Below are 277,288 nucleotides of genomic sequence, written 5' to 3' on the forward strand. Positions count from 1 at the left end.
GATGATAGGATTTTATTCTCTGATGTCAAAAAACAACAAAAAAAACATTTCAAAAATACTTGAAAACAACAAAAACATTCCAAAAACACTTGAAAATTCAAAAACATCTCAAAACAAATTCAAAATCCAAAAACATTTTAAAAATCAAAAATCTCAAAAAATCTTGAGTCATGTGCAGAGTAGTTAGGAATTCTGGTCCGAACTACGGATGGCTTGATCCCTAGCTGAGGGGTACGTAGGCAGCTCAGGCGTGCTGCTGGCACCCTGAGTTCAGTCACCATTTTTAGACACCATTTTTACACCCTTTCACCATTTTCAGTCACCATTTTTTGTAAATATTTCTCACAACTTTCACCATTTTTCATAACTTCAAAACCTCCAAAAAATATAAAAAACTTCAAAACCTTTTCAAAAAGATCTTCCCCTAGAGTTAGGAGTCTGTCCTAGATATTTAGGGTGTTTTAGAGTTAGGAGTCGGTCTTGATTTGTATTGATGTGGTGTGTCCTGTCGTGTGAGTGTCCCTAGAGTTAGGAGGCCTCGAGTCGATCGGTCAGACACTTAGTCGAACCGATGGCTAGACTAGGAAGCATATAGTCAGCCCATGGTTTTCTTTATGTTGCACAGCCTAGATACACATAGGATGTAGGGCCCACCTGCATTAGCTTAAGGCTAAACAACCTGCATTAGTTAGGACATATAGAGAGTCCTAAAAATCACAATCCACTTGAATTTAAGCAATCGCACAAAAAGCTTTAAAAACTAGTCGAGTCTAGTTGATCGAGTCTAGGATAGCGGTCCTAGAGGTTTAGGCATTGTAGTTTAGCATAGGACACCGAACTACGTTGGCTCTGATTCTTCCCGAGGCCGGGATACGTAGTGCAGCTAGGATGGATGGCCATCCTGGTCCGAGTCAAGTCCTACATTAGAATTTTAGGATTTGTCTTGTTGAGTCGTGTGTTGCGTATTTTGCTGTGTTTTCTTATTTTCATGTTCAGATCCTATACCTTTAGCTGTAGCATGCATGTGCTTGTCCACCAGAACTTAGACACCAATTAGGCATGTCACATATAATCTAACTATTCTTAGGCGACATATCTTTCATTTCTTTTGTGTGTGCTTCTTATTCATCTCCGAGACATGCATGATTAGCTAGACGTTATCTCGGAGATATTCGTTCCCATTTCACATGATTTTCTCCCAAAACTCTTCAAAATTAATAATAAATGGCATAAGAGACCAGGTGCTAGCACTTGGGCGAATTGGGGGCGCCTAATCCCTTCCCCATTCGTCATCAGGCACGAACCCTTTGTATCTCTGGTTATCTGTTGCGACAGAGCACAGCATGGGATCCAGGGCCCACTTCCTTGGATGGCGACTCTTTCTTTGCTTAAGGTGCGTCTCGAATCCGGGCTAGTCCCCGAATCGAGAGGTATCTCACTTTACATCGCCGCTCATGCTGTGAGGGGCACTCTTTCGAGAGTTCCTTGGTGGGGCTCTCCTTCACGTGGACGATCTAGAGAGACTCGCGCGGGGGCACGTCCTCCACGCCCGTCCCGGATCTGGTTCCACAGGCTGGCGACTCTGCTGGGGAGTTTTTGAAACATTGCCTAACTCTTTAAAAATGCCAGTTTTACTAACTTTGAAGGAATTTGGGTTAAAATCAAGCTAAATGGGAACTTTATCGTTAGAAATCCAGGGGCACCAAGTAGGTGCATAATTAAAACAAGGGATTCACACACTACACAGTAGGCATTGTCATATTTTTTATTTCTTGATTTTCATTGTTTTTTTTATTGGCTCCACGGGATAGATTCAATGCGTGCCCGACTGGGATGTTATTACACCCTGATGGTGCTGTTGAATCTATTTCCAAGCTATGCGCCAGCGCTGCAGCCGTAAACACTCGGTGCACTTGTGTTTACAGCAGCCGATGAGCAATGAAGCATACTATGTATAACACTCGGTGCACTTGAGTTATACATATTAAGTATGTTTCATACGCATAGTACCCGATAGATTGAGTTCGGAGCCCTACTTTGTTTTATATATTATGTATATACTTACTGACCTAGTGAAACCCAACTAGGAAGTACCCGTGTTTATATAAGTATATTGCATTCATATAAGGACGAACATGTGTGGCTTACACATGTTGGAGCCTAGGTTTAGGAGCCATGTCCTATCTATAGATTATTGTAGCCCACCTTATGTGGCTACAGACGCAGTCCTAGTACACTCACTTGTCTGTCATGAGTCGAGACTCTCTCGACTCCGCTAGATTAGACTAGGGTTGGTGCCCCTGGTTAGGATGTATATATATGTATATATTTATTATTAGATTAGGGCTTGCTTCTTAGTTAGGTTTCCTTCTAATCTAATCAATTTTTCCCCATCTATCCATTCTGTGGATTATCATAAGATTCTTGGCTCTTTTAGTCATGATCTGTTTTCCGTGAGCCTGATCATTTGATCGATCCTGATCAGATCACTCCGCATGTCGATTATGAGTCTATCTTGCCATCATCATTACCGGAGTGTGTGTTCTTGCTGAGAGCCCTGCTTTATCTTGACCATGACGGCATACTCTTCATGTTTAGTTGCTGAGTCTCTCCTACTACAGCCGTCATGCTGCCGGATTTTTCCTAAATACCTTGAGTGTGGTCACTATCTTTTTAGGCTTGTTGACAAACCATGTGCTTACCGTACCATATCTCCTAGTATAGCCGTCATGCTGCCGATTTTTTTTTAGAAACCTTGAGCGTAATCATTATCTTTTCTGGTTCGTTGACAAACCATGTGCTTATCTTACCACATTTCTTGCATAGATGTTATGCTGCCGGATTTTATCCATGGGAGGATATAGTCGTATCATCTTTTGTCTCAGCTTGTGTATGGGATTTTCATTTGATTACCCTATATTGAGCTATAGTGTTTGTCCATTCCATGGCGGGAATCTGACCTTATTGACCTCACTCATTTGCAGTACCTATTTCTATTCAACCCACACCAGAACCTATGGCTGAATCTGGAAATACTCTGGCCGAGATGAATGAGTTGATGAAGTCTATGCTCCAACAGATGAATAATATGAGTGAGGAGATAGTCCGTCTGAAAAGTGATAGAGGTTCTACTTCTGAAGAACCTGTACCCCGGCAAATTCCACTTATACCTCCCCCACATCCTGCAATGGCCAGGCTTGCTGTTTTGAATGTCGAAGACGATGTCGAGGATGAGCAGTATGCAGAAGATAATTGTTTCCCTCATCTGGAGAGAGCCAATGAGGGCAGAGCGATAACAAATAGATTGGATAAGCTAACCCGAGAAATGGAAAGCATGAAGTTCCAAGGCCATAAGAAGTTGAACATGTCCGACTTCATGACAGTCCCGGGAGTTGTTCTTCCTCCTAAGTTCACAGTACCTGATCTTGACAAGTATGATGGGACGGGATGCCCCACCAGTCATCTGAAATCTGTCATTCCTCTTCTACAGCAACATGGACTCTCTCCAGAGCAGATTGCTTTCCTATTCCCCAGGTCTCTAGTCGGAACTGCAAAGAAATGGTTTTTGAGTCTGAAGTCTGAAGAGGTCCGAACCTTAGAAGACATTGCTAACAAGTTTGTGGAACAATTTTCCATGGAGGAAGGGATAGAGGTAACCAAAAGGGATCTGAAAATGTTGAAACAGGGGCATAATGAAACTTTCACTTCCTTCATCCGAAGATGGAGGAGAAAAGCTGCTCAGATGACCCACAGATTGTCCGATGAAGATCAGATCAAGATTGTAGTTAAGAACCTGTCTCCACAGTATTATCATCATATGGCTATCCAATACTTTCTCGATTTCAATCACCTCATCAAGACGGGAACCCAAGTAGAGGATGCACTGGCTAAAGGCCTAAAGACAAGGACCTCAACTGATGTTAGAGACGGAAAGAGGACTATGGTAGCAGCTGAAGAAGTCAGTAATGTGGAGACCTCTCGTCAACCTTTCAAGAAGGTGGTTCAGAAAGGAAACAAGCCTATTCAGAGGTTACAAGAAGAGATTCCTCCATTGCCGAAGAATCTTGAAAAGGCTTTGAGAGAATTGGTCGAAGTGGGTAAACTTGAACTTCCTAAACCTTCTTCTCCTCCAAATCCTCTTCCTAGCAAATTTTATGAACAAGATTTCTGTGAATATCATCGAGTTCATGGACATTCATCCAACAGTTGCCAAGCCCTGAAACATAAGATCCTAAAACTTATCAAGGGTGGTAAGGTAGTTGTTGGAGAACCCGGGGCTACCAAAAAACCAGTGCAAAGATCAGTTGGCCCTTTACCGATGGTAGGAGCTATCTCTACGGATGAACCATTATTGGATCCTGCATCCCTTATTCGTCCTATCTCAGAAATGCCACCTGTTCCATCAAGCCTTCGACCAATGGAGGAATCTTTTGAAAGGTCGGCCCTCATCCGAATGGAAAACTGGATGGTTAAACTCTTTGGTCAGATGGCCATGTTAACTGAAGAAGTGAGGGAGATGAAAACTCAGATACGATATCTGTCTACCGGATATGATTCAGCTCCTAAGCAGTTTGCCGATATGGGTACTATGACAGAAGAAACATCAGTTCAGAGTTTAATTCTTGACAGATACGTTGATTTGCATAGTGGGACGAAGCCTGTATTTGTTCCCAGTGAAGTTCAGAATGTTGAACCTTATCGTCAACCTTTTAAGAAGCCAATCATAGAAGTGGAAGAGAGGATGGGTCAGAGACTGAGGAGAGAATGCGCTCAGCTACCATGTTCTCAGGAAGTTATCATGAAGAAATGGGTCAGCGAAGGTCGTTTGACACTTTTAGATCCGAAGCTTATTCCTAACCCACTCCCCAAGCACTGGAGAAGAGATCAGTATTGCGAGTACCATAGAGGTATTGGTCATACAACAGAAAAGTGCCTGGCATTGAAACACAAAATTCAGGACGAGATAGATGGAGACTCTTCCCTTCTTCCTGAACTCTGTGCTTTCATGAATTATGCACCGGTTAGACCTATTCAACCCTTCAAAGGTTCCACCACCTCTGTTTATGCTGCATCAAAGCAGAGGGATGAACCGAAAGGGAAAGAAAAAATGTCAGAATGTGAGCCTCCGAAGAATGTCAGGGCAGAGAGCATGATGCCACCAGCAGGTTTTCAAGGGCAGTTTGGGCCAGGTCGACAAAACTGCATGGGACCGCCTCTTCCGAGATTCCTATACCAGGACCGAAACCACTAGCCGACAACATCATGGAGGAAGACGTGTACTTCTGAACTTCAGTGCCTAGTCCTTGTCCGCGTCCAAGTGTCGTGTTTCAAGTGAGGTGTTCCAAATGTCATGTTTCAAGATTTAACTTCTATCGAGTGTATACCAACTCTTGTGTTGAAGGTTGGTGAGTCATAGTGTCAATGTCAAAAAAAAAGAAAAAAAAAGAAGGGGGTGTCCTGTTTGTCAGTCTTTTTCATTTAGAGTCGGTGTTTTATTTTCTGTCAAGTCTGATGAAGAGCCCACTGAGGCGTGTTAAGAACTATTGATGTACTTGAAAGTTTTTAATTCAATAAAGTTTGATTTCAATATCTTCAATGTTTTATGATTCACTCTTGGATCTAATGTTTAAAATAACTAAAGACACCCTCCTCGGACGAGGATGCCGATGAAATTCTCCTCGTGATTTGAAAGATAATCAAACGAGAGGAAGAGCGTCGAGCAAAGCCACTTGCAGATGAAATCGATACCGTGGATAGTGGTATCGAAATCCGAAACTCGAGAAGTAAGGATTGGAAAAATCTCCCGAAGAGCGCAAAGAATCGATAAACCTATTTAGAGGGTTCAAAGAAGTGTTGCTTGGTCCTATGAGGATAAACCAGAAGCGTGCCTTGGCATCGTTCAATGTGAGTCACCCTCGGCTTCAGACAGGTCAAAAAAGCAAAAAAATTCAAATGAAGAATACCAAACATCAAATGCAGTGAATGAAAAATTGAGAGAATACTTTCGGACAACAAAGTCATGAGCATAGAGCATGAACCCCAAAAAGAATACTTGGGCTATACATTGCGATGGAATTTCAAGTTAAAGCATTCCAGGCGTAGGGGCATTCCCCACGTCCAAGCAAAAAAATAAAAATCAGAATGAACAAAGAAAAATAAGATAGAATCCAGAGAAGAAAGGAGAAGGGAGCATGCCCCGCGTCAACTCCTCAAGAGCATCAGAATCGCAGGAAGCGGAGTCGATAAGTAGATTGAAAATTTCAAAATCTTCAGCATTCAGAGAAGACCCAGAGTCGTAGAATCCCAAATATCAGTGCAAGATCTCAAAGACAAAGTGGGAATTCAATCAGTCTAGCTTGCACAGTGCAGATGAAGTCTTGCCAGGAAATGCCGCCAGACTCCTAAAAAAAAAAAAAGTTCAAAGCCATTGAACCTTAGCCATTCAAGAAGCTTGTATGCCAAAACATCAGAAGGTCATCCTTGGACGCCAGAGCCTTAAACGCCACAAATCCCAAGTTTAAAAAAATCCTTTTGCGAACACCTTCGAGCCTCAACAAAATCAAACATTCTTTTCAAACACCCGCAAACCAGGGGCATTTCGACCCGAACTACGCGGACCTGATCCCCAACTCTTCGGGGGTACGTAGGCAACTTGATCAATTCAGGTTCGGTCAAATCCTTGGGGATAAAAGCTAAATCATCCCCTTTTCAAACTTTTGAAGCTAAAAAGCTAAACCATTCTTTGTTAAACCCAAAGCGAACTACGCGGATCTGATCCTCCATTTTTGGGGTACGTAGGTAGTCTGGCAAGACCAGATTCGATCCAAATCGTTTGAACTTTCGATATCTAACCCTTTTGAACCCAAGCCCGCCTAGAAAGTCCTTCTGGTGAACAAGCAGAGGTTCAAAGTCAAGAAGAAAAAATGATGGAGTTTGAAGACCCGCTAGGTTGAAAACCCGGGAGGCGGTCTAGGCAAAATTTAGGGTCATTTACCCGCTAAGTTGACAACTGAAAATTCAGCTTAGGCAAAAGTTAGGGTATCGAGCCCGCTGGATTGAAAACCCGAAAGGGCGAACCAGGCAAAAGTTAGGGCAAGCGGTCCGCCAGATTGAAAACCTGACAAGGCAATCTGGTCAATGGCAATGACTTCCAACCAAAAAGCGAATCATTGAGGTGGAGAAACAGTCTTCAACCAGGGTAAAATCTTGGAGTCCAAGTAGTGCCAGCAAGCTTACTTTAACATTCATCTAAACTAGGGGCATTGAAACCGAGCAATCCGAAAGGGATAATAATCATGACATAAACACCGAAAAAGGAGAATAGTGCCTCTTGACACGGTCTTCGAAATACTCTAAGAGTGGCTAAGCCATACCCTTGAAAAATAACACATCAGATCCAAGAGTGAGTCGAAAGCGAGTCGAGTCCTCCGAACAACAAGAATCTTCTTTGACCGAGTCCTTGGAAATCTATTCCTCCTTCATATTTGTGTTCCCTTTCCTTGCAAAGTCCAAACTGTCGGGTGCTAGAAGAATGGGAGCGTGTCCTCCAAATTGCGAAGAAAATTCAGAGTAAATCCTGGTTTAGGTATCAGAAGGGGCGGGAGACATCTTGTTCAAACCTACCCGAGACCTTAAGCCTCCAAAAGTGAGCCATGCGAAAGAAGAGATTTTTAGACTCAGCCATCATGGTTATTGTCCTATTCTCTCCATACAAAAAAAAAAAAAACTCTGCATCCTCAAGCCTTCATGAAACGATGCATCTTTCTTCAACCATCATTGTCCTGCCTCCTTAAAACTCCTGTCATGGAAACACAATATACTAGGGGCATCTTTTATGACTTGCGTCATAAAAGATATCAAGCACAAAAGGCAATCAATGATGTACGAGTATATCTCGAGCCAAACTTCAAACTTCTCAGACGAGTGCACTCTCTGAAAGGTCAACTTCCCCAGAAAATCAGTTTCTCCAGTGGAGTTTAGAATTTGCTCCCACAACCTTCAATCTCCAGCAGAATTTAGTTCTCTCGGAAAAAATGGTCTACTCAAAACCTCGGCACGTTACTTATGTCTGGTCCTCAGCAGAGATCGCACACTCCTAACGTTCTCGGCAAGAGACAATCAATCATGTAATGGAATCGATCGAAATCTCAATTTCTTGAATCAAAATTGTTCATTCTTGAGTTTCGTGTTCTTGATTCTTAGAGTGGTTTGATCATGATAACTGTCTAATCATTCCACCGTGTTGATCTGTCAAGATGCTATCTTCCCAGATCCCAATTTAGGCTTGATCATGATAACTGTCTAATCATTCCGCCATGGTGATCTGTCAAGATGCTATCTTCCCAGATCCCAATTTCGGTTTGATAATGATAACTGTCTAATCATTCCGCCGTGTTGATCTGTCAAGATGCTATCTTCCCAGATCCCAATTTAGGTTTGATCATGATAACTGTCTAATCATTCCGCCGTGTTGATCTGTCAAGATGCTATCTTCCCAGATCCCAATTTAGGTTTGATCATGATAGCTGTCTAATCATTCCGCCGTGTTGATCTGTCAAGATGCTATCTTCCCAGATCCCAATTTAGGTTTGATCATGATAGCTGTCTAATCATTCCGCCCTGTTGATCTGTCAAGATGCTATCTTCCCAGATCCCAATTTAGGTTTGATCATGATAACTGTCTAATCATTCCGCCCTGATCATCTGCCAAGATGCTATCTTCTCAGATCCCAATTCAGGTTTGCATATCTTCGACCTTTCGGTTCATTCGCACCCAGGTCAATCCTTTGAGTTTTGACTCATTCGCAGTCTCGCTCATATCCTCGACCTTTCGGTTCATTCGCAACCAGGTCATAGGTTTGATCATGATAACTGTCTAATCATTCCGCCCTGATCATCTGCCAAGATGCTATCTTCTCAGATCCAAATTCAGGTTTGCATATCTTCGACCTTTCGGTTCATTCGCAACCAGGTCAATCCTTGAGTTTTGACTCATTCGCAGTCTCGCTCATATCCTCGACCTTTCGGTTCATTCGCAACCAGGTCATAGGTTTGATCATGATAACTGTCTAATCATTCCGCCCTGATCATCTGCCAAGATGCTATCTTCTCAGATCCAAATTCAGGTTTGCATATCTTCGACCTTTCGGTTCATTCGCAACCAGGTCAATCCTTGAGTTTTGACTCATTCGCAGTCTCGCTCATAACCTCCACCTTTCGGTTCATTCGCAACCAGGTTATAGGTTTGATCATGATAACTGTCTAATCATTCCGCCCTGATCATCTGCCAAGATGCTATCTTCTCAGATCCAAATTCAGGTTTGCATATCTTCAACCTTTCGGTTCATTCGCAACCAGGTCAATCCTTTGAGTTTTGACTCATTCGCAGTCTCGCTCATATCCTCGACCTTTTGGTTCATTCGCAACCGGGTCAAAATCTTAGGTTTCCGACTCATTCGCAGTCAGGCCTGTTTTCTAATTTCTTGACTCATTCGCAGTCAAGTTAATCTCTTTGACTTCGGTTCGTTCGCAGCCAAGTCATAATTCTGGCCTTTTGGTTCATTCGCAACCGGGTCAAAATCTCGGACTCTTCGGCACATTCGCTGCCAAGTTCTCGCTGATTTCTTGATTCATTCGCAATCAAGATAATCTCCCTGACTTCGACTCCTTCGCAGTCGAGTCAATCTTCCAATTCTTAACTCATTCGCAGCTCAAATCAAATTCCAGTCTTTTGGTTCATTCGCAACCAAGCTAAAATCTTAGACTCTTCGGCTCATTCGCTGCCAAGTTTCTTGCTGATTTCTTGATTCATTCGCAATCAAGCTAATCTCCCTAACTCTGACTCATTCGCAGTCGAGTCAATCCCTGACTTTCTGGTTCATTCGCAACCAAGTCAATTATTCGGTCTCATAGTTCATTCGCAACTCGGCCAGTATCCCTGACTTTGGCTTTTTCGCAGTCAAGTCAAACCCTTCGCTTTTCGGTTCGCTCGCAACCAAGCAAATTTTGACCTTCCGACTCATTCGCAGTCAAGTCAATTCTCGGCTTCTGGTTCAATCGCTACCAAACCAATATCTTTCCCGGCTCTCTCGCAGCCAAATCAATCCTTTAAAGTTTTGCAAGAGAGGCTATCTCATCCATATATCCACTATTGAGTTACGAGTTCAAGAGAGGCTATCTCACCAGCGTTTGTGGAGTCAGAGTCCGGTGAAAGGCTATTTCACCATGTTATCTTTGTGAGTATCATTTTCAAAAATCCAAAAAAAAAAAAAAAAAAAAAATCCAAAATTAAAAAAAAAAAAAAAAAAAAAACCCTCTGATTTTGGGCCAGTCAAAATGTGTTGTCTGTTCAGCTTTGACATTCGCGCGACAAGCACGCTCTGCCAAAGAGGGGCATCTGTAGACACCCCATTTTGACCGTGCCCTAAACCCTTCCAATTTTATGCAAAACCCCATCAAACCAATGCTTTAGGACTCCAAATTTCTCCCCAAGGTAAGTTAGGGTCCCAGCTAGGTCCCCGCAAAATTTCGTCAAAATCCGAGTACGTTTGCCTAGCGAACGAGCAGAGAAAGGACCGTAGTGTAAACCAGAAAAGGGGGGTGAATTATCCTGGAACGGTGCAGAGCAGATTTTGAATAAGACACGATTGGATGGTGCGCCCATCAATTTTTCCGCCAATAGTGCGCCCATCAATATTGGTAGTGCCAATATCACCACCCTGTTTTTATAAAATAAAAAAATAATAATAATAAAATAAAAATCGATTTTACAGAGAGAGAGAGGAGAATCGTCGGTTTCTTTTACATATATAAATATATATATATAATATAAAATAAAAACCCATCATGATTGTCCCCCCTTTTTTTCTTTTCTTGAGCCCGCACCTCCCATTTGACGAAAAAAAAAAAAAACAAAAAACCATCATCACTGTCCCCCCTCCCTTTCCTTTTTTTCTTCATTTCCCCCTCATTTTCTTCACCTACCACCCCTCTTTCGTCAAACCAGAATAATATAAAAAAAAAAAAAAACCATTGGAGGAGTTCTTCTGGTCGCCAACCCTCTGCAGACAGAAAAAAAGAAAAGAAAAGAAGAAACGACAGTAGAAGAAAAACCAGAGGGGAGAGAGAGAGAGAGATCTGCAGAGGGGAGGGGGAGAGAGAGAGAGATCACCAGAGGGGAGAGAGAGAGAGAGAGAGAGAGAGGAGAGATCTGTAGAGAGAGAGAGAGAGGGAGAGAAAGAGAGAGAGAGAGTCTTCTCCTCCGGCAACCCAGCCGGAATCCGGCGAGGCCAAACCCATTTCCGACCGACCATCCACCGATCACCTCCACCGGCATCCACATCTCCTCCACCCCACCTCCAGCGGGCCCCACCTCCAGCGGGTCCCACATCAGCGGGTCCTACATCAGCGGGTCCCACATCAGCGGGCCCCACACAAGCACGACTCTGTCAATACCTTCCTGGATCTCTTGTTCCTCCTATAGCTGGCGTAAGTTCAATTTTTTTATTTTATAATTATTCATTCTTTGCACTACACGGGTCCCACATCAGCGGGTCCCACAGCGGGTCCCACAGCGGGTCCCAGCGGGTCCCACATCAGCGGGTCCCACATCAGTAGGTCCCACAGCCGTGGGTCCCACAGCGGGTCCCACAGCGGGTCCCACAAGCGGGTCCCACAAGCGGGTCCCACAGCGGGTCCCACATCAGCGGGTCCCACAGCGGGTCCCACAACAGCGGGTCCCACAGCGGGTCCCACAACAGCGGGTCCCACAACAGCGGGTCCCACATCAGTGGGTCCCACAGCGGGTCCCACATCAATGGGTCCCACATCGGCGGGTCCCACAGCGGGTCCCACATCAGCGGGTCCTACTATGAATAGTAGTTTTGAATAGTACTTATAAATAGTAATTATGAATAGTAGTTTTGAATAGTACTTATAAATAGTAATTATGAATAGTAGTTTTGAATAGTACCTATAAATAGTAATTATGAATAGTATTTTTGAATAGTAATCTTGTATAGTAATTATAACAGTCTTCAGCACAGGAGTCAGTCCTTCAGTCAGTCCAGGAATTTTTCCTGTCATCATAGGGGTTAGGATTCTGTCCATCCTCCCATCAAGTTGTGATCTTTACCCGCTCCTGCAAGGTATAGGATGCTGTCCAACCCTTGCCGAGTTATTTTCCTGTTCGTTCCCCCGCAAAGTATAGGATGATGTCCAACCTTTGCGGGATTCCAGAAGTCTCCCTACCCTTATGATGATAGGATTTTATTCTCTGATGTCAAAAAACAACAAAAAAAACATTTCAAAAATACTTGAAAACAACAAAAACATTCCAAAAACACTTGAAAATTCAAAAACATCTCAAAACAATTCAAAATCCAAAAACATTTTAAAAATCAAAAATCTCAAAAAATCTTGAGTCATGTGCAGAGTAGTTAGGAATTCTGGTCCGAACTACGGATGGCTTGATCCCTAGCTGAGGGGTACGTAGGCAGCTCAGGCGTGCTGCTGGCACCCTGAGTTCAGTCACCATTTTTAGACACCATTTTTACACCCTTTCACCATTTTCAGTCACCATTTTTTGTAAATATTTCTCACAACTTTCACCATTTTTCATAACTTCAAAACCTCCAAAAAATATAAAAAACTTCAAAACCTTTTCAAAAAGATCTTCCCCTAGAGTTAGGAGTCTGTCCTAGATATTTAGGGTGTTTTAGAGTTAGGAGTCGGTCTTGATTTGTATTGATGTGGTGTGTCCTGTCGTGTGAGTGTCCCTAGAGTTAGGAGGCCTCGAGTCGATCGGTCAGACACTTAGTCGAACCGATGGCTAGACTAGGAAGCATATAGTCAGCCCATGGTTTTCTTTATGTTGCACAGCCTAGATACACATAGGATGTAGGGCCCACCTGCATTAGCTTAAGGCTAAACAACCTGCATTAGTTAGGACATATAGAGAGTCCTAAAAATCACAATCCACTTGAATTTAAGCAATCGCACAAAAAGCTTTAAAAACTAGTCGAGTCTAGTTGATCGAGTCTAGGATAGCGGTCCTAGAGGTTTAGGCATTGTAGTTTAGCATAGGACACCGAACTACGTTGGCTCTGATTCTTCCCGAGGCCGGGATACGTAGTGCAGCTAGGATGGATGGCCATCCTGGTCCGAGTCAAGTCCTACATTAGAATTTTAGGATTTGTCTTGTTGAGTCGTGTGTTGCGTATTTTGCTGTGTTTTCTTATTTTCATGTTCAGATCCTATACCTTTAGCTGTAGCATGCATGTGCTTGTCCACCAGAACTTAGACACCAATTAGGCATGTCACATATAATCTAACTATTCTTAGGCGACATATCTTTCATTTCTTTTGTGTGTGCTTCTTATTCATCTCCGAGACATGCATGATTAGCTAGACGTTATCTCGGAGATATTCGTTCCCATTTCACATGATTTTCTCCCAAAACTCTTCAAAATTAATAATAAATGGCATAAGAGACCAGGTGCTAGCACTTGGGCGAATTGGGGGCGCCTAATCCCTTCCCCATTCGTCATCAGGCACGAACCCTTTGTATCTCTGGTTATCTGTTGCGACAGAGCACAGCATGGGATCCAGGGCCCACTTCCTTGGATGGCGACTCTTTCTTTGCTTAAGGTGCGTCTCGAATCCGGGCTAGTCCCCGAATCGAGAGGTATCTCACTTTACATCGCCGCTCATGCTGTGAGGGGCACTCTTTCGAGAGTTCCTTGGTGGGGCTCTCCTTCACGTGGACGATCTAGAGAGACTCGCGCGGGGGCACGTCCTCCACGCCCGTCCCGGATCTGGTTCCACAGATAGTAATAAGTAATTTTATATACATGTCATCATATCTAGATTTTCAGATGTTGCCATGTATGACAACTCGTATATGTGTCGAAACTCAACACACAAATCCGTATCTACAAATCATGATCATATATACTTTGTATTTTAGTCGTGTCCCCGTTTCTAAATTTTGGCAGTTTGCCATGTTCAACACTCTATGTCGACATGTGACATTCTGTCCGTGTCCACAAATCATAGGGGGCAGCAAAGAGAAAGAGAAAGGAGAGGGGTGGGGCTAGGGTAAGGGGAGAGGATTTTTGTGTTATTGCTCCTCCACTTCGGAATCAGAACCCGGAGCTCTGATACCATGTTCGATATAACCTGATCTCCATCGAAAAAAAGAGAAGTCGAAGAGAAGAAGAGTGGGGAGAAAAGTGAGAGTCTATCAATCAGATTGGGGTGATTAAAACCTTGGCTCTAATACCATAATGATAGCTACAGATTGGGAAGACGAGCAATAAGTATCCAAAAGAATCCATTGAGTGTGGACACCCTCAGAAGACTGTAGTTTTCTTTTAAAAAAAAAAACTTTGTTGCCCATACCGGATTACATTCTAGAGTTTAATACTCAAAAACAGATAATTTAACCATCCTCCACTTCTTGGACACCAAAGAATAACTGACACCAAACTTTTAATGATAAGTTAACACATAACCATGATCAAATACCATTACATCAAAGAATAAAAATAAAATGCAGAACTAAATCATCCAACGTGCTCTATTTGTGCCTGTCTGCACATATCAAGATACTTTGATCGTGTCCTTTCTTGTGATAATCTTGTGATGCTGATTGTAGGCCCAAGAAGTCTCATATTTGCTCATTAGGACTCTTAGGAATTTATTTCCATGCTATTTAGTTTTTAGGATTTTTATTTTCCATGTTATTTAGATTTAGGGCATTTATTTATTTTCCATAGAATTTTATTTCAATTGCCTATATATAGGCCTCATGCAATAGAGATTTTTAGTTTTTAACGATTAAAGAGTGATTGAGTGATTTCTCTCCTCTACAAATTTCTTTTTTTCCCCATTCTCTTCTTTCTCGTCTATTCTATCTCTTCTCTTCTTCTCCTACTCTCCTCCTATCCTTCTCTTCTCCTTCTCTTCTCCTCTTTCTTCTATTTCTCTTCTCTAGCCTACATCAATTTGGTATCAGTGCCAAAGATCCAAGCAACGAGTCCCGAGAGCAAGCCGAGAAGATCTTTTCCTTCAACCTTTGTATGCTGCTGGTTCACACTACCAGATTACTGTAATACATTCGAGAAAAGGCTGTGATTTGGCTGTGATTTCCTCATTGAAGGCTTTGTCTTTGTTGGATCGCGATAGAAACTTGTGATCTGAAGGGTTCTTCGATCAGGTCGGAAGGATAGGATTACGAAGTTCCTTCAGATCTTGAAGATTTTACCCGTCTGAAGCTTCATCCTCATAGAATCTCTTATAAATTTCATTATATTAAAACTCTGATTTCAATTTTTTTCATTCAGGTGCAAATATAGCACTATATGTCATTTTAATCATCCAGACTAGAGAGCCAGTATGCTTCTTGTGTCTGATGTGACTAACTATATTATTGCGGCTTGTGAGATCTGATTTTCTATAAACTTTATTTCTTATAATTTTGTTATAAACTTTATTTGTTGGAAACTTTTCCAGCTATGAATCTGCCAATAACTGTTGTTCTAGAACAAGCAATTGTTCCTTCTCCAACCACTAAAGCCCTGTTTGTTTGAGATTGTGGCAGCCTATTAAAGCAGCCAATTGTGTTTATTGGACTCAAATTACATTAATTTTGAGTCCAATAAACACAATTGGCTGCCACAATCCCAAACGAACAGGGCCTAGTATTCCATTGGAGCCATAAATCTTGCTGCCTCTATTCTTCCTAACTGTTAGAATATGTGGGATCCAATGGTTGGATTGGGTTAAGATCTCACCGTTGGATCATCTTGGAGGTAGATTGGGTAAGTGGCTAAATGGCAACTAGATAAATTAGCCAAGTGGATTAGAAGAGGCAAGCAAGAGAGATTAGGAATGTAGATTTGATTAGGTTAGATTAGAATATTCTAGTGTTATCTCTTTCCATAGTTGTCTTGATTTATTTCTATGTTTATTATGTAAGTGCTCTATAAAAGCACCAATGGATTCTCTTTGTAAGCAACCAAGATTAATATATTTTTCTATTAATTTACATGGTATCAGAGCATTAGATCCCTTCTAGGGCCCGAGCACAACACACGAAAGTCCCCATCCTCTGGCAGACGGGCGATCTAGCTGTCCCATCCGCCGGTGGCCTCCTTTCCCGCCACGATCACCGTTGCTTTGTCTTCCTCGGCGTCTTCATCTCCGCCCGGCCTGTTTGATCTCTTTAGTTCTTTTTTTAATGTCTTTCTTTCATTCATCTAGAAGTTGCTTTGACCATCATATTCCATTTCATTGTTGATCCAGCCATTGCTCTTATCACATCTAGACTTTTTCTATTCCGCCCAATCTATTGTCCAAGAGCTGACTGTGATCTTCATGCTATATTTTTTCCAACATGGTCATAAGAAGTTTTTAGACACCCCCCTCTCTCCTCCCTCCTAAATTGATATTCACACTTCTTTTGCATATAGCACTGTCTCTCATCCCATGGAGGTCACCCTTCATATTTGCTATTTACACCCTCTTTTTAATGCCTGTCCATTTTTTTGCTGATATTTGCCGTCATCGTTTTTGCTTTTGCCGCTAATTGTCGCCCATCTCTTTGTGTTTTTTTTTCCTCATCTTTGTTGCTCATTCCGTCCTTAGCCATTATTTTTGTCGCGCCTCTCAATTTCTTAATTTCTCTCTTCTTTTCCAAATCTTAAGTTCTTTTCTCATTTGATGTATTTCAATTGAGGTACCTTATTTAGGTGCGTGCCTGAAATATTATCTCCTTTGAGTTGAAGTGCATCATTTCTTTTGAAGTGCATGTTTGAAAGAGAGTTTTCAATACCACGAGGATCGGTAAAACCAACCCATGTTGTCTTGCCCTTTCGAGGCCTTTTCTTGCCTATACCGGCATTGGTCCATAGTGACCCATTTCTTGCCCATTCCGGCATTGGTCCATAGTGACCCATTTCTACTCGCCCATCGAGGCTTGAGTATCATCTAGCCCCATTGAGGCTATAATCTATTGGCTTTTAAGCCCTCTTCGTGACACATCAACAAGCGGCATCTTCGTCGGCAACCATCATTAATGATAATTGGCAGCGACATCAGTCTTCATCAGACTTTTGGAAGTGTGCATCAAATCGGTTGATTTTGATTACATTTGTAACTTGGAGAATTCTATTGTATTGGGATTTTTTTTAATTGTTGTCAAACGTATATCGATTTTCAATCCATATATGTTTGAGGGGGCATGTTAGAATATGTGGGATCCAACGGTTGGATTGGGTTAAGATCTCACCGTTGGATCATCTTGGAGGCAGATTGGGTAAGTGGCTAAATGAAGCAACTAGATAAATTAGCCAAGTGGATTAGAAGAGGCAAGCAAGAGAAATTAGGAATGTAGATTTGATTAGGTTAGATTAGAATATTCTAGTGTTATCTCTTTCCATAGTTGTCTTGATTTATTTCTTTGTTTATTATGTAAGTGCTCTATAAAAGCACCAATGGATTCTCTTTGTAAGCAACCAAGATTAATATATTTTTCTGTTATTTTACATGGTATCAGAGCATTAGATCCCTTCTATTGCCTGAGCACAACACATGAAAGTCCCCATCCTCCGGCGGACGGGCGTTCTAGCTGTCCCATCCGCCGGTGGCCTCCTTTCCCGCCACGATCACCGTTGCTTCTTCTTCCTCGACGTCTTCATCTCCGCCCGGCCCGTTTGATCTCTTTAGTTCTTTTTTTAATGTCTTTCGTTCATTCATCTAGAAGCTGCTTTGGCCATCATATTCCATTTCATTGTTGATCCAGCCATTGCTCTTATGACATCTAGACTTTTTCTATTCAGCCCAATCTATTGTCCAAGAGCTGACTGTGATCTTCATGCTATATTTTTTCCAACATGGTCATAAGAAGTTTTTAGACACCCCCTCTCTCCTCCCTCTTAAATTGATATTCACACTTCTCTTGCATATAGCAATGTCTCTCATCCCATGGAGGTCACCTTTCATATTTGCTATTTGCACCCTCTTTTTAATGACTATCCCCTTTTTTTGCTGATATTTGCTGTCATCGTTTTTGCTTTTGCCGCTAATTGTCGCCCATCTCTTTGGTTTTTTTTTTCTCATCTTTGTGGCCCATTCTGTCCTTAGCCATTATTGTTGCCGCGCCTCTCAATTTCTTAATTTCTATCTTCTTTTTCAAATCTTAAGTTCTTTTCTCATTTGATGTATTTCAATTGAGGTACCTTATTTAGGTGCGTGCCTGAAATATTATCTCCTTTCAGTTGAAGTGCATCATTTCTTTTGAAGTGCATGCTTGAAAGAGAGTTTTCAATACCACGAGGATCGGTAAAACCGACCCATGTTGTCTTGCCCCTTAGAGGCCTTTTCTTGCCTATACCGGCATTGGTCCATAGTGACCCATTTCTACTCGCCCATCGAGGCTTGAGTATCATCTAGCCCCATTGAGGCTATAATCTATTGGCTTTTAAGCCTTCTTCATGACACATCAACAAGCAGCATCTTCTTCGGCAACCATCATTAATGATCATTGGCAGCGACATTAGTCTTCATCAGAGGATCTTCATCATAGACTTTTGGAAGTGTGCATCAAATCGGTTGATTTTGATTACATTTGTAACTTGGAGAATTCTATTGCATTGGGATTTTTTTTAATTGTTGTCAAACGTATATCAATTTTCAATCCATATACGTTTAAGGGGGCATGTTAGAATATGTGGGATCCAACGGTTGGATAGGGTTAAGATCTCACCGTTGGATCATCTTGGAGGTAGATTGGGTAAGTGGCTAAACGAAGCAACTAGATAAATTAGCCAAGTGGATTAGAAGAGGCAAGCAAGAGAGATTAGGAAAGTAGATTTGATTAGGTTAGATTAGAATATTCTACTGTTATCTCTTTCCATAGTTGTCTTGATTTATTTCTATGTTTATTATGTAAGTGCTCTATAAAAGCACCAATGGATTCTCTTTGTAAGCAACCAAGATTAATATAATTTTCTATTATTTTACACTAACATTGATGCCCTTTTAGCTCAAACATTGGTAAATTGAAAACTTCAAACATTTGTATTTGGTATTCCATTGGCAGATAGAACAACTCTTCAAGCTTTCTTTCTAATGGATATGTCGATAATGGAATGTTTTCAGTGTTAAAAAGTGTTCATGATTAACCTGCTGTATGCTTTCCTGACAGTGTTTCTGGATTTTAAGTGAGAAATTCAGGTTTAAAAATCTCTCCCACATCCAGAAATTTCTAGCACCTAGAAATATTGTAGGATCTGCTATTCTCTTGCTGTCGGAAAGAAAAGCGAGAAGTAAAAAATGAGTCAAATTTTCATTGAAGAGACTGAAGAATGTTTCCTATGGGCCTTCATATGATATATGTATTTGAATGACATTCAATGTTTTAGTATTAAGTATTAGAAATAAAAGACTATAATAAAGTAACAACATATGAACACAGTTGATTTATTTCTTTTTGGTAGGTAATATATGATCGAACCTCCAACCTTCAAGTTGAAGAACGATGCCTTGACGATTGAGCTTGAGGTTCAATCTCAACACCGTTGATTCATGATATGAGCAATATGATATGAGAGATTATAAATTTATGGAGCGTTAATTATTACTTATTAAAATCCCCAATTGTAGTTACTGTTAGTGCAAATTCGAAGGAAAACCAAAATCTTGTGTGGGCTTGTGACTTTAACCTCCCTCAATTCTTTGTATGATCAATGTTTTTCCTACAAAAATAATTATTATTATTTTTTTTTCCACTTATCACATCAGCCTATCATGGTAGCAGTGCCACATTGATGCTTATTTGAAGTTAGGATTCTCCTCTTTTGTCAACTGCTCTACCATTTTCACTCCTCAAACAGCGATGAAATGGTTCACAAAAAACCATGGTTTTAAATTTCGGCCGAAATTCGAAATTTCGGTCCAATTTCAGCTGATTTCGGTCAGGACCGAAACTGAAATGTTCCAAAACCGAAATTTCGGAAATTTTGGCAATTTTTTTGATAAAATATTAATTTTTTATTTCTTTAAAGAATTTAAGCCAAAATTTTGGTAATTTCGGCCCAAGAAACTGACATTTCGAGCGCTTCTACCAAATTTCGGGATTTTGGCCAAAATTTCAGTTTTGGTGAGGACCGAAATTACCCCCGAAACCCGAATTTAAAACCTTGCATGAAGCTAGAGATTTTGTCACGTGGTTAAATGATCAGCATCAAAATTTCTATTATTTGGGTTGAAGACATAAATACAAATCAGCTTTCTACTTTTTTTTGAAGTAGAAAGAATGTGAGCGCACATCCCATGAAATTCAAAAAATAAGGTGAAAATGTAGAAATCTTTGGTCATTTTCTGCATGTTTTTATCTTCTGAATAGTCATGGGTTTGCTCCCCATTGCCGGTGTGGCTCTTTAGATTAAAGTCATGGGTTTTCTCCACATTGTCTGCGAGTTCGAATCCCCGGGCTTATCCGATGCGGGTGGTTTACGGGTGATTGTGCTCTTATAATATGATTATAACTTATTTAGAGGAATACCATTATAAATGAGAGATTTTATATGATTTAAGCCTGTATAGTTCATTTTTTTTCAATTAGTATTGTACTCGCCACACCATAGGATGATCCAAACTGTCCATTTGATGGCCCACAGCGTGAATAGGTTGTGCCCCAAAAATCATTTCTATAGAGGATTATCATAGCCCTACAATCTATTATGAGGAACTGCATATTATGAAAAACTTCATAGATCGGAGTGTTGGATCAAATGGACGGTTCTAGATAAACATTGCCCTTGGTGATTTAAATTAGGGCATTGATATTTTTCGCCCCCACTGTAGGATGATGCGCCTTCCTTCTAATGTTGAAATTTTCGTATTAAATAGGGACTTCAGTATAAATTTTATACTTTTTAAGGCTCTTTTTAGGACAGTGAAGCGTAACCTCCATTTAAAAACCCCCCAACGAACTTTCTCCTGCTCTCGTTTTCGCGGGCATTTCTTGGGTTTCTTTGTCTTCTCTCGAATCTCCTTCATGGGGAACAAGAATTCTGCACAAAACCCTAACCCTAAGAACCGAGGGACCAACCCTCCTCCAGTCTATTCCTCGAGACCGAACGATTCTTCTATATCTGAACCCTCATTGATTGGTTCTTCCAGCTCTAATCCACTCTCCACAACAGATTCTTCCAACTTTCCCCTTTCAAGAAATCCCACCTCTGTTCCACTTTCCACAACAATTCCTTCCAACTTTCTTGCCTTTTTCAGAGGATCCTTCTTGAACCAGAGCGGCAGTATGAGGATTTCCATTGGAGGCCGTGGCACGGGTTTTTCAGGCGGCATTGGATCGGCTTCTCAGTATTGGCAGACCTTGGTTAGGGTTTTTGGCTTCTTATTACTTTTTTCTTTTGCTCGATTTTTCTTTTTCATGCGGCGCTTGACTTTCTTGGGATTATTTCGTGCGATTGGTAGTTTTATTTGACGGATTTTGATAACTGTTTTTTTTTTCATGTTTCATGAGATAACATTGTTTCTTTTCATACTTTCTGTTGGTGGATTCTGCATTTCTTGCTATACTGTATTTGTTTATCCGTCTCATCCCTGATCCACTTTCCATTTCGAATTCTTCCAAATTTCCTTTCATTGACAGAGGATTGTTGTTCTTGAACCAGAGGGACAATATGAGGTTTTCCGGCAGTAATGTCATTGAAGCCGATCGTACGGGTTATTACATGGCGAGCAGTGTTTCAGGCGGCATTGGGGCGGCTGCCGGGACGCCTTCTCAGTATTCGCAGTCCTCGGTTAAGGTTTTTGCTTCTTATTACTTTTTTCTTCTGCTTGATTTTTCTTTTTTCATGCTCTCTATAGAAGTAAAGGCACATGACCTTCTTTTTAATTGATCTTGATTTGCTGTGCTAAATGCTTGAGATTATTTCGTACGTTCCCCATTGTGATTGGTAGTTTTATTTGCCAGATTTTGATAACTGTTTGTTATTTTTTCATGTTTCATGAGATAACATTGTTTCTATTCGTAGTCTGTAGGTGGGATTCTGTATTTCTAGGTTATAGAGTATTTGTTTATCTGTCCCGCTTCTACCTTTTGTTTCATTTTGATCCTCTTTGAGCTGATACACTTACAAATCTGATTATTTGCACCTTAGATGGCGAGGCATTGCAATTTGTTCATCACTGGCTGATTTTTTAACTGGCTAATAGGAAGTAAATTAAAAGAAAATGTAGGAACACACAATACAAAGGATAAAGAAAGACCAGAGGAGAGAGAGGCTAACCCTACTCTTGAGATAGGAGAGTTAATCCTATTAGCTAAAGTAACAGAAGGAGGAGATAAAAGAGAAGACAGGAAGGAAGAGGGAATGCCAGACTTACGTCATATGATTGGAAGCTGCTGAATCAATGAGCCATGATCAAAACATAGAAAGAAAACAAGAGAGGTAGTCCCTTTGTCCTTATACCGTAGGAACTCATCATAATCAGCCACGAAACAACTAAGGGATCGGCATGCTCAACAAAGGCAATGGGGGGGTGGGGGGAACGCTCCCTGCCATCAGTTGCAACATATGAAGGCTGGCCCACAGTCTGAGGAGGACGTTACTCAGGATGAAGATCATAAAAGTAATCCACAATGTGGTCTTCAAGATAACATCGAGTACAGAAACATACCTACTTGGAATCAGATGCCGGAGCTCTGATATCGTGTTCGATGTAACCTGATCTCCATCGAAGAAGGAGAAGTGGAGGAGAAGAAGAGTAGGGGAGAAAAGGGAGAGTCTATCAATCAGACTGTGGTGATTAGGACCTTGGCTCTGATAGCATAATGATACTTGTAGATTGGGAAGATAAGCAATAAGTATCCAAAAGAATCCACTTCAGGGTGGACACCCTCGGAAGACTCTAGTTTTTCTTTTAGAAAAAAAAAACTTTGTTTCCCATACCGGATTACATTCTAGAGTTTAATACACACACAAAAAAACTATGTTTCCCATACCGGTATTCCTATGACCCACCTTTGATTCATCCATACTGCCCATCTGTCAGGACATATGTTGGTTCTCCAAGCCAATTGGATGTCCTAATACCTAATAATTTGTATTTTTTGCTGTTGAATGTGGATCATTACCTATGCATATTTTTTCACTGTCCACATTCAATGGCAAAAATAAATAATTGGATGTTTGGGTTTTCAGATTGGTGTGATTTTTTGTCTATTGGAGATCCAACATGGGTCCTATCAGATGGGAGGTCCATAACAACAAAAGGTGGGGTCCACTATATATGTAATAATGGGCACGCCCCAGCTCATTACAATAAGCTTGCTTCCTATTGTAGCATTCCTTCCTACTCTTGTAATATTGCTTAGGACTTGTAGATAATTTATTATTGATTATTAGTGATATAATTTTCTTCCAAGTTGAATCACAATATAGTTATTATTCTGGGGCATATAATGCATATATGCAACTGAACTTTTTTAAAAGTAGTAGCTTGTTGTCTTCAATTATTTTTGAAACAAAATTTAACATTCATCTTGTGCATTGGTTAAAGTTAACTAGGAGAAAGGGAAAATAATAAACGAACCATTCTAGTTTTTTTTTTACCTTGTCCATGGATTCAAGATTGAAATCAAAGTTAACCAGGAAAAATGGAAAAAGAAAAGCAACCATTAATGCTTGAAGCTTTTAGGCTTGAAGAGATCCTAATGTCAAAGGATTGGGAATATTGATATCCATACGCATGGTATTAAAATCCCACTAAAACCAACATGAAATGACCGAAATATTTCTGTTTCCATCTCCAATACCGAAACTGAAGCTCATATCGATACCAAAACCGTAAGTGTATTAGTAGTAGTATACTATGCCATTATGTGTTACACAATTATATTTATATGAATTACGTGCAAAATGTGGTATATGTATTACTTATAAATATTTATATGAATTATATGTGGAATGTGGACTGTACCTAAATTATCAGACACACGTGGCGATGCATATCATTAGGTGTTTGATGTTGTTAAACCACCAGGGTTTTTGTGATGGTTTTTAAATGTATATTTGTGCTTACTCTAGCAATCCTGAAGTTTCACCTTTTTTTTATGGGAAGTTTCATCTTAAATGTCTGTCATTTGCACATGTTTCCATGATTTTACAAGATTTCCTCTGAAATTTCCATCAGAAACCGAATTGTTTACATTTTCATAACGCCAGAAATGCATACCTCTAAGGCTAATCTTGGACTATAACTCGTTACTTTTGGAAATGAAGAATTGGGAGGGGAGCCAAGTCCTTTTAAACTATATCTAGCGTGGCTAAAATCCTATATTTAATGAAAAAGTGAAAAGATGGTGACATGAAACAAAAGTGGGAGGATGGGATGACTTTATCTTTTGTAAGAAATTGAAGATCATAAATCAAAAGATACTATGACTCAAAAAAATTTCGAGAAGAGGAAGCCAGTGTTTCAAAATGTTGATGATGGTCAAAGCGTGACCAAAATACGGAGGGAAATTGAATTGGAATCAACTCAAACCCTACCCGTGCTAACATACAACGGTTTTCACGCAGCTTCTTTCTTACTGACTCGTTTTTATTGTAAAAGCTCAACCTGAATTACCAAAAATTGACATGAGTTGCACCCCTAGCAAAGCAAATCCTTTTCAACCCGACATGACGTGGTCAACTACTCGATTGACATGGCTGGGTACTTGGTTGATGCGGTCATAACTCGGGAGAGTCAAAGGAGTCTCGATTGACTTTATAGAGCAAAATGCAGAATTGGACAAAAACACGGCCAAGGTAAAAGGGATTAGACCCGGGGGGAGTCCACGATGATGTGGATGTTTTGAAACTATGGTGAAAGTGGTTAAGAAGATAGTCTTTACTTAATGGAGGGGGAACTCAACTTAATGAAGAGTTAGTCATTGGAAGGAAAAAAAACTCAAGAATGAATATGATGAAATGATACTGAGAGAAGAGATAAGTTGAAGGAAAAATAAAACTCAAGAATGAATATGATGAAATTATATTGAGAGAAGAGATAAGTTGGAAAAAATCAAGGGCAACATAGCTTCGGGAAGGGGATAAAAATGCCACATTTTGCATGGTATGGCAAGTGTGAGGAGAACTAATGCAATTAATTGCTTTGTTGATGGTGAGAAGGGCTTGAAGAGAAATATGGTATAAAGAATGTGGTAATACAAGCTTTTACTAAACTTTTATCAAAAGTTTGTTCATGGAGGCCAATGCTAGTCGAGGTTAAAATTCGTTGGAAAGAGATCACTGGAATTGTTGGTTGGTTAGCAGTAGTTGCCTTACTAGATTGGACGCCAGGTTTAGGGGCATGCAGATTTGTCCTTTGTTGAGATATGTTCCGGGCATTGTACAAGCGAGCCAAGCCAATTGCAGCTGATGAGGTCGTGGATCTATTGTCCTGCACATCAGTTCTAATAGAATCTCGCAATCCACTGACAAAACAACTGACCTAGCGAGCTTGGGGAAGATGTCCGACTTTTGCAAGTTACTTCTTGAACCGGGTTTGGTAGTACTGCACCGAGCCCGTTTATTGTTACTTTGTGAGTTCTCCGAAAAAATCGTAAAACTGGTTTGGACCAAAACATGAGTGGAACCCATCCTTGAATTCATTCCAAGTGATGATAGGCATTTCTTGTTTTAACAATTGGTACCATAAGTGCGCATTGCCCTTAAGATGGAAGGATGCCATTGATACACGTTTTGCATCTGGGGTCTCATGAAATTGGAAGAATTGTTCGACCCTGCATAGACAACTGGTTGGGTGTTCTCCACTATTGAAACGTGGGAAGTCTAACTTCACCAGCTTAGGCGTATACGAACCGGTTGATCCGATAGGTTGAGAAACGCTATTGCCAATGTTCTGCCCTTCATTAGCTCGAGTTGGAGTTTGAGAATTTTCTCCACTCTCCCTAGCAGATTGACTAATGATTTGCTCCACACGGGTATTCAATTCTTCGAACAAGTCTGTCTTCCAATTCATGATGTCTTGCTAGCCAGTTGATAGCGACTCCATAGCTTGCTTTAACTGCTCCACCCGTTGGTCCATGGCTGAGCTCTGATACCACTTGGTACAGGCTCCGGATCTTGAATACTCAAGAAGGAAAATGATGAAATAGAAGAAAGATTTTTATTTAAGTTGCTTTGAGGGAACTCAAGGCCTCCAGGTTTTTACACGTGAGTGTAGAATAGAATTCAGCATGCATTCTTTATTTCTTCAACTAGTAAATAGAGACTACATGTAATTCGTTCAACACCAATAAAATAGGGAAAAGTCTCTCCAAATAAGGAGAGACTCTAAGAGATACAAATTAACATCTAAGAGATAAAACTAACATATAAAAACTAACACTTGGGACATAAATCTATCTCAACTAATCTCCTAACTCCACCAATCTTCTAAAACAGAAACCGTGTGAGAAGAGACCTAACTTACCAACATAGAAAGTAAAACTTATCAAGATAGTGGGAACAACTAACACGTCTCTTGCACTTGCACGGATGCAACAGCTTGGTCCTGGTAAGATAACATTGTGATCTCTTTGGGAGGAGGAGGAGAGAGAAAAGAAAGGGGGTGTCTTAGAGAGGAGGGGGGATGAGTCCATTGTACGGGCGTTAGGTCTTAGGAGAAACCTACGACAAAGTTAAATTGATAATGTATGTGGTCTTTTCATGGGAACCTAATTATAGCAGGCAGGGGCGGAGCGCACCCCCCTTCCACAACCCCACACCCCCCCCCCCCCCCCCCCCCCCCCCCCTTCAAGACCAATGTAGCCCTACAAGTGTAAATTCCTGGGTCCGCCCCTGATAGCAGGGTTCTACAAATGTCTTTTCATAGGTGTGGGAGAATTAATCCATCTTTCCGCCATGGACGTAGATCAGCAAATGAGATGGTGGGCTGTTTGACAAAGGAGGGTGTAGAGAGATCGATCAATTATTAATAGGCACCTTGGTTTCAAATCAGTAAGGGTTTTGTAAGGAAAGGGAGAAGTTCAGGTACTTCACTAGCGACATGTGACAGCATGGTTGGAAGAAAACCTTGTCCTTCCTCTCCATTTCCTTCCTATCATTTCTCATTTGAAATTCAATATCATCTCTGCAATTTCCACCGTCACCACTCACACATGCACGCGAAAAAGAAGAAAAAGATTGATTCTATGCATTTTCTTCGAGGCTAGAATAATATTCATCTATCTATCTTATTGGCTGTTTTACTTATCCGGTGACTATACAAAGAGAAGCAAGGAGGATTGACGGTGAGATTGTGTTCCAGGGTGCAGGAATCTGTCCTCGCTACGAGTATGGCGTATGCAAAAATAGCTCAACATGCTGCTTTGATCACCCAATAATCTGTCCTCGCTACGAGAATGGAATATGCAAAAATGGCTCAACATGCTGCTATGATCACCCACAAATCTGTCCTCGCTACGAGAATGGCATATGCGAAAATGCCTCAACATGCCCGTTTGATCACCCACCAATCTGTCCTTTCACCGAGAATGGCATATGCAAAAATGGCTCAACATGCCCATATGTTCACCCACTAATCTGTCCTTTCTACGAGAATGGCATATGCAACAAGGGCTCAACATGCTGGTATTATCACCCACTATGAGATTGTGTTCCAGGGTGCAGTGATCTGTCCTTTGTACATGAATACATGCGCATGTAGGTTTGATCACCCACCCCTTGGATAAGTGTTAGCCAAGACCACATTGCAAGAGGGACCACTGTAGGAAAGACACCCTGTAAGGTCCATGAGCTCTCTTGTTATTTTCTGTCGGCCAAAAATTGGTTTGGATCATCTTACTTGTTGTCATCTTGCCTTTTTAAAATTGATTGATGAAAATATATCCTTTGAATTTGATCACCATCCGATAAATTTGAGTAAGCTGCAATTACATTCTTAAGGACTTGCATAACGTGATTGCAATTGCTGGCAAACTAAAATCAGATTAAGAACTAAGTGGAGTGAAGTGCAGAGAACAAAATACAGTTAGAGGAAGTCACTAAGTTCTTATCTCAAGCATACATCTCCTGCGAGGTGAGAGGAAATCAATGGCTAATTTATATTGTGTTGTTAGACATTGGCATGTGTGGATTGAAGAAAAGAAGAAAGAAAAGTAGAAACTATTCATCTATCTCCAGGCATGGCCCAAAGATCCCACACTCTGTACTGTTTGCATTCTTGATGGAAGCTAAGTTTGTGTTTCCTAAATATCTCTTTTCAATCCCAATTTCTTAAGCCCTGTTTGTTTTGGATTTTAAGTCCAAAACTGATTATTGGACTCAAAATTTTGATTAAGCCTTTTGTTTTGGATTTTGAATCCCTAAAACTGATTATTGGAAACAAAATTTTGATTTTGAGTTCAATAATCAGTTATGAACTCAAAAATCAATTCTGAAAATCCAAAATGAACATGGCGGAAATGTAATTTTGAGTCCAATAATCAGTTTAGGGGAATTCAATCCGATGGATGAAGTTGAATTCTGATCCGGTTTACGTGGCACATGTGGGCCCAAAACAGTGGGAGTAAAAAAAAAATAAAAAAAATACAGAGACCTTAATACCTTTGGGTAATAATAGTATAATACCGACGCTATTTGCAAAGCTAACCAAATTATAGATCAAAATCCACCCTACTTTTCCCCGTCTTCGCTCTGCTTAAAACAAACGCAAGGCATATCTCGATCTCGATCTCGATCTCGACATGATACTGTTGCAATCGCCCTCAAGATTTATCCTTCAGATCTTACTCAATCGAGTCAACAAGTAAGACTCTTCTTTTCCATTTTTCTTTCCCTAATATTTCTATATGGTACTGATTTAGGAAATTCTCTTCTTAATCACTTTCCTCTTCTTAATCATTGCTCCATTATATGAATTTTTGCATGCTTTTTCCTCATTTCAAAGCTCAGAACCCGTCGAAAGTGATGAATATTGGGTTCCCAGCTGCATCGGTTGTGTATGTTTGATGATCTAGGGTTTTGGTGTTAAAAACCTTTGTTCTAGAGAAGTAATTCTCTGAATATCATGTCAATTTTTATGTTAATTTACGCTAGGGTTTTTTTTATGTTATTGAAGCTTTTGCTGTTGATCTGGTAAAGAGCCGTTGAATTTTAGCTTTGAATTCCGTGTATAGGCTAGGCTAAACACCGCTGTCTGATCGTGATCATTGCATGGGCGATCAGGTTTGGGCTCCATCCCATGTTTGGTAAGAATTTGGTGCGTGATCGGACAGTGGTGATCCACCTGTACACGTGGGAAATGGGGAATTGCCCTAGAAGCCATGAAATATGAGCTTCAATACTTGATCACCCCCGTTGAATAATGTTGCCGAGTAGAGAAAATGGCCGAGTGCGACTGATAAATTTCTCTGTAACCACCATTTCAAAAAAAAATAAAAAAATAAAAAAAATCCTCTAACTGCAAATTCAAAGTTCCATATGTCACTGTTCAGACTAATTCCTAATAAAGTGCAGGAAAACAGTCAAATTGAGAGAATATTAAATTAGAAAAAGGCAGGGGCCGTTTGGATACGCTGATTTTGGAATCTTGGATTTCCTCAAAATTGTAGATGGGAGAAGACAGAAGAAATAGACCAGCTGTCATTTTCTGGTTTCTCGCCCTTCTTTCTGACAGCAAGAGAGCAGCAGATCATCCAATGTTTCCAGGTTTTAGAAATCTCAGGATGGGGGAGAGATTTCTAAAACCTGGATTTCTTACTTAAAATCCAAGAAACGCTCTTAGGACAGGCATACAACAACTTGATCATGAACCCTCTCTTACACTATTTTCAACTAAAACCTGGATTCTAAAATCCGCGTATCCAAACGTCCGCGTAAAGTTTCTTTATCATCTGCATATGTGATACGGGCTTTGTATCAATCACTATTACGTAACACAGAGTTCATCACAAATGAAAAGTTCTTATCGGCCCTAGGTTCTTAGATTTTGTGTTCAATATTCACTGCATTTTTATATGTTTTAGTGGGTTGATCTTGCAGTCCAGAGAAAGGAGTTGAACTGGATTGCCATTCAGTTGAATTCGATGATGTCCGCTATCATATCCAGGTATTTTACAGCTTTTTTTATTCTTGTATTTTTTTTTTCTAGAAGCAAAGTGCAGCGTAGATGGTAACCTTGCTTATCAGAAACTTGTAATAGATAAAGTTCCATAGGAAAAATATGAGTGGGTAAAAATACAAATGGAGGTCACTTGCTCAATGATCCAAGCCTTATATTTCTTGGGTCCTGTTATGGATGGTCCATGAAGAAAAATCACCTCCCCCCCACCACACCACCACACACACACCCCCCCACGCCTCTCCCGTTTACTGAAGGTATCATGCTTACTATTGTTTTCCCCACTTTATATAAATCATTCGTAAAATACAGCTCTTCATGTTTCACTTAACAATTATTCTACCTTGCAGTTTTCAACGAAGAATCCACATATTATGCTGCTATCAGTGTCATTGCCCACACCGCCTCCTGAAACTATTTTCTTTAATGGGCTTCCTTTCGGTGCCATAGAGGCTATAAAAGCAGCATATGGGGCTCTTGTGCAAATTCTTGATCCTCCAAAAGATGGATTTAACCTCACAATGAAGCTCAATTTGGCAAAACTTCCATCAAATGAAGGTTCAACAAGTTTCTTTCTCAAGATCATTATGAGATTGATATGCTAAGCAGAAGCGTATTTGGTCATTCCTTTAGATAGTATTGTTAATTTGTTATCTATTTATCATCATTGCTCTTCTTCAGTCGGTAGATGGCTACTCTCTTAACATATTTTCCTATGCTTTCAAATTTCTCTTTGCATGTCAGACTGACCTGTATTTGTCGGCGAATGTACCATCCAGATTCTAAGTACTGGGTAGTGTCTTAATTTAGAGATAGGTGAAATGTCTGCCCAAAGTGTTTGATGATTACCCCGGTAATTAAGAGACCACAAATGGAAGTTAAGAAGCATTTATTCATCGGCTTGAAGGTCATCTTGGAGTGGATCATCTGCCTACATTCGAAGGTGATCTGAAGGTCAAAAAGAGAGGTGGGGTTCCAGAGGAGCCACACACGACCAATGTTTGCAATGATTGTAGTTTGCATAATAATTCCATTGTCTGAATATCTCTAGGACAATTTTGTAAGTATTGAGGGTCTCCACTAGTTTATAGCATGCACATAATTGGGAGATTATTTTGATTAATAAGCTTTCTGACCATCATTTTCTGAAGAGGTGTCGAGCCCTCTAATGTTCCATGACCCTATTGACATCATTGAAATTTTTTATTTCAAGGAATTGGGCTGAAATGCATCAGCAGTGCAACATTCAATTTATGGTCCGGGGAATCAACATGTAACTCCAGTCTATATTCTGGGAGGTCTTTCAAACAGTTAACCTTTACTGCCAACTCTTTATATTGAAGGGGTTTCATCCTAAACCATAGAAATTCTGGTTCAGATCTCTTTGATAGCTTCTTCATTGGTTTCATTGAAACTGTGGGAATCTAAAGAGAGAGGGGTGCTGCGGCAAAAGTGTCCAGATATGAGGGTTGGCCAGCAGGAGGTTTTTTTTTGGGGGGTGGGGGGGTCTTGCTTGGACAGGATTTCCTCAAATGCAGCCTGTTTAGGGATTTCAATCTCTGGGATTCAGGCCCACTCCTTTGAGAGAACCTTAAACCAATTTTAATGATTCGCCTCGGCAGGCTGCTTATTTTGCTTGCGATCCTTTTTTTTTGTTCAGCAACTGGGATCCACTCTTGGCGTACGGAAGCATTGAGGGTTTTCTACGGGTGTGACTGGACATGTGAGTTTGAATGCGTAAAATCTGTGCATGAGTACATGAGGATGGCATCCAACCATATTCGACTTTCTGGGTAATGGTGCCTTCAGGAGTACAGATTGCTATTGAGCTAGGAGCTCAGTTCGAGCTTGGATCTCCACACAACCCGAGCAAAGGAAGAGCAGGCTATCACTTGTTGGAGACAAGTTCTTTTAAATCTGGGAAGAAATGATGAGGATCAACTCCAAGAAGAGGAGGTTATAGATTTGTTGTTGAAGCATGTGATGAAGTGGGCCCACGGGGACCACCCACTTGGTTTTGAAGGAGCATTGAAAGGAACACAGGTAGAGCACAATGACGCAGGCTCGGACAAGAGCACAGTTTTCGAGGCGTTCTTGTCCTAGCCTGCATTCTTGTCCGAGCTCTGTTTTCAAGAACACAGTTTTCTTATGGAAAAGTGTGACTCTTTTCTATATTCGTGGTATGACTCCATCAAGTGTGACTCTTACATGTGGGAGATGCTGCGTACGTGGTAAAATGCTACATTTTATCTTATCTCTGTTTACTTTCTCAGTACCTATTGTTTTTATCTATCTTTGAATTAGCTTCCTATTCTTCCAGTAAAAATCTGTTTCTTTCTGGATTAGTAAGACTTTATTCTAGATAAGTCCTACACGTGGTGAGGGGATATGGTCTATCTCTTTTCTGTTGTTTTTCGATTCCTATTGATAGTTCTAGTATCTCTATCAATTGTTAATTACTCGTGGTATTTAGTTCTGCAACTTTCCATCGATGTCTTGTGTTTTCTATTTTTATTCATCTTTTGTCTTTCTCTATTCAACATGTTTCATTCCATCTTCCATCCATCCATTTCCATTCATCTAGGATTGTTATAATCCTAGTTCCAATCCCACGACTAGTTCTAGAGTTTTAAATTGGCATACCATACCTCATTGTGAAAATCCCCATGACAACCATTCAACCAAACTTTAATGCTTAGATCCTTATTCCTGAATCTGAATTGTTTCCACGCTTTTCCTTATCTACAATTCCATAATTGCTATTGTTGCAACTTTTAGTTCCAGAATGTTTAATCTCTTTAAACATTTAAGTCTTAACTTATTCCTTTATCTATTCCATTGCCTAGATCCAATATTGACCTAAATCCAATTATATAGGATCAGAATCTTCTTTTATAGCCCTCTTCCTTTTTTGTCTTGCGGCAGGGAGCCTGTCCCACACTGGCATTGTTGTAAGTTTATGCTTTTTAAGTAGCATTCAACTTGTCAATATCATTGCTCTTCCGGTTGTGCTGACAATCCGCAATTGATAAACTTGAATAGAAAGAACCCATTTAGCAGGCCAATTAGTTCAAAGGACCTGCTGGTTTTTCATTTTCCTTCGAGGAAAGCCTTGAGTGAAGGGAAGTAGAGCTGTTTTCCAAAGAAGTGTCGAATTCCTTGAGGTTTCTTCGATCTCTTTACTCGAGAAAACAAATTTCTTGATCCCTCCCAAATTTATGTTTGGATTAATAAAATCCGAATCCTGTAAAGGAAGGGGATTTCTTTATATTTGAGAATAACAAGCTCCAAGATCAGAGGCCTTCAGGACCATAGCTCGCATTGGGTTCAGCCAGCGCAAGGGGAGTTCCCAAGGGGGTATTAGTACAGGCGTCACTAAAGATTTTTTCCATTCTCGTTTCTGTAGGATGGGGCAGCTGGCTAAGCTAGAAGGGGGAGACTTAAGGCCAAAGAAGAGGGTTGTTCAGCGGGAATTTTCACAAGTGAGGGTAGTTTATTAGATATGGGTGGCACAGGGGCAGCAGGCCAGAGATGAATGGATGCAGTAGGTGCTGTCACATGAAGCTAAAAGAAGGATTTTTTTCAGGCCTAAGGCGGACTTGGCCAGGGATGAGTCCAAGATTGATCTTTTGGCGGATTGGGCTGGATTGGTGGTCGAGGGTTCTATGGGACAAAATTTTGAAATGCTCATAGAGATGGATGGCTATTGTGGGGGTTGGCTGGGTCCTGAGGGTTTCCAAATGTGGTGGTTGTCCCACCAAAGAGAGGAGCACCCATGAATGGGTCAAAGTTGTGAGCAAGGGCGGATGATTTGTATTGTTTGTGTTAAGAGAGAGATATGGGTATTAAAGGGCAGTGCAATGGAGGATTCAACAGGTTTCTTCATGGTTCGCCACTTATTAAGAGAGCCAGAAGACTGTTCTTTTGGGCTAGATCTCCTTGCATGTGAGTGTGGTTCGTTTTAGGTGCAAAGAGTATTCAGCTTGCAGCTGAGCTTCAGTAAGGTGGGGCTCTTTTTAGAAAGGGGTAAGGATTGCTTCTTCTTTTTCCCTCCTTGAGGAGAGGCTAGACTAAACTAGGCCAAAATACCGATGAACACACAGGAATGCTAAAACTTTACCGAGTATAAGAAAGGAAAGAAGGAAGTAAGCCTAACTTGAGAGAGATCCATGAAAGCCCTTGAAGCTCACGAGAAGTTAGTTGGGAAAACCTCCAACTACGATAACCGATACAGAGATTTCAAAAAACTCAATGGTGATCGCACCCTTTAAGCTCTAAATTGGTCTTGGGTGGCTTGTGGGCGGCTGGTTGTTTCATGTCATTTCCATTAGCTTAATCTAGGTGGAATATATTCTTCTTCCATTCCTTTCTAATATTAATTCGACTCATAATTAAAGCTTTTTTCTGTTTTATCAGCATTGGTATCTGGGTGGATCTACTGTTTGAATCCCTTCATTGATTTGGTAATTGCTTTGCATGTTCAACATGACTTGAGTATCCTCTATACTTCATGAATGCATACAATGTTTTGAAAATTGGAATTGAATCTTAAATAGTAAGATTCACACACGCGCACACACTGACATATAAAAAAAAAACCCGTGTATAAAAAATATAAACAAATTAGAGATAATAAGATAGCCAATTATTCATTTTCTTTTATTCAAATTCATTAATTTACATAGTAACCACTGTGATTAGTATTCAAAATCATAATATGAATTGTTTGCTAACAGTGGAGATTGGCTAGATTCTATGTGATTTGCTAGCTAAGAGGATCTCATCTTACTCGTGGAGATTGGGTGGAGGATTGAGGGTTTCTTTTAAGCATGTTAGGAGGTCTGCTAACGGTGCAGCCGATAAGTTAGCCAGGGCCGGGGGGTTCAAAGGAGGTTTTGGAGCTTTTTTATTACCTCCCTCCTTGACCATTTTCTCTTTTCCTCCCCTTTCTCTCTTCCCATGAGGGAGCGCAGGTGGCTCTTATGTAGTTCTTCTTGTTTTGGTTGTTGTATCGACCATCTCGGTCTCCCTCCATTTTGCTTTTTAATGAAATCTACTTTCCATTAAAAAAAGAAAAGAGAAGAAAATAATACGAATTGTTTGCTAATAAATTTGTCACATACTAATCATCTAGTTCTTATTCAAGCCCATGTATAAAAGATGTAAGATTGTATCTATTCTCAAAGTCTCAAACATCAAATGACAAATATCAATTATAAAAAAGCTGGTAAGTCAGCGATATTATCCTCATTATAGTCGTCTTCCTCCTCCATATAAGTTGTGGTGTTTCGGTCAGGTCTGAGTGAGGCGGGCTGTAAATGTTAGGGAAGTGAACTCTCACAGTGCAAACAGCAAGCATGTCGTGTTCCTTTTTCAGAACAGTTATGTCAGTTCTTCTGAAAATAACCTTGGTTCAGTTTTAAAAACTGAGTTCTCATCAGGCATGTGATGAACTGCCGGCACTTTGTGGGTTACTTTTACTACTATAGTATTGAATGTTCCAAATTTAATCTTGGTTTGGATGCTAAAAAGTGAACTCTCATAATGCACATGATAACCTGTGACCAGTGTGTCATATACTCATATTTCATTTTTAGTATATTAAAGATGTTTCACATACCACTACATCTCACTTTTGGCTTTATTGAATCAATTAATCTTTTTCTTAAACTTTTGTTGTCTCTTATGGTATGTTTGTTTTATTGTTTCTTAACATCATATGTTTTGTCATTACACAGACCAACGGCATGCTCTTTTAGTAAAGATTGCTTCTGTGAGAGAAGTGGTATTGGGAGCACCATTACGAGTGATCCTAAAGCATCTTGCTTCAAGGACAGTTGCTCCAGATGTAGATCACCTAGTTGCTCTTGTTCACCGCCCTAAGGAGTCATTTTTCCTTATTCCTCAGGTAAAATTTCTTTCTTGTATTCTTCTTTGTAATGATTTATCCACTCTTGAATCAATTTTATGTGATACTTGCATGCGTATACACCTTGTTTATAGGAAATGGTGAACGATCATGTAATTTTTTTCTTTCGACAAGTTTTTTTAGGGAAATGATAAATGTGCCCCTTTTCATCACTTGGGACACCCAGCTGCATTGTACGTGGCAATCATGTCACTTCATTCCTTTAAATGTGGAGTACATCGGCCCCTTTGCAGTCATAGATAAACTGTTGCTGGGTGTACCAAGTAATGAAAAGGGGCGCATTTATCATTTCCCCTTTTTTTTTTCCTTAGTGAAGATATTCCTCCACTTTTAATTTTTCTTTTTTTTTTAATTGTTTGGCAAAGAATTCTTTGTTCATTATTGGGATCGCTCAAAAACCTTTTTTCAAACCAGCTACAAAGCTCTCTTGTTCAGCTTTTAAATTTACCTGGCATCTCGCGAGCTTAAGATATGACATGATTGATGTTGAGCCAGTATATTTGACAGAACAACTACAATTTTGTTTGTTTTGATAAAAATATAACCAAAAAACTTACACCTTCCATGGGCTTGAGCCCGTATTCCATTTTGAAGGTGATTTGTGTTGCAACCACAAGGTCATGGGCTCAACCTCAGTTTACTTACCAAAAAAGAAAATACTACAAGTTGATGAAAATTTGAGGTGTGTTTAAGCCTTTTGAAACTATTATTTTCTTTTCAGAGAGTGAGAACATGAGAAGCATTGATTGCTATGGAAAATGGATGAAAAATGTAAGCTGGCTCTACACACTACATCAGCATAATCTGGACCTTCCATCCAGAGGGCCTCCCCATAGAGAAGACAAGACATTACCTGGAAATAACATTCAATCAAGCATTCCTAGCCATTCAGTCACAGGATTTGAATGTAGACTGTTGCTCACTTTTTCTTAATTTTTCATTTCCGAGTTTTATCATTACAATGATTGGGAATGCTCAATCTGATTGATTTCCAGGTCATGTCATCTCCGTGGCGGGGATCTCTGAATGAGGGGTTCAGATCATATTAAAATGTGGGTGGGACCAACTCGGCCTTCTCATAGTATCTCTTGCCTTTGCTTTTTAATAAAGCTTCTTCTCTAAAGTGGAAGCCATGATCCCTAAGAGTCTATTAGATTAATTAATACCTTTTGTTTTATGGCAGGCAGAAAGGGTTACTATAGTATATCCAATGAGATTCAAGGACTCCATAGATATCGTTCTGGCGACTTCCTTCTTGCAGGTAATGATTACTCTTTAAGTCTTATCAACCATGGTTATTGGATTTTGAGGAAACGCAGTGTGTGAGTGCAGTTTTGGAGCTACAAAAAAAATAAAATCTATTATTAAACATCTTCATCCAAATATTGAAAAACTCGTTATGTTTAAAAGAGTTTGAAAGAGGTTTTTTTTTGTTGTTGAATAGAAGTTTGAAAGGGTTTTTGCTGTTTACATTGTTTGTCAATTTTGAGATCCTTGATGTTAGATCTCGTTTACCCATAGTTGGGTAGTTTCTTTTTATGTTTTGGAGTTTAGGCTGAGAAGGTAAAAGTATCATTCAGGAATTTGTGGAGGCAAGACGCTCAGCTGGACTCAACAATGCCCCTCCTTGTCTGTGGTCACCATCTCCTCCTCTAGAGTTGAGAGGTGCTCCTTCTCACGCTTTAGCAGCGAATGCAGGATTTGTTACCTTTGGTAATGAATTTTTTTTTTATGCAAGCTCCTTTTTGTTTCCTTTCTTATTGTTAATCTTCTAATGCTGTCTCTTGTTTCTGCAGCAATTTTTCCTCGCCATGTTGAAGGCCGGAAACTGGACAGAACTGTTTGGAGTTTATTGACGTTTCATGCATATGTTAGTTATCATGTGAAGGTGAGTTTTGCAATGTTTCGTTCTTTCTTTTATTTATTGAGTTATGATTTATCTTGGCTTGTAACTGATACTGCCAAAGCCACAGACCACTTCAACCATGAGGTCGGTGGTTCAATCCCAGCTTACTTACAAAATATATATATATATATATATATATATATATATAGATCATCATCTATTCATTAGGCTTTTTTCTGAAGGCTTTTCTTTTCACTTAAAAAAAACCTATTGGAAATCCGTCTTGATAAATGGTGGACAAAAAGGGTTCTTTGGTGTCTCATGGGGAGTCAGGGATCATCCTTTTTTTCGTTTCTCATTTGATCATTGCAGCTCTTCGCCAATTTTCACGCAGCTGCTGCCTGTGTCTTAAGGAATCAAGCCCGCAGAAAGCAGTCTATTATTTTAATCCGTCCAATACATTGATAATATGTTATTTTTACACCGTTATTGACGACCAGGATGAGTTCTTGTGAGTTTTTGTTTGTCCTTTCTCCGTTATTTACTTTGAGAAATTTTACTGTGGAGCATAGGCATCCAGTTTGGGTCAATTCCAAAGTTCATGAGGTGTAGTGTTGTTGAAATATATCTCTTTCATTCCTTTTCTTTTTTTGAAAATGGCAGTCCAGAACATAGGAACAAGACCTCCTCTGGAGCATTTACAGTTGACAGCAAATGAAAAAGAGTCCATCTATCTAATCTTCCATCCCCACCCTAGCTTCATCTATGACTGAATTAACAATGTCCACACCGTCCTTGTCCACCCCTTCTATTGCCAATTCATCGGCTTGTTCATTTGCTGTCTCTTCATGTGCTGAAATTAGGTCCCTATTTTCCGAATTGGATCGCTGATTTTTTAAATATTGTTAGCTAGCTTCCATGGTCCATTTGCTTTGTTGCTAGCCCATGCCAACACGTTTGCTGAATCACCTTCGTTAATTAAGGGTCCGAGTTTAGCATTTGCATACCATCTTAAGCACCATAGTAGTGCTCTTGCTTCAGCCTCGTTAGAATCACATACTCCAGATGAACCTGAAAATGATAGCAATGACCTGCCACTAGAATCCCAAAGGACACCACCAATGCCCGCACGTCCCGGATCTGTTTGGTTGCACAAAAGCCAGGTTGGCTCGGGAGTTTTGCTTGGCATTTGGGTGCCAAATCAGCAAAACCCCTTGTTTGGTTTCCAATATAGCATTGAAATCCCTAGAGACTACCAGGGATGTCTCTTGGTTGATCATTGCATGTCTGCTGATGTGTCACCCTTATCTCCTTCAAAAGAAATCCAAGCTAAAAACCACAAAAATGGTGGTTTTTTGCTTGGATTTCTTGGGAATGATGCTTTTTCTCACGTCTCTCTCTCTCTCTCTCTCTCTCTCTCTCTTTCTCTTCTTTCTCTTTCTTCTCTCTATATTGGTAATGAAACTCCCTACCACTACTCTATGAGGTTGACAATCAAGCACTACTTACCACTATTCTATGAGATAAGTTCCATGTAAATCCAACGCTTGTCTCCTCCCTATTGACTACTTGCACCACTACTGTACGAGGTTATACCTGCAAGCTCTCGTCGAAATTTAGTTTCATCCATCTTACTGTTGGAGGCTGCCATCTTCGTACAACTTCGGTCTTCTGTCTTTTTTCGCTCATGACCGTTTGCCAATTTTTAAGTATATCTCCCAAGTTGTAGTTAGCTGCTAGCTTATCTCTTTCACTCTTAAGTTGGATAGATTACATGTAATCCTGCACCCATGGACAGACAACTTGACCCTAACTTAGATGCAGGGGAAGGGAGGTATGTTTTGATCCTCCATCATCACAAGAGGTGTGTCGGTGATGTTATTGATTAGCAATCTTAAGGAGAAAGAAGGAGCATGTTAGACTCTAGGTGTTGAACTCTGATCCTTTGGTAGCATAAGAACAGAATCCAAATAAAATAATTTAAACTTTTAGAGGTCATCTATTCATTAGGCTTTTGTTTTTATGAGTTGCTTTGTTTTGATTTTCTGAAGATATTTGAAATCACATTTGATAAAAGGCCAACAAGAAGGGTTGTTTGGTGTCTCATTGGAACACAAGGACTGCCCTTGTCTTTTATCATTCGATCATTGCAGCACTGCCTCAATTTTCATGTGGCTGCTGCCTGTGGCTTGGGGAATCACAGTCCACCGAAAGCAGCCCATAATTTACTTCTTCCGATACATGGATAATACATTATTTTCCATGATTTTTGAGGACCTGGCCAGGTTCTTGCAACCCTTCTGCCTAATAGAATTCATTTCTGGGCAGAGTATGAAGTTTGGCTCCATGCCAAGGTTCATGAGATGTAATATTGTTGAAATATCTGTCTTTCTCTTAAGTTGGAAAGTGTGTCATAAGTCACCATGGACAGATTTTGTCGTCCACCATCACAAGAGTTGATCTGGTGTTGTTATTGAGTAAGAAAGAACAGTTATCGAAGGTGATTGCAATTCTAATGAGAAAGGAGCAAGTTAGGCCTTCGATGGATGACTGACCTTGGAGGGAAACCACCTATTCTTGCTTCATAAACTAATTTTGCTCTAGCCCATAAAAAGGTTTGACCATGCTTTGAAATATAAATAGAAAGTTGTTCTCCATCAATTGTTCTGAAGTGATTACATATAAGTTTATATAATGATAAAAGTGCCCTTGCTGGGATATTAATAAACATATATAAAAGAACAAGGGCAATGATAATTTCACCCCCCCTTACCATACGCATTCGTGCCCCCCCTTTTAACGTGATTTGACGTCAAAAGGCGTTAAAGTTGCCCACTGTTCACATTATGGGGCGGGGGGGGGGGGGGGGGGGGGGGGGCGAATGCGTACTGCAGAGGGGGTGAAAATATCGTCTCCCAAGAAAAAACTCTACAGTACAAAACCCATGTATGTCCAATCTAACATCTTTGTTGGAAATCCATTTTGATGATGAATAAGATACACCTCTTAATGTTCTTTTTCCCTGCTGAAATATGATGTGTGGCTGATGCCCACTAGTATGCAATTTTTCCAGGATAATGTATCTAATTAAGTATAATGCATGTTGAAACTGATTTTGGAGAGCTATAAGTTTTTCTGATCTCAATATTTATCTTGTATATAGTGCTCGGAAGGTTTCATGCATACCAGAATGAGGCGGCGTGTGGAGTCGCTGATTCAGGTAATATTTTTTTTCAGCTAGGGTATCTCTATGTTTACCTAGGATGGTATGCATCATACTTAAAAGAGTTATAACACACATTATATTAATATTATTTTTTTTAGCTTACGCATACAAAGATTTTACGAGTCGTGGAATTATACTTCCAACCCTACCGAATCCTTTCTTCCCCTAACTCCCTTATTCTCTACTTTATTTCCCACGACTTGGGTGGCTTCTTCCCATTGTTTTCTCCTTAATTCTACATTAAGGCCCTGTTTGTTTTGAATTTTGAAAACCGATTGCGAGTCCAAAACTCCAAAACAAACAGGGCCTAAGGACTTTCATTTAACTTCTACATTTTCAGGTTTGCCTTTTCATATCTCAATAAAATAGCCCTCTAGATTCCCATAACACTTGCATGAATCACTTGTGTTATTCATATGGGCATTAAATTTGGGCAGAGTTCGAGTTAATTCCAACTCATTTTTTCGCAAAAGCTCAACCCAACCCGACCCAAGTCGCACCCCTAGTTATTCATGTTCATACTGTAGTCTTCCATGTGCATTATATGCTAGCCTTTGGTTTGACATCTTAACAAGGCATGCCTTATCAAACTCTACCAGGCTCTAGATCGTGCCAAACCAGAGACGGAGAAAACAAAGAAAACAGCATCAGGGAGATCCTTCAAACGACTGGTTAGTGAAACTCTGCAGATTTTCTTTGTGGTTTTTTCTAAATTACAAAGACCTGACTTCCATGTATTTGCCTGTAGAGTCTGAAGGAATCTCGCAGCAATTCATATTCATGAAGGTCTGTAAATTGTGGGAATCGAAAAGGAGAAGATTTTCAATGTTAGGCAATGACTTCCTGAAGGATGGGAAATGGTGCAGTGATTGGTTTTTCCTTGCCTACTAACTGAAATGTTTAATAATTTTATTTTTTTTACCTTTTATTTATTCTTTTGCAGCCAATGCTACCAATGTTCTTTTAGTTGGCATTGGTTAGCATAATAATTAGAAAGATGATACTCTAGTTATTCTTTTCCTTTACTTCTAAGCAGTGCTATCTTTTCCCTGATTTGTAAACAGCGATATCTTGGTTTTCCCCATACTGTTTTGTAAGATGTCTTGGTTTTTCCTGTACCGTTTCGTAAGGTTTCTGCTGGTACATCCATGGTTTTAAATTTCAGCCGAAATACCGAAATTTTGGTTGAGACCAAAACCAAAATCACCAAACTCTTAAATTTTGGCCACTCCCAAATTTTGCCCGAAATTACCGATTTAAGTTTTTTTCCCAAAATTTCAGCCGAAATTACTGAAATTTTGGTTCATTATTTGTTTTTTTTTATTTTTTTACTGAATTTCAGTATCTGCTATGTCTGAAACCTGAAACCGAAACCGAAAATTAAATCCTTGGGTACATCTCATCCTTAGCATATTCTGCCCGTATTTCAAAATTAGGCATAAGAAATTTGCAAAGTTTTCAAGAATTTACAGATTTTTGACTGTACAAATGAAGATGAATTAGAAACAAAACATATAGTTTGAGAAACCTTTGGGAATTTGATATGTGCGTGTTAGTGGGTTAAGTTATGTGATTATATGTGATGTGTATTAGGTTATGGATTTTAATTGTTTTCTATGTGTTATGTAAGTGGGTTAGTGTGGTAGCGATCTAAAACTACTTTTATGCTTGTATTTAAGTTGAGAAACCTTTGGGAATTTGATATGTGCATGTTAGTGAGGTTAGGTGTGTGTATTAGGTTATGGATTTTAGTTGTTGTCTATGTGTTATGTAAGTGGGTTAGTGTGGTGGTGATCTAAAACTACTTTAATGCTTGTATTTAATTTTGGTATTTCAATGAAAGGAAGATGAGAAATTTCCAGCAAAGGAGACTTTGTTTAGAAGAGTCATGGCTCCTCTCGAACTGAGTCGTTAGGAGGTCCGGTGCCTTCAACCTCTTTCTTACTCTTCTCTTTTGTTTATTTGTGTTACGGCCAATTAGGCATGTAACAGAATTCTGCATAATACTTCAGTTTTGCAAGTATTTAAGCATACCACCTAGGGCCTTTGCTCCCTGTATAGGTTACTTCAGTTGTGCAAGTATTTAAGCGTAGGGCCTTTGGTCCCTGTATCGGTACTTCAGTTGTGCAAGCATTTAAGCTTATCATCTACCTAGGGCCTTTGCTACCTGTATCGGTTAATTAGTTCTATGCAATTCCGTGAAAAACTCATTTTGCAGTCCCCTTTTTTCAAAGTGGGCCTCAAATTTATTTTACACGCATTTTACTTAAAGAAATAAGCCTAGAGAAATGCTGCTATGCCTTGAATTTTCTTCATTTAATACCCTTACATAATTGCATGTGGCATTCCTTCCGTGGAGAAATAGGGCTTGAGAATTTCGGTCACTGCAATATGGGTCTCATTTTTATAATTTTTAGTGTTGCTGGTGAAACCCAGTGTACTTTGGGCGTGTTTGGATACCACCAAAATTGGGCCTTATTTTCTGTTTGGATGTGCGGAAAAATTTTAGTGAAGTCGAAGAGTGTCATATTTTACCTGGGTCTTAAGAACATGTAATGAAGAAGATTTCCTTGGCACACCCTATCAACATCAGGGCCAACAAATGAATGGTTTGCATCACCCAAAATGGATTTGCTAGGGACCATCGCATAAGGCATTTCCCTGTCTGTTGCATGAGAGAGCAGCCACAGGCTCAGATTTTGTCTTTTTCATTTAATTCATCTGAGGTGGCTGTTCTCTAATGCAACAGCCTGCCGACGAAAAGGCTTCTGCGATGGTCCCTAGCAAATCCCATTTTACACTGTTGTTTAAATATATCTGCTAGGGACCACCGCAGAAGTTTGTTGCACGAGAGAGCAGCCACTTCATGAATGAAGACAAAATCTGTTGAAAAGTAGTGAGCCTAGGTGGCTGCTCTCTCATGCAATAGACCATCCGCAAAATGCCTTCTGCGATGGGTCCCCCAGCAAATCCCTATGCAAATTTATTGAAATAACAACCGTGCCCCCTACAAAAGCCCCCTACAAAAGGATATATGATATATCCCATAGTTGGCTTAGCGATCCAACCCATTAGTTTTATAGGTTATAGTTATGGTTTATAGTTAGGATTATGATTTGTGGAGGCTTAAAACGGATGTCTAGAAATTACGCTCCTATAGATCTGATAGTTAGGATTATAGTATGGAGATGGTTTCTTAGGAACATCCTAACTATGTGAGGTGGTATAAAATGAATGAGTTGGATGAGTCAAACACCCTATGGCTCTGTTCACTTCTTTTCCCTTTTCCTTTCCTTTCCAGGTGACATGTAGAAGGAAAAGGAATCTAGGGAAACTCTCAAGGAAAAGGTTTTGTTTTCCTTGGAAAGCCTCTTTCCGATATATTTAATCGAAAACCAAATCCGATATATTTAATCGAAAACCAAATCTCGAATAACAGGAAAAAAGTCAATTTTAATGTCATTTTCAGCTTTTAAATAAGAAATTCCATATCCGATAATATTTTCCCCTGGAAAAGAAATTGATGGGGTGCGACAACGCAGCAGCCTGTTAGCTTCCAACACGTGGCTAGAGGAGGGCCCACCGCAGGACCCTCGCCAGCAGGGGTAGTTTGGTAATTCCCTCGGGGTAGGTGAACCCGAACCTATAGCTGGTCGACACCTGCGTTGGAGGCATTAACTCCCTACCTACCCCAAACTTTCCTTATAAAAAGGCTTCCAAAGCTCATAAATCGGGTATTGAATTCTCACCCACCACTCTTAAAGCACCCTCTTCACTCCGGCTCATACTGACTTGAGTGTCGAAGGGCCTGTCCGGAGTACACTCCGGGTCGGTCATTCTGACCTCGTTTGCTCTTGTGCAGAACACAGCTCATCCGGACTCTACTTCCCTCCAGCTCGGCTCTTACGTCACTGCCATATCTGTTAACCGATTTTGGGCCTAACAGATTGGCGCCATCCGTGGGACCGCTGAACTAAAGGCTGTTCCAACCACTTCACAAAAATGGCAGGACGCAAGAGTGCGCGGGTGCCAACCGCACGGACCACCCGAGCCGTGCTACCCGGCAGGACTCGAAGTGAGCGACTCGCCTCGCTGGTAGTGGCAGCCTCCTCCACGGCTGAACAAAACCAGCCTCGCTCCGTAAATCTTAACTCCATGCCGACTCCAGAGCAAGTCCAAGCTCTCTTCCAACAGATGACCGCTCTCGTTGGTCAGTATCAGCAGCTGCTCCAGGCGCCCCCCCAACCTCCTCCGGAAGCTCCACAACCTGTCCTCGAAAGGCCAGAAATCCACAGGGGAGGGTCGTCGCGCCGTAGTGAAGACCGGACTCACCATTCCCCCGGACAAGTCAGTCACCCCATAGCCAGGCATGCGCAGACAGAGCCGCACCGCCGTAGGAGGTCTAGGTCTCGCTCTGCGCAAAGGCGCCGAGCTCATGAAGAGCGCGCGCCACAGGCGAAATCAGGGTCCCGTCGTCGGAGTCCGGAGAGCCACTCCGGCTCTGCCGCAGGCCAATCCGTGGGGAGAAACAGGTCACCAGAACATAAAGACGACCCGGTGATGCGAAGGATAGAAGAGATGGGCCACAGAATCGAAGAGCTGGCTAAGGATCAAAGCCGGCCTGTGTCTAGGGCGTTCTCAAGCAGAACGCCGTTCACCGACGATGTGATGAGTGCCCCAGCACCAATGGGGTTTAAAATGCCAGTTATCCCGCAGTATGATGGGACCATCGACCCCATCGACCATTTGGAGACGTTCCGGACATTGATGCTCCTCCACGGTGCGTCAGACGGTTTCCTCTGTAGAGCATTCCCGACAACCCTCACAGGTGCAGCTAGGGATTGGTACTCAAGGATCCGACCGAACTCCATCAATAACTTCGAGGACTTCGGGGAAGACCTGGTTCGTCACTTCATGAGCAGCCGCAGGCCAAGGAAAACAGCAGCATCCCTGATGACCTTGCGGCAAGAGGATAATGAACCTCTCAAAGCCTTCGTCAGCCGCTTCAACAGGGAGGCACTCCAAGTGCCAGATTTGGACCCCTCGGCCGCTACGAACGCGCTTCTCGCGGGTGCTAGATCGAATGATTTCCGCCGAGCAGTGGCCCGCCGGAATCCTCACTTCCTGGCAGACCTAATGTCCGGGGCAGAGGAGTACATATCTGTAGAAGAGACACTGGCAGCTCTGGATTCGAGTCGGAGGAGAACCTCTGATGACAGGAACCAAGACAAGCCCCATGCTAAGCAGCGCAGGGACGACAAGGTCGTCAGAAGGGACAAATCCCCGCACAGGAGGGAGGAAAACTTCACCCCTCTCAACACCTCCCGAAGGCATATCCTGGCGGCCATCAGCGGAGAAGAGTTCATAAAATGGCCAACTCCAATGATCTCCAAGGGAAACAGGAGAGACAAATCGAAGTACTGCCGGTTCCACAGGGACCACGGACACGATACAGACGATTGCCGATAGCTGAAGGAGGAGATCGAGCAGTTAATCAGCAGAGGCTACTTGAAAAAATATGTCCGGAGTGACACCCGCGGGAGTGACCCCAAGGAGAAGGGTCCCCAGGGCCGAAGCCCTCGGCGGTCTCAACCGCCCCCAGTCTGAAGACAGTCTCCATCGCCGCCCAGTCCACCGCCAGAAGCACACGGCTCCCAACAAGAGGAGTCATTGGCACAATCATGGGCGGCCCGGCGGCTGGAGGCACCTCCTCCACTGCTCGGAAAGCATATGCGCGCCGAGTCAATGCCGTGCATACATGCAGCAAGAAAGCGAAGACGGAGAATGAGATCTCCTTCTCGGACGCGGACCTTGACGGCTTGATATTACCACATGACGACGCCCTAGTCCTGATTATGCTCGTCGCAAACTGGGAGCTGAGGAAAATCCTGGTAGACAACGGGAGCTAAGCCGACATTCTGTACTATCACGCCTTCGAAAGAATGATGATAGGTGACGACCGCTTAAAGCCCGCGAACTCAGATCTTTTCGGCTTTTCAGGAGAAGTAGTCAAGGTTGAGGGACAAATCGAGCTCCCTGTCCTCGTCGGAGAACCGCCCTGCCAGGCCTTCGCCATGGTCAACTTCCTAGTAGTGAGGGCCACCTCGGTCTATAACGCTATTTTAGGACGGCCTGGCCAGAACCTGATCCGCGCCGTCGCGTCTGCTTATCACCAGAAGATGAAGTTCATAACGCCCAATGGCGTGGGAGAAGTTCGAGGAGACCAGCCGCAATCTCGAGAATGTTATGCAATGGCGCTTAAGGGCAGAAATGCGACGGAGTCGTTGCCAATTGAGCTACTGGACCTGAGGGACGAAGCTCAGGGAACTCAGCCCGCCGAAGACCTTGTCCCCGTCCCCCTGTGCGAGAAAGATGATGAAAAGGTAGTCCAGATCGGCTCCTCTCTTGACGACGGCGTCCGGCACAACCTCACCCAGTTCCTCCAGGACAATGCGGATGTCTTCGCATGGGCCCCCACGGACATGCCCGGCATCAACCCGGAGGTCAGTTCACACAGACTAGGTGTCGACCCGACCTGTAGGTCGGTGAAGCAGAAGAAGAGACACTTCGCCCTCGAAAGGCAGATGGCGATCAGAGAAGAGGTGGAGAGACTCCTAAGAGCTGACTTCATCCGAGAAATCCAATACCCGGACTGGCTGGCAAACGTAGTCCTGGTGAAAAAGGCCAATGGGAAATGGAGAACCTGCGTCGACTTCACGGATTTGAATAAAGCATGTCCAAAGGACAGCTACCCGCTCCCAAAAATCGATCAGCTCATCGATGCCACCGCAGGTCACGAAGTGCTCAGTTTCATGGACGCCTTCTCTGGATATAACCAGATCAGAATGTATGAGTCAGATATCCCGAAAACCTCCTTCGTAACGGATCAGGGGACTTACTGCTACCGTGTCATGCCCTTTGGCCTGAAGAATGCTGGGGCCACGTATCAGAGGCTTGTAAACAAACTCTTCCGGAATCAGATTGGCCGCAACATGGAAGTATACGTCGACGACATGCTGGTGAAAAGCCTAAGCTCGCAAGATCATGTCTCCGATCTAGAAGAAACGTTTCAAGTCCTGAGAGACAATAAGATGAAACTCAATCCCACCAAGTGCACTTTTGGGGTCAGCTCGGGGAAGTTTCTGGGGTTTATGGTCAGCCAGAGAGGGATAGAGGCCAATCCAGAAAAAATCAAGGCCGTGGTGGAGCTCGCTCCGCCGAAAACCATCAGAGAAGTGCAGCGACTGACAGGGATGATAGCCACGCTGGGGCGCTTCGTCTCAAAATCTGCAGAGAGGTGTCTCCCTTTTTTCAACGCAGTCAAAGGCCTCAAAACCTCGCCCTGGACAGAGGAATGCCAAACCTCCTTCGAGGAGCTGAAGCAATATTTGTCCTCTCCACTGCTATTGACAAAACCGGAGCCCGGTGAGGAGCTAATCTTGTATCTATCTATAAGCCCCCTGGCTCTGGCTGCGGTCCTAGTTCGTGAAGAGCGCAGCCAACAAAAACCGGTCTACTACGTTAGCAAAGCCTTCCACGACGCCGAAATAAGGTACCAGCGGGTCGAGAAATTGGCTTACGCGCTGGTAATGGCGGCCAGGAAGTTGAGACCGTATTTCCAAGCTCACACGATAAAGGTCCTAACTGACCAGCCGCTTAGACAAGTCCTCCACAAGCCAGATACTTCAGGACGATTGGTTAAATGGGCCGTGGAATTGAGTGAATTTGACATCCGGTACATGCCCAGGCCCGCGATCAAGGCTCAAGTATTGGCAGATTTCGTAGTTGAGTGCTCCATCCCCCAGCAGATCGCCGAACCTGAAATCGCCCAAGCCCCAGCAGCGAAAGGTGCTACTACAGCCGGAGAACCAGCAGAAGATGGAGCCAGAGCAGGAACCATCCCCCTACCACTAGTTGAGCATGATCCTTCAATCGCCGAAGCACTTTGGGAAGTGCACGTGGACGGATCCTCAAACAAGGCTGGTTGCGGAGCCGGTCTGGTTTTAATCGGGCCGGACGGTTTCACACTAGACTACGCCTTGAGGTTCGGCTTTCGCGCTTCCAACAATGAGGCTGAGTATGAAGCACTCCTCGCCGGAATGAATCTTGCAGTCCAGACCGGAGCCCAGAGATTGAAAGCTTACTGTGACTCCCAGTTGGTCGCCAACCAAATCCAAGGTATATACGAAGCCCGCGACGAGCGAATGATTAAATACCTCTCCCAGGTCCGGCAACTATCCTCCAAGTTCAGAAGTTTTGAGGTTGTCAGAATCCCCAGAACGGACAACACAAAGGCAGATGTACTGTCCAAGCTGGCCGCATCCGGATACACGACTCTCGGGAATATATGCATGGAGTTCCTACAGGCCTCCAGTATCGAAAGAAAGGCTGCTGAGATAATGCAGGTGGAACACGAGCCCTCCTGGATGGATGAGATCGTCGACTACCTGCGTAGTGGGAAACTGCCTGAGGCCAAGAGAGAAGCGCGCAAGGTGATCCAAAGAGCAGCCCGTTTTTCACTTGATGGCGAGAACTTGTTCAAAAGATCATATACTCTCCCATACTTAAAGTGTCTCCGGCCCAGCGACGCCACGTATGCCCTGCAGGAGACACACGAAGGTATTTGCGGGGAGCACTTGGGGGGCAAAGCCCTGGCGATCAAAGTCCTCCTTAGAGGTCTGTACTGGCCGACGTTGAGACAAGACGCGCTGACCCTGGTAAAGAGATGCGAGAAATGCCAAAAGTTCTCCCCCACCATTCATCAGCCCGCCGTATCTATGGCCCCAATTGTCAGCCCGCTACCCTTCGCTATTTGGGGAATGGATATCTTGGGCCCCTTCCCACCGGCCTCCGGAAGGCGCACCTTCGTAGTGGTGGCTATTGATTACTTTACCAAATGGGTGGAGGCTGAACCTCTAGCCCAGATCACCGAACAGAATGTGCAGAACTTCTTCTGGAAATCAGTAGTCTGTAGATTCGGGATTCCTCGCGCCCTGATAACAGACAACGGCAAACAGTTCGACTGCCGAAACTTTCGGAAGTTTTGCTCCGACCTGAAAATTGAGCAGAGGTTCACCTCCGTAGCACACCCACAGACCAACGGGCAGACAGAAGTCACAAACCGAATCCTGCTGCAAGGGATCAAGAAAAGACTGGACGAAAAAGTTGGTCGATGGGCAGATGAGCTGTATCACGTCCTATGGGCCTATCGCACCACCCCGCGCACACCAACGGGTGAGTCCCCATTCAACCTGTCCTTCGGAACAGAGGCGGTAATACCTGTCGATGTAGGCACCCCGTCCGCTAGAATTTTCAACTTCAACGAACAGCTCAACGGTGACGGGCTCCGCGCGAATCTTGACTTATTAGAGGAGGCCAGAGAAGAATCCCGAATAAGAGTCGCCGCCTACAAGCAGAAAGTATCTCGCTACCATGACTCGAAGATACGCCCTAGAGAGTTTCGAGTTAGAGATCTTGTCTTAAGGAAAGCTGCTATCTCCCAACCCAAGAAGGCCGGAAAGCTTTCCCCAACCTGGGAAGGGCCTTACCGAGTAAAAGAGGTGATTCGCCCGGGAAGTTATAGACTGGAAACACTCGAGGAACAACTATTACCACATGCCTGGAACTCGAAGAACCTTCGCAAATATCATCAGTAGCAAAGTAGCCGACACACACAAAAAAAAAAAAAAAAACTTTGTAAATATCTCCTGAATGTGAATGAAAGAACATTTTCTTTTTGCAAATGCCTTCGTGTCCGTCAGATTTCGAAACCCAGTTCACTAAAACTAGGGTACTCAACGTTTGGTTCGCCACGGCTCGTCTCCGCAAAGACCGGGAGCCCACTCCTGGTCCGGAACCAGCCCGGATGCAAAAACCAAAGCTCCTTCGAAACCCAGTTCACTAAAACTAGGGTACTCAACGTTTGGTTCGCCACGGCTCGTCTCGGAAAGACCGGGAGCCCACTCCTGGTCCGGAACCAGCCCGGATGCAAAAACCAAAGCTCCTTCGAAACCCAGTTCACTAAAACTAGGGTACTCAACGTTTGGTTCGCCACGGCTCGTCTCCGCAAAGACCGGGAACCCACTCCTGGTCCGGAACCAGCCCGGATGCAAAAAACCAAAGCTCCTTCGAAACCCAGTTCACTAAAACTAGGGTACTCGACGTTTGGTTCGCCACGGTTCGTCTCCGCAAAGAATCGGGAGTCCACTCCTAAGTCCATGACTCCTACCTGGAGCGATAGTTACGCATCATACAAAAAAGCAGTATAAACTAGAGACGGACAAGCATTGAAGAGTTAGACAAACAAAAGTTCTTTCCATTCATATGTTGGGGCCTCAGAGGACCATTACAAAAGGGAGTTGGGCCTCCAAGGGGCCATTACAAAAAGGAATCAAGAAATCGCCAAAAAAGGGGAGAAAAAGAACTCAGGGCGCCTCATCGCCCCCATCCCGCGCTGGATCTGCCCCCGGGGGCAAGAGTGCGTCAGCTGCGGCCGGCTCCTCGCCAGTGAGCGTCGGTGGATCAGGTATAACCATCCTCGACAGGTCAACGCCCGGATTGGAATCCTTGACCTGCCCAAGGCAGTCAAAGAACCCTATCTTGTAGGCCTCACTAGATAGAAGAAGGAGTTCGTCCTCCTTCTCCTGAACGGCAGTCGCCTGCCTCGATAGGTCTCTCTCCCTCTGAGCGTTGAGGGCTTCCATCGCTTCCTCCTTCTGCGCGGCCAGCTGAGCGGCAAACTCTTCTCTCAGCCGCTTGATCTCTTCGGCAGATTTTTCTACTGACTTCTTCAGCTCCTTCGCCTCCTTTTTCAGCTTCCCATTCTCCTCCTCAGACTTAGTTATAGCATCAGAGAATTTCTTACTCTTCCCCCGCAGATCATTGAAGTACACTCCGATCTGTAAAAATACAGAGGAGCAAGTGTTGACACAAGCAAACAAAGCAGAAGGCGAGCAAAGAGTAAGCGTACTCGTCAGCCATCTTACCTGATAAAGAGAAGAGAATACGGCCTCTTCGGCCGTAACTGGCGGCTCGTGGAGAACCTGTTGCTTGTCTTTGTCAAGAATACATTTAGTTTGAATCTCTACAGCCACCCGGCTCTCTCCAAGGCCGGAATCAGTCTTTTGGATGGCCCAGTTCGGCCGAAAAACATTATCACCGTGCCTCGTCGGGGGCGGAAGGGTGCCAGCAGACGTCGCCACGGTCCTCGAGGACCCTGCGCCCCGGCCGGATGAACTCACCAGTTTCACCGAACTCTTGGCCTTGGCCTTGGGCGGTGCGTCCTGAGTCGGATCCGGACTCGCCGTCTCTGGGGCCTTCCTTTTCTGGCCCTGACGGACCGTCCCGAAGGCCCCCTTCCTCATCTTATCCACTAACGACTGCTGCTGCATCTCTGAAAGATAGACGAAAACAAAACCAGTCAGAGACAAAAAAATAAAAATAAAAAAGGGTGGAGAAAAGAATTTTAAAGGAGGCTATCTACGTACGTGCCCGGGTCGCAGTACTAAGGCCCAACCCAACCAAAACCTCTTCCCCTTGGAAGTCTGAACAATCAACAGGCCCCTCCCGGTCCAGCACCTCCCGAAGTAGAGCGAGGGTTCTCGCATCTTCACCCTCGAGAAACGGTTTGCGACTCATCGCGACTGTATCCGGGGTTCCCCATTTCAAAGGGACCGGCCAAGGCTCGCTGGACTCCGTGTCCTCGACATAAAAGAACCTGTTCCTCCACAGGTGTATGGAGGTGGGAATGCCAGTGATCATTTTTATCTCCGGACGCTGGCTAATGTAAATCCAACCCCCACCCTTGTGCTTCTTCAATTGCGCACACGCGCGGAACAACGGTACTGACAAGTCCCTCCGAAGCCGGCCCCGAATGAGATATACAAACCCCGTGAGCAGCCTCCACGAGTTCGGCGCCACTTGGGCCGGAGCTAGCCCGTAATGCTGAAGCACCGAAGCGAAGAAGGGGTGTAGAGGAAATCGGAGTCCGGCCCTCAGTGACTCGTCATATATGCAAATATCGGAGCTTTCGTTACAGGCTCTATCTCCCTCCGTCGCCTCCCTCAGTCCAAACCTGGATGGGATGCAGTACTTATCCCTAATCACTGCCATGGCGGACTCATCCAGGTAGTTCTCCTCATTGAGAGCCTGTATGTTGTAGGTAGGGTTGGCATCCATACGGGCCCGTGCTACGACCTCAACGGCCCGGCCTGGGTGAAACGTTGTGGACGCCTCGCCGGCGTCACTACCAACACTCCCCCCTTGTGGGACGTAACTATCCGTTAGAAGCGGAGCGGTGTTCAGGTCTAATATCGCCTCGTCCTCCCCCTCCTCATCACTACCTATAACAGTCACACTCGCCGTTTTCGGGGCCGGTGACCAAGTAGGCCTATCCTCGATCCTAATCAACGATCTAGACCCTGAACTACTAGAAGACGACTCCCCCGAACCGGACTCAGAACTAGAGCTACTAGACATGAAAGCAGGAAAAGAAATGAATGAGACGCGCTCAAGAAAAATTACCGGATCACACTGAATGCTCCCGAATCCACCGCCGTTCACAAAAACTACACGGCCCGAACTGACCTTCGCCGAACTAGGCTTCGCCGAACCGACAGAGGAAAAAGAGGGGGAGAAGGAGGAGAAGTAAAAAGTGAAAGTGAGAAGGCAAAACCCACTCTTATATAGATTTCTCTGAGGCGGTGTGCATTAAATGAAGGGCGCACGTCTCGAGGACGTCCGAGGGGTGCCACGTGTCTTGTATTAATGGCGGGCACAAACTTCGAGACGAGTTCCAAGCAGCCCGGCCCAAGCCAGACTGGGTCGCAAAACGACAAAAGGCAGCCCGGCCCAAGCCGGACTGGATATGACGCGTTTCGCAAAACGACAAAAGGCAGTCCGGCCCAAGCCGGACTGGATATGACGCGTTTCGCTAAACGACAAAAGGCAGCCCGGCCCAAGCCGGACTGGATATGACGCGTTTCGCAAAACGACAAAAGGCAGTCCAGCCCAAGCCGGAATGGATATGACGCGTTTCGCAAAACGACAAAAGGCAGTCCGGCCCAAGCCGGACTGGATACGACGCGTTTCGCAAAACGACAAAAGGCAGTCCGGCCCAAGCCGGACTGGGTCGCTAAACGACAAAAGGCAGTCCGGCCCAAGCCGGACTGGATATGACGCGTTTCGCAAAACGACAAAAGGCAGTCCGGCCCAAGCCGGACTGGATATGACGCGTTTCGCAAAACGACAAAAAACAGTCCGGCCCAAGCCGGACTGGGTCGCTAAACGACAAAAGGCAGTCCGGCCCAAGCCGGACTGGATACGACGCGCTTCGCAAAACGACAAAAATCAGTCCGGCCCAAGCCGGACTGGGTCGCTAAACGACAAAGATTAGTCCGGCCAAAGCCGGACTGACCAAAATCCGGACTGCCACAGATTCCGGACTGCCTCCAAAATCCGGACTGCCCCAATTTCCGGACTGCCCCAATTTCCGGACTGCTTCAGAATCCGGACTGCCTCCGATTTCCGGACTGCTTCAGATTCCAGACTGCCTCCAGATTCCGGACTGCCTCCGATTTCCGGACTGCCTCCGATTTCCGGACTGCTTCAGATTCCGGACTGCCTCCAGATTCCGGACTGCCACCAGATTCCGGACTGCCTCCAAAATCCGGACTGCCTCCGATTTCCGGACTTCTTCAGATTCCGGACTGCCTCCAGATTCCGGACTGCCTCCAGATTCCGGACTGCCTCCGATTTTCGGACTGCCCCAATTTCCGGACTGCTCCTGAATCCGGACTGCCCCCAGATTCCGGGCTGCTCCAAAATCCAGACTGCCACAGATTCCGGACTGCCACAGGACAAGCCTCGACCACTTCCAATCGGAAGCGTACCCCACCATATTTCCCCAAGTCACCATAATAACTTGGAGAACTGGGGGGCAACTGATGGGGTGCGACAACGCAGCAGCCTGTTAGCTTCCAACACGTGGCTAGAGGAGGGCCCACCGCAGGACCCTCGCCAGCAGGGGTAGTTTGGTAATTCCCTCGGGGTAGGTGAACCCGAACCTATAGCTGGTCGACACCTGCGTTGGAGGCATTAACTCCCTACCTACCCCAAACTTTCCTTATAAAAAGGCTTCCAAAGCTCATAAATCGGGTATTGAATTCTCACCCACCACTCTTAAAGCACCCTCTTCACTCCGGCTCATACTGACTTGAGTGTCGAAGGGCCTGTCCGGAGTACACTCCGGGTCGGTCATTCTGACCTCGTTTGCTCTTGTGCAGAACACAGCTCATCCGGACTCTACTTCCCTCCAGCTCGGCTCTTACGTCACTGCCATATCTGTTAACCGATTTTGGGCCTAACAGAAATGAACACAGAAATTCTGTCTTACAGGAAAAAAATAAGCTGCAGCTGTTTTTCAGGGAGAACAGCGAACAGATCCTATGGCAGATAGGGTATCGTAAGCTCTAGCGCAGGCTGAGCTGAGCTCTAGCTCACGAAGCTCGTCCCCATTTCAAAAACACTATGACTCAGAAAATGACCAACACCACCTTTTTCTTTTTCTATTTTTTTCCCGGGAAGGTGGGTGTTCTCTCCTGAAAACGTGAAGAGCAAATCGTGTTTTTTGACTATTTCATAAATTGCCTACACATTCCACTCCTCCATTCATTTTTCATGCTACCAACAAAAAATAGAGTAGGAGGAGGAAAAATCAAGCACTAGTCAAAGTAATAGAAGACTTCAAGAGAAATATACCATTAATATACTTCACATAAGTAACCATATCCCTGACCATCATCTACACGATATATAGTAATCAAAAGAAGAAGGAAAAAAACACCCGTATATCCCTAACCAGTGCCGGTGACCCCAAGATCTTGCTTTTGCTCATCTTCTCCGGCACCAAAAACGGGGCCACCTTTGCCTGCAGCATCCTTCACCTTATCTTGCAATTTATCCACCTCTATCCCTCCCGGTTCTTCTCTAGACCGGATATCGGTCCGAGTCCGGTTCTCTCCTCCTTCCACCGACTCGTAGATGGTCGGAGTCAGGTCTTCCTTCGGCTGAGCCCCTTGCCCTCCAGACATCTCTTCTTTCTAATTTCTTTTTTTTCCTCTGTACGAAACCTCCTTCGAGGCCTCCGATTTAAGTAAAGGGGCAGTTGAGAGCGCCACGTTCGTGGCCACGTTTCACGTTTAGAAAAGCTATTTACTTGTAGAGACACGTGTCCCATGAGCCAAATCGTGGCAGTCCTCCATGAATTTGGATTACACTCCTTTTAATAACCGAGTTGAATTGGGGTAGTGGAATAAGGAATAGCCTCTTCACACGTTACCAATCTCTTCTTCTTTCTTAGATGCAAGGGCTAAAGACGTGGATCTATTCAAGGGCCCTTCTTTGGCTTCTTTAGCCCTTTCATAAAGAGCGCTTGCATCTATCATTCCTCCTAAAAACTATCCTGCCAATCCATGTGAGATGTGGCATGAAAAAATGGTGCTCGTAAAAATCTAACACTATAAATGAAGAGCGTTTATCCGTAACAGTTTGAGAGGTCTTTTCTTCGCACGCCACCTAAATGCTACCTAATATTCTCTCTAGTGTAATACAACTAGCAAAAAGACAGCATACCTATTATCATGCGGCCGTTGTCTACTTGGTTAAAATGTCGCTATTTGAGTGAGAACATTTATAAAGAGACAAAAGCCGTATTTCTAAAAGGGGATTTGGTAGCGTAAACAGCGGGAAGATGGTCTGTTGCATGTGAAAGAAGTAACCTCTCTCCGAATGAAGACAAAAATCTGCTGAAAAGTGAGCGTCTGTGGCTGGTCTCACATGCAATAGACCATCCGTGAAATGCCTCCTTCCATGGACGCTAGAAGAAAATCCGGAGTGGAGATTGAAATATTTCAACAAAAAATAGTCCAACCACTGACAAGAAAAAAGCTCCAGGCCATCAAACCAAGGTAAGATCCCTTCTTTCTTCTTTTTTTCCCTCTTTATTTCTTTCAAACTCTACCCGCTAAAACGACCACAAATGACAAACCCCTTCTGCATCTCCATCCTATTTAAACCTGCAACAATCATAAACCAACACAAATCCAGTTAATTCTTCTTGCTCTCATGCTAATAAATAAGATAAAACACAGAGTCACAAAAAATTAAATTAAATTAAGGTGGGATTTGCTGGGCAATTTCGCATAAAGCCATTTTGCGGCTCACTTTTGCAGGAGAAATAAATGTGGCTGTTTGGCTTTCCGAGAAATTGCCTGGCAAATCCCAATTAAGGTTGGTTGAAAGAGTCGTTTTAAGAAAAATTAAATGCCCCTGAATCCATTCAAACCATCATACAGCCCCTCTAATCCTGCAGTATTTGTTTTTGGCAAGTTTTGGGGGGGGCGAGAGATTAGCAGAATCGTGTCTTAAACATCATAGAAATATAAATGCAGAAAAAATGGCTTTTTAATTCCAGATTTAAACCAGGATTGTGCCAAATCAAATCAGAACAGTACTGAGATTATTTCTAGGAAAAGCCTACTTAGTAAGGAGGAGGTTACAACTTTGATTTTCTCAACAGTCTGGCTTTCAGATCCTCTGCCACAGCATCAATAAACTCCTCGGTATTCAGATACTGATCTCTGTTAAGCCTGCACATACGGAACAGAAAAACTCAGATATCTTCCTTACATAGTTTCAGGGTGGAAAGATTGAAGAGTATCAACATAACAACAATAGCAAGTACAGATTAATTACTTACTTGGATCCATGGATGATAAGCGCGAGGTCTTTCGTCATCTTCCCCGACTCTACAGTTCCAATGCAAGCTGCTTCCAGTTTCTCAGTGAAGTCCAGCAATCTCTCATTCTTATCTAACTTTGCCCTGTTGACATCAACACATTTCTTTTTAGTCCTCCAATGTTTTCATGAAATGACAGCTAAATTCTTAAATGTTAGTTTCATCATTCCACGTGCATAAAAAGGGTGTTTATTGGATGAATATATGGTTGGTAATTATATGAAGAAAAGAAGGTCCCTTTCTGTTCTCTTCAATTAAATTTGGTCGTCAAAGTAACCCAGTATCAGGTTTGGGTCTAGTTCATCACTACACACCGCTGCAAAAGCCGCTATCTGGTAAGAAAATTACAAACCATGGTCTGTGGAAAAGAGATCAATTATTATATAAAAGAACAACAAAGGTATCTATCTGTTGGTGTGCTGTCAACTTCATGGGATCTGCAATTACTTGTCCATAAACGAGAATCACACGTCTAAGACACTGTTTGTTTTGGATTTTGAGAATTAATTTTGAGTCCAAAACTGATTATTGGATTTCAAGGGGGCGGCCCAGTGTACGATTATTGGATTTCAAGATTACATTTAATTTTGAGTCCAATAACCGAAATCTAATAATCGGTCTTCGACTCCAAATCGATTCTCAAAATTCAAAACAAACAGGATCCTAGTATCAATTGCCTTGATAGGTAAAAGAAGGAGAGCTAAAAATTTCATACCTGTGTGCAAGCCCTCGCGACCAGGCAAAAATTGAAGCAATACTATTTGTGCTGGTTTCACCTCCTTTCTGGTGCACACGATAATGACGTGTAACCGTACCATGTGCCGCTTCAGCTTCAATAGTTTTTCCATCAGGGCACACCTGAAACCAAGATGCAAATTTCCATGAGAAATGTGTACAGATATTCGTATTCTTCTAATTACTTTTTTTCTTCTTCTGGAGTCTCTGGTACATCCAGCAGAACCCTTCTCACTCACTCACCCAAAAGTTCAGCTAGAAACATTGAGCTACATATAAACAGTTGTCCTAGCTGTCATTACATAAGTAACTCACAGGTATTCCATGGAAAGACCAATTTCCATACTACTGCCCATAACCCCTGAGCCAACAATCAGAGGAGCAATAGAATAATTCAATTACTCCCACAGGGTTCATCGCATTGGCTGGTATACCCCAAAATGAAGACCCGGGCTTTATGGGAGTCTAGTGGCAAAGGGCATATGGCCTTGAGAGATGGCTAGCAGGTCCTACATTTATGCTGGAGGGTCAGGATCAGCTACCCACTTGTTTCATCTGAGAGAGCAGATGAAAGAGACCACAGAAGGAGCAGGTTCACATAACAAATCTTCCATTGGGTATTTTTGGATATACACCACCCAAGGATCCTCCTGCGAGGGCATGAATTTACCAGGTGCAGTGTCCAAAAACGCAAATGTGTACCCATTTCGATATGTATGGATCAATATTACAACTTACAAATGGTATAATTAGGATCTAATCATCATTCAAAAAAATAATTAGGATCTAATAAAGGGAATACCATGTTTTAAATTCCATGAATGACAGCCAACCCGACAAGTCTCAATTGACCTATGATCACATACAACTGCCTACACGGTGACACACAACCCACTCACACATAGAAGAGATACGCACAGTAGACATACCAGTACTGATGTCATCAACCCAAGAGATCCAAAACCTGTAATGATAGGAGAAACAAAAATGTATGATTAGAGACTGCCTCAATTTTAGCCTCAGAAATCACAACACATCTGTTGGCAACCTCTTCCCTGCACCTACACACTAATTCCAGCAGAAATCTATTTTTTTAAATTGTGTACCAGCAGAAATACTAGGGACCCAGAAGTGGAAAAGTGGAAGAAACTGTGTACATACCTTGTGCTAAGAAATCACTTTGTACATCACCATCATAGTTCTTGCAAGCCCATACATAGCCACCTTCACTCTTAAGTGCATAGGCTACCATATCATCTATGAGCCGATGTTCATACCTGGCAATTCAATTATTAGCTCATGAGAAACCAACTACTCACATTTTGAAATTCACAAATGCTGCCCACTACGGCTATCCTCACCATATCCCTGCAGCCTCAAACTTGGATTTCCATTTAGTTTCATAAACCTCCTGGAATATGTCCTTGAACCTGCAGCACAAAAGAAGGAAAAGAACGCGCAACATAGGATGCAGTAAGTCACCTGAATTGTGTTGTAAAGAAAGACAGCAAGCTCTTAATGTTCGAGAAAAATGGCGTCTTCTGCTAGGATTGATTGCTTGGACGATGAAAAAAGAAATTCTAACAATGACACATACCTTCCATCGTATTTTTTGAGAATTGTGTTTTTGGTGCTAAGATAGAGAGGCCACTTCTTCTGATAAGCTGTATTCATTGAAGCTTCGGCAAAAGAACAGATAGACTGTATGACCAGATGAGAAACAAAATGAGCTTAGCAGCTCCAGAAAAGCTAATTCAGCTTTAACCTAATACTACTACCCATTGAAACAAAAGGATTGAAGAATCTAAACCTCATCAGTATTGTACATAGACAAAGCTACTCCTCCAGAGCCTGTGAAGTTGAACACCTCTAGCTCAGTCCTTCCATCTTTTCCTTCTGGTGTTCCGAAGATAACAACAAGAACTTAATGATAAGAAATAGTGGATAGATAATCAATGGTTATGAAGCATTGAAACAGTCATGAAAAAGCCTAATTTCCATGGATCATGTTTGAAGTTCTCAACAGAATGGAACTTGAACACAGTAAGAGCTCCAGTGGAAAATCTTTCCTACCATAGACCAATTTGAGCTTGCCAGGGCCTTTGATGACTGTATCAGTTGCTCGGTATTGATCACCAAAAGCATGCCTTCCAATGCATATGGCTTTCGTCCATCCTGAAAAGAGCACCAATTAGAACCATACAGGAAGAATACAAATTTTAATAGGGTATGATGGACAATTCATTACCTGGGACAAGCCGGGGGACGTTTTTGCAGAGAATTGGTTCTCTGAACACCGTACCTGCAGAAAGTATAAATGGTTAGTCCTAAAATTAACAGCGAATTGGGCAAATAAAACACCATAAAGAAAAGCCCTCCAACCATTCAAAATATTCCTAATTGTTCCATTTGGACTCCTCCACATGGATTTCAGTTTGAACTCCTCCATACGAGCTTCATCTGCTCATCATAGACCAAAGTTATTCTAACTAAATAACTAAATCCATTTTTAAACATGGGGAATAAATATCACTTTTGATTATGTATACCTGGAGTTATAGTAGCACATTTGATTGCTACATTGTACCTGTAATATGCCCATGTTTGTCTTCAGTTCTTGCAAATATGTTAAAACTAGAACCCTTTGAAGAATCCATGAATAAATCAAATATTGATAGTCAATGCTCAACCAGAACACACATTTTCATAAAAATTGAATTGTAATGAAAGCATGCCCTGCCTCTATCTTCAGTCAAGTGAAGAGAAACAAGAGTTCAGTGATAAACAAAATGTCAAGTTATTATTCTTGTTTTGCAAGAAACATTATACTAGCAGAAAGAAAACCTGATCAAAGCAGTTTTGGTTACACTGTTTATAATCAATTCACATAAGGGCATTCCAAAAGACCATGTACGCCAACGAAAAGCCTTACTTTTAGCTACTAATAGAGAGAGATACAAGTATCCAAAAATTAAGAAAAACACCATCTCTAATAAAAAGTGTTTAGGAGCTCAGATCGGATGAGAACTTGGCCAAGGTAAAAGAAGTCAACTCAGGTTAATCAATGGTTGATATAGTCAATTTTTCATTAACTCTCTCGAGTCAAAGAGATGGGTGGTGGTTTTCAAAGGTCATGTCCAAAAAGCCCAATCCGTATAGATGGAGAGGTGTCTGTAATAGTAGTGAACAGGGGGCAAAGACAGAGGATGGGAATCATAAGGATCAAGGCAATTAAAGTTTAACTTTGATGGATCTAGCTTGTGCCAGCAGGAATAGGAAGTCTACTAAGAGATGAAGAGGGAGTAACTTCATGGGCCTTCTCAGAGTCTATAGGGAGTACGGAGATTCCAATGAGGCGAAGGTAAGAGCAGTCTATCAGGGTTTGACAAGTACAGAGCGGAATATGTTTGATAGATTGAGGGTGGAAGATGACTCCATAAATGTCATTAGATGGCTAAAGGGTAGTCACCCTATTCCATGGAGGTTCCAGCACTGGTTCGACGAGATCCAGGAGCATATGGAGGGATTGACCATTTCAGCACCTAGAGTTTTTTTTATTACCTCCCCTGTGAAGGGGGTTAGCTTATGTGTACATTTTCATTTTTCTTTTCCACTTTCTCCTTCATCTGTCCTTCTCGGTCTAGCGGAGGTGCTTGTATTCTTTTCTTTCGTTTTTTTTTTTTTTAAAAAAAAGGTGCGGAGGTGCTTGTATTAAAAAAAAAAGAAGAGGTTGGTGGTGGTGAACTAGAATCATGCTTACTTAAGAGTAGCTTCTGCACTTTCTATTGTAACTTTATCATCGGTAGCATCACGATGAGGGAGGCCAAGGTCAAAGTACTTTATATCCAACTCCAAAAATGGGAAAATAAGCTGTGTGATACATCAAAGCACTGGAGTCAGAATAAACAATGATCTCAGAACTGAAAATTAAAAAGATACATAGAAATTATATAATGCAAAAGTAAGCACAGATCATCAATTACCTTATCCTTGATTGATTTCCAAAAGACTCGAGTCATTTCGTCACCTACATCAGGGAATCAAAATACAAGAAAATTAGCTGAATGTATCCAACATTCCCCACAACTACAGAGAAAACAAGACATTCTTCAAAGTACCAATTTTATGAGAAAGTTGGATACTATAGAATTAAGATGAAAAGTTGGAACTTTATAATAGTTATAAATAACGACTAAAAAGCCACCTACTTGCACACATAGTGCCTCAATTAATTGTCACCTGAGAGCTTATAAATAAAAGCATTGAAAAAATTCAAACCATAGAGTGGATTGTAAGCCATGAAATGCCTGTGATTCATGACATTCTTATGATTTCAGAGTCTAAAACAATGGAGATGAACAACTTAGCCATCCATCCTCTCATATTTTTTCTTTTTCTGTATGATGTTTTGAGGGAAAGTTCTAAGGTGCCTCTCTTTTATGGATTATCCACCGAATGGCTCACACAACTAAAGGCTATATTGTCTCATTCACAGAACCTTACATCTCAAACCATGTTTACTGTGAGGGAGATTGAAAAAAGAAAAAAAAAATCAACATTACACTCAGACAGCATGTCTCAATCCACTTAAGTAAAATAGGTGGATTCAACATATTTTAACCTAGGCTTGGATCACACTTAAATCTCTCATGACATTCTTTATGTAATTGTTGCTCCCCCTTATCACCATGCTCAAACAATAATATATAGATTGTAAACCGGTTCTTTCACAGCTTGGCACTTCTCATGTCAAACTAATGAAACCAGAAGGTGATTCATTCTACGCAAAAGTTGATGCAACTCATCTTCCCTACCCTTTTTACTTTTCTTGTCTTCACCAACAAATGTAAGTGGTTTACATGTATACTAAATATCAATCACCCTTATAATTTCTTTTCTATAACTATCTAACAACATTTCACATTTTCTCCATGGTTCCTTATAACTACAGAACTGAAGCTAGATCAGAAAATGGAATTTTTCCGGAAGCTTCTGCAGAAATTTCTTATTTTTTTTCTGTGTTTTTTTTCTTTGATAGTTGATTATCTACAACAGCAAAAAATGAACAAAAAGAAAGAGTCTTTGTTCTTTGAACTGATTATTCACAAGTAGATTATCACCAACAGCGAAAAAAATCAACAAAAGGAAACAGTAAGGATATATAATTCATTTTCTTTCTTTCTTTTTTGTCAAGTCAGAGTTAATAAAGAAACATGGGATGATCCAATAAGCAACAAAAGAAGAAGAAAAAACTCGATAAAATTGCAATTATATTCGAAAGCATGGTTTAAAATTTGGCCAAAATATTTCGGTTTCAGCCAGGAACGAAACAAAATCCACTATGAATCTGATTTTTACCAGATTTCGCCGAAATTTCAACCTAAATTTCGTTTTCACAACTATTTGCAAGATTTCCACCGAAATTTACAAGATTTCTTCAAAACCGAAACCAAAATTTAAAACCTCATCGAAAGTATAAGTAATGTTTCATCAAAGTAAAATACTCTACACATACTATCAAACGCAATGAGTAGTAGCTGCATATTAACAAAAGCTATGAAAATCTGCTTCTTTAATAAACCAATGAAAATCCAAAAAATACTGTATACGACCGAATTCAAACCCTAGAGGACGGAATTACAGCAAAATATACATATTTAGGCCACAAAAATCAGAAACAGATCTCGAATTCGGAAGCAGAATTAGAACAAATTAGAGTAATGGAGATTCAGTAAAAAGAAGTGTTTAAGAGACGAACTAAAAAACGAAGGTGTTTACCGTCCATCTCTACGATCGGATTTGTAACTTTGATCTTTTCGAAAGCCATTTCAGAAGGCTGAAGAATCGAAGAAGGGGGCGACTGTGGGAAAACACAGAGAGGAGATGCGAAAAGAATGTTCGATAAAACCTTCAGACGGGGAAATGTCGAAGGATCGCATCTTATAGTGCGGAAAAAAAAGACGGTGGCGGGCACGTGCCGGTGTCTTTGACCGGTTACTGGTCGAATTGGATGGGAATCGGGATAGAGAAGAGAATAATTCTCAGCTCCCGAAAGGACAAAAAACTGTTTCTTGTTTTGAGAAATGGTAGGACAACAACTAACTGAAATGCCGGTAAAATGAGAGAACAAGGATTTCATTTTCTTTATATGGGAAAATTTCGGAATTTCTTTTTCCATGGAAAATAAATTCTCAAGAATCAGCAGTCGAAGAGCTCATAAATATGAGCAAGGAACACCCATAGAGCCTAAAACAAGTCCATCACTTGGCTTTAAGCCTCTGGAGCTTACATGCAATGAATCAGGAACACTTTACACTTGAAAGCTCGAACTCTAGTAGGTGCTGGGATGCTCCAAATAACCGTGAGGGATGGGAAGAAGAAGCTAGATGGAAATAGAGCAGAGGCATTTAAGATCATAACCCTTCTATCTTCTCCAAATTTTCTAATATATGAGCGCTTGAAGCATTACACCCTAGGTATTTAATTTGGAATACCTAGTTTCCTGCCTCCAGCCCCTATATATATATAGACACACTAGTGTTATTAACTGGTTAATGGACTGTAGCCCATGTAGGTCCACTACACTGGTCCATTATCTTTTTGGGCTTATATTAGAACATATTTAGGTTATACTATATACCCAACATTTATTGAGACTCCAATAAATGAATTAGCAGTGCAACTCAATCTACATACCAATAAAAATATTATTCTCTTATTTCTAATACTTAAAACAAAAATCTAGTAATATAAGATTTAAGATTTTACCTTCTTAGAAATAATTGTTTAAAGTAGATGAAATATACTTAATATTTTCTAAGATTTTATAGAAGAGTTGAAATATACAATATTAGAGCTCCAACTTTAAGGAAGGTGATTCTATCCATTTATCTGGTCGAATATGATGAATCTAGTGGATGAGTGATTCCTCCTATAAAGGTTTGTCTGATAAAAAGGTTGAGCTGGCTCTCTGCGACATTTAATCTAACGGATGGGATCTCCTCCCCAGCAAGCGACTTGTGCATATAGCGTCACCACTACACCATATTGGGTCCCGCCTTACTTGTTGGGTATCTCCTTTTGGGCCGAGCTTTCGATAGCCTATGGCCCACAAATTAGACCAATAATGGTGTCGAAGCTGGACGGAAAAAAAAAAACCGCAATTGTTGACATTCAATGAAAAATAATTCACATTATTGGTTGCTATGATTGTGTGATTAGTCTGATTTTGCTGTCATTAGGAGATCCAAAGCAAGGGCTATGAGAGGTTCGGATCAATCAAAGGTCGGACCCATGATGTTCTAATAAGGGTGCCGGTCGCATCCTACTGAGACATTCTTCCATTTTTAGGATAGGGTGTGAATATCGATGACCTTTTTCGGCTCTTTATGCAAGGGCTCCCTTGTATCTATCATTCCTCTAACTTTTATAATTAACTAGCTTACCAAATGTGAATTTTCATGAAGATTAGAGATTATGAGGGAGGTGCATTACACTTCATCATCTCAATGAAATGGCAATTTATATTAACTATAACTAACTTACGAAATGTGAATTTTCATGAAGATTAGAGATTATGAGGGAGCTGCATTACACTGCATCAATTCAATGAAATGATATCTTGCTTGGAATTGCATTGTCGCATCCTCATGTGGGGCAAGTACCCAAGTATTTTATTAACCTAACTTTCAGTGAAATTTTCCAAGGGGAAAAACAAAGTTATTTAGTATGATTGCCTCTTATTTTACCTGAAGATAGGGAAAAGTTTAAAAATAGTAGTAACCAAATATGCCTTTGAGATAATAAAACATTTTTCTCATTTTAACTTATAGGGATTTGCGAGGGTCCATCGCAGAAGGCATTTCGCGGCTGGTGCGGATATCACCTTCAAAACTTAAGGAATAACGTTAAAGGGAAGGCACAGGGGGAGGGGTGAGCGGGGAGGGGGGAGGGGGGAGGGGTGAGCGGGGAGGGGGAATAAGTACAATGGGTGACCCGAGAAAGAAAAGAAAAGCGGGGGAATATGTCATTTCCCAATATAATTAACAAAAAGCTACAGTAGCTCTATTGGAAAATAGTGTAAAAAAGAGGGGAGTTGCCATTATCGAAACAAAGCTGTGCGGATATCACTTTCCTTCATAAAGATGTTCTCATACTTGGAATTGATAAACAATGACATTAAAGAAGATAAAAAAAAATAAGAAGAAAGAAAAATTTTCTCATTGACCAACGCTACAATTTGTACAAAAAGCTCAAGGGACATAGGGATCATCCCCGCCCCCTTGAATTTCGAAGGACAAAAAGAAAAGGACAAAAAGAAAGAAAGAAAAGGAATAGAATGATAGAGAGGGTTGGAAGAGAGGCCGCTCGGCGAGCACGTGAGAGGCCCGTGCTTAGGTTATTCCCTTGAGCAATGGTGCAAACAAAGATTCCTTTTCCTCGCACAATTGGGGAACTTGAGATTGATCTGGAAGAGATTTTATTTCTCTCTATTCTATTCTGAATCACTCTCCATACTCTCCATTCCCTTCAACCCTCTTCGTTTCTGCAACCACAACCAACCCAGAAAAAAAAATTAGTAAAAAAAAAAGTAGCTCCATAATATAGGGAAATGATTTCAGCACAACTATGTTTTGATACATCACGCTCATGTGTCTTGTCTTTTTAAAGCTCTTTAAATGTAAAGGACAAGAGACATGAGCGTCGTGTATCAAAACATGTTTGTGGTGAAATCATTTCCCATAATATATCTCGAATTATAGCTAATAAAAGAAGACGGGGAGGTCGTTTTCAATCCCTCTCCTCACAATTATACATGTGCAATGATCCAAACCGTCTATGCAGTGGACCCACAAGTAAATGGACCCAATTTCCACCACCGTCCGATTCAAATTTCGGACTTAGTAAAATGTACCAAATCAAATATAACCCATAAATAAAAGGGATTTGCGAGGCAATTTTAGCATTTTTGTCTCATTCATTTAATTCATATGAGGTGGCTGTTCTATCATGCAAAAGCCAGCCGCAAAATGGCTATCCCCAAAAAAATGTACCTTTGCCGGAAAAACTTTGAGAAAGACCGGATTATTTCCCTGTAATCTCCAAACAATCGACTGAGATAATTGTAAAATCATTTTCCATGGTAATATTAGGATGTTTTGAGGGTGAAGATAGATGAGTGGTACTGCAGCCTTTAAGCATACATCATCATGGGCCCATTTGAGGGAGAAATGCGAACCCATGCCAGCCTAGTCTCAACTCTCAACATGTCCTCCCTTCCACTTTTATAAACTTTCCTCCCATTGTTTTTCATTGGTGACTATTTCCAAGAAACCATACCAGAAACTTCACTACATTCTCCCCAACTTCATTCATTCCAACAGCTACAATTTGCAGATTAATTACATTCGAGTTTAGCGAATGCAACCAATTTTCTTGTTTTTTTTTTAAGGTTTCAGAAATAATACACAGAGATTGGTTGGATACCGGATATTCTCTTGAGAAAATACACAATAATTATCTTGAGAAAACCTAATAATTATAAAATTACAGAAACTAATTAGACTCCCTGATATTTTTATTTTCAATTTTTTAGTTGTTTATAATTATATGCACTGTGAATCTGTGATCAATATTTTTATTCTGCTTGAAAATAAAGGCTAAGAGGCTAAGAGGCTAAGAAGAAAGTACCTTCTTGACGCATTTCTTCTCTCTAACTTCATACCGGCCCTTCGTCAGGTCAGACAGCCACATCCCAGGAAAACAATACTGCTCAAACCCACATATAAAATAAAAATTAATAAATAGATACTTTGAAAGAAAACCACATTAAAGCCATATCTTTTTTGTTTAATTTTCCTATCAATTTCTATATACCTGAAGAGTCTTATCAACGTTTTTGGCCCTCTTCTTGGGCCTCTGAGGGAGCTTTGAGCCTTTCATAGCAAAGAAATCCTCTTCTTTCTCCCTCCGAGATAGAGAGATGTAAATCCTAGGCCACTCAAACAGATCAAGATTCACCTTCTCCGTCGCACCTTCTGTTTCCAACTGTGGCATACTAGTTTCAACGTTCATGGCTTCCGATTGTACCCCGTTCATCTTCTCTGTCACAGAACAAGAACCATTTTTTTCTGTTTTTTCCGGCGATGGAGGGGACTTTTTCTCGCCAGATCGAGAGAGATTCCGGCCGTTGCCGTTACAAGACGGCGACCCGTTTCCAAGACCCGATCGTTCTTCTAAGTTCCTGATCATGGTAGATGAAAGATTATATGGTGTTGTGAGATCAAGGGAAAGAAGAAAAAAGATAACCGATCTTGTGGAAGATGAAATCAAGCTATGGAGGAGATTTGAGAAAATGTTTTCTACGCAGCAGGAAAAAAAAAAGTAGAAGGAAAGGGGAAAACTGATTGACAGATATTTTAGATAATCTGTAAAGGGTAAAAAGGGCATTTAACCCTGGCCCTGCAGTAGATTTTTGTTACTGGGTTTAAGAAGAATAGGGAGAAATACATAAGCATACAGATTCCAGGGAAAAGGGAAAAAAGAAAAGAATGTCAAAGAAGATACATCATCTCTACCGGAAGACAGAAAAGCAAGGATAAATCAACGATCTAGATTCCTAAAAAGCAGAACTGAGAAACCTAATAAGTGTTTCCACTCATAAGACGCACAAAAGGTGGAAAAAAAATTTAAAAATATCTTGGCAAGACATAAGGGGAAACAGGAAAGAAATAAAGACAGATTTTAATGCTGCCTTGAAAAAGAAAAGCAAGGTACTGGAACAGGTGGGTTATATCAAGAAGAAATAACAAATGTAGGGAAACATAAGGGAAAAAATAAGAAGAAAATTAAAAAGAAATACCCTTTTTTCAAGAGACGTCTTAGCTACCCTCAAAGTTGAGTGGACGGCTAGTAATAAATTTTGCGGGTTTGGATAATCAACGGCCAGAAGCAGAAAAGGAAAAGATATTAAAAAAAAAAAAAAGAATTCTAAAGGCACAAACACAGATCAAGAAATCAACCCAGAACCCAAAAGAACAATCAAAATCAAGAAATTAACAGTAAATACATCCACAGAATCAAGCACAAATCAACAATAAATAAATTTAGTTTCCCAGGTCAAAAAAGAGAAATTATTGCAACCTTTCTCCATGAAACAGAGAGAGCACAGACCAACAAAAGGAGAGAACTTAAGTCAAGGTTAACAAGAGCTCGAAAGAGAATAATTTAATAAAATATCAACATCAAAAGAAATTACAATCAGTTGCTTCCTTCCCATAAAGCAGAAAAAGAAGGGCAAACTCGATCTCAAGAACCGATAACAAAAAACATGAAGATAAACAACAGACTGCCAAATCAAACCCCAATTCGAAAGCATGATCATCCAAAGAAATTACAAGCAGTCGCTTCCTACCCATAAAGCTGAAAAGATGGGCAAACTCGATCTCAATAACTAATAACAAAAAAACATGAAGATAAAAAACAGACTGCCAAATCAAACCCTAATTCGAAAGCATGATCAAGATCAAAAGGAATTACAAGCAGTTACGCCATACCCAGAGAGCAGAAAAGAAGGGCAAAATCAATCTCAAGAAGTAATAACAAAAAACATGAAGATAAACACCATACTGCCAAATCAAACCCAATATAAAAAAAACCTAGTCATCCCACAAGAACAGCATGATCATCTCAGAAAGTTTATTGATAAACAATCGAAATGGAAAAAACTAAAAAAGAGTCTGCAAACCTGTTGAGAAGAGACACTGTAGGTTGCATACAAGATCTCAGATTGGCACCCCTACTGTAAGCTGTTGTAGTGCAAGGCGGTGGCATCTTCGAATGATTCATCGTCTGCTTCTCCACTCCAGAGACTACTCTCCTCTGAATCTTGATCAATTTCGTCGACCGAATTGATTCATCATCGGTCACAGGTCTGTTCTCAGCCCTTGACCCACGCGATCTCTTGTTCTGCCCCCACTGCAACAGAATGTCGCCTCCCGAGTTGCTTTCATGGTTCTGGTTCTTGGTGAGGTGGTTTTCAGGATGCAGGGAATGGGGAAGAACAAATTGTGGGAAGTTTTGGTCTTGGCTGGTAGATGGGATGGTTGGGGGCCTGAATCTTAGGGCCTTTCCATCAAAACCACTGTAATTGGGAATTTGGGCACTCTCCACATCGTTCTCATTACATGTTCTCAAGTTGGATTTTCTTCCATTGCTCAAAGGAAGATAATCAGGACTTACACTCTGGTATCTGTATCAAAAAACAGAAGGTGGATAAGCGGATTACATACAAAAAAGAGCCATGAAACCTGCCATTAAAAAAAGAGAGCCATGAAACCTCTAACAAGGTTCTAAATTAAACATAAAAAAGACCTGTACAGGCCTCACAAATCATGAATACATGAAGATGCATGGAAACAATGATGCTAAAAGTTTTCAATGAAAGCCTGATCACTACAAATCCATCAAAAAATTAAGAAATAAAAACAAAAATAAGGGGGAAAAAAAAACGAACGCAGTGCAAGTGGGCCTGTTTGTCTCAGAGAAAACAGAGCAAAAGGGGAAAAAAAAAATTTTAAAAAAAAATTACCTTTTCTTATTGTTCGGAAAGATTAGAACACGAGATTTTTAATCAGTTTCAGTGAAAAAAGATCTCCATGAACCCCTCTACCAAAGAAAGAAATCCGGCATCTACAAAACTAAAGCAGATCCATCTTCTTTTTACTTTTTTTTCTCTCCCTTTCAAAAATAAAGAAACCCTAAGACAGCTGTCACTTTCTTCAGAAAATATCATCTACTCAATACACATAACAAGGAATTATCTGTTATATTTTACTAGATCGGCAGTTATTCTCAGATTATCAGTCGCCCGATTTCCCTTCTTATCCGGAAGGAAACAAAAGAACAGAGAAGCCCTTGTCAAAATAAATAATAACCGTTGATCTAGGCCATCTTTTGCCATGAATGGCTAAAAATATCTCCGTAAAATGAGTTCTTACCCGAAATTAAACAGCAACTTGTAACTAAATTGGGCCCTGAGAGAACATGATTTCAAACTAAACCTCCACCAATTTCTTTTGCCTACCTACCAAACCAGAACAGTCCTCAACCATACAAAATCATCCAAGAACAGCAAATTTCGAATAACATATTGCTTTGCCCGTACGGACAAAGGGGGAAAATGACTCCCCTCCGCCTCAGTATCCCGAATTCTCTCCCTACTGAACCAGAAAAGCATCCCCTTTTCCTTTTCCTCCGTCAAAAAAAAGAATAAACCCATTAGAAATGCGAACTTACAGACCCACTTTTACCCACGGAAAGGAATTACTCCGTATACCAATTTCTCAAAAAGGATCAATGAGATCAAACGGAAAGAATCAAATGTTCTCTGTACCAAGTTATTAGGAAGAATGTAAACAAAAAACAAAAAAGGAGGAAAAAAGAAAGAAAAACAGAGCTCTTTCCCTACCAAGCACAAGTCGGATATATTAGGAAAGAGTCGGCGATTGCAAGAGCCTCTCCTTTCTTCTTAAAATCGGTAGATCCTTCATAGTACAAAGAACAAAGGGTGGAAATCGTGATCGTGTAAGAATCTTAGATCCATCTTGACCAGAAGATCCAGAACAGAAGCAAATTAAAGAAAAAGAGGACCAGGCTGTAGATTTATTCAAAAGAATAAATCAGCTAAAATTGGAACTACATCATGTAGTGAAATCAGTTTCACATTCTTAAGAAGCAGCAAATCTAAAATCCGCACAATTTCATTTGCAAAAACTCCACTAGATTTTACTTGCAAAATTAGAGTAGAGGAAATGAAGATAATCGAAAGAATCTCTGCTCTCCTTCGATGAAATTAAACAGGAATTAATTATCTTTTGCTAGAATAAAACCAAGTAACTGAAAACAGAAGGAATCGCCCACTGGAGAGACTGAAACGAAAGATTTGTCCGAGAGGCGACTCTCCTTTGCCGAAATCGGAGTTATTTGCAACCGCGAGACAAAAATGGACGGTGTCTTTCAAGAATACAATGGATCTTGGGAATTTTACATCTCTTTTGACTAAATCTGAAGATATTATACGCTAAACAGACTAAATCAAGCGATATTCAACCGACAAGCCTAAAAACTTACTGGGAATTAGCATGACCTTGGAAGAAATAGAAGGATACTCTCGCCACAGAGAAAAAAAAAACGCAATTTTTTTACGGATCGTGACGATTAATAGGTAAAAAACTCTAAAAACACGATTGGAGACTAGAGTTCGCTTCGCCGGAATCCGGTGACACATTGTCAAAGATAAGATTCGTCGGAGAAGAAGCTCTGTTTCACCGAAATCAATAGATACTCTCTGCAACGAGAATAATACCACGACTTGTAGCCGTAAAGATGATTCTCCAGAGTCCTTTTCGCCGATTCAGCAAATATTTGATCCTTTCGCCGGAAAATATCCGAGAATAGAATCTCAGCAACGTAAAATCTCATTTGTAAAGAAGAATGTGAAAGAGTTCGCTCCACGCTACTGAAATCATCAGAAATTTTCCGCAGCAAGAGTAAGACCAGTGATAAACAGTCGCAGAGATATGATTTGTTCGAGACACGATATATACTCCACCGGAGTTCACCGGATCTTAGCCAGAAACAACGAAGATCACTACAAACCTCATCCACCTAAGAAAAGGGGGGGAAAGGCGATATGTTGCCGAAGACAATGGAGTGGACGGAGTTGTACCGGATACGTGACCGGAAACAACAATATTCTCCGGTGACAAGCCAAAATCAAAGATCCTTAACTCAAAAGTGACAAAGATCTTTAGAAATCGATTATAAGAAGGCGAAAATCCGTGATCTCCAAAGAAAATCCGTTTCTTGAACCTACGCTCCTTCTTACGCCTGAACAAATCAGATAATCTCTTTCGAAGAATCAGAGAAAAACAAAATGAAAACACAAAATCATAGATCGAGCAATGATAACTCAAATTCTGATTTTAGCCGGAGTTTAAATTTTGAAAGAGAGCTTGCAAACCTCATCATGTTCAATGCCGAACGGAATCAGAAATCGATGCGTCGATCATTATACGTGAAAGACCTTCGGGGATCGAAACTCGGGTTAGAAATCGCCTGATTTTCTCAAGAACAGAGCATCAAGAGTATTTGATTCCACTTCGCTCTGTATATTAAAAACAGAGCATAAAACCGAAACGGAAAATGAGAAGGTTCTCCGTGCAGAGAGAGAGAGAGAGAGAACAATGAAGAATGAAGGTGGTAACTGGTAAGTTGCAGAAAAGGGGTGAAATATTGGCTTTAACGAGCAATTGTTTCCAAAATACCCCTACATACTAAACAAAATGTCCTTGCTGCCATTCTACGTTTCTTGGATTTACTTGGGCGCGACTGAAAAACCTTTGGTCCTATAGCAGAGACTATTTACTTTTTGGCCCAAAAAAATAAAATAATGAATGGTTTGGATCTTCAAATAAGATCGACCCAACCATATAGCTGTTGCACGAGAGATTTTCAACAGATTTTGTCCTATTCATTTCATTCAGCTGCGGTGGCTGTGATAAATTTGCCCTTTTTTCACTTCTGACACCCCTCTAGTGTATTTATGATGACTAATCTTTTACACTAGAGGGGGCTGTCCCAAGTATAAAAGTGGCAAGTATATTATCTCCCTTAAAATATACGCACTTACAAAATGGAGCTTAACGTATAAAAGCTGGAATTTAACTTAGCTTGGCTCCTGAATATTTTTCCTAGAATGACCCGGCCGGGTAGTTTCGATATCATGGCTGAAAACATAATCATATTTCCAAAAGTCTCCTAAGAATCCCCCCGGGTATGGCTGCAAATCAACCGTGCCGGCTCACGAACATGTTTAGGTTCGGCTCGTTAAAAGCTCAGCTCGGGCTTATTCGTTTACTAAACGAGCCGAACTCGAGCCCAAAAATTAGGCTTACCAATATAAACGAGTCGAACTTGAGCTTTGTATAGTTTTGCTCGACACGAGCTTTTCAGGCTCGATTCATAAACGAGCCGAGCCGAGCCGAGCTTTAAAGCTTGGATTATATTTGTTTTTTATATATAAAATAAAAGAATGTGAGTTGTTTATCACAAATGAAGGTTTTACCGAGTATAAGGCTTTGGATTTAGAGGGGGCTTTGGTTTAAATCCTAAAGAAGTATGCTTTTATCATTCTTGAGACGAGCCGGGCTTTCTCGAATATTTCACGAGCTGAGCCTCTTCAAAAACTAAACGAGCCGAGCCGAACACGAGCCTTCTTAAAAACTAAACGAGCCAAGCCCGAACACCCCAAAGCTCGGCTCAGCTCGTTTCCAGCCCTGGCCCCGGGCAGAATATAAATCACCTTATCCTAGACCCTTGATATTTTACCCGGAATGCCCTCGAGGGGTAATTTCGATATTATGATTGAAAACAAAGGGTAGATGCGAAGAGCGGCTTGCCATTGCGTGAGGGAAAATTCGCATGCTTGCAAAAAAAAAAATGGGATGTGATTAAACTCTGGGAATTTCTAGGGTTAAGGAACGTGGGGGGGGGGGGGGGGGGGGGGGGGGGGGTGATGTGGAACATCCCACCCATGGCCCCACACGAGTACATACACCAGCAGCTAGCGTAGATCCGCACCGTCAAAATAGCATACGGTCATGATCTTAATATCTTATCACAACAGTCGGGCCTACAGATGAAAGCCCCATATAACTGTTAACGGCAGGCAATATTTTGAAAAGTTAAAATTAAGGAAGTGGTGTGCCTAACAAAACAAGGGGGCACATATTTACTATCGTATTGATAAAGGAGATGACAAAAGAGGGTACGAAAAGTCACGGGAGCTTACGTCATAAGAAGAGGAAGTAAAAATCACCGAGTTACTGACAAAAGCCTTCACCATATAGCATCAGCCAAGAATGGTAACAATTTTGGTACTACCATTTTGAGTATGAGATTCCCCCCCCCCTATTCTGGCCAAACAATCAATCAAATAGACAAAAAGGAAAAACAGATCCGCACTCCCCTATTTTGATATTTCATAGTCCAAAAAGTACTCCACTTTACAGCATCATCTAAACCCTTCATTTGTTGGCCCACAACATAAAAAATGAACAGGTGGTGATCTAAACCGTTCATTTGAAAGAAGCGTGATTATCTCAACCGTACATGTGGGACAAGGATCATCAGACCATTCATTCCGGATCTTACATCAACACAAGATAAATATCTCAAAGTTGTAATCTCGATCAAAACACAAATTGAACTCTGAACATGAAAAAAAAGAAGCAAAGAGCATTGTTGTTTAGACAGAATGAGATACAGATGGAAGGAACTGAATTGGCATCTGAACACAAGATAACTTGTCTCAGAACCTCCCAACATAGCATTGGAGATCACCACCTGTTCTAATGGAACTGAATTAGCAACTCAACAACAGAGACGCACATCCGAATCTCCCAACAAAGCATTGGGGTGGCTGTGATGAACATTCTAGTCGCTTCGATCTTGGAAGAATTCTGAAGGTATTGTGGGAGGGCAGTATTTCTTGGCCACAAACTTGTACTGGCAATACAAATTCCAAGGTTTGTAGTTATAGAGAAGTTTGATTTAGTAGAAGATTCAAACTGAGAAAAGAATAAAAAGAAATATACGGTTATCGGAGTTGGGTTGGTTACCTTGTGCTGACTGTACTTCTCCCGGACAGATGGTAAGCTGCTGCTGTGGCTGTTACAGAAAAGGTGGTGCAAAGCCTTCACGCAACCACATAGGTTAGATGGCTTATACAAGGTGTAATGCCCCAAGGTTGTATTCTGCGTCATCAAGTTTGAGAACAAATGCATGTATCAGGATTCAAAATTTGACAACTGGGTATTGCAAAATTATGTTGAGACACTAAGAAAATAAATGATATTGTTCTAGTTAAAGAGTATCTTCTTAATTGTCCCAGTTAGAGGAAAAGTTACTGTAAACCAAGACTTCCAATCTTAATGATGCATACCCAAGGTCTCTTTGAGGGTACCAATATAAACTTTGCCAAAAAAATCGCACTAGCGGCTATTAACGACGGTGGATAACAAAGAAAGTTGTACTCAAGGAGGGATAGTTCTGCAAGATAGTTAGCCAGGAACTCAAGCTGCAACATTGGAACCTGCAGAACACATATGAGCACAATTCTGCAATATGGAATAATAAAAATGAAGATGAGAGTAGCTGAATGTACCTCATTGCTTCCTTGAGCAGCTCGGACAAATCTCCTTTTTTGTTCAACGAGAATAAAATCATAAATCATTATCAAGTGAAATAGACATTCCCCTCACATTATACAGTACCAGTATGAATTGGAGAACTGGATGTTACCTTAAGAAACATTTTGCTGTTGGGACGGTCATTTCAAACTTCAAATATTTCAAAACAGCAGCTTCCATTTGCAAGACCTGCAACAAAATGCCATAAGCAATAAACCCAAAAGGAAAAGCAACACAAAAGAAGCATCCAGAAACAGCCATGGCCAAAGGTAGTGAACCATACCTCGTCCTTGAAGTATGTATTATCAGTTATGTAGCAAAACTCTTCCACTTGTGGTGCACATATCTCCTCATATTTGCTGAATGGAGTATCATCATATTATTACAATATGATCCTAACTAACACATAACAAAAATTAAAAATATAAGAAAAGCAAATATCAGATGTTAGATTCTTACGCGGCTATCAACATGCAGGCGACGCCCAGCAACTGTAACCGTTGCCTGTTCATTACATTGCCAGAAAGGAATCGGTCAATGTAATTAACAGTCAAATACAATGTATCAGGTACAAGCCTATACTCTTCCGCAACCTGCAGATAGGGAAATCAGTGATTGTATCACAGAAAATAAATAAAATTCTCTACAGGTTGACAGATGGTCTTACCTCCACAAGCCAATCAATTAGAATTGCGCGCATGCTTGCATTTATGTCCTTTTGGATTCCCTCCATGAAATCAGTAGAAGGCCTTTTCTTGGTCTGCAAGATTCACAGAGAAGAGTGGATGACACTAAGCTAAAGCAAAAACATGAGGCGAGATAAAAAAAAAACAAGTTGAAATAAGAAGATTACTGCTTTCTAGAAAATTAACTAGAACAATTGAATAATGCTCATGAGGTGATTCAATAAATTAAAGCATCAGAGAGATTTATAGTCACATGCATAGAACAGAATTGGCTTAAATTAGAATGAACTTATATACTGAGAACAGGCCAAAAACCTGACCTGGCAAATTCAAAGACTCAGAAAATGCTGAGAACATATTGTTTTCATTTTCAAACCATTAAAACTTTAAAAAAGTTACTTAAAAAATGAAAAATATTGAGAAAGGGTTGTGAAGCCACAAGGCAAGCTAACTACATCCACAATTGTCAACATAATCAACCAAGAAAATTCAACTCCTGGAAACATTGATGCTTTCTTGCACCATGATCTACCAGATTCTGACCCAAGCCCACAATTGTCATAATAATCAACCAAGAAAATTCAACTCCTGAAAACATTGATGCTTTCTTGCACCAAGATCTACCTGATTCTGACCCAAGCAGGCCAATGACATTTCTTGTTTGAAAACACTAGGAGTTTATCAGTTTTTTTACTTTCTTTTAAACAAAGAAATTCCATCCAATTTGATCTCCATGCCTATTTCTCTACTTGAATTAAGGTAGACTCTGAAATCATCTCCAAATGTTTTCTGACAAGAGGAATGGAGAATGGCCTAATAAATATTAATATTATAAGAAACGGTATGTGTTGGTGGGGTTAACAATTAATGATGAAGGTAGAAGATCATACTGCTTGTTTGATGGTCAACTTAATGCAGGCAAATATCCAAAGATCATGGGCACAGAAGATGCAAAAAGCTCTGCACAAAAAATGTTTTCAGTTGACTTTTCACAAAATCATCAATACTTGCATATTCTAGACATACGAGTTTCAATACCACATCTGCCTTTCTCTTGAAATAGGATTTCAGTCTTCATTTTTCTATCCTCCCCAAACCCACCCCCACTCACCCAGTGGGGTTTTCCCAATCAAAATGGATGAAAGATGGAACTCTTCAAAGAGTTGTCAAATTGTGACAACACAAAATCACTTGACATATGTTTGTAGGCCATTGGACAAATTTGAAAAATTAAAACAACCCTTAGAATTTTTTCGAGTTTTTTATTAGATCATAGAGGTTGGTAGCTAATTTTGGTTCAATCCAACTCCACCAACATAATAACATTTGAGTCCAATTATAATAACATTTCCTCTTACCCTACTAATTACAGGGTTTGTATCCATGTGTATGTATGCAACTGTTTGGAACTATATACATTCAACTCTAAAGAAACCAATTTATTAAAGACCTAATCCTGTTTTGTGGCAGGGTTTTAACCCGACATATTTGTCACAAAAATAAAGTAACCCCCGATGTTCTGAAGCATAGATAAATCATACATCATTTCCTATCAGAGAATGTGACATTTTCATGCTCTAACGTGTTCTTAAGAATTTCTAGATAGTGGGGTAAGTTGTAACTTGTAAACAACGAAACAATTTTAAAATGAGAACAGTCCCATAGAAAATAATAATTAATATATAAAGCTAAAATGCTTCAAATTCTAATAAGCAAATCAAAAAATAAATAAGAAGTTGAAATCTAAAACAAAATACATAGAAAAAGGAGAGAAAATGTTTAAATGGGAAGTTGGTAATCCTATTTAGTATATCGGACGAATCCATGGAATATCATTCGCATTGTTATCCCAAGCATTAAAGTTATTGTTCTGCAGTCCCTTAACAAGTGTATATGACAGTATCTTTCTAAGATGTGCCTAATATGATTGCATAACAAGAATGTAACTATGTAAGTGTAAACTATCATTGTAGCATTAATCATCTACTTAAGGTGTCACTCCCATTTCAGAGTCCCATGGTTACTACTTCAAGTTACAAAACAGCTCTTTAAACTTCTTGGTTGCACTTATCCTCCCCTGCTCTCACTTCCTCCCACTCTTGCCAACTAAGACATACATATTAAAAGCAGGACAATGGAGAATTAAGGACAGAATACTCTATGACCACTTATTTGCAAAAAATGAAAAGCCCCCACAGGGGGGTTTTAGATTTGGTATGATCACGATGCATGCACAGCACTAAAGGAACCATTTTCTCGCTCGCTCCCCAGAATTCCCATATGACATTTCAAGGGACATAAAATACTGCAATGGCAATATTTCAATATTTAAATCTATGGTATTACAGATCCGTTAATCGCCATGACAAGGAACATAAAATAAGAAAAACATCCTTTGGATATAGGCATTTACCTTTCCACCAAAAGATGTGCTAAGAATAACAATCTCGACAATATTTTGAAGAATATTTGAAAAGAAAACTAGAAGCAAGAAAGTGCACACAACCAATGATTAGAAGAGAACCATATCAGCAACAATAATGTGCAAAATAATAGAGGATTAACTTTTACACACACAAAATTCACCTCAGCTACAAGCAAGTGCCTGTAGATATCACAAGCAATTGTTGCACACAACTGGGGATCTTCATGATTGTCATCAACATCAACAAAGTTATCATTTTCTTCCATCCCCATAAGGATATCTCTCTTCCATACACCCCCTGAGAAAAAACAGGAACGAGAGTAAATGAGAGACGAGCCCTCACTTAACAGCAAAAGATGCCCTTATGAAGAAAGACTTTATAATCACACTGCTAGATTCCGGAAAATCTATTCATAGACAAGCGATTAATAGTAGACATAAAACAATCACGTGACAATTAAAAAATTGCATAGGTTAGAAAAAAGACCTGCTCCTGAATCTCCATTCTCAGATATGTAGAGATTATCACATGCTTTCCTCTCTAAACTAGCAACGGCTGAAGTGTCACCATTGTCTATATATTCAATATCTGGACTCTTCAAAGAATCACAAGTAGACATAGTTTCATCCATAGAAACTGAACCTCCATCCGATCGATTGGGAGATATGGTTGTGTTGCAAGGCACTAAAAGAGGAATAACACCAGCAGTAGCCCCATCAATTCTTGGAAGAGAAGCACTCTTATAAGAGACCACAGTAGTCAGCTTCATAACAGAGGACACATGTGAAGAATTCTGATGCAACCCAGTGCCTGCAATATTTGTTCCCTTCTTCACCTTGGATGTTGTAGATGAAGACTGCATCATCAATTTTAGCAAACATGGGTTAAAACTCAAAAAAATTATAACTCAACCAAACAAAGCTCTCGAATGTTATAGAGTGAAAGATGTTGAGAATTAGAAATGCCATCAATGGACTCTCAATCCTAAACATCAAGTCCATGGTTATATCCGAACGACAGATATGCTATATCAAGAAACAAAGATTGCCAATCACTCAATATGTAACTAGAAAATAACACATCAACAAAATAAAATATGATATAGAAAACTAACTGAAGTTTCAATAGGCAATAGAGACTAATTGTATATTGAAAAATAAAAGGGGCAATCATAAATTCACACCCCCCTGTAGGATAATTCATACCTCCTTTAAAGGGGTGTGAATTATCCTACAAGAGGTGCAAATTTATCATCGCCCTAAATAAAACCTCAAATCACTTGCATCTTGTGAAAACTTAACAAAATCTGAGCAAAACCCTAACAAGCAATATGCAAATGGACAAAGCAGTGAATTACTAGAAATTCAGGATACTTCTAAATCCATATAAAATTCAGTGCAGAAAATTTAAAGATTCATTTTTAATAAAGAAAACTATATGGTCAATACCTTACCCTAATTCTACTAGAAAATGTTAAGGCTGATGTTAAGTACACACCCATTTCTTATAAAAAGAAAAAGAAAAGAGCAAACCCTTAAAAATATAAACACCATTACAACAATTAAACATGGGCAATTCCTTAAAAACCCTAGAAATAACATATTTCAACATAAAACCCTAGAAATCACAACATAAAGACGCACCTGATTCCCCGCCGTTCCCAAGGATCGGCTAGGGTTTCGACCAGCATTACATTGATTTGTAAGATTGGTGAGAGCAGGTCTTTTCTTCGGCTGATTTGGACCAATCAAAGAAACCTTTGGAGCATTCTCCATTGCAGGCCTCTTTGAGGAAGAAGAAGTTGAAAAACGACGATTATTGCTAGACATTTTCAGCCACTGAAATAGAAAAAAGAAAAAGAAGAAAGGGATAAAAAACCCTAACCCTAACCCTAAATCTTGACCTAAAAGAACCGTCACGAGTCTTGACCTGGACAGCGTTTCTTGGCTAAAGACGGAGCAAGAACACAGAGAAAAAGATGAGAGAAATCATAGATGGAAAACTAAAACCCTAGAAATCTTTGGAGGAATTCTCGGATTTGATGGATTTTTGAGATTTCAAAATCCTAAGACAGAAGGGAAAGAAGAGAAGGGTTTTTTGCAGCTTTTTTTTTTTTATATTTCTTTTTTGATATTTGAGGTGGGGGGATGAGAGATTTGAATTGGTGATTTGATGAAAAAGATCTCAGCCGTTGATCTTGGTGGATATTGCCGTTCAGAGGAGCGGAGATAACATGTGCGTGTCTCTCTCTGTCTCAGTCCTATTTGAGTTTGAATTCAAATTGAGAAGAGGTCGTGGGAACTGTAGTTAATGCTTAGTTAACCCTGGTAAGGTTAATTTCACATACTTTTTACGAAAGAAATGGGTTTGATTTTGTCTGTCTTATGGTGGGCCCACTGTACGAACCAATCAGCTGCTTGATGCACTCCACGTGTAATCATTTATTTTTGCATTGAATGAACGCTCCCCCCTTGGGGTATCTGTGTTTTGTCTGTACCTCGGTGGGCCCTCAGCACTAAGCAACGGCCCTCGAGAAATTAATTTCTCTTTAATGTGAGATTGTACAGGTTGTGTCGGCCTGAACTCCAGTATATAGTGGGGCTCAGTTCGTAGGAAGATCCAAACCGTTCATTTGACAGGACACTATGTAAAATAGGCCTAAATCATCTCCATAGTGTGATCCTAACCTTCCGATCTGAAAAGGGACAGCACGTTCTAGAAACCTCTACAGATTGGTATGGAGTAGGGTTCAACTTGGGTCTCCGGAGATGATTCACGGGATTCGGCCTATAACGTGGTGGTCGAGGCCCCATCAAATGAACGGTCTGGATCATCCTGAGAAGTGAGGATGTCCTCCGGTCTTCTTTCTCAAAAAACATATTGGACTTCACTCGCACGCACGTTGTATAAGACCACCTAAAATAGAGAAAAGTACAGAATGTGAGTCATGTTTCGAAAAATTACGGATTTCCGGCTAATCTTTAAAATCGGGTGGTAAAAGACCCTGATGATACCCTTCTGACATCGACGGAGTCCTCATTACTGCCTACTAAATTGGCGCGTTTCACGAGGCTACTTTTCGTTTGTTTGAATGTGTATTTGAACCGACAGAATCTTGGGTTCAATTCTATTTTGGCCGTCGAAAATAACTAGAGACGGATGGATGGTTGACACGTGTTGGAAAACTTTTTGGAACGCTGACGTTATCTTTTCTCACTTCTCTTTTAGCTTAGAACGGTAACTTTATTAAATACGTCTCTTTTGGTTTAGAATATTTTCCCTTCTCTTTTGGTATTTATTATTTATGCCGGCATACCTATTATTTCCACCGGCGTACACCATATTTCCGCTTACACTCTATTTCTGCCAGCCTATCTCATTATTTATGCCGGCGTATCCATTATTTCGGTCGGCGTACTCATGAATTCCGCCGGCGTATGCCCTATTTCCACTTGCATCATATTTCAGCCGGCGTACCCCTTAATATTCCGATGCATTCTTAGCCAAAAGAAACGTGAGAAGTAATAAAATATTCAATAACGTCGCATTTCCAAGACAAAAGAGACGTATTCGATAACGTTACCGTTATAAGCCAAAAGAGAAGTGAAAAGACTCCAAGCCAAAAGAGACATATTCAATAACATTACCGTTCTATGCCAAAAGAGAAGTGAGAAAAGATAAAGATTGACTTTAGATTATCAACGTTCCAAAAAGTTTTTCAACACTTGTCAATCATCCATCTGTCTCTAGTTATTTCCGACAACCAAGATAGAAACGAACCTAAGGTTCTGTAGGTTCAAATACACATTCAAATGAACCAAAGAAGCCTCGTGAAGCGCACCAATTTAAGAGCCAGAAATAAAAAGGAAGACTAAGCTAATGTCAGAAGGGTATCAGGGTCTTTTGACCACCTGATTTTGAAGATTAGCCGGTGTTTCATTCTTGTTTTAAAAAGTGACCATAATCCGTAATTCCTCGAAACATGAGCCCACATTCCGTACTTTTCTCCCTAAAATATAATCTTCTTCATTTGGAATATGCAAAAGGGAAAGAAAAAATAAAACGTTATCTTCTTCCTTTTTGAAGGAATCATTTTCCTACAAGGGCAATGATAAATTCTCACCCCCTGGAGTACGCATTAGCACCCTTGATAACGACAAATCAGGATAACGACAAATCAGGGTATATAAGGGGTGCATATGCGTACTGCAAGGGGGTGCGAATTTATCATCGCCTGTCCTACAATTTTCTCTCATGTTTTTGCTATAAAGGGAAAGCACTTCTTCTTACTGTTAAGTCAAGCTCATAACCCCTTTTCCAGCATTTGCCTTTCCTTGTCTTTTCCACCACCTTTTATAGTTTTTTCGTCCCCTCTTCTCTTTCTTTATTTAACTGCATTTTCTCGCTTTTGTTTGTCTGAAAGATTGAAGAAAACGGGTGAAAATGTTGGGAATGATACTTTATGAGATTTTATATGGTGTAAGCCAGTATAGTCCTGTATTTTTCAAAAAGTACCTTACAGCTTACACCATATGATGATCTAGACCGTCCATTTGATGAGACATCTCGAAAATTGGTTGTGCTCCAAAAAATCTTTTTGATAGGATGATCCTAGCCTTCCGATCTATGGTGGGAAACAAAATTTTACGCATTCATCTAAACATGAAGTGCTTTTTCAGAGAATTTCTTCCCCTTGATCTAAACAGCACCTAAACATGCAACCCACTTCCTAGAAACACCATGGTACTTGTTACTTGCATTCCACTAATTAAATATAGGAGTCTTAACCATGACAAAATAAGAGAAAGGGATTTGCTAGCGTGCATCTTAAAAGGCATTTCGCGTATGGTATGTTGCATGTGAGAGCAGCCATCTCGTGAATGAAGACAAAATCTGCTGAAAAGAGAGCATGTGTGGCTGCTTCACATACAACAGACCATCCACGAAATGCCTTCGGCCATGGACGCTAGCTAATCCCTAAGAAAGAAAATCTAAGAAGATATCAAGCGAGTTAAAATATATATTTCCATCATGCTTAATCAACGGCCTAGAATCATCCGATGAGAGTGGGTCCATGGGAAATAGGCCGGATTTGTGATGGCCAACAAATAGGCATGGACCTGATCACCATACATGTGGCAGTGGACCCATACCTTTTCCTTGAGTCATTTCCCATCCAAAACCAAAATAAGGGGATGTCCTAAACCTAATCAAGTAGGATTATGGGGTGCTTGCCACGTTTATTGTAACTAGGTCCAACACTTTCATCAAGGATGATTATAAAAAAAAAAAGGAGTATTTCCTACTGTGTTCGACGTGAGATTAGATTTTAAGGATACCCCAGCTTGCCTACAAAAATAAAAGTAGCTAATCTCCCTGGATAACCTGTTCCGGTGTTCTTGTGAGTTGTGATAGGCAGACGTTTGCTCTGTATCCAGGAACAATTTAAGACGTTGTTTGGCTATCACTGTATTATTTTGAAACGACTCCTCTGTATAACTTTATAGGCTTTGATTTGCATGTGGGTGTGCTGGGACCCACCGTATCAAGATGATCCAGTACTGTAGAAAAGCCACATGATATGTGGGCCATGGCTATGGCCCCACCTGTCAAAACTATCCCTATAACAAAAGGAAGTGATATATTCACCTCCTTTTATCCCCTGGGCCAGCCCCCGGTAGTGTATCGATGATGACTCCACTTTTACACTACAAGTGTGTGGCCCAAGTAAATAAAAGGGTCGAATATATCATTTCCTGAAATAAAACTCCTCTTCCTCTGTTATTTTCCACCAACCTTTTTCAGGTTTAAACGGCGAAACCTTCGTTCTCAAGGAGTTGGTTTTGGTCGTCTCTCTTTCATCACCACGTCTTTTCTCTCTCTCTCTCTCTCCCTCCCTTTTTTATTTATGGGTCTTCTTGTTTCCCTCTTTTTTCTCTTCCTCTCTATCCCTCCTTTATTTCTCTTCTGCGGTTTTCTCTCCCAACCATACGAATTCTCGACAATTTTCCAATACGGGATTACACCCAAATCCGTTGATGGGTTCTGTGCACCAGACCCTGATTGCCAGAACCCAGATGGGATTTCCATTTTAGGGTATTTCATCTTGAGATTTCACTCCCATTTTTCTGATCAGTTGAAGAAAATGAAAGTTACTGTTTGGAGAATGGTGGGAAAGCAATTTCATTAACTAATTCGGTTTCTGAAACCCAATTCGAGCTTCCAAGTTTTCAATCTTAATTGGGCAGCGTTTTTTGAAGGTTTTTTTTTTTTTTTTTTTTTTTTTTTTTTTTTTTTTTCTGCTTTTAGGTTTGTTAATGCTGCTGGAAGTTCTGAATTGGTTGTATTTTTTTTCTTTTAATTTGGATTGCTATGTTTGGATTCATTATAAATTGCTAACTGCATTTTATATTTCCCTGCCAATGTGTTTGTTCTGTTTGAGCTTTTCGTGAGGGTTTCGTGATTGATTCATATGGATTCCAGTCCTTTTTCATTTTGCCAATCGTTATATGTCGTGTGTTTATTGAATTATTGGTTATTTTGCTCCATACCGCTGTGGGGTAATCAAGTAATAATCATGTGATTTGAAGAGACTCTTATCTCACTCATCTATATTGTATCTCTCATCTCAGTCATCTATATTGTATGACATTTATATCTTGTTATGATTAACGATTGTTGTGGTTGAAAGTCATGAATTTGTGTTCTTCTCTTCCTCGTTTTTTTATCTCTTTATCGTCTAATAAACTTTTATTATGAGTACTCTGAGGCTTTCATGTATATCTACTTAGAAATTTATGCTAAAAGGTTTTTTGAAGTGTTTCCTTCACATAATTAAGCTGACCCGAACTAGTTTGGGACAGAGGCTTTGTTGAGTTGAGTAATGAATCATTAAGAAGGAAGAAGAGCAGTACACATCTGACCGAAGAGGTCAGAGAATAAGAGTAGAAAAAGAAAAATATAAAATCACAGTCCAAGAAAATACAACCAATCCCTATCACGGTTGGGGGCTGGGGAATTAAAAAATGAAGCTCGCTTCTCGCCACTGCTTCCCTAGCCAAATTGTCTGCTTCCAAGTTAGCTGATCTTTTTACATGTTGGAAAGAAACTCATGACTCCCTTACTCGATCCATAATCTCATCTATCTAACTCGTAAATCTCCAGGGGGGGGCGAACAACTCCCATTCAACCATCTGATAACATTGAAGGAGTCTCCCTCCACAATCACTCTCGCTAATTCGGACAGTCCAATCAATTTAATACCCTGGAGAACCGCTCTAACCTCTTTTTACATTGGAATCTACAATCCCGAGAGGTCCAGAGAAAGCCCAAATCATAATGTCGTCCGCATTTCTAAGAAGATCACATACCCCAGCAGGACCCGGATTTCCCAAGCTCAAACCATCAAAGTTTAGCTTGAGGAAACCCGAAAGTGGGGGAGACCAACTTTGAGACACAACATCTTTTCGAACGCCACAGGAACACACATCCCTCTGGTCGTGCCAAAGGTCATGAGCAGAAACAAAACAAAGGAGGGAAGAGCCATAATCCAAGAAATGGCGACACCCTTAAAGAACTTGTTTGAGCTGTGGATCTAATTTCTTAATTGATTTTTTTCCCACCATTGAAAAAGTTTCATGTTTCCCACAGGTGAAAGACTGATCAAAGAAAAGTTAGATGCTTCGAAAGAATACGATTGGACTTATGTTACATGGATTCTTTGAAGTGGGCAACATACTCGTATTGAACACATGTCAGATTCCAATACTTTAGGATTCACTGCAACACTCCTAGATTTTTTTTTATCTCTTTTTTTTTTTGTAAATACTACTATAGCAAATTTACAACTATCCATTTTTTAATAACAAAGAATTATATTAATGATGAGGAAAAGACATGGGGAAAACCTTGGCGATTGAGCTGATCAAAACAATACAAAGGAAAACAACCAAAAATCAAATATAAAGTAGCAATAAAAGACTCCTCAAAGGGGGGGAAAGTCGAAGGATTCTAAAGCTGACCTGGAAACTCCTTCTTTGGCAAGCCTATCGGCCTCACTATTTGCCGACCTTCTAACATGGTGGAAAGAAACGGAGGGTCCCTCTTAACATATCCAAGATCTAGTCCAACCAATGAGCAAACCACCAAGGAACCAGGGAACTCCCCTTCAACCACCTAATTAATAACATTTAGGGAGGGATTTAAAAAAATTACAATTATCACATGTTTTGAGTTTTTATCTATTTTAATATTAAGTTTTTAATATGTATATAAAATATTATATTTGCATAACCTACTGAAATTTCTAATGTATCGCCTATTATAACCATATTATCATTTAAAATAAAAAAATAGAATTGGTTAAAATGTATTGATCAATCCACGAGTCCTTTTTCCTGAGGTTAACCGAATCCGACACTCAATACCCATGTCAGATTACGTATAAAGTTTATGGCGTATGTTGCCTTTGCAATTGATGTATTGAATATTGATATTTAGTGGCTCATCTCCACAAAGGAAGCAACTGAATTACACCCCTCTTGCAACTTGTAAATATTTACTTGTTTTAAGCCATTATCATATATATGTTGATGTTTGATCTTATACACAGTGTGCGTGCTTGTTCACTAGTGCAATATCCAATCATTTTGATGAAAATGTTGCATTGTAATTCAGATGAGTACCATCCCACCCGAAAAGCTGCGTGAACACAAAACGATGGATTTAATTGTCAATATCAATAGTAATGCAACTAACAACTCGGATACATGCTTGAGAATGCTTACAAATTCAGAAACATCATCGTCATCAACAATGTCAACAACAAGAAGTTCAAAGTCGAGCGGGGCAAAGATCAGTGATTCTGGTTCTGGGCTTGGCTTATGGACAACAAACTCTACAACGAAGAGTACTAATTCAAGTGATGCAAAGATTAGTGATTCCAGTACTAGCCATGGCCGAGAGACAACGGCAATGGCAACAACAACAAGTACAAAATCAAATGATTCAAAGAAAAGTGATTCAAAGACGGGCATGAAGTCCAGTGATTCAAAAATCGGTGATTCCTGCACCGGCCTTAGCCGAGGGAGCTGCAATAGTAATAGTATTCGTAGTGACAGTATTGACAGCTCTGTTAGTGCACCTCTCAAGCCTCACACTGGAGGTGATGGACGTTGGGAGGCAATTCAACTGGCCAATGCCAGAGAGTCTCCTCTCAGCCTCAGCCATTTCAGACTCCTCAAGCGTCTCGGTTATGGTGACATTGGCAGTGTCTATCTTGTTGAACTCAGAGGAACTAATGCCTTCTTTGCCATGAAAGTGATGGACAAGGCATCACTTGCTAGTAGAAATAAGATATTGAGAGCACAAACGGAAAGGGAGATTCTCGGCCTTCTTGATCACCCCTTCTTGCCCACTCTGTATTCTTATTTTGAGACAGACAAGTTTTATTGCTTAGTGATGGAATATTGCAGTGGGGGTAATCTTCATTCGCTTCGTCAAAAACAGCCCAACAAATATTTCTCAGAAAAAGCTGCTAGGTGAGTTTTTTTCATTGGTTGTTTGTTTTTCTTTTCATTTTATATTGTCTTGCTTTCTGATTTTATATATGGGTTCTTATATTTGAAATTTTAGAATTGTGGGGGAATGTTTTTTCTTCTTCTGAACTTTGGATTTGAGGATTGGCTTGAATTGTGCCCTTTTTGGTAGAGTCATGCTGGGAAGAACTGCTCGGTTTACCATATTTTGGATGAACTGGTCTGGCCCACCATGCATGTTGCATTTCCTGGTGATTGGCTCTGTTGATTGGATGATCTTTAGCCGTTGTTCATTACCTCGGTAAAAAAAGGCATATTTTAGAATATTTAAATATTTTAAAAATGTCTTCTTAATCAAGGTGTGGCAACAGCTTATGATCATATGATTACTTTTAAGCCGGAGGCAGTGAGCTGGACGAGTGGTGTAACACCAGATTAATGGATCTGATCACCATAAAGTTTACGGTATGGCAGGTCAGACTTGTTTTATCTAAAATAGGGTTTCATTTGATCATTCCTTAAGCCTGTTATTTGTCCATTTGTATGCATGCTTGATCCACAGTTTGGATATGAGCTAGGATTGTCATTTCTGTCTATGCTTATCATGATTTAAAGTGGATTTGGTATTTTCATCTTTAAATCGTTGATTTCCATGCTGCTTATGAACATGTACATTGTATTGGGTGGTTCATCTGATGGTTCTTTAAGCCTGTTATTTGTCCATGCTTGATTTACACTTTTCATATGAGCATAGGATTGTCTCTTGACTATGCTTATCATGGTTTAAATTTTAAAGTTGATTTGGAATTTTCATCTTTGAGTCTTTGATTACCATTCTACTTATGAACTGGTAAATGATATTGGCTTTCAAAGGAACTATTTCAATGCTCAGATTTGAAGAAAATTGTACTTGGGTTATGAGGCTTTGGTGGGATTTTAGTGGTTTTCCTTGGGATTCTTTGCACTTCACTTTTGGAGGTTTCTTCTCTAAATGTCGAACTCTATCTTATAATCCTTTGAAGTTTTGTCTCTTCTTGCCTTTTGGCCTATCTTTGTTGAAGTCAAGATTTTATAAACCTCAGTGTGTGGTGGAGAAGAGAAATAGAAGTTTTATGCACAATGTTTAACATTCCCAAGATTTGGTTATTTATACAATTTGTTTTTCTTTTATTTTTCAGGAAATCCAAGTATCAGGGTTACTTTGGAAAGCTTGAGGCTGATTATTTTCTTTGCTTGATTGCTTTTATCCTCTCTTTTTTTTAATGGCACTCGATTGCTTTTATCTTATATGCTGCATTTCACTTCCCATGATGCTTTCTTAATATTTCCTCTCTACTTTCCCATGCTTATTTTTTTCCTAGAAGAGTGTTTTCCGCTTTTGGTAATGCCAAAGGAGTGTCTTTAAAACTTAAAAATTCATTAAGGTTCAAAGAAAACTTATGTGAAGTTTTTTTCCCCCAAAGCTTGCCAAACTATAAATCCCTAAAACTCGTAATTCTAATCAGACATGAATTCCTCTTTAGCTACTTGTCACCTAACCTATATTAAACCTTCCTCCTGAGCTTACTATAGCCCTATCTTTTTCAATGTGCTTCTCATTCTCTAAGAATGAGACTTCCTACACACTTCATTTTAGTTCTCATGATGCTTTCCACATGTTTCCTCTCTACTTTCCCCATTAGTTGGTGTTTTTCGCTTCATGCATTCTCTTTTTTAAACCCCTCACTTCTTGCTTCCACTAGCTTCTCGCATGCTCACTAGAAAATGGAGAGTAGGCACCGTTAGATTTCGTGTTTGTTGTTGTTTACAGAAGTGTTCTACTTATTAAACTGTTGAATTAATTTTCAATTATATGAGGACCTAGCAAAGAAGCATTTTTCGTTGATGCAACCTAGTGACTTTTTTAATGGTACAACCTAGCGACTCTAGGTGTCTAACAAATAGGAAATAAGCCGGCTTTATTCCTTAACTCATGATTTTCTGGATTTGGACAGAAGATTGGCATCCCCTCTTCTTGATCGTGTTTTTGAGTGTTGGATTTAACATACTGCTATAGAAGATCCAGAGATCCTAATTATTTTAAACTTCAAACAACTCAATTGATGTACCCCATTATATGCATCTCACTGGAACAACTCCTACTTTCTTCGAAAATGCTATATTCTACTGGTGTGATTTAGTAGTTCGCCACATTTGAATCTCATTCCAGATGAAAAAAAGTCATACCCGTGAGGGATTTTTCCGATTCTCGAAGAAATAGGGCAAAGGGATTGATCGATAAAGAGCTCTTGTTCTTTCAAAAAAGGAGCAAAGGGATTGATCTAGAAAGAGCCCTTCCCATTTCATGAAATACCTGGAGTGATCGACATTTTTCTAATTGTTTACTGCAAACACATGTATGAGTGTAGTGACATTTGCAACATTGAGGATATGCTATGCAAGTTCAAAATTTATCTCCAACAATTATTAGGGTTTTGGTTAAATTTCCATATACCAAACTAACATCCCTTGGGGAGTCTCCTAAACAAAGTTGTGTAAGGTAGGCTGCAAATCAAAACACATTTTCTCTTTGTTACTCAGGCATTCTTCAAAAATATATTTCCCTTTGTTTATTATTCACTGATTTCCCTTTAATCGTTGACCCAGGTTTTACGCTTCAGAGGTATTGCTTGCCCTTGAGTACTTGCACATGCTTGGAATTGTCTACAGAGACCTGAAGCCAGAAAATGTTCTAGTGAGAGAGGGTGGGCACATAATGCTTTCCGACTTTGATCTTTCGCTTAGGTGCTCCGTCAGTCCAACGCTTGTCAAGTCATCATCAGTCCATGTAGGCAATGGAGGCCACCATGGCACACTTGATAGCGAATATGCAGTGACTGGTTGCATCCAACCAGCGGCCTTTTTACCACGCATTCTACCTAGGAAGAGCCGCAAATCTAAGTCAGATATTGGTCTCTTTGCTGGTGGAGCCCTACCAGAACTGATGGCAGAGCCCACAAATGCACGGTCGATGTCATTTGTTGGGACCCATGAGTATTTAGCCCCAGAGATTATATGTGGTGAGGGCCACGGTAGTGCGGTGGATTGGTGGACATTTGGCATCTTTCTATACGAGCTTTTGCAAGGGACAACCCCTTTCAAGGGTCAAGGCAATCGTGCCACGCTCTTCAATGTCGTGGGCCAGCCGTTGAGGTTCCCAGATGTGCCCGCTGTGAGCTTGGTGGCTCGAGACCTCATCCGTGGCCTCTTGGTGAAGGACCCACAACGCCGAATCGCCTACAAAAGGGGTGCTACAGAGATTAAACAACACCCCTTTTTTGAGGGAGTGAACTGGGCTTTGGTTAGGAGTGCCCTGCCACCACACGTACCTGAGCCTGTAGACTTTGGGCAATATGCTAGTAAGGAGGTGCCCCGTATGCAGAAAAATAGTGGTCGGGGTGGAAATAAGAGCAGTTCTCAGGATTCTTCTTATCTTGATTTTGAGTATTTTTAAGGGAAGTGACTGCTAAGTTGTTGTCTGCCTTATCTTTGAAGGTAGGGATTTTAAGAAATTTTTGTCATTTCTTCATTTACCATGTACAATAGGGATGGTGACTGTTTGAAATGGGTTGGGTCAATCAATTGAATATGGCAAGACCCTGATTCTTTGTTGAGGTTTGAGAAAATAAATGTTTTGTTTGCAAGGATGGGAGATCCATGTGTGATGTTGTTTTGTAAGATCTGTAGAAGGTCCTCATTTTTTTTGTATAATCTATACATTCACTATATTGTAACCATGTACCCATTGGGGGAGATCTTGTCTTCTGTACATGAAAATGTTACCAGTTTATTATATGATACGTCTGAAGGTTTTTCCTCCTTTACTCCATTGTTCTCTCTTATGGTTCCTGCATTCCGCACTCTATATCTGGGTGAGAGTAATAGATGTTAAAGCATGTTGGTCAGAATCAAACTAATTTTCTTTTATCAAGCGGTGAGATATGAGAGCATTGTGGCTTGTTGGTCAAAATCAAAGATGGATTACCTTGGTAGTGAGGGTGGTGCATGTTTACTTCCAAGGTATTGCATTGTCTTGTTCCCATATCATTTTCTACAAAATAGTGAGTGTGCCATTATCAATTATCAACCCATTATTTCCTCCTTTGCAGGGCGTTAGCGAATGGATCTATGGTTTCCATTGTTGTTTTCACTAACAAAAACTGTGATTGTCTTACATGGTTGTTTTTACAGCTTGCAGTGGCTATAAAATGATACTCTGCTTCAGCTGTCACCATGGTTTCCTTCTTGGTTTTACAAGGGTAGGTAGTTTACCTTGTATGAATTAAAACTTCGGGTGTGTTTGCTTGTACAAAAGCCAGGATAGTTTTGGTGTTTTGCTTCGGATTTGGGTCCCATTTTAGCAAATTCTCTTGTTTGGTTGCCAAAGTAGCATCGAAATTCCTGCCAGACAAGTATCATAGGTAATTATTGCATGTCTGATGACGTGATATCCATGCCCCCCTCCTTGTACCTTCCATGAGAAATTTCTCAAAAAAAGGTGGAATTTTGCTTGGAGAATGATGCCTTCTCTCTTTCCCCCTTTCTTTCTATTCTCTTTCTATGTTGGTAATGACACCCTCACTACTCTACGAGGTTGGCAACCAAATACTACTTATCACTATTCTACGAGGTAAATTCTAGGTAAATCAAATGTTTGTCTCCTCCTTAATTAGTGACTAGTTATACCACTAATTTACAAGGTAACTACATATTCCCATTCAACTCCATTAGTAAATAGGGAGGAGACAAGCCAAGTAATCTCCTTGTATTTACCTCGTAGAGTAAAAGTAAGTGTTTGGCTGTCAACCTCGTAGGGTATTGGTGGGGGTGTCATTACCAATAGGGGGAGAGAGAGAGAGAGCATTGAATGCATAAATCTCAAGACCCTACCAGCAAAAAAACCTACCTTAGATGTCGCTAATAGTTTGTTAGTATGTCACGGGTATAGACAAGGAGGCAACCCAAATAGTCTCCTGGCGGTTTGAAAATTACATGCAACCAAACACTACACTTTGATGATGTGTCAAACCCAAAACCAATAAAAAACACCCAGTAAACCCAGGATATTGTGCAACTAAATAGACCTAAAGAGACAGGGTTGTGTGGCCTAATAGGATGCAATTCGATGGGAATGTGATCGTATTTTACTTTTGGGCAATGATATTCTCCCCACCCCCTCTCTGACGGATAACATCCCCCCTTTAACGTTTTTCGTTTAGTTTTAAAGGCAAAGAAAAACATTAAAGCGGGTGAATTTATCCTCAAGCAGTGAACCATTCTCACAGATACCGTTCAAGGGGGGATTTTATCGGTTTATTTGTGTGTGTGTGGTGGGGGGGGGATATCATATTCCTTTACTTTTTTGTTGTAAAAGCTCTATAAATTACGGTAAATGATATCTGCGCCTAAGTGTTTTGATAAACATGAGCTCCACTTATCTGTCGTGTAGTATTTAAAAGGATCTCAAAGGATATTACGGTTCTCAAAAAGCTCTTAAAGCCCTTTAAATACTACACGACAAACAACTGGAGCGCAGGTTTATCAAAACACCTCGGCGCAGATATCATTTCTCTAAATTAATAGTTATACAATTTAAAATCCCATGATTTAAAGCATTAGGAGATGGGAGATACAGATGCAATCTCAGGGTTGTAGGGATTAAGAGAGATTGAAGGAGAGATACGACCAGAGAAAAAAACAGAAAAAGCCAAAAAGCTGACTAGGCTGTGCACATGCTTGCCTCTTAAACCATCACTTTTCAAGTCCTATAGGAATTTTCAGTCAAATAGAATTTCAGGGCATGGTATCCAAGATGGACCCCTCCAAATGAATGGTTTAGATCGTGCCAGGTCATCTGTTTGAAAATATCAAACCGACCATAACCTCTTTTATTTTATTTTATTTTTGTGTTCTTTCCAACAGGACTAGGCGATTTAAGTGAAGGCTCTTTCAAGGAATGAAGATGGCGATTGTTTCAAGAACTTGTAATCTTCAATTTGGAAAAGACGCCCAGTAAAAAAAAAAACATGAAGCTTTTCTATCCATCTTTGTTCGTGGCGACCGTCCTCGTTCAAACTTGGATATGGACACCTCTTGCCATTAATGTATCGGCCGATACCGATAAGTCTACGATAATCTATTCAATAAATAATATCGTGCGGTACATCTTTCACGTGTATGATTCCCAATACATGAAAAACCTTCTAATTGATAACTTCCATACATGGTATACATCCAAATACGACCTGCTTCATTGGCCGATACGTTACCGCACAGTTACACCATGAAGGTAACCGATACGATATTTTTATATTTTAGACACTACTTTGTGCATCCAATGATCATCTCTTACTCTGTCTCTTCGAAAAATTCGCACCCTTTTCCAAGGTCCAAGATTTTGCAGGCTAATAATACATCTCTGACTTTTGTCTTGAACCCTCCTAGCAGATAATCTCTCGTATGAAACCCTAACTTTTCTACCGACCCCTTGTACTTATCTCTAAAGCTAACTCTCTTTTAACCTTTTTGGTGTCCTCTCTCTCTCTCTCTCGTCTACAGTGTGATTAATACTAACAATCCCACGTCTATAGAGAGAGATCGATGAATACTTAGGCTCCCTCCAGCTCTCCGTCGTGTCTTGTTTTTAAGCCCTCCATTCACTTAGCATCATACACCCGACTAAGCTTACTAAGCTCCCCCTCCGCCCCTCTACTGCCTATATAATCTTACAAACCATGTCTTACAAACCCTCCTCCTATATCCTACTACTTCTCTATCCAAGATTACACCATTGTGAAAAAAAAGCTACCACTCCTTGTCACTACTTCTCTATCCACAATTGCACCAATGTGCCTGTGCTCTGCTTTGTTGCCAGAAAACGACCCAATCTCCGTAACAGGGGTGAGTCCCTGTGACACTACCGCAACGACCTTGTGTAACCCAATTTGCGATCATGACAAGCATGTCTTAGTTGGAGCACTAGAGAATCCTTCACTGCCGCAATTGGAGAAAGAAGCCTCACCCTTGCGCTATGAGGTGATTGTCACTAATTAAATTATTGTTATATCGGCAACGTAGGAACAAATTTGATAAATACTGATAACTCTCATATGTAATAATGGAAAGGTCCTTTAGATAATGAACTACTTGTTCTAAGTCATCTCTCTGGGTCGTTTAGAAAATGCAGTTCGAGAAACTATATGTGGAGCAACCAGGCATATATTGATACCGGCTTCTAATAATTTGGCAACTTCAACACCATTAACAACTATTTATGAATCGTTTTAAGAACATTAAACAAGTGGTTATAGAGGATAACATACTCAAAGAGCTAGGTTACAAAGAACACATATGTGGGACCTAGACTAAACTCACATAGGCCACTTCACACACTTATATTGCTTAGGGGCCTCTTTTGATATATTTGCTCCATTTTCTTCCCTTTTCCAATCCCTTGTAGGTTTACATTTAAGGAAATGGTGTTTCCACCCTCTTTGTGTTTCCCTTTCCTGAAAATGACTCTATTTCAACATACGAAAGGGTGGAAAAAATGCCGGGAAAATGGTTAGAAATATCATTTGTACCTTAAGTTTATATATTTTTCTTTGGGCTACAAAAACTGAATAATTGATAATTTCATCTGCTCAGATCACAGAAGAGATCAAGGCCCTCGCGAGAATTTCGGTACCAGCAACAATCACAGGGCTCCTCGTCTACATTCGCAACCTTGTATCGATGCTCTTCTTAGGCCATCTTGGCCAGGTAGAACTCGCAGCAGGTTCTCTCTCCATCGGCTTCGCCAACATTACTGGCTATTCCGTCATCTTCGGCCTAGCCATGGGCATGGAACCCATTTGTGGACAAGCTTATGGTGCACAAAAATGGACTCTACTAAGCGTGACACTCCATCGAACGGTCCTAATTCTTCTCTTCACTTGTATACCAATCTCCATTGTCTGGCTCAATGTAGATCAAATTCTCCTCTATCTTGGCCAAGATGAGACCATCACTCGAGTGGCCCAAACGTACCTTTTATACACTCTCCCGGACTTAATCCTCCAATCCCTCCTCCACCCTCTTCGAATCTATCTTCGAACTCAGGGCATCAATCGTCCAGCAGCAATTTGCTCGATCGTAGCTTCTTTAATCCATATACCCCTTAATTATTACTTAGTAACCACTCTAAGAACAGGCATAAGAGGCGTGGCCATGGCAAATGTTCTATCCAACTTCATACTACTAATACTATTGACATGTTACGTTAGGTTTAGTGGGGTGTATAGGAAAACATGGACGAGAGTGTCCTTAGAATGCACCAAAGAATTGAGATCATACCTTTCATTAGCCATTCCAAGCTGTATTTCAGTATGTTTGGAATGGTGGTGGTACGAATTTATGGTAATTGTATGCGGGCTTATGGAAAATCCCAAGGAAACAGTCTCTGCCATTGGGATTTTGATTCAAACGACTTCTCTGGTCTACGTGTTCCCCTCATCTTTGAGTTATGGTGTGTCCACGAGGGTGGCCAACGAACTTGGGGCGGAGAATCCACGTGGTGCGAGGAGGGCTGCTGCCGTAGGGACTGGATGTGGGGCCCTGACGGGATTGATGGCGATGGGGTGGTCTTTGTGGACCAGGGCGTGGTGGGGGCATATGTTTACCGGCGGGCCCGGGGTGTTGAAGTTAGTGGCCATGGCACTTCCTATTGTGGGGTTATGTGAGTTGGGGAACTGCCCACAAACGGTTATGTGTGGGGCTTTGAGGGGGTGTGCGCGCACCGAGCTTGGGGCGCATGTTAACCTCGGAGCGTTTTATGGGGTGGGGCTTCCTGTGGCATTGTTGCTAGGATTTTGCGTGGGGCTTGGGTTTGTAGGGTTGTGGTTGGGGTTGCTCGCGGCTCAGTTAACATGCGCTGTGGTTTTGGGGGTGGTGTTGGTTAGGACTGATTGGGGTGCGCAGGTTAAGAAGGCTGAGGAGATTACCGGGGTGGGGAGCGTGGTGGGAGGAGGACATAGTGACATGGAAAAGGGGTTGTTGGAGGAGAGTGGAAATGGTGGGCCCTTCGATTAAACAGCGAGATTAATAGAAAACGAGACAACGATTCCAAAAAAAAGGAAAATAAAAATGCTTAAGAGAGGCATGATGATTTGTAAGCCATGATGAGAATGATTTGTAACGGTAATTGTCGAATTTTGGATGATTTGTGATTAAGATAAGGATGTTTCTTTTTCTTCGTTTTCTTTTTCTTTTTCCTTCTGGCCTTGTGTGGTGACAAAGATGTCACTCAATTGTAATGGAGCAGATAGGGGGGAAAATAAATTAATGAAATGAAAGAAGAATTGGATATGTTTCTTGGGAAAATGCTTACAAGAAAGTCACTTTTATCCAACACATGTGATTTCAGATCGGGATAACACCATCACAATGTGGGTCACCTCAGATTGAATTTTACCATTAATGATAAGACCAAGAATTATGAAATCCTCGTCTTAGGCAGAGATTAGAATGTTTATCTGGTGAGCCCCTTTGAGGCAGTTCATTGTAATGATAGCAAACTGAGGTTTGTTTTAGGGAAGTGATATATCCGCCCCTTTTGATCACCAGGAACACCCCCTGTCAGTATATCAATGACTAAAGAAGGGCTGTTGCACTTATGTCAGAAGAATTCAATGCCCTGATTGCCCTCAAACACTGACAGGGGGTGTTCCTCATTATCAAAAGGGGCGGATATATAATTTCCCTTGTTTTATCCTTTGACAGGCTTATTATCCTTCGTTCATGTACACCTTTGTTTTTGAATAAAACTGACGGAGATGAAAATGGTGGACAAACGAGATAATTTCAGGATATACTTGTCAAGTCCACGAAGACTCAACAAAATCAACGATTGACTCCACATATTAATGCACTAAGAGGCCTGACATCAAAACGGATTTCGTTTGCCAAAAAGGGGTTTTTTTTATAAAAGTAGACACCTACGATGCTTTAGTTGCCAAAAAAAAAAACAGTCTTCTAATTTGACAATTTGCAAATGGGAGCGCTCCAATGTTTTGATAAACATGTGCTCCACTTGTTTGTTGTATAGTATTTAAAGGGCTTTAAGAGCTGTTTGAGAACTTATTACTGTCCTAAGTGGGGGCCCGCCTAGGTATGGGACTGGGTGAGACCTAGCCTCATATGAGACAGGTTTAAAGGGCCTTGCTTAACGCGTTCCATCAGCTCTGGAGCTTTTTGCGTATCTGTAAGGTACCTAACATTTGGTATTCGAGCAGCCACCATGTCCCGTGTTCGAGTCACAGAATGGGCGACCTGTGAAAATGGCTACCTGGAAAAAAGGCCAGAGTGAAAGCCGTCACAGAGTGGGTGTCACAGAGTGGGCCGCTGAGGACGGCGGGTGCTGAAGCGTGGTGGTATGTTACGGTCCTAAGTGGAGGCCCGCCTAGGTATGGGACTGGGTGAGACCCAACCTAGTATGAGACAGGTTTAAAAGGTCTTGCCTAACGCGTTCCATCAGCTCTGGAGCTCTTGGCGTATCGGTAAGGTACCTAACAGAACCGTAATATTCCTTTGACAATCCTTTTAATACTACACGACAAAAAATGGAGTACATGTTTATCAAAACATTGGAGCGCAGAAATTATTTCCCTTTGCAAATATAGTCATCACGTTTGAGTGAATTTTCAAAATGGGATAATGCCATCAATTTGTGACCAAAATTTCCTTGTATGTAAATTTGACGAAAATTGCCACCAATTTACCTTTAATGGTTAGAGATATGTTTTGATAGGGTGGTTCCCACCAACTCAACTCAAACCCATGCATGAGTTGGGGCCCACAATTTTGTTAGTGATTTTGGATTTTCAAAATCATGTATTAGTGTTTTGGAAAATATTTTATAAAAAGCGTTTGGGAAAAAGAAAATGTTTTCTTGGAAAGATTTGCTTTTACAAAATGATGTAGAAGTGTAGTTGAAAAGATAGTCCCGTACCGGATGAAAGAAAAGAAAGAGAAGGGCTTATAAAGCACTACACTTTTCTATTACTTGTTTGATTGCACATTGGGTTGGACCCGCGGGACGGTGCAACGCACCGTTCGCACACGCGCACGCGCGCGGCGTGGGCAATGGGCTATAGGGCGCATAGTGGCGCTTTTTTAGGCGCACTTTGCACCGTTGGATCAAGATGAAGGTGGACCAGTTGGATGGGTGGGTCAAATGGTTCGTAGGCCCATCAAGCCGACTGGTTGGGTTGGGCTTCGGTTCGGGCCTAATGGTTGGCCCAACGGGCCCATAACTCCAACGGTCAAAGGGTGTGATCAAATGGGTTGTGTCCCTTCCCCCAACGGTCATGTGCCAAGGGGGTGCGATCCACACCATAGATGGTTGATCTAACGATGACTGGGTTTGATAGAGGTTTTACTCAAACCAACAGTCACATCTAGGATCGATCAGGACCGTTCAATATCAATGGATGCGATCTAACGGTCAGATTTCAAACATTCTAGAAAGGTGCCCCGTAGAGCTGTTTTTCACACTGAAAAGACACCAGGTGGTCTACAAAATGTGCAGAATTCAGTCATTTCAAATAGAAAACGAATTGGCAATTCTGACAGACTTTACACTCTCTTCTACACTCCTACAAAAATCCCCAAGTATTTCTACATACTGTTTTTCTTTTGTTTACTGTTCTAGATACTGTTTTTCTGCAGAATCAGAATCTAGGGATTTCTCTAAGGCTTGAAATTTCGGAAGGGCATTTCGGGTTTGATTCCGCTAGTGCTACGCGTCATCAAACATTAGTAGGGCTTCCCTACTAGGCCTCATTGTATCTTGGAGGCAATTCGCGGATCCCTTTGCACATTACTAGTGGGGGCGAATCTTGTCTTAAGGAAAGTGATATCACGCCTTGAAGCAACAAGTTTCTGTTTTCTATCATCAACAGTACCCTCAACATATTTTCCAACAATCTTAAGACAAGATTTGATAAAGTCTTAGTGTCAAATGGTTATAAGATACATGAGTCAGATAAATGTATATACAATAACAGAATTTGTTATTGAAAATTCCGTTATGGTCTAAACCAATGCCATCGATTTATGTCCATTGTGATAGTCAGGCCACACTATCAAGGGCATATAATGTAATAACCGGTAAAATATATATATATATATATATATACAAATAAATAAAAATGGCCTCATAGGTGGGTAATCATCGGCCATTACTCATTTTCCCCCCGAGTTAATCGGGCATGAGGACATCTGGCATAATGGGGCGTACGCGATTCGAACCCAACGCTGAGCGATGATTGAACGGCTTCCTACCACTAAACCACCATCCCAGATGTCAACTAAAAATAAGTAGATACTTACACATATTAAAAATTACCAATAGTCACTATTCATAATTACTATTCACAATAGTCACTATGCAAGATTACTATGCAGAAATACTACGTAAGATTACTATGCAGAAATACTATGCAAGTTCACTATTGAGATAAACTATTCAAAATTACTATTCACAGTAGGACCCACCGAGTACTATTCACAAGCGGGTTCCACCAACAGTGGGTCCCACATCAGCGGGCCCACACAAGCGGGTCCCACATCAGTGGGCCCCATACAAACGGGTCCCACATCAGCGGGTCCTACCACCAGTGGGACCCACAACAAGCAGGACCCACAAATAGCGGGACCCAACGCCAGCGGGACCCACCACTAGTGGGAACCACTACCAGAAGGACTCACCGCAACCACTTTCATTAACTCATTGGTTAAGCGGGTCACTCCACAACCACTATCATTAATGAGCAGTTGCGCTTCACCGACGAAAATAATAATTAAATAATATTAATCATCCTGTTACTATTCAAGCAGCCTTTACTATTCATTTATTTATACCTTTACTATTCCTATATTTTTGTAAAAGCATTTAAGAGAGTAGTTGTGAATTTAAGAATGAAGTATCTATAAATAGAGGCTCTCGTTTTGTTATTTCGACAAACCCTAGTAGAGCTAAAAAAATTCAGAGAAGAAAGAGTAAGAGAGAGAGGGAAAAAGAGAGAGAGGAGAAGAAAAAGGAAATCCACTTCATCACTACCAAGGTAAGTCTTTCATATAGATAGTTAAAGTATTTATTATGGGTAATATGGTTGGTTCTACCACCTATGTAAATATTAGGATAAAGCATGCATAAGAGGCGATAACTCGCTATAGATTATGCAAGTTTTACCATCTTATTTGAACGGTGAAATGCTAGCATAGTAACCGTAAAGTAAACTTTAATCAAAGAAAGGCGAACTGCTGAGCATAGTAGCCCATCTTATTTGAACGGTGAAATGCTAGCATAGTAACCGTAAAGTAAACTTTAATCAAAGAAAGGCGAACTGCTGAGCATAGTAGCCCATCTTATTTGAACGGTGAAATGCTAGCATAGTAACCGTAAAGTAAACTTTAATCAAAGAAAGGCGAACTGCTGAGCATAGTAGGCAAGAAATAAACTAAATCAAAGAATGGTGAACTGCTGAGCATAGTAACATGTGGGGTCCACATGAATAGTAACATGTGGGGTCCACATGAATAAATAACATGTGGGGTCCACATGAATAGTAACATGTGGGGTCCATATGAATAGTGCATGGTGGGCCCCATGATTTTAAAATTTTAATAGAAAGAACACTGAACACAGGGAACATTATTTTGGACATAGATGGACATTACCTGGACAGAAAGGACACTGCCTTAAAACATGAATTTGATAAAATTAGAATATATTCCACTCCAAGGTGTAAGCTCAAACAAACCTGTGATCAGAAAGCTATATGTAAGGGTTGTAAGGGTTTTCTTCCATTGATTCTCTTTTGCTATATGTAAGGGTTTTCTTCCATTGATTCTCTTTTGCTATATGTAAGGGTTTTCTTCCATTGATTCTCTTTTGCTATATGTAAGGATTTTCTTCCATTGATTCTCTTTTGCTATATGTAAGGGTTTTCTTCCATTAATTCTCTTTAGCTATAAGTAAGGATTTTCTTCTATTGATTCTCTTTTGCTATATATAAGAGTTTTCTCCATTGATTCTCTTTTGATATACTGGATGTGAATATTTCATATTCTTTGATTCTCTTTATACGCAATTGCTATAAGAGTTTCTATCCTTCTAAGATCCACAACTGATGAGAATCCAAGGGGGATCCTTTCTTTCAGACCCCATTCTTTTCAGATAAATGATTTTACTGATAAAGCTATAATTCTATTTTGTATCCTCAAAACTGGTTTCCGTGAGATATGTTTATGTTTAGGGTTTATCTTATGATACCCTAATTCTGGATATGGACTGAGTTATGATATGATGACGGGTGGAGGCGTTATAGTCCTCCATGTGCACGTGGGTAAAGACGACTCTAGAGAGTGTAAATCTAGAGGATTATGAGCCGAGGTATGGCTATGAATGGGCCGAGATATGGCTATGAATGAAAGCATCTATGCTTAATGAAGTCTATATATATAATTCTATATATATAATTCTTGATATCAAGTTCTGTAAGTTTTCTCTATACGTTTGGAAAGTATGTTGTGCTTATTCTTTCTTTCCATGTTTATAATGTGAGATGTCCTATCTGCAAAATATCATGTTCTTATGAGCTTGACAATTCTACATCACTTGTTGTTTATACCCTACCGGGCTATTTGAGCTCACCCCTTTTTCCTTGTTTTATTGTTCCAACCCCCAGGTGAAGTATAGATGAAAGATGAGGAATGCTAGAGTTGAATCCAGAACTGTTCTAAAGGACAACTATGTTTTAAATATGTATCAACTATGTCTTGAATTAAGATGTAATAAGTTATACCTAATTTCTGTAAACCCTCTAAACGTAGTTGTTGTATTTGAGATCTTGGGAATAATGAAAGTTTTTTTTTTTTTAGAAAGATGATGTAATATTCTTCTACACACCGAGTTGGTATTTCCAAAAATCCGGGGCGTTACATATAATCATGTTTATAATGGTAAGTCCAGACATATAGGACTTAGACATAGTACTATAAGAGAGTTACTTACTAATGGAGTAATAACTATTGATTTTGTGAGATCGAGCCAAAACTTGGCTGATCCATTCACTAAAGCTCTTACAAGAGATTTGGTGTGTAAAACTGTGGACCCCGATCCGAGGACGGCGAGAGGGAATGAGTCCCTACACACCCTCTGGATCATCCACGTGAATGGAGAGCTCTGCCAATGAACTCTCGAAACAGATGCCACCCTCATAGCATAGCACGAGTGGCGATATAAAAAGAAAAAGATATGTCTTGATCCGGAGCCAAGGCTCGAAACCGAGACATACCTAAAATAAACTCAAAGTCGCCATCCATGGATATGCCATGGAACCCTAAAATCAAATCATCTGTGCAATGGATAACCAGAAATATATATGGGTTCGTGCCTGGTTACGAATGGAGAAGGTCTGAGAGCACCCCCAATTCGTCCGAGTGCAAGCACTTGGTCTCTTATGCCATTTATTATTAACTCCAAAGAAGTTTGGGTAAAAATTATATGAAATGGGAACAATCCTCAGGAGTCATCTACCTAAGCATGCATTTCCTGAGGATAAAGTAATAAGCAGTCATAAAATAAAATGAAAGATGTGTCACCTAAGCATAGCTAAGTTATGAGTGACATGCCTAATGGGTGTCTAAGTTCTGATGTGCAAACACATGCAAGCTATAGCTAAAGGTATAGGATCAGTACAAGAGAATAAGAAAATACATCAAAACATACAATAACAACACAACAAATCCTAAGACTCTAAATGATTAGCCCGAGTCTTCGGATGGTCTGGTATTCATCCAAAGAAGCCTACGTATCCCCGCCTCCACGAGAATCAAGGCTACGTAGTTCTTCGCACATATTCTAAGCTATGATGCGTAAGACACCTAGACCTCTATCCTAGACTCGATCTAAAAGACCGGACCAGTTATTAAAGTTTCTTGTACGATTATTTAAATTCCAGTGAATTGTGAATTTTAGGACACCCTATATGCCCTAACTAAATGCAGATTAGCCCTAAGCTAATGCAGGTGGTTCCTACAACCTATGTGTAACTAGGCTGTATTTCCTAAGGAAAACAAAAGGTGGACTAGCGTATCCTACTCTAGTCATCACTCGGCGATGTGGATCGCCGACTGACCGGACGGAGGCGCTCCTATAACTCTAGGACAGACCCCTAACTCTAAAACAAGCACACAACAAACAAACAAACAAACAAACAAACAATCTATCAAAAGAAACTTCTAACTCTGAAACTCTCTATCTAGGAGAAACTCCTAACTGTAGAGGAAGATCTTTTGAAAACAAGGTTTTAAAGGTTGCTTATTCAAAAGATTTAAAAAAAATGCTATTTATAAAAGTTTGGCTGGACTTGGGATATAAATCCCAAGCTGCACTACGTACCTCAGAAGAGGATCACGCCAACGTAGTTCGAAACGAACTCTCCTAATTACTACTTCTAAAACACTCAACACTTTAGGCTTTTTTTTAAGGTTTTTCAAAATGTTTTTGATGTTTTCAAATTTCTAATATTTTTTTTTGAATTTTAAATTTCTAATTGTTTTTGAGTTTTAAATGCATTCAATGTCTTTGGGTTTTAAAGCTTTTCAAATGTTTTTGAAGTTTTTAAAGAGTTTTCACCCTTTTGGTCAAAGACCTAAGGGAATATACAAAGCAAAACCCTAGGGCCAAACCCTAGGGCAAATAGGGGAAACCCCTAAACAAGGCAAACTAACGCCAAAGACGAGGGAACGATCTAAGATCACAAATAAAAAAGCTCTAATGAAACTGTGCTAGTCTCTAACAAAGAAGAAATGACAACAACTCTAAAAGAGAAACTCCTAAAAACAACTAAAGAAATGGGAGAAATGAGTCAAAGACTCTCTAATACCACTATCAAAGGACTAGGGAGTCAACGACTCTCTAACAATGCCATCCAAAGGACGAGCGAGCCAATGACTCTCTAATAAAAATCACTAACGAAGATAAGTGAGCCAAAGGCTCTCTAATACTACAACTTAAAGGAAGAATGAGTCAAGATTCTCTAAAAGGAGCTGCTCTAATATAAGGCTGGGTAAGCTTTCTAAAAATGAAAATCCTCTAAATGAGACAAGGCTTGTCTCCTAATAGGGGCTCTATAAATGAGGCAAGGCATGCCTTCTATGGGTACACTATCTGTCAAAATCAAGGCAACCTCCCTGAGGATAGGCTTTAAATGAGGCATGCCTCCAGAGAAGCAATGCCTAACGAGACAAAGTATATCTCCTAGCAGGGGTCCAATTTCTACTGGTGTCTAAAATACTAGTAAAGTATACTATACAAAGAGAGGGGAACACTACTTGGACTAAGCAAGTCCCCGGAGGCTGGACTTGCTCTATAGAGACACAAATTGTCTCTCTAAAGGGGAGGTTCCGACTATCGCCATCATTGCCCCTGAAATGACATATTTCAGGAAATAACAAGGATCAAACTCTAATGGCGTTCCCAAGCTTTAAAAAAAAAACACAAATAAGAAAAAGCTCTAAGAATCAAGAGTGGAAGCTAAATTATGAGCCACAAATGCTAAAAGGAAGTTAGAACAGGAGATTAGCTCTTCATCAATAATAACAAACATCCAGAATTATGTCATAACAGTAGCTCATCTTTGAAAAGCCCATTCTTACATAGCAGGCAAACTGGTTATATGCAATTAACAGAACATAATAGTATTATCATCCACTCTTAGAAACGAATCCAAGAAATAAGTAAGCACTTACCAAACTAAGTCAAGAATAACAAGGCATACAAGAATGTGACTCTGATACAAATGAATTGGATAAGATTTCAAATATGATAATGCTCGGAATCTCCACCGATGCTCAAAAGAGACATAGGTTGAGACCCAAACATATGTTGTATCACCATCCTTGTCATCAAGTATTTAACTTTTATGGAGAATAACAATTAACTAAATTCAGTTTCAATATTAACACAACATGACATTTCTACCCAAACATCTTATCTTTTAATGTTCATGGGCCTGCTCCAAAAAAATATATCAAATAGCTCACTGAGAGGAAGAGGCAATGCTAAGCTAAGAATTATATTTACACTACCATATAAACTCAGGGCTTTGACTTAGGTATGATTTGTTCTAACGTCAAAACTCTTCATAATCACTGTATGAACAAAATAAAGATATAAATGAATCAAGGCATTTAAAGCGCAACAACCTGATAATTCTCAAGCATTCACCATATAGAATCACTCCAAACTGAATAAGATCTAAATTAAAGATCAAATCATACTTCCAAAGCAAAATTATACATTAGTCCTTCATTTGCATGCTTAGAAGCAACTAATCTGTATCAATCTAAACCAAGTAGCTCGTAGAAACCTCATTTGTAAACTCAGGATAACATATCCTCATCATGTGATAAGTCAAAATACTCAGTATCACACAATGAAAATCATGTCATAAGGCAATCAATAGGTGGTTATGATGAAATTTTCTAAACCGAATCATTAATTCTCAATGCGAAGCCTGTTACGGACTCAAAAATTTATCATGCAACCTACTGAAAATCATAAGGGAAATTATTGGCAAAGAATAGCACCATTTCTATGGAGTTACTTATCTAAATCGAAAAATATGGAGGAAAATTATCTGATCTTTTCAAAGCTAATAATTGCCAATATCAAAATGAGGAGGGATGCACATGTTAAAGCTAAATGAGAGTACACACATCAAAGGCAAGTGGAAGCTTCCCATGTTAAAGCCAATTGAGGACTTAATCCTCATATCCAAACAGCCACCATAGTCATATCAGTTATACCATCAGAAAAGGAAGCAACCCATATCTTTTAAAATCCTCATATCAAGGCTCGCAAAAATTTAGACAAAGCAAGGACTGAATATATCAATTCCAAAAAGAAAGAATCATCTGCTTGACTCAATTAAGTAATTATTTCAAGATATTGCCAAAACTGAATGAACTTATAGGGGAAAACTTATGCATCATTACGGCATTTAAACACAAAAACTCCGTTAGTCCACGTCTAAAAAATAATCAAGTCTCATTACTCTCATTCAAGCACACCTCGAAATCATGAACAGAAAACAAATCATAATGGACAGAATGCTTTATCAATATCTTGAAATGATAATGAAAAATTACTCAAAACGAAGAGACAAGTCTTGATCCAAAGTTAATCATAAGTAATTTAAGCTTTTGAGAACAACAGTAAATCCAAACCTTACTTTATATTTGATTTTATATAGACTTAAGAAGAATTCTTGTTGCATACAAACATAATTTATACATTTACTTATTTCGTAACGAGAGAAATCCCTCAAATGAGCTTATGTAGGACTTTTAATCTAAGAAAAACACATTCATAATTTAACAGATATACAAGTAGATAAATAAAATAAAATAAAATAAAAATTAAAGTACCTGATGTAGATCAATATCCGAGCTACCTATGAATTTCCTCAATTCTTTTTACAGATGATGAACACTCCTTCAGAATTTTTTCGAAAATTGAACCAAATGGTAGAGAGTCATTGGATCTGCAATGACTTCGATCGGAAAAGGCTAGATTCAAGGTTTTCACAGCTAGATCTAAAGGTTAGAAACCTAAATTAGGGTTTCAAGGTTAGGGAAAATGGATCTAGGGTTTTAAACATGAAAAGGGTATAGATCTGAGATTTGAGGATTTAGAATAGCTAGATCTCTGATCTTGAATTGGACGGTGAAGATCAAGATCTAGCCAAACAACTGGTCGGAGATGCGGCCGGAGAAAAAGAAGAAAAATGAAATTTAAGGATTGATCTTTCTTTCCTCTCTGCTAGGGTCTCCCAATGTGAAAATCTGAGAAAAATGATGAGAGAAACTAAAGCTAATCAATAATCACAGAGGATATCAAGTGAAATTTTCGGCCAGATCTTCACTGGAACCTTGCCGGAGAAAAAAAAATTTCCGATCGAAAGAAAATGAGTTAAGGTTTGAGAGAAGTTGGAAATAGAAATCTAAGATCGAGATGAAGTGAACGAAGAAAAGAAGAGAAAAGGGATTGATCGGAGACAAGGGCTAATTGCCGGATTCTGGCACGGATTATTGGAGAAGATGAAGAAGAACAAGGTAGAATGAGCAGATCTTGTGAATATAAAAGGGAAAAACCTGCTATGAAGAAGATCAGAGCTCAGCCGGAGGCTTGCCGAAGCTAGATCTAGGTTTTCTCCTTTCTCTCCTCTCTCTCCTTTCTCTCTGCTTAGGATCGGGGGTAGGATTTCCGGCGAACGGTCGGAGAAAAATGATCGGTGGAAGAAAAACTCAAGCTTCTCTGCTCTTGCTCTCTCTCTCTCTCTGTTTCTCTACGAGAAATGAACAGTCCCTTTTTATTTTCTCTTCATCGATTTGTAGACTTTAAAAATAGTTGCGATATTGGCACTATCATATTGATGGGCGAACAAAATTTGATTGGCGCGCCCGTCAATTTGTCTTATTAGTGCCTGGGTATATACAATGACATATTTACCTCCTTTCTCCCGCGAACAACCCCCCTTTCAGATGAATCACCCTCCTTTTGGGTCCGCACTGCGCTCACTCTCTTGACTTGTTCACTGAGCAAATGCGCTCGGATTTCAACGAAATTTTATGAGGATCTACCGGGGACCTTAAGCTATGCTGGGGTTAAATTTGGGGCACCAGCTCACTTATTTGACGAGGCTTCGCCCAAGTAACGCGAACTCGGGTCCGGTCAAAATGGGGTGTCTACAAAAACATCATTAGGGATGGGGTTAAAGCCATTAACCAATAGTCACCAATGATTGAACCTCAACTCAGCACTTGAATAAACATCAAGTCTTGAGTTCAATGAGTCCAAATACATCATATGAAGTAATTGCAAGCACTATAATCTGTATTATTTGCCATCCCAAGGTAAAGTGCTTGGTACCTGTAATGTTTAAAAGGAGAAGGCTGAGTATTTAAACTCTTAATAGGCTTATAACATAGTGTTGGAGTGTTTTAGTTACAGGGGCACTTTTGATAAGCCTACCTATGTGAGTGTGGGAGTGGTGCCGCTTCCTATGAGACCTAGCTAGTCTCTAGAGCGCTCATGAAACCAAGATATAGACACAAGGCCAGTACATGTGTCGGTTTTAGAAATTGCCCAAAGAGGTGAAATCTTATGTGTGAGACGTATCCGGTTAACCAAATAGAATAGCTAGTTCAAAGATACGTCTACTATGCAATTCTGGTTAACTTTGATGTGTCCTCACTAAGTGAAGGTTCAAATCGAGAGATACCTTCATTTATGCATAAGATTTCGAAGCCTGATGAGAAAATTTTCTTTGATTTTGAAAATGGTGGGGGATTGTTAGTGATTTTGGATTTTCAAAATCATGTATTAGTGTTTTGGAAAATGTTTTATAAAAAGCGTTTGGGAAAAAGAAAATGTTTTCTTGGAAAGATTTGCTTTTACAAAATGATGTAGAAGTGTAGTTGAAAAGATAGTCCCGTACCGGATGAGAGAAAAGAAAGAGAAGGGCTTATAAAGCACTACACTTTTCTATTACTTGTTTGATTGCACATTGGGTTGAACCCATGGTTGGACCCACGGGACGGTGCAACGCACCGTTCGCACACGCGCGCACGGCGTGGGCAATGGGCTACAGGGCGCATAGTGGCGCTTTTTTAGGCGCACTTTGCACCGTTGGATCAAGATGAAGGTGGACCAGTTGGATGGGTGGGTCAAATGGTTCGTAGGCCCATCAAGCCGACCGGTTGGGTTGGGCTTCGGTTCGGGCCTAATGGTTGGCCCAACGGGCCCATAACTCCAACGGTCAAAGGGTGTGATCAAATGGGTTGTGTCCCTTCCCCCAACGGTCAAGTGCCAAGGGGGTGCGATCCACACCATAGATGGTTGATCTAACGATGACTGGGTTGGAAAGAGGTTTTACTCAAACCAACAGTCACATCTAGGATCGATCAGGACCGTTCAATATCAATGGGTGCGATCTAACGGTCAGATTTCAAACATTCTGGAAAGGTACCCTGTAGAGGTGTTTTTCACACTGAAAAGATACCAGGTGGTCTACAAAATGTGCAGAATTCGGTCATTTCATATAGAAAAACGAATTGGAAATTCTGACAGACTTTACACTCTCTTCTACACTCCTACAAAATCCCCAAGTATTTCTACATACTGTTTTTCTTTTGTTTACTGTTCTAGATACTGTTTTTCTGCAGAAACATTATCTATAAATTTCTCTAAGGCTTAAAATTTCGGAAGGGCATTTCAGGTTTGATTCCGCTAGTGCTACGCGTCATCAAACATTAGTAGGGCTTCCCTACTATGCTTCATTGTATCTTGGAGGCAATTCGCGGATCCCCTTTGCACACTACTAGTGGGGGTGAATCTTGTCTTAAGGAAAGTGATATCACGCCTTGAAGCAACAAGTTTCTGTTTTCTATCAACAACAGTACCCTCAATTTATTCAACAAATTTTACCCCATGTTTTGACAGGGAATCTTTCTTATGTTGGTAATGCATTTTTTTCAATCCAAAAGTTTTTGCCTAAAACAGGGTTTGCAGCCCTTTGGAAAAACAGTTTTTTCTCATGGTTGCCGAACATGTGAAAAGGTACTCACGTTATGAGATTTTATATGGTGGACAAAGTTGCATGCACTTGTAGCAAAAAATAATACACTAGGGCCCATGTTTTTGGGTGATCTACCCCATTCATTGTTGGACCCGGCGTAGATAGATCGTAGCCATAAAATCTTCTCCTCAGGTGATCTTAATCTTCCAGTCTCTTGAGGTTTAACATGGACATCCTGATTGTCGGGAAAGTTGCATTTTTCCCCACCACTAGGTTGCTTGGGTGGGAAGGCAAGAAGGAAAAAATAGAAACTAACTTTTTAGGTTTTAGAAAATCCAGGGAATAAGAGAGCTTTTTTCTCTTTATGTGGGGTGTGAGAACGTGCAAGGGAGAGAAATAGAGAAAGAGAGTTTTTTTTGGGTTCTTCTTGTGGGTTTTCTTCTCTTGCGTTTCTCTTGGGGTTTTCTCTTGAATTACTCTTGGGCACGGTCTTGGGTTGAGAAGCAAGGAACGGGTTGCAATATTTGGGGTTTTTTGGGTTTAATCTATTATAATTCTTGTGTATTGTTTTTCTCATAGTGGAAGTTCGTGTCTCTTGCCCGTGGATGTAGGCTGGGTCGAACCACATAAAATCTTGGGGTTCAAATTGTGGATTGTTTTATTGCTTTACTTTTCGATTAATTCATCCTATGGAGAAGATTTTCATGTCAGGTGTAAAATGATGGGATCCACAATATACATGCCCTACAAGAAAGTGAGTTGGAAACCCCACGAAATGCAAAAAATCTACTGGAAATGACGAAATCGTGGGTCAATTTCACTTTCGTCTTTATTTTCTAAACGGGATCATGTTTTGGAAGTGTTTTCTTAGACCTTAGCTAGTTCTCAAACGAGTATATTTACTGAAGGAAAACACTTTCAAAACGAAGTTCATCCGGAAAATAAAGACGAAAGTGAAAATGACCAATGATTTTGTCATTTTCACTGTGATTTTGAATAAGATCAGATATCACAAGATCGACTCATTGGATGGTTTGTTATTAGATTAGGAATGGTACTTGATTTGGTAATTGGATTTGATTTGCAATTATGTTAGATTAGAATATTCTACTCCTATCTATTTCCTTTCGTATCTTAATCATTCTATATTTATCCCTTTGAGTGCTTTATATAAACACTCATCGAGGCCTAATTGTAATCATCAAGATAAATAAATAATTACCCTGTCTGTCGCTTTTACTTCTCAAACCCTAGGTCTATGATTGCTTCCCTGGCCGCAAACCAATGTTTCAATATTGAAGTGGTTGATTTGATTAAAATCACACACCTTGCTTTTATCTCTCACACTCATCACTTCCGTCTTAAGCAAAACAGCACACCCCTAGTAATTAATATTTCCACTCCTACCCAAAAAAATTTCCTTGCATCTTTTCAAATCTATTAAGTCGTTGTTTACTGATATTTGCCATCACATTCATAGTCGCTAATTGCCGCTTCTCACAACTTTATATGTTCTTCACTTTCTCCTTGTTTCTTTCATTTTTATATTTTGATTGAGGTACCTCGTTAGAGGTGCTTGTCTTAAATAACAACTCTTCTCAGTTGAAGTGCTTCATTTATTTTGAAGTGTATGCCTAAAAAAGTCTCCCTTCTTCCATGGGGATTGGCCTCTCAAATAACAACTCTGCTCAGTTGAGGTGCTTCATTTATTTTGAAGTGTATGCCTTAAAAAAGTCTTCCTTCTTCCATGGGGATCGGTGCCTAAAACCGATCCATGATGATTTGCCTTTTGAGGCACTAGCCCATATTAATCAATTTTTATGAGGGTCGGTATTCATAACTTGCCCATCAAGACTCCCATCAAGTCTTGACTCAAATCCAGCCCATTAAGGAAGTCTTCTCTTGAGGTTCATCAGTGTAATCGGCAGCTCATCATGCAAGTCACATATTCTTCGGCAATCAACATCAGTCCTCATCAGCACCTGAATTTTGGCAAGATGCGTTAGTTATCATCATCAACACACATGATCATCGTCACAAGCGTTTGAGGTGGGCTCGTTAGAGAATAAGATCAGATATCGAAAGATATGACCATTGGATTGCTGGTTATTAGCTTAGGAATTATGCTTGATCAGGTAACTCGATTACATTAGCAATTATCTCTTACCCTTTTTATCTTATTCTTCTTTCTACGTTTATCCTTCCAGGGTTTTATATAAAACTTCATGAAGGCCTAATTGTGAATTTGTAGTCATCAAGATCAATAGAAAATCTCTGATTTTTCATTGATGGGGATTGGTGCTCTCTTCCTTGTTTTTTTGTGGGCGTGTCACAGAAAGTAAGAGGGGTCCCTCTTTTTTTTTTGCTAGCTGCCTTCTTTCTTTCTTTCTTTTTTCTGAAATGATGTGACTTCATTAAAATGAAGTGGCCATCATCAGGGAGATTATGGGAGATAAGAGTACAGGAGAAAGAAAGCAAAGGAACAAGTAGCAGCCCTCTTTATTGAATTTAAAGCCAAATCAACAACTTGCATCACTTCCACTGATAGGAACTTGGGGACCATAAATAACATGGTTATAATTCTAAGTCCAATAATCAGTTTTGGATTCAAATTCGAAAACCAACAGGGCCTAAGAAAATTAGTGCACTTGTGTTATTGCTAAGCCATCACAAATCCAGTCAATTGTCCTTGGAACCTTCCGTCATGCATGATGAAAAACCATCCTCCGACAAATCTCTAAGCTCTAGATACTTGCATTCCTCAATCTCGCAAATGAGTTATCCCCTCATAGTCAAACCTGGACCCACTCGCCTCTAAATTAGAAGTATAGAACATATCAAAGGCTCCTAATGAGCATCTAGTGCAACCTTACAGAGAAGACAGTGATAATTAAGCCGTGGATTCCACTCTTGTAGAAGAATCAGATTCTTGTAGACACACAAACATAAAATTTGAATAAAAATTCTTATAGATAAGTGAAAGATATGCACCATTCAAATTTTAATTATCATTTGTCGATTCGATTCCTAGCTCCACTCTAAAAAAGATATGATATTTGCCATCCCTTGTTTTGATAATGCCACTCTTTACTATCTTCTCTTCATGGATGGGTTCTTCCTCAATGATCCTAACCAGATGGCCATGAAGCAAAATCCACCCTCCTTGGACGATTCTAACCATCCAATTTGCGGCCACTGAACGGGTGTTGAGAAAACAAAAAAAAGCAACGGCCAGGATTCATCAAGATAGCTTTGACATATTAATGGCTTTGAATCATTTAATAATTTCATCACTATTAAAACAGGGAGTGCGAATAACATTCACCTTTAAAATATAAGATTTGCAATCTCATCCCACATCACCCCTAGAACTTATTGCCTTTGTTTGATTCCACTAAGCAAATGTTATTTGGAAAATTTTGATAAAATAACTATCTCAGTATTTTTTTTAGAATTTCAAAGATGAAAATGATTGTGAGCTTAAGGGCCCAAACACATGGGTCCCCCATTTTTTGTAGTGATCAGAACCATTCATTTGCAAGGCCCCATCATAGATAGAGTGTGTACAAAAAATCAGCTCCATTGGATCATCCTAACCCCTTCAAAAGCTGAGGGCAAAAAAATGGGCAGACCCTCTGCTTTTGGACGGGTTAGGATGATCCTATGGAGCTGATTTTTGTACACACCCTATCTATGTAAGGGCCTTTTAAATAAATGCTTTGGATCATCCTAACAATATGGGCCCACGTGTGTTTGGGCCCTCAAGCTTATATGAATCATTTTCCTCAATTTCAAATTCCCCCCTGTAACGATGACACGGCAACATATCAAATATTTGTGGATAGTAGGCACTGTCCATCTTAATATACTTCTAAAAAGGGTCCCCACGAAGTTGACTTATCTTAACGTGTTCACACGTGCCAGATTCATAGTTCTACACGTGTCAGCTGTAGACAATGTTTCTTCTACTAAGGCCGCGTATAATAGGCTTGTGTGATAGCTGTCAGTCCACGTGGTAAACGGATGACCTGCAATGTGCGGCAGACGTGGCACTGCTCACCTCTTTAGATAATTCTTGGTAGGTTAATGATTTTTTCACCCCACTGTAGGATAATGCGCCCCACTGTTAAAACGTAAATCATCGCCTCGCCCGCCCTTCTTGGTAAGAAGGTTTGACTCGCTGGATACTTAATGGGCAAGGCATCCGAAAATTGAGGGGATTAAAAAATGAGACAGAAAAACCTTGTTTACTACTTTTAATTAAAACTGAGACTGAGACATTTGAAATTCTAGCACTGTGATGTAGTTTAAAGTTGTTTTTTTAAATTAACCAGGTTATGGTCATGACATGACATACATCATACATTGGCAGACAATATGATGTCACGCCTAATGACCAATCTACCCCTTCTATGTGGACTCACAAATCGGTTGTCACTCACAACATAATTTTAAGTCCAATAATTGGTTTGGCTCACAATCGGTTGTCATAATCTTAAACGAACAGGTGCTTAGGATGTGCAACTACAAAGTATTAATGCTTCGGAGGAATGCTAGTTGCAAACGCGAGATCTACATATGCACAACAAATACGCACATAAGCATGTTAGTGAAAAATTGTATCTGTTGGAGATTAAAGAATAGAAACTGGTTTGCTTCAAAGCGCGGAATCGCTTTCCTTGAGACAGATTTCGCCCCCACCAGAGAAGTGTGCAAAGGGGATCCGCGAACTTAGGTTTTAAATTTCGGTTTCGGAATGCGTTTCGCTCCTCCCGAAACCGAAATTTTAGCCGAAATTTTGAAATTTCCTTTGAAATTTGATGAAATAAAAAAAGCAATATTTTATCGACACCGAAATTTCGGGGCGAAATTTCGTCGAAATAAAGTTACGTTTTGAGGTTACCCAATTTCGATTTCGCCATTGACCGAGGTCCGAAATTTTGGATTTTGGTCGAAATTTAAAACCTTGCCGCGAATTGCCTCCAAGATACAATGAAGCTAGTAAGAAATTCCTACTAATATCCGACGACTCTATGCACAAGCGGAGTTAAATCCGAAATGCCCGTAGAGAATAACAAGCCCTAGAGAATCAGTCTAATTACTGTTTTCTGCAGTATAACAGTAATTAGAAATATAACAATGAAAGCTGTAAGTAAAACGACTTTGGTGAGATAAAAAAGAGTGTAAAAAATGCACTAGAACTTTCAAGAATTGCACCATAAATGGATAGATTTGTTTCTTTCTTGAAATGGCTAGGTTCTACCATTTTCATAGAGCCTCTGGTGTCTTTTCATTGTGAAAAGCACCCCTGCACAATGTCTTTCCAGTTCGGTCTGAATTATGATCGTTAGATCGCACCTATTCACGATTCAACGATCCAGATCAATCCTGGAGTGACTATTGGGATATTTAAAACCCCATCCTTCCCCATAACCGTTAGATCACGACTGATCGCCAATCTACAGTTCGGATCATATCTGATCACCTCTTGACCATTGGGAAGTGACTCCTCATGATCCAGATCGCAACTAATCGATCCAACGACCTAGATCTCACCCGACCGGGCACTAGCTGTTGGAGTGCTCTAGGCCCGCTGGGCCAATTGTTGGGCCCGAACCAAAGGCCCAACCTGACCGAACCACTCGGTCTATCCACTTGACCGATCCAACTAGGTCTAGATCCAACGGCTCGGATCAAATCTGAACAAATTAATGGTTCAAATCGCTCCTCGCTAAGATGCGTCGTGAGCCTAAAAAAGTGCCACTAGCACCCTACAGCCCACGCCGCGCATGTGCGGACGGTGCAACGTCCTGCGGTTCAACCCAGATCTCACCCGACCGGGCACTAGCTGTTGGAGTGCTCTAGGCCTGTTGGGCCAACCGTTGGGTGCGAACCAAAGGCCCAACCCGACTGAACCACTCGGCCTATCCACTTGACCGATCCAACTAGGTCTAGATCCAACGGCTCGGATCAAATATGAAAAAATTAATGGTTCTAATCGCTCCCTACGATGCGGTGTGCGCCTAAAAAAGCCCCACTAGCACCATACGGCCCATGTCGCACGTGTGCAGACGGTGCAACGTCCCGCGATTCAACCAAAATTAAAGGTAAGACCCATTGTGCAGCTAAACAAGAGAAATGAATGAGTAAAGTAATATATACCTTTCTCCAACTATTCTCCAAATCAATGTGGGACTATCTTTTCAATGCACTTCTACACTCTTTCCAAAAGCAAAAGCAAAAAGCAAAAGGCAAAAAGCAAATTTTTTAAAGAAGAGTTTTTCTTTTCCCAAGATAACTTTAACAAAACATTTTCCAATCCTTGTTTTGACCACAGCTATGTTGCTTCTTCTTTTTTTGTGTTGCTAATGAGTGATCAATATTAGTAAATAACCTCTCATTTGAAAGCCTTTCTTGATAACAGGATGAAATTTTCTTGAAAGGCTCAAATTTTATTTTATTTTTGTGCATTAAATGGGCGCAAAACAAATTTTACACCCATTTGAAGTGGAAAATGGCCCATTTTTAAGTACAAAATGGGCATAATTTTGTTTGGCGACAAGAAAAACAGAGCCAGTTGGTAAATATAAATATAAAAGAGACCAAAAGCATGGTGTCAATGTGACTTCACATTGAGTGAAATGCAACACGTGCTCGTCTTATTGTACCGGCGAACCAGTTAATGGTGTCCAGGTGAGGACAGTTTTTTTAATTTCTAGAATGAATCTTTGGAAGAACATGTGGTGACTAAGTGAGGATTGTTTCTGAGGTGCCTCCGATGGAATCAGGCTCACATGATCCTAAGATGTCAATCAATCTTTTGATTAAAAAAAAAACTCAAACTAAAGATTCCCTGGCTACTCAAGGTTTAAATTAATGGCTAAGGATCAATCGACCAAATCTAAATCTCACAATATTATTGGTTGCTTATTATTATTATTTTAAATGGATAAATAAAGAATGTTATGGTCCCGGGTTCGAACTCGTGACCTTTTGTGGTGGATTATTCTTAACTCAACTCAACTCAACAAAGCCTTTGTCTCAAACTAGTTGGGGTCAGCTAAATGAATCCTTTAGAAAAACTTCATGAAGAAGGTGGCTTACTATTGTGGTGGCTTATTATTGTTTCGGAATGCCAAAATGACATCCCCAAAGTTGTTCATTATAGGCTTCTTTAAATTGAAAGTTCCTATAAATAAAAATTGAATAGGTTGGTTCAAGTTATCTTCCTGTGGAAAAATAGCAGGAAGTTTTAGAAATTTTAGAAATGAGCTAACCTAGATTGATTATCTATAAAGGACGAGATGTGGATATTACGTTGTACCAGTGAGGATGCTGCCCCAAGGGGGTGGATTGTACGATCCCAACTCGGAAAATAAGGGAAAGTTCCTGGGCTATATATGTGGACTTCTCCTTAACTGTGTAGACGCTTTTTTAGAATCCATGCAGAGTGGGTCGGGCATGGCGTGTGGCAACGGTTCGGTTTCGGTTCGATTTGACCCCCAAACTGAAACCGAACCGAACATGCTTACCTCCAAACCGAACGAAAATCGAAACCGAAACACTCCGAACCGAACCGAACCGAACCGATGAAAAGGGGCATATTTATCATGTTCCTATGAAAAGGAGCACATTTATCATTGTCCAAACCGAACCAATCATCGGCTTGGTTCTACCGAACCGAAATTTGAATCGGTTTGGTTTAACCAAACCGAATGTTCGGTTCGGTTTCAGTTCGGTTCAATTGATTTTGCCAGCTTTAGTTGCTTGAGAACAAAACCGGGGCGGGTTGGGGCCTAAAACCGGACAATATTCACATTGGGATTGGGTCGTGACAATCAATAGTCTCCATTCATAAAAAAAAATTTCCACACATCAAAGGAAATTGATTGGGGCATTATATATGTATTAGAATATATGAGATCTCACCATTGGATCTTCTTGACGGAAAATTAGACAAGTTGGTTAAATGAGGTAATCTAGATTGATCAGGCAACTGAGCTAGATGTGATATTTAGGTTAGATTTGGATGTTTCTTTCTTTATCTCTTTGCACAGTCAATACAATCTTTCGATGTTTATCCTTTGAGAACAGTATAGAAACACTCACTAGGCTCTTTGTAATTTATCTTGGTTGCTTAATCAATCTAGGCTACCTCATTGAACCAACTTGCCTAATCTTCCTCCAAGATGATCCAATGGCGAATCTCAGCTTAATCTGACGGCGAGCTCTCATATATTCTAACACATATGACCGGTTTGGATCATTGGAAAAGGTGGGACTCATTTACTTCTGGCTAATGATATTGGCACTACCATGTTTTAATAATTGCACAAACACAACTCATCTTTCGTGTTTTAATTGCTTCTGAGAAATTTTAGGGAACTGTAATAAAACCTTTGACAGCTGTTTAAACAATAAAAGAAAGATTAGTCGGTGCTATTATCAAAACATTTGTATTACAAATATCAGTGCACAATACAGGCTACGAGGGGTACTGTAGTCATTTCACCTCAATCTGATTCAAACCGCATTATCCAAATGTATGGCATACAATGCATGCCATAGGATAGACATCATCATGTATGTGTATGTTTGTATGGATATATGTTGGGAATCTTCGGGATCTTTTCCTTCCCTTTTTTGTCAGTTTTTGAAGTTATTACCCTGTGTCCCCTCGGTTTAATCGGACGGACAAAAACCGCTGCTCTATTGAAGGTTAAGAGATAACGACCGTACGATCATTATCGTCTCTATGACGTGGAAGCCCTAGCACCCTTCTTTTGTACTTGACTTTCCACCTTCCAACAAAACCTTGTTTTTTCCCTCTCCCTTTTCTCCTCTTCTTTTCCCCGTTCTGAATACTCTCTTTCTCATCTTCCAAATCGGTCTTGATTCTCTCTCTCAGCGGTTTCTCGTCCGTCCTTGGATTCTCAGAGCGGTTTTTTTTCTTTTCTTCAGATCTGAGTCTGTTTTCGTCTATCGAGGCCGATTTCTTAGGGTTTTGGAGATTTTCGAGCTGTATTTCGAACTGGAGGGAGGTAATCGAGGATTTTTTTGCGGAGATCTCTGGTGCGATTTGATGGCCACAGAAATACAGTCTGAGAACCGTATCCTTTCATTATTTCGCACTTTTTTCTGTGATTTTCCTTTCTAATTTGATCTTTTTCTAAGTTCTTTCTCATGCTGTGGATTTACCTTCTTCAATCTAGCATCGAGATTAGAAAACCGCTTCTTTCTTGCTTTTCTGATCTGTATTTGTGATTTAGTGTGAAATAACTCGGCTTTATTTGCTTTGATTTTCGGTTCTTCATCCTTTTGCTCGGATCGTTGATATTCTCGTCCTAACTTTTGTATCTCTTCTCACGCGGTGAGTTTTTTTCTTCTTATTTTACTGATTTTATCTTCTTCTTCTTCTTTTTTGGATCTTGATTAATATTTTTGGATCTATCTAGGTTTTTTTTTTTTTTCCGTTTAGCTTACGCTTAGGCGATTTGGCGACAAGTAGAGAAGCTGATTCTGTTCTATTTCTTTTTAGTTATATTTTGGTTTATTTTACAATAGATCTACTTCGTTTTACAGCACTGTGATAGATCTACGGTTTAGACCGGCGCATCCCGCTTTTTCTAGATCAGCATCGTTTTAATCGTTTTAAGTTTTCGTATATGTTTATTTTTTCTCTTCTTCTCACTGTTTTAATTTTTCTTTCATCCGACCTAGCATGAGTCAGTGGTTTAGATCTAGAGGAGGGCGAGAAGATAACAGGATAGGTGACTAACGTTCAAAGTAGCGAGGTTCTGCCGATTTTGTGATATAACTGATTATATTAGTAAATTGGAGTAGTGAGGTTTTGCCGAGCCCTGTTTGTTTAAGATTATGACTACCGATTGTGAGTTCCAAACCGATTATTGGACTTAAAATTGCTTTTGAATTTGAGTACAATAATCGGTTTAGCACTTACAATCGGTTTTCATAATTTTAAACGAACAGAAAAAGAAACCTGACATTAATGAGATAACTGATTATATTAGAAATTGTAGTTTACATACGATCGATTAATTGGCTCTGTTTGTATTGGATTTTTAGAACCATTGTGAGTCCAAAACGTCTAATTTTGAATCCAATAATCACTTTTAGACTCACAATCGGTTCTCAAAATCCAAAACAGACAGGTCTTAATGTTTGAGGTTTTGTTGTTTGCGTATGAATTTAAATCTTGCTCTATGAATTCCCGGTTGAGTCGTATGGAAAAGAACACAGAAGAACTTGAGTTGCCTAGTTTGGTTCTCATTCTTTGGTTTGTAGCCTTGACCTTTTGTCTTCAGCTTTGGAAGAAATGATGAAGAACCTGAAAGTAGATCCTTCTTCTCAAGTCAGTGATCCCAACAGGGTATGTTCGCCTTGATCTGGCTAAAATTCTTGTATGTATGTTCGAATATTTCGTGCTATTTGTGTCTTGTTTAAGGCAGCCTTCACTGATTTATCTTTTTTGGCAGCATAATTTTCTTTTGATGTTGTGTTTCACTTTCACTAAAATTGAGTCTTTATGCCTCTGTGTATCAGGTTGGTTTGAAAGATCGAAGCCTGTCCGACGCAACATCCTGTATTTCCTCGTCAGGAGATGCAGCAAGCAGTTTCAAGGAGAGTGATTTGGATCACGAGTCTTTGATGGCTGATCAGGGCATGTATTATCCTCCCAGCGGCTACTATGGATACTATTATCCAGGTTTTTTACCCTTTAGATATTCATACCTTATTTAGGCATACTATTTGGTGAACATAGGGAATGCGGTTGTGATTTCTGTTCCCTTTTTTTTGTTTTTCTTTTGGTATCTTATGGTTGTGTGGATGCAGGTTATGATGGTTCATATGGAGAATGGGATGATCAGGGTTACTTTTATGGCTCTGATGGATTGGAGACACAATATTCTGTAAGTCTTATGCATGTATGTATAAGTATATATGTATATATGTTGATATGTTTCAGGGTTAAAGCATTTTGTTGTTTTATGGTCATTTTTACTGGCGTGAGTTCCCGAAGATCTTCTAGTTTCTTTCGTAACGGAAGTCAGTTTTGATAATATCTTTATGTTGGTCACTTGATACAACTTGCAATAATTGACATTTTCTGGCCGTCAATCTGTCTCTTGTTTCTTTTGAAATCAATAAAAGTCAATTTAAAAAAAAAAAAAAAGAGTCATCAATCTGTACTTCAAATGTTGAGGTTCAGTTTCTATGAAGTTTTGGGGTAGTAATATTACAACGTTAAGCAGGATGCCTTCTCTGGGAGATGTGCATATGGATTCATCTGTTTCTCTGTTGAATGATGTGGAGTGTGTTTGTGTTTTGATAGCTTTCTTCTGTGTCTGACATGAGTCCTAGGTTACGTGTTATTGTAAGATATTCAAGTCATAATCAATACATAATGTTAAATATCTTCGATTCATTTGTGTATTTCTCTATGTTTTAAAATGATTTTTAGCCCCCCCCCCCCCTCTTTTTTTTTCCTTTTTCTTCTTTTTTTCCGAAAGTTTGTTCCATATTCATTTCAATCAAGGTTTTAGATCTAGATGCATTTGGTTGCGAAATTGTTACTGATCCATCTATATATCCATATGGTAGTACTTGTACAACTTCATATTAATAAGCTTGGTGTGTTCTTTGCGCCATTTTTCTCCACAATTTTTTGCTTACTATTTTCTTTTCTTTACTTTTCAGGCCATTCAAGCAGATAACGGATCCATCATCTATTACATGCCAGGTTTCCAGCCCGGTTACAATCCTTATGCTCCATATCTACCTGGAGCTATGGTTGGCATGGATGGTCAATATTTGGGTCAACAGCCATATTTCTCGAGCCCAATTATTCCACAACCTCTTGCTTCCCCCGGATATTTTCCATCACCAGTTCCATACGGATCAGAGGTGGTGCCAATGTACTCGTGGGATGCATCTCCTCTGCTTGGCGATGGGGCCCATGGGAATGGCTTGGGTGGAGTCCCCACAGTCCCCACTCCCAAGCCTAATTTCACTGCCCCTACTCAGATCTTTTCTCGTTCAAAACCCATACCCCCCTCTAAGTCAAGTAATCCACTAGAAACAAAAGGATCGTCACCAGTATTGGATGTGCCATCAGGTCCTGGAATTCAAAACAAATCTCTAAAGCCAGCAAACAAGGTATTGTATTGATTTGCATGTCATTGTCTTGTGATTATTTTTTTAATTAATGAATATTGTATTAGTTTTTTTGGGTTTACTTTGGTTTGACAAAAGATGCTAATTTTCAGGTGTCTCAACATGGGTCTGGTTTCCCAGCAGGCACTGCTCTAGCAAAGGGTTACTTCCCCATAGCAAAATTCCCTTCATACCCTAATCAAGGAAAGGGTGGGTTGTTATATCCAAACAGCCCCATCAATATCAAACCGAATGGACAAAGTTGGATGGGCACTGAAAAGCTTAAAACAAGAGGGAAGGCTAATGGAATTTCTGATTTTGATTTGTTAAATGAACAGAACCGTGGCCCTAGAACCAACAATTCCAAAAATACCGTGGTATCGGGCCTTGATGCAGTTGCATTTGTTGGAGCTGAGGGCAATGACAACAGTAACAGCTCTGCCACTGTAGTTGGGAGGGATCAATACAACCTTCAAGACTTTCCAACCAAGTATGATAATGCATTATTTTATGTGATAAAGTCATACAGTGAAGATGACATTCACAAAAGTATCAAGTATAGTGTGTGGGCAAGCACACCAAATGGGAATAAGAGGCTCGACAGTGCATATCAAGATGCCCAAGAGATAGTGGCAAAGAAAGGCAGCAAATGCCCTGTCTTCCTTTTCTTCTCGGTATGTCTTACTTTCCTGCTTTGATCCCATCTGTACCATTTTAGTTGAGTAATCACAAGTATTATTAGAAAATTTTAGGTCTTATAGCATGACCATGTATCTGTCCTTGTGCTTCAACAATATATCAATACTCTCCTATTTCTTGTACTGGATTTCTTTTAGGATATGTTCATCACATAGGATGATCGTAGCTATCATGGAGTCTGAGTTGACTTCATGTGGAGCTACTATCTTGGTTTTAAATCTTGGTTTCGGTTTCGGTACGAAATTTACCAAAATTTCCAAAACGTTTCACCGAAATTTCCGAAATGTATCGTCCGAAATTTTGTACTTTTCCGAAACTATGTGCATTTAGTTTCGTTTTCTACCGAAACCGAAATATTAAGCCGAAATTTAAAACCATGACTACTATTATCCTACTTGATGAGCATATCTGAAACAAAGACCAGCAAAAGCTCATCCTGGATGCTATTTACAAAGGGTTGGATGTATAACCTATATTCTGTGGGGATGCTCAGTTTGCATGCAGTTTTAAATGCGTGAGCAGCTTTAGATTGTTGTGTTCTTTTGATATTGTAGTTTTATTTATCAGATTATTTTTCTTTGGTTCAGGTAAATGCAAGCGGTCAGTTCTGTGGAGTAGCTGAGATGATTGGCTGTGTTGATTTCAATAAGAGCATGGACTTTTGGCAGCAGGATAAGTGGAATGGTTTCTTCCCTGTCAAGTGGCACATCATAAAGGATGTTCCAAATCCACAGTTTCGTCATATAATACTTGAGAACAATGACAGCAAGCCTGTTACCAACAGCAGAGATACGCAGGAGGTAGTCCCGAAACACTATATCTGGTCACTTGAAAGTGTGACTCCTGTGCTAATGTCAGTTTGGCCCAGATTGATGCTCTGCTTTTTGTTTTTGTTTTTTCCATTTTGGCTCAGGGGCATGTGACCCATCTATAGAAGTTACTGGTTTAGGACTTTGTAACTCCCTTTAGAAAAATGACCCTAAGATTTTTCTTCTTCTTTTGAATAGCAGCAAATATCATTATTTCAAAAGAAAAATATTGAAAACAAGAGCCCGATGAGCTGATCGGGCCAATAACAACACAAAATGATGCTACTTCACGACCATCTATCAAATATCAAACTAGATATACTCTTTCTTTTAAATGATAGCAAACTATATATACTTAAACCTGCTATCGCCTACCTTCTTCAGATCTCAGGTATATTATTCTCTTATAATCAGAATTTTATGCAATACCATTCATTTGCAATACCCCTTCATTTCCTAATTTATCAGCCTATGCAAAAATCCTGAAATTGTTGTGTAAATGGTCAAAGTCAAATATTTTATTACATTTGAAGGAAAATGATCTGGTTTTAGTTACATAAAAAACAAAAAAGGAAAATTATCTGGTTTTGGTTATCATAAAAAAAAAAAGTATGTTGCCACGATTATGTTATGCATTTTAAATATATTTTTATGATACTTTCTGATTTCACTTGGAAGTTGCTACTATATACTTCATTGCTACTGCAAGTGGTTAATTTATTAGAACGTATTTTACCTATCACCGAAATAATCTTTTATTGTTTACTTTGTATTCTTGAATCTCACGTCTGTAATATGTTTGTTGCTACTTGGCTATTGACCAAGGTGTTTATACTTCTTTTACAGGTGAAGTTATCTCAAGGCATAGAAATGTTGAATATTTTTAAGAACTATTCGGCCAAGACATCCATATTAGATGACTTTGGATTTTATGAAAGCCGACAGAAGGCAATGCAAGACAAGAAGATCAGGCAACTAACACCGCATTTGGAGAATTTGCAGGTAAAGTACTTCCTGGAATAAATTACATTAAGTGAATGATCCATACACGCTTGCAACTCTAAATTGCTAAGTTTTTTATGAGTTCAATTCCGATTTGATATTTTATTTCTTATTTTGAAGTTTTCATAATTTGCGTTGTACATTCTCGTCTTCTTTTGTTTGGTTTTGCACTTTTCTTCCTTGATTATTTAATATTTAGGGCCTAATTGGATGCAAAATAACATGTATTCTTAGAGTGGTGGCTACAATAGTATTGCATAAAAGAGTAAAATTTATTCTTAAAGTGGTGACTGCAGAAGTATTTTATACAAAGCGAAATTATGTTCTTTTAGCGGTGACTACAAAAGCCTTTTATACAAAAATTCATGCTTGGTTAGTCCTCGTTACACGTCTTATTTTAGTTTTCAGTTTATTGCGACCAAGGTTTTGAATTTCGGTTTCAGTCTCTTTGGAAAGAGTGTACTGTAACGTTCCGGGTTCAGTTTGAAAATCCTTTAAAATCATGGAAACGTATGGATATATGTACAAAGATAGAATTTTAAGATGAAACTTCAGAAAAACCATACAAAAAAAAAAGATGAAACTTAAGAAAATACTACAATAAAATTAAATGCATGTTTAGAAACCGTAACATAAGCAAGACAGTCATCCATAATGGTTTATTAACGTTAAATACCTAATGAACACCTAAGCAAGACAGTCATCCATTGACTCTAAATAGTGTTTTTTTTTAAGATAAACTTGTACGGACTCACTAAAAGTCTTTTGAAATCACAATCTTTCCCTTTTCACTTTCCACCGTGGAGTGGTAACCAAGCGGAGCCACTGAATAATCGTCTTTCTATTGCCGGCTAGAGTTCGCTCCAGCTCTGTTATGTCCTCTTCCCATTCCTGCTCTGCTGAGGCTAGACCTGACAGCTTGTAAACTGTCGAGAAAACCTCATTGTTTGGTTTCAGAATGACCGTACTACCGTAGACCAATGTTTCTTAGCTTCATGCTTTCTTGTGATGCACTTAAACATACCCATCGACTAGGGGTGGATCTGAGATAGATTTTTAGGAATTCGGGTTGAGTTTTTACGATAAAATTAGGCCGGGTTCGGGTTGATTCCAATTCAATTTTTAGTAACAGTTCAACCTGACCCGACCCAAGTTGCTCCACTATGATTGACTCACTAGGAAGCCTTTTCTTGCTTCATCTTGTGATGTGCCCAAACCAAAATTGTTATTAGCGGCATATTGTATCGGGTGTCAAAACAATGCTTGTGGTCTTGCTAGATTGAAAAATGGCATGAGATGCCCAGTTCTATTACGGATTATTTTGGTACCTTTTCATAGTCTTTCAGTTGGTGATGAAAATGATAAAAATAACGATTTCAGCATCAGTTCCATTCCCTGCCTTTTCCAATGGTTTTGTAGTGTTGAATCTCTTTTGATCTGTTTTACCAGCTGAAACCAATTGAAGCTGAGCAAGTAACAAATCCAGGTACTCTAAAGTCTGCTGTTGGTGGCCAACAGTCCATCGAATTGTCTGCTACCCCAAAGAACAAAGAAGAACATGAGTTTGGCAGTGAAGGAAAGGAATGATAAGAAAGCTTATTTGGTAAATATTTTGCCGAGGAGCTGCTCGAAGGATCTCTAATATCTCTCAATGGCTACTGTTACCGGTCTGCCAGAAGAAGAAATGTTGTATTTTGGTTCGCTCTCATACTGCGTGGGAGTTTGATTGCTTTTGGACAAACTCCCATTTACAGATATTTCTGGCAACTGTTAATCCAATGATGGGCTGGCTCCAAGGTTGGCGAACCAGGCGGATGATTGTGGTCTCCTTTTTTTTCTTTTCTTTTTTTCAATTTTTTTTCTTCCGTGTTCTCTGTTTTGATGAGAAATGTTAGATATGTGAGCACAAGAGGAGAAAGGTTTTTTGGTTTTTTGTTTCTTGTGCATGTCCTCTGCCCCTAGTGGAAGGGCAGTGTTGTAAAGGAAAAAATAGAAAACGAGTAATGGAAAAAAAAAAAAAAAGTATCTATAGAGGCAAAAGCAAATTGTTCTTGTTCTTAGATCTTGTGAGTTTTTTTGGTTTTATTTCTCACGTTTGTACAATGACTAGCTATCACAGGGACAAAGATTTATATAAAGAGAGGTGGAAATGTGAGGAAGATGCTTTTGGTAGTTGAGGTTGAAATATGTGAGGTTGGCTTGCCAGCTACCAACCGTGTCCTCTTGTCTCTTGGATTACAGAGCAATGGTAACCACTTGTTGCCTTTCTCTATCAATGGATTCCTTTCCTAAAATGAATGGAATATGTCTAAGAAGTGGGCCTGATGGTTTATTTATTTGTTTAACTATCAATTAAGCCTGGAATGAGTAGATAAAGAAAGGGAGATTCCAGGCTTTTGCAATTAGGGCAAATGTTAGTTTCTTTCTTTTGTAAAGAACTTTTATCAGCTGCTATTATATGTGGATGACTTAATATTCATTGGTAGCAAACAAAAGATGCTTGATGATTTCAAAGTTATTGATTACATATTTTGAGGAGACTAATGGGACTGTACATTCAAATGTAAAAATAGGTTGTACCTCATAAATCAATCTACATACTCATAAATCAATCTACATAGGATGATCCTAACCCTCCTATCTTTAATGGGACTGTACATTATAGAAACCTGTCTACAGATCAGGGGGTAAATGAACAGTTTGGATCATCCTAAGAAGTGGGCCTGCTGTAGTTTCTGAAAAGTACTGGACCTCACACGTACACATCATAAAAAATCTCCATGATAGAATCACGCCAAGTGTTTCCATCTCATGCTGAAGAAATGTTGAGATTGGTTGTTGTAACCATGGTTTTAAATTTCGGATTTCGGTGGAGACCGAAATTCCAAATTTCTGCCTTTTTTGAAAAATTGAAATTTTTTTTTTTTTAAAATATGTTACAAAATTTTGGTCCGAAATTTCGAAATCAATTAAATATTCTTTTTAAATTATTACCAAATTTCGACCGAAATTTCGGTTTTTGGGAAGTCTGAAACAGGTACCGAAATCGAGATTTTAAACCATGGTTGTAACATTGTTAATCCCATATACAATTTAGAGTTTAGCAAGTTTCTTACCTAAATTTCTACTAGAGTAGATATCTATTTTGGAGAATGATGGGTTTGTTAATCTCATTATTTTTAGGTAAATCAAAGGTATCCAAGATCGTACAGCTCCTTTTCTTCTAGGTCCCGTTTGGATTAGAGGAATTTTCTGGTTAAGTTTGGAAAAAGGAACTTTCCCGATCCTGCTTTTCCATTGTTTGATTACTCATGAAAAAAGTAACTTGAACCACTGCAGTTCAATTTTCATTTACATAGACCATTAATTTGTAATGACATCCCTCCAAATAACCCTCAACCATTTCATTTCCCTTTAAATCATGGAAACAAAAAAAAAATACGAGGAAAAGTGATGTAGAGACGCCAAAAAGCACATCCAAAAAGTGAAAAACCAATGTTTAAAACGGAGTTTTGCTAACTAATGGTCGTGAACACTAATGTTGAAGGCTCTTGAAGCAATCATTATTCATTCACGGTAATGAGAAGTCCACAACAAGGTTTTAGTATCATCGAGTGCCCCCTATTTTTGGTGCATGGCTTATATACGGCCGGCAATTCTAACCCCCCAATTCGAGAGAAAACAAAGAAGCAACAGTGCATTCATGAGCCCATAAATTGAAGAGTTAGAATTGTCTGACGAGATTGGATTTTGGTGCATTTCCCATTGGGTAGTAAGGTCTAATAGATAAATGGCTTTGATGATTGAGCAAGGCAAGGCAAGTAGGACTCACTTGTACCTCCACTTAAAAATGGGTGTAATATTTGTTTTACACCCAAATCTAGAGCTCACATAGGCTAGAACGATTGGACCCACTTGCAGAATGATGGTGATGATCAATGATTAATCCCCATATACAGCTGAAAACCATGCACTATGGTCAGGGTTCTCCAAAGAGACTTTCTAATATCGGCTTGTGTACAAAATTCGGAATTTCTTTGTCATTTTATTACCAACTATGGTAGGGGTGGCCAGAACCGAACCAGAACCGAAGAACCGAACCGGAACCGAACTCTAAAAAAATATTTTTGGTCCGGTTCGGTTCCACTGATGAAGAACCGAACTTATTCGGTTTGGTTCCGGGTCTAATGTTCTCGGTTCGGTTCCGGAACCGAAGAACCGAACTTTGAATATATATATATATATATATATATATATATATATATATATATATATATATATATATATATATATATATATATATAATATTTTTATATTTCTATTATACATATACTTAATAATATAAATTACTTATAATATTAATAAGTAATAGTTAATACTATTATTATAATAAGAAAGTAACTTATATTATAACTTTAATTAAAAGTTTTTACAAATTATAATTAATAATTAATAATTAGCCATTAGAACCGAAGAACCGGACCGGACCGAACCGATTATGTTCGGTCCGGTTCGGTTCGGTCCTACTGTGTACTACGGTTCGGTTCGGTTCTTACGGTTCATGGAACCGAGAACCGAGAACCGAAAAAAAAGGGACCGAGAACCGAACCGGTTGGCCACTGTTGATGTCAAAAAAAAAAAATGGCCATTCGTTTGTTGGATAACAGGAAAAGAAAGAATTGAGAGACATCTAAAAACATCCCTTTTCTCGTAAGAAATTTACAGATTTCTTTGTTGTTATTTTCTCTTATATATGCTATGTTGTTCCTTGTCATGAAATCTATTGGGCCATCTTCTCTAGTTCCTCTCCTTATTTTCCTCTTCTTCTTCTTTTTTCTAGATTTAGGTCTATCTATTTTTTATAGAGAGAACTCTAAGATATATTCTTCCTTATTATCTCTATTTTCCTTTTTTATAGAGAGAAAGAGACATGGGTTACTGGAAATCTAAGATTCTTCCAATGATCAGAAGGGTTTTTGAGAGAGACACTACAAAAGAGGCTGCTGCTGCAAAAGCATGCAAGTCGTTTGATGATTCTAAAGTGGCTTTCTATTCCTTTTCTTTGAATACTCGATTTCATTACACTTTCTTCTTTTACTCGAATAGTCCTTTGGTTTTCTCCTTTTATCTCTTTTATTTTATATGTAGGAGGACATCAACAAGGAGTTTGAAGAGAGAAAAACCGAACTCCAGCCCAAAGTAATCGAAATATATGAAGCTTCATCGAAGGAAGTGAAGGTTAGCGAAACAACCAATTACTCCAAAAGCTCAAGTTGTTAAGAGTTAGTGTTATTTAACTCTTTTTACTTCAACACTCCCCCCTCACGTGTGACCCCACTTTTTTTGGGCACAGGGCATACATTGATTTTTAATTAACATTAAGGAGTTTTTTGGGTTTTGAAACAATTAGTCCAAATGCTTAAGCTTTTAATGTTGGTGTTATTAAATCATTTCTACTTCAACACTCTATATGGAAAGCTCTAATCCTGACTCTAGTTGGGCTCTTCTACGTGGATCATTTTCTTCCATTATATCCTATCCAAGGTCATGTTCTCTGTTATATTCCTAGCTATCAAGTCTTTCACCACTGTTTCTACCTAAGTTGTTTTCGGTATGCCCCTACCTCTTTTTACTCCATCAACTTAGCACGAGTTGCCTGCCTCATCTCACTGGAGCATCCAAAGGCCTACTTTAGATATGTCCAAACCATCTTATGCTATCTCATCTTCTCCTCAGTTGGTGTCACCCCTATCTTTTTACGAATGTCTTCATTTTTAATTCTACCTAACCTTATGTGGAGCACATTCATCTAAGCATTCGCATCTCCGTTACACTTATCTTATGCACATGCTGCTTCTTGGTGTCCAAACATTCTGAGCCGTACATCATGGCTACCCCACAGCTGTCTTATAAAACTTCCCTCCAACTTTAAATGGAAAAAAAGTTGATGTATAGAAAACTTTTCTATAGCTTTATATGAAAGAAAAGAAAAAAAATCTATGATTGATTTTTTTTTTTTTAGTTTTTTTTACAGACTGTTGTGAAGGAACGCAAAAAAAAAGTGGAATCAGGAAGAACCTTGCAGCTGTTCATAAATTCCTCAAAGCACTAGTAAAAATAGGTACCCAACTATATACAAGATCTTATATTTTTCACTTTTTTTTTGTAATTTGCAAAACATAGAAAATGAATAATTGAAGAGTAATAGGTCTCTTTCATAATTTGCAGATTTTCCAGGGTCAAAACAAGTATATGGATGCATCTTTAATTTTCGGACCTTGGTATATTTCAAGCTCGGTTTTCTACTTATTCGACATGGTCTCGATTTTGGTTATAACAAAAGAGAAAGATATTGGAACTTCGACTGAAGAAACAAGCAAAAGATAAGGTAGTGGGTGAAGAAGAGAAAGATAAGGAAGAGATAGAAAAGGAAGCGAAAGGGGTGGATATGATCACTGAGAAATCTGAAGCCACTGGGCTAACTCACTCGGAGGTAGAAGAAGAAGCAGTCTACGCATAATTAGAGATTTTGTTTTCAATGACTCTTGTCTGTGAATAAGTCTCCACTATAATGTACTTTCCAGAAGAGTCTAGGAATGTGATGTTTTAAAAAATATATAGTTTTGTATTCTTTTTATTTTCCTTTTTTGGGTCCTCATCTGGATTGCAGAAGTGTCTAGGAATAGCTGTCAAATGTTGCCCACATGTCTAGCAAAACATACAAGAGTTAAATTATTTTTATTTTCTCTTCTTAGGGCCTTAGAGCTAAGTTAAACTACAAGTTCCTCATCTTTTAATTTAAAAAGGTATTTGCTAGCCAATTTTGCGAATTGGCTTTCCACAATGACCGTGGTGGAGTGTAAAGTTTGCTAACCTGATGTAGGACGGTTCATAGCACATTCTAAACTATTCTTGATTCTAGCATTTTCTATTCTATTTACCTTGAGTTTCTAGCACATTTTAGGATATTCTTGCACTTTCTATTTTAAGGTATCTAACTTGGGTAGAAAGCAATGGTTTAAGACCTATAAACATAATACAAGAGAGGGAAATAAGACGTCTTGAATTGAATGAAAATTTTGTAGTTCTTAGTTTTTTCCCAATTCTCCTTGTGGATTCAAGGCACGACGGGTGAGAAGTTTATCTCTCCATTAGCTCGCGCTTAACCCGTCTTTAGTTACCGAAAACTAAAACGAGACCGTCAAGAAATCAGGCAGCGGCATAACGGTTAAGGCAGCAACAATATTTTTTCATTACAAATAAATTCTGACCATCTGCCACTCAAAATAAATAAATAAATAAATTCTGACATTCCCTAATAATCATGTAATGTCTCAAGTACAATACCCTTTGGAGAAAGATATACACCATGTTCATGAGATGTAAAGAAGACACCCACTTTAAATTATGGATTTAGGAGAGGGCACCCAAGTAAAAGGTCTAGGCAATCTTTCTAAATATCAGTTGTTGCAGGAAAATTTTGATGAAAGTAGTGTTGGGGGTTCCACGTGAAAGCAAAAATAGTCCCACATCGAAAAAGTCAATAGATGTGGATTTGCTTATAAGGGATGGACACCCCCCTCTAACGGCTAGCTTTTAGGGGTGAGTTCTACCCTGTTAAGAGTCCCTACAAGTGGTATCAGAGCTAGGGCGTGATAAACCCGGTTCTCTTCCGAGGGTGGGAATGTCCCTCGGGAAAGATCTCAGTAACCCAATAATACCTGCGAGGACGGAATAATCCCTCAGGGTAGATCTCGTAGTTCCCACGTTGCACCCGCATGGATGGGCGAGATTGTCCGTGTTGCTTCCACGTGGAGGGGGAGATTGTTGGGGGTTCCACGTGAAAGCAAAAATAATCCCACATCGGAAAAGTCAATGGATGTGGATTTGCTTATAAGGGATGGGCACCCCCCTCTAACAGCTAGCTTTTAGGGGTGAGTTCTACCCTGTTAAGAGTCCCTATAAGTAGATGATGAACAAGGGCCAGGTGAATTGCACTGTAATATCTTGCTACGGTTACATAGATATAAATAAATTTTAACTACTTTTATGTCAATCAACAACATAATTTGGAGCTACTGCTAAAATCCTTCTCTCCGTGGAAGATGATCTCCTTGCTTCTTCGCCTTCTTGAGCTTCTGTTGTACTCTTTCCATCATCTATAACTATCAGATGCCCTTCCCTTTGAATCAACCTCTGTATTTCAAGGAACTTGTATGGTTAGAATTTTATTTTTTTTGGTCTTTTTATCAGATTATAATGAAATAGATGTGCTTGCTTTGTTGATATGTTTACCTCTATGATGGCCCTGATACATTTAATCTCTTCCACAACCTCCTCGGAGGAACTGTAGACTCCTTGGGCATTCTGCTGCTCCACATACCACACTATCAAATCCTCTTGTTTCATACCTGCCAACCTACTTCCTGCACATTTGGACAAGCCCATCAGAATAAGTAGTTTGTATGTGTTGATGGCTTAAGGCCTAAAAATCAGCTCCAAGTGCGTGCCAAGAACTCTAAAAAGGTGGGTTTTCTGGAATTACTAATTGTTTTTTTTATGGAATTACTAATTGTTAATATATAAACATCAGTGTGGGGGGGTGCACGGCGTGGGTGAGGTTGGGATCATACGTTTCCGTGATTTTATAGGATTTCTACAGAAATTCCCAACTGAAACAGAAATGTTTCAGTGTGGCAACCGAGACCGAAACCGAATTTTAAAACCTTGTCCGATTGTAGTGGAGGGAGTATTTATGAATAGGAACACTTGCAGAGAAGTTATAAAAGACTTATCTTGACTAAATGAACTAATGACCTAAATATTTTAAAGGAGATGTCAAGCACAATAATTGTGAAAGGCGGCTCAAAGAATGTTATGGGTCGGGCAGAAAGATAGAATCCAGGTCTGTGGACTTTAGCAATAATAGTTTTGTTCACACAAAAAAAGGTTTATATGCATCATCTGCATGGGTATATACACCAGATTGATAAACTAAGCATCATTGACAGCTATCTGATGATATTCCCTAAAAAAGAGTATGGGTGGAATACCATCTTGCATTACAGCTTCCTCATGCTGCCGAAGGCGCATAACTAGAGCCTGAGTAACTCTCTGGAAATGCTCCTCAGTTATGACCAGTTTCTTCTTCTGTCGACTCCCGGACTCATCTCTAGCTTCTGTAAAAACAATGGAAAATAGCGGTGTCTGCTCTTGTTAGAAAGGTTTATCATCAACCTTGTATAATAAAATATAGGATTTATGTTCCACCTCCATTTTCTGAAACTGGTTCAGGAGCATCGCCTTGATCAGGACCTCTGTTATCATCGCCACCTGGTTCTTGAAAATCAGAGAGATCAATCTCGCTAGACTCAACACTGCAAAATAAAAGAAACAATAAATTATAAAATTATATAGATTTGAGAGAGGTGCAAACTGATTGGAATACATTGAAATTCTTCTTGCCTGATTATGGATGTTTTTAGCAATCTCACTGCTACACGGACATGGGCTGGCCGAACCTGTTGGACCACAAAAATCTATTAAATAAAAGGGTTACAAATAAATAACTACACTGGCTAATAATCTCTTCAATGCCATCCAATCACTCAAGGCTTAAACATTAATCTCAGCACCCCAATGATACTCTAGTTTTAGTTAACAACAAATAGCTCAGATTTAAAACACAAGAATAAATGGGTACATGTATCTTTATATTATATTCAAAGAATAAATATGCATTTGGTAAATGCAAGCACGTATAGAAGTAGGCTGAACATACCACAACCTCCAAGTGACTTCGCGCAATGGCTTCCGAGAGCCTGACCAAAGCCTCCAACTGTCTAACTGTCATTCTATATGCAACTCTACTGCCAGGAGTTGCATCACCTCTGCGAAGAGCTACATATGAATCCACCAACACTTTTCTGGCTTCTAAGCTTAGCTGAGGAAAGTTAAAAAGCTTTTAACAGGTGGAAAGAATAGATCTTTCCAAAAGAAAATAACGCTCAATTAGAGAGAAATTGGACAACGTACCTTGGGCTTAAGAGTTTTGGCATATGCAATGTAACGTTTGAGTTGTGCGGTGGTGAATGCGGGGGTTAGCGCATCTTCACGCTTCTGATGAACTCTCACAATGTGGTGGGCAATATGGTAATCCGTTTGATCATCCGGCTCATCAATCATAACGTAAACCAGATCAAACCTTGAAAGGATGGCAGGAGGGAGGGCCACATTGTACTGGGAAAAAAAAGACATAAGATCATTTTCCATGATTTAATCCCAAATTCATAGTTCAGGACTTTTTTCCTGTTTTTCTCAGGAGATTTGAACTTCCGTGCCAGGCTCTTGAGGCCTTCTACAAAGACACATGAGTTCAATGACCCCCACTTTTCAATAAAAAAACTGAGGCTCCATTTCTCTCGACGTAAAATTTGTTTTATGTTGTAAAAATGGATATAAAACAAATTTTGTGTCCATTCCTACGTCGAAAGAAATGGAGCCTGAATGATTAATATCAATTACAGGAGGATAAATATATGTGTGATTTTCGGTGTTGAGAATTTTAACCTTGAGTGGTTTTGATTTGTCATAGCGCCCACCGGTGGGGTTTGCGGCTGCCAAAATGGATGTTCTTGCATTTAGTGTGGCTTGTATACCTGCTTTTGTGATGCTTATGGTCTGTTGTTCCATGGCTTCATGAATGGCAACCTATGTGTTCAGAAAAGGAGTCAGATTTCCAAAAAGGCAACTAGAAGAAAATGCAAATGGTGGGATAAGGGGGGGAAATACCTGGTCTCTGATGTCCATTTTATCAAATTCATCAATGCAACATACACCATTATCAGCGAGCATGAGAGCACCAGCCTGCAAATAGATGCAATGATGTTCATGCAATATAAGAATCAATTCGATTTTAATAAAGCTCCACAGCTGATATCTTGATATCATAAACAAAGCAAATAACTACTCTAATTCTCTCATATGGGAGGAATTTACAGCATCAAATTAACAAAACAAGAAAACTGCATACATGTTGGAAAGTGTCTCTCATGTGTGAAGAAATTATCATAAGTTGTAGATGTAGAAGTCCCATATAAAAGTAAGAAGACAACAGCCTCCATTACAAGTGACCAAAATACAAATGCAAAGATGATCCATTCAAAGTTTAAGAACAAGCCCATAATTAAGCAAAGATGAACAGAGAATAAGGTAATTGATCAAAATCCAATAGTAGGCCTAAGACCACCAAAATTATGCTAAAGTCAATAATTTTCCCTGTAGATCTCTTTTCCACACAAAAAAAAACATAAATTAGTCATTATGTGTGTGTGTGTGTGTGTGTGTGTGTGTGTGTGTTTTACTTAATTTCTGGATAAAATCTAATATTTGACAAAGGATAAGTAAATTGTAATAAGGGGAGTCCTTAGGGAAGTAAAGAGTCTAAAGTTGTATAGTTCTGAAATTGGTATTCTAGATTTTCTTGGACAGCAACATGTAATAAAGGGCGGCCCAGTGCACGAGGCCCCGCCATTGCGGGTTCTAGGGAGGAGGGCTAGATGTACGCAGCCTTACCCCTGCTTTGCAGAAAGGCTGTTTACGTAGACTCGAACCCGTGACCACTATGTCACAATGGAGCAACCTTACCGTTGCGCCAAGGCTCGCCCTCTACAGCAACATGTAATGCGTAATACGCGTATTCATTTTTATTTTTTGGATATTCTAAAATAGAACTATGTCTTTATTTACATTAATATAAGGGCTGAAAATCTTATACCAACGGTAATGATTAAACTACAATTTTTAAGGTGTGGGTGTATACATACATAGACATATACATGTTGATATATAATTATATTTATATGAAGATTTGATTAGCTTTTTAAGGTGTGTGCATTATGCCATTAACCTTTAGGGTCTTGAGATCATGTTTTGATCAAAGTCCTGCTGCTTTATATCTCTCTAACATTGTTGGTGAAAATCTATTGGATTGTGTGATTGTTCAATTCTCAAGCAATTTTTCTATTTCTTTTTCTTTTGGATTTCTAGAAGTTTACTGGCATCAAAACCATATGTAGTTTGTTTCTACCTAAGTGCGACAAAGATGTCCTTCAAAAATCTGAATAAGAGATGACATCACTTGTGAAGATGAAAAACATGGGAAAAGTTTGAAAGGGGAAATACAATGGGAATGAGTTCCACAAAAAGAATTTGGGAAACAAGTCATTTTTTCTTGCTTCCAGCATTCCTTTTATACTTTAATCATCACTTCCAGAATTATTTGATTTTCAAGTTTTGTTTTCGCTCTGTTCTGAGCCCTCAGTGCCATGCCCTTCATTTAATGTATCATTTCACATGCCTGCTTCCCCACTGATAATTACACTGTGGAAGACCCATATAGTTAAGCTCCATTTCCGCTACCAGTATTAAAGTTATGTCGGCAATTTTTCAGAGAATAGAATAGCACCATACCTCGATACAGAACTCTCCAGTTTCTGGCTCTTTGGCAACAGTGGCTGTCAACCCTGCCGCAGAGGAGGATTTTCCAGATGTATAGACAGATCGCGGTACAAGGCTTGCAGTATACCTGCAAAATAGATAGCCCGTCACTAAAAAACATAATAGTCAGCCTTAGTTTCAGCGTCAAACAGAACCTTAGGGCTGTTTGGATACATGGATTTTAGAATCCAAGTTTTAGTTTGAAAGCGGTGTAAAATTCTGGAGTTTGCAATCTATTATCTTGGATTTTAAGTAAGAAATCTCAGGATAGAGGAGAGATTTCTAAAACCTGGAAACTCGGGACGATCTCCTACTCTATCGCTCGACGGAAAGAAAGCGAGAAATCAGAAAACAACGGACGGTCTCCTTCTCTCGTCTCCCATCCAGGATTTTGACGAAATCCAAGGATTTAAAATATTGATATGCAAACGGCCCCCTGTTGTCTACAACAGGTGAACACTATTACATAAGGTGCAATGGGTTGAATAAGACAACGCCTAGCTCCTAAGGCTTAGCTTTATACTGAAATACCACCGCTTAAATGATGGGGATGAATTACATAGTTGGGGAAAACTAACTGAATGTTGAGATTTACATACTTAAGGAACTGAGACTTTGCACAGCTAGGATCTCCAACGATGCAAACATTGATATCCCCTCTTAAGTTGATGCCTTCATGAGTGACCTTATGTACACCACCCAATAGCATAAGCAAGATAGCCCGTTTGATTTCCTGGTGACCAAAAACAGTGGGGCCGATGCTATCAACAATCCTGTTGAAAAAATCAGGAGTATTCCTCATCCTCTGTATCTCGTCCAGCTCCTCTGACTGCCAAAATAAGATTACAAAGCATAAATAATCAATTCCAAAGGACAATGGAAACAGGTGTGCATGGACCTGGTATATAATTTAGACGTTGTTAAAGAAGTCCATTTAAAATCGGCAAACACTTATGAAGGGATGACTATAAAACATGAAATTTTTTCTTATGAATGATGGAAAAACAAGCAGTCTATTGAAAGTAACACCACCAACAAATTTTATGGTACTAATGGCATTGAATCTTACAAGGGCTAACAGTAACTGATCAGCAAAAGCATTTATATGAATTAATATAAATAGCCATAATGTGAACGGTGATAGAAAAAGAACTGCCATTGGTAACAACAGTACTTCTAATATAAATCTGAGAAGATTTTGAATTATCTCAGGAAAGTAAACACAGTATAGTGAAAATAATAACACAAGCACAACCTGGTAAATTACAAAAAATATAGCAATAGTCTCATCAAGTAATTACTGTGAAAGCATGACCAATGCTCCCTGAACCTACCGTGAACTGTTGCTTATCTTCATCATCAGCATCATTCTTCCTGTTTCGAAAGTCGCTATCTGTTCTACCATTAGACACCTGAAAACATACTGTATTATAAGTGACCCTTGGAAAGAACCAAATAAGAAATTGGAGGAACTACTCTCAACTGGAACCAGAACTGACCTGCACAGAATTTGCAATGAATGCAAGACGATAGGAGAGGTCTCTCACTCCCAATGCTCGAAGGCCCCTAACACCTTCATTCCCACTACCAGCATTCTGCCGCTGAGACCCTTCTCGTCGGCATTCTGATCTCTCACCAGGTGAAGCCAATGCCATTATGTCAGGGATGACAACCACAGTGCCTGTGAAGATGACCCTGTAAAAGTCAAAACAGAAAAATAAGAAAATAACGGTCTGAGACCAAATTAACATTCGTAAATTGAACCATATGACTAACTAGCTAGCTGTTGGGTGTTTGGGTAGGAAAAAGCAATGCCCAAGTTGATGAAACGACAATAAAATTATTGGAAAAACAAATTTTTATATTTACAAAAGGCATTGCTCTTACGTGTCGCCAGCTCTAGCTTGCTCTACTATCTCATGACGGAGGATGACATCCAATGACCGGGGAAGAGATCCAGCAGGTATCTCTTTTGAGGTCTCCTGCATCCGGACCCTCTGCCAGTCGGCAAATTTGCTTTCTTGCCGAAGTAATGCCCAATTGTTCCGATTTGCGCATGTTGAATTGGAACAAATTACAGGCTGTAATCATTACAAAATAAACCAATAGGAAAAAATAAATAAATCCAAATGCTTGCAATACTGAAGGATGAACACAAAAGAAGAATTTCTATCTGTAATGTGAGCGATGGAATTATTATATACCTTATGCGCAAACCAAATAACCAACAGGAAAAAATTAGTTACATACAATATGGCTGTGACAACAATTAATCAATAAATCCAAACGATTGCAATAATGAAGGATGAATGCAAATGAAGAATTTCTATTTGTAATGTGAGGGATGGAACTATCATATACCTTATGTGCAAATCAACATTCAAGTAACAAGTTAATATGCTCAAGTGTATCTGCTATCTTTAGGCGCTATATGGTGTTTTCTATCAGTAACTGAAATTGTAGTGTGAATTCCATTATGTGCAATGCAAACATCCACTCCGTGCTAAACTAACCACATCAATATATATATATATATATATATATATATATATATATATATATATATATAGAGAGAGAGAGAGAGAGAGAGAATAGAGTTCCTAAGGTGTCACCTCATATAGCTTATATGAGGTGGCGCTTAAAAACATAAGGGGCCCACTTTGTTTGGATGATCCAAAGCATTCATTTGATAGGCCCTCACATAGATAGGGTGTGCCCAAAAAATTAACTTCATAGGATCATCCTAACCCTTCCATTTGTGGAGGTTGAAATGGATGGGTATAAAACTCCATAAATCTACCCATTTTTAACCTCCATAAATGGAAGGGTTAGGATGATCCTATGGACCTGATTTTTTATAGGCACCGTATCCATCTAAGGGCCTTTCAAATGATATATATATATATATATATATATATGAGAAAACTGTTGGTGCGCTTAAGCTCGCCATTTTTTTGGTGCGCTTAAGTTGTTATAACACCTCCCATTCGTTTAAATGTTTGGGTCCCTCTGGGTGGGTCTTGCTTAAGCGCACCAATGGGAGGCGTTATAACAACTTAAGCGCACCAAAAAAATGGTGCGCTTAAGCTCACCAACAGTTCTCTCTCTCTCTCTCTCTCTCTCTCTCTCTCTCTCTCTCTCTCTCTCTCTCTCTCTCTCTCTCTATATATATATATATATATATATATATATATATATATATATATATATATATGAGGAAAGTGTTGGTGAGCTTAAGCTCACCAAACTTATGGTGAGCTTAAGCGCCCCAATCACATGGGTCCCACATTTTCTCTGGTGATCCAAACCATTCATTTGCAAGGCCCTATCATAGATAGGGCGTGTACCAAAAATCAGCTCCATAGGATCATCCTAACCCCTCCATTTGTGGAGGACAAAAATGGGCAGATTGTGGACAAATAATGTCTGTCCATTTTGACCTCCACAAATGGATGGGTTAGGATGATCCTATGGAGCTGATTTTTGGTACACACCCTATCTATGATAGGGCCTTGCAAATGAATGGTTTGGATCACCGCAGAAAATGTGGGACCCATGTGATTGGGGCGCTTAAGCTCACCATAAGTTTGGTGAGCTTAAGCTCACCAACACTTTCCTCATATATATATATATATATATATATATATATATATATATATATATATATATGAGGAAAGTGTTGGTGAGCTTAAGCTCACCAAACTTATGGTGAGCTTAAGCGCCCCAATCATATATATATATGAGGAAAGTGTTGGTGAGCTTAAGCTCACCAAACTTATGGTGAGCTTAAGCGCCCCAATCACATGGGTCCCACATTTTCTGCGGTGATCCAAACCATTCATTTGCAAGGCCCTATCATAGATAGGGTGTGTACCAAAAATCAGCTCCATAGGATCATCCTAACCCCTCCATTTGTGGAGGACAAAAATGAGCAGATTTGTGGACAAATAATGTATGTCCATTTTGACCTCCACAAATGGATGGGTTAGGATGATCCTATGAAGCTGATTTTTGGTACACACCCCATCTATGTAAGGGCCTTTCAAATGAATGCTTTGGATCATCCTAACAAAGTAGGCCCCAATGTGATTAGGTGCTTAAGCTCACCAACACTTTCCTTAATATATATATATATATATATATATATATATATATATATATATATAGAGGAAAGTGAAGCTACACCGCCGGTGTAGCTAACTTAGCTACACCGCCGGCTTAAAATACAATGGGCCCACATTGTTTTGGTGATCTAAAGAATTCATTTGATTGGCCCTCACATAGATAGGGTGTCCACCAAAAATCAGCTCCATAGGATCATCCCAACCCTACGATTTGTGGAGGCAAAAAGGAACGTGTAAAAACCTTCACAAATTTGCCCATTTTTGCCTCCACAATTTGAAGGGTTGGGATGATCCTATGGAGCTCACCGGCGGTGTAGCTTCACTTTCCTCATATATATATATATATATATATATATATATATATATATATATATATATATATATATATATATATATAGAGAGAGAGAGAGAGAGAGAGAACTGTTGGTGAGCTTAAGCGCACCACATGTATATGTGTGTGTGTGTATATATATATATATATACACACATATAAAATTTGATCTTCACATGGAGATTCTATAGAGATCAACAATTTTTCAAATTGTCTTTTAACATGAATTCATTCATGATATTAGAAGATAGTCATTTAGAAAAGTTAATACCTTAAAACAAGTAAATATTTCCATATATATTTGGATTTATTGTATTCCACCCCACCTCAGTATATTTGAATTGCTGCTCAACATTCTTGATGACCCCTCCACACTCCAAGCACTTGAAGGTCCCCTGAAGAAGCTCCGGCCGTACCTCACTTGTCCGAGTGACAACCCCCGTCACTGAAACTAGTTTCCCGATTTCCGACGTCGACAGCTCCCTCAATCTGAAACAGGACCAACTCAATTCATAGAACGAAATTGAAAAAAAAAAAAAAAAAAAAAACTAAATTCCTTCAAATGGAAAACTCAATTGGTAACGAAATGAGAAAACCCTACAATTAGGGTTCACTCACCCCTTCAACAGAGGGATGTTATACAAAGCGACATTTATGAATTCATTCAAATGGAAAACTCAAATTGTAACCAAATGAGAAAACCCTACAATTAGGGTTAACTCACCTCTTCAAGAGAGGGATGTTATAGAAAGCAACATTTATGAATTCCATCAAATGGAAAACCTAAATTGCAACCAAATGAAGAAAAAAAACCTAAAATTAGGGTTAACTCACCCCTTCAACAGAGGGATGTTACACAAAGTGACATTTATGAATTCATTCAAATGGAAAACTCAAATTGTAACCAATGAAAAAGGAAAACTCAAATTGTAACCAATGAAAAAACCCTAAAATTAGGGTTCACTCACCTCTTCAACAGAGGGATGTTATGGAAAGCAACATTTATGAATTCCTTCAAATGGAAAACCTAAATTGTAACCAAATGGAAAAAAAAAAAAAAAAAACCCTAAAATTAGGGTTAAGTTACCTCTTCAAGAGAGGGATGTTATAGAAAGCAACATTTATATCTTTGTTAGGGTTATCATCGGTGATGACCGTCGGCCTCTGCTCCATCACAAATCGCTTACAAGCGTTCTTCAAATAAGGCTCGAATCTGCAGAAATCAAATCTTAGATTTAAACTTTGTTCTTTCAAGGCATCATGAAACTAAAAATGGATCAAGTATTCGGAGATTTTACTCTGACCTTAAAAATTCCTCTGAAATGGCTTTCTGGAGCTTGTCGTTGAAGCGAATAATGTGCGAGAAATCAATGAACATTGTTGTTGATTCCTTCGATTGCATGGTCTCTAACTCGGATTCGTAGAATAGCTCGCGGGAGTTCGGATCTAGTCTGAATCTGAAAGAGAGATTGAGTGAGGAACTCTATTAAAAAAACCCTAAATCCCTAACCCTAACCCTAAAAGAGAGAGAGAGAGAGAGAGAGAGAGAGAGAGAGAGACCTTTTAAGAAAATCCAGGAAGCTGTTTTCGACGCGAACAGCATCGTCATCGACGAAAAACCCACCAAAAGGGTCCATTTTTTTTTTTCCCTCTTCTTGCTGTGTTTCGTATGCCGTCTGGAAAAATGGTGCTCTCTATTGCCTGTGGTATTTTTGGCGGCAAAATAAAGGGCGGGAACGATTTCCCGCCATAATCTTAACGTGTTCTAGGGTAGTGCTAGGCTGGGCCGGGATTCTCTATTTTTAACTTATTCTTTGTTTTGAAAGAGCCCAAGCCCATCTAACTATTGTAGTGGTCCATGACCTTGCATAAATCTAGCCCGGCCCGGTACAAACATGAGCCTTTTACATCTTTTAGTTATACATGCCACCATTTTTGCATGAGGGCCATGCGGCAAACATTCTATGGTGATTGTTATTCTTGATCTCATGGATTAACAAAAGATCCAATGGGCCCGCGTTGGTCTCACACAGACGATTCTAACCATTCGATCATGAGCTACAGATGACAATGGTAAGAATTTCTTTTAATTGGTAACCTTGAGAAGTCCCTTTTCATTATTAATGGGCTAGGATCATCCGATTGGAATGGAAGTGCCAAGCCCACATGGAGACTTGCCATATCTGACAAGACAATTCCATGAAGTCAAGACTCTGTAGATAAAAACTCTAATCCCTTTTCAAAATGTCTCTTTAAGATATTAGACACTGAGAACTACAGTAGAACCTTATACCAAATGCAGATTGAGATTGGGAAGAAGAACAGAGTGAACAATCAAGTCCATGATAGCCATTTGATACATCCAACTCGAGTGGGTTAAATCTATGGGCCTGTTTGGATAGGTGGATTTTACAATCTAGGATTTAGCTTCAAATCCAATGATTAAGGCAATGTTTGATAAGTGGGGTCATTCATTCGATCCAACATCTGTGAAGGTTAATATTATGCACTCCTTATATAGGATGTATTGGCCATTGTCGCGATATTTCCTTGTTAACATATAAATAATGACACCGTAGCGAGTTGGCAACCGAGTATGGAACCAGCAAATAGCCTCTTCGCTTGTTAGACCTTTAAGGCCCAGTGCATATATAAGTAGATATCCGGAGCCATGTTGGGCTTTAAGCCTCACATCTGTGAATTGGGCCTATTACGTCAATGGTTGCGGTCACCAAATACATGTCATTCTGAAATGAAGAAGTTTAGAGGGTGAGATTGGTGTATGTACCAGAAGAAAAATATTTTTAAGCTCTTGATTTTTGCATGCCTCAATCTTTTGAATGAGATCACAAGTTGGGCATCGGACCTTATGATGGTCCATCACTAAGTAACTTTATGTTTTACAGCTGATTGGGTTAGAAACTATCCAAGTTTCATGCTTAGCATGGAGAGGTAGGGCCCACCTTGCATCTCCAATGGCCCTACGAAAATTAAAAGCACTGTTTCCCACCCTGCATCTCATTGTCCAACAAAAAGCCAAACCATTATTAGGGGCCTTAAATTAAATAGAAAGCTTAATTAAGAAGGGAAAATGATATTAACACTCCTCGCTTTGATAATTTAGTTCTGGGTTAGGTTAGTGTTGAGGCCTTTAAGAACCCGAGTCTGGCTTGAAACCGACATCTTCCTCTTAATTCTTAATTTTATGAATAATGATATGGAAACCGATTTGGGGACGAGAGTGAAACCGCACAAACAGCCTCTTCGCACCTTTGAAATTATGTTCCTCTATTTTGGGCTTTTTGTTCTTTAAAATGACAAAACTATCCCTCACATGCCACACGGCATGTGGGGATTTGATCAGTTCGTCTCTCAGTTCCGCTCCCGGTCTCCGTAGCAGTACTTGCGATTTATTGAGACCTTAGCCCAATATCTAATTTTTTGTGTTTTTTATCCTAGGCCGACCCGAATGCAACCTGAACCGATTTGAAAAATCGAGTTAGACTGGTTGGGTTAGGGTTGAGAGATTTAAGGGCGGGTTGGGTTAGGGTTGACCCTCCTCAAGTAGACGTTGAGGTCGAGGTAATGCTACCTTAGGTTTTTTAGAGGTGGCCTCAACCTTATCTCCAACCTGTCCGGAGTTGCAACCCACTCACAAACAAGAGAGAGAGAAAGAGAGATGTTTTGCTTTTTATGTGGCATTCGAGACAGCAAATGCTCTGTCGCATTCCAGACAGCAAATGCCACCAACATTCTTCCTCATGAGGCTTCTTTTCTTTCATTTTAAAGATCTTAGCCAAGCCGTACCAGTGATAGTTTGACACGTGGAATGTTTTTTAGGTCATGTGCAATCAAATCGAGACTGACCTATAAAAGTTTGTAGTTGTGTGACCAGCATAGCCGGCACTAAACCGACTTGATAAAGACATGGGACTTCCATGCTCATCTCCTTCAACTACTAATACTCTCTCTTCAAGTATGCTATACCAACTTCAACTTCAACTAGGAATACACATTTCCGTTTCTTGTTGGAGAATTGCCTGAGGGCTCTGTTCACTTCTTTTCCCTGGTGTTGTTTTCCCTGACAAGACCTTGACAAGACAGAATTTTTGTGTTCACTTCTTTTCCAGGGAAAATATTATTAGATGTGGAATTTCTTATTTAAAAGCTGAAAATGACATGGAAATTGACTTTTTTCCTATTACTCGATATTTGGTTTCCGATTAAATCTATCGGAAAGAGGCTTTCCAAGAAAAACAAAGCCTCGTCCTTGACAGTTTCCCTGGATTCCTTTTCCTTCTACTATGTCACCTAGAAAGAAAGGAAAACGAAATCCTTTCCTTTCCTTTCCAGGGAAAAGAAGTGAACAGAGCCTAAGAGTAGTAGTGGAATGGAAGTAGTCAACAGGGAGGAGACAAGTTGTGGACTCTCCTCGTACTTAACCATAGAATATTGGTAAGCAAGGTTTTAAATTTCGGACTGAAATTTCAGAGGACCGTTCCGAAATTGCAGAAATTTTGACAAAATTTTTGATAAAATATTAGTTTTTTATTCCTTTAGGGCCCGTTTGGATGCAGAGAATATTTTGATTTGGATTTCTCACATTTGCAGCCATTTCTACATTGTAATTCGGATCCGATCAAATTCTAGGATTTCCAATTGAGCGACTGACAGTGAAAATTTTCAGATTTCCAAATAAGCTGTGCAAATAAGAAATTGGAAATCCATAGATCTGGGAGTTTCCTTCACCCTCTTTGCTCCTCAACCTCTCCCCTCCATAGGAAGTACCCCCTTCCCTCTCTCTCTCTCTCCCTCAACATGAGCTGTCGGATCTATTCATTTTGTATTCAAAACTCAATTACAAATCCAAATAAATATATGAGGTATCCAAACTGGCCCTTATGGAATTTCAGCTAATTTCGGTAATTTCAGCCGAAATTTTGGCCCAAAAAAATGACATTTCGAGCGCCTTTAGCGAATTTTGGGATTTCGGCTAAAATTTTGGTTTCATGAGGAGTAAAAATTTAAAACCTTGGTGGTAAGTGGCGTTGGGTTTCAACCTCGTAGAATAGTGGTGGAGTAGTGGCAAGAGTGTCATTCTAAGTATCAATCCCATGAAATTCCAAGCAAAAACCACCTGTATCTTGGAAACCTGAGTCGCGTCCGATACGTGAATTTGTAATGTGACATCATTATACTACTTGTAATAGGAGTGTCTAGGGGTGGTGGATGACTAGACTACTCTTCTACACTAGAGAGGGGTGTCACAAGTCCAAAAAAAGGGGCGAATATATCATTTCCTAACAACATTTGTATCTATACATATGGGATTTTGCTAGGCAATTTTTCCGAAAACTACATCGAGCCTCACCTTTTTCTTTTGTTTTTTGAATGCCAAAAGGAACGAAGGACATTATTTCGTGTCTCAATTTTGCTTGAAAAAACCACTTTAGACGAATTAAATAAGACAAAATCTGATAGAAAGTGGTCATAGCAATTGGATACGAATCATAAGGTTTGAAATTATTTCAGACAGTGATCCAGACAAAGCCACAAATTGCGACTGAGGGCATCCATGTACAAAAATACCCTTCATATTTTTGTTCGTTAATGTCAATTCACGAGGGGTAACTTCATAACTTTTAAAAATTCTACTCAATACCGCAGACAACAATTTATTTTTCCATCTCCCCTCTTAATAGGGGTGAAACTTGGGTCGCGCTCGATATGAACCGAACGGATTCAACCCGATTTTGGCTCGAGTTGGTTTGGCATTTCCTGGGGTTTGGTTGGGAAAGAGCAACCCGATTTAATTTAATTTCAGGTTGGGTTAGGGTTGAGGCCTTGGCAACCCAACCCGTCCGACCGTCCCGAACCCAACTCCATCGTCTAATTTTTCTTGATTTTCTTTGGGTTACTATATTTTTCTGTTTGGCCCAAGGTAAACCAACCTGACCGATTTCGGGTTATGGTTGAGAGTTCAAAGGCAGAGGCAGGTTGGGTTGGGGTTGACCATCCTTAACCCGAGGCTCGTGTTGGGTTTGGTTAGGGTTGAGGGATTGCTATTGGGTTAGGGTTGGCCTAGACCCAATCCAACCCGACCCAAGTTGCACCCTTACCTCCTATGCTTCTTTTCAGCTTACCTTCCCTAACCCTGAGCCTTACTTGTGTATAAAGTAAGTAGGTCCTAGGATATTCCGTTGGACAGACTGATTGGAAATGAATCGTGGTCCTAATTCAAGAAGTAAAATCCAAAAAGCATTTTGAAAAGGATCCCACCTAGAAGAGATTAGAACGGATTGCAACCAAGACATACGTGGATCCCATCCGAAGTGGGTACATTAACATCCCTAATCTAGAGAGAAGATGAAGAAGAAAGAAAAGGACGAGACGGTCTGATTTGAATGTTTTTAAGGATTTTAAGGAGATTTAAAAAATATCCCAAACCTACCCTTGCCCTAAAGTATGGTTACATGAAAATTCTAAGGGCATTTTAGTAAAATTTCAACTCGCGGACAATGTACTATTCTCGGGTTGAGGCTCAAGTTGGGTCGGATTAGGGTTGAAGTAATACTACCTTGGATTGGTCTAGGGTTGGCCTCAATCTGACTCAACGAGCCCAAGTTGCACCCTTAATTATACACCTTGAGCAAGCGATGATGAAACCGGCATCAAGTAAGATGTCTCTAAGCAATTTTTTTTTTTTTACAGGCTTTAGTCTTGTGAATGAGATTTCCGTAAGGAGCATGGACCTATGTGGTCATCTGATGAGTTCTGACCACTAATCATGGATGTTTTTGGTCATCTACGAAGGCCCTGTTCGTTTTGGAGTCTGAGAATTGATTTTGAGTCCAAAATTGATTACTTGACTCAAAATTAAACACAATTTTGATTCTAATAATCAGTCTTGGACTAAAGAAATAAAGCTCGGACTGAATCATCATAACATCAGCATTGCCACACATGGATGAGGTCCACACTGACCCAAGTAGGGCTGGCTAAAGGGATAATGCCAACCACGCCCACTTGATTGAGAAGAAGAAAAAGAAAAGAAAAAACCCGTTGGCATGCTTGAGTAACAGAAGAGTACAAAAGCACAAAGTTAGATCAGAATCGTTAAAGATCTTGTCCAGGATGCCTATGTACTTGAAGAAGAATAGACAAATGTTGCTTACACTAGAAACACGAGTTTGAATGTGATAGATTATTCTGGTGTATGTGATATCACAAGAATATTGATTAAATTAAGACACTCCACTCCTTAGTGCTTAATAATAAGGTTTTAATGGATATTACAATTTCCACCATGCTCACTAGTATCTATAACCAATGAAGGTAGTGGTTAAGACAACAGGGTGTGCCATTATAAAAAAGGGCTGTCCCTATATATTGTTAGAGCAGAATAAGATGGGAGGAAAGAAATAATATTGGCTTTTGTGTGACAAGAGGCACCCAGAAGAGCCAATTAGCCACATGGGGTTTATCACTTTATTGAAAGAGAAAGATAATGGAGTTAGGTCCCTAGAAAGGCTCCTTGATTTATGAAAGCTACATGATTCCACCCCTCACGTCAACCATTCTTATACCTACCCTTTCCTATCTCTTATTATCAGCTCCATCCAAGATACAGACAAATCATTCAACTAATTAATATAAGGGCGATGATATTTTCACCCCGCCTGCAGTACGCATTCGCCCCCTCTTAACGTAATTTGACGTCAAAAAGTATTAAAGTTGCCCACTGTTCACGTTGTAAGGGAGGGCGAATGCGTACTGCAGAGTGGTGAAAATATCATCTCCCTTAATATAAATGCAAGTACATGATACGTGGGGTCCAGTTATTCATTTTTATTTTGTAAATAATTGCGGGGAAATGATATATTCTCCTTTAATTTTACTTGGGACAGCCCCTTCTAAGAATTACAACTACTCTTTTACATTGGCGTGTGTTGTTGGGTGGGGGGTGGGGGGCAAATATATCATTTTCCCAAAAATGAGCCATGATTATGATGGATCCCCACCACATCATCGCCGTTGGATTGTGACTGACTGGTGATGGGACTGGCGAACAACCTTCCTTGGTTGTATTAGTCACATGAACAACAAAAATCAAAGCTTTACCTTCTCTTGGACCATCCAATTATGAAGGGTTCAACTGGAATGTGCTAGACTTGTGGTTGGATTGTGCATCGTATTCTGAATCCAGTGCTTTGTTTTTAAAGATAGAATGAACAGAATCAAGGCAGATTTAAAGAGGAAATGTCAGTTTCCCGTTGCAGGAGTTGGTATTCCGTTTGCACCTTAGTTGGAATGAAATTTTATTGGAAATTGGGAATTGGGATAGAAATCAGAATAAGATACAAATTCCAAATCCAGATTCCGGCGATCCGAACGCAGCCCTAGAGTTTCAGCAGAAGGAATGGCTGCTCTCCAACAAAAAGTCCATTAAGTAGATGGGGGTTAAGATGAGATTTTATAGGGTCCGTGCATATGAAGTCTAGTATTTTTTCAAAAAGTACTCTGGGGCTCACTTTGTAGAATGATCCAGACCATTCATTTGTTGGGCTCCAATATAAAATAGGTTAATTGTAACCTGTAAAACATTTACATAGGATGATCCTAAACTTCCCATCCATAGAGGGATTGCACATTATAAAAACCTTTTCTCAGGGTTACTATCATCCTTTGTAGATGATTTATGGGGTACAGCCTACTTATGTTGTGGGGTTTGGATCATCCTACAAAATGGGTCACAGCATATAAAATCTGGGTTAAGATAGTTCAATTAAGAGTGGGGACTTTCAGTTTCATTCTAAAAGATCGGATTGAGAGTTCATTTATTCTATGTTCATTAGGGAGCTACTACTTACCGATGTTACTGTGTGTAACAAGCAACCGTTACTCACCGCCACGCTTCAAATCAAGGAAAGTGCCTCAGGTCGGCTCAGCCGTTCCTTATCATTCCTTCATCCGTCCCTTACGTAAGTGGGCTCCCTTTCTGCATCATCTTTTAGTCATTAGGGCGAGTGCTCATTTACTGCCAATTGTTTTCTCCGAATGCTATGAGACTCCCATGGGCTGGAAAAGGGATTAGATAGGTGGACAATTTAGAACGTCGTGAGACAGTTCGGTTCTATCGACCGTTGGTGTTAAAGGGAGAACTGCGAGGAGCAACTTGAACGCTTTTTGACGTCAAATCACGTTATGAGAGAGAAGGGGGGGGAGGAATGCCTAGAGGAGAGTGAAAATATCATCACCCTTATAAAATTGTCCAATGGATCGGATTTAATGATTCTTTGTAATAGATTTTACACACAAATCTACAAAAAGAACACATAGAACTTCTCCCCCCCCCCCCCCCCCCCAAAAAAAAAAAAACAAAAAAAAAACAAAAAACAAAAAACCTCAATGAGAAGAAGCACAAGTTGAGGGTTGGAACCCTAACCTCCCCCTTCTAATATCAAACTCCCACATGAAATTCTGCTGCAATATATTCCCAATAGTCGAAATCCCAGGCCAAGAACCCGACAAAATCCCAATACACTTCACCCCCGGAGCCACGTCAATCACATAACTCTTCACCATCGGCTCAAACCGAGCCGAGCCGCTAAAATGAACCACAAGCCTCGGAATCACTCCTTCCCTATACGCCAACGTGGAATTAAAACAAAACTCAAATGGCTTAACCTCCACCTTAACCAATCCCCTCAACGGCTCGCTCAGAGCCGAAAACACGGCTCGGTAAGCCGGCTCGGCTAGCACGGTCAAGCTCGTACCCGAATCCAAAATCACCCCTCCTTGAGAACTTACATTCCAAACCACTCGTGGGATCCTCAGCATTTCCCCTCCCACTGAGATTCCTATCACGTGCACCGCGTAAAACGGCTCGAGCTTTTTATCAATCACCAGCTTCGTGTATCGCGGCCTGGAGCCTGAGCCGCCCCCGAATATGAGGAAATTGGAGGCATTTTTAGGGCTGAGGTGGTCTACTAGGCAGTAAGAAAATTTGCCTTTAAATTTCTCTGTGGCTTTTACTGCGAAAGAGGTTGGGCTGTGGCCCAAGCCGAGGACCCCATCGGCTTCGCGGAAGCTGGAGCCGACTGAAGCCGAGCTGCAGCCGATGACTATGCCTTTGAATTTTCTTCTTTTTCCTGTTGAGGTCATCACAGTGGCCGACTCGTTTGCAAAGAAGCCCCGAGTTGTCGACCCGTCCGCGTACCTGTTGGAATCATCCAAACACAACACTGATTATTACCAGAAATCTCATACCGAGTTTTGACTCGGATGAATCTCTCTCTCTCTATAATAAAGTCCACAATTCTACCCATAAAAATAAAAAAAAGGTCCACAATAACTGCCAGTCTAATCTGTACCTGTATCTCTCAAATTAAAGACTTTGACCAAGGAAGCCATGAAAACATGAATTGACCAAAATAACCTTATCATGGAGCTATCTACCGAAATTATATGGTGGCCGCCCTTTACATGGGCGGAGATAAAGGTAGAAGTCAAAAAATGGGATTTGACCTGGATCAAAAATCAAAGGGGAGGATTTTTTCTCTCTCTCAGCCCTTGTTGTTTGACGGTCGGCCACCATATAAAAACTCAGACAGACCAGACTATATGATGGTCCAAACCGTCCATGTGATAGATCACATCATAAATAGGTTGTGCCTAAAAATTCATTTCTACAGGATGAGCCCAACTCTCCCATCCATAAAGGAACTGCATATTATGGAAACCTCTATAGATTGGAGGGCCACGATCATCCTATGTAAATGATTTTTGGGCATAACCTATTTATGTTGTGTTCCATCACATGGACGGTTTGGATCATCCTCTAATGTGGTCAATATGGGCTTACACTGCAATTATTACCTAAAAGCCACTTGGAAGACAAGCCCTTGTCAGGGAGCTTCCTAACACTGCAATTATTTAGCACTGAATTAATGAGAGGAGCGCCCCATTTTTAATGAAAAAGCCCACATAGCAGGAATAAAATGTCAAATATACCCTTATATAAAAACACACAGCAACATTGGGTTTGTTAGGACCTTCCTAACAAAACAGGCAGACATTGCTGCCATTTCAAAGACAGCATCAATGTTGGGTACGTAGTGTTTATACGGGAAATGTTATTTCCACCCCTTTTTGTTTGTAGTTTCGTGAATTAAAGTCATTTTCAAGAAAAGACGAGAGAAATGTTGATATGTTTAGGATTAGTCTAACTAAAGCGGAAATATCATTTTCCTACGTACAAATACATATATAATGACTTCACATGAGACTATTTTCGTTTAATGAACGTAGGGTACTGATGTTGGCTTTTGATAATTGCACTAAATTAACTTCTCTTTTATTATTTAAACAGCTGTCAAAGGTTATTAATTACAGTTCCCAAAATCTCTCAACCCAGTTATGGCAGAAAAGATAAGCCACATCCTTGCAATTTTTACAATTTGGTAGTGTAAATATCAGTAGCCCGGGAACTGATATCCCCAGTATCATTTGATAATGTCACTAATCAGTTTGTTTGATACTCGAGCTTTTTTGAAAGGAAGATGATATTTTCACCCCCTGCGCCTCTTTTTAATGTGATTTGACATCAAAAAGTTTAAAGTCACGTTATAAGGGCACGGGGTGAAAATACCATCGCCCTTTTGTAATTGCAATATTCTCTAGCAACTTATTAAAAAAAGGGATAATTACATTTACACCCCCTCTAGTTTCTTACGTATCCACCTCCACCCCTATAGTTCAAAACGTGACAAATACACTACTGTAGTTTCAATTTGTTTAAGGTTTGCCCCCTCAGCTGAAGATTCGTCCTTAGATTGAAGGGTTACGATAATCCGATGGAGCTGATTTTTTGGGCACACCCTATCTATGTCAGGACCCATCAAATGAACGCTTTGGATCATCCAAATAATGTGGGCCCATACCCGAATCCAAACATTACCAAAAAATCATCCAAATAATGTGGGCCCACATTGTTTGGATGATCCAAAGCGTTCATTTGATGGGCCCTGACATAGATAGGGTGTGCCCAAAAAATCAGCTCCATCGGATCATCCTAACCCTTCAATCTATGGACGACCTTCGGCTGAGGGAGCTTACCTTAAACAAGTTGAAACTACAGGGGTGTATTTGTCACATTTTAAACTATAGGGGTGGAAGTGGATGTGTAAGAAACTAGAGGAGGTGTAAATGTAATTTTCCCTTAAAAAAATGAAGAAAGTAGTGTTATTATCAGAACATGGTAGTGCCCATATTAATGCCCTAAATTGCTCCGAAGTCCGAACTAAGTACATTTTAGGCTATGTAGCCATTCAGAGCCAGTTAAACGAGGGAAATAATCAGAGTTGATTTTTTCACCCCCATTGTAGGATAACACGCCCCACTTTTTGACGTCAAATCAAGTTACAAGGAGGCGCATTATCCTCAAGGGGTAAAAAAATTATTCATTAAATAGAACCGAGTTGACTCAGTAATAAATAACCCGGAGATTAAAAGAAGACGTACTTGTAGTCATAAGCACATGGACTCGTCCGAGTCGGACAGGTTGTCAGAGAAAACGGGAGCGAAGTTCTACACATTTCCGATGAACACTCAATTGGATTAAAAGAAGAAGACTCGTTAGGGTAAAAGACCCTTCGCCGGAGAACTTGATGCCCTCGCCGGAGATTCATACAATTTCGGCACCGGTACCGGCAATTCATCCACGTCAGATCACTACCCGTATCGGCGACGAGAAGAAATTTCTGAGCCGGAGTTCCGACTCGGAATCGGACGAAGTACTGACCGGTGCCGGAATAAGCTCCGGAAGATATCGGCATTGCGAAGGAGGAATCATTGCTGGAAATCTCAGTTGTCTTTCTTCTCCGGCCGAGCATTTCTGAAATCATATGCTTTCGGAGATCGTCGGTTTTGATAAGATCTTGAACTTGTTCTAGACGAGTTTTGGGTCTGAGGAGGAGCTCCGGTTCGTGTCTGTGTATCAGCTCGAACCGGATTAAGCTTGATGGGTTCTCGCAGGATGTGGGAATTACGAAAAACCCACCAAGGAAAAGGAAGATTGATAGTAATGGGGACATTGTTTGGGGAGTTCTGATAGAATGGGGTTTTCTTATGAAGAAGAAGAAGGGGAAAAGGGTATTGGTGATTTATTTGAGGGTATTTTTTTGGCATATGGTTTAGCTGCCGAGATGGAATTTCGGGTTGCAGTTACTGCTGCAGATGTTATTGTTGTTGTTGTTGTTATTGTTGGTGCTGTTACAGCCGTGAGCCTGTCTATATGTAGGCTTGACTTCAAAGGGACGCGTTTTCTTTTGCCTTATTTAGAGCCCTGTTATTGGATAATATCTTTTGTTTGATAGGTAAGATGGGTTTTGGCGGGGACCCCTACTGGTAAATTATAATGTGAATGATATTACAATCCGCATACAAAATACTAACCTTATCACAAGAATAGGGATATAGACTATGAGAACAAAGACAGGACTATCCTTAGAATCAATATCTAAGGCCAAGTGGAAGCAGAAAGTATCTCTAGAGCCACTAACAATTAAGGGTGTCTATCATCCTCCGAACCAACTCCTAGCTATCTGGCTTTTTCGTATATTCTAGTGGTTCTTTCTACTCACCTCTTGCCGTACTTCGATTTCGTTACCTTCAGTGGGAGATTTAGTATTTTTGGGAGACTGGATCTCATAGTTTCTAGTTCCTTTCAATCGTACAGCCTTTGAGCCAATACAGGCCTCTTCTAAATCTTCTAAAACAAAGCATGGATTTTGCAAGATGATATCTGTGTGCTTAATAATATCTTTAGAGAACGAATATGCTAATTAGTAGTGACATCAACTCTTCTACTCCACACAGAAGTTCGTATATGCAATCGAGACCGTTGATCCTGTAACGCATCATGAGATTAGCCCGCATGGCCTTGGTCCCATGCCGAACGTACATCTTAAGCTTAAGATAAAGAACTACAAAAATAAACGGTTTAGATTTTGTTAGCAGGACTATAAAGAGGCTTGATGGATCAAGAAGCATCACTCGGATCAAGGTTTTCACAGAGCGGATCCTAATCACAAAAACTTGGCACAAACAGGGCCGAAAGTGTGTCTGTTAGGAAGGAGCCAAACAGACCTTGCCTTTTCCAGTATTTTCCTTTTACTTTGTCAAGCCTTTTGTTACGTGGTCTCTCAATCTCTCAATCTGTATCCGCTTCAATCTCCACCTTCTATAGGAATTGGTATCTTTCTGGGCCCACAATAGAGATGGTCCATGGTCTAGAAAACTAGCCTGGATCAATAATTAATTGGTTAAAACAAAATAGCCAATGATTCACATTGGGAGGAAATATTTTCCATTTTTAAGTCATTTGTATACAGCCAAGATTTTTGTAGGGAAATGTTATCCACACTACTGTATTTTGATGAGGGCACTCCTCACTTAATTAAAAGTACGGTATGCCTCACCATAGGATGATCTAAACCGTCCATTAGATGGGCCACAGCCTAAATAGGTTGTGTCCCAAAAATCATTTCCATAGGTTGATCCTAACCCTCCGATCTATATAGGGTTACGATCAACACTCTAACATTCTGATCGGAGGGTTAGGATCAACCTATGGAAATGCTTTTTGGGGCACAACCTATTTAGGCTGTGGCCCATCTAATGGACGGTTTAGATCATCCTATGGTGCGGGCCAAACCGTACTTTTAATAAAGTGAGGAGTGTCCTCATCAAAATACAGTGGTGCGGATAACATTTCCCTTTTTGTATATCTATTTGGAGTTTTTGTAGGGCGTCCGCACACGTAGGCGTTAGTATTTTATTAAGAAAAATATAATGAGGCCTAAAGGTTATATTATCATAAACGTATTTATTTAGGGAAATGATATCAGCACTGCAGTATTTTAATAACATACGCCAAGCATTTTTGTCATTTAGTATTTAAAGGGCTTGTAAGAGCTTTTTGATACAGTTCAATTAAAAAAGAACGGACAAACTGAGTTAGTGCAATTATCAAAACATAGTGGTGCCAATATCAGTAGCCTTGATTTATAGCTATTAAACAAATTTTCTTTTGTTAGGCAAGCAGGGAATAAGACATCAGACACAAACATATAGATGTAAATTTCTTTCGAGGTATTAGCTATTAGATACCTTCTTAAGCTCTGTTTCATTTTTACCTCATCCAAGTTGGGTCATAAAAGCACGTATTTCCCCACGAATATGCACATGAATTTTGTCACAAAAAAATAAATATGGTCCATTTCCTCTCTTCCCACCATTATCAGATGAAAATCAACTTTTATGAAACCCATTTTTACAGGGAAAAGTTTCTTAACCTAGGAAAGAAACAACCCATGTTCTGCAACTGTGTTTTTCTCCTCAGGGGTTGAACAATCAAACTTGCCATAAACCTAAATAGTAAGAGAACTCACGCATATAAGCCCACATCTTATTTGCCATTAAAAAAACAATGAAATGATTAGAATAGAAAGAAGAGTGTAGGGTTATAAAAACAAGGGACTCTAAATATCAGCTCACATGAAAATTCCAAACTAAGCCTTGATGACAAGACACATTGTTCAACAAACTTGAATTACTGCTCTCAGAATAAAAATTGTGTTCAAACCTGTTCAAACAGGCCATGAGCCAATCACATCAATGCAATTCAGCAACACGTGCATGTACGCCATTACCTAGAATACATATATATATATATATAAGAACATGTCAAGAAATAGCTGAGATATTGTAGAACTTCAGGCCTCAACAACATTTTGATTGAATCTGATAATCAAGTCCTGGTTAATCTCGTTAAAGGCAACAATAAGCATCCATAGTCATCTATTATTTTCTGAAAGATGTATTGTCCCACATTTCGAGTATGAACTCCTCCATATCTCACAAGTATAGAGAAGAAAATTATACTTCAGACTTGTTGGCTAATCATGCTGTTAGATGTGATCAGTTGTCATCTCGTATTTTTTTTTTTTTATCTCTATCAATAAAATTCAGATGCCGCCCCGGGTTCCAAGATAAATTCTGGGTTAAAAAATGTAATACCCCATGCCACCGTGTGATACAGCACTTGCTGATACAACATAGACGCGATGAGAGAGCAAGATTTGAATGAAAGTGTCACCAGGACCACTACTATTATTTTGACATGCCATGTCCCCTATCTCTATTGATTTTCCTTTCCTAGAAGAGTTCCCCATTAGAGCGACCTTCACGATGTTGGCAAAACCTCATGCCATCTCGTTTATAGTAGCAGTGTAGCTACGTAAAGTAAGGCCATAACATGTCCTTTCATCCCCTTCTCTCTCGGTAAGGTCAAACAAGATGAGTTTTGTGATTATAAAATAGTTGCATTTTCTGATTTTTTTAGTGCATGTTTTTGTGATGGATTTGTGTCATGCATATGTGTAGACAGAAATATACATTCTATACATGCACAAATCTACTCGGGTAGATGAAGAAGATAGTAGAGGTTCCATAATTTATCAAAGGAAAACATTAATACCTGCTATTCCTTCAGAAGTTATGGAAGAGTAAAAGGGCATCATCAAGCTTTAGAAGAGATGTTTCCAAGACTAAAGTGACATTCCTTAGGCGTTCAAATTTTTTCTCTTGGGCACCATCCCGTAGGTTTTGTGGGAGTTCTAAGACCTGGAAAATATGTAAAGATGTCACATAGAATCAAGTTAGAGCAAACAATGTTAGAATTAGTGTCGCCTATAAGTTGAAACCCAAAAACCCTAGGGCAACAACCAATGTTTTTCAAAAAACAAACAAAAAAACCGATTTTTTCAATTCACAAGATTGTTTAAATAATTTTATTGGGAGCAAAGGGAAGAAACTTGTTGAGGAAACTCATGTCTATTGCGAGTTATCTCAGCACCCCTATCTTTTTGAATAGTGATCATCTTAATACCCCTATCTAGACATTGTCAATAGAAAAACACAGCTTTCTTTTTCTGCTTTAACAAAAAGTGAGAAACAATGCCTTTTTTATGAAGGGGTGAAAGAAAGAATTTATTAAGAAAAGAGAACAAAATTAAAAAAGAAGAATACCCCACATACAAAAAATCCCTATGGAATTGCCCCATAGCGACGGAACTTGCAATCTTGTTGACACATCTAGGAAATTAGGAATATAAACGTCATTTCTACTAGAAGTTTATCTAATCTCATCAATAATGCTGCAAATCTCCACAAACCCGATAAAAAGTATTAGTCCACAAAATAAGATCAAAGGAATCCCCTCAACCAGGAGATCAATGGTGAAAAGCTCAAGACTGATAAAATTACGCGGGCCTTTGCTTCATTTGAATGATTTAATCCAATTGGCCAGGAAAGGATAACACAGCACTCCCAGAATGTTTCTATAATCCCCTCAATAGTCAATGCCTGCCGATATGTGTTACCCGAGGAAGAGCCATCAAAGTTAAGCTTAAGGGAATTAGGCAATTAGGAAGTAGAGTCACTAAGATTTCCTTGAATCACATTTCATTTTCTAAGGGCATGCTTGGCTGGCAGGATTTTTTTTCATGATAAATCGGTGTCTCCAAGTGGAGATGAGGGTAAGTCGCTAAAAATCAGGAAATAAAAGCACATGCTACTGGAGCTCAGATCTTATCGCCAACTGACATCATTGTCCGCCCTGTCTCCACAACTAATGCCTAGTCGAGAGGCCCCCCTCCACCTCTTGGAATGCTAGGTTGAACACCTTATTAGCCTTTTTAATTTTCCTGGAGCCCTATTACAACTCCACAATCAAGCAAAGAAAAGATTCCATTTCTGCACTTTCCAAGATGCTGAAATTACTATTTCGCCTCATGGCTTTCCCCCGGAATTTTCCTTTAAATATATTTTAGTTCTTTCTACCGTTTTTTAGTGGCTTAAACTTCCCATTGAAGAACACCTAATACCCCTTCAATCCCCTCTCCCATCTGCAACATCGTTCCCGCGACATTTATATAGCTTTTAAAGATGCCTCATGCTAAACATGCATCCTTAAATGAGGTGGCATGACGAAATTAAATCCCTACCCCTTCATTTGACAAAAGCTTGGCCCCTCTAAATTCAAATCCCTACGCCTTCATTTGACAAAACTAGGCCCCGCCATTTTGACCACCCTTGAGACAAAAAAAGAAATATGATCATGGAAATCAGGTGACCAGTGGGGACATAGTTTAAATATTAGCCGGTGAACATGTCTAGCAGGGTTTTTTTTTAAGTTAAACATGCTTTTCCCATGGGTTTCCTAATGTAGACCGAAGACGAGAGAGGACACCAGAAGGATCCTCAAATATGCTTCCCCCATGACTTTCGGTTAAACATGCTTTTCCCTTTTCCCATGGGTTTCACTAGATTAGATATTACAATTGTTATAAATGAAAGATATGAGTGTCTCACTTAGATTCCGTATGGAACGATCCTCAAATACGTCAAAGGTACCATTAGCAATGGACTGGTATGTCAGAACAATATCAGTGGTGGTCTGCATTACTACACAAACAAGGAATATGCTTGAGATGCATATGATAGATCTAGTTCCAGTTTCTGCACATACTCTGCAAATCATATGATATCGCGAGGAAATGTTCCATGATCCAATTCAATTTGTTGGGCAATGGCAGTGGCAATGACTGTATTTTAGGTGTGCATAACAGATTATAAAGGTACAAGTATATCTATAGGACTGATCACTGAGTTGGAACAATACCGATACTCTACATTCACGAAATCCATTTTCTCAAGCAAAAGACAGAACATATTGAAGTTGATTAATTATTTTCAAAAGGAAAATGTAATCGAGGAGTTAACTAGATTATATTAAAAATAAAGCTCATTTTTCATATGACAAACAGAAATGCAGGAATCAACATGAGCTTCTCAGTGACAAACTTCTGAAGTTACAAAGTTCCATATCAACGTAAGACGGAGCTTTAAAAATATAATGTTTATGCGTGATTGTAATCTACCAGGATCACTTCATTATTGGCTATAATTTCAAGAGTATTTCAGTCATATGACCTACAATATTTTGGTTTATCATCTTCTATATCTAGTTTTTGTCAATTCTAATGTCAAAAGGAAGACCATGAACTTAAAGCGAAAATGGGGCTGAAACAACAATCATCTATAGAAACCTATGTAATACAAACCTCATGTTCTTGATCAAGCTCATAAGCAGTCCGTAGACTCAAATTTAACGCAGCATGGTACATATCATTCAGGACAAGTTCCCAAAGCGAAGTTCCCTTCACTTTCCACAATAGAAAGGGTGCTTGTTTAGATGGATGCGAAACTAATTTCTGCATGGAAAATTACACCATCAAATTTACAGAAAACAAAGCTCAGATCCACGGAAGTAGAAAAGAGACCAGTCGAGCAAATACAAAATTTATACATGTACTAATGAAATTGGTTAAAAATAATCCAAAATATTAATATTTGATGACATCTTTGAAACCACAAAAACCTGATAAATGTAAGAAGACTGCGTATGAAAATTTTGCAATCAACAATTCGAAGATTTTCATATATCAATTCATTTGCATTGAATGGTTTGTTACGTTGATGACATACCAACAACAGATGAATGACAGTTATCTCAAATGACATATGCAAAGTTAAAAGTTCACATATTGTATTGACCATTTAAACCCATTGAACTTTAGGATATCATTATTTTTTTTGAAAGATAAAAAGTGACAGGGTTGCAACACGAGGACTTCCCAGGAGGTCACCCATCCTAGTACTACTCTCGCCCAAACACGCTTAACTTTGGAGTTCTGATGGGATCCAGTGCATCTGTGCTGGTATGATCGCACACATAGGATACGATATCATTATATGAACAATCTTTTGGGGATAAACAGAAAAAACATGTAAAGAATGTATCCCGATGGGAAAACTCAGTCCAATATCTTTTAAAAGAGCAAATGAATGAACATTAGCTAATGAAATATGTTTATATAAGTTTATATACTTAATTTTCAAAAAAAAAAAAAAAGTTTATATACCTACCTGATAAATTGTGATACAAATTCACGGGTATATCAAGGAGAAATAAGTATTAATGAACAAAAAAATAGTTTCATAAATCAGTCTTCAAATTTGAAGTATTAAAATCCGGAATCCTTGCCAATAATATGTGATGCTTAAGAAAGTGTTCTTCTATGTTTTAAGAAAGTACATTGTCCTCTTTTGGGTTGCAATTGCAAAAGATTAGTGAGTTTTTCGTGGTTTTTTATTTTGGAAGAGCTTGTGGCAAATCTTGGAATTCATTCAAGACTGCTGCGTGCATATTAATCAGGACCCCTCAATATGATGGTCTGATCGTATTGAGGAGGAAGGTCCATCATATTGGACACAACCTTCCTTTCGGTTTGTATTGGCCTTGGAACTTTGAGTGGATTGGAAGGAGATCTGCTTGAGTAGTGAGCGTAGCTCCCCTATAGTTCAAGCGTGGGAGCCTCCTCCTTTTGGGATGCTAAAACTGAACTTTGATCGCTCTAGCATGGGTAACCCCGGCCCAACAGGAATTGGAGGTGTTTTAAGAGATTATAGGGGAGATATTATTTGGGATTTCTCAGGATCTATTAGAACAACAGATGCTAGTGAAGCGGAGGTACGGGCCGTTCATCAAGGAATAAGAAGCTTGGATTCAGAAACATTGGACAGGGTATTGGTGGAGGGAGACTCCCTCAATGTCATTCGATGGCTACGAGGTTCTCCCGTCCCCATGGAGATTTGCCCACTTCTTTGAAGAGATACTACATTTTGTGGAAGGGTCATCAACTATATTCAAGCACATCAGAAGATCCGTCAATAGCTAAGCATATAGACTAGCAAGGGATGGGTTGTGAGACAGGAGTTGGAGATGTTTGATGTCCTCTCTCCATGACCTGTGGTTTTTTCTTTTTCTCTTTCATCTCTTCTTGTATCTTTTGGGTTGACCATCTCGGTCTTCCCCTCTCCGTGACCTGTGGTTTTTTCTTTTTCTCTTTTTGTTTTCTCTTTCATCTCTTTTCGTATGTTTTGGGTTGACCATCTCGGTCTTCCTTTCTTCCTTGAATGAAATTTGCCACCATTCAAAAAAATATATATGATGGGTTGACCAGCAGCAGCAGCTTCTATGTGAAAAGCTAATAAGCGCTAGCAATAGCGCGCGGCAATAAAGCAGAGTTAGCGAGAGCCAGCTGATAGCTGGAGAGGACAGGACCCCTGGAGCTGCAGTAGTCAACAACTCTTGTTTGCAATGCTTTTCTCAAGTGAGTGAGGTTCCTCGGGAGAGGGACCGCACGGAACGACTCTTCAACTAGCTGGGGGCGGTGGGAACCCGGATATCATCTTCAAAAAGAACGAAACTACGACATATGGAGGTTGAGCTATGAGGCGACCAGGTACTTTTCAGTCCTGTACGGTTTAGGGGGGCTCTTACTTTTTAGGGTGGGCATCTGCTCTATCGTATCGATACTCCTCCTTGAAGAGGGGGGGGGGGGGGTTGATAAAATGGTAGAGCTGTCCTATCATCATCACAGGCATAATCTCCACAAGGAAACCTTGCTTGGCCTCCACTTTTATACCAGGAGGAAGTCTTTTGGAAGCTTTACTGTATGCCTCATCTGTCAAGCCATTTAGGCAAGCATTCCGACATGGCTCCACTTAACGCTCTCTTGCAATGCAAATTGACCTTGCTTATTCCCTTGCTTCAATTACTCATGCTATGGATGTGGAAGCATCAACTCCATCCCTGTGGGCTTCTGAGGAGTGGGAGAAATTGTTGGAATTCCATGAAAGAGTCCGGGAGCCAGGTTGCATCATAAGCACTTGTTGGCAAGTTCGGAAGAAGGCTTTGAGGGGAACTAACTCGATGTGGCTCTGGTTCAGTACTGCCTCTCGCTTAGAATTTCTTCCAGCTGAGCTGCACTAACAGGCTTATGTAAAGTACAGATAATGTGAGTGACTACATGCGAAAACTTTTGCTTCTTCCTTTCCTTCTGCTGGCAAGTAGCTCTCCTTTTTACAACAACAACAATGATAAAGCAAATATTTTACAAAAAACTAATACAATGAAAAAAATTAGATTGATTAATGGTGGTAATCGGTAAGTTCCATCCATCAACACTACCTGATAAATTGTGATACACAAATTCATAGGTATATCAAGGAGAAATAAGAATTAAAGAACAAAAACTAGTTTCATACATCAGTCTTCAAATTTGTAAGAATGACAAGGATCAAAATCCTGAATCCTTGCCAATAATATGGTGCCATAAGAAAGGGATAGGAACCAATACAGCTCCATGTTGCATGAAATGAATCAATTGACATAAGAATGAGATAATATTCTTTGATGCCCTAACTAATATCAAGTCAACCAGGGCCATGCCCAAGGTTCTAAATGTGCATACCATACATGTTTTGAATTTTCAATTTTTTTTTCAAAAAAAAAAAAAACTCTATGTTTGCTAATCTTGTATAGAGATGGCAGCAGTAAGAGTGCCTCATTTCGTTGATACAAATACTTTACCTCCATGTGTAAGTAATCATCCTTCCAAAGCTTGTAAAGAATTTTTACAGTGTCCTTCCTTTCTATCATTGTCATTTCTGAAATCTACAAAAATGAAACAATTACAGAATAAGTTATTCACCCATACCTCCACAGTCCAATAGAAACATAAGATCTCATTGTAGAAACAGATACTACCTCCACCAATCAAGGCAAAACAACAACATAAAACTGGCAGCATTTATAATTGTAGTTCATCAATCTTCATAAACTAACCACTGTTATAAATCTGATATATTTGGCTAGCAGAATAACAAATTAATGACAAATGGACAGTGGGTATAAGTATTTGAAACTTCATTGAGTGAAACATAATAACATGTTCCAACAATGAGTCATAACCAATATGATGCAAATATGATGCAAATATGAGATGTAATTGTTTGATTTTTTTAACATGGGACCAGGTAAATACACTTAGGAGATAGAACCAGATTACATTGCAATAAACTTCTAGCTCACAGTATGAGCAGATAATCTGGAATCTGGATAGTTCATTAAGCAGCTAACAAGTAAAGTTTGCAATTTGTGCCATCAATGAGAACCTTCCAAACAAGAATTGCCAACTTTAAACTCAACTGAGAGACACAGGAAATGCAAAGTTGTTTCTTTCAACAAAAAATTCAAAACTATGACATGGTATTAATATCATGAATGCCTCTTTATGTCTAGCCACAACATGGAAGGAAAAGAGTACATGCTCTCTACTAAGTGAGCAAGCACACACAGAGCCACAGCCCTTTAATTTTTTTGATTGCGAATGAAATGTAAATTTTATGAGCAACAAAAAATCCATTTCTTTTACATATTATTCTGTTAAGTACTACCGATTCTTTATAAGCAGTGAGCTTAAGTAATTTGAAATCATATCTAGGAAAAGTAGAGCAAAACATGGTAACATGCAAGCCACATCTTGAAATAGTTTTGCTCTGTTTTTGTCCTGTCATGTGCAAAAAGTTTCCATTGAGATATCTCAATTCGGCACTTCTAGGTCCCAAGGTAGGAGTCTGTGTATGTGCAGGTGCTATGGATGATCTAGTGCATCCATGCATGCAGGAACGTACACAGATGCACGAAAAATATATACAAACATCCACTCATGTCACCCCAAGAACCATTGAGACAAAGTTTAGGAGGAAAAATAAGGGGAGAGAAAGAACCCCGTGGTCGTACTGCTGATGTCAGCATGTCATCAGCCTAGCACTGCTGATGTTAACGGAGGAATCATACCTGACCAAACTTACAACAAATCTCACCTAGCCTGCTGTTTTTCACCTTTTCAAGAGACTAACGGACATTTTCTGGGATTTTTGGAAGCCATTAATCGGTTTTTTGAGAAGCACCAATTAGGGATGAACATTTGCCCTGTAAGTTCTCTGAAACTGGAAGAAATCCAGAAACATTGATTTTTACAGATGAGATGCTAATTTGGGCTGGGCTTGGCTGGGTTGGGCTGGGATAATAATATTTGAAGCAAAAGTTTGATTAGGCTTTTTTACACTTATTTAGGAGTTTGAGTATCCTATGTGATTGGTCTTCCAACATCTGGAAGTACCTTGTAACCTCTTTTAAGTGTCCAAGCTTCCCCAATAATATTTCAACTCTGACTGATCTGTGTAGAGGGCGAGAATAGCCATAAGCTTGAAAACAAAAGACTCAGATTTGGAAATTTCTATTCGCATTTATAGTTTGGACAAACTGGTTAGATTGGAACAATAAAAAATGCCTGCTCAGTCATTAAAAAAAAATACTATTGAAATGGCAGCAGGGGCATCTAAAACTAGTCACTTTGCTGGAATTCACTTTTTGGATATTGTTAGTGATTGGTTTGATATTAGAAAGGATTATGCCTGCCGCCAAAGCCCTGCTAACATATGGATCACCCATTCCTGTGGGTGGGTAAACCTAAAATCACTTCCGTGAAAAATGTTGAATCCCATCAAGCAGGTTTGCGCGTGCTTGCGCACATCCGTAGGGAATACTCCTGCCCAAAAAATTGGCGTGGGGATACCCTATGCCATAAAAAAAGGTTTAGGGGGTAACTATCTCTGATTTTAATGGTTGAATTTTGCTAGCCTATGCAGGTCGTGTTATGATAACCAGGATATTGATGTGGAAGTTAAACCTTGGTTTGTATTATGAAGCTTCTGAATTTGACGTATCAAAAGAGTGAATCGAGGCTGATTCTAGTTTTACAATATAGTGGTTTACTGAGAGACTCCACCATTGGAGGTATTAGAGGTTTTCTCCAGGACATTAGGAGGTGTTTGACCAGTCTCGCAGAGGTCTCTTTTACCCATATTCATCGAGAAGGCAACACGAAGGCCTGATTAGTTAGCCAATTTAAGTTTAGCTCAGAAATATAACTTCAGTGTTTCAATTAGAGTAGGATTTTTCCTAATCTAAGGGGCCATTTGGATACACAGATTTTAGAATCTAGGATTTCCTCAAAATTGTACAAGGGAGACGAGAGAAGAAAGAGACCAGCCATCGTTTTCTGATTTCTTGCCCTTCTTTCCGAAAGCAAGAGAGCAGAAGATCGTCCCATGTTTCCAGGTTTTAGAGAGATTTCTAAAACCAGGATTTCTTACTTTAAAAAATCCAAGAAACGCTGTCAGGACAGCATTACACTGTTTTCAAACTAAAAACCTGGATTCTAAAATCCGTGTATCCAAACGGACCCTAAGTGTCCTACAAGTCAATGGGAGGTAGGAATGGGGGTCAAATTTTGTCTATACATGAGGGCTATGAGGTAGGCCAAAAGTGACAAATTTATTTATGTTATTTAAAATTTCAGTTCAATTTCTTTTCCCTCAACTGTCTTTTTTTTTTTTTTTAAGTTTTTGGAATACTTCTCCTCTTAGCTGTCCAGGGCTGGTAAACATTTCTTTTTCTTTTTTTTTTTGAAATTATAATATATTAAAAAGGTGAGCCGAGATGGACCACTCGAGATACAAAGAGAATACATAAATACTAATAAGACAAAACAGAAAATATACATCAAAGACATCACACACTTCTCACGGAGGAAGGAAATCGAACCACTCCAGCCCCTCTTTTAGAACACCAGTTCTAGCGAGGGAGTCCGCTTCCCCATTTGCTTCGCGACGAACATGCTGACATACCATGGATGACTCTGCAATAAGATCATGAATTTCCTCAAAGTAACCTAAAAATCTCCACGGAGGAACCACTTTCCCCGATAACCAACCGATGACATTTGAAGAGTCTCCTTCCACAATTGTCCTATCATAAGAATCAACACTTCGACGCTTAATCCCCTGATATGCAGCCCTTACTTCCGCTTCAGACGAGTCAGAAATTCCAATTGGACCTGCAAAAGCCCACGACACTCCCCCTCGGGAGTCCCTACAAAGGCCTCCAACCCCAGCTGGACCCGGGTTCCCAAGACAGGACCCATCAAAATTCAGTTTGATATGACCTTCAGGGGGGGCTTCCCACTTCTGACTTCTCTTCTCTCTTTTCAGACCTTCAGAGCACACAATGCGCCACCCCTCCCAAAGATCGAAAGCTGAGACGAAATTAAACAGAGGGATGCTTTTAACCCAAAAAAATAACTAGCGCTATGATTTTATTATATAACCAATATGCTGACTTTGCCGCTCCTTCGAAAACTCTCGAGTTTCGTTCCTTCCAAATAACCCACCACAATGCTATCAAACATAACCTCCAGAGCACCTTACCTTTTTTCTTCCAGGGCACAAAATCCCAACTCGAAAATAAATCTGCTATAGACTTGGGGAAGACCCAACAAATGCCAAACCTGACCAGAATGAGAGCCCAAATCGCCCTTGCAACCTTGCAATGAATAAATAGGTGGTCAATCGATTCCCCATCCTCCAGACAAAGCGAGCAATGATCCACCAGGCACATACCCCTTTGTCTTAGAAAATCAATGGTCTGAATCCTCCCGTTACACACTGCCCAACTGAAAAAAGAGACCGATGGGGGGCCCAGAAACTTCCAAACAACAGCAAAACTAGGGGATCCAAACGCAGGCAGAAGATGATAATAAAAGGATTTCACGGAAAAAAGGCCAGAAGATTTCTTTTCACTGATGAAAGTCAGCACTCTGAACTTTCTTAGAATTTTGAAAATTCCAGTGACTAAAATTTCAGGATTGTTTCAGCAGGAAATGCAATCAACAATTTGAAGCTGTTTCGGGTTTTGAGCTTTCACAAGTTCTTAGATTTCATGCACCCTGAAATTCCACACTACAATACTTTTTCCAGCAGTGTTCCTAGAACTGAAATTATGAGTACTGATCTTAGTAACAGACTACCATCTGGAGTTTTCAGAAGACTGAAATCTTTTGAATTATGGAATTTTCCGGCAATCTGGAAAGTTTAGAGTTCTGAAATTTCATAACAGATATCCATCCAGGAGCTAAAACTCCCGGGCCTTTATAGCAGGTTGGTGACTAAATTTATTCACAGCCTACTAGAATCAATGTACGCATATAAGCAAAATGGCAAACATATGCCTTAGATAGAGGTAATTACCTTATCTGTCTCAACCATATAAGCAAAATGGCAAACATATGCCTTAGATAGAGGTAATTACCTTATCTGTCTCAACCATGGAACCATTCTTTGCCAGCAACCTAAATATCCTATAAGCCTCTCGTCCATATCTTCTCAACACAATTGACTCCGCCTACAGTATAGTGCACAGTAATTGAACATGGATTAGGTGACCAATTTTTATTATTATTTTTTTTAAAAATTTGGCATTGAAGTCAAAAGAGTAAAAAAAATTAAGCACCTCATCATTCCGAGCAACTTCGATAATTTTTCTCAAACCTATATAGCAAGAAGATGTTGCACTAGGTCAAGAAGTGATTAGAAAATATTCTTGAAAATCGATAAAATTAGAAAAAAAATGCATAATCACTTTGGTAGGTAGTAAACAATCAATTCTTCAATGAGAAGAACAGAAAATAAATGCAATGCAATAAGTGAATAATACCAATACTGTATAGCCCTTCTTCCTCTTCCATGCACGAATGACAACCCAGTTGATCAAGGGAATCTCTAACATGATTCAAGGACAACTCAAGACCTCCTTTTCTTTTCCTCACTTCTTCTAAAATAGTATCCATCGATAACTGAACTGCAAATTAAAGCATCTTGGTCTAAATCATTCGTAATGGACTCAAGACAATTATAATTAAAAATTAATCCAAGATAAATGTTCTCAAAGTATGAGGATTTAGTTTCTCAAATCTGGCGCTTACTCTTTGAAAGGAATCTAAATAGCTGTGGCATTAAATAATAGTGAACAATATTAACAAAACAAATACTAAAAGAGAAGTCTGGAGTACTCTTGAGATAGAGATCCAAGCTTGACCAATTGCCAAACTCTAACTCAGTACATTTGTACATGTATAAGCCAAGTTACATCATAAAGAGATCCCATAATAAAAAATATCTCAATCAGTATGCAACAAAAATTTTAACACTTAAAATATGACTACAATAAAGCAAAACAAGAGCTTGTGAACGTGTACTAATTCCCATATCGGTGTTCACAAAAAACGCATGGGCCAGCCTTGTATCAGCCTAAACAATAGCTGTGCCGACCAATAGTGAGGCAATAGGTGCGTAACTTCATTTTTTGACTTTTCTTTTTACCATTTTCAAAAGGATTTTGTTTGATTTAAGGTTGTATGACCTAAATCAACATAGATCTAAGGTTGTATGACCTAAATCAACATAGATTGACTAGATTAACCCACGGAAAAAAAACAAATTGTGATGCATGCATAAATCGATCGATGCCTGATTCACAAAATTTTGGAAATTTTCCATTTTACGTAAAATCCCTATTTCTTCCCATCTTTTTATGGATTAGTTGTAACTTGTAATGCATCAAAAACATGCATGATTCATTGTTTGGGTGTGTTGCTTACGTGAATTTTTTTTTTCCCCAAAACTTTCAGTTTTTTGCAATAATCCACCTTTCACTGATAAATTTATGTGCAACACACTGTTTGATTTTTTTACTTTTTTACTTTTTTATTTTAAAATAGCTGTTTGATTGTTTTATACAACCATTAGGATACATCTATCAAGTTGTGGATCTTTATTTTCTATATGCTATATTTTGAATTATTATAGAGCTAGTTCAACATGTTTTAAGCATGATATACGCATACATGCCCATTTCTTATGAATTTTTACATTTTTGCTTACAATTTTTTATTTTTTAATAAGTGTCACTTTTATGTCATATTTTAGAAAAATATGACCTACCTAGATCTATGTGTGGAGATTGTTTGTTTTATTACTGTCATTTTTTATACTACGGGAGCTGCTAGTACTTATACAATATGTTAGTGTTATTCTATTCTTATGTTCATTCGATCATTTCTTTAGTTAAAATTATCAAATCATAGCTTTCATTTGAAGTTAATATATGAAAGATCTTTTACCAAAAAGAAAATGTCAAAAATATTAAAACTAGAAGACCATGGAAAAACATGGTGTATCGCTTTTTTTGCCTTTTGGGAGCATGAGAATTTGTATCACTGATATGGCTAATACATATTGCTTTGACATCCGGTCGATGCGCCTCTAAAGTTGATCATTGTCTAACTGAAAAAAGCCATGAAAAGTGTTTTGTAGTACTGACCAAGGTTTAAAATTTCGGTTTCGGTACCAGTTTCGGACCATGGAATTTCAAAATTTCGGTCGAAATCTGGTACATAACCCGAAACCAATATTTTATTTAATATTAAATTTCGGTCAAAATTTCGGTAAAATATTAAAATAATATAAAAAAAACAGTTTTTTTTGTCAAATTTCGGAAAAACCGAAATTTCGGCCGAAATAAATGACCGTTTCGGTTTTGGTCGATTTCGGTGTCAGTCTCCACCGAAATCCGAAATTTCGGTCCGAAATTTAAAACCATGGTACTGACCTCCTGGGTGTTCTGGGTGTTCGCAAAATGTAGGCCCTCGATATCAACTACTTTTTCCATATAAATTTATTATGCTACTCTTCTTTTAACAATGAGGGAAGTGATGGATATCAAGGTTTTAAATCTCGGTTTCGGTACGAAATTTCGGACGAAATCTTGTAAAAATTTCACTGAAATTTCGGTGAAATTTCGGAAATTTCCGAAACGTTTCACCGAAATTTCCAAAATTTCACCGAAATTTTACCGAAACGAAACGTTTCGGCCGAAATTTCCGAAACGTTTCGGCGAAATTTGGTACTTTTCCGACTCACAGTCAAGGTTTTAAATCTCGGTTTCGGTTTCGGTTTCGGTCATCACCGAAACCGAAACGTTTCGGTTTCGGAACGAAATTTCGGACGAAATCTTGTAAAAATTTCACCGAAATTTCGGTGAAATTTTGGAAATTTCCGAAATTTTGTACTTCACCGAAACATTTCACCGAAATTTCCGAAACGTTTCACCGAAATTTCCGAAACTTCACCGAAATTTCCGAAATTTCACCGAAATTTTACCGAAACGAAACGTTTCGGCGAAGTTTGGTACTTTTCCGACTCACAGTGAATTTCGTTTCGGTTTCCACCGAAACCGAAATATTTCGGCCGAAACGAAATATTTCGGCCGAAACGAAACGTTTCGGCCGAAATTTAAAACCATGCTCACAGTCAAGGTTTTAAATCTCGGTTTCGGTCATCACCGAAACCGAAACGTTTCGGTTTCGGTACGAAATTTCGGACGAAATCTTGTAAAAATTTCACTGAAATTTCGGAAATTTCCGAAACGTTTCACCGAAATTTTACCGAAACGTTTGCTCGCAGTGAATTTCGTTTCGTTTTCCACCGAAACCGAAATATTTCGGCCGAAACGAAACGTTTCGGCCGAAATTTAAAACCATGATGGATATGCATATTTTGACCGTTATTTTCGAGCTAACCGTTTTGTAGCGAATTTGGCATGGGCTATCTTGTTCATTTTTTTTGTTTTCTTTCTTTAAGTATTAACCTTCTCCGGGCCTGTCTCATCCCTTACATTTCTCATTTTCATGAGAGAGAGAGAGAGAGAGAGAGAAGTTAAATATTACAACTTTGGAGATCTATACAATGAACACCCAAAAATTCAAATTTGATAAATTAATTGATTATGGCATGTGTTGAGATCTTATGACTTCCATCAATGACAGAAATTTTAATTTATTAGTCAATAATAGTAGGTGGAACATTTGAAAAAAAAAGTATAAATTAACGAATAGCATAAGTTCAAATTGAGATCTTATGACTTCCATCAATGACAGAAATTTTAATTGATTAGTCAATAATAGGTGGAACAATTGAAAAAAAAAGTATAAATTAATGAATAGCATAAAGTTCTTCCAACATAAACAAGCAAAATTTAAAATGAGCACCATAGCAAAGAAGGTACAGACTACAAAATATAAGCACAACATAATTAAGCAATCATATGAGAGTGGCAGCTTAAGGAATCACCTGACTTCTCTTCTTTAACTTTCTTTTCAACATGTTTTGTTGTGCCTAAAATTGCTTCCAAAACAGTGCCAGCATGAACACCCAGCCTTGATCTCACATTCGCAACACATGCCTGAAATGCACAAAGAAATGTTTGGAGGCAATTTATAGCAAGTGGCATTCTGCAGACTACAACAATTATTGAAAGCCCAACAAAGATTAGGCACACACACGAGGTAGAAAAGAAGATAAATAAAGTCGAAAGAATTGACTTCAAGCTAAGGCATATCACCTGAATATTACAAGTCTATTGTCACTAAAAACTGAATATTGCAAGTCTATTAGATTGTGAACCAATGAACAGATTCTTGATGCACACTTTGCTCAATATGATGGAAAAAAGTAGCATTTAAAACAAAAGAACTGAAGGAAAAAACTATGAAGGAGATGCCACACATGCATGCGTGCGCCCCACCGCCACACACACGCACGCACACACATAGAGAGACAGATGGGGATGGAGAGAAGATTTAGAAGAAATGATCTAGCACAAAAGGGAAAGACTTGGGTAGAAACAGTGAGGAAAGACTTGATGGCTATGAACATAACAGATAACATGACCTTGGATAGGAGAGAATGGAAGAAAATGATCCATGTAGACGAACCCAACTAGTTTCAGGATTAGACTTAGTCAATTTGAGCCGGGTAGATTCCTTCACCTTCTTCATGAAAATTTTCTAAAGGATTCATTAGCAAACCCCAACTAGTTTGGGACAAAGGCTTAGTTGAGTTGAGTTGCTCTAGCACAAAAGGGAGTATGTCTATTAAAAACAGGAACTATAATGTATTGGTGACTATTATGATCATGCCCCCTGTTGCTGAATTTTTATAAATTTATTCCCGTGCAAAGGCTACCTACAAAAAGTTAGTTCAAATGTGGAACTCGGGGTGATAGTAAAGCTCCAAATTAAAAAAAAAAAAAAAAACACACACACACACACACAGAGAGAGAGAGAGAGAGAGAGAGAGAGAGAGAGAGAAGAAGAAGAAGAAGAAGGTATTGTCATTCTATAAAATGTTGTTCGAACAAGAGGTTCTTGGATTTCCTTGAACAATTCAACCAAAGCTAAACTTAAAAGAAAATCAAAGGGAACAAATGCGTAAAAAAAAAAAATTGTCGACTGCAGATACTTTACTGAAAATGACAAGTACCTAAAGTAAGCTACTTTGCCACATATACAGTGATATGGAGTTATAGATAGTAAAACCAATTATATCAGCAAGATAAATCATAGCAAAAAATGGCATAATAAAATAATAAACAAATCAATCAATAAATCACCTTTATTTCTCTAACAAATGGTTGTTAAATGGTGAAAAAAAGGTTATTAAATGATGACAACAAGATAAGCAGATTACAATGTCTCTGCTCAACATACAAATCTCAACTAAAGACATTATACATCTCATAAAACATCTCCAATAGCCTGCAAATTAATATTCTCCCTTGTTATACAGATATCTACTAAATCAACACATTTGCAACATCCACGAATGAGTACAAACCCTATGAAAGCTTCTTACCTGCCTCAAAATATGATCTATTGTCTATCTCTTATGATCAATTAATTGGGCGTTACTAGTGAGCTTGATAATGATAATAAGTTGTTCCAAAGAAAAATATATATAGAAGAATTGACTAAATTACTTGAAGAAAATTCCAGACCCATAACGAGGCCCATCATTTCAATATTAATTTATTTTGAATCCTGGGAGCATACGCATGACGGATGTCACCAAGGCCTCTCATATAAAAGAAGAGCAAAGAAAGCTCAATCCTGGTTTTATCCCCAATTGGAAGTATATCTCAGCTCCCACTTTCAAAATTAGCTATGGAATGGCATATTTTGAAGACTTTAGGAGCTTCAAAGGAGAGATGGGCAAGTCCGTAGCACTTTAAGGCCAAGTATAAGATCCAAACTTAAGAATTTGGTAGGTATTGGGTAACACTGGCCAATTAGCCACTAAGCCCACCACAGAGTACAACTATGAAACTAATCATTTTATTCCATATAACGCAAAAGCTAGAATAGGACATATTTATCCATTGTAAAATCTATCAAAAAACAGAAAGTAATATTAAGAGAGAAACCCTGGCCCAATAGCATAATATCCTAGCCTTGCTGAAATTAGCAACCTCTTTGAAGCATATTTGTAGCCTCCAAAGAAGAAATTTTTCCAACAGAAAATATTATCTATAAGCAAAAATGACACCCAGAATAGATAATAACGCACGGACAATTCGTGAAGATTCAACATAAAGAAAGGGGCGAAATAGCCAATAAAATTGGCACCATGATGGAATCATCCAATGGGCCCCAATTGGTCATTACGATCTGGGACATGGGGAGTTCCATCATTCTTATTTTTTATTTTCTAGTTCTTTTCAAGAAGTTAGGAGTCACTTAGAGGGATTTTTGTGTGACCCTCTTCAATTTGATTTACCAAAAGAAATACACTCAGAAGCACATTAGATTCTTAATCCAATAAAGATATCTAATGAATAATTATAATTTTGAAAAAGGGTAATGAATTAATTATAATTCTTTCCCACTTTATTCTTTCTTCTACATGGATGTTTGGCTATAACAAAACGAAGTGGCATTTTTGAATCGGCCCACTTGCAACTTTATATTTTTTGCTGAAGAAAAATCCAAATATCAAATCTAAAAATCTTCAAGGCACCATATAAAAGCCATCTATGGAAAAAGCACATGCACGTGATATTTCCTCATTCACAATTAAGAAAATGTAAGATAGCAAGCAATATAGAAAATTCTCACTGTATGCTGTTTCCAATGAGAAGGTTATAAGGCAAAACCAAACCTTGTGCCTAAGACAACGTACAAACTCCTCAAAATTGGCTCGCCAAAGAATTTCTTTCTCAGATATTGCAGCAACTGTTTCTTGATCAATCTCCAAAGCACCATGCTTGCGCTATTGAAACAAATTAAAATGCACGAAAATCAGCAGAAATTAAAAGATCATTGGGAGATTATGGTAGATTATGACATGATTAGATATCATAAATGGCACCCTTCTTACTGATAAAATAGAAAAGGAAACATAAAGACAAAAGGTTAACAAATGCACACAAAAAGTACCAGGAAAACTCATACAAAAAAAAAAGAAGTTTGCACTTCCTTTTATTGCCCTGGTTATTCAGATTCAGACAACAAGCAATTAGGTCGATAGATCATATTGGATTAGTACATAAAGGATATACAATAAATTGTTCATAAAAGTTAAAACAAAAATTGGTACACCATCATTTTAGCATAAATATTATATGCAGGAAAACTATGTTGACAATACAAAATCAGCATTAAATTATCCCCATAAGGATATCTCTCTTCCATATATTTACAATCAATTCAGAGTAGAGAACCTCAGTTGCCCCTTTGCCATTAGGAGGAAGATAATGTGGATCACTTGTTTGAGGAAGATACTATGGTCCATGGACCCTTGTACTGTTACTACTGTATAGATGAGGACTGCCTCACACTCAAGCAAGATATAACTGTTCAGGCAAATCCTGTGGAAGACAAGTAAGAATAGGTGGAAGGACGAGTATGAGACACAATGCTTTGCCTCATTTCCTTACACTATTTGTCATATTTGGAGGAGAGGAAATGACGAACCCATCAGTCTGGATCAGTGGTTCTCAAAATGCAGCCCTTATTTTCAGATAAATTGAAGAATATTGTCAGCTAATTGTGGACAGATTCGAGGATACAGCAGATATAAGCATGTTGCAAAGTTAGAACCGGACAAAAAAATTCAAACGGAATTTTGTCCGAGCATATAGCATAGAGAGGAAAGTCGCAGCTATTGGATATATTGGTAGAGAAATAAGGGGATCCTTGTTGAAGCAGGTTCAGCCCCTAGCCATGCTAGTGCGAATGTGATATCGGAAGCAGTGGCGGCATTTCAAGGGCTCAAGATTGCTTCAACAAGGGGCATTTCATTCATTTGAACCTCAACTTCAAACCTAGAAGAAAGGAAGCATGACTAATAGATTACAAACTCAATTTTAACTTCAGCACATGCTAGTGCGAATGTGATATCGGAAGCAGTGGCGTCATTTCAAGGGCTCAAGATTGCTTCAACAAGGGGCATTTCATCCATTTGAACCTCAACTTCAAACCTTGAAGAAAGGAAGCATGACTAATAGATTACAAACTCAATTTTATGTGCGTGCGTGTGTGTGTGAGATGTTGTAGAAAAAAAAGAGTAGAAATGCTAGATAAACTTGAAATTATGTAGAAATGTTAGATAAACTTGAAATATAACTTTAACTATTTGAACCTACAATGTTATATAAGTCAAATGAGCTGAAGAAGCGATCGATCACCTATCAATCCTATAAGTATCCCTTACTCATGTTGGGAGAGATGCCAACTTGAAGGTGGACTCATTGACAGGGTCACAGTGGCATTAACCAACCAGCTCTAGTTGTTAGGGTTCAGTTTCCGATCATGGATTTAGAGTATTTCTATTTTTCTTCATACATCCTTCCCTTTTCTATATGCCCTTGACCAGCTGGGTCAAAAGAAGTTGTTTCTCCGTTCTATTAATAGAATTTATTTTTTTATCTTTCAAAAATAATAAATATATATATATATATATATATATATATATATATATATACAGAGATTTTATATGGTGTAAGCCCTTACAGTACCGTATTTTTCAAAAAGTACTGTACGGACCACATCATAGGATGATCCAAACCGCCCATGTGATGGAACACAATGTAAATAGGTTGTGCACCAATAATCATTTCCATCGAATGATCCTAGCCCTCCTATCTAAAGAGGTTGGCATAATATGCAATTTTTATATAGATCGGAGGGTTGGGATCATCCTATAGAAATGATTTCTTTGGGCACAGCCTATTTATGTTGTGGCCCATCACATGGATGGTTTGGAACTTTGGAGTTTGGATCATCCTATGCTGTGGTCCGTACAGTACTTTTTGCAAAATACGGGACTATAAGGGCTTACACCATATAAAAACTCATATAAACATATGAATACATACATATTTACATACAGGCACATAGCAGGTACGTAGACAAACAAAACTCATCTTTTAAGCTTCCAGCCTACTTAGGTATACATAAATACCTAAATAAGTGGGAAGCTTAAAAGATAATCACCACACCAACCTTTTCCCCGACTTTGATGCTAAAAGTATGCTCCTTCTCTTTTTCATCTAATGGATTGCCCTCCACTATATCGCTAATAATATAGAACCTTTCTGCTTCTGAAGGAGTTGCAGCTGTTATAGCTAGTTGTTCTATAGTTTCAATTACTTGAGCAGACTGTAAATCAAGAAGACAACAAAATATGTTAGCTCCATTTCGAACTAACAAGTTGCAATCAAAGCACATGGAAACAGCAAGAAAGAAAACAAGAAAAATGAGTACAAAAGTACTTTCAAGCACACAAGCTCTGACTGTGTATTCATGCTATCAAAACTAAAGCATGGTCAATTTGCAAGGCCTATCTTGTAAAATTCACAATCATGTCTCAAACCTCAATAAATCGATGTTATTGACCCACCAAATTCATGAATAAGAATCGATGTTATTTACAAGAAATGAGATGCACCCAGTTCCCCGAAAAAAGTTGACTATATGCCATTACTGTTCATGCCAAAACTCAAAATGCAACGGTTAAAGCCTGTGTATGTGTTTTCAATTTTCAAAAAAAAAAAAAAAAGCCTGTGTATGTGTTCAAATTACTGGCACAGTCAGGGACGGAGCCAAGGGGGGCGAGGGGTGCAATTGGCCCCCCCCTCGATTTTTGCCGAAAATTTTTCCTACGATTTAGGATATGGCACAAACGTTAAATATCAGTTTTAAAGAAGCCGGTGTTTTTTTCCTTCTATTAACGAAAAGTTAGGCTTTAAGAGAGCATTGCGGATTTGTGGTTGTACATATATTGCCCATATTTATAACTATAACTACAAAATTGCCCTCATACAAGAAAGTCTTTATGATTGGTCACTGGTTTAAGGAGCAATTTTGAGATTTAAAGAGGGACGTTAGTTGTGCCAATATTTTGTAACTAAAACTACCAAATTCCCCTCTCCTTGGTAATAATTTTGGGATTTAAAAAGGGACATGAGTGAACTGTGAACATGTATATGAAATCAAGACCATTGATCTTGTAAAATATCATCAGGCATGGTCTTAGAACCATCCTAAATGGATACCCAACAAGGTGAGAGTTAACTTTTTAGTGGAACAGCCTTGTTGGTTTTCGGATTTTGAAAATTGATTTTAAATCTAAAACTGATTATTGTCCTCTGTTTTGGAATTTTTTCTATGGAGTAATTTTTTTTGCACATTATGCATAGCATGGGTGGGGCCCACCATTTTACACATGTTTTGATGCTGTGCATGCATCCCACTATCTCCATCCAAGCCATTGATGTTTTGATTTGGTGGGGCCCAGTATTTTCACCGCATGTTTGGGTAATGATACATTCGCCCCTTTTTTTGTTACTTGGGACAGCCATCTCTAGTGCATTAGTGTAGCATAAATACACTAGAGGCCCGCGGATGTCCCAAGTAGAAAAAAGGGCTGGATATATCACTTCGCCTCATGTTTTGATGGGGGCGGGGCCTATACTTTTATGGGCTACGAATGCTTAGTTACTCAAATCTTATGACTTGTGAGAGCTCCAAAATTAATTTGGAAGACAATGAAGTGAGTAAATTTTTTTTGGGCAGAAAAAATAAATATAAATAATTTTTTAATTGAAAGTAATTTGAATTAAAATTTGTGTAATTTTATTTTTTTTTTACTTTTAAGATAATTTATTGATTATTATATAACAACTATTTTTTGCCCCCCGTGGGCCAAATTCCTGGCTCCGCCCCTGGGCACAGTACCCAGTACGGAAATTAGCAAATGAAATGTTGCATACAAAAATGTATATCTAAACTTAATGATGCAATAGATGAACACTTGTTTTGTGACTTTCTCTTGCTTCTGAATTTAGTAAGGCAAACACTACAAACTAACGACACCTAAATGAAGATGCAACACAAACTGCAGGAGCCATAGTATACTTAACTTAGCACCACGTCTCCCAGTTGAAGCACTTTTAGGACTTGGTACTACGAAAGGCTCAGGAATTGGACAACGCTCCACAAAATGTTCATGGACAAGACTGACAAAGCTATCTCGTAAAGCAGCAGCATTTCCTGAATTAGATTAAAATGGATTGATAATAAAAATCAGAATATGACGCATAAAATAGGAATTTATGCTACCATGATGGCATAAATATTTGCAAGAAAATCAAGATTGTCCACAAACACTTTTTAAAGGTAAATAATGGCCTTGAATTGCAAATGCAACTACATAAAGACTAGGAAAAAAAAGTAGAAGGAAAACCCAAACCTTTGGTTTTCTTTGACATTGCCCGCAGTATAATTTGTTCTAAAGTAAGCCTACCGTGGTGAAGTAAACCCTCAAGGAGACCTTCACACTGCCATAAAATACACATTTAATTACTATTACCATATCTTGGGCTGTGGTGCCAAACTGTGAAGCATCCATGACAAATAACTATCTGATGCATCAACAGAAAAATGAGATCAAAATTGTCTACCAAAATATGTTTATAATCAATTGAGCTTTGTAGAAATAACAGCCTAGTGATTGGTACTTTAGAAAGTGTGGTAAAGAAAAAGTTAAAAAATCATGCAAGGAGACAAAACATATCTAAATTATTTAATAAAGACAACCAATTCAGGAAGCAGAATTGTGGCATGCAATTAGCAGAATAAATTATATCTAAAGTAGTAAATAAAAATATACAAAGTAATCAAATGAAATGGCACATTGCAAGATGAATGATACATCTCTTGTGCCAATTTTAAGCTAAGTCCAGCTACTCCCTTAGCCAGTGATATCATGAACAAGTAAGGGATCGCATTGATGGTGATTTTTTCATTCTCTAAGCATGTCATATATGTCATCTAACAAGAATCTGTAATGTCTTCTTTTTCTTCTCCTTCATTTCTTTCTGAGGGCAATAACAGAGATAATTTCTTAAGGAAAAGGTCAAAGTAGAAAAAAGGGAAGGAAAAAACCAAAGGTTTCTATGGAAACAAACTTATACAGTTTAATATGTGATGAAACTACATTTGCTCCTAAATTTGACAGATGATCAACAGTAGATTCTACTTCTCTTGGAATAGCAAGTCTATTAGAGCGACAATGCAATAGTGGTCCAGTACTACATCAAATGGGGAAGCAGAAAATGAAACATGGCAACACCACCAACAATTAAATTGGTTAAGACAAATTTAGAAAGATATTTAGGTCTCACATTTTAAATAAAAGATCTGCAATGAATGGTGACAACAACATTGCACATGTCATAAAAAAATCCATTGATTCATGCAAACAAGCACAAATACACCTAGTTCTAGCAACCTGCTATTAACAGATGTTAAATCCCAAAAGAGAGGTGAAAGTTAATTGGCTAATACCTTCACAAAAGAAGTGAACAGGGTTGGACACAAGCTTCTCTCTAGAAAGCTCTCAATGATTCAGAGGCAAAGATCAGTTTTAGAAATATTTAGATCATTAGAAATATAATGACTACAGAAAATTTTAAAAAGAGTACTTATGTCACTTTATCATTGTTTATGTCTATATGGCATTATAGTCTTTAATCTGATTCCCAACTCCAGCTTTTTTAAGTGATCAAAACATGTTTGATATTAAGGTTAACTCCAGTATAAATATTCCATATGCAGATCCAATTACCATTCTCGGCTTCAAATCACCTTTTCCAATATAATTACAACATTTTCTTGCAGTTCCTGATCATTTTTCATTTCGTTTTGAGAAATGTCTTCAATTTTGCATCACTCCATCCACTCTTGAAGGTTTACATGTTTCTTCTTATTACTTCCATCATTATCTAGCACAATCACATGAATTTTTAGAGAATTGATTACCCAAAATTACATTTAAATTTGAGTCCAATAATCGGTTTAGCACCCACAATCGGTTTTCATACTCTTAAACAAACAGGGCCTGAACATAAAAAGAAAGAAAGATAAAGGGGAAAAAACACCCTGCTATCTATGATATCCATACCGAAACAACACTCCTACATAGACGAACGATCACTAAATAAGATATCAACTAAATTCTACCATAACCCATAATCCACAGCAGAAGCAAATGAAAACAGACCCAAAAGATCATCTTACTCTAAACCCAAAATCCTCACCTTCTCATCAAGTTGCTCTTTTGCAATGGCGAGAAACTTAGTAAACCTTGTGCGATGAACGATGCTGTCAAAGAGTGCCATGTACATGGTGAAAACTTTTGGCGCCACCCCAAAACCACCTAATTAAAACCAATAGAGCGAAATTGAAAACCCTTCTACCTAATTCCCACTTTCTTTTTCAATAAAACAAAAAAAAACAACAGTGGTAAAGTAAGAGATTACTTTGTCTTTCTACTGAAAATGCTTGAACGCAATTGTGCTGGATCAAGACCAAAAGGCAGTTCTTTATTTGGGCAGGTTGGAGTTCGGTGTATCGAGCTATGTCCTGTAGGGTTAGCGATCCTCTGTGTAAAAGACAACTGCATACTTTCTGCAAAAGGGGAAAAAATAAGCTCTGTAATAACTGGTTCTAGGGTTTATAAAAAAAGCAGGGGGTGGGAATATCAAATAAGAGGAGGGGGAGGATGTTTGGAAATCTTACAGCAACGAGATCACCGAAGTGGGAAGTGATTATATGGACTGCGAATTCCAGACCGTATTGGGCGACCATTTTCCGGCGCTTTTTTACGCTGCTTCTCCTCTTTCTAGGGTTTTTTTTCCCTCCTTTTTGTTTCTGTTTTTTTTGTCAAGCTCGGCCTTTCAAGTAAGGGATTCAAGTGTTTTCCGTTAGGACTTTAACAGGAGGGTAGTCGAAGGAAAATTTGAGAGCGGCTAGGAAGACGCGCCCGTGTCATGAATCTTCGTAACAGCTATCAAATTGATAAATATTGTCGAACCATCTATTTTTATAAGGATGTGATATCCACGCGAGCACATTTTTCGGTTTTTGGGAATACGGGACCCAATATACAGTGGGGCCCGCATTTTTGGGGTGATCCAAACTATTCATTTGTTGGGCTGTAACTCAGATAGAAATCTTAACCCTTCGATTGGCGTAGGCTTAAAATGGATGGGAGGCTAAGGGATTTTGCTTAGGCCCTGTTCGTTAAAGATTATGACAACCGATTGTGTGCCAAACCAATTAATTGGACTCAATATTATTTTTAAATCGAGTCCAATGAGGCCCTGTTCGTTTGAGATTATGACAACCGATTGTGAGCCCAAAACTTATTATTGGGCTCAAAATTACATTTAAACTTGAGTTCAATAATAGGTTTCGGGCTGACAGTCGGTTGTCATAATCTGAAATGAATAGGGCGTAATAGGTCTGGCCGTCACAACGGGTGTAATAATTTTAAACCAACACGGCCTTGGCGTTTGGGTGCGAAGCAATAAAATTCCTTGTTGTCAATATAGCATTAAACTCCCTGGATACTCCTAAGGATGTCTTCTAGCTATTTAATCATTGCATGTCACCCTTGTTCCCTCCCTATGAAATTCAAGCTAAAATCTAGATAAAATGATGGGATTTTGCTTGAATTCCCTTGGGAATTACGCTTTTTTCTCTTTTTCCCTGTATATTGATAATGACACCTCCTACCACTATTTTATGTGGTTGACAACCAAACACTACAAATGTATGCTCGGATGCACAAAATCTCAGCTTGAGCCAGGGATTTGTTTAGGTTTTTAAATGCTTTGGTTGTTTGCCACTTTACAAGTTTAAATCTATGTAGGTTGTTTGGGACCGTGACTCTAGCTCAACTGGTCAACCTTGAGATCAGAGGCTCAATCCTAACCTACCAACCAATGAAAAGTGGAATTTGCTAGGGAATTTGACAGCTGACTTTTGCATGAGAGAATAGCCACACAGGCTCACTTTTGAGCAGATTTTGTCTTATTCTTATTGTTCATATGAGGTGCCTGCTCTCGTGCAAAAGTCAGCCGTGAAATGCCTTTTCCGAAATTCCCCATCAAATCCCACTACTCTCCCAGCCACCTATGAGCAACCAATCAAAGAAGCATAACTCAAGGCCAGTTGTCCCATTACCAAACATGAACGTGCAAATTATGTTAGAATATGTGGGATCCAACAGTTGGATTGGGTTAATGTCTCACAATCGGATCATCTTGGAGGAAGATTAAGTAAGTCGGGTAAACAAGGAAGCTAGATAAATTAGGCAGGTGGATTAGAAGAAGTAAGCAAGAGAGATTAGGAAAGTAGATTTGATTAGGCATATTTGATTCTATAATTATCTTAATTCCATTCCATGTTTATCATGTAAGTGCTCTATATAAGCACACTTATCCTCTTGTAAAAGTATCCAAAGATTAGTGAAATCCCTAATTTTATCATGTTAACTTACCATGTTAACTTACCCACTCCCCCAAAAGCTTAAGCTTTTGGAGTAACTGGTTGTTTAACATGGTATCAGAGCAAATGCATGGGTTCAAACCTCTTTGATAGCAAAATCCACATGCAATGGCCAAACCCAAAAGTGGGGCCACATGTGCTACGTGTAGACCAACCCAAAGAAAGAGGGACCACATGTGAGGGGGAGTGTAAGTATAAAAGATTAAATGAGGCCTTCTCCAACAACTTAAGCCTTTGGAGTAATTGGTTGTTTCACAAATTATGAATTAAGGGCCTGTTTGGATACCTCCCATTTTGTATTTGGATTTGGAATTGAGTTTTCAATTTAAATTGAATAGATCCGGCAGCTCATGTAGAGGGAGACAGAGAGGGAAGGAGGTACTTCCGAGTGGAGGGGAGAGGTTGAGGAGCAAAGTGGGTGAAGGAAACTGCCAGATCGGTGGATTTCCAATTTCTTATTTCTACAGCATATTTAGATATATGATTTTTTTTCATTGTCAGCCGTTGAATTAGAAATCCAAGAATTTGATCCGATCCAAATTAGAATGCAAAAGGGTTGCAAATATGAGAAATCCAAATCAAAATCTTCTCGACATCCAAACGTGCCCTAATAGATAAGAAAAACCTAATTACAAAACTAACATAAGTATCAGTTTGGTCAAATTTGGTGGGACCTTTAAGACTTTGCCTTTCCAATAACAAGGGATGATGGAAACCATTGATTTTGTGGGCCACCACCAAATAGACAAGATCCCTGTTGAAGATATTATCTTAGCCGTTAATTTTTTTGATATACGCGTCGGCTTTGATAGAGCCAAAGGAGATCAGATTTCGCCTTCAACGTAAAGAGTGCTAATGTTTCACCTCCCGTAAATAACGAAATCTGTCAATTCACTTTCCCATGAATGGCTGAGATTAGTCTAACTGGAAAACGGGGTTTTGTAATCCACTCCACATCCTTGAGCAGTTGAGCCCCAAAAAAAGGATAAATCATTAAATCCACAAAGGGATGAGGTAGAGAGAGAGAGAGAGAGAGATGGCTCTTCATTGCTTTTCTTCCTGTGTCGTTCTTCCCTGCAAACCCAAAACCCTCTCTATCAGCAGCTCTTCTCGTATTTTGCCACAACCCACCGCTTTCAAATCGCTCCGCTTCTCATCAAACCTATCGGAAAATGCATTCTCCAAAGGTAAGTCTCACAAAAAAGAACAGCAATAGGAACCCATTTATTTATACAAATGCAATCTGTATCTTATACAACTCTGAATTGTGGGTCTTATAGGTAGCCTGTCATTGAGACCCATCGAGAAATATTCTCGTCGGAACGTTGTTTGTGAAGCAGCTCCTACGAAAAAGCCCGATTCGGCTGCAAAGAGGGCTCGACAAGCAGAGAAAAGACGGATATACAACAAGTCCAAGAAGTCGGAGATGAAGACCCGCATGAAGAAGGTATGGTTTAATGGTTTTATAAATTATTTCACATTTTTCGAACCTTTTGGGAAATGGGTTTCTATTCTTTTTTTCTTTTTTCCGTTTGGCATGTTAGGGTTTAGGGTTTATGAGTTTAATGGCTTAGTTTTCTTGCTGTGGTCATTGTGGTTTGCAATTTGTTGAATTTAGAAGGGAATCATACTTAAAAGTTGGATAAATAGTTTGAAGAAGTAATATATATTTTTTATGTTATTTCACTCTTTTTTTTCTGTGGGTGAATTCAACTAGATACTAGATACTTTGAAATTGATTTTGTATTGTTTCATATCCATGTCCAATTCTTTCAAAGTTGTTCTTAGAAGCTTTAGTCCTTCCAAATCAGTGTTGTACTAATGCCATATCACCGTGTTGTAGGGTTCATCTCTTATTTTTCCGGTTTCTATCGTCTATGTTAAATTTTGTTTATCTATAGACCTTCTAAAGATCTTGCATTTTCTTGCCTTTCTCATAGGCCATCACTACCCACGCCCCAATAGGTAGTACAAATGGAATATCAACCTCCTACTTAATAATCGGATTTGCCTGTGGATTCTAGCTCAACCCCTCTTTTTTTTTGTTTTTTTTTTTTTGGGGGGGGGGGGGGGGGAATTGACTATTATATTCATACCGTGACCGGTAGTCCCACCAGATTTACATAGTATGAGGGTCCAGGAGCAACTCCAGGACCAAAGGAAAAGTAAAAAAGCGTAAAGAGATATAGTAAGGCTCCCACCATCATCTAAGACTTCCTCCTACATCAACCCTCCACTGAAACCTTCTACTATTACTTCCAAACAATCCAACCACAGAAAACACCATATAACCCAATGATCAGCCATAATTCAAGAAAACCAAGGAGCTTATATGCCTCGAAATGCTATCAAGGATCTACGTCATTTTTTCACCCACCTCGGTAACTAAGGAAAACTCCGAACAACCACCATGGGAAGGAATGGTTATCCGAACTTGTGCTCAACATTCAATCGGTTGATATGTCTGTTCTGACTATTTGTCTCCTACCTATCACCACTTTGCCATGTCCCTATTTGCTCTCTTCATTTCTCGTACATTTCAGGAAGCTCTCTTACATCATGGTTGAAAAAAAAAACCATGGGAGAAGAAATGAACGTGTTATGCTCTCATACTATGTTGCACCTTGCTGCTTTACTTGGGAAAGGATGTGCTTTATTGTTGATAGGTATTTGCTATTAAATACCATCCCAATGGAAGCATTGAGCGGTTGAAAACTAGGATGGTCTCCAAAGGATAGACGGAAACGTATGGGGTTGATTAATTTGGGACCTCTCCAGTTGCATGATTAAACTTTGCTCGTGTACTCATTTCTGTTGTTGTCCACTGTGACTGGCCACTTTTACAACTTGATATAAAAAATGCATTCCTGTATGGGGATCTTGATGAAGAGGTGTCCATGGAGCAACCTCCTTGATGTGTTGCTTAGGGGTGGAGTCTAGTATGGTTTGCAAGTTGTAGAAAGTCGTTTATGAGTTGAAGCAGTCTCCTAGGGCATGATCTGACAAGTTTATCTGTGTAGTTGAATCCCTTGGATTCCGTCGAAGTTAAGCTCATCATCCATGTTTATTTAATATAAGGTGTCAAGCATAATTGTATTAGTTGCATATGTTGATGATGTCATTATTTCTGGTAGTGATGTTGTTAATATTGAACAAGTGAAGAGGAAACTGAGAGAACATTTTCAGTACAAATATCTGGGATAGCTGCTCTATTTTCTAGGTATAGAGGTAGCTAGAGAAAAGATTGGCTTAAGTTTATCCCAATGGAATATGTGACAGGTTTGCTAATGGGAATAGGGGCTCCAAACCTACATGTATTCCTATGGATCCGAATATCGTATTCATTCGGTGCTAAATTTGTTGATCCGTAGAGGTAAAAATGTCTGGATAGCTGCTCTATTTTCTAGGTGTAGAGGTAGCAAGAGAAACGAATGGCTTAAGTTTATTGCAATGGAATATGTGACAGGTTTGCTAATGGGAATAGGGGCTCCAAACCTACATGTATTCCTATGGATCCAAATATAGTATTTGTTCGGTGCTAAATTTGTTGATCCATAGTGGTACAAATGTCTAGTTGGAAAACTGATTTATCTTACTGTTACTTTTCTTGACATCACATTTGTTGCTGAAGTGGTGAGCCCGTTTAAGCTTTCTCCTACTCAAATGCATTGGAAGGCAATGTGCATAATTCTTCAGTATCTAAAAAGTGCTCCAAGAAAAGGTCTTGTATACAAAAAATAGAGATAATCTCGTTATCTTCAGTCGTTCTATTACTGATTGTGATGTTTCAGTTTTTTATTGGAGATCTACTATGGGTTACTCCACGTTCATTGGTGGAAATCTTGTATCTCGGAGAAGCAAAAAATAAGATGATGTCGCTTGTCCAATTGTAGAAGCTGAATATAGAGCAATGATTCATACTACGTGTGAACTAATATCGGTGAAAACTCTTGTAAGAGAGTTGGGAATTATTTGCGATAGTCATTAATGTTTTAAAAACCGCTGGGCGGCTGACTGACCTCCCAGCGCCCAGGCGTTTTGAGGCGTTTTTTTTTTTTTTTTTTAGATATTAATATCTTTTCATAATATCTTGCATTTTTTTATATATAAAATACAAATACTTGAATACATAACAATCCAAACCATTTTATGCATAAGCACTAAACATTAAATAATAACAAAAAGTCAAAATCGCCCGGGGCCTGGGTGGCCGCCTCATCACCTGGGCGGCCACCTAATAACGCCCAGGCGGTGAGACTGCTTTTTTAAACATCCAGGGCCTGGGCGGTGCATTTTTTCTGCGCCCAGCGCTTAGGCGGCCTGGGCGGCCACCTTTTAGAACAGAAGCGATAGACCTATGGTGATGGTTTGTGATAATGAGGCTGCAATCTATATTGCTAGCAGTTGTGTGTTCCATGAGAGTACAAAACACAGAGGTGATCTGTCATTTTGTTTGAGATGCTATCATGAGTAAGAAATCTGTACTCCTATTTTGACTTCTCAACCTCAGCTGGGTGATGTCTTTACCAAGACCTTTGTTCATAGTTGTTTCTGTCTTTTGTGTTCTAAGTTGGGTATATGTGATATATATGCTCCGGCTTGAGCGGGGAGTGACAAAGTAGGTTTGGTGTGTTCAAGGGATTTACTATGGTGCGTTTAAGTGCTTAGAGACCTTTTTTATATAATAAATAGATTGTGGTCAGTCACATTAGGTCAAACACTACTTTCTCCTCCAAATTGTATACTCCTTTCTCATTTTTCGTATTTTTTTTTTCTTGGAACAAGAGAGTTGACCTGATTAAAAATGTCTATTGCCTCCACATTATGTCAATTTTGGCTGGCAATGAGAATTTACCCTCAATTCGTTAAGACTTGAGACCAAAACTGGAAAGCAAAAGCCCAAATGATTGGCCAATTTATCACCTATGATTGGGTTAAACAACCCCTTTGCACAGACCCACATTTAGCACATGATTGGCTAATCTATCGCACATTGCATGTTAAGCACAAAAGAAGTAGTTTCATTCTATTTGGTTGGGACGTGGAGAGGATCTGGTAGATGAAGGTATATAAGCTTCAGTGGTGAGTCCCCTACTTGAGTGATAACAAATGTTAGTGGTGGGCTCTGATTTTTCCTGTTACTTCATTTCTGTTACACCTCCAGGATTTATTATTTTTGTCATCATAATGTTCTATCTTGTTTTTATTGCTTTATTTGGTGGCAGGATTTTCCCTTCATTTACCTATTCATGTAACTGTTTCAGGTGTTTGAATCACTAGACATGCTTAAGAAGAAGACGGAAGCGCAAGCAGAAGAAATCCTTCCAGTCGAGAAACTCATTGCCGAGGCATATTCAGCTATTGACAGGGCAGTGAAAGTCGGCACTCTGCATAGGAACACCGGGGCCAACAGAAAGTCTCGGCTTGCGAGGAGAAAGAAGGCTGTGGAAATCCACCATGGTTGGTATACTCCTGTTGAATCTGCCTGAGAATGATGCAAAGGTATGGCCACCCCTTGTTAATAGACATGTCTATTAGGGGTTTTGCTGTTTCGTTACATTTCATGGGCATTGGGCGAATTGAAATTGAGTTGTAATTTTTGTGTTCTTGCACTGAACTGATTCGTCTTGTTCTTCTTCTCTCACTGATTGAAATTGAGTTGTAATCTGTTGGAACATGGAAAATTGGAAATGATCCGATGATCCTTACTGGTTATGAAGTTCTGTTATGTTCTTATGTCGGTAGGCTGGTAGCCAAACATGCCCTAGTGCCCTAGGCCCTGTTTGGATTGCATTATAAATTCCCTACTAAAGGCATGAAAAAGATAACTTGAGTGACCTTCAATTTATGATAATATCCCCTTAAATTAATCATAATCAGTAATCACGATATTTCCCTCTAAATCATGGAAAGGAAAAAATTTCCTGGGAGAAGTTTTTCCATAAAAAATATTTTTCTTGCAATCCAAACAGGGTCATGGAAGAGTTTGTGGTTGTGGAGAGTTTTTTTCCGTTGTTTTTGTGTTTTTAAGGGAGGTTTTGGATGCGTCTGCAAAATTATTCTTTGATAATGCTCAGGCTGGGCCCTGTTGGTTTAAAAGCATGCCAATGGATTTTGAGTCCAAAACCAATTAGTCCGGCCCCCCAAGTGTAAATTCGTGGCTCCGCCCCTGTCTGGCAGCTAAATTTTTTTTCATGATAAATCAGTGTCTCCAAGAGTGGTGTAGAAGGGTAGGGCAGGTGAGAGAAGGACAGATTTGAGAGTCCAGAAATGAACCAAGCGTGAGAAGTGGCAACAAATTTAGGAAAAAGTCGCATTTGGAGTAGAGTTTTTTGTTTACTGATTTTCAGGCTTTTCTTGCCCTCTCCTCGCTCAGTCCATCTCGTAATCCGATATTGAAAAACAAATCCCTCTCCTAACGTCCCTCACCACTTAAAGAAGCTAATTTATCATGAAAATAAATTCATGGTAGCCAAACACACTCTGAGGTTGCTCAGAAAAAGTTCTGGGGGGCTTAGTCGTAGCAGATTTAGAGGGTCTTTGGCGGATTTAATAAATCCATCGTTAGTCGGACGGGTCTTTTTACGGGAACTATAAAATACACCGTTAGTCAAATTTGTCAAAGTCATGACCTTTTTACGTGGCGCGAACTTGAAGTCGCGCGTTATAAGTAAAAACTCCGCTTTGAATATTCACCATAGCCAGGTGAAACTTCAAGTCCGTGGTTATTATCGTGGTTATTATCGCGCAACCCAAGTTTGCGCAAGCCCTCTCCGAGAAAAAAGAAAACTCCATTGCAACAAAGGTCTCTCTCTCTCTCTCTCTCTCTCTCTCTCTCTCTCTCTCTCTCTCTCTCTCTCTCTCGTTTTTTCCTCCATCAATGCCTAACCATCTCCCTTTCATCTTTCATTCATCAAAGACAAACCAGAAAGGTCTCCGGGCAAGGGTTTTCTGAGCATTGTTCTTCAAAAATTGCTATTTGGATTCATCCTCTGTTGTTTTTTTTTTTTTGAAGAATCATGTGCAGATTTTAAAACCCATTTCTATTCTCCCAAACCTAGGGTTTTAAAACCCATTTCTATTCTGCCATCTCTATTTTCTTGAAAATTACAGCACCGTTTTTTTAAAAATCCCTTTCATTTATTTTCATTTTTTAAATACTTTTATTTGAGTATCTTTTTGAAAGAGAAGATAATGGTGCTGAAGTAAAACCTTCCCCATTTTTTTAGAAGAATCCTCTGGTAGCGAATTTCAATTCTGCGTTATTGAGTGCATCTTTCCCTCAATTCATTGAATTCCATAAATTACATAGGAGGGGTAACGAAATTCCTATCCTCGATTTGCCTTTAGTGTGGTATGACATAGTTATCTCTTCAACGAAATCTTTTGGATATTATCAAATCATGTTGAGAACATTATCATTTCAACAGATTAGCAGAGGTTATTCTCAATTTCTATGAAAATTGTATGCTACTGTCTTCTTAAGAACTCCAAATCCACATGGAGATTTATATTAATAAGCTCAATTTCCGTTATTGAGTATTGTTTGTACAAAAGACAGATGTCTCCTAGTAGGAGAACTCAGTTGAGAAACAGGGGGACCCACCTTATCTCTAATCCCATCCATTCAGAATCCCAATGGGAAGCTTGATTTGGTCCCACCCACACAATGAATTTGGATCCTTCATCCGACGACCCCCGGTTTTTTCAATGAAAAATTTCCAACCATTCAATCATAAATCTTGGAGAAATGCTTACCCAAATGGGCGGTTCAGATCATACCTTGGATCACACCTTGGAATGATCTAGCTGTCCATTTGATGAGTCTTGCTTTGGATCTCTTGTGGCCTCCACGGCAGATCCAAAGCAAGCCCTAGCAGGACCCACAAATGCACAATATTATTTGGATATTTTAGTAGGGCCCACAAATCTATTGATCATAGTAAAAATCGATTATCAAAACTCTAGGACTTCAAATTCATGTATTTGTTGATGACTAACGGGTGATTTCAATATCCGCATGACTCTAAAAAGTCCCCGTTGGAGTCCCCAGAGTCTCAAGTGTCTGCACATTAGAGTTCAAGTCCCCAAAGAGTCATGAACAATGTGGAGAAGTCCGCACATTAAAATCCCGCACGACTAACCTCCCCTCAAGAAATAAAATATGTAAGCAAGTTTTTTTTTTTTTTTTTTCTACTTTCTCTAATTTTTAAGAGAGTCTTATTCCAGGAATTCCAAAATCCGCCTTACATTTGCTTATCCTACTTTTTCAAGAAAGTTCCGAGCACGCAGTAAAATCAATTGGATGCCATCCCAAGGCTACACTATTTTCGGGTCCTCATATCATTTTCTCATTTAATGTGGTATTAGTGTCAAAATTATTGTGCATGGGTGTCTGATCCCATCAGTGCAGCTATTCACTATACACATGAATGGTGGGGTCACCATAGATGGACAATTAGATATTTTACATATAAATACCTTATTCGTAAAGTATATATGGATTTACACTAAGTATCATGATTTAGCCAAAAAGTTATAACTTTTCTAAAATATCTCCAACAGTCCCTTACCACTTATAATAACATAGATTAGATATTAATTGTTTGGGATTTACTAGGGACTTTCGCAGAAAGGCATTTTGAGGCTAGTTGCACGAGTGCCTAGGGAGAATAACAAGGTCAGGATTGTCACTCCAGGTGCGCCTTATATGTAGGCGCGGTGTTGTATGTGGGTCAGACTGCCCCTACATACAGAGCAAGTAGGGAGTGGCAATATGGCTATGTGTCCACCTCTCGGCATCCTACTACTCGATTTTTTCGCCCATTTTTTATCAAAATAAATTGTAGTAGTATTTATGAACATGGAGGCGAGGTTTCTGAGATATAGCTTATCTGAGCAAGCCACTATAAATACACCATCTCCTATGTTGTTTGACTCATCCAACCCATTCATTCCATAGAACCTGATATAGATAGGGTGTTCCTAACAAACCATCTCCATACAATCATCCTAACCATTCGATTTGTACAAACACAAAATGAACCCATTTTCTAGACGTCCATTTTAAACCTCCATAAATCAACGCTTACCAAGATCCTATGGATATGATATCTTAGGGACACCCTATCCATGTTAGGTCCTATAGAATCAATATGTAAAATAACCCAAACAACATAGCTACCTACCCTATTTATATGAGCTTGCTCAGATAAGCTATCTAAGGTATCGCTCAGAAACCTTTATCAGTATGAACATTTAGAAAGTATACTGAAAAACCTTTTAACTATTTTAGTGTTATGGAATTCTCAATGACTAATTGAGAAACACTCTCCAAATTAGGGGTTATATTCAAATCCCATACATTGGACATGCCAAGTTCGGAACCACTGACTCATTGGTCACACGGCACTAGATGATTTAAACATAAATGTACAAAAAACCATCCATTGGTCGAATTGACCATTAATATTGTTCCAAATGTTCCAATCTATAGAGGTCAGCGAATGTTGAGGTGGACCAGCTACCTTGTGCGAGAGAGTTTAGAGTGGTGGACTTTGAGATTTTTTATATTTTTACCTTCTTGAGTTTTGTTATCATAGGTGTATTCTTTCCTTTTGCACCCTTCTTGTGATCACGACCATCTTGGTCGAGGCTTCAATATTCTAATAAAATGCCACCCTTTCAAAAGGAAAAATAAAATGTTCCAATCTCTATCTATGACGATTAATCGCACTTGTACAGCACAAACCGGCTATATCCCATCGTCAGCGATCGAAAGGAAACGCTCTCTATTTTAAACCTTAATAGCAAAAAGCCATCTATTGGCCAGCAAATGGTGGCAAAAATCCATCCATTGCTCGATTGGATCGACATTTAATATTGTTCCAAATGTTCTAATCTACGGAGAGGTCAGCGAATGGAGAGGCGGACCAGCTATCTCGTGCGAGAGTACCCAAAGTGGACTTTGAAATTTTTTATATTTTGACCTTCTTGAGCTTCAAATTCTTTCTTGTTGTACTAATGATCATGGTTTTAAATTTCGGTTTTGGTATGAGTTTCGGCCCTCACTAAAACTGAAATTTTGAAATTCTCGGCCGAAATCTGACGAAACCATCACAAATAATATTTTATTTCAGACCAAATTTTGGAAGAAATTACTGAAATTTTTGGAAAATATTGGATACCTCCCCTTTTTGTATTTGGATTTGGAATTGAGTTTTGAATACAAATTGAATAGTGATACGTATATGTATGGTGTATAGGAGGTAGTTCCGAGGTAGTTATTGTAGGGATTTGCATTTTAGGTTTGTGGGTATGTGTTTTAGAGTCATGGGTGTTAGTTTTTATTATGTGTCATGTTAGTGGTAAGTCGGTTGAGCATGTGGGCATGTGGCAATCTCATTATGCTTATATTTAAGTTTGTGTATTTCAATGCAATGAAGGAGAAGAAAAATTTACATCAAATGAGACTTTGTTTAGGAGAGTCATGGTTCCTCTCGATTTGAACCATTAGGAGGTCCGCTTCCCTCGAATCAACCATTCCCCCATCTCTTTCTATCTTTTTTCTTTGTTTAATCATGTTACGGTTGTTCAGGCACGTAACAAATAGATCCGGCAGTTCATGTAGAGGGAGACAGAGAGGGAAAGTGGTACTTCCTAGTGGAGGGGAGACGTTGAGGAGCAAAGAGGGTGGAGGAAACTGCCAGATAAGTGGATTTCCAATTTCTTATTTCCACAACAAATTTAGAAATCTGATTTTTTTTTCACTTTCAGATGCTGAATTAGAAATCCAAGAATTTTATCCGATCCAAATTACAATGCAAAAAGGGCTGCAAATGTGAAAAATCCAAATCAAAATCTTCTTGGCATCCAAATGGGCCCTATATAATCTAAAAAATCGAGATTTATCCTGTAATACTTCGGGTAACCGGGGTTGACCGAAATTAAAAACCATGCTCATGAAGTCATGATCATCTTGGTCTTGGCTTTTATTTTCTAATATATACTAGTGGGAGACCCCGTGCGATGCACGGGGAGTGGGAAAAACGTTATATTTAGCTTCTCATGACAGACAATAGAGAAACTGCATATTACGGAAAAACCTTATAGATCGGAGGGTTGCGATCATCCCATCGAAATGATTTTGGGGGCACAACCTATTTGCGTCGCGACCCATCAAATGGATGGCTTGGATCATCCTATGGTGTTGACCGCAAACTTCATTTGAAAAATCTGGGTGGGGCCTACAATTTGGCCTTAATGTTAATGCACGACCCACACCATAGGATGATCGAAACCATTCATTTGATGGGCCAGAATGTAAATAGGTCATGCCCCAAAAATCATTTCCATTGGATGATCACAACTCTCCAATCTATAGAGGTTTCCGTAATATGCAGTTTTTCTTTAGATCGGAGGGCTATGATTATCAAATGGAGGGTTTGGATCATGGGGCGGTGCGTACATGCACTTTGAAAAATACAGGTGGGGCCTACCCCGTTCAAAGATTTGAAGAAATTATTTTTTGGGTCCACCAACTGTGGGGGATAGACAAGTGCAAAGATTTGAAGAGATTAATTTTTGGGCCTATCAAAAAGATTTTGAAAAATAAGGGAGGGTTTGACCCGACCCGTAACAGTCCGGGTGACACGGGCCAGGTCAAAATGAGCCGAGGAAATTTACGGGTCACGAATCTTGGACCCGTACCTGCCCTAAGAACTGTACGGACCACATCACAGGTTGATCCAAACCGTCCATGTGATGGAACACAACATCAACAGGTTGTGCCCCATAAATCATTTCCACACACTGATCATAGCTGTCCAATCGATAGAGGTTTCCATAATATGCTGTTCCTCTTACATTGGATGGTTTAGATCACCTATATATATATATAAGGAAAATGATTGTGAGCTTGAAGCTCGTATACCTTATATGCGCTTGAGGGCCCAAACACATACGTCCCACATTGTTTGTGGTGATCCAAACCATTCAATTGCAAGGCCTCATCATAGATAGGGTGTGTACCAAAAATCAGCTCCATTGGATCATCCTAACCCCTCCAAAAGTGGAGGGCAAAAATGGGCAGATTTATGGCAAACAGTGTCTGTCCATTTTGCCCTTCACTTTTGGATGGGGTTAGGATGATCCTATGGAGCCGATTTTTTGTACACACCCTATCTATGTAAGGGCCTTTCAAATGAATGCTTCGGATCATCCTAACAATGTGGGTTGGGCCCTCAAGCTCATATAAGCTATATGAGCTTCAAGCTCACAAATCACAGTCTATGGTGACGAACGGTCCAGATCCATCACCATTCTACTTGTACTTAAAAAAACACCACCAATATCCCATCGTCAGCAATCCAGAGTAAACGCTATCTATTTTAAACCCTAGCGTTTGTCACTTTTCGCCCTCAAAACCTGTAGTCGTAGCTTTCAAATTCAATACGAAGAGGAAACGAAGGATCATGAGAAATTTTCCGACCTGCCGGAGTAGACCTTTTCCATGGCTGCCCCGTCCTCCACTCAAATCTCTAAAAAATATTAGACCCCACAGTTTACCAAAACACGCTAAAACACATAAAAAAAAATTTGACTCTCTCTCGAAACCCTAACCCTACCGGAAAATGGCGTTCTACGCCGGCCGGAGTAGTCCTCAATCCTCCGCCGAGAAGGCTGTTTCCGTCATCGGTTTTGGTTACGATCTTTCAAGCGATCTCCGACTTTCTTATTGTAAATCTGAAAGTTCTCGTTTGATCGAGCTTGATGAAACCCGAACTAGAGAATTAGTTTTCCCTGGGGGAATTGTTGTGCCAAATGTTTCGAAGGCGATTAAATGTGATAAGGGAGAAAGAACGTGGTTCAGATCTGATGTTCTTTCATTTCATCAGGTACCCTTTTAAATTTTTTTTTTTTCTTTGTTGTTGATTCTAGTATGAGTAATATAGGTAATTTTTGCTGATTTATTTTTGTGAATTTTACATATCGCGAGTCTCTGCGTTTTTTTTCTTCTTCAATTTTAGAGAATGAATTTGTTGCAGGTGTTTACTTTGTAGGGTAATGGTGTAAGTAGTCAACAGGGAAGAGATAAGGATTGGATTTGCCTAGAGTTTATCTCGTAGAATAGTAGTACAGTTGTGTTTGGTTGTCAACATGGTATAGTAGTGGTATGGAGTGTCATTACCAGTACAGAGAGAGAGAGAGAGAGAGAGAGAGAGAGAGAGAGAGAGAGAGAGAGAGAGAGAGAGAGAGAGAGAGAACGCATCATTCTCAAGAAATCCATTCAAAATTTCACCTTTTCTGTGGCTTTTGGCTCGGATTTATAGGGAGGAGACATGAGTGACACATCAGCAGACATGCAATGATTAATCAGGAGACATCTGTGGTAGTCTCAGGGATTTCAATGGTATACTGGCAACCAAACAGGGAGTTTTGCTTACGTGGCACCCAAATACCAAGCAAAACCCCCTAAGCCATTGTTCGGCTTTTGGGCAACCAAACACACAGTGGGAAAATTTTCTTCTCTTTATCGTTTTTTATGTCTTTTTTAATACCATATACTACTAGCCATGTTTTTTTTTTTTTTTTTCCCAATAATTGCTATGATTTTTTTTTATTTGCTTGTGATAAGCTTTATTTATAGCTATTTTGAATTTAGAGCAATTGATATGCCTTTTTCATTCTCAAAATTTTTTTTTTTTTTCGAGGGCAGATGTCGGAGCAGTTTAACCAGGGACACTCGTTGTCCGGTAAAATTCCATGTGGTTTATTCAATAGTATGTTTAATTTCCGAGGCTGCTGGCAGAAGGACGCATCTGCGACCAAAGCGCTTGCTTTTGATGGTTGTTTTATAACACTCTACAATATTGAGCTAGCAAGATCTCAGATAGTGTTGCATGAGCATATTAAAAGGGAAGTTCCATCCTCATGGGACCCTGCTGCTCTGGCTGGGTAAGATTTTTCTGTTAAGAATATGCTTATTTATTGCCTTACAATGTTACCACTTAAGTGGGTTCTGACATTTTCACATGCTGATGCTTTTGTTACTCAGTTGCATTACTGCAATTTTTTGAGTATAATTGTTTCCTTCTAATATAGTTCTGTCAATTAATTGATTCTTGCACTAGGGTCCGAAATTTGAATTTCACTAGCTTCAGAAATCAGAACTTCAGCGATTTCCTTATTTGTACGCCAAAGATGTTGGGGCAGTTGTAGTAGGCATATACTATAACCATCTCAAAAAAAATCTTGAATGTTGAAATTGATTTTTTTAGACACTTCAGAAACACTTCATAGAGGTATCCTTCTACATATGACACGAGCATTCTGAATTGAAGTTATGGAGAATAACAGATTGGAGCTTTTGGTCTTTACTGGATATTTATTCTAGATTAGTATGTCCGCTTTGGCAGGAACCACAGAAGTCTAATACCGTGAGAATAATCAGTCTTGGTATTAACATTGCCATTGTGATTGTACATACCTGAGTGCCGATGCTCCTGTGTTCAAGGAGTTCAAGATTATAGAAACTAAGAAGCATTGTGGAACTGAGAAATCAGTGACTGGGGGAAGATATCTCAGTTTCAGCTAGTGAGAATCATCTAGATATATTTGGGGTGGTTGAACTTCATAACAGAGCTAAGATTGTAAAATGGAAGTACTTGTGTTACTTAAGGGTTGGGTATAGACATAACAGCCTGATAGTCATTTCTGAAAAGAAACTAAAAGACTAAAATTAATGATCAGGACATAAGGTGATTCCCTTAATTCTTTTAGATGGATGGATTGAGAATCTGTAGCTACTGGAGAATTCTATCATCGTTTCCAAGAGATAGAGCATGTTTTCCTTGACAGTAGTCTTGGGGAAACTAGTTGCCAGCAATATACCTTCACCACTTTAATCAAATAATCATTTCCCCCATGTTTCCAATTCAAACAAACACCAGCCAGGTTTGACAATAGTTCTACACCAAAATTGAAGGAAATTCCAACAAAATAATGAACTGAAATTTCTAAAAAAAAATCAATTGCTTAACAAAATCTCTATGATGTGGCTGACACTTTGAATTTATTGCCGACCCACGTGTCCTGCCGTGTCCAACACGACACGCATGTCCACATGTGTCGACACTCCTTTGGACGCTTTTACTTGTATTGCTGGACTTAGTGGGTGTGTGGACATGTTTTTGTACCGTGTCAAGTGTGACATTCTGTTTTTTTATTGAATATTGTGTTTAACTCATTTAGGCAACTCGTTTCCATGCCGAAACTGGACACACGAATCCATATCCACAAATCATGATTACATGTACTTTCTATTTTAGCCGTGTCCCTGTTTCTAAAGTTTGGGGGGTTTGCCGTGTCCGACACTCGTGTCCGTGTCCACAAATCATAGCAAACTCTCCATTTCAACTCATTTTTTATCATTCCATTGAAAATTCCTCCCTTTTTACTCTGTCCGGATTGAGTAATCAGTCATAATCAATGTTTTTTCAATGATTGGCTTCAGGAGTTTTTAAACAATGATCAAGAATTCCCAATTACATGTGATTTGTTCCCCCTTTTTAAAGATGCAAGCCATAGAAGCTTTCCCAAATATGAAACTTATATTCAAAATCTCCGTAAAATTTTTGGAAAAATCTTCATGATAACTAGCAGATTAAACCACAAGGTCTGAAAAGTTTCAAGTCCATCTGATCATGTAAGCCCCTTTATTGATGTCATCAAGTGCTATGAATGCTGATATCAGCAGTTTGGCTACTTTTGGTTCCCTGTTTTTTTGTCTTCCCTCTTCTCTTCTTCATAAAATATTTTTTAATGATTAGTGCTTGATTTTTTGCATCATTATTCAATATCTAATATTGCATGGAGCAATAGATGCACCTTCATATTTTAAAATACTAATCATTGTATGTGCCACATTGTTTCTTACATTGCAGGGAAATTTGTGTAGTTCGAATATATTTTCAGTTCAACTTTGAATTCTACATCTGACAATATTGTTGACAATATTGTTTCCAGTTTTTTACCATTCAAGAAATATATATTGTTGCCAGTTTTCAAGTTTCACATCTGATGCATGGTTTTCCAGGTTTATTGAAAAATATGGCACTCATATTATTGTTGGTGTAAAGATGGGAGCTAAAGACGTTATTTATATTAAGCAGCAACAGAACTCAATTCTTCAGCCTACTGAAGTTCAGAAACTGTTAAAGAAGTTAGCTGATGAACGGTTCTCTGAACATATTAATGGAAGCTTCATTGTGGACTCTGATGAATCAACAAAGAAGCCGCAGGTGAGTAATTTTACATATCATCCTTATCTTCCAAGAGTATATAATCAAGGTCAACAAGCTGGTCTTCAAGTAGTTTCCTTTGTCCCATCTGTGGATGAACTGTTGTTTAAAATATTTCAGTTAACTTTGCTCGTTCTCCCTATTTTAGTGTCAGGACAAATTCTAGGACTGCAAAAACTGTTAGGTTCTTACGAACAACTGATGATGCTGTTTCCACCCTAAATACCGAAAGTAAAACATTAAGGTTTACATTGGAGTTCGATATAAGCCCATTTAGAGTTTTACTTTTGTGAGAGATGAGAAACCCTAATGGGTGTAACTGTAATGCTAAGAATCAGTCATCTTCCGCTCTATGCGATCTTGGTCTAGATGTGATGATCAACGTGTGATTTCATGCCTTGTTTGAAGATCGATGGGAGATTTTTTTTGAAAAACCTCTGTACTCCATCATAAGTCTTTAGCTGTTTAGGTGGGTCTTCCGTTCGGAAGCAAGTCCAGTAAAGGTGGATTTGCAAGCTTTGTCCATTTTCGCTTAAAATATGAATATTTCTTTAAAGGCATGCCCAACTCTCAATTGTGTTTTCTTTTTGTGTGTAGTTTTAGTGTTTGAACATATATTTAATGTAATCTCAGCTTGAGAAAAATAATTATGCTCAAGGTACCCCATGAATTAGAAAACTACCTAGACGGGTGTTTAGACAACTTCATGACAGTTTTCGGTGTCTTGTTTTTAACTTCTGATCTAATCACCAACCCTTTAGTATTTTCCTCTTCTGACTATCTTGGTATTATAAATATGATGCAGAGTTTTGCAACACTGGATGTTTCTCTTTGTTTTCAGAAAGTGCTCCTTCTGTAATCATCGTAAAAGTACATCAATTTGGTTTGCTTAAATTGTTAATGAACAAACAAGACCACTCAGGAAGAAACACGACCGATCAGGATAGAACATCAATTACTTTAATTGTGCATGGGATTAGAAATGGCGCTTGTATCGAATGAATTTGTTTCTAGAGGACTGTTCTGTAAACCATATCTCTTCCACGCACGGAGACACATAAGTACTCAAAGCATACAAATCCATCAATCTGCCTTATATACTTAACATTCAATGGATGGCTGATTGAGTTACAGTGAATGTATCGTTCCAAAGATTTGGGAGTTATACTTAATATTACAATGATGCAGATTCTGTCAATATATATATGAGGAAAATGTTTCTAGTCGGTCGACTAGAGATCATTCTCTAGTCTGCCGACAAAAACACATGGGTCCCACCTTATTTGGGTGATGCAAAGCATTCATTTGATGGGCCCTAATATAGAGACGGTGTCCTAAAAAAATTAGCTCTATAGGATCATCCCAACCCTATGATTTATGGAGCTTAAAATGGACGGCTATAAACCGCCACAAATCTGTCTATTTTTTAGCTCCACAAATCGAAGGGTTAAGATGATCCTATGAAGCTGATTTTTTATGGACGCCCTATCTATGATGAGGCCTATCAAATGAATGCTTTAGATCACCACAAAAAATGTGGGACCCATGTGTTTTTGGTCGGCAGACTAGAGACACTTTTCTCTCTCTCTCTCTCTCTCTCTATCTATATATATATATATATATATATATATATGACAAAAGGGTTCCTGCGCTCGAGTGCAAAGAAGGGGGGTGGGGCCACATTGGAGGGGGGGTGTACAAAAACTCAGCTCCATTGGATCACCATAGGGTGTCCATTTGTGGGGCAAAAAATGGGCAGATACTGTTTGTCCACAAATCTGCCCATTTTTGGCCCCACAAATGGACACCGTATGGTGATCCAATGGAGCTGATTTTTGGTGGACGCCCTATCCATGAAGGGGCCCATCAAATGAATGATTTGGATCCCCCCCCCCCCCCCACCAAAATGTGGCCGACCCCTGTTTCTGCACTCGAGCACATGAACCCTTCTCTCTCTCTCTCTCTCTATATATATATATATATATATATATATATATATATATATATATATATATATATATATATATATATACACTACAATAAGCTGGGATGAAAAGAAGAGAGTTTTTTCGATTTTTTTGAAAATTATGTGAGAATTACACGTCACATTTCTTGACTTTTTTGAACAAATGCACCCATTCAATTCATATAATTTCAATCCTACCCCCGTCCTTTATGCTTTTAACGAAGGCACCCATTAAATCATATAATTTCAATCCTACCCCCTCCTTTATGCTTTTAACAAAGGCACCCATTAAAGCCCTATAATTTCGATCTTACCCCCCTCCTTTATGGTTTTTTAATTAAAAAATTATAGGGTGATCTTGACCATCCGATTTAAGATAAGAGGAATTATGGAAACATCTATAGATTGGAGGGCTAGTAATACTATATAGTAGAAGAGAAAATAAGAGAATTTTTTGTGGAATTACACATCACTTTTTTTGACTTTTTTTAACAAAGGCACCCATTCAACACACATATTTTCAATCCTACCCCCTCCTTTATGCTTTTTAACAAAGGCACCCATTAAAGCCACATAATTTCAATCCTACACCCCTCCTTTATGCTTTTTTAATAAAAAAATCTATGGGGTGATCTTCACCATCCGATTTAAGAGGAACAACATATTATGGAAACATCTATAAGATTGGAAGGCTAGGATCAGCCTATGGAAATGATTTTTGGGGCACAACCTATTTATGTTGTGTTCCATCACATGGACAGTTTGGATCAACTTGTGATGTGGTCCGTACAGTTCTTTGTCGGCCCGTGCTAGTATATATATATATATATATATATATATATATATATATATATATATATATATAGAGAGAGAGAGAGAGAGAGAGAGAGAGAGAGAGAGAGAGAGAGAGAGAGAGAGAGAGAGTTCCTAAGCTATAGCTTAGATAGGCTTATCTAAGCTATAGCTCAAAAACACATGTGACCCCACATTTTTTGGGGGATCCAAAGCATTCTGGATAGGGTGTGTACCAAAAATAAGCCCTATAGGATCATCCTAACCCTTCCATCTGTTGAGGGAAAAAATGGGCAGAAATATGGACACACATTGTTTGTCCATTTTCCACTCCACCTTTGATTGGGTTAGGATGATCCTATAGGGCTGATTTTTGGTACACACCCTATCCATGGAAGGGCCTTCCAAAGGAATGCTTTGGATCCCCCCAAAAAATGTGGGGCCACATGTGTTTTTGAGCTAGAACACTTCTCTCTCTCATATATATTAAAAAATATCATTTGGTGTTTTAAATGTCTCTTGGATCACTTTTGAGAGTTGATGTGATCTGGGTTTGATGGCTTGACATCTTTAGGAACAACTTATTTATAGTTTCTATTTTTTTTGTAGACACTTTTTATTTTAGTACTTTTGCTATTTTGGAGACTACCAGCCTAGATGTGGGGGTTGTCCACATCACCTAGGGCCCTCACCACCTCACACCCAAATTCTTTGCATACTTGTACCATATTAGCCCTAGGTGAGTAGTATTTATCAATGATTTAAGTCGTGACTTAAGTAAGGCAATTTAAGTCATTTATCAATGATTTATGTCTTAAAAACTCCTATATCCATTCAAAAAAAAAAAAAAACTCCTATATCCTATTGGTTACTGATAGGGCTTACTCACTTAAGGCAAATCTCACCTATTTATGTCTTTTACAGCCCTAAATGAAGCATTATTGAAAAAAAAACATGAATAGCGGCCCAAGATTAGGCTTTCTTCCTCTTTCCTCCTATCTTTACCCCTCTTTTGCTCTATTCTCTCCCCTTCTTCCCTTCTTACTTCCTCTCTTCTCTTCCTCGTCTTTCCCTCTTTCTCTTTACTCCTCACATTTTGATCTTCTTCTAAAACCGTTGGACTGATTGTAACATCTGGTTGTACTAGCCCTCTTTTCCCCATAAATCTGTGCTATTTTCTCATTCAGGACAAACAAGTAGCTGCTTGGGAACATCAGCGAGCATTGGCAAACTCTATTAGGCCTGTTGTTTCTCATTCAAAGAGGGATGTAAGCCTTTCTATGTTCACCATTTGCAGCTGTCTTAAAATTGCTTACTTATAAGGGCAATTTAACTACGATTTCTTAACTTTTCATTTCTATTTAATGCAGGATGTAATCATTATTCATGTCAGAAGAGGCGGTATGGATAATGGTAGAAGTCATAGCCAATGGCTATCGACGATTTCGCACGCCCCTGATGTAATATCAATGTCTTTTATGCCTATAACTTCTCTCTTGAATGGGGTCTCTGGTAGTGGATTCCTTATCCATGCAGTGAATCTGTATCTTCGATGTAAGTATGTCCATTTCTACTCTGCTGGGTTTGATTTCTACGAGTGAGAATCGAAGTCCAGTTTTTTTTTTTTTCTCTCTTCCGAATGGTAGGATCGAAGTCCTGGTTATTGATGGATTTTCTGATGACAACCAATATCAAATTAGCTGTTTATTCACTATGGCGCTAGCAACACTTTTATCTTTTGGCCTGAATTTTCCATTTCTAAACCGTTAGATCTGTTCCGATTGCACTCAGTTCCAAGAAGTAAAATTAGTTCAATCTGTCAGTTCTGTTCATTTCTTCCTACACAGTCTGTCAATGTTGGATTCAGTTCTTACCTAGGTTAGTGTGTACAACTAGATTGGCTATAAGGTTCTGTTACCATAAAAAAAAAAACTTGATTTATTATCGGGTCCGGATATGCAGTTTCCTGCAATTTTCAGAACTTTCGGTCAATTCCTGTCCATCCTTTAGGCTAATTTTTGCTGATTTCTGAACAAATTCTTCAAGATCTGTAATTTCAGCACATCCTTACACTTTCTTGAGTTGTATTACCCTTCCCATAGCCTGTCTCCTACATCAGGATCCTACAGACTGATTGGGTTTTATGATGCCAAGTCGTAGCACCTAATATGTTTAGGTGGTAAATGAGCTGCCACAGCAAAGTTACATCTACTGGTTTTAGTTTTAGCAATCAACCGGTTAAGAATTTTATTGTTGGCAAAGTTATTCAATAAATTTTCTAGAGAGTAATCTTGTCAGGTATTTTTACTTAGCTCTGAGAAACCAGGGAGTGAAGAATTAATTATGTTTTTGTTATTGTATTTGCTTGGTGTTCCCAAGTGTGATTATTATTTCTCTGATATTGTATTTGCTTGGTGTTCCCAAGTGTGATTATTATTTCTCTGATATTCAGATAAGCCACGGATAGAGGAGCTTGAACAATTTTTAGAGTTCCAGTTACCTCGGCAATGGGCTCCGGTGTTTGGTGAGCTTGCTCTTGGTCCTCAGCGCAAGAGGCAGGGAAGCACTCCTTCGCTCCAATTTTCATTCATGGGTCCCAAGCTTTATGTTAACATGGCCAAGGTAGGTCCCTTGCTCTCATTTGCTTATCTTTCTTGCACAACCAGCATTTTTTTCTATCTTTCAAGTTACTGAAAGTTGCACTTGTAAGTGATTTCTCAAAAGATATGCTGGGATTTCAATAAATGGCTTTCTGAAAATATTTTATCTTTAAAATTTTTATAATATTGCTGTAATTTGGTGAATTTCCAATATTGTTATAAAATACTACTCCCTCAAGGTGAGGGCTTTCGGAACCAGTGACATTATTATTAACATACAAATAAAGAAAAGTAATCAGGGGTCAGGACAGAGCTTTTCCAGTTTTCCTGTTTTCCTTACATCAGGATCAGCCCCACATTTGCAAAGGAGCTGGTCATGTCACTAGCCTCTCTAGGGACATGATACAAGTTGCATGCTGCAAAATTATTTAAGGTATTCATGACATTTTAAACTGAACCTGAAGAGGGATACCCTTTTCCATTTGGCAATTTCTTTGATAAACTTCAGATTTGGGTGCCATTCAAAAAAAAAAAACTTCAAATTTGGGAATTCAAGGAATTTAGACATTCAATACAAACACAAGCTTGGAGCTAGAGGCATTCTTTTTTCAATGATTGGTGAGTTAATGTTATTGTTTCTACTTCATTACCTCTGGCGATGACTTTCATTGTTCATAGTTCATATATGTAAACCTGGTTCATACATTACTATCTGCAAAGATGATTCTCACATTTCACATTCCTTTGTTTTAATAATGGCAACCCTCTCTAGAAATCATAAAGTGTGGTTCTGAATTCGTAGTGCTATCACTTACTTCTGGGCCTCTGGCCAATTTTCGTAGCCTGGATATTACCTATATTGATATTTAGAAGAAATTATTTTCTTGAAGACAGATTCTTCATTAGTCACTTTATCCTACATATCTTGGTCATACCCGGTCAGCCCATTTAGTGCTACATAGAAATTTTACTCTCCGGACCAAAAACAATGGAGGAACCCCAGATGGAACCCCAGATTGTCCAAGAACTTCTAGTCAAATTTGCATTGACATTCTCTACACACAATTACTTTCTATTTACCCATTTCCTGGATCCTTCTGGTTTCTAATTCATCATTTCCAGGTTGACTCTGGAAATCGGCCAGTGACAGGAATCCGTCTATACTTGGAAGGTAAGAAGAGCGATCGTCTCGCAATCCATCTTCAGCACCTCTCGACACTCCCAAGGACCCTCCAACTCTCCGATGACTATAGCTGTGAGTCTAATGATGATTCTTTGCATAATCGAGGTTACTACGAACCCGTCAAGCGGAGCCTTTTCTCCCACGCATGCACGGCTCCAGTGCAGTACTGTGGATCCCGCATTGATGACACTGCCTCCATAGTGACCAAAGCCTGGTTTGAAGTGAAGGATGTTGGAATGAAGAAAGTACTGTTCTTGAGGCTCGGCTTCTCTATGGTTTCATCTGCGAAAATTCGTAGGTCAGAGTGGGATGGGCCCACCAGCTTCTCTCGGAAATCAGGTTCCATCTCGGCGATGTTCAGCACACGGTTCAGCACTGGTCTGAATCCGGATGTGAAGCCTCCTGGCAAGGTGGAGCTCAATTCGGCGGTTTTTCCAGGTTGGCCACTCGATTTTTTCAACTTCTCAGTTTTTTTTTCGTGTTTAAAAATGGGTTAAAAAAATGAAGGTTTTTTTTGTGGAGAACTCAAAGGTAATTCAGTTTCCATTCCCCAGACTGTTAAAAAAAAATCTTTTATTCTTTTTGTTTGTTTTTCATTGGATCTCTATGATGAAAAAACCAGGTGGGCCGCCAGCACCAGCGAAGCTGCCTACAATGTCAAGGTTTGTGGACACGAAGGAAATGGTGAGGGGGCCGGAGGACTTACCCGGGTACTGGGTGATGACGGGGGCTAAACTCTGTGTGGAGGGTGCTAAGATCTCTCTGAAAGTTAAGTACTCGTTGTTGACCATAATTTCGGAGGTTGATGGTGATGAAGGTGGAATTGGAGATTAGGAGTACAAAATCACATGTAGAATCACAAAAACATACTGCAGATGGCCGGTACAATGACCGAAACCAATCTGCATTTGTGAGAAGAAGATGGTCTTCATCCTCTCATCTTGTAGATTTGTCAATTCAATCCGAGCTGTATATCATCAGATCAGATTTGACTCCAATTAAAGGAAAATGACATTCAATCCCTTTGCTAGCCCTGCCTTGTTCAATGATCCAAGCCAATAATTTGCTTTGCCATCGACAAGCTCTTCCTTGTGAACTATGTGAAGCCTTTGATTTGAAGAGGGTTTCATGATAAATGTAGACATTGTTCCTTATTTTTTGACCGTTAGTGTTAACTTGTAGCATACGAGGGTGGGGCGCTCACCCAGTCACACACCTAACCTTTTTTTTTTGGAGGCAGCTTTGGTAACTTACTCTTACGACTTACACTTTGGTTTGATACCATATTCTATGCAGCTAACAGCTTCAGAGCTGATAGAAGAAGTTAGGCTAGCCCCTTTAAACATTTCCCATATGAGGCTAGGTCCAACCTAGTCCCATACCTAGTTAGGCCCCACTCAAGACCGTAACAGGGATGTCATTCAATTCCAACACCAAAACAGCTTCTGCATATTATCTCATTGAGTTTTTATAAATGTAGTTTGGTATTTTTCAAAAGTTACTATAGGGCCCGCACCATGGGATTATCCAAACCACCATGGGATTATCCAAACCATCCATTTGGCCGGATATGGCGACAGCGGCGGTGGCCGGAGGTGTGACGACGGATGTGGGAAATGGCGTAACCCTAATCCCTCTGCAAATGAGGGTATTTCTGTCCTCAAAATATTAACCATGGTTAGTTTCAATCTTTCCGTCACGTTAAACTGATGGACCGTTGACGGAGGGGGTGTACTCGTCACGTTTTGAAACCTCAGGGTTAGGAAATTGGAAATTAGAGGGGGTGTAAATGTAATTTTCCCTAAAGTTAAGCCAGTATAGTATTTTGGTTTTGCTCTCTTCTTTTCTCTCTGGATTTTGATCGTGCTATTCTTTTTTTTCCACGATAGTTCTCGTTTTTATTTCTGACGAGGCTTTTGCGAATTTGGTTTTTAGTATTCCTAGAGTTTAAGCTTTTAGGCATTTTTCTAGTGTTTTACATGGAGTTGCAAAAGCAGATGGTGCAATCAATGATTCCGGTGATAAAAAGACGTGGGTTTTAGTGCGTTAGCTGATCCAAAAGAGGTTGAGAGGGGAATTGAAGAAAACCAGATTTGAAGCTTTCCACATTCATAAACTTCTTTTTGGGTATACAGATTTTCCCAACTTTTCCTCACAGCTTTTGTAATTGCCCACATAATATAAGGGCCCGTTTGGATACCTCACATTTTGACTTTGGATTTGGAATTGAGTTTTGAATAACAAATGAATAGATCCGGCAGCTCATGTTGAGGGAGATAGAGAGGGAAAGTGGTACTTCCTACTGAAGGGAGAGGTTGACGAGCCAAGAGGGTGACGGAAACTGCCAGATTTGTAGATTTCCAATTACTTATTTCCACAGCTTATTTGGAAATATGATTTTTTTCACTCTCAGTCGCTAATTTGGAAATTCAAGGATTTGATCCGATCCGAATAGAACACAAAAAGGGCTGCAAATGTGAGAAATCCAAATCAAAAATTCTTCTAACTTAAAACTCAAATAGATGGGTTTCCCCTTAAGAATCCGATACAATCATTTCATTCTAGGAAAATTCCAGAAAAAGATGAAGAAGAAGAAGAATAATAAGAGAAATAATGCGAAAAAGAGAGGGAAGAAATAGAGAATCAATAGCAAATAAAAAAAAAAAAAAAGGAAATTTATTGCAAACCCAAATTTAGATAGAAGATTTGAAACTTACCTACGGATTTTCCGAACAGTTCTCATTCTCTTACAAATCAGAACTTTTGTAACTCAAGCAGATGGGTTTTCCCTTGAGAAAATATGGGCCGGGCCAAAAAGATCATAAAAGAATCCGACATAATCGTTTCATTCAAGACAATACAAGAAAAAAAAAAGAATAATAAGAGAAATAATGCGAAAATGAGAATCAATCAATAGCAAATAAGAAAAAAAGGAAATTTATTGCAAACCCAGATTTACTTGCAACAATCGAATCAATCACGACCCAATACAATTAAAATCATTTACTTTTCTCCGTCGGTCGAATCTTGACCGTCCGTTGAATATTCTACTTCGGTAGAATCATCTCCATCGTCCTTTTCGTCAAAATCCTTGTCGAATTCATCACCCACAAAATCCGAGTCGAAATCTTCACCGTCCAAATCATCTTCTTCCTCATCACTATCATCATCATCATCATCATCTTCTTCTTCGCTGCTTATTGCGTTACGAGCTTGTGCATATCCACGAGAATAATCGGAAGGAAGGAATCGATTAATGGAAGGAAGAAGAGGACGAGGGATGATAAGAGAGGGACCCCCAATTGGGCGATTGAGAATCGACGGTTGAGATGAGGCCACGACGAGCCTCAGCACCGCTCGAGATGACACAATACCCGTCGATCTCAACATCTCTCTCTCTCTCTCTCTGCTTTTGGGTGTAGCAGCTCTGCTTTCCTTCTGCGGGAATAAATAGCTAGGGTATTAGGGTTTTTTTTGGCTAGGGTTTTAGGGAAATGATATATTTATCCCCCTTTTCTTACCTGTACCACCCCCTTCTAGTGTGAAAACTGAAGAGTAGTCTTAATTCTTAAACACACTTGGGGATGGGCCAGGGAAGAAATGGGGGGGCGAAATGTATCACTTTCGAAAAAGAAGGGATTCTAGATCAATGGTGCCGATCACTTTTGGGTCCATAGGAACATGCACGAGTGCAATCAAGATGGTTGATCTATTTAGCTCATCATGAGGCAACCCACGTGATCTTGATCTATACTGGAGGAACATTCCATGGGCACGATAGAGGATTACAAAAATCAATGGTTTAGCTTTTGTTGGCATAAACCCTAAATTAGGATTCATGGATCAATAGCATTTATTGATAGGGATCACAAGTTTGATAGTTTTTTAGCATTTGTATAAGAGAAAACGGTTCCTACACTTGTGTAGATAAGTTATCTAAACACTAGCTTAAAATACAGTGGGGGCCACATTATTTGGGTGATCCAAACCATTCATTTTTAAGGCCCTCACATAGATAGGGTGTCTACAAAAAATCAGATCCATAGGATCATCCTAACCATTCGAACTGTGGAGGCAAAAAATGGACTAATTTGTGAAGGTTTAAAGACATCCATTTTACCTTTGTATCATGTTTGTCACCCAAAAGACATCCATAGGATCATCCAAAAACAATGTGAGGATCTTTAAAATGGATGGCTTGGATCATCCAAACAATGTGGGCCCCCACATATGTGTAGGAACCGTTTTCTCTTTGTATCATGTTTGTCATCGATGAAAAAATTTTACTGGAATTTTTTTCTCTTCAAAAACAATTTTCCAAGATTTGTAGGTAAAATTTATTTCAGCAAAAACTTTTCCACCAAAAAAACTCAAAAAAATTACACGAAACAATCTTTACCTACAAAATGGGTTTTCCAAGGAAAAATATTTTCATGAAATTTTTCATAGTTGCTCAAAATTGATGTGATTTTTCTACATGAGATAATAAGATGTTTAATGTCGATTTGAAAAAAAAATAAGGGCCGTTTGGATACCCCTTGGATTTGGATTTGGAGGTGAATTTGGATTTCCAAAATCCATAGATTTGAAATCAAGAATTTTAAAATTCACAAATTTATAAATAATGCCGTTTGGATGACCACGTATAGATTTGGATTTCAAAACCAAAAAGCTCTAAAATACTTGATATAGGGGCATTTCAGCCATTTTCTATGATCTAGGGGTATTCTAGTCATTTTACCCTATATGGGGGTAGTTTGATCATTTTTTATGTTATAAGGGTGTTTTAGTCATTTTCCATGACTCAGGGTATTTGGTCATTTTCACCCGGTATAGGTGTTCCGGTCATTTTGCATGACCCGGGGGTATTCTAGTCATTTTACCTAATATGGCCTATTTTTATCATTTTTATATCATGAGGGTATTTTTAGTCATTTTAGTCATTTTTCATGAGCCATGGGTCATTTTTACTTGATATAGGGATGTTTCGATAATTTTGCATGATCTTGTGGTATTTTAGTCATTTTACCATATATGAGGTTATTTTGATAATTTTTATGTTATAAGGGTATTTTAGTCATTTTGCACGACTCGAGGGTATTTTGTAATTTTTTCCTGGTATAGGGGTATTTCTAGTCATTTTACCTAATAGGGCGTATTTTTATCTCATGATGGTATTTTTTAGTCATTTTTATGAGCCATGGGTCATTTTTACTTGATCTAAGGATATTTTAGTAATTTTTCATGATATTGGAGTATTCGAGTCATTTTACCCTGTATGAGGTTATTTTGATCATTTTTATGTCATAAGGGTATTTTAGTCATTTTGCACGACTCGGGGGTATTTTGTGATTTTTACCCCTTACGGGTCAGATTTAGATTTATAAATAATCTCTCGCAGTAAGGATTTATAAATTCAAAAAAGTACACTAACATGAGGAATTTGTAAATCTTGAGGATTTCACTCAAATCCAAATCCAGATGTCATAAAGGCTTGCCAAACGCCGAATTTGGATTTAAAAATTCAAATTCACCTCCAAATCCAAATCCAAATCCAAGGGGTATCCAAACGGCCCTAATGGGAAATGATATTCCCCCTCTTTTTACGGTTTATGTGAGAATTGTTCATTGCTCGAGGATAAATTCACCCACTGTAACGTTTTCCTTTGCCTTTAAAACTTAACGGATAATGTTACGGGCGGGGTTTTTTATCCGTCAGAGGGGGGAAAATATAATTCCCCAAAATCAATTTAGACGTTGGAACCTTGTGTATAATCACTTGAAACTATATTAAGGATCGTTAAGCAAAGGAGATTTTTATGTCAAAGCGAAGGAGGAGAAAGGAGAAAGGAGAAAGGAGAAAGATTTTTAAAGTTTTGTACACGATTTTTATGTCACTTGGGGTTTGAGTTCAGGTTCTTATATGAACACGATTAATTGAGGGTGTATTTGGATTCCACGAAAGTAATTTTTCTCACTTTGTTGATATAATAACTTGATTTGCCCTACCACTATCTTTGATTCTACTTAAGAAAAACCATTTAAACCCACCTCAAATCTATTTGGCGGTTCAAATCAGGGTAAAGAGTAAAAAATAAATGGAACTCGGAGTAAGAAAGTTCAAAATCGGAACTAGGGATTGAACTGCTTACGTTTCATGTTCACTAGTTCTTGCAGATAACTGTAACCAGTCTGCAATATAGAATGGCATGAAGATCTAGTCCAAGTAGCCCATCAAATCATGATTAACACAAAAGAGGGAAGTTTGAAGAGTAAAATCTCACAGCTTTATGAGAGGAAGGTTAGTAAAAAGTCTGCGCCCACATTGAATGGAAGCAGCAATTCAAGACCTACTGTATCGCCGACATTTGACCTTGAGCTTCATATTCAGGACTTCAACTCGCTAAGATTAATTCTCTTAAAATACATTATGCGTAGAGAATGAAGCTGAAGGATCAGTATTTCCCTAAGCATTTTTAACAAATATGTGGAATCTCATGTCTGCAAGGATTCTGATCTTTAATCACTCAAATAAGGACAATGTACAACAAAACATCAAGAAGAGACGTGAGAAACACAATCGTACAATTCAAGAACATGTATTATGGTTACAAACTCTCCTTTTAGGCAGTGTGCCTATGCCCCCGCAGCTTGAACCGTGTGTGTGTTGCGCACGTTAGGCCATCAGAATGTTGTATCACTCCCAGAATACAACCCATCTGCACAACTGTTCCGTGGCCATGCCCATGGGGCTAGACTCGACCTTGTCCCTGATGTGGAACATTGGCCCTATTAGCCGTGGTGGAAAGTGCATAGTTTCACATGCAGGAGAAACCTACGGACTCTGTAAAGATATTTAAGATACCAAAACAAGAATAAAAGGACGCAACATGAGGTAAATGACTGTCTCTTCGGAGACATCCGATAAAATTGGAACAGAAGATTAGCATGGCCCGTGCGCAAGGATGACACGCACAAATCGAGAAATGGTCCAATTTTTTTGCCTCTTTGGAGACATCCGATAAAATTGGAACGATACAGAGAAGATTAGCATGGCCCTTGCGCAAGGATGACATGCACAAATCGAGAAATGGTCCAAATTTTTTATTTTCAAAAAAATAAAATAAAAAATACATGAGGTAAATGACACCTCAAGGATCTAGGATTGACTTTGAGACTTCGGACAAATCGAGGGACACAAAACCTAACTACAGATGCCCTAATAGACTAGAACGGCTAAACTAAACTATAAGGGTAATTCGATTGTTATGGAACTGAAAAGGAATATGAGCTCTGGGCTCTAATACAAATTTGGCTCAAACCTAGAGTTCAAGAATTATTTTCTAGGAATTTTGGAGTTCCGAAATGGTATATAGTTCAGTTTTATAGCAACATACATTCCCAAACAAAAATACTAAAATAGTGAACACATAATAATCAAAATGACAGCTAGAATTTTCATAAAAAATCAGAACTTTTAAAAATCAAAATGACAGCTAGAATTTTCATAAAAAATCAGAACTTTTAAAATAATTCATCAATAGAAATCAGCTCATCCAAGTAAAATACCAACAATAAATTCCAATCAAAGTAAAAAAAACTAGCTAATCATTGAAAGAAATCAGATCTCAATGTATGTCTATCAAACAAATCAGATCTAATAAAATAATGCCTAACTATGGCCTAAAAGGTATCTAGCAAGACATAGGCATAATGGGGGTTGGTAGGTTTATGGTAAGATTCAAGGGGAAATGAGATGGGAAAGATTAGGGTTAAGGTTGAAGGTAAAGATTTAAAAGGGGATTATGGGTAGGCTAATTGAAAAATAAATGATGGATCTATATCTGGGATATCATACGAAGCCTCGTGTGTTAACTTGTTGCAAGTGTTCTACAAGATGTGGAAGAGAAATAGTTAGAGTACATATGAAAAGGGACTGATCTCAACCAAGATAAGAAGAGGCAAAGGAAGGAAGAGTCAAGATCAAGATCGAGAAAATGGAAAATCAAGATCAAGGAAGAGAAGAGATAGGAGAAAAAGGAGAAGCGGTTTATAAATCCAATTGGGAAGGGTGAAGAGGAAAGAGGGAAAAAGAAACAAGAATACAAAGAAGGGAGAAAGGGAGGTATGAATGTAAGAAGTGAGGAGGATGCTGAGATAGATGGTGGAAGGTGTGGGGAGAAGGGGAAAGGGAAGTGTAATAAATGAGGGGAGATGAGAAGAGAGAGGAGGGAAGAGATGGGATGAAGTTTCTTTATGTTTTTCAAAATTAGCACCTTTTAGAGGTGGATTTTTAGGATACTTACATGAAGGGATTAAGTTATTTTAGTGGTGAGACCCTATAGCTGGCTAATCAATAGGTCTACAGACATTAAAAGGGTTTTGAGTGAGTTTTTAGAGGGTTGCCAACCTTTAATAAGAAATAAGTGGGTAAGTACTAAAAGGCTATAAAAGATGGGTTTAAAAAGATAAGTGGGTCACACCATTAAAAAAAGATAAGTGGGCCATGAAAAAGGGGTAAGGTGTTTCATAGGCTAATGTGGACACCCCCACATTTAGGCTAAATAAAAATACTTATAAATCAAATAAAATACTACTTAAAAGAAAAAAAAAACATGTACAATGGTCCAAGAGAATAAAAACTAAATCTAATGGCTAGATGATTGGATCACATCATAACTCTTGATATGCAATACAGACAAAAAGGATAAACAAATGATATACAATTAACTGTGGGGATAACAAACTGAAACATTTCATACCTACTTAAACACAACTTGACGTTTCTATGTAAGCACAATGCCTTGGGTCCTTTGCCGTTACTACCCACTAACTACAGGAACTTTCTCATACTCAGAAGGCTGTCTAAATCTCATAGGAAGGATGCAAGTACCGCCAAACCGCTGCTGCAAGTAAATGAGGATACAAAAGAGCAATCCTCCACATGGAATAATAACATCCCAGGCAATGGAGTAATAATCCCCTTCTGGATTAGCATAAATGTAGGATGCATTGAAATGAGGTATATATTCTCGAGTTCTATAAGCATCATATGCATGTGGCAGTGATCGAACGACAGTTGTTCCAACATAAAAGAAAGGAGAAAGGGCCTTGTCTTTTGAGTTACCGAAAAAGTTCAGCAGAATTTGCGGGACCAGAAAACCATCAAGAACCAAGCCAGCGTAAGATCTAAGATCCTCCCAAATGGAATGCCGGGAATGATGAAACATGCGCGACTTCCGCAGCGGAACTTGATACATCTTCCAACGGAAAAACCAAGCAATCAACCCCCCGACAAGGTACAAAGGTAAACACAAACACACAGCCTTTTTCTCAGCGGCCCAAAAGCTCTTTTTGCTTCCCTCAGCCAATCTCGCGGACCATGTCAACTGGAGAAGACGAAATTGCAATACAAAAGCTACCATTGTAACAACTCTCACTATAACTTCGTTTGCCTCGAGCCATCCACCACTCCATAGCAGAACATTATCCCGGTTACGGTCCCTCAAGAAGAAGGCTTCAAAGTTTAGAACTAAAGGGATCATGTGCCACAGAGTAAGAATAACAAGCATCATAAGGGACATAGAGGGAATAACATCTGGGTGTTTTTTCATGTAAAAGAGCTGTAAGCCAATGAAGACGCATGCGAGGGTGAGAGAGATCAGAACCATGGTGATCTCCAGATCCATCCGCCAAATCGATTTTTCAGCTTGGGCGGTGTATATAGAATTCGAAGACAGTTCTAAAGGCTCAAAGTAAATAGGATCCCTTTTTCCCCGTGTACTTTTAATGGTTCCCTTGAGATGCACTTCAGACTCTGGATTCAATGGAGACAGCTGGACATTGATTAGAATTCCACAGTCCATAGAGTTGTTTGAGCCCAAAGAACGACAACCAACCATGCACAATACTCCAGTTTCGGTATCATAGATGCCTTCTGCTGAAATGTCTATCGGTATATGCGAACCTGAAAACATCTTGGACGATGAAAATCCACCCCATTGGAAACTACGTGATAGTGTAAAGCTTATCATATAGCTGACATTCAGCAGGCTATGGTTTGATTTTAGCACTTGAACTTCAGCGTCAGAGCTTGAAGCTACAGAGAAAGATCTCTCATAAGACTCTGGGCTTAAGGCCACTGCAACCGAGATAGAGTTATAGAATCTATCACCTATAGCTACTGGAGTAGAATAACCCCAAGCAGTTTTTCCCTGCGTATTTTTCACAGACATGTCGAATCTCATGTCTCCAAAGGAATATCCATCAGGATACCTCCTCCTGGATTTTTTCACAGTATTCTTTCCACATGACTCCCTCACACGGTCCATCTCGGTATACTCATATGTCAAACCAGGTAAAGCCGTCCCTCGATTCTCTAAACTCCGAAATGAAATCTTCTCAAAATAACCAGAATCATTCACATTTTTGTCACTCCACATATGTCCTACAGCAGAACTCCTCTCCCTGATCGACAAGATTGCTGGGAACCCCAAAACCAACCGAACTGTACAATCCCCAACAGAAGTGTTCGCCAAAGAACCCGCAAAATTCATTAACCGACATGCCACAACACATAGCCGATTCTTCTCCCCATCCCAAATTCCCTCACCAACCAATGTTGATTCTGGAGCCAATGGAAGGCTATACCCATTATAACTAGAATTAGAAAACCCTAAATACATATGCAACCTTCCCTTATCCCCACATTGAATTCCACCCATTGACATAAATGTCGGCAAAGACCCTACACTCATACCAAAAGGACTACAATTTCTAGAACTACAACTACTATCATACTCTAATTTGAACCCCCCACCTGCCAAATTCCAAAGCCTAGAACAAATACTCATACCAGACTCCAAACTAAGCGATTTATTCATACCATCCACACTAGAACAAGCCTTTTCAGCTTGCGAAATCATCGTATACTCATACGTTTTCTGAGAAAATGCTAACAACGAAATCGGATCGAAGTAATTCGAATTATCATACGCATCTAAGCTCTCTACAGTACCAGTAACAAAACTAGTAGAAATATTCGAAATTTTCGGATAATTAAGCTTAACAACAACGGAAAGATCATGAGAATTACCTAATTTCGAATAACCAAAACCAGATCCAATCAAACAAAACTTTCCCGTAGATTCCGACCAGAATCCCTCCAATTCCAAGCTCAATCTCCCTCTCCGGCGAAAAGTCCTCGGAATCCGCCGCGGCCGCCGGTTATAAAGTGATCTACCGGCGGTCCGATTGCCGGAAATTGCATAGAGGCTCCCGCCTCGGAAATCTAAGTTCGCTTCTACTTTGAGAACGCCTTCGATTTCAGTTTTATAGAGATTTGTAGTAGTGAAATGGATAGATTTTGGGAGAGAGAATGAGGATTGGGAATTTTGCCCTAGAAAATTTTCGCCTCCTGTGAAATATCCTCCTTGGAATTGGAGAAACCCTAACGGATCGATTTTTATACCGTTTGAGATGGATTTGGGAATGAGGGAATTGCAGTGTTGGGTGTAAGAGAATTTGGTGAGAGAAGAAGAAGAAGAAGAAGAGAATTTAGTGGAGAGAATTGAGAGAAATAGGAGGAAACACCATGGAGTCTGTAAGAACATTGAAGAAACCCTAACCCTAACCCTAGATTTTTTGGACAGAGGTGAAGGAGTTGGGGGCGCCATTTTCTGATGTCTGAAGAATGGAGTAATCTTCAGATTTTATATTTAGTGCGTGTCATTATCAATCTGCTGTGAAGAAATTGTTTGGCCTTAGTGCGTCTCACTATCAATTTGGTATGAAGGATATCGTTTTAAATGCAGCATGGTTTGTTTACGACGTAGCTGAAGACCCCATCGGTGACAGAGATATTATGAAAATGGCACCACGACGAAAACACGCAAGTGTTATCAGCACGACCATATTTTGATATGTGCACAGACCCAGCTGTCTATTCTTCTTTAATTGGCCCTGTGAGAGCTTTTTGGGGAAATGTAATAACCTTTTAAATACTAAAAGAGCTGTGAACAAACCATCTTGTATTGATATTTGCACAGTCACCTTGTCTTTTCCTTTTTAATTGGCCTCTTTGACTTTTGAGAATTATAATCACCTTTGACAGCTCGTTAAATAATAAAAGACAATGTGAGCTAGTGCAATTATCAAAACATGGTAATGGCCTAATGCCAATTTCTTTAGCGTATGTCAAATGGATAGAATCTCAAACAATGCGTCCAAGAGGGAACCTATTTATTGGAAGCTCAGGATTTGTTTGCACCAATTTGGTATTAGAGGTAGTATTCACTAATTCTATTTTATAATTTGGGAATTGCTAGCGTCCATCGCAAAAGGCATTTCACAGCTGGTCCGTCGGACATTAGACCAGCCACCTCGTGAATGGAGACAAAAGCTGTTGGACTTGCTAAACATTTGATTGGATGATCACGACTACTTTGGAAGAGCATTATCGTTTTACAGTGAAATTCACACCAATATAGGCCATGTTTGACAACCATGAATTTTTTTTCATGGAATGTTAGCTCACCAATGCTGAGAGACGGTTACGGAGAGTGGGAGAGGGTGAGAATTGAGAGGGCATGAGTGAGGCGCGAAGTGGCGGAAAAAATCTTATTTTTCAGCTACTTCTCGCCTTCTCCTCACTCATGCTTTCTCAACTCTCTTCATCTTCCACTCTCCTTGCCCTTCTTCCCACCACTTGCCAAGACAATATTCCATGGAAAAAATCTTTCATGGCTGCCAAACATGGACACAGTAGTAAATAAGAAAAAAAGAAGAAAAAGAAAGCTCATAAGAGAATACAAACATTTTACGCAATTAACAACCATGCCTGTGTCCCCAATTTTATGTGGTTCAACAACAATGCCTATGTTCACGGGATTAGAATCAATTTCTACTATAAGAGAAAATATAATAAGCACAAAGGATATGAAATAAAACCCCATTGCAATTGCAACCCTCCTTACCTTCTTCTCATCACCTAAAAAAAAACTCTTAAATCTCTTCTTTTCTCTCACCCTCAAAGAGGAAATTGTGCTTCCTATACTATTCTCATTGTTAAACTAGGAAACAACAAGAATGTCAAATTAACCCAAAATGTCAAAACAAGGGGGGTGCCTAAAACACCCATAGAAAATTAAAGATTTCTCTAAAAAAAAAGATAACTTGTTTTTCATAGAAAACATTTTCCAAAAATTTGAATTTTTTTCTTCTAATTTTTCCTTTCATTCATCCTATCATAACCGAAAATTTAGGGCCAGTGGTAGATTCAGCTGTCAAGAGTCAGTCTCTAGGCCTTTAAGACATCAATGGGTCATGTCCGGGAGAATTTGGAAATTTTCCTTTACCAAACACACAGTGCTGAAAGAGAAAGGTAATGAAGATAAAAATAAGAAGGAAAGACTTTGGATTATAGAAAGTATTCATTCTCTGAGTCATAATTCCACTATACTGTCTTTTTCTTCTTTCTTAAGTCACATTCCAAAACCCCTGTTTTTCAGTTAATTTAATCTCAGTCATTCATAGAAAAGTAAATGGGCTAATTTCGGGCATTGCACTTACTCACCGATTTCAGACAAACAATCAGAATTGTTCTCTAAAGCCAACCTTTAAGCTTTTTAAAGTTTTCTGGCCAGAAATGAACTCTAAAGACATTGGTTCTCCTAATTTTGTTTTGGTAACCTTCTTAGTCTATGTAGGCCTTTTCGAAAGCCTTTTTAGATGTCGATTTTATAACTCTTTATGTGAGTTAAACAAAAAATAATGCATTACATCATTACATGGAGAGGTGTATTTTATCATATGACATTACTTGGAGAGGTGTCCTCTGCTACTCGATGTTTTAAAATTCGGTTTCGACTTTGGTTTTGGAAACGTTTATGTTTCTGTTGGAATTTCGGTGGAAATCCGATAAATTCACGAAAACAAAAGGAAATATATACAAATGATAAAATTCCAAGATGAAACTTCAAGAAATGCTATACTAAGAACAAATACACACTCAGAAACCATCGTATAAGCAAGGACAATCATCCACAATAGCTTAAAAACATATAATACATAGTGACATGCACTGTCGTAAATGTCTAATACTTTAGTACGTATCAAATTTCTAATTCATATAAATATTTATAATAAGGGAAAAATACAGATACACCCCTTGTGGTTTGGCCATTTTCCACTTTCAACCCCGTGGTTTGGAAGTTACCAACGACACCCCCTCAACTTTCTCACATTTTAAAGTAGACCCCCTCCATTGACAGTCCGTTAGTTTAACCTGACGGAATGATTAAAACTAACCGTGGTTAATATTTTGAGGACAGAAATACCCTTGTCACTGGTTTTAAGCCATTTGCAGAGGGACTAAGGTTACGCCATTTCCCACCGCCGCCGCCGTCACCTCCAGCCACCGCCACCGTCGCCATCTCCGGCCACCGCCGTCACCTCCACCACAGACAATGAAAACCCCAGCCCATGGCTACATCAAACCCGCATTTCAAGAAAAAAAACATTGACAAAAACAAAAAGGGTCAATTACCAATGATGGACAAACATTAGGCAAAATTATCAACATGACCCATGCTTTTCAAAAATTATCAACGGGGGACAAAAGAGGTCTTGTCAGTAAAAGCTGGACGAAAATGCCCTTCTGCATTTACAACACGTTTTGACCTTGTTTTTTCATTCTTCCCTCTTCTTTTACTTTTCCATTATCACATTTTTTGATTTTTTACCCTACTAGTCATCTTTCTCCTTGTTCAGCCACCATTGTTGTTGGCAAATCTTGAAAACTTGAATGTTGAGTTCTTACCATCTATCTCTTTGTATTTAGGTTTTGTTTTTCTTTTCTTTTTTTAGAGTTCTGCACTATTTTTCATTCCTCCCGTTTTTTATTTATCTTGTTTAGGGTTTAAGCGATTTGTATTTTAGGGTGAGTTCTGGAGATAATGCATGGATGACTTCACTTACTTTTTTGGAAGATAAGTGGTTGTATAAGAATTAAGTTGATGTAATACAATGAATGGATGGCTACACATTTTTTGATTTACTTAAATCTTTTTTTTTGTAATACACATATTGGGATGTAATACATGAAGAACATTTAATGAAAATAACATCCATTTCTTTTGTTATTTCTATAATGAGCAGAATTGTAATGCCATTAGAAGAGTTGCTATAGGCAGGGGGTTTTGTAGCAGAAGGGGTTTATCAACTCTCTGGAAGGTGGTTAGTAACTCTCAAACGTAGGGTTACCAATTTTTGAATGGGCTTATCAAGTGCTTGAACATTGGCCGAGGGTTTTCAAGTCTCTAGGACTGGGGTTATCTAGTATAAAAAATGGGGTTACCAATTTCCGAATGGGGTGATCAAGTTCCTGAAAATTGGCCAAGGGTACTAGAGTTTTGGAAGGGGTTTTTTAAGTCTCTGGGATTGGGGTAATCTAGTATCAAAAATGGGGTTACCAATTTCTGAATGGGCTTATCAAGTCCTTGAAAATTGGCCGAGGGTACTGGAGTTTTGGAAGGGGGTTTTCAAGTCTCTGGGATTGGGGTTATCAAGTATCAAAATGGGGTTACCAATTTCCAAATGGGCTTATCAAGTCCCTGAAAATTGGCCGAGGGTACTAGAGTTTTGGAAGGGGGTTTTCAAGTATTTGAGATTGGGGTTATCTAGTATCAAAATAGGGTTACCAATTTACGAATGGGCTTATCAAGTCCCTTAAAATTGCCCAAGGGTACTGGAGTTTTGGAAGGGGATTTTCAAGTCTCTGGGGTTGGGGTTATCCAGTATCAAAATGGGGTTACCAAATTCCGAATGGGCTTATCAAGTCCCGTATGAACACGTTTTCACTTCCTGTTTTTTTTCACTCGTTCATTTTCACGTTTTTTTCTTTCTACTGTACGATTCATCTTCCTCATCTTCCATTGAAAAGGAGAAGGAGAAATGCAAAACCCTAAAACAAATGAAAAACAAAACCTCGATATTGAGAGATAGATGGGAATGAACTCACGTTTCAAGTTTTCCCTCCTCAAATGGTGGCTAAATGATGAAGAAGATGACTGGTAAGGGAAAAAAACAAAGTTGAAAATGAAAAAGTAAAAAAAAAAGAGGGAAAGAAGAGAGAAGAGGAAAAAGTGGAAAAGCAAATCATGTTGCATAAGAAAATGGCATTTTCGTCCAGCTTTTAATGACAAGACCTCTTTTGTCCCTCGTTGATAATTTCTGAAAAGCATGGGTCCTATTGATAATTCCACCTAATTTTTGTCCCCCATTGGTAATTGATCCAAACAAAAAAAAGCCCTAAAAGTTTAGGGTTTTTGTGCAAATCATGATAATGATGTAAATGAAGACAAATAAAACCCCTAAATCAAGGGTTTGTGTCGATAAATAAACGAGGGTTTGAATCAAACCCTAATTTTCGGTTTTCAGGTATGAAAACCCTAATTTCTAGTTGGGGAAGACGAAGGGCAGTATAGTCATGTCCCCCTCTCCGTCCACTCCGTCACGTTAAAAAAATCCACGGAAAGTTGAGGGGGTGTCGTTGGTAACTTCCAAACCATGGGGTTAAAAGTGGAAAATGGCCAAACCACGGGGTGAATATGTATTTTTCCCTTATAATAAATATAATTATGTAATACATACTGATATCAGATAAAATATATGATGAAAGGGCGTACAAACACATAATGGCTGTACTATGGAAGTACCACCCTTGATATTTGATCCAACAGTAGCTTCTCAAAAAGTGAGCTGCTGTTGGATCAAATATCACGGATGGGATGATGAGTACGGCTATTACACTAATGATATTGCTTTATGCATTTCGGCCGTTTTAGTTTCTGTTTTAGTAGGAATGAAAACAGAAACATTTCGGTCATTTCGGTGGAAATTTAAAACCATACTGCTACTCATTTAATACACACATTCAAATCAGTTAATATCTCAGATAAAAAATGCTTCCCATAGACTGCTTATACCAATATAAACACTTGCAGTCCCTAGAACAGCCTGTAGAGTTATAGAATCATGGCAATCTCCATCTTATGTACACAAACCTATTTACAATAAACATATGAGAAGCTGAGTAAATGACTATATCATTCATACTTTGTCCAATGCAATCCACAGAAAGTGAAAGATAAATGAAAGCTTTATATAGAAAACTTACCTAAGCCTCCACTTTGGTTTTATGGTTCAAAATTTTGAGCACCCAGTTCTAACACGGTATGGGCATCAACTTGAGACTTTAGGTTTGAGAACTTCTGACAATCAGCTCCATTATCAGCAAATGCCTTTAGGAGCCTCGGGAAAATCTGGCCCATCATTTTCTTAAATTTTGAGGAAGAACTCTTGTCGCCCCCATCTCCATCCTGCACCGCTCCACCACCAAGACAGCCAACCCGAGCACCATCCATGTATGCGTTACAGGTCTCTAGAATATCATGTGTACGTTGGCGGAAATGTCCCACAATGAAGTCCTCGAAGTGCTGCAAAAAATATCAATTGCAAATGCCTTGTGCGATCAAGAAATTATAATAGATAAGGCCTCATACTATGATGGGAATCATGAAATTTCCATGGAAAGTGTAGAATCTCAAAAGGTTCCACGGAAAAAGACTACAATTTTTTTACGGGGCTGCGATTTTACCTTAGGTGGTTTCTGTAGTGTGTATATCATAGTCTTGCAGGATAACAGAAATGTATCCTCATTGTAAGCCAGGGATCTCTTCTCCCCATTAGGTGTGCCCGCAGTAATCGCATATCCTGGTTCATTAAAATAGGGCTTTGCATTCAGCACTAGGGCTTGGATGGAAACCAGGACCTGTAGCATTGTCGATTTCCCTGGGGTCCACATCTCGTCTTTATTTCCAGACCAAGTATTCAGAAGACTAAGGCAGACCTTCCCACTTGCATACAAGTTCGGATTCAGTCTAAGTCCACCAGAGTAGTAGTATACCAGCTGCATGATATTTTAGTAGCAAGTCTCAAACAGTTCCATTTAATATGAGATACAGAACTACATAATACAAAAAATGCAAAGCCCCAAGGGCACTAGTTATGGTGCAATGGGAAAGAAATTTTAAACATATTTTGATAAAAAAAATTCTCAAAACATATGTAAAACTATCAAGCAACATGTAAAATGGTTGTAAAATTTCTTTCCCAATGCACCCTAAGGGCATTCGTTAGCAAAAACCTACAAAAATTATATTTCCATCAATCACATACCGGCGGTTGGTGAGGATAGTTGGGAGGAAAGGAAATGTCAAAGAAGAAGAGGCCATCCTGGTAGGGAGTTCCGGCTGCTCCGACTATGACAGCTCTCAGAAGATCCATCCTCTCTTCGTAAACTCTAACAAATATCAACTCTGTCAAAGTGGAAAGCAATGGAAAGATTGAGAGAAGGTTAATTATAAGTTATGCCCTCTCATCAATAGGTATCAACAGCATGGGAACTATAACTGATCTTCAGACAAAAGAACAAAGCAGATAAGGGAACATTTAAAAAGTCTAAATGGCTGCTTCCGTTAGTTAGAAAATGGATTTCACAACATGTTTGAAACAGACGTGAGCACAACCTAAACATGTTCGTTATCAGTACCATATTTCGTCCGAAAAGTGTCGGTTTCGGTTGAAGCCGACACAGAATTCACATCGAATCAGAATTTTACAAGATTTCGTAGAAATTTCGGTGAGATTCTGAAATTTCAGTCTTATTTTCAAGATTTCCAATGAAATTTTAAAGATTCCCACTGAAATTGCCGAAATTTAGACATTTCCACCAAAAATTTAAAGATACCAAACTTTTACATGATTTTGGCCGAAATTTCCACCGAAACTGAAATATTTTGATAACTGAAACCGAAATTTAAAACCTTGATTAGTACTAGGCAAGTGCTCAAGTAGGATACAACTGAGATAGGAGCAGGAATTGCTCTCTCATGGACCAAGCCGCCTTAAAAAAAAATCCAAACATATTTCTGGAAAAAAATCTCCACATGAATTTATGCCAACATATGTAGTCATTAACTCGATATTCCTATTTTTACTACAAACCAATTTATGCAATCTGATCAGCTTGACAAATCAATAACCTAGGTCAGAACCAATGGAAAAGATAAAGGTAAAAATTCCAAAGTTCATAAAGTTTTGCAACAAATTAAATAATACAACGCAGACTATCACCTGGAAATTTTTTATTCTTCATGAAATTTTTTATTTTTCTTCATGAAGTTTTTCTAAAGGATTCATTTAGCCGAACCCAACTAGTTTGGGACAAAAGCCTTGTTGAGTTGAGTTGAGTTGAGACTATCACCTGGTAAATCTTTCTCCAGGATCTTCCACTCTTGCTGAATTTTCCTTGTCCATTGTTTGGAATCCAGGGCTGGAGGCGGAGGTGGAAGTGGGGGCAGAGGTGAGAACGGAGGTGGGGGCAGAGGAGGTAGGAGCGGTGATGGGAACTGGGGCATGTTGGGATATAAGTTGGTTTGAAACGGGTTCAGCACTGGGAGCGGTTCAAGAAAATTATGTATGTGGGCGGATGCGGCTTCTAAGCTCCACGTGATTGGTGACTGTTACAAAATACAAAATAGGACAAGTTTGTTTTTTACCTGAAAATAAAGAAAAGGAAATGCATAAAGTTCATTTCAAAACTAAGTCACCTTTTCTGTTTGAGAACCTCCTTGGAAGTAATGGTCTGAATAATCGCAAACAGTTTCAAATTGCTTAAACTGTCTAAATTTCTCAAGAATTTCCTCTTCATTCTCTTCTTTTTCCTTGCTTGAACTTGGCTGCCATGGTGCTATTGAACTGCTCGCACCTGAAATTTGAGTACTTGGGTTCTGATTTGCAGGCTCCTCCAGCGAAGGGGTTGGAGCCTCCACCCATGGAGGCTGGTTTACAGCAGCGAATTGAGTGTCGAAACTTAACACATCGTCATTATCTATGTCCATTAAATCAAAATAATCCTCATAATATTTGTCAAAATAGCTTAAGTCCTCTGAGCTTGGCCCGGAACTTTTTAGAGGATTCAGAGAAGCACCAGTTGCTAACCCGGGATCTGGTTTAGAATTCATAAGATCCTTGACCAGAGAGTCCTAGAAAAAGACCAATATAATTATATCTATACCTCTCAGATAGTGTGACAATTAAACCACACAAATGAACACAAGTTGTGAACAAGGAAAATCACATGTTTAAATCTCCGGTCATACCTTTATTAACTTTTGCCAATCCTTAGTATACCCCATTGTTGCTTTACCCTTGTTACCCGTAGCATTTTTCTCCTCATTGATCAAAACATTAGCAGTAAATTCATGTCCATCAATTTCCATTTTTTCATGGGGAATAACCTAAAAAGATCTCGAATCAATGTTACGGAAACATGCCATGAATGGTTAGGAATGTTTCTAGCACTTTCAAAGCTACTACCATCAAGTATCAATATATTCACACTAGACAAATATCAGAAAGATAAAGATTGGAGATCAATTGAGGAGAGAAACCAATAGTATGCATTAAATGAAAAAAAAAAGAGCCTATGATGCCAAATAGGTAACAATTACTCTAGAATTCATCTGTCATGATCTAAAGATAGGCCACGCCATAAATGAAGTGGCGAATGTAATCAGATGTTGCTATGCTGTTTACTTGCTGTCAACACGTACTAAACACCTTAAAATCTTGTCACTCATAAGAAAAGAAAAAAAGGAAGTATTCACAAACTTGAAGTAGCTACCAAAATAAAAACCACCATTCAAAAAAATAAAAATAAAATAAAAGCCTGAAAGAAAGAAAAGAAATGGGATGCAAAAACTTGAGATAAATCAAGAAAAAATCACTTGTCAATATTGGCAGACCAAATAGATCAGTCTTAACTCTCAACAACTGATTGCCTCAATGTGAACGTGAAGCCAACTTCGGAACAAATTTGCAACTAAATCTCCCATAAACCTCACACTAATGCCTGTTAGGTCTGCAGATACTAGAGCCCATTAAATTGTGTTTAACCCATTTGAGAGCTGGTTTTCCTTTTTCATTTTTTGGAATAACAAAATAAAATGCACTATTTTATTATATACTAAAAATAGGCACTGTTTAAAAAATGAGAGAGAGAGAGAGAGAGAGAGAGAGAGAGAGAGAGAGAGAGAGAGAGAGAGAGACTTTGTTGTCCCTCGGCCTGCGAAGATGGGTATCTCTCAAGACTCCATGCACAAAAGGCATGCCACAGGAGGGAAGAAGAAAGCTTGGAGGAAGAAGCAAAAGTATGAGAGACAGAGAGAGGCTTCGTTGTCCCTTGGCCTGCAAGATGGGTATCTCTCGAGACTCCATGCACAAGAGGCTTGCTACAGGAGGGAAGAAGAAAGCTTGGAGGAAGAAGTGAAAGTATGAGCTCAATCGGCAGCCGGCGAATAAAAAGCTGTCAAGCAACAAGACAGTGAGAAGAATTCGTACAAGGGGAGGAAATAAGAAGTGGAGGGCGCTTAGGTTGGATACAGGGAATTACTCATGGGGAAGCGAGGCTGTTACTCGTAAGACACGTATACTTGATGTTGTTTACAATGCCTCAAACAATGACTCGTCAGGACACAAACACTGGTGAAGAGCGCCATAGTCCAGGTTGATGCAGCTCCATTCAAGCAGTATTACCTTCAGCACTATGGTCTCGATATTGGCAGGAAGAAGAAAGCTCCCAGCCTCCCACTGCTAAGAAGGAAGGGGCCGAGGAGGGTGAGGGGGCCATGGTTTTAAATTTCGACCGAAACGAAATGGTACCGAAACCGAAATTTGGTTTGAAATTTTGGGAATTTCGTCGAAATTTATATTAAAATAATAATTTTTTATTCCGTCAAACAATTTCGATCTATATTTCGTCCCAAAAATCAGGGATTTCGTGCACCAATACCAGATTTCGCCCGAAATTTCAGGATTTCGGCTGAAATTTCGGTTTCAGATAAGTCCGAAATTTTAGCCGAAACCGAAATTTAAAACCATGGAGGGGGGCCACAGAGGAAGTGAAGAAGAGTAACCATGTCCAAAGGAAGTTGGAGAAGTGTCAACAGGATCATAAACTAGACCCCCACAAAGAAGAGCGGTTTGGTGGTGGTAGGTTACTGGCTGCCATCTCTTCCCGCCCTGGTCAGTGTGGTAGAGCTGATGGATACATCTTAGAGGGCAAGGAGCTGGAGTTCTATACGAAGAAGATCCAGAGGAAGAAAGGCAAAGGTGCTGCTGCTTAAGCGAAATCCGTCTCAGGTTTTTTTATATGCTCTTAGACTTGGAATTGCCAATTACTGAAATTTTGGTATGGATTTTTAGAATGTGAGAGTTGACAATTTCTTGTTTTTCAAAAAAAAAAAAAAAAACTTATGGAAAACCTATCAACAAACCAACAAAAAAAAAAAAAAACCAACACAACTAGGAGACCTGAGACCATTGCTAGTAAAAGGTTAGCCCATTAGATCTGCAGATACTAGAGCACATTAAATTGTGTTTAACCCATTTGCGAAGTGGGTTTTCTTTTTCTTAAACTTTTTAGCAAAATCAAATAAATTGTTCTTTTTCTTAAATATACTTAAACCAGGCAGTGCTAAAAAACTTAAGGAAAGCCTACAAACAAGCCAACAAAAATCCATAAACACAACTAAAGGACCTGAGACCATCACCAATGGAAGGCTATACAACTCCCCTGCTGGCAATCTTTTCGACAATTGGTTGGCCTCTTTAGAGGCATCAGAAATTGTTATCACACTTAATGTAAGGGAGAAGATAAAAGATCTCATAAATAGCATAACCTAATCTTCATGGTGGCTTTGGCTTCATCTTTCATCCATTAAATACATACTCACGAAGTCGGGATCACCATATATAGTCATAGAAAATTCAATGCGATGGAAGCTCCGAAACCTCTCAATGCCATGTGATGGTTTCTAAGTATGTACTTGTGCTTATTCTAGCATTTCCCGAAGTTTCATCTTAAATTTTTTATCATTTGCATGTTTCCATACGTTTCTGTGATTTTACAAGAATTCCACTGAAATGTTACCATTTCCGTGCCGGCCGAAACTGAAACCGGAACTGAAACCAAAATTTAAAACCTTGGATAGAATTACCCCCATACTTAACACAATTACACCGATATATTACATTCTTTACCTCAATGGGATTGCCATTATAGGATTACCCCTATAATTAACAAACTTTACCCTGATATATTACACTCTTTATCTCGATATCGCTTTACCCCGATAAAGGTTTTTTTTTTTTTTTTGGGAATGGTAACAATCCTTTTCAGTCAATAATCTTCTCATTTCCTGGTGTCTTCTCAGTTTCGGATAAAATGGAACCAATCAAAGTGCAACCAAGTAACATTTCAAGTTGGCATTGGTCACTTTTGGTCCCACAAAAGGCAAGCCACGACGCCGCATATTACTCTACTAATGGTCATTCCTAGGGTCCCACAAAAGGGAGTTATTTGAGGAGTCTGTATTATCAAATTTTTTAAAAAATTGACATATATATTCATAAATCCGTATATCAATTTTAAAAAATTAACACCCCAGTTACCCATCATAACCAAATGTCCCCTTTGATATGGTCTTAACGAGCATTTATAAATCTCATTGATTGAAGCCATTTAAAGAAACACAAGAATGCTTTGGAGGAGTTCTCTCTCTTTCTTTCATGAGAGGAACCAATGCATATTCACTCTATTTATAAATGTACAAATGTGGTAATTTATACTTTTTACGACATTACGTTCAAAATTCAAAAAAATAAGAGAGGGAAATAAACAATTTAGGAAAGAATAGAGATTCTAGAAGAATCCATGAGTTGGTGATAATCAACCAACTTGCAACTTCCATATTCCATCAACGAAGTTAACACAATAGTTGCTATATATATATATATATATATATATATATATATATATATATATATATATCCAAATCCAGCATCCTCCTTTTAATCTTGGGTTGGCCTGCCTTTAATAGCTTCCATATATTCACTTTCCACATATTCCCAATATTCCCAATCTTAGCAACTCATGGATCTTCTTCCAATATTGGGTTGGATGCTTCAATACCTTATATTCCCAATATTCGTAATCTTAGCAAATCATTGATTTCCTTCCAATATTAGGTTGGATGCTTCAATACTCCCCTCCTCCCCCTCAAACTTGGCTAGGATTGTTCCACAGTCCAAGTTTGGTTTGTAAGCTAGTGAATACATCCCTAGACAAAGGCTTGGTGAATATGACGGCGATTTGATTGTGAGAGGGAACAAATTGCGAGACCAAAGGTCGGAGTTCGACCTTCTCTCTTACAAAGTGAAAGGCAATCTCAATGTGCTTTGTGCGAGCATGAAACACATGGTTAACTATCATGTATAAAGCACTGATGTTGTCACAAAACAAGGTGAACGATTGAGATTGAGAAATTCCAATATAACACAAAATGAATGAAATCCAAGTCAGTTCAACTGTAGTAGAGGCCATGGCACGATACTCTGCTTCTATAACAGAGCGTGAAACCGTTGATAGCTTTTTTTGCACTCCAAGAGATACAATTAGAACCAAGAAAAGTATAGAAACCAATTGTGGATCACCGAGTAACAAGACCCGCCCCATCAGAGAATGCATAGAAGTGAAAAGAGCTACATGCTATGATACGTAATCCGAGGTGCAAACTACCTTGAACATATCGTAAGATTTGTTTGACTAGTTGAAAATGACCAACAGTAGGGCTTTGCATGTATTGATAGACTTTGTTAGCCGCAAAGGACAAGTTTGGCATTTCCTCCATCATTGCAGCACGCCACCCTTGGTATTTGAAAGCACATTTTGTGGTTTTGGGTTCAATGGGTATAGAATGGGATAAAAAGGCATATTTTGGGTTTATTTTGAATATACCATGTTTACTACGAGTAGTCATGGTATGGGTGTTATCGGGTGAGGTTGGTGATGAGATTTTGGGTAGAGCAGTAGTGACAGTGACATTGGTTCATGTTCTACTGAAGGTAAATGACCGGGTATTGAGTCAAGTTGGGATGGAATAGGTTCAAAAGGTTCAAGTCGGGCAAGTGGTTCTTTGATTTCAGATGTGGGATGGATTGTATCGGCTTATTGGGTTGGAGCTAGTTCTCCTCTATCTTGAACTGAAGCTGTAGGCGGATCAATTACGGGATGTATTCACTAGCTTATGAACCAAACTTGGACTGTGGAACAATCCCCAGCCAAGTTTGAGGGGGAGCATTGAAGCATCCAACCTAATTGTGAAACAACCAGTTACTCCAAAAGCTTAAGCCGTTGGAGAAGGTGTTATTTAATCTTTTATACTTTTAACACTAATATTGGAAGAAAATTAATGATTTGCTAAGATTAGGAATATTGGGAATATAAAGTACTGAAGCATCCAACCCAATATTGGAAAAAGATCCATGATTTGCTAAGATTAGGAATATTGGGAATATAAGGTAATGAAGCATCCAACCCAATATTGAAAGAAGATCCATGATTTGCTAAGATTGGAGTAATTGGCTTCCATATTCACATTATTTTCTAGGCACATGTACACAGAATCAAGACTATTCAAGCATTGTGTAGTGAAGAACAAATAGAGATTGTGTTCTTTATTAAAGAGGCAATTGGCTTGAGAACATGCATGTAATATAGGAGATTCAGTGAAGGAGTGAATAATCAGAGTTTGCCCAAAAAAAACAAAGGGATTGATAAGGGCAGTTTCGGTACTAAAAAAAATCAATACCAGATTTTGATTTTGCTTCCACGAGCTCCTGCAACATGTTTGGAAAATCGTCAAAACAGACCAAAAATCGAACTACCAACGGGAAAAAAAATTCGAACCCACAAAAAAAAAAAAAAAAAACCCTAGAAGAAAAAAAACACAGAGACTCACCCAATACTACTGGTGGCGTATTTAGCCTGTGGGTCCATCAAGACGGAGGAGAAGAACTTTGCCGGGAAAGTGTAAATGGTCGATTAAAGAAAATTGGGAAATCGCGGGAAAAAAAATAGAAGGGAAGAGGAGAGGGAAAGATAGCCGGGAGAATAATTGAATTGAAGCGCCTAAATTTTAAAATCACAGACTTGTGTTTTTCTCTCTTCTCAGTTTTTTGGAGAGAGAGAGAGAGAGAGAGAGAGAGAGAGAGAGAGATCCTTATATTGCAAGTAATGGATCTTCGGATTCTTTCTGAGTTTTGTTGTAGTCGAGATGATCTGAAAAAGAAGTGAGAAAAAATGGGGGTATGGTTTATGGTGATGATAAATTCGCACCCACTGTAGGATGATTCATGCCACAGGAATGTGGATTGACGTCAAAAGCGTTAAAGTATGACGCTTTTGACGTCTTACATGGGTGCGAATCATCCTACCGAGGGTGGAAATTTATCAATCTCCCATGATATATTGGCCACTGTTTTTTTACTTTTGATTGATTGTCCCAAGTAAAAAAAAAGGGGGGTGAATATATCACTACCCAATTAGGGGAGTTTTGATACGGTGAAATGGGAAATGGAAAGGAGAGCTGCTATGGTGACCGATTTGGGAACCCAGTGGAACTGAACAAATCCCTACATGCCACATGGTTGGTTTGGTAGGTTGGTTTGGTAGGTAAGTCTTGCCATTTAGTAAGGGGAGAAAAGCCAAAAATCAAGGAGCCAAGATTGCTAGTGAAGAGGCTATTAGTTCGGTTCCACTCTAGGTCTCCAAATTAGTCTCCATATCATTACTCAATTCCAAAAATCAAGCCTGGGCAGGGGGGGTGTGTCTAAAAAAGTAAAAATGCATTTCTTGTGAGTGTTGTGTTCGAGCCCGATGTTCCATTGGCAATAGGGAAGTGATATACTTGTCCCCTTTTCTTACCCGGGCCACCCCTTCAGTGTATTTAACTATTTATGACCCAGGGAAGAACGGGACAAATATATCATTGCCAAATTGTCCTTAAGAATTTCATATTCGCCAGTTTTGGAAAATAATTGCCGTATCATTCTAAAAAGCAAATGGTAGTCACTTTCCTACATTAATTTTTTTTAAATGACAGAATTACCCTCAACCTTCTCTCTCTCTCTCTCTCTCACACACACACACGTCAGACGACAACACATACTCAGCTCTCCACTCCTTTAACAGCAACCCAATGGTTCAGGGGAAGTGATATATTCAACCACCTTTTCTTCCTCGGGCTACCCCCCTCTATTGAACTTGTTACACTAGAAAAGGGTGGCCCAATAAAGAAAAGTGGATGGTGATATCATTTTCCTTGTTAGGCAGTATACGGACCAATGGACCATGGTCCATTTTATTTAAAAGAAATATGTACATCTGTTAATGTATAATGTATATTTTAAGAAAAAAAATCAGTTGGGCCCACTTTGTTTGAAGATCCAAATCGTTCATTTGTTGGGCCCCAATGTAAATAGGCATTGCCATATACGCCATGTAATATCCCTTATTTTATGCCATATAATAGGTGGGCCCCACCTTGTTTGAAGCCCTTCTACCGACAAAAGAAAATATGCTCATCTATGTGAGGACACCATATACAATAGGGCACCATCTTGTTTGAAGGCCTTTTCGCACCAAAAAATATGGGCACATACATGTAGATGCCATGTACAATGGGGCCCACCTATTATAAGTGCTCCTAATTACATACCCCATATAGGATCCATACAATTCACTTGTTTGGCCTCAATGTAAATAGTTTATGACCCAAATATTCATCTCCTGAATAATCCTAACCCTTCGATTTGTAGACAAACGACGCCTTACATGATTTTCTACGGATCGAAAGAGTTAGGATCATCCTATAGACAAGATTTTTCTGGCAAGGTCGATTTATGTTGGGGCCTAGCAAATGAACAGCTTAGATCTTTGAACAAAATAAGCCGATTTACGTTGGGGCCTAGCAAAAATGAATAGATTGGATCTTTGAACAAAATAAGCCCAAGTGATTTTTCAAAAAATATACATTGTATTATGTATCGGCATAGATGTATGTATTTTTTTTAATACAATGGGCAATTTGCTGTGTACTACCCAACAAGCAAAATGATATATGCATCCCCTTTTCTTTTGTGGGCCACCATTTTTTAGTGTAAAAAGAGTAGTCACTTGGCACACTTTGTTTAGAGATCCAAACCGTTCATTTTTCTTTCGTGAAAACATTTGTAAAAAGGTGGGGTGGCACCAATTGAGGAGATGATGAGATAGCACCGCTTAAGATGGTTTAGACACATCCAACGTATGCCTTTGGATGCTCCAGTGAGAAAAGGCGACTCGTGCCAAGTTGATGGAGTAAAAAAAAGTAGGGGCAGACCAAAAACAACTTGGGTAGAAACAGTGAGGAAAGACTAGATAGCTAGGAACGTAACAGAGAACACGCCCTTGGATATGATAGAATGGAAGAAAATGATTCACGTAGATGAACCCAACTAAAGCCAGGATTAGAGCTGGGTAGATTCCTTTTACCTTCTTCATGAGATTTTTCTAAAAAGGATTCATTTAGCCGACCCCAACTAGTTTGAGACAAAGGCTTTGTTGAGTTAAGCTGAGTTGAGAATAGGCGTACATAGCAATTATTTTCGGGTGATGATTTTTTCACCCCCCTCCCCCGGTCTGATAATGCGCTCACTTTGTTAGCATGATTTGACGTCGAAAAGTGTTAAAAGTCTGCCCCAATTGAAGTAACCAGGGTGGCGCGTAATCCTACAGTGGGGCAAAAAAATCATCTCCCTTTGATGGATTGGAAACCAAGTGTAACCTAACAAATCCCTCCACGCCCAGTGGCATAGGAGGGGTAGTTTTGCCATTTTAAGAAAATAAAAAGCCAAGAAGATAGGAAAAGAATGCTACCATGGGAAACGCTATTTGTTCGGTTCCACTATCGGTTCCAATTTATACGGGAGATGATATTTTCACCCCCACAGTGGTACGCATTCGCCCCAATTATAACGTGAACAGTGAGCAACTTTAACGCTTTTTGACATCAAATCAACGTTACAATGGGAGCGAATGTGTACGGTAGTGGGGGTGAAAATATCAGATTCCACGTCCTCATAATTTTCTTAACCGCGAAGGAAAAACATCTCCCCCCGCATTCAAATTCTCTCCCCTTCTCTTCTCAAACGCTACGAAACTCATCACCATGTTCTCTCTTTTCTTCAATGGCTGAGAGATTAGGGTTTGGCTCTTCTTCTTCTTCTTCTTCATCTTCTCCCTTTGAAATGATTGTCACGAACATGCCTGATAAAGAACTCGCCCTCACCAATTCCGTTTTTTGCTCCGCTCGAGATCTTCGAAGCTTCTCCAGTTCTTCTAGATCGAATATAATTTTCCTAGAGTTTTCTAATTCCATGGTTTTTTCTCTTTGATATCCTTTTAAGTTTTAACACATTCATCTTTATGTTTTTTCAATTAATGTGCATATAATTTCTGCTCCATGGATAACATTATAACCCTCTCTTTCTTATTGATGCTTCTGATTGGAAAATGTGACGGTTTAAATCTAGTATCATGTAGGTTTTTTATTTTTTCAGTGATTAGAGGGTAAAATCTTCGATGAGAAATTTGATAATGCATTGAGGATACATCTTACAAAACACAAGTTATGTTTTTCTTTTCTTCTCTTTTTCTTGTTGAGGTATCTGTATTTTAAGGTCCGGTATTGTATTATTTGAAATTCTCTTGTTTATCTTGTGCCATTGTGTGATAGAACACCGTTCTATAAAGAAATTAGAGAAGAAGATGATAGAGAAAGATGAAAGAGTGAGTCAATTCGAGGAAACTCGGCCTTCAATATGCTAATTGTGATTATTCCTTGCTGAGTAGCCATACGACATCTACATTATATAGAAATTAGGGGGAGCAAAATAAGGAAATAAAAATCAACATAATAGAAAAAATAAAAAATAAAGAAACCTAATATAAGATGGCAATAACAAAAATAAGGAAAGCATCTAAATAAGAAAATTTATTTCTTACATTCCCTCGCCCTTAATTTCAACCTTGTCCCCAAGGTTGGAGATTGATCTTGTGATATTTTTGCAATTTGAGATCCACCTTGTGACATTTTTACAATTATGTATTGATTAACACTATCACCTACACCACTATCTAGATGTGGGTGACATAGCCTTCTGTCACACCCCGACCCCACTGTTCATCAAAACTATCCCCTGCACCATTATATATGACATTGTATGAATGGAATCCTTAGGTATGCAAGTGCAAAATACATGAAAGTAGAATATCTTTGTTATATTTAGGCTTGTAGTGGCAAGACAGTGTTGTACATCTGGAAATGGGATTTTATCTTCTTTAGAATATCAGATTGCATAACCTTCAACTCTTTGGAAAATTGACTGATGCCGTCTTAATTTTCAAAAAATGACAAATTGTATTGTTGGTATTTTTTTCTCTTTGAAGTTCTTATTTATGAAACTCTATTTCTCCAGGTCTTGGAACAGCTTAATGTGCTAGATGAAGGCAATATTGATATAGCACCTCAAGCATTGGACAATGATGTATGTTTTAAATTTGATTCATCTTCAGAATATATATATATATATATATATATATATATATATATATATATATATATATATATATATATATATATATATAATAGAGAGAGAGAGAGAGAGAGGTTCCTGCGCTCTAGCGCATATAGCTTCTATGCGCTCGAATGCAGGAAACAAGGCGGGACCACATTTTTTTGTGATCCTAAGCATTCATTTGAAAGACCCCATCATGGATGGGGTGTGTACCAAAAATCAGCTCCATTGGATCATCATAGGGTGTCCATTTGTTTGGGTGAAAATGGACAAATATTGTTTGTCCACAAATCTGCCCATTTTTTCACTCCACAGATGGACACCCTAAGATGATGCAATGGAGCTGATTTTTGGTGGACACCGTATCGACGAAAGGGCCTTCCAAATGAATGCTTTCCTTTATATATATATATATATATATATATATATATATATATATATATATATATATATATATATATATAAACCCTTCCATTTGTGGAGCTAAAAAATGGACAGATTTGTGCCGATTTATAGCCGTCCATTTTAAGCTCTATGAATCACAGGTTGGGATGATCCTATGGAGCTGATTTTTTATGGACACCCTCTCTATGTCAGGGCCCATCAAATGAATGCTTTGCATCACCCAAATAAGGTGGGACCCATTTTTTTTGTCACCGGACTAGAGAATGATCTCTAGTCGGCAGACTAGAAACACTTTTCTCATATATATATATATATATATATATATATATATATATATATATATATATATATATAGAGAGAGAGAGAGAGAGAGAGAGAGAGAGAGAAAGAAAGAGAGAGAGAGAGAGAGAGAGAGAGAGAGAGAGAAAGAAAGAGAGAGAGAGAGAGAGAGAGAGAGACGCACATATATGTATATATGTATGTGTGTGTAAACACAAACATACATACAGACAGACATTTGTATGTGTGTGTCTTATTTTTGTTGGAATGGTATGTATGTACTTCCAAATATACCTTAATGTTCCATCTGCCAATAAGATTAAATTAAAATAGTGTAAATAAGGACAAATTTTGGTGGCATCCAAAGATGCCCTTAGCAAAGAGGCCTTTTGCTTGTGGGCTGGTATTTCCACCCTTAAAGCTAGGCCTATGCACGCACCGACAAAGTCTGTCCTACATGCAAATGGAAATGACTTGTTTACATCTCGAGGGCCACTTAATTTTATGTGATGAGAAATCGAGCTGAAATATTAATTACTGACTTATAACTCACTTAACAATTTGGTTTTGTTCACTTTGTAATCTTGCTTGTGATGTCTTAGATGCCACTCAAGAAGTTGTTTATGCTGGTGAGGTCAGTTGCCCATGGAGCAGAGGGAGTAAGGGTGTCAATTTTGGCTCGGGCTCGGAAGCTCGGCTCGAATCCTTAACGAGGCGAGCCGAGCCCGATTTAGGCCAGGCTCGGCTCGGCTTGTTAAGGCTCGTTAAGAATTTAATATATTTAAATATATATATATTATATATTAATATATACACTAAAAGGGTTATCCAGGGAGTGAAAGGGGGAGGCAAAATATGTCACTTCATTTTTGGAACCCCATTTGTTACTTGGACCACCCCTCATAGTGTAAAAAAAGTAGTCAAATTACACTAGATAGGGCTGTCCAGGGAAGAAGAGGAGTGTGAACTTAATATAACCCTAGCTCGGCTCGGCTCGTTTACACCCCTAAGAGGGAGGCAGTTTTGAAGCTATTCTCTCTGGCTTCTTGCTTGCCTCCCCGACATTCTACCCTCACACCGTCCTGTCACTGATTTCTTCTGATTTTACTCTTACAATGCTCTGATCATCTCAGGTTTTTTTATTTTTTCCTTCTTCTTTTCCTCTCGATTCCACAATTATAAAGCCCATAGCCTTAGCTCATTTTCATTTAGGTGTACAGATCTACTAATTCTCTTATCATTTGCAATAATTGGGTTCATTGATATTCTTGATATATTAATATGCTATCACACTTACAATCATACTCAATTTGATGGGATTGTTTGATCTTAAAAGGAGATGTCTTCTATAATTTCGCACCTAAGTTTTGGCCGTACAATTATCTTTCTTTTGCTTTTTGTTTAATTTTTTGAGCATTGCAATTTCTATCTGTTTGTTTGTGGTTGGATTCTATTTTTTTTTTTTCATTCTTGGCAATGAAAAAAGAGCAGAAGCACAGCCATGGTGTCTAGAAAATAAAATTTACATGTTGGAACTGACCCGGGCAGACCCCATTTCCAACGATGTCACCAAAAATGGTCTGGGATGATGGTTGGTCTAGTGGAAATAGGGTGGACTTAACAATTTTAATCAAAGATTTCTGATTATTGAATGTGAATGGTTACCCAATTTTGTTCTAATCATCTATTTGCTTGTCATTGATCCCTTTAGAGTAGATCCGGTTGTTCGCTCATTGGCTTCCTCTCCATGGTTTAAAGGGTTATTTCTATACGTTGGAACTCAAAAAATGATATCACCACTACCGTATTTTGATGATCGCACTCCTCACTTTCTTAAAAGGTACAGTATAGCCTGCACAATAGGACGATCCAAACCGTCCATTAGATGGGCCACATCCTAAATAGGTTGTGCCCCAACAATCATTTCCATAGATTGATCCTAACCCACCAATCTATAGAGGGTTAGGATCAACCCTCTAGTATTCAGTCTCTCTATAGATCGAGGAAGGGTGAGAAAAGACTAAAAAGCAAGGGAAAAAAAAATCTTCACTCAAAATACAACTTATTTTTTCAGTATTTTTTTTTTTTTTTTTTTTTTTTTTTTTTTGCCACTTCTCACCCGCCTCTCATACCCTGTCAAGTTTCTCTTTCTCCCATCCTCCCTATCCCTCTCTAACTACTGGATAAACTAATATTCCATGGAAAAAAAATTTCACGGTTGCTAAACATGGCCTTAGTTACCTCAGATAATAGATAGGACCTGATATTTACACCATTTTGTTTTGGTATGTATAATGTACCCCATTTAGATCTTTTTCAATTTGTAGTTACAACTCCTAATGAACTGTCCAAGCTAATGAAAGAGTTTAAAATAAAGATGGGTGCTTGTTACCAGACCAAGGGAGTGTAGATATTCGAACTGTAGGCAGTTGGGCCTTCCAATAGACTTTTCCACCGAACAAATAGGGTGATGATAAATGAGGCCCTTTGTTTGCATGAGAGACCAGCCACTTTAACGCTTTTTGACGTCAAATCACGTTACAGGGGAGCACATGCCTAATGCGCGGCGCGCGCGGGGAGGGGAGGAGGGGGGGGTATCTTCACCCAAAAAAAATTCTACTTCAAATTTGGGTTTTCTTTTTCATGTTTTTCATGAGGGCGATGATATTTTCACACACACCAAACAACCCCCCGCCCAATGTTTTTCATGAGGGCGATGATATTGTCACACCGCGGTTGGGCCTTCCAATAGACTTTTCCACCGAACAAATAGGGTGATGATAAATGAGGCCCTTTGTTTGCATGAGAGACCAGCCACTTTAACGCTTTTTGACGTCAAATCACGTTACAGGGGAGCACATGCCTAATGAGCGGCGCGCGCGCGGAGGGGAGGATGGGGGGGTATCTTCACCCAAAAAAAATTCTACTTCAAATTTGGGTTTTCTTTTTCATGTTTTTCATGAGGGCGATGATATTTTCACACACACCAAACAACCCCCCGCCCAATGTTTTTCATGAGGGCGATGATATTGTCACACCCCCGCCCCCCCCCCCCCCCCCCCCCCCCCCCCCTTGCATTAGGAATTTCTCATGCTCTCCCCACTCATGCCCTCTGAAGCCGCTCCACCTCATCTCAGCTCCTCTCTCACAATTGAACCCCCAAATATTTCATGGAATAATTTTTCATGGTAGCCAAACATGCCCAAAGAAATAATAGAGTAAGTTTGACGCCTGAAAAACAACCTGTATGTACTACATTCATGCTTTGTTCTTACATATCTCTAAAGATACACAACCCAGCCTCAAAACTGCCCTGTTGTACATCATCTCTCATCATTTCTATACCATATTCATATCTCAGTAACAAATGAGTATTGATATTGAAGTAAGCAGATGAAGCAAATGATCTCTTTTAAAGAAATATTGAACATAGAAATATTGAATTTAAACAAAATACAACAATCTAATGAACTCTTTTAACACAACTCTTCTGAGTTCCCCTTCGACTTCACTAGTCCGTTCCTGATGGCTGCTAACTGACAAGACTGTTCAGTTATTAGTTTAAAAGTCGCTGACCTCTCCCATGGGACAATCCCAAAATCGTCATTATACTCTTCCATGCCTCCGACCAAGAACTGCCAAACAAGGGCACCCGCCCCGGATCCATTTTTCCTTGCTGACTCGTAGATAATGTCATAAATGGTTTTATAAAATGCATCACGTTGAGATGGTTCAAAGTTCTTGTTCGTGTTCGAGAACCCAAATTCTGTGAACATGACAGGTTTTTTCAGTACCGTGTTGCCGTCATCAATGTGAGAAATCACCCACTTGGATACATATTTTAGTTTTTCATCAAGTTCCTGGTCCAAAAACCTGCAAAAGAATGTGATTGTGTTCTTAATTTAATTTTAGATTGGCAATAAGAATCTGTTGAAGTATAAATGATTACATGACACCAACTCTAACAGCTTAAGCTTTCAGAGTAATAGGTCGTTTCACATGGTATCAGAGCCATTGCCTTACAACATGTCCTGGGTTCAAAACCCAACAACTCCTTGATATTAAAATCCACGGCTAATCCACAAAAGAGGGGCCACATGTGCCATGTGTACAGCCAACCTAAAAAGTGGAACCACATGGGAGGGGATTGTTGAAGTATAAATGATTAAATAACACCTACTCTAACAGCTTAAGCTTTTGGAGTAATTGGTCAGTAGCTATACTGATTAGGTGTTCCTTATCTACCATTTCCTCTGCACATGTCTCACTATTTCAACATAATTATGTTTAAAAAAATGCTAACAAGAGGGTTGAGTTTGGGCGTAATTCAAGTCTTACCAATGATCCGGATAGATATGAACAGAGGTAAAATCAATGGTTGAGGTCTTTGAGTTTCGGATGAAGTCGGATCCAAGGACGCTTGCCCATTCTCCTGGGTTCACACTCAACTTTTCTGGACTTTTCGGGCCATAAAATCCTTCAAGCCCTAACGTTAATAGATGGTTTCTGTCAATTGATTTCACAAATCCCGCCATTTCTTCTATCCAATCCTGCAATTCTTCAAATGTAAGCAGGATTACTCAAACACAGAAGACAATTAATAAAAAATAGAAAATTGCTTGCGCAAGCATAAAAGTGTTGGGGGTTCCATCCAAATCTTTAAAACTACCACTACAGTTCAGAATATAAGCCAAACTTTTTTTTATGGAAAAGACTGATTTCTCATTGCCTTTTAAGGATTTTTATGACCCTGTCATTGTCTCACTAATGGGCCGAATTATTATGGACTTAGAATTACAATGAATGTTCACGCATTTATAGGCTGCATTAACTGGATTGCAAGAGGATTTACTTGGAGAGTGTCGCCAGAAGCATCGGAAATACAGCGGGGTTCATTAATCAACTCCCATGCGAAAATGGTAGGGTCATTTCTATATTCAACCCCAGTAATAGTGTTTTTCCTTGTCAATACGGTCTGCAAAAAGAACATCATTCAAGTAAATAAAAGCACTGTGCTACTTTATTTTGTAGCTATGAAGAGTTAAAAATTTTTGAATCAATTAAACATTCACAACCAAACAATGATTTCAAAGAGTTTCCGAAAGAACGAAACAATTACAAACTCACAACTAATACAGGCTCCTGAATTAAGCACTCCTAATCAGTAAGGGTTTTCTAGCAAATCATAAGCTGCTGAGATATTTTAATTTCTTCAAAATTTACATAGCAAATAAATTAAAAGTTAGAATAGGGCAAGCCTTGGCACAACGGTAAGGTTGCTCCATTGTTACCTGGTGGTCATGGGTTCGAGTCACGGAAACAGCCTCTCTGCAAAGCAGGGGTAAGGCTAAGGTACATCTAGCCTTCCCCAAACCCCACAATGGCAGGAGCCTCGCGCACTGGGCCATTCTTTAAATAAATTAAAAGTTAGAATTGAACTTCCTAAGTTTAATTATCTAGAATTAAAATCACTATCGCTTGGAACACAATTTTGAGAGGTGGCACCCCAAATCTAAAGTGGTAGTGAGATGACCCCCTCCTAGAAACATCATTAAACTAAATGTCAATAGTTGCTCTCTTGGCAACCCACGCAAGGCAGGTATTGGAGGCATTTTTAGGAATCCATCGGGGGACATCATCTATTCTTTTGTGGGCTCAATCAGCATCACCGATTCCACAGAAGCCGAGGTTCGGGCAGTTCACCAAGGTTTGACCATTTTCATTACCCAGATGGAGGGCAGCTTAGAAGTGGAAAGCAATTCCTCTAATACTATTTTGTGGGCCAAAGGGATTTGCAATGGCCCGTGGAGACTGGCCAATCTCATAGGCGAGATTAAAGATATATGTCTGTATGGTATTTTTTTCCTAATCTCTCATTCCTAGAAGCGCCAACAATCTAGCCGATCGTCTTGCCAAATCAGGAGCATCTAGCACCTCTCTTCACATGGGGTGATCTTTACACTTGTAATCCTTCTCTTTTAATAAAATTGGTATTTTCATAAAAAAAAGGAATTAAACTTCCTAAGAGAGTAAACGACAGTAGAATTAAACTTCAAAATTTACAAAACATTGAACCACTTATTCTAACTTGGACAGAGCAAATTTCTTGATCCTTTTCCTATCTTGTTGCTTTGATCATCACGTGAAATTTCATAGGGTGTTTTGCTCTCCATAAAGAAAATTGTTGAAACAAAATTATTTGTATTTAATCTTTGATCGCTCAGTATCTTTTAAACTATGGACCATGGACTAGGCTGTACGAGTTATTATAATCACATCAAAGATTTACCTTCTTTAGCCCATAAAAAAAATAAGATTTTCCTTCTTTGCTTTGAATGGCTTGTGTGTGCTTTTTTACTGATCTAAAGGTTCAGGCATGTTTAGCAATTCAGAATTACAGGTCGACAAACCACAGTTTCCATCCCACAAAGTCCTCGGTGACATCAACCCAGAGTACTAGTATCAGTGCGCTAATCTTTCCACACAAATCAGATCAGAGTTTAACATCTAAAGAAGCACTACACAATCTTAATACTTCTATTTTTTAATCACAAAATTGATCCCAACTCAGAACATTACAGCACTTCATACTAACAAATATAAATTCGGATCAGGATATAGAAACGACCTTCAAGTAAGTCTTGAAATAATTGCGAATGGATGGATCGAAGAAGAATGAATCATTAGAAGAGCTCAAACCTATGCCCTCTTCCCATGCCCATTTAACATACTGAGTCTTCCCACCAAATGCTTGCAAGTTATTGACTAAGCCAAGAAGCAGCTTGATACCATGACGCTGCGCTTCTGCAATGACTCGATCCAGTGCCTGCATTCTCTCCGATTTTATCAAAATGCAAAACAGAAGGGCAAAATAAGTGAAAGGAAAAAACAATGCAAATTATATATGGTTGATTAGGTTGGAAGGCAGACATTCATTTAGGGCATCTTTGGCAGCCATGAAAAAAAAATCATGGAATCCCTGCTGATCTAGTGTGAGAAAGGGGCACAAAGGGCGATAGCAGTGAGTGAGGAGAGCATGAGATTGGGATGAAAAGCTGGGAAAAAGTAAAATCTATTCTAAAGAGGGAATTTTTTCCTATCCTCACTCATCGTCCTCTCAAATCTCTCTCTCACCAGCCCTCTCTGCTCCTCTCTCACGTTGAGTACATACTAGATAAATAGGAATTCCTTGAATTTTTTTTCATGGTTGCCAAACATGCCTTTGATGAATACTAAGTCCTACTAATGTTTGGGACCTCAATTAGCGCAAGTTTGAAGTAAGAATATAAAAAGGGCGGCCCAGTGCACGAGGCTCCCGCCATTGCGGGGTCTGGGGAGGGCTAGATGTACCCAGCCTTACCCCTGCTTTGCAGAGAGGCTGTTTCTGTGACTCGAACCCGTGACCACCAGGTCACAATGAAGTAAGAATATCCGAGACAATTATATGAAATTAAGCCTATATAACGCAAATTGCAGATATACAATAGGGTCATAATATGATATTTGCATTTTGTTTCCCTTTTTGGTGGTCAGGATTGATACTATCTACAAACCAACACCAAAATATATAAATGCATTAACATAGCAAGGATTAGAAAAGAAATTTTACAAATGACCAATAAGAATACTTATCTTGATCTTAAGTTTTCTTTCATTTTTTTAAAAAAAAGAAAGAAAGATGCAAACATTTATTAACAGAATCATTTTCTGAAAAAAATAATAAATAAGGTTATAGACAAGTAAAGTTCACAAGGAAAAAGAAGAAACCCAAAACTGAAAAGTGTAATAACGAAAAAGAGAATGAACACGCATTCCATCTGTGCTACTACAAATTTATCAGAATAACTAATTTCTATCTGATCCTATTACCTAACTTCAAAATCCATTAACTTCTTCAAATTTTCTTTTCTTTAATAATTTCAGAGTATTTTCCATCATAACCAGAACAACCCAATTTGATTTCCCACATAAAAGAAACCAGAACATTAATGAAGATATTCTATATAACTGTAAAGTGTAAATTAATCAACCAATGCAAGTGTTCAAGATAAGTTCCTGGCAAGTAGAAATCCTGCTTCTCCCGTTAGGCTTTAGGGAAAAAAATCCTAATGTCATTCAATTTAATCCAGATATAATGAAATACAGCACTGGTAATTCAAAGGAAATGAAAAGAAATTAACATTTTATACCTTGAAGACACGTTCGTCGAACCGACCAGGCGAGATCTGAAGAGCATGGTAGGCTCCATCATTGAAAGCCCAAGTCCTACAAACAGTAAGACCCATCTTTGCACCAGCCTGAAGCATTGCCCTAACCCTAGGCCTACTGAATTCCTCCACAGCTTGATCCATCAACCAATAAGAGTTCCAACCATTCACATAGAATGCTCTCCCATCCAAAAAAAATTGTGTCCCATTCCTCTCCACAAAACCCATCTTAGGTTCTTCAAAATGGAATCTCAAATTCCCAAAAGACATGTAAATGAAGGCAACACAAGATGCAAAACCAAGAACTGGGTACAAAAGCCCATTGCCTGCCATCATTGTCAAAGAACCAAAAGGCCGAAAAGAATAGCTAGCCCCTTCAAAACCTATGTGACCTAAAAAAGTACATCTGTAGCCCTAAACCATGAAAAAGATCAAAATCTTTGTTCTGTAAAGCCCTAATTCATGGACACCCAGAACAGCTCTTGGTACCCTAGATCTTGGGGTGACCCAATTGGAAAAGAAGTGGCCTTACAAGTTAGTTTGGCACTTAAATCTAGGGAACCCGAATGGAAACAGTCGTCTTAAACCTAAAATCTCTGACACCCAGATGAGATATCTGCCTTTTAGTACCTAAATCTTAGGACTTTCTGTCCAAAGGATCTTCAAACAAAGAAGTTGGCGAGATAAACCCAAAATACCTGAAATGCAAACACACCAGTGTAATGTAGTCAATGCTCAAAAGGGTAGAGAGTTTGACCCTTCAACACGCTAAAAGGAAACAGGTGGCCTTCTAAAAATGTGTAGAGAGAGAGAGAGGGGGGGTGTTATTTTGTACAAAAGTTGTGATTTTGAGGTTTTATAAAAATGAGGTTGTGGGATTTGTTGAGTGAGGAGGCAGGTGTAGAGAGGGTGAAAACATGGGAAGATTGAGAGTTGAGGAAGATGGAATGTTGGTATCGCTTGGTATGGTGGGCTACCTTGTGCCAGGCTTTTCTTCATTCTAAATGATATAAAGAATAATAATAAAAAATGTGACGTCAAAGTCATTCAACCTCATGAGTCATGTGGGTGGATTCAAGGGGAAGGAGATTCTTGTTTATTGAAGAGTACTTAATAGAGACGGCACTGATACTGGCATTACCATGTTTTGGTATTTGCACTAACTCATCTTGTCTTTAATTATTTAAACAGTAATCAAAGGATTATTACAGTTCCCAAAAAACTTTTAGAAGCGCATTAAAGAGGAAAATACAAGCTGAGTTTGTGCAATTATTAAACATGGTAGTGCCAATATCAGTGGCCAATAGAAATAGGAAATTTTAAGTTATTCATCATCAGCTAAGAAATGTCCAGGATTTTTCTATTGTTTTAGGCAAGTCAACTATTTGAAAAATGTTAGAAACACCCTTTGCTCCCTTGGCCTGTTTCTGCCCTGCTATTTGATTATGCTCTTGTACCATAAGAAATTTTTATGTAGTATAATCTGTACTTAATATTAATTAGATTATATTAGATTAGATACGATAAGCATAGTTTAAAGATATAACAAGTACTACGTTCATCAATTTAGAAGAATGATTATAGACGAAAGCTCCCATGTAGACCACCTTGTTCATTTATAGCCTACAAGATAATGGCACGCGCTATGTGCAAACATTGTTCATGAGAAGATACAAGAAATGGGTGTTTTGATGGATAATTTTTTATGAGATAAATGTTGGTCCAGAGCTTAAAAATGAAAAGTATTTAATAGCCGTAAAGAAATTTACGCAGTATATAATACTTATAGACAAATTTATACGTATGAGATAATGAATAGCTAAAGAAAATTTACATATTTTTGTGCGGAATTTATATAGGAAGCCGGGCGCACTTGAAATTTTATCAATGAATAAAAGAAGTACAAGAGGGGGGGATATGCCATCCCATCTCAAAACCAAAATAAAAAGAAAATTACTTACAAGGTATATTAGGGATGCCCAAAGAGTCACATTTTTATTTATTTTTACATTTATAAGGTAGTTAATGAAAAAAAGATTAGGTCTATAAGTTGTACAGATATGTTATGACCCATCTCTGAAGTGTATGATTTGTACATATGATGAGTCCTCTTTGTTTTATTGTGTTACTTTTTATAGATGGTAATGGCAGTTTAATAATTTGAAATGGATGATTGTATGATAAATAAGACAAGTTTAGGCTTTAAACCTATTAAAAGGAACATGAATGGAGACAGATGAAGATATGTGGAAAAGCTTAATCATGAAATAGTTATGTCCTCACGCAAACCTCCGAATCATATTATTTATGATTTGATTCCCCAGCCGAGAGAGAGAGAGAGAGAGACCATTCACCTCCCCTCTATCCCTGTTTTGAAGTTCAAATTTGATTAAGGAAATGATGATGGGTCATGTCACATGGAATGCTTGTGTGACTCAATTGTTATTAAATCTATTTAGGGAAGGGAAATGATATTTCCACTCTTTTTTCATGATCAACACCCCCCCCCCCCCCCCCCCCCCCCCAAATAAATAAATAAATAACTACAATTCTAACTTTTCCTATTGTCGTTTCTTGAAAATTAAGCTGTTTTCAGGAAATGAGAAAAGAAAGGAGGTGCCATATGATAGGCAAGTCTCCTTGAGATGATGATATGTCCACATGTATATGATCTATTTTGTAGTACTGATTTTGTCCTGCTTAGGGTGGACCATAGCTCAAAAAATCGAGACAATTGGATGGTCCCTATAACAGGGTGGACAACAGCTCAAAAAATAGGCAAAATGTCCCCTCCGTCGCATCATCACTAGGGGTACGGACATGGTGTAGTATAAACAAATCCCTAGAACCTTAGCACTTGGGAGAGGCTAGGGATTTTCCGCTCACATGGTAGTACCAAACCGAGAGGGACTCTATTCATTCTTAATATGATTATCTACCATTCATTTGCAATCAAATAAAATGATTTTATTTTAATGCATTTTCCTATGATATGACCCATCAAGTTCTCATCAGATAAACTGCTTAGATTAGCATGAAAAAATTCCTGAGAGTACAATTGTGTCCCTTTGGATTGCTGGAATCAAGATTTGCTTCAAATTCCAACTGATTCTGCTGTTCAGTTCAAAAAAGAACAAAATCAATGCGGCGGAATTGACCTCTTGTTGGAATTAGAGGGGGGAAATGCCGGAATCTGTTAAATGTTTGCCGCCCCAAGAGGTTGTATTCTGATTCCTCCCCGTTTGGAATGAAATTTTTATTAGAATTTTTTTAATTTTTTTTCTCATGTTTAAGGAAGAATCAGAATATAATTAGAAGACAGCAATAATGCCTGGAAGACGACATCGAAACTCCCTTACAACCATCAATAAGCTATCAACAACTAACCAAAAAATGTATAAAACAGAGGAGTGTCATTAATAAAATATGGGATTGCAGATATAGTCTCCCAAATAATATCATGAAAAGAAGCATGCATATGCAATGTTAGAGTAGAATAGGACATATATGCCTGTGTTGAGATAACCAGTAGCCTTTATTTGGAGTGGCAAAGTCTATTGTCTTGTCTCTACTAGGACATTCTCAACTTAAATAAATTCTCTTTCTTCACCTTTTCTCATTAATTTTCAATTGTTTCTGTAGATTTACATCTAATCTCCTTTTCTATTTTAAAAACAACTCGGCCTTCACGTGAGATGAAAGTCGATACCATCTGGAAATGATATCCACACTCCCTTTTCACTATGATGCTAACAATAGCAGGAATTGTTCAGCCAAGGATTTTTATCACCACAGAATTTTTATTCACTCGGGTGGTTTTAATCGTATTACACTGTCGCAAAATAATTTTATGAGTAAAAGTTTTTTGCCATTTCCCATCTTGTAAAAGATTTTCTTCTTTGAATTGCTTTCAATTCAGTAGATATAAGATAAATTGACATGGGGTATCATGTTAATGCATGTTCACTTATTTCCAAAATTCAAGTGATATACGATATAAGAGTACAATTCTTAGGAAAAGTCATTCAAATATGTACAGGTGAACGATAATGGTGTTCAAAGTGCATACTCTATGTAGGTATATAGAAAAATGGTCACAAATCGACCTAGCAATCAGTGGCGTGGCAGTGGCGGCAGCACCAAATACAAGCAGGGCAACAGCAATATTCCTGAAAATAGGAGGTCGCCAAGTTTTTCTCTTTCCAGACAAATAGGTATGAATCCTGGTGTATTAGAAATATGGGCATAACAAAGATAAAGAGTTGGACAGAAGAGGTGTCACTTGGCTGTAGTTAAAAGGGTGATGATTGACTTACAGATAATTAACTGACTAATACCTTATATAAAATGTAGCCACTGGCAATATTAATTATTAGAGCGCATATTAAAGACTAATTTGTACTTCCATATTTTGATAATGGACTGCTCACTTTGTTTCACTTTTGTGATTGGATGCTTATAGCCTATTTAATATTGGAGATTTGCTAGGGACCATTGCAAAACGCATTTCATGGACCGGCTGTTGCATGAGAGAGCAGCCACATAGGCTCTCTTTTCAAAAGATTTTGTCCTCATTGATGAGGTGGCTGAGATCTCATGCAACAGCCCTTCTGCGATGGTCCCTAGCAAATCCCTTAATAATGTAAGAGTCATGAAAAGCTAATTTAAAAAGCGTAAAGATTCTGGTGTTTGATAACGGCACCACTGAAATTTGTTTTACTTTAAATGGTTATTGTTGTCTCAGGGAACTGATATTGACACCCATAAATTTGGCATTTTACACCATGTCGGCTTGATGAGTAATGCTAAACTGAAGGGCGCCCTTGCAAAATCCCAACAGCAAGGGCGTCCCATTGAATCCACTTCATCCAACAGAAGTTATAAGTTATAACCCCATTGAATGCAGAATGAGTGATATATGTGGTTGGCTGACATGGATCAAATGAGGTGCCCTTTTCGCTTGTTTTTGCAAGGGCGCCCTTCACTTTAGCATTCCTCTACAAGCTGACATGGTGGGAAATGCCAAAATCATGACTGCCAATATTAGTTCCGGAAAACAAAACAGTAACCATTCAAAGTAAATCTTCTATAGCCAAAAGACAACACCAATGTCGAAACAAGAACATAACCAGCAACACAACAAACTTTCACACACGCCTACATGAAAGTTCTGTGCCCGTTGGAATTGATATCTACACAACCTTAGTTTCAAATAGTGACAAATCTTTATACTATTCTAATTTGCTTTTAGAGGTCGTGACCATTCTAAAGATGCTCTCAGTAACCAATTATAAAAGTGGTTAATGAAGAGTGCCATCAAATCTCTGATCTTCAACTGAATAGCTGCTTCTCAGGAATTAATTGCCAATAATCTGAGATTGTAGGTCAGAATTCTCAGGTTCAACAGAAACTACATAACTCTTAGCTGCCTTGATTTTAAACTTGAGAATTAGATTTATAAATTGAGTCATGTCAGCAATGTATCCTGAATTCTGTGGTGTTAAAAAAAGATTCAATTGAGGAAGACTTTGAAATAATTTAAAGACTGAATAAAGATATCATCATTTATTTCTACAATGACAAGGGCTTGAAACTGAAATAAAACATGGGATTCATTTCAGCAATGGAATGGAGCCGAGTTAACATGCGCCGGTATTGGGGAAAGGGCAGAAACTCATATGCTATTTATTTTGAGAAGAATATCTACAACAAAAAATAGTAGATTATCAACAATTCCATACAAAAATAAGAGCTTATGTCCTCTCAAAATCAAACATACGACACCCGGCTGCCCAAATCCTCCTTGATCGAGCAATGAATAATTATGAAATAAAAGAAAAAAATGACCCCCAAAAAATTAAAATGAATTGATTTCCCTACCAATGACAGGTCTAGGACGGTGGCGCCTTGAACCCGATTTCTTCTCCCGTCCACGCTTGCCTGGCATCTTCTTGATCGGTGTTCTTCCAACCTTATAGGGAACAGTCTCAGATGATACTTTTCCTGGCAATTCATTAATCAAAGCTGGTGGTGGATAAATCACGGCGGCAATTGTGTTCATATGCTCTAACAAATCCCTATGGTAGGCCTGCACGATGTCAACCATGAATTTATATATAAAAGAAAAAACCATAACACCATTCGCCTAGCGATTCAAAAAAAAATAATCATTCGCCTACATGTTCAAAAACAATTATCAACATTGATCAATAATTGCTCATTTAAGTAAATTATTGAAACTGCGATGGATTAAGAACCAAACTTTCATTCCCGACAATGCAAGGAGAAATGCAAAATGTCCCAGAAATAATAACCACATGACAGGAAAATATCAGCATAATGATTTTTTAAGTAGAATTCATGAAGATTGTGCTTAACCAGAACTTTAAAATATAGTACAAAGAGATGGTCAAGATAGAAAAAAATTGGGTTATATCAAGTGAGGATATACTTTTTTTGCTACCTTGACACAGAAATTTCCAATTGGAGATGTAGAAAAGTGTAAGAAGTGATTACCTGAACGACAAAGTTGCGCCTTTCACAATCCAAAAACATGTTCACACTCCAATTTACTTTAGACATTATTTTGTCCCTAACAGTAGAAAAACTGATTTGGTCCCTAGAAGTGAATCGGTCAACTTCGTTGAACCAAAGACAGGTAAAGAGATTCGTAATCGGAATGTGTTCCCTTATGATCACACAACCTTCAGGAACATCTGCAGTACCGAAAATTATAAGCACAATATTTAACTCCTAATGAAACAGAAGAGCGAACATAAAACAGAAAGTGAAGTACACTATACTCACCACTAGTAATAGGAAGCTTAGCTGAAGAATATGGTGTCAACCCCTCCCTCTTATAAAACTCTACCTGGTAATCAATGGAGGCATTTTCATATTTTCCAGCAGCTTTATTAGCTTCTGCTTCCTTAAAAACATCGAACCGTCTGTAATGCCTGGAGATTGCAAAATTGGCATTGTTTCGCCACAAGAATCTGAAAAATAGACTGAACAATTTAATACAACCTAATACCAATGCTGCAAAACAATAGCATGCACCAACACAAGCCACCACCAAGCCCTTGGATGCTACTTGTCAAAGATTTCCCTTTACATCGTTAAACTACTATAATAATTTATAAAATACCAAAATCATGAAATAAATTTTCAGCAACAATATACCTCTCCAGAATTTGATATGGATCCACAACAAGCTCGAGCTTTCCATCAATCCATATCGAAAATCTGACATTAGGGAAAATCCTATGCAATAAAAGCTTTGGAACCTGCCAAAAGATATATCAGATCAAAAAAATATCCAACATACTAGCTTCAGAAATCCATTTAACGAATAGCACTTAACTGCAGAGAAGAATTTGGATGAATAGACTTTTAAAAATTTACTTACTTATTTGGTCCACTTATGAAGCTTAATTTACATGGACATGATATAATAATTTATATTATTCATCTCATATAACATTACTAAGTAAAAAAATGGTCATTATCAGAAATTGATTGTGACCTCTCTATAAGTTTTAGGGTTGAATATGATAAAAGGTGGAGGCCTGGGAATCAGAAAAATCAAAGAAGTTAACCTTGCACTCGGGTAAATGGCTATGGAGATTGATTTGGGGAGGACCAATTCCAATGATGGGCCAAGGTAATAGAAAGTAAATATGGGGCAAATTCTGGCCATTGGGAGGCCAAAGACAGTTCCAGGAAACCTGGGGTTACAATTTGGCACGACATCATGCGCATGGGACTTCGGTTTAATCAAGGAATTCGGTTTAGAGTTTATACCGGTGACACCATTCAAAAAAAAAAAAAAGTTTATACTCGTGATAGAATCAGTTTTTGGAATGAAAAATGGTGCTCTCATATTCCATTAAAAGACATGTTCCCTAACTTATATACATTAGCAGCGCATAAGGAAGCCATGGTTAAAGACTGCTTTGAGAGAAGTAGTGACAGGGTGTTACGGAGGCCAACTTCTAGGCTCTCCTTCAGTTGCTAGAAGGATGCTACATCAAGTTATCTGGGGTGGATAAAAGGGTATGGATCTGGGATTCTACTGGGTTTTTTACTATCAAATTCTTCTACAACCAACTTGTGCCTTGCCCTGTGCTATCCATTGAAGCTTAAGTGTGGAAGATCCAAGCTCCTCCCCGAGTTTGTACTTTTAGTTTGGCCACCATCCGAGACCAGATTCAGACGGTGGACTTCCTAAGGAGGCGTGAGATATTGATAGTCAATCATCACGCTTTGTGCCTAGCGGCGGGGAAACGGTTGATCACATCTTCATTCATTGCAAAGTAGACAAGGAGGTGAGGAGTAGCATTCTCTCTAGGTTTGGAATGTCTTGGGTTTTTCCATCCAAGCTTTCAAACCTTTTAGAAGGTTGGTCGACGGTCCCTTGGAAGAAAAAAGGCAAAGTTCCTCTGTGCAGTCTCTCTTCTAGCAACCTTGTGGGTTCTTTGGAAAGAAAGAAATGCTAGAGTCTTTGAAGGTGTACCCAAGTCACCTTCCTTTTTATTCATTACAGTAATTGCTTTGACAGTTGCATGGGTGAGAAGCCTTCCTTCACTCAGTTTGTGTCGGCCTTTGACTTATGGGAGGGTTGGAATGAGATCTGATTCAGTGAGGAGCGTCGTCCCACTATTGTCCCAGAATGGCAGCCTCCATCTCTCAGGATGCTAAAATTAAACTTTGATGACTCTAGGATGGGTAACCCTGGACCGGTGGCATTGAAAGCATCCTTAGAGATTCTAGGGGAGAAGTCATTTGGACCTTTCCAGAGCCTGTTGGGATAACAAATGCAGGTGAGGCAAAGGTTCATGCCGTGCATTAGGGGATAAAACGTTTTGAAAATGATAGCCTTGACAAGGTGATAGTGGAGGGCGATTCCCTCAACGTCATTCGTTGGCTTAGAGGATCTATTTTTCCCTCTTGGAGATTTGCTCACTTTTTTATGAAATTCAAAATCGAGTAGATGGATCGTCAATCATTTTCATGCATATAAGAAGATCGATCGATAGTATAGCAGATCATCTAGCTAGGGAAGGAGTGGGGAAGCAGGGGTTGGAGATGTTCGACTTTCTGCCTCCTTGATCTCTTATTTTTATTTTTTTTCATGTATTTTTCTATGTTGTCTCTCATGTTTCTCTATGTTCTGTTTCGGGTTGACTATCGGTCTCCCCCCTTGCTTTTGAATGAAAATTCCAGCCATTAAAAAAAATTGATAAAATGAATCATTTTCCACTTCTGCAGGGTTTACAAATATTAAACGATATCAAATAGAGAAATGTGAACCTGGATTTAGACAAGAAAGTTACTTTAGGCCACATTTGGATACCCACACAAGATTTAGATTTGGATTTCTCACATTTGCAGTTGAGATTTGGAACTGGATCAGATCCCTAGATTTCCAAATCAGCTACAACAGTGAAAAAAATCCAATTTTCAAATCTGTTCTGCAAGAAATTATTTGGAAATCAATATTTGTGGCAACTCTCTCTCTCTCTCTCTCTCTCTCTCTCTCTCTCTCTCTCTCTCTCTCTCTCTCTCTCTCTCTCTCTCTCTCTCTCTCTCTCTCTCACACACACACACACACACACACACACGCCCAAGCCCACGCGCACACACACCATCAGCATCATGATGATTTATGTATTTTGTATCCAAAACTCAAATCCAAATACATGAGGTATCCAAACGTGGCCTTAAAGAAATCAAAAGATATGATGCAAAATGGATCTTGACCTTTAAAGAAATCCAAAGAAGAAGAGATATGAAAGAAACATCCAGGTAATCATATTAAGGCCAATAAAGACGCTAGCTACAAAGAAATAGCAACAATGACTCAAACACAGAAGCAGCATACCACAACTACGCTAACTATGAAAACAAAAAGAAAATGAGACAATCATGGTCTACAGGTGGGATAAAAATGATAGGTAGTAAAAAAAAGGAAATGCTATATAATAGAATAAGTATAAGATAGCTCTGTAGGAACGGGTAAATAGGGACCTCCGTCCTATATTCCCTTGCCACAGCCATCAGGTTCACTGGTACTACCAAAAACTCCCATGCTTACATTACTATGAGTAAGGGCTAAGAGCTGTGGTCTTAGATGATACATACAGACATACAACATGGGCAGGTAGTGAGCAGTATGGAAACAGGGGGTACAAATAACATGGACAGGTACTAAGCAGTCTGCCTAACTAGATATTGACATAATGTAGTCTTTAAAGGCCTGCCATTTCAAAGTTCAACTTGGTTTTTTAAGAAATGGTTTCAAAGTTCAACTATTACTGCAAGATATCAGGAAGTTTAACGGTGTAAAGGTTGCCACTGAGAACCAAGAAGCAATGACATGTTCGATGTAAATGTTTCCACTGAGAACCAAGAAGCAAGGACATGTTCGGATAAACAATCAAGAACCACACATACTGGAATTTGCATCCAGTATGTGTTTGGATTTTCGGAATCAAGAATCGGAATTTGCATCCTATTCTGATTATCCCTGTAAACGGAATGCTAATTCCCGTTCTAGTGTTTGGCTAAGCCTAGCCCCTCTTCTGCCATTCAAAAGAAGAAAGAAAAGAAAAGGCCTACCCTGTCTTCTCTGCAAACTGGAAAAACCAGAAAATCAAGAAGATTCAAGTTCTAGCTGGCGGAAGATTCGAGTTTTGGCTGGACACGCACCTCTTCTTCATCACAAACTGGAAAAACCTAGCCCCTATTATTCACCTCAAAATGGAAAAACCAGATAATCAGACCGGATAAGGCCGGTTACATCCCTCAAAACCAGGAAAATCAAATTGGTTACAAATCAGGAAATAAAAAATATAAATCCCCCTCAAACCAAACCTCCAATCCCTCGCCGAAACAACACTAGTGCACCCTATAGACTTCTTTGTAGTAGCATGGTCTAAGGACAATGTGGTAAAAGATAACATGGAGAGAATTAATGTGAGTAGTGTGGAATCATCCGCAATTCAGAAGGAATTCTTTTTATCGTGAGCTTGAATCCATCTCCAGTCTGTTGGAGATGTTAGAAGGAGGCTATGAAAGCAGGATGGGGAAGATAAACGGGTTTGGGTATGGAATACAGTTGGAGACTTCTCTGTCAAGTCATTTTATCATCAGCTAGTGGTTAGCCCGGTGTCCTCCAAGGTAGCCAGAGGGTGGAAATCCAGGCCCCTCCTAGGATGTGCACTTTCGGATGGTTGGCATCAAAGAAAAGGATTCAAACAGTAGATTTTCTTCGCAAAGGTAAAATCTCTATCATAGATCATTGTCCTTTATGCATGGAGGCAGGTGAGACATCAAACCATTTGCTAATTCATTGCAAATTTGCTAGGGAAATATGGAGTAAATTGTTGAAATGGTCTGGAATTAGTTGGGTTTTTTTCGGTCAGTGAATCTGTGGAGGAAAAAAAGTAAAATCCTATGTAATGTCTCTGTGAAACAACCGTTTACTCCAAAAGCTTAAGCTTTTAGAGAAGGCGTTATTTAATCTTTTATACTTTAATTTAATGTCTCTGCGAAAAACCCACTTGGGTTCTGCTAGATTTGATTTGTTGAATCAAGCTGTAAAACCCTCTTCTTCTTCTTCTTCTTCTTCACCGTATAAAGATTTGATGAGGGAGAAGAAGATGATCCAGCTGCTGATCACTATTGTTGCAAAACCCTCTTCTTCTTCACTGTAAAAAGGGAAAGACAGAGAGGGGGAGAGAGAGAGATTTGGTAAGAAAAATTTCAACGAATAAAGTTGAAGGAGTGGCGGGTCCAATAGGAGTGGCGGACGCAACTGAGGCAGAAGTCCGGGCAGTCCATCAAGGAATGAAGTTGTTAAATAGTAGTCATTTGGATGTCGTTGTAGTTGAATGAGACTCCTTAAATGTCATTAGGTGGCTCAAGAAGAAATCTAAGCCACCTTGGAGATTTGAAAGGTTCTTTGACAAGATGCACAATTGGATCGGTTCCTCGGCTATGGCGTTTGATCATGTTCGGCGCTCAGCTAATTCGGCCGAGGACAGCCTTGCCAGGGAAGGAGTTTCTAGAGAGGATTTAGCACTCTTTGACTCTCTTCCCCCCTTGACTTTTACTTCTGTCTTTGTATCTGTTCACTCGCCTATGGCTCTTGTTAAAGTACAAAAGATAAATAACGCCTTTAACTTAAGCTTTTGGAGAAGTTGGTAAGTTAACATGGTATTAGAGCCAAAGGTCTCGAGTTCAAACCTCCCGGATAGCAAAAATCCACATGCGATGGTTGGCCCAAAGTGGGACCACATGTGCCACGTGTTTGCCAAGTGGGCGACACGTGCGGGGGAGTGTTAAAGTATAAAAGATAAATAACGCCTTTAGCTTAAGCTTCTAGAGAAGTTGGTAAGTTAACATGGTATCAGAGCCAAAGGTCTCGAGTTCAAACCTCCCAGATAGCAAAAATCCACATGCGGCCCAAAGTGGGACCACATGTGCCACATGTTTGCCAAGTGGGCCACACGTGCGGGGAGTGTTAAAGTATAAAAGATAAATAACGCATTTCTCCAACAGCTTAAGATTTTGGAGAAGTTGGTAAGTTAACAGCTCTTATGTTCTCTGACCATCTCGGTCTCTTCTTTTATCTTTTAATAAAATTGGCTACTAGTCAAAAAAAAATTCAAGGGTAATTTTCCGGGATGAGAAAGAGAGAGATGGGAGATGGGAGAATCAAGAATACCACCTCCTTCGAGTGATAACAAAATCCACCCAAAGTTCCAGTTTCTTTTCCGCTTGGGCTCACCCATTACGCTGCCAATGTTGAACCAAATGCCGGAATCGGTGGGGATAGAATCCGTCACCGATTCTGATTCCGGATTCCGGTAATCCAAACGCACCCATAAGGAAATCTATGTTAAATGTTTTCTTTTTCTTTTTCTTTTTTTGAATGGCAAATCTATGTTAAATGGTAATGATGTTTGGCTTTCAATTGAAATAGTTGAACGGAAACTGTATGGAACGCATAAATATAGAGAAGCAATCAACATTAAAAGTATGGTTCACATACAAGAGTCATGGGGTGTTTCTTGACTAGTGTTATAGTCTTGTGAATACAGTAATTTTTTTCTTGTAAAAGCTAGTGATTAGGGTTCTATCGTCTTCATTGAGGAATGCAACAAACAAAGCCCCGCGAGCTTATCAGGAGAGAGGGGTTGCACCGTTGGTTTCTGTTCATCTTCTCCTATTTATAACTTTTACATGATATCAGAGCATGGTGGTCAAGGAAACAATAAGATTTTTCCATTCCTCAAGAGAGGATTTTTTTTTTTTTTTATGACATAGGGTTTCCCTACCCCATTTAGGGCAGTACTAATCCCTACGTATGCACGCAATCACCCGTAAACAATGTGCATTGGGTAAGCCCGGGGGGATTCAGAATCTAATCTTACACCCTCCCATCTTGTCCGTAGGCATTCTCTTCCGTTATTGAATTTGAGGCATTAAATTCATCCATTCTTTTCTCGTCTTTAGGCACCCCTTCCGCTATAGGATATGAAACCTTAGACCTAATGACTTCTTCGTTATCAGAGCCGTCATATTCCTAGTCTTGTGTTCATGTCTTCTTGAAGTATTGAACCTATATCTGGAACCCCTATAGATTTCACTCACAAATATTCACTTCCATTCAAAGCCCTAATACCTAGTACCTACCTACCTTACGGCCTTACCCATTCAAAAATCGAAACACTAATTCTTCTCTAGTATTCATTTAAATCCCCAAAACCCCTGATTCAAAAACCTAAAACGCCTCATTTGAAAGCCCAAATACCCCCCACCCCTACTCAGAACCCTAACGCCTAATCTACGATGCTCTGAAGGCACGGCATGGCAGAATTTTACACATAGAGCATAAGTATTTGCTCAAGTATTGAATATATCATCTTCCAGAGATTGGTGGACAGCATTACATCAGTCTTCTCTAGCTTTCATTTAAATCGAAGCACTAATTCCCCTCTAGCTTTCATTTAAATCCCCAAAACCCCTCATTCGAAAGCCTAAAACCCCTCATTTGAAAGCCCAAATACCCCCCACCCCTACTCAAAACCCTAAAGCCCAATCTATGATGATCTGAAGTCACGGCATGGCTGAATTTTACACATAGAGCATAAGTACTTGCTCAAGCATTGAATATATCATCTTCCGGAGATTGGTGGACAGCATTACATCAGTCTTATTTGCAGCAATTCAAATCTCAATATGCAAATTCGCATGAAGCTTCACAATTGAAACAAAGGCAAGGCAGTCTCTATTGTGGAATTTCTCAATAAAACCAATGAGTCTATTTGACCAATTCGCTGCAATCCAAAACCACTTGATGAATGTGATGAAGTAAGATACGCTCCCTCTGCTTTGGGAGGTGATTATGTCATGCTTAACCCTTTGGTACAAATGAAACAAACTCCACCTACATTTGTTGAGTTTCTCATGCTTTTGCTTCAACATGGGGGCCTCATATCCACAACAAATGGATTTGCAAAGCCTCCCACGCCACAATCAAACTACCATGACTCATTTGAAACTCTATGTTGCTACTCCCCCCAATAGTGGACGTGAGAGGGGGCATGAACATGAACGTGGTCGAGAAAACTACTCCAATCTGCAACAAGAGTATGGCCTGAACTAGACACAACAAGCCTGGCCAACGACTGGACAAGGCCAAGGTAGACCACCTCAAGGGGACTTCCCTCACAAGCTATTGTCACTTGTCAGCAAGAACCTCCATCTCCTTGCGCTCCAGGATCCACAACAGTTTCCTCTCGCGCCTCAGTATGGTGGTGGATGTAAATTTGTGGGCACATAAATTATACAGCCATGGACTGCAACCCTACTCCAATGCCCAATATATCACTAGAACTCTCAAATGACCCTTGCTTGTCAGATGGGTTTTTTTATCACTCGACACCCTCTGAAGCTTCTTGAGCACTTGATACGGATGCTACTCATCGTTACTCTCTTATTCTGGATCTTCTCAAATTGTTATGTGTGATGTGTACTCTATGCCCACGACATATATCAATTCACCTTTAATTTCATCTTCAGTTTTTTTCATGTTTCTGATGTTTATGTTGTTCTCAAAAAACACTTATTTTTTTCTCAATTCTCTACACAATTTAAGCATTACTTCATTTTGGCTCCTTCACATGTCTGTGAAGGATCTGCATTCAAGGAAACTCCTTGCTAAAGGATTTCGTATGGGAAAACTCCATCTATTATCAGCACCGTGGCTAGTGGAGCTTTCTTTCGCCGTCGAGCATAGAAGTTTTCTCAGCGTCTGCGGAGTCTTTATAAGGTTGTTGTTGAATGGAAGAAGAGAATGAGAGAAGAATGTGAGAGAGTTTGGTCTCCCCTCAAGCTGGAATGTATATGTCATCCATTCCCAGCTTGTTACAAATATCGTTCAACTTTGCCGACTCAATCGTTTAGTAAACATATCAGCTAGCTAATCCCCTGATCAAGTAAACATTGTGCATATCTCGCCCTTCTAAGTCTCTGATGAATGAAGTGACAATCCACCTTGATATGTTTAGTTCGCTCATGAAAGACTGGGTTTGTAGCAATGTGGATAGCCGCCTTATTGCCACAATATAATTGTGCTAGAGATGAAGATGAAATACCCATTTCTGGTAAAAGAGTGTGCAACCAAGTCAGCTCTCCACATGTGTGTGTGCCATGGCTCAGTATTCAGCCTCTGCACTTGATCAAGCTACCACAACTTGATTGCTCCGGCACGACACCAAGTTACCTCTAACAAATGTGCAATATCAAGTGGTTGATCTCCTATCTACTGGAGATCATGCCCAGTCTGCGTCAGTTAACCCTTCTAGTCTTATATGACCATGTTTCTTAAACAATAGGCCTTTCCTTGGAGCAGCTTTTTTTCTTTTTTTTTTAGAATGTTTCCATGGAGAACCTTTCAAGTATCTAATAATCCGAATCATAGCTGCCCAATAGGAGGTACATGGCAAAGTCAAGAACTGGCTGACCACTCCTACTGCAAACGAAATGTGGACGAGTGAAGTTAGATAGATCAACTTCCCAACCAACCTTCTGCACCTGTTAGGGTCATCTAATAAGTCTCCCTGATCAGGAAGAAGCTTACTTTCGGGTTCCATAGGTACGGCAGCAGGTTTCACTCCCAGAGAACATGTCCCCCCTCTAATGAAGAAAAAGGTTTTAGCATCTTCTCCCAGAGAACATGTCCCTCTAATGAAGAAAAGGGTTTTAGCATCCTTCTTCTTGTTGTCTCTGCGTTGCTCCATTTGATCATCATTTGAAAGATCAACATACCCATTTTCTACCAAGTCCCAAATGTCTTGAGATAGAAATAGGGTCTTCATCTTAATGCTCCAAAAAATCATCATTTTCTCCTCCAACTATTGGAAAGGTAGTTTGAGAAATGTTGAAGCTTCCACTATTGGTTGCCATGATATAAAACCTTCAAAACTCCTAGATTTTTTCTTTCCTGGAAAGCTTTAATGCCACTTTGTTAAAATAAAATGAGTTGCAAGTGCAAGGCTCAAGGAAGGAGAAAGAGAACACTAAAATTCTGAAATTTTCTAATGATTATCTTTTTCCACTTGATCCCTAAATGAAGGCATACAACACTTTATATAGGCTTCACATACACACATCTCATAACATTTTTAAGTGAAAAACATCATTTCAAAATCTAGCAACATTTTCTAAACTTAAAATTCACTAGGCATAGTCATTTCCTAGACTTAGACTTGACCATTTCCTAGGCTGACTTATCATTTCCAAGATAAAGATATTTCCTAAACTTATCATTTACAAGGCTTGCTCATTTCCTAGACATATTCACTAAACTTGACATTTCCTAGGCTTAGTCTTTTAGACTTACAAGACACTCGTTTCCAAGACATTAGAAAGTAATTGACTCAACATATTTCCAAGATAGAAGAAAGTCGTAGAAAGTTGGGAGCCGATTATTGCAAGACTTGACACATGGAAAAGGAACCTTGTCTCTAGAGGTGGCCGAATTACTTTGATTAAGGCGGTACTGTCTAATATTCCTATCTACCAGCTTTCGATGGTGAAATGTCCTGTGAGTATAGCTCTCAGGTTGGAAAAAATTCAAAGGAGATTTCTATGGGGGGGTTCAAATGAGAAGAAAGGAATACCACTGGTGAAGTGGAAGCAGGTGTGCATGTCTACCAAAGCAGGAGGTCTTGGTATTCGTAGAATAAAGGAGACAAACCAAGCTCTTCTGGGCAAATGGCTTTGGAGATTTGGGGAGGAGGGTTCTCAGTTGTGGGCCAAAGTGATTGACAGCAAGTACGGTTCTGATGTAGGGAAATGGGTCTCAGAAGATAATTGCAGTAAGAAAGGAACCACATTGTGGCGTGATGTGTTGCAACTCAAGCCAAAGTTCGTTGAAGGGATTAGGTTTAGGGTATATGCAGGAGATATGATGGATTTTGGTGTGATAAATGGTGTGAGGATCATCCTCTGATGGCTTAGTTTCCTAATTTATATGTGGCAGCAACAGATAGAAATGCATTGGTAAAGGATTGTTTCACTCGTAGTAACAACAGAATAATCTGGTCTCCTATGTTTAGGAGAAATTTTTTTGAAAGAGAGCTTCAGTCCATGGACAGGTTGTTGGAAAGTTTGGAAAAGTGCTACATTAAATCATCCGGGAAGGATAAAAGAATTTGGATTTGGAACTCGGGGGGAGAATTCTCGGTGAAATCCTTCTATCATCACTTAGTGCCATGTCCTGTGTCCTCCAAAGTGGCCAAAGTATGGACCAACCAAGTGCCTCCAAGAGTTTGTGCCTTTGCGTGGGCGGCCATCTTGAAAAGAACACAAACAGTTGATTTCTTGAGGAAAAGGAAAATGATAATCATAGATCAATTCTCCCTATGTTCAGAGGCAAGGGAATCAGTGGATCACTTGCTAGTGCAGTGCAAGGTGGCAAGAGAGTTGTGGTGCAGCCTATTGTCGAGGTTCGGAGTTGCATGGGTTCTACCGGGTAAACTAACTCAGTTGTTTGATAATTGGCAAATGTCTCCTTGGAAGGGAAAAGGGAAAATATTGTGGGATGGATCATTCCTTGCAATGATTTGGATTCTCTAGAAAGAAAGAAATGCTAGGGTGTTTAAAGGAGTCTCGAAAAGAACTCTCTTCCTATTTAACAAAATCATAGCACTCACAATATCTTGGGTTAGAACCATTCCAAGTTTTGCATTTGTGTCTGCTTATGATTTGTGGCATGGATGGAGAGTGATATACGAGGGTGTAAGTAATGAACCTAGAATAACCCAATCTTGGGAGCCACCCGATCAAGGGCTCTTGAAACTCAACTTCGATGGTTCTAGTATGGGAAATCCGGGCCCATCTGGAATTGGGGGAGTTTTAAGAGATGACCAAGGAAATGTCATATGGGCCTTCTCAGGTCCGATTAGGGTAGCGGATGCCAGTGAGACAGAAGTAAGGGCCATTCGCCATGGTATAAAGCTTCTTATGAATGTAGACATGGAAAAGGTGGAAATTGAAGGAGACTCAATGAATGTGATAAAATGGCTCAATGGCAATCACTCAATACCGTGGAGGTTTGCGGCACTTTTTTATGAAATTCAAGACCGAGTTGGAGAAGCCACTATAATAGCCTATCACGTAAAGAGGTCCGCATACGGCGTAGCGGATAAACTAGCCCGAGATGGGGTTCTCTGGGCAAGCGTGGAGCAATTTGATTTTTTACCGGCGTGATAGTTTTTGTGTACTTTGTATTATTTTTGCTCTGTATATATTGTTATGACCTTCTTAGTCTCTTCCTTTCTATATTAATGATATTCAACATTCAAAAAAAAAAAGAGTCCTAGAAAGGACATTAAGTTCCAACAAGAAGTGTATGTGAAACTCCGTAGTTTTATTATACATACAATAAGTCGTAGGTCTCATACTAGATTTATGCTAATGATTAATGAAATCATTACAACTAGAGGCGATGTTGTAGGAATCTACAAGGTGAAAAGCGGACTTAAAGTAAGTTTGGCATGAAGGATTAGGGAGAGCTTCACTACTTTCTCAGTATTGAAGTAAAAAAGAGAGATGATTTTGATATAAGAAAATATCTTATGTATTCTATTAATAGGTTTCATATCACAAATTGAAAACATATTGCAACACGTGCAATTTACAATTAGAAGGCCAGCAGACAAGATGAAGGAGAGGTGGTAGATCCCCAAATGTATAGGAGTAAGGTTGGTGCACTCCAGCACTTGTACACAGCATGATATCACATATGCAGTGAATCAAGTGTTTCAATTTATGCATGATTGAAGGCAAGAACATTTATAATCCACTAAAAGAATCATGAGGTATCTCAAAGGAACCTTGACACATGGTCTATGGACCGTGTCAAAAGAAAGAAGTGAAATTGGCTTGATTCTCAAGTGCTAATTAGGCAGGAGACCCTGATACTAGAAGATCAATTACTGGATATTGTGGTGTCTTGAATGATTGCCTACTTTCATGAAAAGCATGCGCTTTATGTCTCTGCAGGCATACATGTAAATAACAGGCCCCAAGCACATGCACATACCACATACTCATGTTATAAGGATTTAATTGTTTCATCTAAAAAATAAATATTTAATTATTTATTATATTCAAAAACTACCCGATTGCTTCTTTACCACATAGTCTAAATGAACGGAAAAAATTAAAAGAGAATCCACCTTGCCATTGCGCCTTGCATCAGTATAGGGAAGGTTGCGAACAACAACAATTCTCCATATTCCAACCTTCAAAGTGCTGTCTATAGTACTAGAATTTTTTATGTACGCTTCTGTCTCTTCGTCCACAAACATATAAAAGCAAATGTTTCCTTTCGCAGTCTCACTAATATTTTTTGGCTGTTGTATTATATCATAGTTTCCTGGTCAATAAAATATTTGTGAGAAAAGACATGAAAATGCTTGAACCTAAGCAAAATACACAAAAAGCTGTTTTTCTCATCAATACCAAATATGGCAGATGCAACAACTATCCCACGGCATTGCTCCATCTCAAGGAGATCAGCATCATCAATGTCAAACCCAGTATGGCGACCAGGTCTATTTCCTTTAACAAATCTGAATATGACAAGATAAGTAATGTATCAGTCGAAAGCAATTACGATTCAGTGTTATAAACACATTTGTAGATGGAAACTGGGAAAAAAGAAAATAACATTTCATAATATAACCATCTGGTTCAAAAAATTAAAGGAAAAAACTTTTAAAAGTAGGGTTAATATGAAGTTCAATAATCAATAAATCATACCCACAGTACACGTTCATTGATTCTTTAATGTTAAACGAATCATTCCGCTGCTTCAGAGATGGATATCCACCAAAGGGAGAGCCTCCATATGACTGAGTGGCAATTGGGTTTTCCTCGGAAACATATGTTAAATTCTTTAGAACAGGAGAAATAGACGAGACAGTCGGCATAAGTGTTATAGCTTGCTCAGCAGGAAGGTAACACACTGGACATGCTGAAAGCGATTAAAAAAGAAAAAGAAAAAAGATTAATCAGAACCATCAGAAAAATTATATAATGATTTAAGTGTCTAAAATCTTAACATTTTAGAGATGTAAACTTACGACGTGGGCCAATCCTTTTTCTATCGGCTGGCGGAGGCGGAAGTGCGAAAGATTCACAAGGATGTCCTGGAGGAAGAGCACGAGCGCGAACAACTGGAGGAAGAAGTACAACTGATGGAAGAGGCTGAGTTTTATTTTCACCATTTACTGAATCAATTTCCAATGAAGAAGACTTATTATTCATTTCACTATCTCTTTCTCCATAATTCACGGGAGATACATGATACCCGGACACCATGTTGCTGCTAACAGTTTGGACATGTACAGAAGACATTGAATGTACATTGGGGCCTTCTGGTGCATCTTCATCTGAAAATGAATCGTTATGGACAGGGTTTACAAATGAAAAAAAAAAACTAAGGGCACGTTTGGCTACTATGATTTTTTTTTTCAGTGATAAATCGGTGTCTCGGTGTCTCGAAGTGGAGATGAAGGTGAAGTGGCTAAAAATAAGGAAACAAAAAAATCAGAAACTAGTGTCTCCAAGTGATGCGAAGTGGCAAAAAATCAGGAAACAAAAAACTCTACTCAAAATCGGATAAACTTTTTCCTGATTTCTAGCCACTCTCAGGCTCATCTCAATCGTGCCCACTCAAATCTCTCTCCTTCTCTCACTGCCTTACCCCTCTCTCACCACTTAGAGACACCGATTTATCATGAAAAAAAAATCCTGGCTGCAAGACATAGTCTAAAAGACAGAAATTTAAAAAAATAAGGAATTGGAAAAACAAACCTTTATTAAGGGCGGACATAAGCGACATGAAAACCACAACAGAAACAAGCACTAAGAGAAGCATCCCAACCCTCCTCCGACTGGCAATTTTGCAGATCCATGGAAGAAACTTCTCTTTCTCTCTAGAACCAGACAAAAGCATCTTCGAGGGCTTTCGAACAACAATGGGTGTTGTCTGAATTGGCAAAACAACACTGTTCTGCAGCTGTTGTTGCAATGATCCATAACTCCCTGTACGTAGACCCAATGACCCTCCAGTCATCGTCCCTCCAAACCCACAGATTTCTCTTTCATCTCCCTTCTCCCCTCAAATAAACTCTCATTCCAATTCTATATTTGAAAACAAGCTAACCCCTCTAAATCAAGCTATGAAATCTCTCTCTACTATGCTTTAAACTCAATCCACAAACCCTATCCCTCCCCAATTTCCTTAAACCTAACCCTAGAATACAACTAAATCTCTTAACCCTTTCCCAAATGCACGCACAAATGAATCCAAATCCAGTTCTAAATCTCTTAATCGAGTACAGAATACGAAAAAATAAAAATCTAACCAAAAAAAAAAACACACACACACACTATACTCGATCTGTTTCGCACCACCAAATTGCCCTAAAAAAATCAAACCCTAAAAATCAACAACCCTCCAAATTGCCCTGAATCTAGAATTCAATAAAAAAAAAAACAAATCGACAGATCAAATGATAAAAAAAAATAGAAATCCGTTGAATTTGGTAAACAAGGAAGGTTTTCTCTTGATTTGATGAAAACAGAACAAGCATTAAAGGAGGAATTTTTACCTCTTTATTTTCTATTTTCTAGGGTTTCTTCAGAATGTACGATTACCAAAATGGAGAAAGCGGAGCCCACGATAACTGATTTGTATGTATGTGAAAAATCTGGATCATGGGCTTTTTTCTCTTCCTAATTAGGAATCCTCTAGCAGTTAATCTGAAATTACCACTGTATTACCGTTAATCTCTCTCCGACAAAGTATAAGATTTTACGAAAATTGGAGAACAGAGAAGAAGAAAAATATATAAAGACAAAATGGGCTCGTTGCTAATATGCGCCATGTGGCGCCGTTCCTCGCCGGATTCAAATGGAATGTTTCAAATAAAATAATAATCCCATAAATAAATAAAGGGTTATGATATATTCGCACCTCCTGTAGGATGATTCACACTACTGATAACGTGATTTGACGTCAAAAAGCGTTAAAAGTCTGCCTAATTCACTTTATCAGGGGTGCGAATTTATCGTGACCTTAAATAATAACAAATGCGCTCGCCCCTGTTTAAAACGCCCGTTCGGACTTAAGTCAGCAGGATTGGAATACGTGTACAAATCCAGAACGCTCATTCGCAAGACCAAGAAATTCTCCTACAGTGGGCCCACTTTCAACTGATCTGAACCCTCCGAATGGATGGTTTAGACTTGCCTTCCTGTGTTCATGTCGGCCTTTGTTCTTGAATAAAACACTCTTATAACAAAATTGATAAACAACGAACAAATAATTTCATAATAAACGTATCCAAGCAGGATAGTGAATCCCAAAGATTTCTGTCCAGGCGTCAAACAGCCTCATAAACATTATACAATCTCATTATGGCCAAGCAAATCCATGGTACATGTTAACATGTGAGTGCCTAGTAAGCAACATCACACGTTCGGCAACCATAAAATAAGGGAAATGTTATCAGCACTCCTGTGTATTGATTAAAGTACGGTATGGCCCGGATCATAAGATGATCCAAATTGTCCATTAGATGGGCCACAGCCTAAATAGGTTGTGCCCCAAAAATCATTTCCATAGGTTCATCCTAACCCTCCGATCACCTATGGTGCCAGTCATCCCGTACTTTTAATAAAGTAAGGATTGTGATCATCAAAATACAGTAGTGCTGATAACATTTCCCTAAAACAATCCTGGAATATTTACTTACCCAAGGTGAGAGAATACTAGAGAGAGCTGGTGAGAAATATAAGAGAGGGGTGTGAGTTAGGAGAGCATGCGATGAGGTTGGTAAAAAGAAAAAAAAAATCCCATGTTTAAAATCTGAATTTTATTTTCCATGTTTTCTAGCCCAACTTGTGCTCTCCTCACTCACCATCCTTAAATATCTCTCTCAAATCATTGGCGAAAAACAAAGTCTAAGGTCCAACAAGATAGAAACCTTCCTAAAAATCGATTACAAAAAAATCCACGGAAAATGAGTTAGCCTAATACTGAAAAATTCATTTTGAAAGAGTGGTTGCTTCACTTGCTTGCTGTACAAATGTAGTACCCTAGATCCAACCGAGAATTCTTTTCTCATTTTCATATTTTTAATGCTTTAATATGAGCTGACGTTGCTTGTTGTACAAATGATAACGAGGACAAAACAATTGCAATGGGTAAAGAACTAAAGACTACGTTCTTCACCCTTGAAGTTCGGAGGTTCAATATCACAAACACATATGCAGGTTGAATAAACTTTAGTTATTAATACCCTTAAAATTATTTAATCAAAAAATACTTCTTTTTTTTTTTTGCTTTTGCTGTTTCCTTCCACATCATGATCTTTCATCAAATGTGAGCTTCTAAATGTTGGAATTTTTTTTACTAAACTGTCTTTTTTTGTGGGCTATAAAATATGATTGCTTGATAAACTAATTTTAGGTTCTTGGCAATCTAAGGCAAGGTTTTAAATTTCGACTTTCGGATTTCGGTCAACACCGAAACAGAAATGTTCCGAAACCGAAAATCATATGATTTTCGGTTTGGTATACGGCCCACTCAGGCCCACTCCATAGGATGATCTAAACCATCCGTTTGTTGGGCCACAATGAGAATAGGTTGTGCCCCAAAAATCATTTACCCCTCTGATATGTTGAAGTTTTCATAAATTTCGAATTTCGTCTGGGACCAACACCGAAAGTACCATGATTCGGCTTCAGTCCTAGATTTCAACTTACCACCTACCAAAAAATATTATTTGTTCGAAAAGAAACAATAGGTACAATTAATGACGGTATGGCAGTGGGGGTGTTCATTATTCGGTTAAAACCGAATAACCAAACCGAATTAGTTCGGTCGGTTTGGTTCAGTTTTTTTCCTTTTCGGTTCGGTTTCAGTTTTTTTTTTTTTTTTTTGGAAATTCGGTTATTCGGTTTCGATTATCTCAAAAAAAAATTCGGTTAACAGAAATAATGATAAAAACCATTATTTTTTCAAAAAAATGTATTATATGGGCACTCCGTAGGATGATCAAAACCGTCCATTTGTTTGATCCCAACTTAATTAGGTTGTGCTCAAAAAATCATTTCGATTGGATGATCCTAGCCCTCCGATCGAAACCAAGATTTTGCTTGTTTCCCTCTTTTTCTCCCACTATTCGGTTAACCGAATTTTTAATCGGTTCGGTTTCTAAAAATTTTGGTTCGGCTTCGGTTCGGTTATAACCGAATAACCACCCTATACGGCAGTTCGATATAGTTCTTCAAATAATGACATGATATCAAGTTCCAGTAGTTGTTTATTCATAAATGGACTCTTAACTTTAAATTGGGTGTTAACTAGTACTGATTGGGCAAATGGGCCCCATATTTCTATTTGGATTGGAGGCAGTAACACTTCGACAGTTTCGAGTGGGCATAGATTTTACTGAATTCCGAGTTGAATTGAGTGAGTTATGGTCCTTTAATTAGCGGTAGGTCAGAAATCAGGCAACGAAAGCAGTCTTAATGTTTCGATCATAACTCTAAAAATACTTAGAATTTTTCACCTCCATTTCTTTCGTTATAGAGTAGACTGGGCACAAATTTCACTGAATTTCAAGTTGAATTGAGTGAGTTATGGCCGTTTAATCAGCGGTAGGTTAGAAATCAGCACAACGAAAGAGCGCAAGTCTTACAGTTTTGGACCTTTGGTCATAACTCTCAAAATACTTGAAATTTTTCGCCCATTGAAGGAATTGTACATTTCTCTTGATTCACGAGGCTGTAAGCGCGCGCACAACTCTCTATAGTATTCTGTCAAGGTGTCAAACAACCTCATAAACATTACACAATCTCATTATGGCCAAACAAATCCATGGTACATATTAACATGTGTATGCCTAGTAAGCAGCATCACACGTTCGGCAACCATAAAACAGTCCTTGAATATTTATTTACCCAAGGTGAGAGAATACTAGAGAGAGCTGGTGAGAAATATAAGAGATGGTTATGAGTTAGGAGAATAAATGATGAGGTTGGTAAAAAGAAAAAAAAATCCCATGTTTAAAATCTGATTTTTATTTTCCATGTTTTCTAGCCCAACCGGATGCTCTCCTCACTCACCATCCCTTAAATATCTCTCTCAAATCATTGGTGAAAAACAAAGACTAAGGTCCAACAAGATCGAAACTTTCCTAAAAATCGATTATCAAAAAATCCACGGAAAATGAGTTAGCCTAATACTGAAAAATTCATTTTCAAAGAGTGATTGCTTGTTGTGCAAATGTAATACCCTAGATCCAACCAAGAATTCTTTCCTCATTTTTCATATTTTTTATGCTTTAATATTAGCTGACTTTGCTTGTTGTACAAATGATAACGAGGACAAACAATTGCAATGGGTAAAGACTACGTTCTTCACCCTTGAAGTTCGGAGGTTTAATATCACGAGAATTTATATGATGGGCGGCCGTGAAAACACGTGAAATCTCAAAAAGTAGGTACGGCCCACTTTTTTTGATGATCCAAACCGTTCATCTGTTTGGGCACAACGTAAATAAGTTGTGCCCCAAAAATCATTCCCATTGGATGATCCTAACCCTCCGATCTGAAATGATCTGAATATGGAGATTTCCAAAATCCATTTATGGAATCTTCTACAGATCGGAGGGTTAGGATCATCCTATGGAAATGATTTTTGGGGCACAACCTATCTACATTGTGCCCAAACAGATAAACGGTTTGGATCATAAAAAAAAAGTGGGCCGTACCTGTTTTCCAGGACTTCACGTGTTTTCACGGCCGCCCGTCATATAAATTCTCTAATATCACAAACCACATATTAAGGTTGAATAAAGTGTCTTTTTTTGTGGCCTGTAAATCAAATAGGATTGCTTGATAAACTAATTTTTGGTCCTTGGCAATATAAGGTGAGACCACCAAATGGATGGCTTAGACAAGGCAGCTCCATGGCGAGTATGTCAAATCAAGACTTTTATCTATTTGAAAATTTTGGGGAAACCCACACTTATTTATTTTACTTGGTCCCATCTCTCCTCTTCATAGAAAAAAAAAATACTATTAATCTCTATTTGGTGTGCAGGCTTGTCTTATAAGAGATTTCATATGGTGAAGGGCTTACAATAATATGGTAGGCGTACCGCCCTTAATATTTGATCCAACAGCATTGAGCTTTCTGAGGAGCTAGCTGTTGGATCAAATGTCAAGGGTGGTACTTCCACCGTACAAAGGCCTTATTGTTGTAAGCCCATACACCATATAATTTATCGTCTTACAAAGTTGCTGTGACTTAGAACTGAAGTATTATAATAGCAACGAAGTAGACATAGAGTAGGGGTAAGTAGTATTTGGTTGTCAACAAAAGTTGTTTCCTGGCGCTAAGTGTCATTACCAAAATGAAGCGGCTAGGAAGCTAAGAAATGAATATGGGTTGGTAGTTGGCACCGGTACTAATTAAAATCATATTTAGCCGATCTGGGTACTCGGGTTCAGCCCATCCAGGTACCGAAATGCCAAAAAAATAACAATTGAATATAAAAGAACGAACCCAATCTTATCAATATTCAATTTGCAAGGAAAGCTTAAAGACTAGTCAATAGATATAAATTTGTTATTATCGATTTTTAAAGAGATAAAACTACATTACGTCATGACAAGATCAACACTTCAACAGTACTCTTCATGAGTACGGCCAAATAATAATGCTATTTTTTGAATTATTTGTCAATCGGTTCATCAACTACCCAACGACTAGATAATATTGCTAACTCTAGCCAACAGGTGCCCGTGTTGACGCCGTGAAGAAGATGTCATCCATAGTAAAATGGCAAAAAAAAAAAAAAAAAAAACTATACTTTAAGAACATGGGCAGCTTAAGAAAACTCTTGATGAAACGTCAAGGTCGATGATAATGTTTTGGGTGAAAATTGATGCCAATCCTTGTGCCTTTGGTTTTATTTAATTTGAGTGCTACTATGGAAACCAGCTTACAGGCCACCACCACTGTCTTCTACTTAATTGGATAGGAGATAAAAAAATTGTATTCCGCAACATATTCTATAAGACTATATAATATTTTATCTATGTACAATTTGTTGGAGATAATTTGTACCTGTTGGAGAAGAAAGATAACAGGTTTGTTTCAAGGCGCAAAATCGCTTTCTTTAAGACAGATTTTGCCCCCACTGGAAGTGTGCAAAGGGGATCTGCGAACTGCCTCCAAGATACAATGAAGCCATTAGAAATGTCCTACTATATTTGACGACGTTATGCACAAGCGGAGTCAAATCCGAAATGCTCTTAGAGAATAACAAGCCTTAGAGAATCAACCTAATTACTGTTACTGCAGTATAAAAGTAATTAGATAAACAATAATGAAAAAAGTATGTAAAATGAATTTGGTGGGAGTGAGAAAAGAGAGTATAATTGTACTGGAAGTCTTGAGAATTGCCCCAGAAATAAATAAATTCGTTTCTATCTTAAAAATGGCTGGGTTCTACACTTTTTACTGAGCCTCTGGTGACTTTTCAGTGTGAAAAGTACTCCCGAATAGTGTCTTTCTAGTTCGGTTTGAATTATTGCCGTTAGATCGCGCCCATACGCTATTCAATAATCTAGATCAATCCTGGAGTGACTTTTGGGGTATTTAAAATCTCGTCCTCACCTAGGTGCGCCTAAATAAATAAATTCGTTTCTATCTTAAAATGGCTGGGATCTACACTTTTTATTGAGCCTCTGGTGACTTTTCAGTGTGAAAAGCACTCCCGAATAGTGTCTTTCCAGTTCGGTTTGAATTCTTGCCATTAGATCGCGCCCATACGCTATTCAATAATCTAGATAAA

General features: G+C 39.2%; 18 protein-coding genes, 2 non-coding genes and 4 pseudogenes across 29 annotated transcripts; 12 read left to right on the forward strand and 12 right to left on the reverse strand.

Moving 5' to 3' along the window:
* Window positions 1-20,969: 20,969 nt before the first annotated feature.
* On the forward strand, window positions 20,970-28,330 carry LOC143889257 (uncharacterized). Its single transcript, XM_077393432.1, has 3 exons — window positions 20,970-21,400; window positions 21,699-21,833; window positions 27,349-28,330. Exons 1-3 carry the CDS (start codon window positions 21,062-21,064, stop codon window positions 27,688-27,690), a joined length of 816 nt encoding a protein of 271 aa, XP_077249547.1. The 5' UTR covers window positions 20,970-21,061; the 3' UTR covers window positions 27,691-28,330.
* Window positions 28,331-28,654: 324 nt separating this feature from the next.
* Window positions 28,655-42,281, forward strand: DIS2 (Arp2/3 complex, 34 kD subunit p34-Arc). Of its 2 annotated transcripts, none has more exons than XM_077394916.1 (10): window positions 28,655-28,848; window positions 30,084-30,150; window positions 30,513-30,720; window positions 35,901-36,070; window positions 37,275-37,352; window positions 37,672-37,756; window positions 37,888-37,979; window positions 41,101-41,157; window positions 41,763-41,834; window positions 41,912-42,281. In XM_077394916.1, exons 1-10 carry the CDS (start codon window positions 28,787-28,789, stop codon window positions 41,945-41,947), a joined length of 927 nt encoding a protein of 308 aa, XP_077251031.1. In that variant the 5' UTR covers window positions 28,655-28,786; the 3' UTR covers window positions 41,948-42,281. The 2 variants fall into 2 exon arrangements, with proteins under 2 accessions (XP_077251031.1, XP_077251030.1); XM_077394915.1 differs by having other exon boundaries at window positions 28,658-28,848; window positions 37,672-37,804.
* Window positions 42,282-48,752: 6,471 nt separating this feature from the next.
* On the forward strand, window positions 48,753-50,819 carry LOC143891321 (uncharacterized). Its single transcript, XM_077395919.1, has 2 exons — window positions 48,753-49,880; window positions 50,259-50,819. The coding sequence occupies exons 1-2, from the start codon at window positions 48,753-48,755 to the stop codon at window positions 50,817-50,819; spliced, it is 1,689 nt and encodes a 562-aa protein (XP_077252034.1).
* A 5,074-nt stretch (window positions 50,820-55,893) lies between these two features.
* Window positions 55,894-56,516, reverse strand: LOC143890288 (seed maturation protein). The gene has a single exon (XM_077394920.1). It carries the CDS (start codon window positions 56,250-56,252, stop codon window positions 56,016-56,018), a length of 237 nt encoding a protein of 78 aa, XP_077251035.1. The 5' UTR covers window positions 56,253-56,516; the 3' UTR covers window positions 55,894-56,015.
* Window positions 56,517-56,662: 146 nt separating this feature from the next.
* Window positions 56,663-64,622, reverse strand: LOC143890287 (cytosolic isocitrate dehydrogenase [NADP]-like). 2 transcript variants are annotated; one of them, XM_077394918.1, is made up of 16 exons: window positions 64,472-64,622; window positions 62,677-62,720; window positions 62,454-62,563; window positions 61,243-61,280; window positions 61,076-61,153; window positions 60,942-60,995; window positions 60,767-60,868; window positions 60,504-60,589; window positions 60,291-60,394; window positions 60,055-60,123; window positions 59,855-59,970; window positions 59,623-59,657; window positions 58,674-58,816; window positions 57,920-58,042; window positions 57,723-57,809; window positions 56,663-57,236 (listed from the first exon to the last, which is right to left on the reverse strand). In XM_077394918.1, exons 1-16 carry the CDS (start codon window positions 64,518-64,520, stop codon window positions 57,227-57,229), a joined length of 1,248 nt encoding a protein of 415 aa, XP_077251033.1. In that variant the 5' UTR covers window positions 64,521-64,622; the 3' UTR covers window positions 56,663-57,226. The 2 variants fall into 2 exon arrangements, with proteins under 2 accessions (XP_077251033.1, XP_077251034.1); XM_077394919.1 differs by having other exon boundaries at window positions 57,701-57,809.
* Window positions 64,623-66,891: 2,269 nt separating this feature from the next.
* On the reverse strand, window positions 66,892-73,957 carry LOC143890289 (uncharacterized). Its single transcript, XM_077394921.1, has 5 exons — window positions 73,716-73,957; window positions 70,440-70,943; window positions 68,570-68,936; window positions 68,384-68,461; window positions 66,892-67,238 (listed from the first exon to the last, which is right to left on the reverse strand). The coding sequence occupies exons 1-5, from the start codon at window positions 73,721-73,723 to the stop codon at window positions 67,188-67,190; spliced, it is 1,008 nt and encodes a 335-aa protein (XP_077251036.1). The 5' UTR covers window positions 73,724-73,957; the 3' UTR covers window positions 66,892-67,187.
* Window positions 73,958-75,709: 1,752 nt separating this feature from the next.
* CYCA1;1 (Cyclin A1;1) lies at window positions 75,710-82,299 on the reverse strand. The gene is made up of 11 exons (XM_077394924.1): window positions 81,700-82,299; window positions 80,543-80,912; window positions 80,217-80,353; window positions 77,612-77,704; window positions 77,404-77,537; window positions 77,228-77,303; window positions 77,057-77,133; window positions 76,920-76,953; window positions 76,698-76,847; window positions 76,375-76,509; window positions 75,710-76,261 (listed from the first exon to the last, which is right to left on the reverse strand). Exons 1-11 carry the CDS (start codon window positions 81,883-81,885, stop codon window positions 76,190-76,192), a joined length of 1,464 nt encoding a protein of 487 aa, XP_077251039.1. The 5' UTR covers window positions 81,886-82,299; the 3' UTR covers window positions 75,710-76,189.
* A 3,563-nt stretch (window positions 82,300-85,862) lies between these two features.
* LOC143890290 (serine/threonine-protein kinase RHS3-like) lies at window positions 85,863-93,455 on the forward strand. 2 transcript variants are annotated; one of them, XM_077394922.1, is made up of 3 exons: window positions 85,863-86,316; window positions 88,733-89,595; window positions 92,239-93,455. In XM_077394922.1, exons 2-3 carry the CDS (start codon window positions 88,733-88,735, stop codon window positions 93,083-93,085), a joined length of 1,710 nt encoding a protein of 569 aa, XP_077251037.1. In that variant the 5' UTR covers window positions 85,863-86,316; the 3' UTR covers window positions 93,086-93,455. The 2 variants fall into 2 exon arrangements, with proteins under 2 accessions (XP_077251037.1, XP_077251038.1); XM_077394923.1 differs by having other exon boundaries at window positions 85,863-86,152.
* A 3,022-nt stretch (window positions 93,456-96,477) lies between these two features.
* LOC143891322 (protein DETOXIFICATION 48 pseudogene) lies at window positions 96,478-98,700 on the forward strand (annotated as a pseudogene).
* Window positions 98,701-121,079: 22,379 nt separating this feature from the next.
* On the forward strand, window positions 121,080-129,003 carry LOC143890292 (YTH domain-containing protein ECT2-like). The gene is made up of 9 exons (XM_077394925.1): window positions 121,080-121,369; window positions 122,585-122,649; window positions 122,823-122,985; window positions 123,114-123,190; window positions 123,978-124,436; window positions 124,547-125,107; window positions 125,720-125,932; window positions 126,788-126,943; window positions 128,393-129,003. The coding sequence occupies exons 1-9, from the start codon at window positions 121,342-121,344 to the stop codon at window positions 128,528-128,530; spliced, it is 1,860 nt and encodes a 619-aa protein (XP_077251040.1). The 5' UTR covers window positions 121,080-121,341; the 3' UTR covers window positions 128,531-129,003.
* A 2,870-nt stretch (window positions 129,004-131,873) lies between these two features.
* Window positions 131,874-133,463, forward strand: LOC143891323 (plasma membrane-associated cation-binding protein 1-like; annotated as a pseudogene).
* Window positions 133,464-134,913: 1,450 nt separating this feature from the next.
* MCM6 (minichromosome maintenance (MCM2/3/5) family protein) lies at window positions 134,914-145,677 on the reverse strand. The gene is made up of 18 exons (XM_077393433.1): window positions 145,457-145,677; window positions 145,201-145,353; window positions 144,984-145,109; window positions 144,223-144,385; window positions 141,329-141,522; window positions 140,941-141,136; window positions 140,776-140,853; window positions 140,041-140,270; window positions 139,415-139,529; window positions 137,735-137,809; window positions 137,513-137,653; window positions 136,979-137,182; window positions 136,725-136,886; window positions 136,409-136,464; window positions 136,214-136,320; window positions 135,997-136,122; window positions 135,239-135,369; window positions 134,914-135,139 (listed from the first exon to the last, which is right to left on the reverse strand). The coding sequence occupies exons 1-18, from the start codon at window positions 145,531-145,533 to the stop codon at window positions 134,996-134,998; spliced, it is 2,478 nt and encodes an 825-aa protein (XP_077249548.1). The 5' UTR covers window positions 145,534-145,677; the 3' UTR covers window positions 134,914-134,995.
* A 7,583-nt stretch (window positions 145,678-153,260) lies between these two features.
* Window positions 153,261-157,174, reverse strand: LOC143889259 (aspartic proteinase NANA, chloroplast-like). Its single transcript, XM_077393434.1, has 2 exons — window positions 156,419-157,174; window positions 153,261-154,115 (listed from the first exon to the last, which is right to left on the reverse strand). The coding sequence occupies exons 1-2, from the start codon at window positions 156,988-156,990 to the stop codon at window positions 153,302-153,304; spliced, it is 1,386 nt and encodes a 461-aa protein (XP_077249549.1). The 5' UTR covers window positions 156,991-157,174; the 3' UTR covers window positions 153,261-153,301.
* A 1,933-nt stretch (window positions 157,175-159,107) lies between these two features.
* LOC143890294 (RNA polymerase III subunit RPC82 family protein) lies at window positions 159,108-184,984 on the reverse strand. Of its 3 annotated transcripts, XR_013255157.1 has the most exons (16): window positions 184,747-184,983; window positions 184,488-184,635; window positions 184,266-184,384; window positions 182,417-182,504; window positions 182,086-182,217; window positions 180,169-180,323; window positions 177,824-177,934; window positions 174,959-175,070; window positions 171,486-171,629; window positions 171,282-171,319; window positions 171,081-171,173; window positions 166,458-166,541; window positions 163,084-163,233; window positions 160,437-160,582; window positions 159,543-159,609; window positions 159,108-159,327 (listed from the first exon to the last, which is right to left on the reverse strand). XR_013255157.1 is itself a non-coding variant. In XM_077394927.1 (15 exons), the coding sequence occupies exons 1-14, from the start codon at window positions 184,813-184,815 to the stop codon at window positions 160,448-160,450; spliced, it is 1,578 nt and encodes a 525-aa protein (XP_077251042.1). In that variant the 5' UTR covers window positions 184,816-184,984; the 3' UTR covers window positions 159,345-159,542; window positions 160,437-160,447. The 3 variants fall into 3 exon arrangements, 2 of the variants coding, with proteins under 2 accessions (XP_077251042.1, XP_077251041.1); XM_077394927.1 differs by lacking the exons at window positions 159,108-159,327; window positions 159,543-159,609 and adding an exon at window positions 159,345-159,542 and having other exon boundaries at window positions 184,747-184,984; XM_077394926.1 differs by lacking the exon at window positions 159,108-159,327 and having other exon boundaries at window positions 159,345-159,609.
* Window positions 163,636-163,754, reverse strand: LOC143891459 (5S ribosomal RNA). Its single transcript, XR_013255341.1, has one exon. It is a non-coding gene; the product is annotated as a 5S ribosomal RNA (ribosomal RNA).
* A 2,506-nt stretch (window positions 184,985-187,490) lies between the features above and the next one.
* Window positions 187,491-192,255, forward strand: PRPS20 (chloroplast 30S ribosomal protein S20). Its single transcript, XM_077394928.1, has 3 exons — window positions 187,491-187,706; window positions 187,800-187,966; window positions 191,784-192,255. The coding sequence occupies exons 1-3, from the start codon at window positions 187,556-187,558 to the stop codon at window positions 192,006-192,008; spliced, it is 543 nt and encodes a 180-aa protein (XP_077251043.1). The 5' UTR covers window positions 187,491-187,555; the 3' UTR covers window positions 192,009-192,255.
* Window positions 192,256-198,842: 6,587 nt separating this feature from the next.
* Window positions 198,843-210,391, forward strand: NSL1 (MAC/Perforin domain-containing protein). 2 transcript variants are annotated; one of them, XM_077394930.1, is made up of 8 exons: window positions 198,843-199,415; window positions 200,237-200,475; window positions 202,616-202,820; window positions 206,766-206,846; window positions 206,949-207,132; window positions 208,031-208,200; window positions 209,301-209,799; window positions 209,984-210,391. In XM_077394930.1, exons 1-8 carry the CDS (start codon window positions 199,152-199,154, stop codon window positions 210,193-210,195), a joined length of 1,854 nt encoding a protein of 617 aa, XP_077251045.1. In that variant the 5' UTR covers window positions 198,843-199,151; the 3' UTR covers window positions 210,196-210,391. The 2 variants fall into 2 exon arrangements, with proteins under 2 accessions (XP_077251045.1, XP_077251046.1); XM_077394931.1 differs by lacking the exon at window positions 206,766-206,846.
* A 5,875-nt stretch (window positions 210,392-216,266) lies between these two features.
* Window positions 216,267-216,362, forward strand: LOC143891501 (U6 spliceosomal RNA; annotated as a pseudogene).
* Window position 216,363: 1 nt separating this feature from the next.
* Window positions 216,364-216,466, forward strand: LOC143891498 (U6 spliceosomal RNA). The gene has a single exon (XR_013255378.1). It is a non-coding gene; the product is annotated as a U6 spliceosomal RNA (small nuclear RNA).
* A 1,518-nt stretch (window positions 216,467-217,984) lies between these two features.
* On the reverse strand, window positions 217,985-221,109 carry LOC143890297 (uncharacterized). The gene has a single exon (XM_077394932.1). The coding sequence runs from the start codon at window positions 221,034-221,036 to the stop codon at window positions 218,184-218,186; it is 2,853 nt and encodes a 950-aa protein (XP_077251047.1). The 5' UTR covers window positions 221,037-221,109; the 3' UTR covers window positions 217,985-218,183.
* A 5,190-nt stretch (window positions 221,110-226,299) lies between these two features.
* Window positions 226,300-235,688, reverse strand: LOC143890298 (uncharacterized). Of its 3 annotated transcripts, none has more exons than XM_077394934.1 (8): window positions 235,284-235,688; window positions 235,134-235,161; window positions 229,584-229,652; window positions 229,032-229,466; window positions 228,686-228,941; window positions 227,599-227,738; window positions 227,018-227,329; window positions 226,300-226,856 (listed from the first exon to the last, which is right to left on the reverse strand). In XM_077394934.1, exons 1-8 carry the CDS (start codon window positions 235,319-235,321, stop codon window positions 226,557-226,559), a joined length of 1,578 nt encoding a protein of 525 aa, XP_077251049.1. In that variant the 5' UTR covers window positions 235,322-235,688; the 3' UTR covers window positions 226,300-226,556. The 3 variants fall into 3 exon arrangements, with proteins under 3 accessions (XP_077251049.1, XP_077251048.1, XP_077251050.1); XM_077394933.1 differs by having other exon boundaries at window positions 229,584-229,721; XM_077394935.1 differs by having other exon boundaries at window positions 229,584-229,731.
* LOC143890299 (small ribosomal subunit protein eS8-like) lies at window positions 230,575-231,644 on the forward strand (annotated as a pseudogene).
* An 8,168-nt stretch (window positions 235,689-243,856) lies between the features above and the next one.
* Window positions 243,857-249,836, reverse strand: LOC143890300 (mannan endo-1,4-beta-mannosidase 2-like). 2 transcript variants are annotated; one of them, XM_077394936.1, is made up of 5 exons: window positions 248,814-249,832; window positions 247,253-247,450; window positions 245,477-245,599; window positions 244,963-245,174; window positions 243,857-244,497 (listed from the first exon to the last, which is right to left on the reverse strand). In XM_077394936.1, the coding sequence occupies exons 1-5, from the start codon at window positions 249,165-249,167 to the stop codon at window positions 244,101-244,103; spliced, it is 1,284 nt and encodes a 427-aa protein (XP_077251051.1). In that variant the 5' UTR covers window positions 249,168-249,832; the 3' UTR covers window positions 243,857-244,100. The 2 variants fall into 2 exon arrangements, with proteins under 2 accessions (XP_077251051.1, XP_077251052.1); XM_077394937.1 differs by lacking the exon at window positions 247,253-247,450 and having other exon boundaries at window positions 248,814-249,836.
* Window positions 249,837-254,486: 4,650 nt separating this feature from the next.
* On the reverse strand, window positions 254,487-271,247 carry LOC143890302 (putative hexosyltransferase MUCI70). The gene is made up of 9 exons (XM_077394938.1): window positions 270,228-271,247; window positions 269,495-269,803; window positions 269,172-269,385; window positions 268,872-268,981; window positions 268,586-268,785; window positions 256,014-256,117; window positions 255,639-255,826; window positions 255,348-255,547; window positions 254,487-254,919 (listed from the first exon to the last, which is right to left on the reverse strand). Exons 1-9 carry the CDS (start codon window positions 270,487-270,489, stop codon window positions 254,689-254,691), a joined length of 1,818 nt encoding a protein of 605 aa, XP_077251053.1. The 5' UTR covers window positions 270,490-271,247; the 3' UTR covers window positions 254,487-254,688.
* Window positions 271,248-277,288: the final 6,041 nt, after the last annotated feature.

This window comes from Tasmannia lanceolata, unplaced genomic scaffold, assembly GCF_043159265.1.
Source record: "Tasmannia lanceolata isolate RefF3 unplaced genomic scaffold, GAP_Taslan_0.1 ptg000013l, whole genome shotgun sequence".
Lineage (NCBI taxonomy): Eukaryota > Viridiplantae > Streptophyta > Magnoliopsida > Canellales > Winteraceae > Tasmannia > Tasmannia lanceolata.

Coding starts and splice junctions, on each gene's coding strand:
- LOC143889257 (XM_077393432.1), top strand. CDS start 21,062: ATGGGGAACAAGAATTCTGCACAAAACCCTAACCCTAAGAACCGAGGG. Junction 21,401..21,698: donor CTCAGTATTGGCAGACCTTG/GTTAGGGTTTTT, acceptor TTCTTGAACCAG/AGGGACAATATGAGGTTTTC. Junction 21,834..27,348: donor ATTCGCAGTCCTCGGTTAAG/GTTTTTGCTTCT, acceptor ATTGTGTTCCAG/GGTGCAGGAATCTGTCCTCG.
- DIS2 (XM_077394915.1), top strand. CDS start 28,787: ATGATACTGTTGCAATCGCCCTCAAGATTTATCCTTCAGATCTTACTC. Junction 30,151..30,512: donor ATGTCCGCTATCATATCCAG/GTATTTTACAGC, acceptor TCTACCTTGCAG/TTTTCAACGAAGAATCCACA. Junction 37,353..37,671: donor TGGCGACTTCCTTCTTGCAG/GTAATGATTACT, acceptor AGTATCATTCAG/GAATTTGTGGAGGCAAGACG.
- LOC143891321 (XM_077395919.1), top strand. CDS start 48,753: ATGGCGGCCAGGAAGTTGAGACCGTATTTCCAAGCTCACACGATAAAG. Junction 49,881..50,258: donor GACAAGACGCGCTGACCCTG/GTAAAGAGATGC, acceptor GCACACCCACAG/ACCAACGGGCAGACAGAAGT.
- LOC143890288 (XM_077394920.1), bottom strand. CDS start 56,252: ATGTCTGGAGGGCAAGGGGCTCAGCCGAAGGAAGACCTGACTCCGACC.
- LOC143890287 (XM_077394918.1), bottom strand. CDS start 64,520: ATGGCTTTCGAAAAGATCAAAGTTACAAATCCGATCGTAGAGATGGAC. Junction 61,281..62,453: donor AGTGCAGAAGCTACTCTTAA/GTAAGCATGATT, acceptor GGCATATTACAG/GTACAATGTAGCAATCAAAT. Junction 57,810..57,919: donor CTTATCATCCATGGATCCAA/GTAAGTAATTAA, acceptor CCGTATGTGCAG/GCTTAACAGAGATCAGTATC.
- LOC143890289 (XM_077394921.1), bottom strand. Junction 68,937..70,439: donor ACAGTGTCTCTTCTCAACAG/GTTTGCAGACTC, acceptor TACCATGATCAG/GAACTTAGAAGAACGATCGG. Junction 68,462..68,569: donor ACGTTGATAAGACTCTTCAG/GTATATAGAAAT, acceptor GGGTTTGAGCAG/TATTGTTTTCCTGGGATGTG.
- LOC143890290 (XM_077394922.1), top strand. CDS start 88,733: ATGAGTACCATCCCACCCGAAAAGCTGCGTGAACACAAAACGATGGAT. Junction 89,596..92,238: donor TTCTCAGAAAAAGCTGCTAG/GTGAGTTTTTTT, acceptor TCGTTGACCCAG/GTTTTACGCTTCAGAGGTAT.
- LOC143890292 (XM_077394925.1), top strand. CDS start 121,342: ATGGCCACAGAAATACAGTCTGAGAACC. Junction 123,191..123,977: donor GATTGGAGACACAATATTCT/GTAAGTCTTATG, acceptor TTTACTTTTCAG/GCCATTCAAGCAGATAACGG. Junction 125,108..125,719: donor CTGTCTTCCTTTTCTTCTCG/GTATGTCTTACT, acceptor TCTTTGGTTCAG/GTAAATGCAAGCGGTCAGTT.
- MCM6 (XM_077393433.1), bottom strand. CDS start 145,533: ATGGACCCTTTTGGTGGGTTTTTCGTCGATGACGATGCTGTTCGCGTC. Junction 140,854..140,940: donor TCATTGCAAATTCTGTGCAG/GTCAGTTCTGGT, acceptor GTATGTTTTCAG/GTGTCTAATGGTAGAACAGA. Junction 136,321..136,408: donor CTAAAAACATCCATAATCAG/GCAAGAAGAATT, acceptor TTTATTTTGCAG/TGTTGAGTCTAGCGAGATTG.
- LOC143889259 (XM_077393434.1), bottom strand. CDS start 156,990: ATGTCCCCATTACTATCAATCTTCCTTTTCCTTGGTGGGTTTTTCGTA. Junction 154,116..156,418: donor CCATGTGCTTATGACTACAA/GTACGTCTTCTT, acceptor TGATTCCAACAG/GTACGCGGACGGGTCGACAA.
- LOC143890294 (XM_077394927.1), bottom strand. CDS start 184,815: ATGGTCGCCCAATACGGTCTGGAATTCGCAGTCCATATAATCACTTCC. Junction 182,218..182,416: donor AATGTCAAAGAAAACCAAAG/GTTTGGGTTTTC, acceptor AATCTAATTCAG/GAAATGCTGCTGCTTTACGA. Junction 175,071..177,823: donor TACGTTGTCTTAGGCACAAG/GTTTGGTTTTGC, acceptor TGTGCATTTCAG/GCATGTGTTGCGAATGTGAG.
- PRPS20 (XM_077394928.1), top strand. CDS start 187,556: ATGGCTCTTCATTGCTTTTCTTCCTGTGTCGTTCTTCCCTGCAAACCC. Junction 187,707..187,799: donor GGAAAATGCATTCTCCAAAG/GTAAGTCTCACA, acceptor TGGGTCTTATAG/GTAGCCTGTCATTGAGACCC. Junction 187,967..191,783: donor TGAAGACCCGCATGAAGAAG/GTATGGTTTAAT, acceptor TAACTGTTTCAG/GTGTTTGAATCACTAGACAT.
- NSL1 (XM_077394930.1), top strand. CDS start 199,152: ATGGCGTTCTACGCCGGCCGGAGTAGTCCTCAATCCTCCGCCGAGAAG. Junction 200,476..202,615: donor GACCCTGCTGCTCTGGCTGG/GTAAGATTTTTC, acceptor ATGGTTTTCCAG/GTTTATTGAAAAATATGGCA. Junction 209,800..209,983: donor CAATTCGGCGGTTTTTCCAG/GTTGGCCACTCG, acceptor TGAAAAAACCAG/GTGGGCCGCCAGCACCAGCG.
- LOC143890297 (XM_077394932.1), bottom strand. CDS start 221,036: ATGGCGCCCCCAACTCCTTCACCTCTGTCCAAAAAATCTAGGGTTAGG.
- LOC143890298 (XM_077394933.1), bottom strand. CDS start 235,321: ATGGACCCACAGGCTAAATACGCCACCAGTAGTATTGG. Junction 229,722..235,133: donor GGAAGCAAAATCAAAATCTG/GTATTGATTTTT, acceptor AGATCTTTTTAG/GTTATTCCCCATGAAAAAAT. Junction 227,739..228,685: donor CCTGGAGAAAGATTTACCAG/GTGATAGTCTCA, acceptor CCACTTTGACAG/AGTTGATATTTGTTAGAGTT.
- LOC143890300 (XM_077394936.1), bottom strand. CDS start 249,167: ATGATGGCAGGCAATGGGCTTTTGTACCCAGTTCTTGGTTTTGCATCT. Junction 245,600..247,252: donor ATTTCAAGACTTACTTGAAG/GTCGTTTCTATA, acceptor TTCTTTTTGCAG/ACCGTATTGACAAGGAAAAA. Junction 244,498..244,962: donor CATATCTATCCGGATCATTG/GTAAGACTTGAA, acceptor ATTCTTTTGCAG/GTTTTTGGACCAGGAACTTG.
- LOC143890302 (XM_077394938.1), bottom strand. CDS start 270,489: ATGACTGGAGGGTCATTGGGTCTACGTACAGGGAGTTATGGATCATTG. Junction 256,118..268,585: donor ATGCAAGGCGCAATGGCAAG/GTGGATTCTCTT, acceptor ATCTTTTGGCAG/GTTCCAAAGCTTTTATTGCA. Junction 255,827..256,013: donor CCATATCAAATTCTGGAGAG/GTATATTGTTGC, acceptor TCTATTTTTCAG/ATTCTTGTGGCGAAACAATG.